Source organism: Aedes albopictus, chromosome 3, assembly GCF_035046485.1.
Source record: "Aedes albopictus strain Foshan chromosome 3, AalbF5, whole genome shotgun sequence".
NCBI classification, from domain to species: Eukaryota; Metazoa; Arthropoda; class Insecta; order Diptera; family Culicidae; genus Aedes; species Aedes albopictus.
The window spans coordinates 178259735-178509729 of NC_085138.1; the positions used below are offsets into that span (position 1 = coordinate 178259735).

Sequence of the window (249995 nt, forward strand, 5' to 3'; positions counted from 1 at the left end):
GATGCAAATTCTCGCAACCTAGCGATTTATGACCAAAAAGTGCAACCAAACTTGCATCTTGTCACTTTAATTTGAAGAAGAGAAAGTCAATGAAGAGAACTCTCTCATGTTACTTTAGCCCTTATTTAAACTCAATCTAGATATATCAACTAACAAAATAACTTTTTGTTACGATGCCAGTATTTTGGAAAATTATATTTTTTGTTGGGAAAAATATTTTGCCTTTTTTAATTGTTGGTCCCGAAACGACCAACTTTCAGCTGATGCCAGTCGACACTACCCAAGTAACTATATATAAGGCCGTAAAAATGACATTAAGTCGGTTCTATAGTCGAATATAGAACCTGGCTAACAGAGCTAATTGGCTCTGTATCCTCTTACAGAGCTGCTCAAAAGCCACTTTTATCGAATAGAGGCTTGCAGCAAAAACCTAACCTCATCGAATTCTCATACGATTTGTAAACATTGCCCTCAATTTTTTTTTTGAGGGCAAGGACGCCGAAGGAAAGAAAAAGAAGGAGACAATGATGACGTCAGTGTGCAAGCGCTCATTATTCGGCTGATATACGGCCAACTTTTTAAATGAGCGCTGGCTACGCGGGTACCCTGTCGGCCACGTAAGGGTCAATAAGATAATTAATACTAGGTATTTCACAATATATCAAATAAAATTATATATACATATATATTTTTCAAATTTATTCACATCATGTATAGACTTACCGCGTTCATCTATGCTAAGCCTATTCAACATTTATAAAAGACACCGATTCCAGACCTTGCGATGCAGCCTTCAGCCTTTCCTCCTTCTTGAGTCGTTTCTGTTTCAGTGACGTGCCCTTCTTCTTCCGCTTCACGCTGCCATTGGTGGTAGACTCTTCAACTTCGTCTTCTTCCTCTTGTGCTTCATCTTGTGAATCACCGTGGGTTGATTTTCCGTTAGCTTTGGGCTTTTTGCCGTTCTGTTGTGCATGTTCACTATTCCTGATAGGTTCCAGCTGCAACAGTTTACAAACTCGCACATATTGGTTCATGATTTGCGAGTTCAAGTTGAACTTTCGCAATTTTTGCAGGTTGTCGCCGATTTTCTGCCAAGGAACAGAAATCGCGTCGGGATGCTGTTTTTCAAGACTGTGCAGTTCTTGTAACAGCTGAACAAGTTCGTTGAACTCGTTTTGCGACACTGTGGATGATTGCTGTGCTTCCTTCATGTAGGAGTTCATGTTTGCAACGACATATTTAAACGTTTCCTGGATCGCGCGAGGATTGGAACTGATCAACCTTCGATTCCTTACGAATTCTCGCAACAACAAAAGAGATTGTGTTTTGCGAACAGTTCGGACTTCCTTTTTGAGTCCATTATCCGCTAGGGTCTTAACCATGTACCAGTTTCCTGACCAGTTCATACGGAGTAGTGTCTGGAAAACGTTCAATGTTAAAGCAGGATTTCGCTCGACAATAAATTCATTCAGATATTTTCCGAATATTTTGTCGATATTGGTAGCTTTGCGATTTTCGCTGTTCTTCTCTATCAGTTGGGAACATATCACAATGAACTGGCATGCCTTCAGAATGTATTGGTTCTTTTCCGGAAATGACGAACCCTTGGCCACCTTTTCCATCAAATCAGTCAAGATCTGAGGTAATTGCTCGGCTGACACGTCTTTAACGTCGACGTTAAAGTTCTTAACTTTCACTAAGTTATTGAAAACCTGCCGGTATCGTTCCAGAATCTGTTTGTGTTTTGTTTCTTTTATGGCCACTGGAAGCATCTCAAAAATGTACAGCATCAACTCCAGGCATATGACCATATTCGGTCCATTCTTGAGGTATGCGTCGATTAGGTCAAACACCCGCATCCGGAAATGGCTGAGAGTTGTTTCTATTCTTTCCTCCGCTTTCGTTGGTTTCGTCTTCTTCGACTGTTTGTACATCTTGAATGCAGCCGCCAGGGCTTCATCCAGTTTACGGCCCTCTTCTTCCGCCATGTCGTCTAAATCGACCGATTCGGTGTCGGTTTCCGGATTGGCACCTCCCAGGGCGGCTTGAATTGCCATGCGCATTTTGTCCGTAACTTTATCATCATCATCGTCACCGGAAAACTGGTCGTCCTCATCATCGTCGTCATTTTCAGTATCCGAGCTGGCGGCATCTGATTCATTGCTGCGTAAATCAAGAAATGGAAAATATAAGATAACTAACTAATAAACGTAAACATTAATGAATGAATTAATGTGTTAACTTTATTGAGCTCCTCTATAATCCAATCGTCATAAAATATATTGTTTTTGACTCAACTGTGAACGTAGTGAATGTGTTTGTACGTAGATAGTAACAATATGTGTTCAGAATTAGGACCACGGCTTGTGTCATAAGCAGGGTACGAAAAACGGATCACACCGAAAAACAAACGCTTTGTCCTAAGCGGTGCATGTTGGTAACAAAGACGCTCCGCAACAAACGCATGTCAGGCGATGAGAGCAATAAAACAAACATCGCTTGCCGTGCGTGTGCTGATATTTCGGCTTTTCTGCTGAAATTTTCAACCCACATTATCGAATTCATAAGCATTTGGACGAAATAAGACTCTTGGAAACCTTAGAGTTGAGTTTCAGTTGTAAAACAATGCACAACAACGAAACAAATATTCCTACCGTTTTTGTTGTGAACAAACTCGGGAGCGATTTTGTCCATTTTGTCATTATCTGCTAACGAAAAAACAAAGCGTTGTTGCTGTGCGTTCTTTGTTGCCTGTTTTTCGCTTGCGGTGGCATATTCTGCGTACACTGGCCATAAGCCATGGTATCCATAATTAGGAACACGTCGTCCACTAACAAAAATATGTCTAGATCATGGACTACAAGTTTTTATGAGGTTCAATATATTTTATACATTTAGCTAGACAATAACCCAACTTGATGATACTGTGGAACAGTATCCCTAGAAACAAGAACTTCCATTTATTTAGGCCTTTATGGTGAGATTCTCTTAACCGTTCAGAATATGGGTACCGCACGGTATTCATAATGTTAACACAGTTCTTTGCAAGTTGCCGACGCGTCAACATTGTTTGCAATACAAGTCTATACAGAGAATCGGTCGGTTGAATAATTGTCGTTAAAACTGGGTAAATTACCACAGGACCACCCGGTCGCCACCCACAAAGATGTGGTGGGTAAATGTGGTCCATCAAATATCGTAATTAGGAGAAATTACGACAAGTCCAAGGTTCGAATCAGTAATAAATCTGCATCGCACTTGACTACAATGTTCGATAACAATGAGCCAGCGCCTTCTCAACAATGCCGTGATAACAATGTTCCTTCCCGTGTAATTGCGGGGGTCTCCACTCACAATGAGTTTGAGATGCTGGCGGTTGATGACGATCAACAAGAGGAACCAGCGCGAATGTCCAACCAAACTTCACATTCCATAAAAAAAGTGCGTTGTCCACCCATCTACGTGTACAACAAAAGTGTGGTCGAAATCAATGCCATTGCTACGTCACTAGCCATGAACAAAGGCGAGTACGTACAACGCATAGGACGGGGAGTGATACAAATCACAGTGAAAGATAAAAATTTCTTCACATCGCTTGTCTCGTACTGCAAGGCAAACGATATTCGCTTCTACACGCACAGCCTGCCCGATGAAACCCCAATCAGATTTGTTTTATCTGGTCTGCCGGTTTTCAACAATGATGAAGTGGTCACGGAGCTAAAATCTGTGAACATCGAACCAGAGAGCGTAAAGCTGTTGAAAGCGTCGCCATCGGGTGATAGTGCGATATACTTGGTGGCCTTCAAAAGGGGAGCATGTAAACTCCAGGATCTCAGGAAAGTTCGTTACCTGTTCAGTGTCGTCGTAAACTGGCGTCCATATGCGAAAAGAGCCGCCGATATCGTACAGTGCTTCCGTTGCCAGCAGTTTGGACACGGTATGAGCCACTGTAATTTACAACCAAAGTGCGTGAAATGCGGGGAATTGCATTTCACGAAAAACTGCGCTATCCCGAAGAAAGTGGTGAAACCAGGAAATTCACTTGAAAGTGAGAACGACGATCGCCATCTGATAAAGTGCGCGAATTGCAGCCGAAATCACGCAGCTAGCTTCAGAGGATGCCCCACAAGACTGGCCTACTTGAAACAACTGGATGAAAGGAAAAATCAAGCTCGTAATCGTCATTCTACATCGTCTCATCCGCGACGTCCCCAGCCAGCTCCTGTACGACCAGGAGTTTCCTTTGCGCAAGCAGTTAGGGGAGAGATCGCAGCTCAAGATTCGAATCTGTTCACTATATCCGAATTCCTAAGCCTGGCCCGTGAGCTCTACACCAGGCTTTCAGCATGCACTTCGAAGGGTATGCAATTTCTCGCCCTTTCGGAACTGATGGCCAAATATGTGTGCGATGGATAATCTAACTTCACTCAATGACATGAATTGGAACGGCAGATCCCTGCGTAACAAAGCTCCCGAATTGTTCGATTTCATGGTACTACACCGTATAGACCTGGCAATAGTGACGGAAACTTGGCTGCAATCAAACATGTCTTTTTCCCACGGTTCTTTTTCCTGCATAAGATGTGGAGGAGGGGTAATGATAGTGGTTCGCAAAGGGATCCCATACGAACGTGTTGACAACCTAGGTGTTAAGTGCATTGAAGCAGTTGGTGTTGTAATTCACACGTCCAGTGCTCCTGTACGCATCATAGCTGCATACTATCCTGGAGGTTCGACAAAACCGCAGATCGAACTGTTCCGCCGAGACACACGTAAATTGTTTCACACGAACGATCCTTTGTTTGTAATAGGAGATCTCAATGCACGTCATCGAGCTTGGAACTGTGCGAAAGCCAATAAAGCCGGCAATGCGCAATACCGATCAACGAGGAGCTTCGGTCTGACTATTCACACCCCGGACTCGCATACCTACATTCCTGCTGGTAGAGGCAAACCGTCTACCTTAGACTTGACCGTGTCAAATAACAGATTCAATTTGTCAGTGCCGAAAGTGATAAACGATCTGTCTTCGGATCATCTCCCAGTCATCTTCACGGTAGATGTGGAAACACCGTACAATCCAACCGTGCGCCAATACCGATGCTACAATAGAGCAGATTGGCCGTGCTTCCGTAGGCAGCTGGACACCCGGATTAATCTGTCGGATGGCATAATATCAACAGTGGATGATCCTACCAAAATTGACGATGCCATCGCGTTTCTAACAGAAGCTATTGCTGATGCTGAAGTTGCGGCTGTCCCACTCGTGAAGTTTCGTCAGTACCAGCCAACCTTACCCGAACCTGTTAAGCAGCTCATCAGACTGAGAAATGTGCGGAGGCGTCAATACTATCGGACAAGGGATCCGATGATTGGAATGATCGTATCCGCCCTCAATCAAAGGATTCAGAAGGAAATTGCAGAACAAAAATTCCGCAACTTCGGCGACATGGTTGAAGAACTAGAAGCTGGGAGCAACAAGTTTTGGCAAATCAGCAAACATCTGCGAAACAAATGTAAGTACGACCCTCCACTCAAAGTCCGTGACTCATATGTCGCATCATCTGCGGGAAAGGCAGAGGCGCTTGCTGAAAGTTTTTCCAAAGCTCATCGTAACACCTTGCCAGGCGACTACAATACAGACATTAAAGTCAATGAAACTATTCAGGAAATTGCTCTTCATCAGGAGTTGAATGTCGATGCCAGCACATACGCTAAGCCCAAGGAAATACGTTCCATTATTCACCGGTTGAAGTCTAAAAAAGCACCCGGGAAGGATGGCGTACGTAACGTCCTCCTCAAAAATCTATCACGTAAAGAGATTGTATTTTTAACGAAACTAATTAACGCGTGCTTGAAATTTTCGTATTTTCCAAGCTCGTGGAAATGTGCCACGGTTATTCCTATACCCAAACCGAATAAAGACATTACTGACCCTGGTAACTATAGACCCATCAGCTTACTCAACTCTATGAGTAAAATCCTAGAGAGAGTGGTATTGATCAGGCTTAACCGACACCTGGAGACTAACAGAACGATTCCAAATGAGCAGTTTGGATTTAAACAAGCACACTCAACAACACATCAGTTAATGAGGGTCTCCAAAACCATCCGTTCTGCTTTTGCCCACAAAAAGTCTGCCGGAATGGTACTCCTTGATATTGAAAAGGCCTATGACTCTGTCTGGCATGAGGCGGTAGTTTTTAAACTACACCGAAGCAGATGTCCACAGTACCTTGTCAAAATAATGCATTCCTTCCTCAAGCGTAGATCTTTTCGAGTCTCAGTCAGCGGTAGCTTGTCAAATGTGCACGACATCCCTTTCGGATTACCACAAGGCTCGGTGCTTAGTCCAACCTTATACAACGTGTTCACATCAGACGTTATCATGATCGATGGAGTAATATACACATTCTTTGCTGATGATACCGGGTACCTGGTAATTGACAAAGACCCCGCAATCATCACTACGCATCTTCAAGCAGCTGAAAACTCCCTAGAAGAATTCCAGAAAACATGGCGCATAAAACTGAATCCTGGCAAAACTCAAGCGATATTTTTCACCAAAAGGCGTTCACCTAGATACCTGCCCTCAAGGCAAATAAATGCAGGTGGTGTCGTAGTTCCATGGAGCGATGATGTCAAATACCTGGGTGTGGTGTATGATAAAAAATTACTTTTTGACAAACATGTGGACAACTGCATTGCCAAATGCAATGGGCTGGTTCACTGCTTATACCCCCTGATAAATCGGCGTTCCAAACTGCATCTGAATAACAAAATGTTGCTGTATAAACTGATATTCCGGGCGACACTTGTTTATGGAGCACCGGCATGGAAAGACTGTGCAGCAAGCCATCGTAAACGGATCCAGCGTATGCAAAATAAATTGCTGAAAATGATTTTCGACCTCGATCCCTACTTCTCAACCGACGAGTTACATCGATTAGCATGCATCGAAACAATCGAAGAATTTATTGATAAAAGCATGAACAAATTTGTAATATCCTGTGCTATGTCAGAAAATCCACTTATTCAAGATCTGTGATACTCGTAGGTTAAGCCTTATTTAAGCAATTTCTGAGGTTTTTTTTTCTATAGAACACGTTTTCCTCATTCGTTTGATGTTTTTGTAAATATGACCTCTAATACGGATAAATCACAAAGAGTAACATTACAGATGAAAGTAAATCAAAACACTGTTAGAAATGAACTTATGAAATGTAAATAACACCGATATGCAAAGAACTAAATAAATGTAAATGTAAATGTAAAATAATGTTAACTCAAAAGTGATGAAAAATCAAATGGAACAGATACGCGAGGAGGTAGCAGAGATGAGAAAAACGTCAGCCAGCAACCGTGGAAGGAATTAGTAACAGAAATGATGAATACACGCTACAAGCAGAACCGTAGCGTGGTCCCATGGCGCCCTTGGCAAGCATCCAGATTGGCGCCCGCCAAAAATTTGACATTGTTAATTTACTAAAAAAAACATTTTTCAAAGATTTTTTAAAGTTGGATCATAGTGATTCAAAGAAACAAATTCTCCCGCTTTTATTTTTTATTTTTTAGAGCTCTTTTCATTCGGATATTTCTTTAGGTATTTCAATGGGAGTCGCCTAAAAATTTCCCAACCTCTTTTTTGTATGACATTATGTACGAACACATTTTGAGTTTCAAGAAACTCAGCGCACAATAATTAGAAATTACATTTAAGATTTCTAATATATATGATCCACATAGATCTAATTCACATTTTTTTTTGTGATTTGTTCAATTGCTTCAACCATAATTTCCCAATAACTTTGCCAAAGTTTTTCTGAAGTTTAGTCAAAATGTTTCCAAGACCTGTAAGGAAACTTTCAATAATCATTAGAAGAACCATGAACATGGGGGAGTATCAGGAGAAATTCTTGAAGAAATCTCTATATGGAATAGCCGAATCCTGCAGGGATATCCGGAGAAATACATGGAGAAAACCCGGAAGGTATTCAGAATTTCAAATGCAATTCAAGGAACAAAATTCCTGAAGTAGTTCCTGAAAAAATGCATGAAAGAGTGCTTGTAGAAATTGTGGCTAACCATTGGAAGAGTTTCTGAAAGAGTTATTTTTGAAGGAATCCCTGAAAAGTTTAATTGATTGATTTGTCTTTATTATAGAGACTTTCAACCGTTGATTCCTGAAAGGGTTTCTTAACCCTTTCCCGCCCATGGTGTCTGTAGAGCACCATAACTTTCAACCCTTGTATCTCTGAAACTAATCAAGTTTTTTAAATGTTTTTAATTATAAATCATGATTTCACATGTTGTTCTCTATCTAAAGGCATTACATTAAGTATGCGCATACAAATTCAATGTTTTTGTCAAAAAAAGTTTTCACGAAAAGCTGTTTTTTCGACAAAAAAATAATGACAAACTTTGACGTCTTAATTAATGGCATAGTTATCCTCACGGGTTGAAATAAAAATAGTTCCCTAACAGATTTACTATTTATTTGTGTAGTCTTACTTTGAAAAGAACTGAAATGTGTATTTAAACCCTTAATTTGATACAATATGAATGGTGCATATATGCACCACTGGGAACATGGCGTGCAAAAAATAAGCAACTGCCCAATGTAATAATTGTTTGCATCCCATTCTAGAATTCTGGTGTCATAAAAGTTCGAAGTTTTTGAGAACAACTTGTCTCAAATTGTAATGAATTTGTATAAAACTGGTTCCAAAAGTGATTTTCTTGGATTTTCAAATGAAGCATCCTGTGCTTTGACCATTTTTAACGAGAAAAAGCATGAAATAAAGTTCTTCAAATGCCTGGTGGTGCTCCAGAGCACCACCTTATATTTGAGTTGTAATAGTCTTAAACGATAATTTTGGCATAGAAAATAAGATTTTGTTCTACCATTTTGAGCAAAAATAATAAAAACTATTTTTAAACACTAAAAGAAGTCATGGGCGGGATAGGGTTAAGGAATATATGGAGAATTTTCTTATACAAAATCCTTTAAAAACGGTTTGATGAAGAGATTTTGGGAGGAATTTCTGTAATAACTCATAGAAAGCTTTCCAAAGTAAGTTTTGGAGAAGTTTTAGATGAAATCAATGGCAGATTTTCTACCAGAATACGTGGAGAAATTTATGAAGGAATTCCTAAATTATGATTTACTGGAGCAATTTATGAGGAAATTCATGCAAGGTTTTCTAGAGTAATTCTTGAAGCATCTCTAGTGAAAATGGGATGATTTCGTAAGGAATTAATGGATTTTTTTAAGCGATGTGATTTTTTTTTCGAAATGAATCTATGAAAAACTTTCTGAAGCAAACTTTGGTCGTATTCCCCAAATAATCTGTAGAAGATTTCCCTTCGAGGAATTTCAAGAAGTTCAAAATGTTGGGGGTGTGGTTCGTGGGCCGAGTTCATGTTTCACTGTCCAGGCTCTTACGCTGTGTTCCGTTTGAAGCGATCACTTTTCTTACCCGCTTAAGTCCAATCTTTTTCCACATACGATCCTTCTTATATGAAATGAAATAAAAAATGAAATATCAAGAGGAATCTCCAGAAAAATTTTCAATTGATTTTTCTTGGAAAGTATTCCTGAATGAGATTTTGTGAGAATTTCTGGAGGAATTCATTAGATTTTTTTCAAAGAAATTCTCAAAAATAGTTTTAGAAAAAAATGTGAAAAAACATCAAGAAATTCCGAAGAAATATTTGGTGAAATTTATGAAGGCTTCCGGGGACATTTAATTTGTTTTCTAGAAATAAAAAAAAACTCACTGGTAGTTTTTTAGGTAAACACGACTTGAATGGTTTCTGCTAGATTTATAAAAGTTTAAGCATAAATAATCATTCATTGGAACTAACAATTGTATGAACTGAAAGGGCATTATCTGAATATTTTCAATTTAAACACTGTAAAATATTTAAATTAATGCGAAGAAAGTCATCAGAAGTAACCTCAAAACATTCCCTAGTGAGAATGTGTAGGATTTTTCAGAAAGAAACTTTCACTAGAATTTCGAAAGCATAATGATTTTGCTTTGCTTGTTGAAAAAATAAAACTAAAAGAGTTTATACAAATAAAATAGTAAATGAATTCCCCAATAACATCATGGTAAATATTCAAAATAATCTATTTTTTTTTTTTCGAAGACGGAAGAACGTAAAACGTAAAAACACATGATTAATATAAGTTAAAGTATCTTAAACCAGTGAAATCTTGGTAGCATTCCAGAAAACAATAGCTTCATCCTGTTTCCCGTCTAGCCTTAGGCTTCTCGGTGCCCCTTTGAACCTGGCGCCCTTGGCGGGGGCCAACCTGGCCAACCGCACGCTACGGCTCTGGCTACAAGGACTTCAAGAAGATCTTCACAGACGCAGGTAAGAACAGGGAAGGTAGGTACGGCGGTAGCAGTACTAGATGTGGAAGTAGGAGAGCATGTAACTGCGAAGATCAACAACAACATAAGCATCACGAACGCAGGGCAATCAGGGAAGCAGTCAAATTATGTACAGCAAAAAGATACAACAAGACAGTAAGTGGTAACAGACTCCAAAAGTAAGGACACGCCAAGACTAACCATATCATACTGGAGATTAACTCATTGCTGAACGAAGTAAATTGCTAAATTAGAACTGGCAGAGTGGTTGGCAAGTTACGTAGGCAGGCATACGATGGAATGAAGCGATGGATAACTAAAGCAGTTAAAGCAACTAAGGTCACACAAGCCAACACTGAAAACCTAACGTTAGACGACACCATCAGTCTCGCAAAACATACTGTGTGGAACAAATGGAGAAACAAGTGTAAGGAAATTTCGGAGACCAAGCAAGAAAAAGCTGCATTATGAATTTGCAAAAGAACCAGGACAGAAAATTTGGCTTAAAGATAAGGCATTTACGACCCAACCAAGAAAAAACCTTTTGCGAACTATGCCAAGAAGAGGAGGCGTTAGAACATATTCTGTACCACTGACGAGCAGAAATCCATAAGAGTTTCTCAAGGAAACAAAAATTAAGACCTAAACCAAGAGACACCAAGGACAACATAGCGACGGTGAGATCGACCTCTGGTCTAAGCCATAACACCAACAAAGAAACAAAAATAAAGGATGCAACTGTTTCCTTTCGCAACAAATTGATATCTAGAAGATTTTCGGCTCGGTAGTTTTTAAGTAACAAGTGAGCATATAAAAACTGGAAAAAATAGATGTTGATGTCAACTAGATCTACAGCCTGCACATAACATCCCAAAAGAAATTTTGTACATTGTAAACCATACTTACTCATCAGAGTCTTCATCGCTGTCGTCGTCACCATCATCCATTTTGTCATCATTGTCTCCTTCTTCGTCATTATCGTCACCTTCACCAGCGGTCAATGGATTAGTTTTGTCCTTCAGATTGATAACCGACAGAATCTGATTGAAAGCAGTGAGTGTCATTTCACCCGTCAGGTGAGGGAATATATGTCCAATGACTTTGCGAAGCAAATGTGAGTTCTGGGACATCAAATTCAGGAACAAATCGATCACCACTTCGATCCATTCCGGCTCGGCAGTTTTTCCATTTTGGTTACTGATTTCCATCTTGGAGCTCGCCTTCTTGCTCTTCACTCGCTTCATGACGCTTTCCAACTCAGCTATCGAGCTGCTGGCTAGATCCGGATCGCTGAACAGATGAAGACCCATGTACATTAACAGTATGTGGAAAACGTTGTTCAGTTTTTTATCCTTTTTATCCTTCGCGTGAACAACGACATACATTCGGTTCCAGTGCTCCAGATGCTCCTCGCTAAGTTGCGCTCGCAGTGCCTTATTTCCTATGGTTTGCAACACATCATGCACATGGTCTACTATCGACAGAAGGAAGGCTTTTTCGTCTGCCAGTTTAGCGTGACGTTGTTCAAGACAATGGAAAAATGCCGATTTCATTGTTGGGACTAATTCTGCTGATATTGCTGTAGAATGATTTTTCGTGTTCTTAATCACCTTCTTGCCGTCCGCCGAATAAAAGAGTCCTAAATTTAGCAGAAACCTAACAATGCCTGTCCGCCACTCGATTTCAGTGGTTAGATTCCGATTCGAAAGCAATTTCTGTAAGGCTTGCGCCGCGTGAATCCGTTCGGAATTCAACACTTCCGGATGATCGCTGGCCAGAACGAGTTTCTCCAAAACAGTGGCGGCCTTCTTTATACTTTCCGCGTTCATAGTCGCTAACAGATTCTGAATAATCTTGTTGGACGCATACTTTTCGATCAATATGCTACTAGGGGGTGTAACCAACCTTTCAAAAATGGCAAGTTTTGCTTGCTCATCAGTTATTTTCGGATAGCACTGAGTTAGGCTCTCAAATGCTTCCTGGTACAGGTCTCGAACGTCCTCGCTAAGTTGATTGAATTGTTTCACTTTCTTCATTAGCATTTCCAGGAAAGCTATGCTCAAAAGATCCGGAATACACGATCCATTCTCTAGTTTGCTGAGCACTGTGATAAACACTCGTAGCGCAACAAGATCCTTGAATTTGTGAGTGCTGCTCTCATTCACAAGAATGGGATCTACGCCTTGAGACCAGAAGACACCCACTTGATTCTGTTTCACCAGTTGTTCGATCAGAAAATCGTACAGTGGGTGATTTATTGTCAATGTGTTCTTGATGTCCCACAGAAGATTTGCCAAAAACTCGTAATTCCTCTCGTGAATCAAATGCGGCGCATTAAAATTGCTTTCGAAAAACTTTTGATTCACCGACTTTTTGTGGATCGAAGAAGCTGCTAGTAGAAAGTAAATGGTATCCATCGTGTGTTCAGCTTTCGGTACATTTACAACGGGTTCAATAACGGGCCATAAGACTGTTGTGAACTTTTTGGAGTCAATCTGAAAAAATAAATTTTGGTGTAAATCGATGTTCGAAAATAAAATAAAATTGTCAAATAAATAAACCTGCCTAAATTCTCTTACCTTTTGAACAAGTTCACTGAGGTACATAATTGCAAACGGCGTGACCATTTTATACATTCCCTTTTTCAGTGTCTTCAGCACCGTCTGAAGTTCCATGTCGGAGGCGTTCTCTATCAAACCAGAGTTGATAATTGCGCCGCATACCGACACCTTTCCTACTCTCAGTTCCAACTTGGTCTGTTGGTTATCGTCCTCTCCCTTATCGGTATCGGACAGTTCTGATTTCACCAATTTGAAGAGTTCTGTTATGGTGGGACAACAATCGCTTTGCTTCACTTGTTCCAGGTACCCGACCAATGCAGTGAAGAATCCGGCACGGGAAGTATGGTTGTTGGAACCGACACCGCGAATCAACCGTTTGAGCGCGTAGGCCCTCTCTTTTTCGTGCTGTGAAAAGAATACAAAAATAATCTTCTTTCCATGCTACCTACGAGGTTATGCTACCAACCTTATCCTCTGCGTTTCCATCACCGCCAACCGACAGGAACTGTATCAGCTCAGAGGCTCCCCTCACTCGGACATTCTCGTCTTCGCTGATGAGTTTGTCGAAAAATTTGAACACCGTTTTGTCGAGCAATTTGCCACCCTTGCCTTCCGTTTTAAGCTTCATTTTTGGAACTAAATTCAAAACTCACATGTGTACGAACAAAACGAGAGCAACGCCAGCGAAATTTCGAAACATGCTGCTTGCAAAGGAAAACCACGAGCGCTTTCTTCTTCTTCTTCTTATTTCTGGCGAGCCGACACCGTTCGGCATCAGCTCTAGTTTAACGTCCGCCTATTTCTGGTACTAAGCCTAAACACGGACGGTCAGGGAGACATCCACACACACCTGACACCCTACATATCGAACCCATCAACACATGGGCCGGGACCTACGGCTTTACTTCCTATCCGAGGGAAGGCGTGATCAGATATTTTTGTCTCAGAAATACCGACGGCGTCGACTAGGATTGAACCTAGACCGACTGGGGTGAGAGGCAACCACGCTTACCACTACACCACCGACGCCGCTCACGAGCGCTTTGACGTTTCAGATGCGAGAATTTCCCTTTGTTTGGGAAATTTAACCCAAAAACGAGGGACAGCCCACTTGTGGTAAATAGTTGGTAAATCTCGATCACGGATTCGGTAAAATGTAAAGGCTACACGGAGAATCAAAACTACATATTTTTTTGGTTTATTTTACAAAAGTGAGTATCGATTAAATTTTCTACCCAAAATTAGGTTCTTTTCTCCTCGGTTTTCTCTTTCTCCCCCACCGATGTTGTCAAATACAAAGCGAGCTGCATCGACCACCGGGGGTACTTTGGCCCAATAAGCCAATTTTGGGTAAAAGCCGTTCTTGTCAAAATTGGGTTGAAAAACACTCACGTTTGACTTGAATTTACCTACTCTTGAGTATATTTTTTTCTGGAGAAAGGCAAACTATTTACGTATGAGTTTAATCGATTCACTCAAATTTAAGTATTGGGCCAAACTATGGGGTTGCGTCAAAAGAACTCAAATTTGTGTAGTTTGGCGGTTCCGTGTTCACGGTTCTTTTGAGGCAATCCCATAGTTTGGCCCAATAAGCCAAAATTTGAGTAAATCGACCAAACTCACGCTAGATAAGTTCTAGATTGAGTTTAAATAAGGGCGAAAGTAACATGAGAGAGTTCTCTTCATCGACTCTCTCTTCTTCAAATTAAAGTGACAAGATGCAAGTATGGTTGCACTTTTTGGTCATTAATCGCTAGGTTGCGATGCAATCTAGCGTCTAAGTGTGAAAAAGTTCGATTGAATTTGCATCTTGTCACTTTAATTTGCAGAAGAGAGAGTCGATGAAGAGAACTCTCTCATGTTACTTTCGCCCTTATTTAAACTCAATCTAGAGTTGCCTTTACCTCCCAAGTGGCGATCAACTTCGTAAACGACTGCATCGTAAATACTTGAAAAATAATACACAAAAAATACTTCGATTAATACAGAATTTACTAAAAATACGAATAGGCCATTATTTAATACACAATAATACAAAACTACACGCAATACATCAGCTGTCAAAACTGCAATACACTTCTTCTATACGTGAGGTGAATCCAAAATACGCCAGTTGACAGCAAAAAAATATACTCATAAGTGTAGGTAAAATCAACCCAAAACCACCCTCATTCAACCCAAATTTGAGTAAAGTCACATTTACCCAAAATTGACTTATTGGCCTCAAGGACCCCCGTTGGATAGACGCATCTCTGTTTATTGACAACATCGGTGGGGGAGAGAGGGAAAACAACCTCATTTTGGGCAGCGAGTTTATTCGACTCAATTTTATATAAACTTCACCCAAAAATTAGGTAGTTTGAATTTTCCGTGTAGTTTTCACATCGTGAGTGTCCCACTCCCACCCCAAATGAAATTCATCTTAGAAAGAAAAACAAGAGAACCCAAAGTTGAGTATTTTTAAACTCACTTTTGAGTTATTTTTTGCATCCTCTTTCATTCGCTCTTTTTATTGTTGTCAAAGAGTAAATAACAAAACAACCCAACTTTGAGAGTTTGATGCGGGAAGCCAAAATTGAGTAAGTGACATAAGGTACACCGGGGCAAGTTGAAATGGGTGGGGCAAGATGAAACACGAAGTTTTGAAATAGATTTCAATACAATTTGGAAATTTATCCTTCGCTAAAAGATTGTTTGAATCAAAAACTATGTGTTATGGCGATCAAACTGTTTATTATCATTAGAAAACATCGTGTTAACCCGCTGTTTCATCTTGCCCCACCCGTTTCAACTTGCCCCGGTGTACCTTAGTACCGAAAGTTGAGTGATTTTAACTCACGGTTGAGTAAAAAGAACTTCGACTCTAGGTACTTTGGCCGTATAAGGCTATCTGACGTTTGATCTCCTTTCTCTGTTTTGCAAGCTGTTTCGCTCCCGAGGAGGATAGGTTTGTTTTCATACGGAAACGTTTTCGTATGAAAATATTAAACAAAAAATTGCTATCTTCGGTGGCTGCTTGAGAGAGAAGGGTGATGAGCGCTAGATTGCCTTAGGGGCGATTTCTTCACCCTGGCTTAAGCGTTAAGTCTGGTTTAACTGTATGGGTAAGCCTGGCTTACCAGTTAAGCCGAGGTGAAGAAATCGGCCCTTATACGCCTAAATGCAAACTGTCGCCGTTAATGTTGCTCAGTGTTACATAAATAATATGCGAACGAAACCTAGTGTCGCCCCTCTAATTTTGGGTAATTTTTTTTTGAGTTCAAGCATAACTTTTCAATCCGACGTAGCTCGAGAATGCAAACAAATCCGGGTTAACTGCTGCATGCATGATTCATAAAGCTAATTGAAGAATCCACATCACTGATAGGGCCCATATAGCCGAAGCGGTAAACGCACGGGTATTCAGCATGACCATGCTGAGGGTGACGGGTTCGATTCCCGGTCGGTCCAGGATCTTTTCGTAAAGGAAATTTTCTTGACTTCCTTGGGCATAGAGTATCTTCGTGCCTGCCACACAATATACGCATGCAAAATGGTCATTGGCAGAGGAAGCTCTCAGTTAATAACTGTGGAAGTGCTCATAGAACACTAAGCTGAGAAGCAGGCTTTGTCCCAATGAGGACGTTACGCCAAGAAGAGAGAGAGAGACATCACTGTTTGATGATTTATTGCTTAATTTGTTTAACTAAGCATATTTTTCGAAACGACGTATCTAACTATTTTGATGTTTACAACTTTACTGATAGATACACCATTTTGATATATGAGAAAACCAAACGACATATCTAGCCAAAATCAAAAGTAACAGATACACCAAGCCGGCACCATACAAAAGCGACGTACTGGCATGACGTATCTCTAACCAACCCGGTGTATGTGTATTTTTGTCAAAATTCATTGTGAAAATGATATGGAATGAGTAGGTTTTGTTTCTTACCTAGTGCGTGCTATATCCCTGGTGATGTTAAGCACGAAAAAACTTGTGAAAAGTCTTTTTATAAAAAACTATTTTAGTGAAATGGTCGTCAACATAGAGCTTGCATACGTTTATTCGCATCTCTCTTTCAAGCATGCAGGTGGGATAGGATTTGTTTTCATCGAGAAACCTTTCCTGATGACAACAAATCCTATTCCGCCTGCATGTTTGAAAGAGAAAGGTGAATAAACGTCAGCAAGCTCTATTGACCATGAATTTACTCAGATCAGTGAAAAAGTTAGATACATCGATTTGAAAAATTATTCTTGAGTTTCTCGTTTTCTCCGTGTTGGTTTATCTTCACACGCTAGTTTGAGAATACCCATTAATGGGTATTTTAGTACCCATTTCGAACTAAAGTGGCTTAACCCATTTAATGGGTATTTGCCGTTTACCCATTAATGGGTTCGCGCCAAACTTCATAAAATGGGTATTTCTTACTCTTGTTTTTTGTACACGAAATGGGTAAAAATACCCCATTATTTAAGAACGATTTTGCAGTTTGAGGTTAGGTTTATTCCTCGGTTTATTCAATGGTTTATTGAAATTAAGTTAGGAAAATAACGACGAATTTAATAATTTTCAGTAAAATATTAGTATATTTCCGTCTATAGGGCACTGCACGAAATTCTCTCCTTCTCTTTCACTCTTACAGAAATTTTGTAAACAACAAGGCCAAGAAACGTCAAAATCCCATATAAAATCAAAACAATGCAGTGCCCTATTGCAGTATCAAATTTATTTTTCTGTACCGAAACGTATCTTCCAAGAACCGCTCCCAGTGCTTCCAGCAAATCCAAACTTCTCTCGAGGAACTTAGCCATCTGCAATTAGAAACGTATTTTGCTGGGAATATTCACAAAAAAATGTTCACTGATGTTACTTACGGTTTGAAAAGTAATTATGAAAATGTTTCCTGTACATATTATTCACTTTTATATATATTTTTTCAATCGATGAAACCAAAAACGAAAAGTTTAAAAAATGGTGGGCTCAGAATTTTCACAACTGACATGCGTACTATTTACCCATTATTGTCGGGCCGCCACCAAACCGGACTTCGCATAATCAAGTCGCGACGCGACCCAACTCGCGACGTTTTTTAGTCATGTCAAAAGTAGTGCGCATCCTTCCTGTTATTGTCAGCAACACAGCGCACTAGATGCGAAACAGTTGCGACACTTGTGGGCCAAGAAAATGGCAATTTTTGATTGAATGTCGGTCTTGATTCCAACCGGATAGACAATATTATAGTCAGAGGCGAAACTTCACAATGGGGTTAAAATATCCATTATTTGTTTTCATAAAAATACCCATCTTTTGACAGCTCAGTACTGAATCAAAAAATGGGTACGAGAAACCCATTTAATGGGTATTTTCAAACTAGCTCCTTCGGCTTCAGTGTATGTTTTCATGCGGTAAAATGGAATGTTCCCGTAAATGTGCGCACGACAGAAGAAGGGACTTTTCGGTTCGTGCGACACCACCACTGCGCTTCAAAAGCAAATATGGCAGGCAGAGGTGGACATGATAATAATAGGTAAATTAAATTACAAAATTTTACGTTTGAATCGGTGCTATCGAACGAAATTGTGCATTCGAGTTATTCTCCTCGCGGTACGCTTTCCGGAAACAATCGGTTTTACGTCGGAAATGGTGAAAACGCAGTGTAAAAAGTGAACCAAATTTGAGCTCGTGGTGTGTTTTCGGGAAGTTGTCTGATTCTTCTGGTGGCTCTGCGCTGTCGGCGAAATGCGAAAATTACGGCATTCGTCCCAAAATAAGCGACCGCAGTTACAAACAAAAATGTGCTAAAAATAATCGCATCAAGAGTGACGACGATGACCGGGGCAGTTCCGGCAAACAAAAAAGTGTGACTTCTTGGAGAGTTGCTTAATTCATTGCATAATGATTTGTTTATCCATGCGTTTTTCGTTCATCGGTTGGTGGGGAATGCTGAAGAAAAAGGTGGTCGTTTGAAGAGCTTCCAGTGGTCAAGAAGAAAACTGCACTTGGAACGGACTGGCGTTTTCACCTGTTCATTTTAATTACTGCAGCAATGTTGAAACCTTCATGGAACTGATCATCAATTTTTCTCACCCGCACTAGATATGGAGGTGAGCGGGCCCGCAGGCCGCTCCCAACGGAACCACCGTACATTGCGTACGTGGGCAATTTACCGCAAGGCGTTGTCCAGGGCGATCTGAACAAGATTTTCAAGGATTACACGGTGAAGAATGTTCGCCTAGTCAAAGACAAGGAAACGGACGTTTTCAAAGGCTTCTGCTATGTGGAGTTCGAAACGCTGGACGAGTTGAAACAGGCCCTGGACCTTGATGGCGTGATCATGCTTAACGACAGCTTCGCTGCGCTGAGAATTGACATTGCGGAGCAGAAAAAGAATGACCGGTAAGTGCTAATTTGTATGGGAACCGTGAAACGGGGCGAATAGATACACCTTCTTGAATGCTTAGGCAAGTATTGCTGGGACCGTGCTTGATCAAGCCAGTTGCAAGGGTCTCAACTTTGGGCCCCATCTCCCACAACTGCTGTAACTAAGATTCAATACCAATTTTTATTTTGTTTATTTATTTGAGAAAAGGTTGCTTGTTTCTATTCGCCCCGCATTGGGGCGAATAGAAACAGCATTGAACAAATTTCGATAATTCAATTCTAATTCAAATAAAAATGAAAGACTAGATTATAATAATTTATCAAGTGAAGAAACAATGTAGAATATCCAAAAATAGTTAAGGCTCAAAAAAAAAACATCTCTAAAGAACATTTAAATCAACTGTTAAAAAGGTAATCGATGGGAAGCGAGTAGTGTGACGTCTGTTTCTCTGTGATTACGCCTGCTGAATCGGAAAATACGGTTATTGGTTTTACGGATGTACGCGTTAAGAACAGTAGCAGCCTGTGCTGAGAAAATTGAGCACGGATCTGGCAGGCGATAGAAGTGGCTGATTCCATGATCGGTCACCCCTATGCCCACTTTATCGAGAGCCTTGGAGCCATCCGGGTAACCAAGCCATGGTATTTTGGTGCTTGGCTCAACCACGCATCTTGTTACCTTTTGCGAATTTTCTCCTGCCCTGATGCGGTTTTTTATCGACATTTCCAACTTCAGACGTGGCGAATTACATCTCCTGGTTCATTTCCAATGGATCTCCTCCACTGGGGGGAATGCTTCGTTGACGTGTTTCTTGAGGAGTCGGTTTGCCTCATCAAGGAGAAGAATTCCATCACTACATGGTGCCGTCTTTTCTAGGAAGCCAACACTGTTCTTTTCTCTTACATACAGTCTCGGTAACCAAACGTTCAAAAGGCAACCTACCGCTCTCTATGCATGCGGTGTCAGCAGCTGTAGATGGAAGTAGGTAGGCCAGAAGTAATTCGAATTGATGGTTATAGACAGGGGCTAAGGTGATCGTTAGGTAGTGCATCTGTAGCGAAGCAGGTCAATTCGATCCCGTATAGAAGTCTGCTGTCGATTATTGCACTGGCAAATCGGAGACGAACACCATGATTACTCGTTTTATGTCGCTGCGATAAGCTTCGTAGGAGATGATTTAAACGAGTTTTACACATGTATTTTACCAGTTTGTAGTGATCAAGCAAAGTCAGATGACAGTCTATTAGAACTCCAAGCATTCGCATTGGTTTTTTAAGAGGATTGGCAGGTCATTGGTTGCCACAGTGAAAATTAGCACAGGATCTCAGCCGATATGCCAAAACCCGCATCTTTTGCCCATTTGGCCACCGCAATTACGGATGCTTGAGGTTTTCGACGAAGAGCCTTCACTGTCCGCTCAACGGCATCAAGCATGTCATCTACGTACACGCATATATAAATCTCTTTAGGTAGGTTTGCAAATACTCCATTCATTGCCACTAAACAGCTATAACTGATCCTTGCGGTATACCGGTTTGTTCCGGGAAGTTTTTGGAACGATGGTTTCTAGTCTAATCTAATACAAACGCAGCCAGTACGAGAAAGCATCCTGGAAAGTAATTAAGTAAGATTACGCCTAATTACTTTTCTTGTCTATATTGAGGCTTGCAGCATATCAATATGATACAAGCATCAAAACGGCCAGGCCTACTGCGTTGTATTTGCCGTAAAGATGATTCTACGAAGTGCCTCGAGTTTGAAACATTTATTCCTTGTCGTAGCAATTCTCGAATCTACAGGGGAGGAAGGATGCGTGGACATACCGTACCAAACGCTCCAGATGTATTTTTTTTTTTTTTTTTTTTGTCTGTATTAACGAGATTTTTAACCCTAGGCTAGTTCATCTCGGGACCCACGCTTTACTTCCCTTCCGAAGGAAGAACCCACATTTTGTGAATATGTCGGGAGTGGGATTCGATCCCAGGTCCTCGGCGTGATAGTCTTGTGTTCTAACCACCACACCAGGCCCGCTCCGCTCTTCTCCAGATGTAATATGTATGTAATAATAAGGTTGAAATATATTAAAAAGTGCTTTGGATGTTATACAATGTACACAATGGAGAGGTCTCACCCATTTGCTCTGCAGTTCTAAATGGAGCTTTCGTTGATTTTTGTTAAGTAATAGATGTGCTTCGTTTGATGTTGTTTTTCATTAACGATTCACCCAAGCCAACAGATCTTGCAAGATTGAACACTAACTAACTGCATTCGAAAACACACGATCACACTTATCTTGTTTTTTTTTCAGGAAAAAAACATATCAAAACTCCCGTCTCCTATTTTGCAATGCCGATGTTTTTGGAACGATGGTTTCCAATATAAACTTGAAAGGTCCTCTTACGAAAGAAATTTGCGCAAGAAGTGCAGGATGTGTCCCGGTAGCCCACATTTCCTGAGCTGCTGGATAACACCTGGTGTCCAGGCTCGGTTATAAGCTTTCGCCAAGTCCAAAGTGACAATTTCGATGTGTTGGTTGTCGTGTTTAGCTTTGTTTGTTGTGTTTGTGGCAAAGTATTTCCCCGTAGCATGATCAGGACGGAAGGCGTGTTACCTATAATTAACGTAACAGCCCAGATGAGCATCTCACAGTGACGCTCTCTTCTTCTTACAGAGATGAACCAGCCACGGGCTAAAAGTCTCTTTATAATGATAAAAAAGCCGTTCGTCGGATCACTAAACGGCAATAATTTAATAACTATTTCCACAAGCGTCCGCGATCTTCGAAGGAATGATGATGTTTCTGATGTTTAGAATTTTAGTATGGTGAGAAGGCTAATTGTCCGTTTCTGCAATGAAATAGTGCAAAAAGCGTGGGTATTTTTTTTTCTTTGCTGGTGTCTTTCGACTCGGCTAAGACCTATGCTGCCCCCACTCGCATAACAGTCCCATCTTTGCTGGATTTCCTATTCATATGGGACTGTTTTGCGAGTGGGGGCAGTATGTAGATCCATCTCGCCAAGCGTGGGTATTTTGATTCCTTGCCTAATTTGATGATGTTTGAGCAAAGCTTTGGATAACTATGCTGTTTATGTTGCAAGAAATGGAGAAAACAACAACACTGCTTCCCAAAATTTTGCTCAAACAGCATCCTGTTAGGCAAGGAATCATAATACCCACGCTTTTTGCACCATTTCATTGCAGAAACGGAGAATTGACCTTCTCACCATACTAAAATACTAAAACGTGTTCTAACTTCTAACATCAACCAATTTTGAATTTGAGCATTAATTTTTGTTTTAGAGCGATTTTATAGTTCCATAGGATTGCGAATGAAACGTGACGTTTATGCGTCCCCTTTTTAGAATGTTACAAATCGGCCTTTCATTTTTCCAACAATTTTCAGAACAAACTGTCAATTTTATTTCCCTATATGATAGTACACCATGATACATGGTCATGGGCTGCAAAATCTCAATATTGCCAAAAATGCACATGGGACAATTATGCTTCCACCGGCAGTTCAGGTGCACACATCTCAAGAAGCAAGCTTAAGTTTACGAAGATATTTCTGATAAGTTCACTTCTGAAAATAACGATATTCTCCCAGTATCAAATAAAACACGTCTCAACTTATTGCCAGTCTAAACAGTTCTGATTTTATTTCAGTTCCACTCTACACCAGTTTCCTATTATTTCCCTTTTCTTTCCAGACTCTCACTCTCAATTTCACTCACTCTCTTAATCTACTTTCTCTTCGCCCGACTCTATGATTTATGTTTTCAACCTTCGCGAGATCGCTACAGTCCTCCACCCTAAGATTTTCCATACTTACAAAAGTAATATCTATCAACAATGTTCAAACCCTTCAGCAATATATTAATAAAAATTTACATAGCATAATATAAATTTACATAGCAAGACTTTCAATTCAACTTAAAAATAGATATAATCATTATAACGCTTCTTCTTCGTTTTTCTATTAGAAATTCTTCTGGTTACAACTTTTTGTGGAATATGTGTTTCTTGATCTTCATGCAACATTTCAGGTACTTCATCATACATATTTCGAGGTTCGTGCAATTTATCCGAATAGATAAAGGAATCGGCCGGAAATCCATAAAACTCTTCCTCTTCTTCGGATATCCGTTCGTGCTCATCCTCCTCTTCTCTTGTTCTTTTTGTATTTCTACTGCATTCCCCTTTCGAACTTGCGTTAGAAAAAATCTCTTCACTGGTTAGATAAAGTTTTCTCCTTCGAGGATGTTTTACGTGTGGCAGCTTCAACTGGCGTTTGTGCGCCAAAATGATTCTGCCTCCGAGGGAAATCTGAAAGGTAGTATCGGAATTTCGATTTAAAAATTTTGCAGGTAACCAACGTCGTATGTCTGTGTTATCAAAATTCTTGTAATATATCAGATCACCACTTTTAAGTTTAGTATAATCATCATTTTCTTCTACTTTTGCGTTAGGTTCAAAATTATCTGTAGTATTTTGTCTGTCTGTTGTAGTCTGCCTGTGTTTATGTCCAGTTTTAGGGTTTATCAAATCCAATAGGGTCTTGGGCTTGAAACTTAAAAGCTTTTCAGAGGAAACTTGTTTGTCGTCTAAGCAAATATTGCGATAATTAAACAGAAAATAAGAAATTTGTTCATCAGTATCCATTTGTCTTATGTCTGGGTCAAGTAGAAGCTTTTTTAATGCATCCTTTACAACACGAACCATCCTTTCTGCCTGGCCGTTGCTTTCCGGGTGATACGGCGGGCTTTTCAAAACTTTAATTCCCTGGTTTTCAAAAAACTTGACGAAATTCATTGAATTAAAAGGAGGTCCCCCATCAGTCACCAAGGTATCTGGTAGTCCAAATCTGGCAAATATCCGAAGGAAGACTTTGATTACCTTTCTGAGATCAGTACCGTACTTCATATGTTCAATTTCGATCCATTTTGTAAAACTGTCCACTACCAACAGAAAAATCTTCTTTTCGAAATAAAAAAATCAGCATGAATTCTGCTGAATGGTTTATTGGTAGGAATCCACTGGGAGTAATGAGCCTTTTTTGTTACAACATTCATCTCATTGCAAATTTTACAACTTTTTGCAAAATCCTCTACATCTTTATTCAACCCAAACCAGTAAACCGTTCTACGCGCTAATTCTTTTATTTTATTAATGCCTGAATGATTCATGTGTAGTAGTTTGAGTACTTTTGTTTTCATAGATTCTGGTACAATTACTCGGTCTTGGAATAATACACAGCCTTCTACTTCTTCAAGATCTTGATAGTGGGAAAAAATGTCAGTAAAACACCTATCTAACCTTTTGGGCCATCCTTTTCGCAGATACTGAAGCAACGTCTGTAAAAAATCATCTTTAGATGTTTCTTCTGCCACTTCTTTGTAATTTATAGGAAATTCGTCCGAAAAATTCAAGTTTTTAATATATTCTATTGATAAATTCTTTGGCACTTCTTGTGATAGCGGAAAGCGGGAACAAAAATCAGCGTTACCTAATTTGGAGGAAGGACGATAAACTATCTCAAAATCATAAATCGCTAATTCCATCACGTATCGTTGTAAACGTGTGATGGAAATTGGATGCTTCCCTTCCTTTCCAAAAATCCCTATTAGCGGTTTATGATCCGTATAGATCGTAAATTTCATTCCGTTTAAAAATTTATGAAATTTTTTCACAGTGCTAACCACCGCTTAGGCCTCCAGATGAAGAATAGGATATTTTTTTTGGGCATCATTTAGAGAGAAGGAAACAAAACTTATAGGCTTCTCAGCTCCATTCACAACATGGGAAATAACTCCACCAAGGCCATAATTGCATGCATCCGTTACTACGACTACCGGCTTGTATGGATCAAAATACTCAAGAAGATTAGGTTTCATTAGCATTTGCTTACATTCGTTGAAAACTTTCCCACAATCATGACTCCAGACATATTTAACATCCTTTCTTAAAAGATTGTAGAGACAACTTATGCGGGAGGACAAATTTGGAATAAATTTGGCGTAAAACGTTAACAGTCCTAAAAATGCCTTCAGCTCGGTCACATTTTGTGGGGCTTTTGCTTGGCGAATTTTCTCCACCTTGTTGGGACAAGGGAGTAAACCTTTATCGGTCAAAACATGTCCTAAATAGGGTAGGTCTGTAACAAAAAATTTACATTTTTTAAAATTAACTTTAATGTTTGCTTTGGCTAATCGTTCTAAAACCAATAAAAGTTTGTTATAGCAGTCATTGAAATCTTTTCCCGCAATAAGTACGTCGTCTAGGTAGCATGATACGTTTTCTAAACCGGTCAAAACTTGGTCCATGACCTTTTGAAAAATTGCCGCACTGGATGACGCTCCCTGGGGCAATCTGTTATAGGAATACAATCCTTTAATTGTGTTAATTACTAAAAACTTCCGTGATCTTTCGGACAAAACCAGTTGGGTGTAAGCCCCCTCTAAATCCAAAGCACAAAATACTTTTGAACCCGACAGAGTAGCAAATAAATCCTGGGCCAATGGCAATGGGTATGTGTTCGGCACTATAACTTTGTTTATAGAGACCTTACAATCTATCACGAGTCGAATGTTGTTGTCCTTTTTTATTATTACCACTACCGGTGAAGCCCATTCACTGGCTTCTACTGGTGTTATTACTCCGTCCTTTTCCAGTTCGTCCAAATAATCCAAAACTCTTTGACGAAGTCGCAAAGGAACCTGGTATGCTTTTTTAATAATTGGTCGATCTTCTTTTAAAATTAAGTCACCAGTAAAACCTTCTATTGGACTTGAAATTCTTATTGAATACACTAGGAAACTTACTTTTGATATTGTCGACCAAACTCTCTTTGTCTTTCGATGCGATGTTTCCAACCGGCAATGTCAAATTTGTGAAAGTGTTTCTCCATCCTTTGTAAAACTCGTCCAACCATGCGCGACCCATAAGTGGTATGAAATCATTTTGGCAACGTAAAACCACCAAATAAAGTTTTTTCTGCATTCCATTCAAGTGTGCTGTGACCAGGACCTTTCCTAAAACTGTCAGCTTGTTGCCATCAATGACTACCAAACGTTTGTTGCACTTTTCCAAACTCAAATGTTTAAAATTCCTTTCAAAAAGCTCCTCCGGTATTACACTTTCCGCTGATCCGCAATCCACTTCCATGGTTAAACGTCGCTTCTCTATGTTGACCTCCACATAGCAAGGTTCGTTGCTTTTACTTTTCGATAAAATGTTTAAACATGGAGAATCTTCATCCTCCGTGTCTGTAGAAATATCCTTTTTTAAGCGCTTAAAAATGTCTGATGTATCCGTTACCGGTGGGCTTGATTTTGGAGAATCAACAAATTTCACACTGTACTTTTCTCTTTGTGGACTCTTTGCGTTTAAGCGTGTTGTGAATTTCCCCGGCTCGGTAGAGCGAAGTACCAAAGAGCAAACGGATACATACACTGGAGGGCTATCGCACCAACATTAAATCACAAAAGGCATAGTCTCATTTTAACACGTGTGTATTAGCTGATGCATTCCTGAGCTCTTCCCTACTCACAACCTAACTGTGGCTTAACTAGGTTACACGTTTCATTTCCTTAAATATAACGTACTCACGGTGCCGCAATCATGCTCTCCGCTCACGCAACCATTACCTGCCATCGCCCATGGGTGCTGCTGTCGGCGTGCACGCCGACCGTGATACCTGCTCGGTTGACTCGTTCACGGCAGAATTGGAAGCCAGGTTGGAAGCGACCACCGTGATGCACTTGATCGTCTTCCTTCGAACGCGCTTGTCGGATTGCACCCTTCGATGCCGCCCCGCTGTACCGGAACTGAAGGCTATTCGTCCTGAGTGCTGACTCCGTGGCTCGATATCCCTCGTGCTAGTGACGCACTGCACCTTCGGAATATCCTCGCCTTCGGCAACGACCTTCCGTCCGACGGATCCTGTCTCCTAATTCCGCCGAATGATTCCGTGCCACGATGATTTTGCAAGGGGTCCACTTGGCCTTCGGGATTCAAAGCAGCCACTTGATGGTGCCCGTCGCTGCAACAGTGATCCAGCTGCCGGAAACCGATGTCCGGACACGAAGCCAGTCCGCAACAAAACCCTGCGAGAATCCACATTAATTAGCATTTTCAACCACTTTCCGAGTTACCGGCGACTTACCCAATGGGGTTTTGATGGTTTTCTAGCGTCCTGTCGTCCGCACCGTTTCGCCTCTGGGGTTCGGATAAATGTGGACTTTCGTTCTCGTCGGAGCCACGTGGATGTCGGATGTGCGCTGGTTCACGAAAATGTTCTAGGTTAGGATGGGTTTTCCTAGAGCCTGGGTGTTTCAATGGAAATGCTGGAATTTACCTGACTCTGGTTCCCGGCGTTTCCCGCTCTTTCTTGATTCCGAGCTGGTGTTCTGTAGGCGGATCCCTTTTGTTGGCCAATCGGCGTTCCTTCCGCGGAGTCACCGTACTCGCGACGTTCGGCCGGACGATCAAACCAGCTGCCTTCGTGGTAGCGGTGTGTGGCTGCTTAGAAGGTGATCCCGTTTAATTTGCAATTCACAGATCGTTCACCCAATTAATTATGCACTTCACGGATCCTTCACCTAATTACCTGATGTTCTTCCGATTCTGCGAATCTTGGCCTCCACGCGGATTGCTGCCCCGATGCCTGTCGTGGTCACGCACCCGCAGCTAGCGAGAAACTTCAGCGGAATGATGGTGTGGTGACGTGGCAAAAACTTGCAATGAATTGATTTTGCGCTTCTGTATTCATCAGTTGCGGCAGTGTGTGAGATGACAGGCTTGCAGCGACGCTTTGTTTCGGCATTTGTTGTCGGTATAATCGTTAGTCGGAGCAACGATTACATTTCAAATTGGCGGTTGGCGTATGCGTTTTAGCGGGCATTAATTGCGCAGTGGTTTACAACACTACGATTGCAGCTCATTTCGGTGACGCTTTACTTAGACTAATGCCAAATTGTAACAAAATAACTGTAACGTAACACAACCTTACCACAGGCGCAGAGTTTTTTGTGAGCGCTGACAGGCAGCTCACAAAAAACTCTCAGACTCACTTCCTCAAGAAGTCGCAGAGAGACTTGAGCAGATCTGATGGTTATCGCTTGAGCAGACCTCAAGATGTTGATAACTACAGCCAAAACTAACAAACGCGAACCTTGTTGTTCGCCAGATCCAAAAGCTCAAAACATAATCAAAACAAACATAACGGCAGCAAGTCCTGCCAAAGGTGATCTGAACGCTCACAAATGAGCAAATGTCTCTGCGCTAGTTCTTGTCCCATCTTCTGTGCTATGCCGTTCCTGTGGCAAAACACTCAGTATGATCTATTCTAGTTTTAAGAGCTACAATAAAACTAAAGATCAAAACATGTAACGAAAATTACGGCTAGTGTTGGCTAATATATGAACGTTTACAGTGGATGTTGTCAGTCACGATTGAGTAAAGGTCGGATTTGGTCGTCCTGAATCACTACGAGCCCAGAAAGGAGGTTTTACCGCGCCCCCCGGTCGCGTTGCTTTTATGGAAGTTTTTCGTAGTGACCCCCATGCAACCGACTACCACTTAGTTCAAGACCTGTGCCTGGAAGTTTGTCAATGTCACTCGGTGGGATTCTCCACAGCAGTTTTGGTGCCCGATCGGATGATCGGCGGCGAAGCTACAGGTCCTTCAACTCCGTGGTCGACTGCCAAGGGTCCCTCACTGTCTGGCGGTTCGTTGTGTTTGAGGTTTAGACCGTGTGCGACAGATGATTCTGATGTGTTGGTCCACTGTGCTGCAAGGAACGGCGAGGTTTCGCTTGAGATCTTGGTCCTCTAGCCACTGCCGTAAGACGTGTTTCGGTGGCTCGTAGGCTCGTCGTTAACAGCTCCCTGCTCGCTGTCTGCATAGCTTGTCCGTTGTATGGCATTTGGCGTCACCTTACTAGCTTTCGGAGTCCCAATCTCCCTCGCCGGCTGTGTCCTCCTACCTTCGCTGTGCCGACACTTCTGTTGGTATTTGGGGCCATCCTCCAACTTTCAGGGTTCCAATCTCCCGAGCCCTCCGTAGGCTTCATGCAGTCGCTGTTTATGGCATTTGGAGCCTCCCTACTCGCTGAGTTGCTTTCAGGGTCCCAATCTCCCGAACCTGCCGTAGGTTGTAGTCTTATCGCGTTGTCTCAATTTCCGGTATTTGGAGCCTCCCTACTCACTGGATAGTTTTCGGGGTCCCAATCTCCCTCGCCTGCCGTAGGCGCTGCTACGTACTCCTCCTCTCCCAGTACTCCCAGGTGCGATTCCGCTGCGCCCGATAGTGGCCGTAAGCTTCGAGCCGCGTCGAACCGATTGTTGGTCGTCGATCTCCGACTCTCCACTCCTCCTATCCGGAAGCCAGCTGGTGTACTGCAGAGATCCCTGCTCCCCGTTTCCAAAGATGCAGGGTGCGATTTCTCACGATCGCGAACGGCGCGCGGTACACTTCTTGGCGCGATAGAAGTGTTGATGTGCCGCTGATTCTCGCTGCTGATGAACCGTTGTCTTGACCGCATAGCGTGTTTTTACTTCTTGCGAAGTTCTTGTCGACAAACGAATTTGCGTACATAGCTGTATAATGGTCAAGGTGGAGAGGTAGTTTATGAAAGTTGTTGCTCATCACACCTGACTGTGGACGCTCGACCTGGTTTGGGAGCTCGACTGGGAGCTAATCCGAGATTGCCTAGGCTCCGTTGTCTGATGAGTGCCGCTGAACAACGAACTAGACTCCACTGCAGAGATGATTCTTGTGCGGTGCAGCACCGTCAGGGTCCTCCGTGTTTCCGGAGCGCGTTGTTTTTCTTCTTCACTGCGTTCCTTCTGCTACCCTTGGGCGTTGTCTGGTTTCTCGCTCTGCACCATGGAATCTTGACCGCTTCGCGTATTTTGGTGATTCTCCGAAGATAATTCGTAGTTGACAGCTGTTGCTGCTTACATAGCTTGTGGAATTACTTCGTTAGTCTGGCTTTATGTCCTTGGCATGATACTGTCCTCGCTTGCCATCCTTCACGTCTTCCAGCACGTAGAGATTGCTTCCCAGGATCTTCACCACCGTCGCCGGAGCGAATTTGGAGTCGAGTTTGCGGTTGATGTGATCCACCTTGGAAGACTGCGTGAAGGTTCTACGCCAGACGAGATCACCAACCTTGAAAACGATGTCGCGTGTCCGCAGATTGTATCGCTGCTTCGTCTTTTCGTGGTTGTTCTTTATGCGCCGGATGATGAACTGGTGGATACGACGAATCGCCGATAGCCGTACGTCCTGCGCCACTTTCGGATCGTCGGGTGTGTTCAACTCCTGCTGAGTATACAGATCAGTGTGCAGTATCAGCTCCCTACCGAAGTTCGCATAGTGCGGGCTGACACCGGTCGCCTCGTGCTTCGCTCCGTTGATGGCTGCTACGATCGCTTGCAGGTTTTCGTCCCAGCCTCGGTGATCTTCATCCAACAGGGCTCGTATGCAGGTTATGAGGACTCTGTTCACTCTCTCGGCATTGTTCACCATCGGACAGTAGAACGCAGTCTTCATGTGAATGATGTTGTGCTTGGCGATCAACGCTTTGAAGGCAGCCGACAGAAACTGCTTGCCGTTGTCCGAAAGAATGATCCGTGGTCGAGAGTATCGTAGGAAGACGTGTTGTTCTAGGAATTCCACCATTTTGACGGAGTCCGCAGATCTCATCGGATGAACGATGACGTACTTCGTCACCCAGTCAACTACGACGAGCATCACCGTATTTCCGGCACGAGAGCGAGTGAAAGGACCTACGAAGTCGACCGACACCAATTCCCAAGGTACACGGGCAGGTTTGGGACCACCCATGTTCGGCATCATTGTTCTGTTCGGCGCTTTGCTGGCTTTGCATGTCTCGCATCCCCTCACGTACCGTGCGACGTCCTCCATCATCTTCGGCCAGTAAAAGTGGTTCTGCAGCTTCTGCCAAGTCTTCTGGAATCCGAGATGCGCTCCTGATGTTGAATCGTGGAACTTCGCAATCACTTCAGCTCGCTGATTGAGCGGGACAACCTTCCTCCACCGGTGTGTCAGCGCGCCTTCTTCATTCCTACAGCTGCAGTTCTTGTAAAGCTCTTGATTCACCAGACGGAAGTCCGGAAACTTAGCCCCGTCTTGCTGCACTCGTTCCGTTAACTTCTGGTACCACTGATCGACGGAAGCATCTGCAGCGAAGACCATCGTGCTGACAATTCTGGATAAAGCATCCGGTACCGTGTTGATTTCTCCCTTCCGGTATTTGATGTCGAAGTCGAAGGCGTTCAATCTGAGTATCCAGCGACTCATGAGTGCTGTAGGGTTCTTCATTGATCTCAGATAGCTCAAGGCAGAGTGATCGCAGTGTACCGTGAACTTCGTGCCCTCTACGTACCCTCTGAACTTCTCTATTGCCCGGATGACGGCCAAACATTCACGTTCTGTCACAGAATACTTTCGCTCTGACGAGGACAGTTTCTGGGAGAAGTAAGCAATAGGATGTTCTTCCCCGTCTGTCTCCTGCGTCAGTACCGCACCAATCGCTACATCGCTCGCATCGCATGCAATGGCAAACGGTTTCGTGTGATCTGGCATCGCTAGGACTGGTGCTGCTACCAAGGCTGATTTGAGTTTCAGGAACGCGTCATCTGCATCTTTCGTCCACCGGAACTTGGTTTTCGTCTTCGTCAGCTCTGTCAGCGGTACTGCGATTCTGGAGAAGTTCGCAATGAACCTGCGGTACCAGTTGCACATTCCTAAAAACCGCTGTACCTCCTTCCTGCATTGCGGAGCTGGGAAACGCACGATGCACTCAATCTTCTCCTGATCTACGTTCCATCCGCTTTGATTCAGCACATATCCCAGGTACTTCATCTCCTCCAGGCAGAACTTCGACTTTTCGGCGGAGATCGTCAGTCCAGCGTCCCTTAGCCGCTTTGCCACTTCTTTCATCAGCTTGATGTGCTCGTCAAAGGTGCGTGAGCAGATGATTATATCGTCCAGGTAGTGGAATACGTGAGGTTCCAGGTCGGCGAAGATGTGCGTCATTAGCCGTGCCAGAGCCTGACTCGCTGTACACAGTCCGAAGGGGACGACCTTGAACTGGAAGTGACCTCTTTGCGGGACTGTAAAAGCTGTCACCGGCCGGGATTTCTCTTCCAATGGCATTTGCCAGAAGGCATCTTTTAGGTCGATCGCCGAGATGTAGGTGCATCCGCTGAGGTTGTTCATGATTGCCGATATCTGTGGGATGGGATACCCCTCGTTAACCATCACCGAGTTAAGGTGACGGGCATCTAGACAGACACGGTACTGACCGGTCTTCTTCTTCACGGCAACCAGCGGATTGTTCCACGGCGAGAATAGTGCCTCTTCTATCACGTCGAGCTCCAGCATCCGGTCGATCTCCTTATTCACCTCGTCGAGAACGTACTTGGACATGGGATAGTAGCGCTGTTTTCGTGGCTTCGCTTCTCCAACGTCGATTCGGTGTACGTAACGGTCTGTTCTTCCGAGTCTTCCGGGTTCGGCCTTCGGGAAGTGGCTTATGGCTTCGTCCAGTATCTGCTTCTCTTCTTCTGACAACGCTTTCATGGATTCTTGTTGCGGCGCGACCTCCTTTTCAGACTCCAGGTTAATCGTGCAGCACACAGGCTTTATGCAGAAGGCGTTCCAGAAGTTCATCCCGAAGATCACACAAGTCGGCAAAGTGGGAAGAAGCAACATCGACACGACTTCATTCTTGTTGTTGTAGGCTATCGGCAATCGGGTGTACGATTGTATGCGATGCTCCGTTCCGTCTGCCGTCTTGATGCCTCCTACCAGGGCTATTTGCTGCAGGCCTAGCTCCTGCGCCATCTTTACGTTGTCGCCTCCTAGAATCGAACAGTTGGCACCGCTGTCGAGTAATCCGGTAACTTGTTTCCCGAGTATGTCTACCACTGCGTGCGGACGATTGTCGTTGTCGGGGTTGATGATCAGTGAGTTGATCTGAACTAGGTCAGGAATTGTAGAGGGATCGTCGAATTGAGGCGAGGATGTCCTACCCTCTGTTACTGGCTCCCCGCTTGCGCGTTTCCCGAGCGTTGAAGACAGGTCGGGCAACTTCGCAACGAGAATCCCTTTTGTCCACAGCGATAGCAGAACAGTACTGCCTGGGGTTTGGCGCAGTCCATGAACCGGTGTCCCCCTTCGTCACAGTTCCAGCAAATCATCGCCGCCGGTGGATCGCGAGCGTTGTTTACTTCAGGAACTTGCCGATGGTTGTTAGGATTGCTCGCTGGCATTTGCGGGAACTGTTGGTTGGGCGGCTGTCTTCCTACTGCTTCTCGACGGTCGAATCTCAGCTTCAACGCATTCACCTGCTGTAGCAGGGCTTCCATTCGCTGGTCCATCTTATCCTCGTCCTGCGCTACCTGTTCAGCTTCTGCAACGTAGGCTGTTGGCGAACTGCTTTCTCCATAACTGTGAAAACTTTCCGTTTCCAAAGCGTGAACCTTTCCAAATCTTTGGAGCGGTGGTTGTGGCTTCGACGGACGCAGCGAAGAGTTCGGAGTAGCCAGCGCTGGTTCAATCAGTGCTCCATACGGTAGCGAGATGCGTCGCTGATGATGCTGTAGCTTCCGGAGTTCGTCTAGTTCCTTGCACGCCTTTACCAGCAGACGTATGGAGTGGTGTGATGCGGCAATCGGAGCATACGTGGAGTTCATGTTCTTCTTGATGATGAAGAGCTTCTCTTGATCAGTCACCGGAGGATCCACGTATTGGAAGAGAGTGGATACATCCTGGTAGAATTTGGAGAACGGCTCTTCTTCGCCCTGCAAGCGGTGGTATGCTTCGGCCCGCAGAATGTAGGCGTAGCTCGCCGGCAAGAATTCTTGCCTGATCAGCCGCTTGAAATCGTCCCAGGATACCAACTCTCCCGATACGTAAACACTGCTGTACCAGTTGAGCGCGTCGTCCAGAAGCAGATGTTTGACGTTCCTTAGCAGCACATCCTCCGTTACTCCTTCCGATGCAGCGAATATTTCCACACGTTGCAGAAAGGTGTTCAGCGACGACCCATCCTTCTCGCCCTTATATCTGAACGGCCAGTTATGGATGGCCTTCAGCGTTCTTCTTTCTTCTAACAGCGGTCTTGGAACGTGTTCTTGTGGCCTGTAGTTCAGCTGTCGCAGTAGATCGGTCCGCAGTTGGTTGTAGTCACCTCTCGCATCAGCTTCGCCCGCTTCGGTTCTTATCGGTTCATATGGCGGTGGCGGAATGGTGCTGCTCATTGTTGGTTCTCGCCAGCTGGAGTTTTTCTGCGCTTCAAACCTGTTGTTCGGGACGACTCGCTGACCAACCGCGCTCCAACCTCTTCCTCGCGTGGTACGCATGGCTTCCAATGATGCAGCGCCTCTCTCGTTGTAGTGGAGTGTTGAGCTGTCGCGTTGAGGTCTAGCTGCTATAGGATCGGTCACTGGAGATGCTGTGTGTGGCTGTTGTCGCTCAGCGTGGATGATGGACGCTTGATTCGATGTACCCGAATGGTTGACTGGATGTCCATTCTCGTCGAATCCTAGGAAGTCTCCTTCAGTCACGGTCGAAGATTGTGTGGTCCCTTTTGGAACTGCACCGGTACTGCTTCTGTTGGCACTGTCACTGTTCACTGGTCTGGCACTTTTCTTCGTTCTTCCTAGCGCATCGTCCACATCTTCCAGGGAAAACTGCACTAAAAGCGCCACGGCTGCGTGCGTGTCGAGGAAAGCTACCGGTGGATCCACGATGGATAGTCTGTCCCGATAGTGCACTAACCGCGACCGTAGTAAACGAACTGCTGGGAGATCACCGCGCTTCAATGCTGCTTCCACTTCGGGTATTAATTCGCGCACGCGAGATTGACATTGACTGATATTGTCCCCTACATCCATAACGTGGGAGGAATTGTCGTAAAGTATTCCTTTTATCTCATCTTCCTGCATAAGAGCACGCAAGCGAACGGCTCTAGCCCTGCGAGGAAGTGCTCCGAGATTGTTTACGTGGCGCAAGGCCAGTTCGTAACTGATCTCTTCTTCTGACAGGCTTGCTGGATCCATGATCCAAAAGGTCTTAATTAGCCAACTAGACAAAAACTAAAAATGTGGTAGGTTCTACAAATGTGCTACAAAATAACAGAACTGTGTCACAAACAGAACACAAATTCTAAAATCTACAAACCACAAACTAAAATGGTTCGTTTTGTTGGGCGCCAATGTTGTGAATTTCCCCGGCTCGGTAGAGCGAAGTACCAAAGAGCAAACGGATACATACACTGGAGGGCTATCGCACCAACATTAAATCACAAAAGGCATAGTCTCATTTTAACACGTGTGTATTAGCTGATGCATTCCTGAGCTCTTCCCTACTCACAACCTAACTGTGGCTTAACTAGGTTACACGTTTCATTTCCTTAAATATAACGTACTCACGGTGCCGCAATCATGCTCTCCGCTCACGCAACCATTACCTGCCATCGCCCATGGGTGCTGCTGTCGGCGTGCACGCCGACCGTGATACCTGCTCGGTTGACTCGTTCACGGCAGAATTGGAAGCCAGGTTGGAAGCGACCACCGTGATGCACTTGATCATCTTCCTTCGAACGCGCTTGTCGGATTGCACCCTTCGATGCCGCCCCGCTGTACCGGAACTGAAGGCTATTCGTCCTGAGTGCTGACTCCGTGGCTCGATATCCCTCGTGCTAGTGACGCACTGCACCTTCGGAATATCCTCGCCTTCGGCAACGACCTTCCGTCCGACGGATCCTGTCTCCTAATTCCGCCGAATGATTCCGTGCCACGATGATTTTGCAAGGGGTCCACTTGGCCTTCGGGATTCAAAGCAGCCACTTGATGGTGCCCGTCGCTGCAACAGTGATCCAGCTGCCGGAAACCGATGTCCGGACACGAAGCCAGTCCGCAACAAAACCCTGCGAGAATCCACATTAATTAGCATTTTCAACCACTTTCCGAGTTACCGGCGACTTACCCAATGGGGTTTTGATGGTTTTCTAGCGTCCTGTCGTCCGCACCGTTTCGCCTCTGGGGTTCGGATAAATGTGGACTTTCGTTCTCGTCGGAGCCACGTGGATGTCGGATGTGCGCTGGTTCACGAAAATGTTCTAGGTTAGGATGGGTTTTCCTAGAGCCTGGGTGTTTCAATGGAAATGCTGGAATTTACCTGACTCTGGTTCCCGGCGTTTCCCGCTCTTTCTTGATTCCGAGCTGGTGTTCTGTAGGCGGATCCCTTTTGTTGGCCAATCGGCGTTCCTTCCGCGGAGTCACCGTACTCGCGACGTTCGGCCGGACGATCAAACCAGCTGCCTTCGTGGTAGCGGTGTGTGGCTGCTTAGAAGGTGATCCCGTTTAATTTGCAATTCACAGATCGTTCACCCAATTAATTATGCACTTCATGGATCCTTCACCTAATTACCTGATGTTCTTCCGATTCTGCGAATCTTGGCCTCCACGCGGATTGCTGCCCCGATGCCTGTCGTGGTCACGCACCCGCAGCTAGCGAGAAACTTCAGCGGAATGATGGTGTGGTGACGTGGCAAAAACTTGCAATGAATTGATTTTGCGCTTCTGTATTCATCAGTTGCGGCAGTGTGTGAGATGACAGGCTTGCAGCGACGCTTTGTTTCGGCATTTGTTGTCGGTATAATCGTTAGTCGGAGCAACGATTACATTTCAAATTGGCGGTTGGCGTATGCGTTTTAGCGGGCATTAATTGCGCAGTGGTTTACAACACTACGATTGCAGCTCATTTCGGTGACGCTTTACTTAGACTAATGCCAAATTGTAACAAAATAACTGTAACGTAACAAGCGGTAGCAATATTTTCGGGTGTGTCCCGATTTCTTGCAGAACGAACAATAATATGAAGTTTTTCCTGAATCATATCTGTTTCTGTTTGGATATCTGCCGCTGCTCCTGCCTCTGGAAAATGAGTTTTCTCGATCGTAACTCCTGCTTCTACTCCTATATCTACCCCTGGGATTAACCGGCTTAGGACCCAATCTATTGACAATACTAACTCTCTTGTCATCGTTATTCAGTAATCGTGTTCGACTGGAAGAAATCTCCTGATTAAGGATGATTTTTTCCGCTTTGGAAGCTGTTAATTCTTCCTCGTCAAATAAGCGTTTTTGTAAAGTTGAGTCGTAAACACCAATCACTAGCATGTCCCGTATCGCTCTCTCTTTAAATTCCCCAAATGCACATTTCTCCGCCAAAACCTTGATAGCAATTACAAAATCTTCTAACTTCTCATATTTAGCTTGTCGTCTTGTCCAAAATTTATAACAATGTATAACTTCCGAATCGACCTTGTCGTATCTTTGCTTCAACTTGTCGGTCATTTGTTTATAAGACAAATCTCTAAGTTCTTGCGCGGGAAACAGCTTTTTTAGTTCGGTAAAAACTTCAATTCCACATACTGCCAAAAAAGATGTTTTGTAACGTTCAACGGGGTACTGGTTATGTTCGAACATATATTCTAGCTGTTCAAGATATTGCTAAAACGGTATGGATCCAGGCAAATATGGTTCCGGGGCAGTAGCCATAGCCATGCTTTAATGTAAACAAAACGAGCAATCAATGTAAAAAAAACTCAAACTTGTCTTCAAATAGAAATAGTAAAATACACGTACCTACTTTACAAGAAGTTATCCAGCGAGCGGCCCGAAAAACAAAAATAACCGGTGGTAAAATCAACTGCAGGAGCCTCACCGAACAACAGCAGCCGTCTTGTCGAACAACAGCAACAGCAGCAGCCTCGCAGAGTAACAACAGCAGCAGCAAAAACTCAGCGGTAGTACGCCCAGCAACAGCAGCAAACACCAAATTCCCCAGCACTCAGCAACTAATTCTTCCAAACACAGTCGCACTACAGTTAAACCAGATTTTTTTTAGACCGTCTGCACTCAAACTCCTTTCCGCTATGCACTTGCTGTATGCACTTTAGTGCACTATTCTTCACTGTCGGTAGGCTGTTTGTTTACACTCCTCAACTCACTGGTGCCGAATGCCGAAGAGCCTTCTCTCTTTCAATGCTATGGGTGACACTATCACCGTTCCGTTTCGCAATGTTCCTTGCTATGCGTTTGTGAGATGCAGGGGCGAACTGAGCGGTGCAAGATGCTGTGGAAGGAATTGAATAGGAAGTTTGAGCTATGGTATTATGCTATTGTAAATGGAACAATGAGAACCACGCCACTTAATTTATACAATAGAATGGCGGTCAAATTATTATGTTCTCTAAATAAATCTATACAATTCGTTGCGCTGGATGGCGGGTAATTAATTGGTGTCCACTTTCAAATAAATATATTAACAATTCGTTGCGCTTGGTGACTACTACCAAAATGGCTAAAATTCACAATAGTTCTGGAGAAAAAAACACAATGGTGTCTCAGAACAATAAAATCACTAAACAGCCACACAATAAAATTCAATAGATTTTGATAATTCACTGGAACAAAATGCTAGGCAAAACGATTACTTACGTCGAGATGTTTCTTAAAATTCACTATTTCAGCACGCAATAAACTTACTGGCTAATAAAAATTCACTTAGTTTCAATATTTCAACTTATCTAAAAAAAAATTCTTCTTATTTATTCTAGTCGCCAGCTGATAAGTTCACTTCTGAAGATAACGATATTCTTCCAGTATCAAATAAAACACGTCTCAACTTATTGCCAGTCTAAACAGTTCTGATTTTATTTCACACGCTAACCCTCGGTTACCCAGATTGGTGTCAAAGCGACCCAGATTGAGCAAAACTGCAGTTACTCTAATCTGAATAAAGGCACCTTTACTCAAATCTGGGTTACCGATGTTGGTTGCAAAATCTGGGTAACCGGTACCCAGCTCCTCCGGGACCTTGATTTTGTTAATTTATTTCCAATTTAGATTTTTGATAAAAAGCTCCTAATTCCCATGTGCTTTTCACTTACCTGATGCAGGAAAACAGTTCCCTGGAAGAATTTCACTGTTTTCCCGTCATTTATCCTCATATTTTCCGTGGAAACATCCATAATTGCCTGCGTTCGCCTGATCGCTGCCATATTCTCAAGCCGGAAAGTGACAAAGTGCCGATTACCCAGATCTTTACCCAGATTCAACCAATCTGGGTTTTCGGATTACCCGGATTCTGACAACTGCTAACAACATGAAAATCCGTATAGAAGCGACCCAGGCGATGGGTAGTTTCAGGTTAGCGTGCAGTTCCACTCTACACCAGTTTCCTATATTTCCCTTTTCTTTCCAGACTCTCACTCTCAATTTCACTCACTCTCTTAATCTATTTTCTCTTCGCCCGACTCTATGATTTATGTTTTCAACCTTCGCGAGATCGCTACAATTTCAAGTCTAACTTTATCAAACACCAAAGAGATTTTCACATGAGACGCTGAATTTCGTTAAGGACTACTTGTATCACTCACCTCTGGGGATGTTTTGTGAAAAAATACCAAGATTTCTTACGTTTCAGAAATGCTGAATGTATGAGTTGCTATGGGAACAGCGAACTTCCCCTTCAATTTTCTCTGTTCGTGGATTTTACTACGGTGTTTGGTAAAGTTAGGCTTGATTTGTTCTCTCGAAATCGTGAGTAGGTGCCAAAGTCGGCCACTGTGGCAGCCATTTTAGGACTCCAATAAGTCTGTCCTTAAGGGAGCAAGGGGCGACTTCTGAGATTTTTTGTCTGAAAGTGTAACTTTTTCCATAGTTAATCCTATGCAAATTTTGAACTGTTTGCGCTAAATTATAATTTCATCGATTGCATTGAAGTTTTGGGAATTGGGACCTAAATGGAATCCAAAAAAAAGTTGACTGTAGCGGAAATTTTATTTTTATCCCATGCTAATATCTCTTAAGCAACGGAACTAAACTGCCTAAAATTTGGGCATATAACTCTGCTTGGTTTTGAAGGATTTGAGTCGAACTCTGAGTTCGACAGGTTTCAAAAAACTCCCCATGACGAAGAGAACAAAAATGCCAAAAATACGTGGATTCGGCAACGCTGTTTGTTTTGTTTGTTAACACTTGCCATAAAAAGCTAAATGTTCAAGCTTTGTGCGTGACTTTATTGTGGTTTAACCTTCCGCAACTCGCACGGTTTGTCACCACCGCCAGCACCACGCTAATGCTGAGTACAAAAAGTAAGATTTTTTTTAACGTGTTGTACAAAATACAACACCGCGATCACTCGAGGATTAAGTTGTTTTGTTTATACGTTTGTTAATTTTGGTCGAACTTTTTTTCCCATATTTTTGAAAAAATAGCAATCTGAAATGCTGTGCCGGGTTACCCTGGACTGACAGACTGCGCCCTAGCAGAGATGAAAAACGTATTTATATTCAATCAATCATTTACCCTTTTCAGTGGCGGATTCAACAAAAGAGGTGGCGGAGGCGGCCAGCAAAACCGGGGCGGTCCGGGAGGCTTCAGTAACAAAGGTGGAAGCCACAACAACCGACAGGGCGGTGATAGAAACTACGGTAATGACAACTTTGGCAGAAACGACTACGATAGAAACCGCGGGCGTTCTAATAATTTCAACGGTAAGGGATCAAAAACTATCTCTACATACCAAAACATTGGGCTTCGTATCAATTTTAGATGTTTCTGTTTTCGTGTCTGTTATATTGTGTTCATTCATAAAAACGTGTAGGAAAAACTTCGAAAGTCAAGAATATTTTATCTGGTATAATAAATCGAAACCTAAAAAAACACCAGATATAATTATGTAACAAGAAGACTTCCATATTTTTTTTGGAGTAGGTATACTGTAATTATGAATTATTTGCAAGAATTAGATTGATTTTGGATAGGACGATATGTTATTTAAGACAAAAAAAAGTTTCAGAATAATTGTTTGAACTATGTAACTGCCACGACAGCTGGAACCTTTATAAAATATACTGGGAACATAAAGTTTGGATGTGTAAGAAAAGTTGGGTCTCGCCGGAGGTTGATTATGAGCATGGTTTACGTTGTACAAGCTGGATGCATGGCCCAACTGTGGTAACAAAACTGCTTTATTAACTTTTGTATCTACAGATCGTGGGCCGAACCGAGGCAGATACGGTAACTTTGGAGACGAGATCCGCGATGGCGGCCGGGACGGAGGAAGTCGAGATGACTGGAGCCGAGAGCACGATGGCCGTGGAAGCGACAGGGGAGACAACTACAACCGTGGTGGTGATGGTGATCGCTATGGGCGATACGCAGGAGGTCCAGGGGGAGGTGGAGGAGGAGCTGCAGGTATGGCAGGTGGCCGTAGAGAACACCGCGATAGTGACAGAAGAAAAGAACCAAATCAAGGTCCACCACCGCTCAGTTTGGCGGAACGTGACGCCGGTAGGCCCAAGTTGAACTTGAAACCACGGACCGTGGCTACTCCGTTGAATGCCCTGGCAGAAACTAAACAAGCAGCGGCCATTTTTGGCAGCGCTAAACCCCGCGAGGAAAAGGCCGGGGCCGAAGGCAGCAAGCCGGAGGAATCAGAACGTAAAACGTCTGTTTCCTCGTCAACGGCGGGTGACGACAAGAACGAACCGAACTAAAGCTTTTCTTTAGTTTGTTAGCGTTAACTTTTTAGTTATTTTTCCTTTTATCAAATGAGAGCGAAAGTAAAACAGTTTTTTTTTACTAAAATGCATATAATATAGGATGAAAAAACAGGATTGCAATTTGAAATTACAAACCCATACATGAAAATACATGCATACCCACAAGATGAAGAACCTAACGTAAACATATGTGTTTAATTTATGTTTTGATTTTTACGCTTTCTTCTACAATTTAATAAAATAATATTAAAAGAAAATGCAAAAAAGAAGGAATGAAATACAAAGTAAAATGTAATTATACTGCAAATAAGTATGAGACAGTAAATTATAATAACTACTATAGCACATTGATATACTGCAAAACCTAAAAAATAACTTCGCGAGAGAAAAGCTGAAAACTGAAGTCTTACTATAAGGAAAACAAATCTTTTTGAGCTAGTGAAACACAGTAATAATTACAAAGGAGAGTCGAGAATATAACGCGTTTCTGAACTTGTTTTACCCTGAAGTTTGCGTTGTCCGTTTTTTATTTTGCGTATGAAGTGTTTTAATTAAGAGGATATGTGAGACAATTCAATCAGTAGCGTATGAGAAAGTTTTGCTCTTATGTAGAAGATTTCAATGGCGAACACATTCACGTTCATACAATTCATGGTTTTTTTTTTGTGCGACCCGCAGTCGATTGCTTTACACAACTATAAAGTTAGTCCTAATATGCGTTTGTTTTACCATCGGACACTATTTAACACTAGAAAGGATTGTAATTTGAATAAGTTTCGATTTTCAGTTTATTTCGCCGCTGAAACTATAGAAGAGATATTTGCAACACATGGTTCGGTTCGCTTTTGAAGGGTTTAAAATTTTGAAACTAAATTCAAGAGCAAAAAATGTAAAAATGGTAAGCATAATATACACTCTTATCTTTAAGTGTTGTTGACATAAATACGAGATGAATGATGAACATGGAAAACGGATGAATAAACTGGTGAAATAACTATACAACATAACATAAAAAATGTGTAGTTGTTTTTTTCTTCACAAGATCGCTATCACATACCTTTCCGAATCGCCCGTTGACCAATCCAAATGCCTGTGTGCACAGTGTTTTATTTTGCCGATTTCGTGCGCTTTTTTAACAACCGTTGATTTTTGCGATATAGTTTTTTCGGAGCGCATCGTGATTGAATTGTGTATGGAATTTTGTATGAGAAAACTTACTTTTTTGCATTTTCCTTAGGGTAAAAGCTCCCTTAGTGGAGGTAGTACCAATAGTGGTGGTAGTGGCAATTCAGCACTGTTTCGACCAAAAAGCTTGCAAACAACATTTTTGATAGATGCAGCATACCCAATTAATAACATTAATTCAGTTTTGTTAAGGATTTGCCAAAAAACCTATTTCAAACAATTATTTTTCTTATTTTTTTGCTCCTTTGCACCTATAAAAGTGGTGGTAGTGTTCCTATAGTGGCGGCTCCCATAAGAATTCAGGGACCAATGTTAAATTTGACCTCAATTGGAATCGTGTAGGCCTGTAGTTGATGCAAGTGATTTATTAGCAAAAACTAAAATAAACAATGGTTTTTATTTTTTTCCTAGCAAAAGTGTAAACTAGCAAGTGAAAGGTGGGGGCTGGCTCACCAACACTTCCGGTCCGCTTTAGTGCTTTATGCATCATTGTGGCCAGGTTATTATTATTATTATTTATTTATTAACGAGGTTTTAACAAATAGTCATTCGCCTCCGTAACACTAAGAAAAAGGAAAAGGAATATACTTAAATACTATTTAGTAATTTACATTTCTTGAGAAATTGAATTAGCTTTTCTTCGTTTGTTTCATTGTTGCTTAGGATATCGCTGATGTCTGTGTCTAGTTTGATTTCAGATCTCTCTGTATCATATTTACGGCAGTCCGTGAGTATATGCGGAACGGTTATTTCGACTCCACATGTGTTGCAAATGTTGTTTTCTCGAGAGAAGATTGCTCGATGTGACATATTGGTATGGCCAATCCGAAGGCGCGTTATTGCTCTCCGCTCCTTATTTGACTTCCTATCTTGCCAGGGAATCGTTGTGCTTTTGACCTTTCGAAGAAAACTTTCATTTGAGTACCTCCATGTACTTTCCCAGCTACATCTTAAGTAGAATTTAGCTTGTTTTTTGGCGTCCATTGCAGGAATGGGCATATTGGGGGCAGCATCTCTTCGCCCAATTGCAGCAAGCTGGTCGGCTTTCTCGTTACCTAAGATGCCCACATGGGCTGGTACCCAACAAATTGAGGCGTTTGTGGCCCTGGCAAGTATTTCAGCTTGTTGTATCCAAGGATGGTTAGAGTTCCCTTTTTCTATTGAAGCTAGACAACTGGCCGAATCGGAGAAAACTACCGGATTTGTATCTCTGGTGTTTTGAAGGGCAGCTACGATTGCGTGGGCTTCAGCTGAGTATATCGAACATCCGTCGGGTAACCGGCCGTGAATTTCTAGGTTCTCAGCAGATATACCAAATCCTACTTGTTCCTCGGACACCGAACCGTCAGTGAAGATTTTTGTTCGTCCCTCGTACTTTTCGGATGATATTTCCGAGAATAGTTTTTTGGCTTTCTCTGGTTGTTCACCTGCCCTAAGCTGTGTTTTTAGAGTCCAATCTATATGCACTCCGGGTTCCGACCATGGTCTGCAACCTGTTCGGTGTTTTTTTGCAATGGATGGGATGTGCAATCCTGTCAGCTCGAAATAGTGTTCATCAGCTCTTGTTGCAAACGGTGCTTCAGTTAATGTTCCATGTTGTGCCATCCACTGGATAGTTTTGAGTACGAGTGTCTGGTACCATGTGTAGTGGAAAGGCAGTTCGCCACATTCGGCCATCATCGATTCGATAGGGCTGGTTCGGAAGGCTCCACTTATGTTTCTGATGACAGCGTTGTACTCGGCTTCCAGAATTTTCGGTATTTTCTTGCCTCCTCTACTAGCCAGTAGTATTCCGTGGGTCAGTTTAGGGATTGTTAGGCTTCTGTGAATCCTGAGTAGAGTACTTCTAGGGCCACTGCTCCAGCGTCCACCGATAACTGCAAATAGTCGCTTGATTGATGCCGTCCTTCCGCGAAGCTCGCCTGCATGTTGCTTGAATGACATTCTATGGTCGATTGTGACTCCTAGTACCCTAGCCGATTTCACTATATCTACCGGTTCGCCGCGTATTTTGATGCTAGGGAGTATGCGGTGTTTGCGGCGCTTGCAGATGTGGATAATTTTGGATTTCTCTGCTGACAAATCGAATCCTGTTTTCTTGGACCATTCCTCGACGTTTTGTACTGCTTGCTGAAGTTTCTTCCTAACCGCTGCTGGTATTTTGCCGATGGAAAGCAGAAGGATATCGTCAGCGTAAACGAATATCATAATACCTCTTGGAATCACATTGAAGACCTCGTGAAGGCTGACCAGGAAAAGGGTCACAGACAATACCGAGCCCTGCGGCACTCCATTCTCTTGGCTTCTGGTTGTAGACGTAGCTCCCCCAACAATCACTTTGAATGAACGATTTAGTAGAAAGCTCTTTATGAACTTCATAATGCGTCCACGGAAACCCCAAGATACCAGAGTGGCTGTTATAGGGTACCTCCATGCTGAATCGTAGGCTTTCGATAAATCCAGTAGAGCTGCTTCGCAGTGTTTCCCAGATTCCAGTGGCTCGTGCATGGCGATTTCGAGATCCGCTAGGTAACTGTCTATACCTTTCCCGTTTCTAAATGCATACTGCCGACCGTCGATTCTTTCATCCGCTTCCAGTTGACTAATCAATCTGCGATTCACCATACGTTCCATTAGTTTCCCCACACAACTAAGTAGGGTAATTGGCCTGTAGTTATTTACTTCCTTGTGGTTCTTCCCAGGCTTCGGTATCGGAATCACCAAACCCGTATTCCATTGATCTGGTATGATTCCGTCTCTCCAAATGCGGTTGACGATGTTGAGCAGGACACATTTGGTCGAAAATGGTAGACGTCTTAACATTGGGTATCCAATAGAGTCTTCCCCAACCGATTTTCCGCTTCCTTTGTCGAGCGCCCACATCAATTCCTGAATTTGGAAGTCCCTGTTCACTGTATCTTCCTCTCCATCTCCGACGTCAATTTCGATGTTCTCCGTGGCTGATTTTATTTTTCTGAACGCAAGGTTGTAGTTCTCCGTAGCTGATGTTTCGTAGAAGTGGTCCGCGAACAATTCCGCAATTTCTTGGGGGTCGTCCACCACTTTATCGTTGATTAATATTGGCGTTTTTCGCAGATTTCGTTGGCCTCGCATGGTGTTCACCTTCCTCCATAACAGTGAAACCGGCTCGTCGGAGTTGAAGCTCGATAAGAAGTCATTCCATGATTGATCTTTTGCAGCACAGATGATTTTTCTTGCCGAGTTTCTTGCGTCCCTAAATTCTTGTAGCGCCAGCGCTTTCCTGGGATCGTTTTCTGGGATACGCTTCAATGCTCGTAGTCGCTTTCTTCGTATTTTGATAGCCGTGGCAACATCGTTGTTCCACCAGGGTACAGATTTACGACCAGGTTTGTCGCTTGTGCGTGGAATTGATTTTTCTGCTGCTTTCCTGACTATGTCGACAAATTCTTCCAAAGAAATATCGTAGTCTCTTGGAGTAGTTTCTTCGACGATTTTTTCAAAGGCCATCCAGTCTGCTTCTTTGTATCTCCATCGGCGCCTGAGGGTTATGTTGGGAGTTTGGATAGCACTGCTAATGAATATGGGGAAGTGATCACTTCCACAGGTGTCTCCATTAACGCTCCATAGGAAGCTAGATGCAATTTGATTGGAGACTATCGTCAAGTCAATTGCCGACGTTTTCCCAGATACGGGGTCCAATCTTGTATGATCACCATTGTTCAGAAGCGAGAGATTGTGGGTGTTGAGGAAGTCTTCAATTTTGATCCCTTTGCTGTCAGTTACTGAACTACCCCAGATGGCGCTATGAGCATTAAAGTCGCCCATCAAGATGACTGGTCCCGGCAACTCTTGAAGAAGTTGACTGAGCTGACTTTCAAGCTCACTACTTGTGATTTGAGGCGACAAATACAAAGACACGAAAGTTGCAGCTACGGGGTGTTTCATGGTGATTGCGGCTACGGGTAGTGAGGTTTGTAGGTCTAGAAATGAAAATGAAGTGTCCCGACGAACAGCGAGGGATACAACGTTTCTCTGTCGCGATAGTTGGTCAGCCCTGAATCGCCATTCGTAGTCTTTCAGAAGTTGTAGTGACCTGTTGTCCGATCCGAGAAAAAGTGTTTCTTGCAGTGCAATGACGAGTGGTTGATGCTTGGTGACTTCTAATTTTAGGTCATTATAGTTCCCCCAGAGACCTCTGATGTTCCACTGAAGAGCTATGATTCTCGCTTGCGTGTTGATCTGATGCTCGTCGGATAATGCGCTGCAACGTAGAGGTTCATCAGGGAGCGAAATTTCACTTAACGTATTATACTTGCCATGGATAGCAAGCTGGAAACCTCCTTCTCCTTCTCTGTGCTCTAGTTCGGGACGATTTTCAGCTCTCCAGTTCTCAGAAGGGTGAACTAGGTCAGAGGGTGCATCGGAGGTTTCCAGAGTGCTTGTTGCTTGATGTCCCATTGTTGTACTCTCCAGCGTGGAATTGCTGTTTTCACTTGTGCTGTTGCGGTTTCTATTTGCCATCGTAGACGTACTGGATCATTAGCTCCGACAGGGCGAAAAACTGATCTTCCTTTGACGTACATCTTCGCAAACGAAAGTAGAGGTCTCGAGCTAGTCCCATAAACTCCGATATCGTAAAGAGGTCTGTGTGCATGGCTGGTTGGTTATGCTGATTTTTAGCACCTACCCCCTCGCGGAGTACTTGGGAGTAGAGGGGTCGAGAAAAGTGCCGATCTCCACGTTCTTCAACCAACGGTGTATTTACCGATGCTTGGGAAATAGTCGGTACTGCGGAGTTGATTCCATCCTGGCGACGTATCACGTTTTGGGAACTGGTAGATGGTTGTTTGTTTCCGGCTCTTCGCTTATTCGTTTGTTGTCGTAACTGCAGATATGTTTTCCTCGATTTGCACCCCTTGTAGTTGGCCGTATGATTGCCTCCACAATTAGCGCACATGATTTGCTCACGTGTGTTTCGTTTGTTAGGGCCATCCTTTTTTGTCGGTAACTTGCAATTTCCGGTCAAATGGGCTTGGCCGCATTTGACACATACCGGCGTAAGGTTGCAATATTTTGAGCCGTGTCCGTACCGTTGGCATCGATGGCACTGAACAGCCATTCCAGGTTTTTTACGGTATTTTTTCCACCCAACTACCGTATTGCAAACGTACCTGATTTTTCGCAGGTCTTGGAGCCTTACGGTTCCTTTAGTAAAATGCAATTGTGCTCATTCTGCACGGCGAATGACTCGAGTCGACTATTCTCACCTCGTCGTCACATGACTTTTCTCACTCGATTCCGGTTGTCGACTCGAGTGAGGTGAGTGGTTCATTTTTTGTAGCGAGTAAGGAAATGAACCAAAACAAATGCGATGTTCATTCGCAGATCTGTCAATCGGGAAGAGTTTCGAGATAACGCTCGAATCAGAGCGTAATCAATGAACATCAACAACATTTTTTTAAATTCATATCAAAAATTTTTAATAATTATTCAGCTAAATATCTACTAAACTAATTGAAAACACAGTTAAAGTAATGTCGAACGTGTAATAAATAATTGGTGTAATTATGGACAGTTTAATTGCTCATTTAGATACAGATGATTATATTTATGTTTAGCCCTTATTTGAACAACGGTGGGTGTTTGATTTCTGTTTTGTTTTGCATAGCACAAACTTCGGTGTCGCACAATTATATTCGGAAATGGAATTCTTTCGGTTGGGTGGCCATGTGATTAAAGAACGAAATGGCCATTCTTGTCAAGATAGGATAGTAGCATCCAGATACCGTCCAGGTAAGACTAACGACAGAGGCTAAAACGCCGTATTTATCGTAAGTGTTTCGCAACCTAATGGCATCCAATTCCAAAACAGGAATCCAGCAAGCATCACCCGGGTTGACTTGGATCCTGCTCAATGGCCCGTCAAAGAGTCGGAAAAACACAGCGGAGTCAAGATCCGCTTAGCTACAAGATCGGCCAGCTGGAACGGCACCTTCCAGGTCATGGATCCGGACATGGGTTGTCAGTGCGAACCGAGTCGGCCGCTCCGTTGTCCCCGAGGTGCTCGAAAAGCGGAAGAAAACTACATAAACTCAGTCTTTCTGCAGAGCTTGCCGGAAGCCAAAAGGCGCAAAGTGTTTGGAGATCGGGATCTCAAGATGGTGCTGATCAGTCTGTACTTTCGACTAGGAACAACGCCAGATTAAATACCGAGAAGACAAAGTCGGGCCAACGTCACATCTTCGATGAGATGCACTGATTGGGCAGCGAATATGAAGGAACTACTATAGATTGTAGGGTATTGTACTATTTGGGCAGTTGCACTTATTTTGGACACTTGTCGCAATAATCAAGTAAATTTTATACCTTATTTATATTTGAATTTTTATAGGGTTAAAGACTACGTATCGGTGTACCAAAACATAAGTTATTAGGTTTAAAAATGACTTAATTATTGCGGTAGGTACCCAAAATAGGGGCACCTACCCAACTGATATAATACGCTACAGTTTTTTTACATGAGATATTTTTTTTATTTAATACTTCATCTTTCAAGTATGCTGATCAAAAAAACTGAATAAAATGTACAAGTTCCTTTCGATACTAGTCAGATTTCCATCCTCTCTCCTCAGATGTAAGTAGCCACGTACTCTAGTGAACGATTTTGTATCCTATCCAAAAGATTCCAGAAAAGAGCCGGAATACCATCGTATGCAAACGTGGAGAGCTGTGTGCTAGCAAAGTTGCAGCTATTAAGGTGATCAGGACCAATCTGGGAAAGACTGATGCAGTATATTCGAAAGCGCTAGTATCATGACAACGAGGTGGTTTGATCGGAGATGAAGCAGCCATTTTCGGAAATTTCTTCGGTTATCTCTACATAAATTCCTGCAGGGATTCCGCCGATGATTCTTGCGGGAATTACTCAGGGATTTCTTCGAAATTTCCTTTGAGGGAATCATCAAAAAAAAATACCTAGTGATTGCTGCATAAGAAATTTATACAAGTTCTTTTTTAATGATAAGTTTTCCTCAGGTATTCCTCCATGGATTCCTTCGGGAATTTATCTAAAATTTATCCAGTAATTATTGGTTCTTACAGATATTTTTTCAGGAGTTCTACAAGGAATTATTTCAGGCATACCTCTTATAATTGCTTCTGGAACTCCTCCAAGGATTTCCAAAGAAGCAGGAGCAGTTTAATTACTGTTTGTTTTTATTTAAAAATACTCAACTCTTCCTTAGCAAAAATGTTTGTTAGGTCCTTCTGGAGCATCTCCAGAGATTTCTCGCAAATATCATTTGAAGTATTTCTGTAGAAATTTGTGGATGTGTTGCTGGGAACATGTAAAAAATGTGGATTTAACTATTTTTTATTAATTTCCTGAAGGCATTTCTATAAAACTCCGAAGATACATTTGAAGAACTAACCGGAACAACTACTTCGAGCGGCACATATCCGAGGAGAAAAAAAAGAGGGTATTGAGGAAATTTCCTTGACGTACCTAATTTGGATTTAAAATATCTTCACGCCTGTCATATGACAGAAAATGATCAAATGGTGCAATGGCGATAGAGCATAAAATTAATAGCTGAGCTAAATTCTAATAGAATATAAAACTGGAAAACAGGTTCTTGCTCAGTTGGGACATATATCAAGAAGAAGAAGAAGAATCCTGGAGAAATCCATAGGAGTATTTCATGAGAAATTCTTTGATGGTTTGATGGTTCCTGCAGAATTATTGTTGGAATTCGTTAAGCAATCACATCTGAAATTCCTCCAAAAAATCATGCTAGAATTTTAAAAGCTTTTCTACGAGGACAACCTACCTCAGAAATTGTCCAAAGTTTCCCAGTAATTCCTGTGGGAAATAAACTTGAGATTCTTCTAAAAATTCTAGCTGGGATTGCTCCAGCTGCTAAGATCTTCTGATGGAAACCATTATGAAGTCTTGCTGGGATTCATCAGACCGTTCCTGCTGGAAATTCTCCAGGGATAAGAGAAATTTTGGACATGTCATTACGCGTATATATTTTGGACAATTGGGGCAAAATAACATGGAAATGTCCAAAGTATATACGCGTAATGGTCTTTCCTCGGAGAAATCTCAGAAAGAATCACTAGAGAATTTTATTCAAGAATATTTTTTTTTAATCTCCGGATAAGATTGTTATGGGAATTCCTCCGGGAATGCCTGTTGGGATTCTATAGACATTCCTCCTGGGACTCCTCGTACAGGACCTTCCCCAAGAATTTCACCGGGCTTCCCTCTAAGACTTCTGCCAAAAATCCCTTCAGGAATTAGCTTCTTTAACGGTGTTGAGATAATTCCATATTCTGAATCTGCATGCAAAATTGAGCCGAAATCCAAAATTTCATGAATTTTGGAGTCCGGGAACTTATTTAAAAATCAATTTGAAGTTTGTATGGGAGCGATTTATCGAATCACCCCTTGTCGCAGTTTGTACTGGGCGGAGCTGTCAAACAGTTGCCCAGCTGTCAAAAGGTGGTTTAAAAAAATCTCTTTGAAATTTATTTTAGATACCAAAACAAAACTCTAAAAATCTGAAAAAAAAATCATAGTGACTTAGAAAAAGGTACTCTTTTGTAAAAAATCAAAAAAATAACACATTTTTCAAAATTTAAAAACCCAATTTCACCAGCAATACCTCCAGGGATTTTGTTTCAAGAAATTCCATCATGAATTACTTAAAGATTTTTCAGGAAACCTCCAGAAATTCTTCAAGAAATACTGTTAGGACAACTTCAGGGATTCTTCGGAGAATTCCTTCAGGTAATTCTCCAGGATCTGTTCCGAGACTTCTTTCAAGAATTGCTCCAAGAATTTTTCAAGGAATTACTCCAAGAATTCCTCTAAAATATTCCAAAAATTTCTCCAGGTATTCCTTCGAAACTTCTACTAAGAATTCCTTCAAAGAACTCCACCTTTCCTTCAGGAATACCACCAAGAGTTTTTTCAAGAATTCCATCAAGAATCTCTCTAATTACTCCAGGAATTTCTCCAAGAATTTCATGAAGAAATTTCTGGAGAAAACCCTGGAGGAATTCCTGGAATTCCTTTCTGGAAGAATTCATGTGAAGGATTTTTTTTTAAATTTCCAGTGGAAATTTTCAGAGTACTTCTTAAAGGATTTCCTTGAGGAATTTTTAAAGTTATTTTTATATTTTTCATTTCTGGAGAATTCCTGAATGTTTTCCTGGAGTATTTGCTGAAAGAATTCCTGGAGGAATTCCTAAAACAATTCCTGGAGGAATTTACGCGAAGAATTCTTAAAGTATTTCCCGGAACAACTTCCTGAAATAATTCTTGGAGGAATTCCTGGAGTACTTGCTGGAGGAATTCCTGGAATATATCCTGGAGGAATTCCTTGAGGAATGAATAATGGAATTTATGGAAGAATTTCAGGAGGAATCCCTGTGAGGAATTCCTGGAAGAATTGCTGTTGGAATTGCTGGATGAATTCCGGGATGAATTTGTGGAGGAGTGCATGGAGGAACTCCTGGAACAATTTCTGGAGGACAACGTGGAGGAATTTCTAAAGGAATCCCTTGATGAATTAGCAGTAATTCCTGGAAAAAGTCCTGGAGGAATTTCTGCAGAAATTACCCGGAAGGAATCCCTGGAGGAATTTCTGGAAGAATCCCTAGAGGAATTCCTGAAGAAATCCCTGGATTAGTTGTTGGGGCAAATCCTCGATGATTTCCTCAAGGAGCTCTGGAGGAATCCCTAGAATAATTTCTAGAGGAATTGCTGGAGGAATCCCTGAAAAACTTCCTGGAGGAATCCCAGTTGAAATTTCTGAAGAAACTCTTGGGAAAATTACCTGGAGGAGTTTTCAGAGAACTCCTGGAGAAATCCTTGCGTGACTCCCGTGGAATCCTTGGGAAACTACCGTGAAATCGGAATTTCTGAGGGACTCCTGAAACAGAAAACCGACGAAGAGACATCAATCATTGCAGTTACGCCCGTATGATACTAAACGCGAGTAATGTAAAAAATGCCATATTTTTCGTTTTCATTTCTTTAGGGGCCGTCCATATACCACGTGGGCAGAAAATTCATGGTTTTCGACCACCTCCCCCCTCCCCGTGGACAAGCGTCGATTTTTCATTGACCCCTACCCCCCTCCCCCATTGTCCACGTGGACATCAGAAAAAAAGTTTTTTTTTTCACATTTCTAAAAAATAAAAAGTGATTTTGTAAAGTTTTTTTTCATTTTTTTTCGTAAATCATGTCTTAAATATAATTGAAAACTTTATAAAATACAAATATTCTATAGTTTTACATAGAATACAAACTAGTAGCACAAAATAGGTACCTACAAGTTTTCAACATTGTTTTTAATTCAGCTTAATGTTTGTGAGAGTGTGGGTTCGATTCTTGCTCCAGTTGGTGAAAAATTTTCGTCAAACGGAAATTCTTCATTGGGTGTTTTTTTGTGTAATGTCTATCGCCTAATTCTTAGCGATTGTTCAATGTTTAGTCTGTACAGCCTCTGGTTGAAGACGGTGTTGAGATAAGGTAAGTTTAAATCTTAGATTTTTGTTGAGATAAGATTATCTTTCTTAAATTCTTACCAAAACCAAAACACACAGCAACTAAACTGTATTGGTGAGGTTTAGACTTCAATATCCATTAGAAACATCTCAAATTTTAAAGGAACCTACAAAAAAAGTTTTTGAGATAAGCCTGCAAATCCCTACATGTATTTTGAAACTTTGAAGTAGCTTAAAAAATTGATATGAAACTTGAAAAAAATCATACAGAACTTCAAAGAAAATTTTCTGACTGAAATTGATTGATTGATTTATCTTTATTTGAAAGACTTTCAGCCCTTGGCTTTCTGACTGAAACACCAACATTTGCATGGTCTACACTCCATTTTAAATCTCCAGTATATTCCTCGATGAAGAAAACTAAGTAATTAGAAATTCTGATAATTTAAAACAAATTAGTCTGTGAATCAGTACCATATTTTTCCCCCTTGAAGAAGTAACTTACAAATAAAAGACAATGTATAATGAAATGAAATGTATAAAAGAACTGTTCAAGAGAATCTCATCAATAATGCGACATAATTTGTTTCGTTTGTTGATTCTTGTTTCCTAATTTATATGTTAATGTTGCCCACGTGGACATTTGACGAACCCCCACCCCCCCTCTCCGTGGACAAGCGTGGACTTTTCGCTAACCCCCTCCCCCCTCCAAGCTGTTCACGTGGTATATGGACGGCCCCTTAGGGCGTTCGAAAACCCACATGATCGCCGACGGATTATTAGTTCTGGCGTTCTAATCCGCCGTTCCGCAAAGTAGTTTTCTCCAATAGTACCTTAAACAGTCACAAAGTTAAAACTTGATTAAATTTATTCAAGATTATATTTTTGAAATTGATTTGCTGAAATTACACTCCGCATAAACATCGTGGCATCATATCCATTGAGATTTGTGAAGCGCATAAGCAGCTTCCACAAGCAGACGTTCACGAACTTCTAGATACCGATTTTACAGCCTTTCCCGCTGGTCCGATAATCGTCATGATTCACTTGAGTTGCTTCACCGGGCATATACCTTTCGCCACTTGGATGCCCTTCCGGTACAGCAAGCATTGTTATCGGGATGGCTTTGATAAGATGAGAGCTTTTCGTTCCGTCGTCGTCGTCGTCATCGGACGACATCCGGAAACCGGCGTCCGGCTCTTTTCGGATGCGAAGTGCCCAGTGCCTGTTTTATACGCTTCCCTTCGGTGGCAACCGAATCGCTATTCGGGTCGTTGCTCAGAACACAGGTCACAGAACACTGTCCGCAGCAATCAGTGGACGTAGGTAATGTGCCGGATGCCAGTTCGCAGGATGACGAAAGTGGACACTCTTAGACGGTAGCTCCTTGCTCGGCCTTGCCCTCGATGAAGTAGGCCACCGACCATAGCCACCGACAGTAGCCGTAGTTTATCGATGTTAGGCCACAGTCGTTCGATATTTTCGTTAACAAGTTCTGTCTCTAAGTTGAGATAGTTCACGACGTAGAAATTGTGTAGCTTATGGGCCTTTCCGGTCAGCTCATCTTTACCGGCTCCATCAGTAATCCGTTGCCATCCTCGATGTGCGAAATTTGATTCCCGTTGCGTTGATTACTTGATGCTGCAGGTTTGGTACCGCAGCCGGCGCTTGTTCTATAAAATAGATAAAATATCCTAAATTAATGAAAAACAAGTTTAAAGCACATTTTTTCATATTCACGCAAATAGTTTAATTATTAACGCGTTTACTTACCGAAAACCTTGTATTTCAATTTGTTTTTAACAACACTCGATCTCTCTCGACACCCCTGGAGGTTGCGACTATTCTCACTCGCAAACGTCACTTGAAAGCGACGTTTGTCGATCAAAATCGACTATGAGAATGCGGTGAGAGTTCATCGGTGTTCACTCGCATCGACTCTTCTCACCGCATTCGACTACGGGAATCGGATGACACATTCGACTCGACTTTCGTCACCTAATTCGAAGTGCAGAATGAGCACAAATAGGTATGGCACCAGATCTACACTTTTTGTTGGTATTGCCTTGATTTCGATTGGTTTTACGTCAACCGACTCAAGCTCAACTTTTAGTTCAGCGGTATCCATAGGGGGGAGCCCTGAGAGAACTATTTTGATTGGAATTTCGCTGTTAATTTGATGCGTGAAGAATTCCAACGAATTTGTACTCATTGTCTCTGCAATTTTCTTGTGGACATCGAGAATGTTCGTGATGACCAGCAGGATTGTGGCCAGGTGTTGTTCTAGTTTTTCCAACTGTATTGTAAAGCATGAGCGGTGATCCTTGGCATTCTTGTGTAAATTGGGGTACTCGGAATGTTGATCGATCACCGATTATTGCTGGCAGATGCAGTGGAAAGTTTGTCTTAATACGTATCAATCGTCTCTGACAAACGAGAAAAACTGACCTCACTGATTACCTGTCTCTGAGCCAAATTTGGTATAGAGTCTTCAGTCTCCGATTAATCGCTTCATGTTTGATGGAGGCTTTTAATCCAATGGGTTACATAGCCGCTATCCGAATGAAGAGAGTAATGTTCCGCGTAATATATCACAAATCAAAAGAGGTGCGGTATATTAAGTGGAGCGGATATACTGAATTGGGTACCAGACCAAGTCCCTGCTGGGTGGCACGAAATAGGTGAGCCATAGACAATAGAATCGTCAATGTCGTAGGGCATAGTATGTGACTATTGTCGAAACCAAAAAAACTTTTAATGCCCAACCAAATCATTAGCAATATCAATTTGCTTCAAACGCGTTCCAGTGATAGGGTTAAGATTAGGATCAATTATTACAATACAATTTCACGTTTCAATATGTGTTTAGTAGTTTTAGAGGTAACAGCCTAATAAGAAATTTTCTGTAGGTTCATAACTTGCCCTCAACGAGTTGAATGTTATATTGCCTCACAACTGTGAGCAACATTATTACTCATTAATAAAAGGTTGTATCATCAATATGGACATAGACTTGCTGAACGAAACATTTGACCAATTAACATCTTTCAGGTATGAAATAGGTAGTAGGACAAAACTTTTATTTTTAAAAGTAGTTATCTATGTTCATGATACAAGAGTAGCGTAAAGTGATACCACCAGATCCAGAAACGTTTCACACTGAAAGAAGGTTGGAATGACAGTGTGAACATAAGATCCGAACTGCTAGGTGTAGGAAGAAGTATGTTTATTTCCCCTCCCCTTCCCCAACACTCTGTAGAATTTTGATACAACTTCACGTAACTGTTTTGGAGGCTTCACTTTTTAACAAATTTACAACAAACACGCTATAACAGTATCTAGAGAATCGTGGAGGGTGAGAAACCTGAACTAGTAGCAGTATTCATATAGATTAACAATTATACTCTATTATTTTCAATCATTGCAACATTATACTAATATGTGCGGGCCGCCCATTTGCGGAGTTGTGCGGCCAATTATTCTCTTTCCATTCCAGAAACGACCGTTTTGAAGCAAGAAGTGTCCTAATGGCCAACACAAGCGGGACTTGTCCGAAACACACAAGATAAGTACAACAATTTTATAATCAGGCACCCAACTCTTTCTACTACTTTGCTAATAGATAAATACTTCAATATGCATACTTCAATATCAATTATTTGTTTGTTTGCGCCTTTATTTATGACACTATTGAAGCATTCGTGTCGCCGCGAAATAGTTTACAATTTATCTTATTCACATTTTTCAATTCACTTTAAAGTATCTGACACTGCTTTTACAATTGTGTATGTAAACTTGTATCTTAATTATGTTCATTATTAATAGTAGTCTGATAATCCAAGTCTATTGATTTTTTTTCCCAAGGAATAGAAAGAGTTGGTGTCATAATCAATACAATACTTGAAACTGGAAACTCCTTATTTCCCCCTATGGGTTATAGGGAGGGGCGGGACATTCGAGCCTACTCATCAGTGGAAAGGACTTGATATGCTAATCGGTTTAGCATAGGGCAGATACAAGTCTACTGGTAGACGTATCGCCCAGCGAAACAACGCAGATTGGCCACGGCCAGGGGGTGCGTTGATTATAACAGAATAACAGAATAACAGAAAGTGTAAACTAGCAAGTGAAAAACTACCGAATAACGGTTTCAGACTTTTTCTTTTGTGGTATTATCAATTTTATTCGATTATTTTACTACAAGTAGCTACTAATAGCACCACTATTGGTACATTTACCTATAAAATAATAAAGTTATTCTGATAATATGTAAGCGATTATGTAGAAATTTCGTTAGAAATATAGCCTCAGATGTCCTGAAAAACTTTGCCGAACATCGCAAAGCGATCCGAGTCTTGTGTCAAAAGTTATAACCTACGGATCGCCTAAGTCTGCTTAACTTTTTACATGTAAAGGAATAACATCAATAATAAAATCTCAATTTTTGGCCAGAATTGCCAAGAGTATATCTTTTATGCAATTCAGTATCATAATTTATATTGTTTGCATTTGCGTTGCGAAATGTTTAACTTTTCAATTGGCTAAATTATGTTGAAATGCCCTACTTTTCACCACTAATGCAAGTGTGCCAAAAAGTATTACTTATCGGCACTCTTAAGAGTACTGAACAGTAGCACATTTCGGCACTTTTATCAACACGCACTTTCCAGGGTAGAGCTTAATGGCAAAAGAATGGCAAATTTTACCATTAAAACAGAATGTTTGAATGGCAAAATGTGTTATTTGTTTGTTTGATAGAGTTAAAATAACAAAAATAATAACAAAATTTTGGTAGCAGAAAAAAATAAAAATAACTTATTTTGCCATTGTAATAACAAAGTAATGGTAAAGCATGCGGATTAAATTGAAGAACAAAATAAGTTATTATTGAGATATTGATAACAAAATAAGATCCTAATTAACTGTTATCGGTGAATAACAAAATATGACATTCTTGAGTTATTGATAACAGAATAACAACAAATTTAGCTGTTTATGTGGCGATCAAAATAATGGTAGGTTTAGTTGTTCAAATTCAATTTAAAAAAATTGGTAGATTCAGTTATTATTTCAAAGTAGCAGAAGAAAGGTAAAATGAGCTATTTTTTTTCTTCAATAAAATTTAAGCTCATCAATCAATGTAAAAACAATTTTATTTTGTGGAAATTAAAAACTCAAAATGAAACGAACTTAAAAATCAAATTCACTTTGATGAACGTAGCCACCGTTATGCTTGAAATATACAATATAATAGTTAATGGTATATTAAGAGTAAAATATGTTATGGTGCCTAATGTTTATAAATAATTTCTCACAATATCAAAATAATGGCAAAATTAGCTAGTAATGTAAATTATGTTATTGTTTTGATATTTTATACAATTCATTATAAAAGGTGCTAAATTGCAAGTTTTACCATGATATTAATGTTTGTTATTGATGTGTTATTTACCATTATTCATGAATAACATATCAATGACAAGATTTGCTATGATTGTATATTTTGCTATTGATTAGCCATTTTAAGTTTTTCATAATAACAGAAGAATGGCAAAACGAGATATGATGGCAAAACCAGTTATTATTTTGTCCTTTGTTTGCCATTAGCCTCTACCCGGGTTTTGCTTTCTGACGCACCTTCTGTAGATTCAGATGCTACTTCTACAGTGTATCAAACAATTGTCCGTACAGCAATTTTTTGGTCAAAATATTTTTTTCATTCAAATGATCATAACTTTTTTATACGTCAATCGAATACGCTGAAATTTTGATCAATCATAAACCATGTATTAAAGCTCCATTGGCAAAATTTTGAGCGAGATCAAATAAGATTTCTGAAAGTTATAGAACTTTTAGTAAAATCTTATAAGATTGTTGAATATATTTTTAAAACAGCGATCAAAACTCTATATATAATACAGATAAATCTGTATATCTGGCAGCTCTGTTGACGACGGAGCTCGTTCGTTAATGACAACTACTACACCATAGCCTAACTAATTGAAAAAAAAAAAAAACAAAATACGCTGACGAGCACGTGGTTTCTCCTGAAACATTGGTATTTTTCGTAATTACAAAAAAATATATGCAACTTATTGCAAAACTCGATTTTTTCAGCATTCGTCGTAAATGTACGACGTGTGCTGAAAAAATCATCATTTTGCAACTTGTTGCATAAATAGGGTAGCGAGCCACTTGGGCAGTGGCCGGCATTTTGGGCACTCTTCGCTATAACTCAGTCAATTTCAAACCAATTGACTTGAAATTTTGTACACGGCTAGATACTGTAAGTATCTCACCGCGTTCCAAAAAATATGTCAATTGGTTCAAAATTGGATGAGTTATAGCAGAAAAGGGGTCTGTGTCATTTGGCATAAAGTCATTTGGCGTAAGGCCGTTAGGCATAAGGCGCCGTCCACAAATTACGTAACGCTCTAGGGGGAGGGGGGAGTATGGCCAAGCGTTACAACTTTTTGCACACGCATCGGATCAGTGCTGAAAAATTCATTTCGTTATATCTAAATTCAATCACCTACAGCTCATTTTAGAAGCTGAACCTGAGAATATGATATATGAAAAACTTGTGCGGCTAGACCAGTTCTGCAAGAAAGTCACGGAAAACCACTACTTTTCAAATATTTAATGTAAATGTCACGGACTACCTTCGAAAAATCCCAATGATATTCTTCGCCACAAAGGGAGTGGCGAGGACTACTCGGGAAACTGGCTAAGCGCCAGCATGCTACCGTGATGGACTCTCCAAAGCGAGTCATCGATGTTCGTTGCTGCAGGCTACGCAGCTAACCTTGTGGGTGCGATGTGCACTAGCCCCTCTCTGAAGCAATACCTTCTTGGTGGTTCCGGAGAGACGTAGGGTTTGGCGACCATAGGAATGGTTTAGTGGGTACGAGGAGAGAGTAGTCCTGGATTTTACTTTTTTGTTGTAGAAGACGGCCTGTCAGACCTACACTACCCTAACCTTCTGTTAGGGTGTCTGTTGAGCAGATTATCCCCCTATGGTTTAGAAAAAAAAATACCTGTCTCTAAAGCATCATGTAATAAAGAATAATAATATCCGCTGACGCTTGGAGACATAACCGTAGTGCTATCTACGGATGAAAGTTTATAACTTTTTAGCGGTAGTGTTACAGATTGTGTGCGGATACAAAAACATACGCACACCATCTTCTCTTATGGTAATTCACGAACACTAGTACAGAGCCAGCTTTCACCTTGATACGCTTGGAGAGCGCCACTTGTCTAGTCGCTTGGCGTTTACATAGTTGGGATTCTTCGTATTTATAATCTTTGTCTGTAATTAGGCTCTTACTATGGCAAAAATAGACGGATGACCAAAACTAATACCTCTACCTTAAGCAGCGTGATTTCTTTTTCTTTTTTAATTGTCTTGACGACTGGCTAAGACCACGAAATGTTCCATCTTGCCAGGCGTGTATTTGTGGATTACATGATATCAAGGAATGTGATGTGGAAATAAATTTACAGTATCGGACAATAAAAATGCACCAAAATCAAAATAGTCAACTTTGGAATGGAATGCTAAATCACCGTTATTTCACAACAGGTTGATTTCATTTTTGTATGGCGTACTAGAAAACACTTCAATTTTTAAACTGTTTGTTAATAGTTCGTTAAAAAGTCATTCCAAAGTCGACTGAGTGTATGGAAAAACGGTTTTGGTAACTTTTTATTGTCCGATAATGTGTATATACACTGGGCAGCTTAAAATAATTGACTTTTTTATTTTGTTAAAATATGTATTTGATTTCAATACAATGTAGTACGAGAATACTAAATATCAACCACAAGAATTATGTAAGCTATCGTATTTAAAAGTGAACCTGTTTTAAAATAGTTATTTAGGTATTTAGAAGCCAATGAAATATTTTGCCACAATCCAGATGCGATAGAAATCCAAACTGACAACATATTTTATTAGTTCTACAATGGAACTAGTGTGGATAGATAGTTGGACAAAGTCATACTAATCTAGATACCCACAATTGTAGGCGTGCTTGAACATATCCGATAACCGTTGTCTGCCTTCCTGAGTTTTGATGTTTTTCAAAATCCACACGATCTCGATCGGTATAGCTTCATCTCCTTTGATCTGATCCAAATCGGGAACTTCGTTTTCTTCCAACAAGGAAAATGGTATAGACTCTATACCCATACCGCAGCCAAACCGGGCAAACTCTTGCATTTCCTTCTGGAGATCCGAAAATGAGAACAATTCGTCTGGGTTAGATCCAAGATCCCGAAGCATATCGGACAAACTCTGATGGTAAGCCTTCAGCAAGTCATCATAGTGTGCCTCTCGAAGTTTCTGCGAAGTGCACGAGTACACAAAGAACGATATATCCAACGCTGGAGACGAGTACCGCGCAAGTTGAAAATCGATCATCCTTGCTGCCACGGGAACGCCAGCTGAATCGTAGCGGAACAGGAAGTTAGGCATCCAGCAATCGCCGTGATTGATGACGGAGTTTTGATTCCGGGTATGGGTCAAGTACACCATTTTGTCATACAAATCGCAATCGAAGAATTTGTTGACTTTCGTCTCCAAATCTGTGCCACCGTACTCCTGGCTAACGGCATCCTTGGCGATTCTGATCTGCACCTGCATAAAGTTGTTGTACCAGGCCTTGTGCTGTTTGGCGTAGTACGTATCCTCCACGTGCTTCACGAGCAGATGGAACTTATCCGGCTGCTGGTCTTTCATGGCTAACGAAAGAGCGTGGAAGCGACCGATGGTTTGCATGCACAGGATGCACTCCGCCAGGCCAACACCCTCTTGTCTAGAAGTAGAAAAAATATATAAGGAATGGATGAGTAAGGTAAAATTGGCAATTGTTAGGACACCACACTATTCGATGGGCATCGATTTCTGTGTACTATCTCTGGCGCCATATTCAGCAATGTTGCCTGCTGAGAAGCTAAGCTAATTAACCTGTAAACACCCGGGACGATCTTCTTTTGGTAGGAATGCAAGATCTTCTTTGTTTTGGAACTTTTTACCCTGGAGTCTTTTTTATAGTCAAGGGGAATAGTTGTGCTAAGAAATGCATTGTAACCCCCCACCCCTTTGCATCCGCCCACCTTTTGCTAGTATGTAGCCGAAAAAACACGGCTTTTTTATATTTTTTTTATAAATTCTACATGTTTTGCTCAAATTTCATCGTTTTGCTAATCATTAATAGTTTTCACTGATCCTTGACATGCGATGTACAAAGTTTGTTAAAGTGTTGATCCCAGAGCTATTCTAAGGCCTCCAAAGTAGTCCGAAGTTTGTGTCACAAATCCAACATTCTTAACCATATTAATACACAATGAAAGATCAACGAACATAGTCTATGGTACTCAAAAAGCCGCAAAGCACCCCTAGAAATTCATAGTACATATGAATTGGTGATCTAGGTCATCCAAACTACTCTGGAAACTATTTTCTTAAGATCTACTACATCTACCATCATTTATGTTCACTTTGTTGAAGACATTTAGTCAAATTAAAGTCCATTAGACCTCGCATTGCTACGGGCAACTCTATATTGTGGAAGTTGGACATTTCGTGAAAAACAAATGGCCTCAAATACACTTTGAAGTTTGGGTTACAAGATCCACATACTGTGTCATGCTTTAACTGTAAAAAATATTCGTGGAATGTAGTCTATACCGTGCCATGCCTTAATACCGTGTGCCTACTAATACCGTGTATTTGACAAAAAACTCAAATATTTTACTAAGTGTATTATTTTTTCAACTGAGTAACTAGTTCAATCATTAGCTAATATGCCTTCTCAAGTTAGGCGTGATAAATTTGGCACATATTTACAAAAACAAGCGATTAAAAATATTTTCAGAATGGGAGTGCAAAGTACCTATACACGGTATTAGGGCATGGTTCCTTATGTGTTCCAAATACCGTGTTTCGGCTAAAACTTGCAAATTGAAAATATTATTGATACTTTTTACTTTATGAATCAATTGCACAAACCTCTAGGCAACGTTTGACGCACAGGCTCTTTTAAGTATGAACTTAGTACAATTGATATAGTGATGATTCAAAGGACCACCAATGTATGCGGGTCACATACACGGTGTTAGGAACAATGCTATGTTTTACAATTTTGATTTTAACAATGGATTGAACATTTGGAATTCCATTAATCATATTTATTATACATAATACACACAATAAGCAATAATGTAGCGTTTGAAAAATTAAGAAACATGGATTATTGATTTTTACAGGGCTCTTTGAAGTGAAGAGCATCCTTAAGGTCACGGTATTAGGGCATGGCACGGTACTGCTAATGGAGCCTCAATGCACAACTATAATGCCTTTGGTACATTTATGGGATATTCCAGGCTTTCCAAAGTATTCTGGAATTAGGATCTTCAAAGTCTGCAGGAGCATCTCTTGTTTCTATTCACTCTATTGGCATAACTCTTTCACGATTGTGTCTTGTTGCACCTCATCATATTACGAGTATCTCTCTCTATGTGTTGCTATTTGGGTGTCCATTGACATACAAATGGACCCAATGTAGGTATTTTGGAGTGTGGATCGCAGTATCTGTAAAACTTTAGATATTTTTATTGTAGCAAATGCTCGCGGAATTTAACCTACGCTACTCTTAGAGCCGCAAAGTTTAATTCTGATAACTTAGCAACATTCTATTGGTGATCTAGGTCATCCAAACTATTCTGAAATTAAAACCATCAAGCTCTACAAGCTCTATTCTAATATCTCTTTGCTTTATCGATGTAATTCGATTATTTCTGTTGTATCTCATAATACTTTGAGTATCTCTTTGTGTTATTTGTGCTGCACTGCACTGACAATGCAAATGAAACTTATAGAATTGTGAAGTGTCAGAAATTATCCAAGAATTCTTTCAGACGTTCCTCGGAAATTCCTCCAAGAGTCCCTCAGAAATTTTTCGTGTTGTTCTTCGAGAATACCTGTTCCTGTTGAAGAGTTCCTGGGCAATGCCTCCAGGACTTCCCGTGAAATCCTTTACGAGATTCCCGGCAGTTTCTGGGAATACCTTCAGGAGCTATTCTGGAATTCCTCCAGGAGTTTCTCAGGAATTACTTAAAGAACCTTTCAAAAAATCCTGCAGGAGTTCTCCGAGGTTTACTCGGGAGTGCACCAAGTATGGAGTTTCCTGAAAACCCTTTGTGGAGCCTCGTAGCCGTGCGGTTAGGGTCACCAAGCTTATAATCGCACCATGCTATGGGGTGAGGGTTCGATTCCCGCTGCGGGCGTTGAAAATTTTCGTGAGAATAGTTTCTTCCCCGTTTCCACTGGTGCATGCTCCGTTGTCCGTTGTCTAATGTTAAGTTCTAAACAGTCTGTACAGCCGAAAGCTAAAGACGTTGTCCGTGTCTTAAAAAAAAAACTCTTCCAGGTAATTTTTCCAAGAGTTCTTTAGAAATTTATCCTGGGAAACCTCCAGGAAGTTTACCAGGGATTCCTTCACGAATTCCTCCATGGAATCTTTTTTGGACTCATCCAGGAATTCATCCAGATATTCCTCCAGTTATTCCTCCAGTGATTCCTACAGAGTTTCGTCCAGGAGTTCTTCCAGGAATACTTCCAAGCAATTCATCTAGGAATTCATCAAGGGACTCCTCCAGAAATTCTTCCAGGGTTTCCTCCAGGAATTTCTCTACAAATTTATCCCGGAATTTCTCCAGCAATTCCAACAGAGGTTCCATTCAGAATTTCTCCAGGAATTACTCTAAGAATTGCTCCTAGAATTACTACAAGAATTCCTCTAGGAAGTGCTCCCGAAAATACTTTGAATATTCCAGAAATATTCCAGTAATTATTCCAGGCATTCCTCCAGGAATTATTCCAGGAATTTCTCAAGGAATTATTTCAGGAATTCCTTCAGGAAGAACTGCAGGAATTCTTACAGGAATTGCTGTAGGAATTCCTCCAGAAATTCCTCCAGAAACTCCTCTAGAAATTTCACCAGAAACTCCTCTAGAAATTCCTCCAGGAATTCTTTAATTAATTATTCCAGGAAATCATCCAGGAATTGTTCAGGGAAATACTTTGGGAATTCCTCGCGTGAATTCCTCCAGGATTTATTTTAAGAATTCTTCAAGGAATTACTCCATCAGTTCTTACAAAAAAAAATCCTGAAAATCCTTCAGAATTTTCTCCAGAAAAAAAATAAATTCAAAAATTCCTCTAGGAATTCCTGCTCAAGGAAATCCTTCAGGAATTCTTCTAAGAATTCCCCCAGGAAATTCTTTAAAAACCTTCACAAATAACTACATGAATTGATCCAGAAAGTACTCTATGAATTCCTCCAAGATTTCCTCCAGATATTTCTTCAAGAAACTCTTGAAGAAATTCCTGGAAGTATTCTTGTAGAAATTCTTTCAGGAACTCCTGCAAGAATTCTTCAAGACATTTCTGGAGAAAATTCTAGAGAGATTCTTGGTCGAGTTCTTGAAAGAAGTCTAAGAGGGGTTCCTGAAAGAATTCTTGGAAGGGAATTCTGGAAAGGATTGTTGGAGGAATTCTCGGCGGATGTCTAGGAGGAATTTCTGGAGGAATTCTTGGAGGATTTCCTGAACGGATTCTTGGAGGAATTCCTAAGGGTGTTCTTGTGGGCATTTCTGAAGGAATTGTTCAAGGATTTCCGTTTTAGAATTCCTGAAGGTACTTATTGAAAAATCCTTGGAGGCATTCATAGAGAATATTTATAAAGGAACCCTGGTCAAATTCCTGGAGGTTTTCTTTGAGAAATTTTTGGCAGAAGTATAGGAGCAGGTCTTGGAGAAATTCTTATTAGAGTTCCTGTAGGAATTCTTGAATGAACTTCTGGAGAAATTCCTGGACGGATTCTTGGAGGAATTCTTATCAGAAATTTTGGAGAAATTCTTAGAAAAACTCCTGGAGGTATTTTCGGAGAAATTTTTGCAAGAATTTTTGGAGAAATTCTTGGAAGAAGTCTCGGTGCAGTTCCTGAAGGAATGCTTGAAGGAATTATCAGACGAATCCCTGAAGTTGTCCCAGGAGTAATTTCTGGAGGAATTTGTGGAAATTTCCTGAAGCATCTTGGAGGTATTCCTGAAGAATTCAAGATCAAGATTTTTTGGATGACTTTTTGAGGGAATTTATTGAAAAAAAAAAACCCAGGAGGTATTTCTGGCGAAATTGTTTAAATTTCTTGGGAAGTTCCTGTAATATATTTTTGAGGAATTCCTGGAGGGATTTTTGGAATTTTTGGAGGATTTTCTGCAGGTTTCTGGAGGAATTCTTCGAGACATTTCTGGAGAAATACTTAGAGAAACCCCTGGTGGAATTTTTGAAGGAATTCTTGGATAAATTCCTGGAGGGATTCTTGTAGGAATTTCTGGTAGAATTCTTGGAGGAACTCATGGAAAAATTTTCGAGGAAGTTAAATTTGAGACTAAAGAAAGGCAGCTGATCGTTTCGGAGAAACACAAGGTCCACTGCGCTATTGCTCCGGTTAGCACAGTAAGAGCAACATACTGTGGAGGTTGCCCTGGCCCCACAGGCTTTGTTTGCGATAAGCATGAAGCCGCCTAACACCATACTGACTAGTGGGCTCCTACCACAGGAACAGGACCTACCTGCTCCATTCCTTGAGCCGTACATGTGACGCCGCTATGCCAAGGCGATCCCTACCCAGAAATGGACGAAAACCGGTGTACTGATGGTGTCCAGACTCCAGATATCGCAGAACTCCGCGCATCCTGCCTAAGAGCTAGAAGGAGGATGCAAAGAGCTCGTACCGATGAGGATAGAATGGAACGAAGTAAGGCCTACAGGGTGGCTAAACTGGCACTGAACAAAGAGATTAAGGCACGAAAGCGGGCGTGTTTCGAAAATTTCTGCCAGGCAGCCAACACAAATCCTTGGGGTGATGCCTATAGAGTAGTCATGGTCAAAACGAAGGGCGCGTCAGCACCCCCAGAACGCTCTCTGGAGATGCTGCAGAAGATCGTGGAAACGCTGTTCCCGCGCCACGATACAAGACCATGGGCCGCCGTTCCCTATGGCCAAACCGGCCATAGCGAGGTCGCCCCGGTGACGAACGACGAACTTATTGCAATACTGCCGTAATTCTGCAAAGTGACGTAAGCGGCATTCAAAATTCCGATATTTTTTGGTATATTATATATAATATCTGGGAAAAAAATAACACTATGGTATTCCTGCTGTATTAGAATGCAAGATCTAGTCGTCATCTATCATCAATGGAAAGAAACATAGAGGATGACCAAGAGTTTTATGCATAATAACCAAAAAATGGGACAAAACTATCAATGTCGCTTACGTCACTTTGCAGAATTGCGGCAGAATAGCGAAGTCGCATAAGTTGAATAAGACTCCGGGTCCAGACGGTATCCCGACATTAGCCATCAAGACGGCTATCGAGGCTTACCTGTTACATGTTCAGAGTGGCTATACAGATGTGCCTAGACAGAGGCGAATTTCCGGAGAGGTGGAAAAGGTAAAGATTGATTCAACTGCCCAAACCCGGAAAAGCCATCTGGCGACCCGTCGGCATACAGACTTATCTGGACACAGCCGGAAAACTGTTGGAACGGATCATTCTGTCAAGGCTGATGGTCTATACCGAGAAACCCGATGACTCTGGTTTTTTTTTTTTTGTCTGTACATATTAACGAGATTTTTAGCCCTCGGCTAGTTCATCTCGGGACCCACGCTTTACTTCCCTTCCGAAGGAAGAACTCACATTTTGCGAGTTTGTCGGGAGTGGGATTCGAACCCAGGTCCTCGGCGTGATAGTCAAGTGTTCTAACCATCACACCAGGTCCGCTCCACATGACTCTGGTCTCTCGGTTACCAGTTCGCGGCTTCCGGAAATGGCGATCGACGGTGGACGCTATTAAAGCTGCAACCAAAACGGCCGAGATAGCGCTCCAAAAGGCGCGAACAGAAATTCGCTATTGCGCGATCGCCACGCTGGACATGAAGAATGCGTTCAACAGCATCAGCTGGGCCGCTATCGAATGGGCCATATACCACCTAGGAGTCCCGGTGAGTCTATGCCGGATAATGGATGGCTACTTCCAGAATAGCTACAACAGGGTACCTCAGGGGACTATGTAACGCGACGTATGATGGTGTATTGAGGCTCCCAACTTCCACCGGGCGTAAAGCTGATCGGCTTCGCCGATGATATTACCCTCGTGGTATACGGCGAGTCGATAGGGAACGTGGAACTGACAGCTACGCACGCAATTGGCATAGTGGAGGATTGGATGAGGTCGAGACATTTGGCATTCGCGTATCATAAAGCAGAGGTGGTGGTGGTAAACAACCGCAAGTTAGACTGCAAGTCTGAAAAGCTGGCAGTGGCCATCACTGGCGGATGCACGATCAACTATAAGCGCTCACTGAAGGGTTGGAAGGGTGAGCGACTTGAGAGTTTCTACAGGCTGATGTGCCTTAGGGTGGTGAGCGCATACCACACGGACTCAAAGGACGCAGTATGTGTCCCATAGCTTTAGTGGTGGCAGAGGATGAAGAATGCTTCGAGCGACGCGGCATAATAGGCGCGAGGCAAATCGCCAAAACATCGTCTATGCTGAAGTGGTAGAGGGAATGGGATTCCTTCAGCAAGGCACGCTATACCGCCTTAAGTTGTTCACTCTCCCCTGTAGGCTCGGATCCTGGCTAGTATTTAGACTACCCGTTGAACTTAAGCTTCAGGATGGGGAAGGGGGCCAACTCAACTAGTTGTTGTTCGGCTCGCCGATTTCACTGTAGATCAAGTACGATTTGGGAGACCGTGAAGATAACGGAACCCCACTTGTCCGCCTCCGTACACATCCTTTCAACAATGTTGTCAGGCGTGATATCTCTACCGCAAACCTCCTGCATACACAATCTTTGCTCCACGAAACGTGGGCATTCAAAGAGCACCTGCTATGCGGTCTCGTCGCAGTCTCCACACTCCGGACATGCGGGGGAGCCTGCGTGTCCGAATCTGTACAGATACCACCGAAAGCACTCTTGGCCTCGTCCACTTGCTACGGTATGAGCCTTTGTGTCCATCTACCCTTGCACGCTATGTCCAAAGGGAAGTATTATGAAACTCGAATGTACCTCAAATTTTATTCGCTAGAGTCGTATTTTTGGACCTCTAGATTCAGAATATGTGCGATTTAAAATAATCCATCTTGGGTTTTTTTCCATACATTTTTATATGGGAAGAAATTAACCTTAAAATGACTTTTTTCGCCATTTGTATGGGAAAATAGGAAAAAAAATCAAAGAAATCGAAAAAAATCTAAAAACCCAAGATGAAATATTTTAAACCGCACAGATTATGAAACTAGAGGTCCAAACCTAAGATCGTATGGAATAACATTTGAGGTACATTCGATTTTCATAATAATACTTCCCTTTGGACATGTAGCTGGTGAAACGCTAACCAATAGAGTGTACTCATGTCGAAGTCATCCCTAACAGGCGTACCGCGAACGTGAGGAAGAGAGAATAAATGAGTTTATAGTAAGTTGATCCCCACATAATCCGAGGAACCACTTCTTAGGTATCTGATCAGCAGATTTTCTCATTCTATAAAAAATGCTATCTACGTTGATCATGAAAAGAAGTGAATATTGATGATCAACTTCAAGCCCGAAAATCCACTGAGTGGTGGAGGAATTCATCTATCTCGGTTCCTTGCTATCTGACAACAGCGTGAGCCGTGAAATACGAAAAGTTCATTGACCACGACAGTAAAAGATTGATGTTAAAAGGCCAAAATTTGAAATTTGGAGAGCAAGAGCTAAAACTGCGGTTGCTTCTTCACATGGTATCAGCACATGGTAGAATGACGGCTATATCGTTTTCTAAAATCAACTTTTTCAATCACTCAAAGGTGACGGTTATCTCGTCAATTTATTTCTGTATCTGTACCCTGATAGCAGTTCCATTCGTTCGCTCAACAACTGTCAATTGTCGGAGAGTCATTATAACTTGAATGATCAGTCATATAATGCAAGTGCTCTACCGAAAAGCTACCGCATATTTGCATTTATGGAGTGTTAGATGATATGATAGAGACATCAAATATTTAGCATTGATGGATATGAACCTGAGGGGTCCATTTTTATCTTTTTCTTTGCGTAATGTTCCAACTGGAAAGTAATTTCCGCTTAGTGTTTTATGAAAATACTCGCAGTTTACTGAAAGCTCTCGCTCCGAGTTGACCATTTGCAAATGTATCTTGTGGCAGACAAAAAGATTTTCTATGCTGCCTTGAACAGAAACAACTCCATTACAAAATAAAGATAAAGACCATGGAATATTAAACATTGCATATTTCCATAAGGAAAATACTGATTTCCACCAAAAATAAAACATCCTAAAAATATTATTCCAGTAAGATATACGCCACGTGCGAACATTTCAAATTGTATACCGATGTTCGCGGCATAAATATTTCGAATTTCAAACAGTTCCAATCCTACACCACTAATTGGTATTATGTTAAAATGAGCGTAAATTTCAGGCGTTGTCAAAACAAACATTTACAACAACCTTCTCTCATTAATAAACTGTAGCGTGTGCAAAACATAGATGCAACAACATCTGGCATGCAGATTTTTAACAAAAAAAAGTTGTGAGTGAATGGCACACTCAAGTAAAAAATGACGCTGGACACGTGCTTTGCTCAAAGAAACTGCTTAATGCTACCACTCTCTGTATAAATAGACATGTAAATTTACCTGGAAGCCGATCCAAATCCGAATTGGCTAAGATCCTCCATTGCGATGAAATCGTTCTCGCCATCCGAATATGCTGCTAGGCATCTGTAATTTATTAGAATAAACTTGTAAAATTTTTATTACTATACTTATATTTAAACTTACTTGCTGCTCTCGTCAAAGGCGTTTTTAAGCGGTTTAGCTTGTTGAAATTTCATGAACTCACTCAATACCACATTGTAGAAGTTGATTTCGTTTCGGAAAAAATCTGCCGAACGGAACGTTTTCCTGCGGCCAACATTTTTCGGAATGCTCTTCACGATTATCTTCGCCGTAAGAGGACTGCCGTCCTCCGCCTTCTTGCTAGTATCATCCTCCAGCGTGATACGAAAAACTTCGCTGAGATACGAATCTCCCTTGCCGAAATCTCCGTTTGCGAACTTCCACGACGTGCACTTGTGGCCGCCATAGCTACGCATTATATCGTCCAGTACGACCTCGTTGAACTTCGGTGACACAGTTTCCAGCTTCATTGTCGACATCGTGCTGAGGTGTAATCGCTTCTAATAACTTCTGGCTTTATCTTCCAATTGAGGCAGAGCTCCGGCTAGTCCAAAGACATCCAATCTACGAGAACAGATCCCCTGAACTGACTTGATAATATAGAGCCAGCAATTTTTGTATGACGTTATCTATATTATCAATGTATTTTGAAAAGTGATACCGCTCCTCGTTGGCAAATACTTCATCTACCAATGGGGTAAGGTATAGTAACTAAACTTGCAATTCACTTCTACGAGACACGATTGCCAAACAAAGCGTTGTGTGGGTATGTCTCATTAACTACCGTTATTATAGTATTTTGCAAAACCGTGTGTCGGCGAAAGTTTGTTCGCGAAATTCTACTGTTCAACAATACAGCTCTCCTGCAGTTCCACTGACGTAATCCCAAGCCGTACAAATTTACTCTAATCAAAGCTACCACCTACAACAGTCTACATAGCACGCTTCCGAGATTAAGACTATGCTTGTGGCAAGCTAAACTGCTACACGTCATTGACCGTGGGTCTGGGCTGGGTATTATCAGCAAACACAGACATACATTTCATGCGATATCAAATCGCTCTATGCTTTGCGTTGGGTTCACCACCCAGTGGCACTGTGTTATTCAAAGCAGGATACGTTTGGCAAAGATTTTTTCGGCAGTGGGTGATTTTGTAGTGGTGAATGAAACGCCGGTTTGTTCATTCATTTTACTACAACAACAATTTGTCGAGAGAGCGAAACAGTCGTTGATGGAGAGACATGCGCACAGTAAAACTATATAGGAGCTGACCCGATCAAAAGTATTGTCTGGTGAAAGACACAATCAGTGAATGACTAAAACAGTAAATGTAAAAAGAAGAAAAAAATCAAGTATAGATAATGTATTGACTGAGCAATAAAGTAGATTAAAGTCCAAAACATGAAAAAAAACTTTTTTTCTGAAAAAAAAAATAAAAAAAAATAATAATATAACTTTTTTTAACAAAATAATAATTTAAAAATATCCTTTGAGATGTCACGTGTATAGCAAAAGAAATCAAAATTTGACTAAAATCTAATAATATTAACTGTTATAGATTATAACTAGTGGGCCTATAAATAGGGATAGCTGTGAAAGCGTGGGTATTCAGCGATCATTGACGATGCTGGGGTTGACGGGTTCGATTCCCCAGATGGTTCAGGAATTTTTGGTAATGGAAATTTCCTTGACTTACTTGCGGCAAGAAAGCTCTTAGTTAATAGCTGAAGAAGTGGTAATAAAACAGCAAGTTGGGACGTTACGCCAAGAAGAAGAAGTAGCAAAAGAAAAAGAAGAATAATAAAAATAAGGGAAAAAAATAAGAATAAGAAGAAGAAAAAGAAGGAGCACATGAAGAAGGAGAAGAAGAAAAATGAGAGAAAAAAGAAGGAAAAATAAGATGAAGCAGAAGAAGAACAAGAAAAAAAAAGAAGGAGAAGGAGAAGAGGAGGAGTCTATATGTCTATAAGTCTATAAGTCAATGGGAATAGATTAGCTAAAAAGTGCATGGCTCCTCTTTCCTTGCACTCTCCCGCCTTTAGCTGGTAGACGAACATATGTAGGGTAAATTGGGGTAATTTGGCCACCTTAAGCAAATGTCGATTGAAGATGCAGAAAACAAAGTTGAATCTTATGCACATTGTATGGTCAGAATGTTTCTGATAATACTGTACTAGTTGCATAAAAATATCATAGTCTAATTGCATTGAAATGCCAAAAAATGATTTTTGAAAAGGTGTTGTTTTTGTGTCGACTTTTTTCCGTCGGGGTAATATGAGCACCCTATTTTTAATGAAGAATTTATATCGCTTAATGCAATACAAACTTAATATGCTTCGCTTGATATTGAATCATATAGTATCAACTTGAACTATACAGAGAACACACTAATTTGAAAGTTATCTAAGGCATTTTAACAAAAGAAGTTTTATGAGGTGTTTTTGTTCAGCCCTCGTCGGGTCATTTGGCCAACAATTTTAAATTTCATTTTTCTAATTTACTATGAGACTAAATTACTTCGTTCTAATGTTTTAATTGCTCCAATATCAGGCCAGTATTGCAGCTCCTTGGTGGATTTTCAAAAATTACTTCATTTTAGGTGATTTTCCAGTGGTGCTCAAATTGCCCCATTGGCCAAATTACCCCGACTACCCCTACGTAACTTTTTAGTATTTGTTCTGAATTATACATGTTTTTGTTCAAAATGCTAATACATGCTAACGCCACTCAGCACTAAAGTGCATAATTTCCGGACCACACTAAAAATGTTTAACCCTTGCACATTTACAAAATCAGCTCCTGTGTCCGCAAAATCGTTAAATTCGCAAAAAATTGTGTACGGCAATCTAGCTGGGTTAATAGTAACTTTGGAACAGTGTTGATAAAAACTCAAATACTCAAATCTCATGGTCGAGTTGTTTCACGCGCGATTCTTGACTCGCCAAACTCACCGCCGAAAAAATCATGCATGAGTTGACTCGCGATTTCACTCATTGCTTTATTTCTTGGCGTTCTTACGATTTACCGTCGATGGGGGTGACAATGGGTCTGGGGGTGAGATTGGGTCAAAACGGAGAAAGATACAATTTGAAATAGCTCATCAACTATCGCTAATTTATATTGAAAACTTTATATTATTTCAAAGAGAAGATGTTTTTACACGTCATAATGCAGAATAAGATGTTTAGCAATAATCGTTTTTTGTTAAATTTGTGGCTAAACTTATATGATGAAACTACTAGTAAATCACTCTGAAAAAAAATCTCCTTCGTAATGTTTAACACAAGTACCTAACCACAAATTTTCTTATAAATGATTAGCTGTAGGTATTACCTGGTTGATGAAAAGAAAAAAAGCGGGATGTAATTGCTCTTTTTATTTAAAAATTTAATATTTTTGACCCTATGTCTAAATATTAAGAATGGGGGTGAGATTGGGTCAAGCAAGTTATCTAGTGCACATAACTTTACTAAAAATTCAACTTGTTATCCAGTCCCCATTTGACGTAAGAGTGGTGCCATGCATACCGTATCTTCATAAAAGCACGCTTTCTTTCGAAAATATGTCGAGAAGTGTCAAACGAGTGTGTTAATACGTTTAGTGCCAAAAATCATTTACAACAATACACCCATGTATTTGGACAGCTCTTCTAATCGTTAGCTAATCTTTAGAGTACTGCAATATCGTAAGCTCACAAAATAGACTTAAAAGCGTTCCTCTATCTCGAGATGGAGTGATATGCTTTAGCAATATAGAGGCCAATGATCATGTACATAAGAGTTTATAACGGAGGGTTTGGTTAAACATTTCTTATGCTGTATACTAAAACTATCATGTTTTTTTTTTACAATCAATCTTTCAATGCGCCCTCCCCGATTGTAATCCCCCCTCTTCACATGAAGGTCGAAACTCTAAATGAGGATGATTATGATGGCTTAAAATGGCGATACAGCATAAAAAAAGTTATTTTATCAAATTTCAACAATTTTTTCGGTTGTATTAGGCCTTTTAGGTGGATTAATCATCTTTTAAAATTACCTAAATATTTATTCGTTATGATAACATTGTGTTTTAAGTACGTTACTAGATATGATCGTTAAATCAATAAAATTTACTTACATTCTCAGATAGGCGATTTCGAATACTTTGACCCATTCCCACCCCCTCTAAGGGGTGAGATTGGGTCAACTTTCAATCATTTGTAGTTTAGTAAGCAATTCATATAACGTGATACTTTCTTGCTAAACTATCATTACCACATAGAAGAGTATACATACCAAATAAAAAGTTATTCCGACTTAATTTTTATTTGTTATTTAACAAACAATCTTTGAGTATCCTTTTTTGACCCATTCTCACCCCCAACGACGGTACGCTTGTATGGAAAAAAATAAATCCTCGCTCCAGTCGACTTTTTAGCTTCCATTTAGGTTCCATATGAACAGTACAGTATTCAGCGCAAGCGGTTCAAAGTTTGCATATAATTTACTATGGGAAAAGTTATATTTAAAAAAATCCCAGAGGACGCCCCTTGTCTCCTTAATTCGAATCGATCAACGCTTCTTGTAGAAAAATCATTTATGAAACTTACCTTCGAAGACCGCAAAACGATTGGATGATTGTGGAAAAAGTTATTGATTTATCACCGATTAGTGATCCAACGAACGGTTTTTTGTTTTGTTTTATCACCAGCACTGCTGCTGCCGTTGTTGTTGCATGGGGTGGCGGGAGCCATCACCACCCCCAGAAACAGCAACAGCCAAGGCAGCAGCTACAGTGCTGCTAATATAACAAAACAAGAAGCCGTTCATTGGATCGGTATAATCCGTAATAAATCAATAACTTTTTCCACAAGCATCCAATTTGTTTTGCGGTCTTCGAAGGAAAGTTTTATAAATGATTTTTCTACAAGAAGCGTTGATCGATTTGAATTAAGGAGACAAGGGGCGTCCTCTGGGATTTTTTATCTGAAAGTGTAACTTTTCCCATAGTAAATCCTAAGAAAACTTTGAACCACTTGCGCTAAATTATAGTTTGCACAGTTCATATGGGACGTAAATGGAATCAAAAAAGTCGACTGGAGCGAGAATTTGATATTTGTCCCATACTAATGGACACTCGGAGTATTCGAGCGACGCGTGTTAAGGACGATCTTCGGCGGTGTGCAGGAGAACGGTGTGTGGCGGAGAAGGATGAACCACGAGCTCGCTGCACTTTACGGCGAACCCAGCATCCAGAAGGTGGCCAAAGCCGGAAGGATAAGGTGGGCAGGGCATGTTGCAAGAATGCCGGACAACAACCCTGCAAAGTTGGTGTTCGCGACTGATCCGGTTGGCACAAGAAGGGGTGTAGCGCAGAGAGCACGAAGGGTGGACCAGGTGGAGCGAGACTTGGCGAACATTTGGGCGTGACCGAGGATGGAGAACGGCAGCCACAAATAGTATTGTGGCGTACTATTATGTCATATCTAAACCCTTATAAGTCAGATTATTTTGCCACCGCGATGGCCTCGAACACGTTTGTTATGCTTGGATTCATCGTCGGGATCAATATGACCCCTACGGCTCCAAAGGGTTACATGTGAAGTTGCGCAAATAAATAATTGTATGTTTTTGTTAAAAATTCATAGTTTTGCTAATCATCAATAGTTTTCAATGATCCTTGACATGCAATGTATCACTACTCATCAATCTGTTCAAGTTTTCATCCCAGAACTATTCTGAGGCCTCCAAAGTACTCCGTAGCTTGTTTAGATGACCTTGATCAGGGGTTCCCAACCTTTTTGAGGTGGCGACCCCCTTTAACCCGTAAGATGTCAAAACATCTAGGGCTCAATGAAAATGTTTAGAAAAAACATGAATTAAATAACCGAACCCGAGTTGCTAATTGGCAAATTGAGAGATGAAATTTGTGAAAAAAATCGCGTTCTGGTGGGATTCGAACCCACGACTCCGTATTCGCTAGACCGGCGCTTTAACCAACTAAGCCACAGAACAGGTAATGGTTCTGCGGAATAGAAAGCCAAACTGACTCCGAAGCCGCACCATGAACACTCCTATTTCACAAACTCATCTCTCTTTTCGGCTTAGATGCCAATCCACAACACACTCCTGTTTGTGCCCACTACCTACAAGTGTGAGCGAGTTATTTATATGAAGCCGAGACTTACTCTCGCACTCCGCATACCTAGCCACCAGGCAGTTTGTTTTGCTGGTGTCTGATTAGTATGCGTCGAGAGCTCGGCACGGTCGGACGCTCGGACGACCGAACTGCGCCAAGTGACGCAAGCAAGGGTACAATGATACATATTGCCCATTTTACTGGCATTTTACCAGGTTAGCTGGTATGTCTGAAACATACTGGAAAAACTTGTAATTAGAAGGCACGAAATGTTGCTAATTGGCAAATTGAGAGATGAAATTTGTGAAAAAAATCGCGTTCTGGTGGGATTCGAACCCACGACTCCGTATTCGCTAGACCAGCGCTTATTAGCAACATTTCGTGCCTTCTAATTACAAGTTTTTCCAGTATGTTTCAGACATACCAGCTAACCTGGTAAAATGCCAGTAAAATGGGCAATATGTATCATTGAACCCGAGTTGTTTGGGTACAGTGGCGTAGCTTGAAATTTACTAAGGGAGGGATTATCGACGACCAATCATACTTTTTTTTATTTGACACTCACACTTCGTGAGCAATGATGTCATACATTTTTTTTATCTGTATTAACGAGATTTTTAGCCCTAGGCTAGTTCATCTCGGGACCCACGCTTTACTTCCCTTCCGAAGGAAAAACTCACATTTTGTGAGTTTGTCGGGAGTGGGATTCGATCCCAGGTCCTCGGCGTGATAGTCAAGTGTTCTAACCATTACACCAGGTCCGCTCCACATGATGTCATACACACTCAATTTGAGTCGTAGCTTTGAAATAGTGGCGCAGCCGATAATTTTTTCTTCTGAAAGCGTTTTATACTGAAAATGTGTTCCTTAAATTGTGGCTCTTGGGAAGGTGGTTGTTTGGGAGGAATTCCTGAGGGAATTCCAGGACAGGGATGCCAGATATTTTTTTGGAAAAATCTGTATCTCATACAAAAAAATAGCCCCTCTTGCCAATAAATCTGTATTTCATATAAAACAAAATCTGTACGGATGCTCAAATCAGTATAATACAGAAAAATCTGCATAAATGGCATCTCTGTTCCAGGAGCTTCTGAAATTCCAGGAGGAAGTACTGAAGCGATCGCAGAAGGAATGAATTAACTACATCGGCTGTTTTCCTACTCTCCGCATCGATCAATGTGGCGCTAGCTTCTATGCGCGAAAAATCGCTAAAAGTAAATCGCAAAAATATTGTATGGCGAATACCATCTAAAGGCAAATTCTTCAAAGTGGAACACATTATTCGAAAAAATATTTGGTAGTGGTTGTGCACAATGGTGACCACTATTAAGCCTACCAAATATTTTTTCGGGAAAAGCTTTGTATTTCAAGTAATTCAAGTTTAGATGCATTTCGCCATATAAACTTAAGTTGATTTACTTCTGCTGATCAACTGTGGCTGCGCGCAAAGCGTGTAGTCCATTCTTGGAGAAACCCCTGTAGCAGTTCCTGAAAGAATCCTAGTAGGAACTCTTGAAGGAACCCCCCGAAGGAGTCCCGGAAGCTTCTTCTTCTTCTTCTTGGCGTAACGTCCTCACTGAGTCCCGGAAGCTATCCCAAGAGAAATTTCTGAGGAGATTCCTAAGTAGTTCCTGGAGGAAGTCTTGGATTAATTCCTAGAGGAGTTCCTGAAAGAATTTCATGACGAATTCCTGAAGGAATCGCAAGAAGAGTTATTGTAGGAATTATTTAAATAATTCCTGGAGGAGTTCCTGAAAGAATCACAGAAGGAATTCCTGAGTGAATCCCTGGAGGAATTCTCAGAGGAATTCCTGAAAAAAAAAAACTATGAGGAATTTCGGAAGCAATCCCATAAGGCACTCCTTACAAATCACAGAAGAGCTTTTTTGCGAATACCTAAAGAATCCCTAAAAAAATCTGAAGAATCCAGTTTTTTTTTTGACGAATTATTGGAAGAATCCTTGGGTGGATTCGTTAAGATTTTTTTTGTACAAATTTTTAAAGAGATTCCTGGATTAGTTTTTGGATAATTTCTCGTACAATTTTCTGAAAGAATTTATGGTAGTTCCTGCAGAAATAAATCCAGAGCTATCTCTAGCGGAATTCCTAAGGAAATATATGGAGTAATTGCTGAAGAAATCTCTGCAGGAATACCTGCATAAATACCTAAAAGAATCTCTGGAGAAATTTCCGAAGAAATCCTCGAAAAAAAAAGCTAGAGCTATCACTGAAGGAACCTCTTAAGATATCGCAGGACAAATCCCCGGTGGAATGTCTGGTGCAATCCCTACCCAAGTTATACACTTGTCACAGAAGAACTTCCTGCTAGAAGTAACTTCTGCGTAACCGAAACCTGCGCTGCTGTGACTCTTCTGTGACAAATGTGTTACTTGGGTAGAGGAATTTTTGAAAAAAATCTCTGCAGAAATCCATGATGAAATTATCGAAGGAAGCAATGGAAAAAAATCCTAGAGGAACTCGTCGATACATTTCCGCAAAAAAAATGTAAAAGGAATCGTGGGAGGAACTCTTGAAGCATTTATTGAAGCAAGCCCTGAACCAAGCACTATCTGAACCCCGCAAGACGTCCATAAAGAAATTCACGAAGTAGAAATTGCTCGAGCAATTCCTGAAGGTATCCCTCGAGATGTTCCTGAAGAAATACCTGGATAAATTTCTGAAGGTGTCCCTAGAGAGAGAGGAATTCATGAAAAAATCCTAGGTTTTTTGCTCTTAGCATAACGTTTGTTTGAATTGAAACTAAAAGCTAGTCAAAATTTGTGAATTTTGAGCTACTTTTTGTATCTGTATTAACGAGATTTTTAGCCCTAGGCTAGTTCATCTCGGGACCCACGCTTTACTTCCCTCCGAAGGAAAAAATAAATTTTGTGGGTTTGTCGGGAGTGGGATTCGATCCCAGGTCCTCGGCGTGATAGTCAAGTGTTCTAACAATCACACAGGTCCGCTCCACTTTTGAGCTACTATACTTTACAGCAGCATATCAGCATATGATTCTTTTTCTACCGGAACCGGTTCCGGCATATCCTTGGGCGTATCCGAAAAAAAAATGACATGAATATAGCGCATTTAGCTCACCACTGGACTATCGCACTAGTTTTTACAAGTGCGAAAACGCAAATGAAAGTGCGCAATTGCATCAAATCAACTCGGTGTCTTCAGAGCACTTATTCAGCATACATTGAAGAAATAGTGCGCCGAAGACATCGACTTGATTTGATGCTATCGCGCACTTTTATGTACGTTTTCGCACTTATGAAGACTGAATGCGCAGTCCAGTGGTGAACTAAATGCGGTATAATAATCACAAAATTTGTTCGGCCTGCCAGGTTTAAATTGTGCTTCATCACCGCATTCAGCGATGAGCAGAAGCCTGTAAGTTAGGCAAACAGTTTCAACAGTAAACAGTAAATAAATCGCCTCGCTCTTCATACATGTGTTCATAAGAGATGGATATATTCACGGTGCAGTTAAGGGGGAAGATGGAGCATGATCAATGAGATTTGAATTACCTTGTACCAACCAAAATGCCGTGTCATTAATTGGCTCGGTAGCTTAGTTGGAAAAGCAATTGTCTAGCGCATAATGGTAGGGAGTTCTAATCTCACCTGAGCTGTGGATTTTTTCGCAATTTCACTAATAATGTACCCATCTTTATATATGTACGTTGAATTGATTGAAAATCATGAATTGACCACACGGTTTGATATACCGAAGATTTTGCACAAAATTTAGCCATTCAAGTAACTTTGTTATTTGATAAAATTCTATGATAAGATCCAAGTGGTGCTTTTAGAAAACATGGTGAAATATCTCGTGAAAAAAAAGCTTGATAATTATAGAATTTGTTTCTTGAAATAATGTTCTGAAATTCTCAATTATTGATAGGTAATCGTTATTTGGCTCGAATTAAAAAAAAAATATGGCAGCCTGGTGGGGTTGGGGGTCAGTAGCAGGAATTAGGTTTATGATTTCTTCTGGAATCCCTGCAGAGATTCGCCAAAAAAAAGTTGAAAATTTTCTGGTAACTCATGCTAGATTTTCTCAAGATATTTCTGCTGGAAAGGGCTCCAGCTGTTTCCTAGATTCCTTTCAGGAATTCTTCCGTGCATGTTAACTGGAATTTCTTCAGAGATGATCCTCCAGTGATTTTTTCTAGGAATTACTACAGTGATGTATCCATAAATTCTTCTAAGGATTTATTCGGGGATTGCAATAGGGATTCCTTCAGAAGGATTTATACGAGGAAGTCCTCTAGAGGTTTCTACAAAAAATACTTACGGCATTTGTTCTGCAATTACTGTAAGACTTCTTCTTGTTATTGCCAGCTATTCTCCTTGAGATTTTTAGAAGTTTCTCGAGAAGGCTGTGTAAATACTAGTAGGGATGTCATGACAAGAATAAGAAGAAGAATCAGAATGCACTTTGAAATACATACATTTTTTTCTCTGCCTTCAACACCCAATCTTTTTGAAAACAAAGCTCCCCTTTTACCGCTTTCACCCATCTCCGGCACTCCTTAATCGTTGCTACCGTGTTTGCTTAACTCAGAACCATAACGGGTGTCCACTAAATAACGAGAATGCTTCCAAAGTGCTCTTAAAATATATGATCTTCAAAAACGGCAATCTGAATCTATCTATCATAAAGGTTTAACACTGTACTTTCATGGAAAAATATAAAATTTTAGAAAATTGAACGTAGTAATTTGTACAGCATATTTGTGTAGTGATGTTGGAGCAACTGCTTTGTATGACTTTTAAAATTTAACTTTCACGCATTTTCTGCATCTGTGAAATAGTTAGTTGAAATAATTGACTTCCAAGCTACCTTTAGCATCTACACACTCAAACAACAATAGGAAAAAAAAATGGGGATACTGACTGGTTTTACTGCTTTGATGGCAGCCTTTTCTCGTAAATGACGTTTATTGAAATTTCCAAAAAATGCCATTTTTCTGTATCATAAAAACGTGTCAATGTAATTTGTGCACTGCGGTTCATTGTTGACCTTTTTGTGTGCTATTTTATTTTATAACAAACCATTTACATGTTGTCCAACGTGTAAATGTGATTTGATGTGAATATTTGATATTTTACACGGCATTCTATTGATTTATCCAGCCCATGACGCAAAAGTACGTTTAATGATGTGAAATGATTTCATGCTTATTGATTTAGCTAGTTTAAATCTATTTCCATCAGGATCTGTTTCTAGGGATGCTAGGTTGTAGAGTTCATTCAAAACTGGACAGATTTTAGGTTTTCTTTTAACTTTTTTACGTTTTTTTTTTAGCAATCGGTAGAGCCGTCCAAGGCGCTTAACTAGTGCTTCCTGTTTCAATGTCGTTTTCTACAGAACAGAATAAGTTGAAACAAAATAAAAAATACGCTGACTTTGTGGATAGATAGATGATTGTTTTGCATAAAAAAACTTTTCTCTATGGGCGCTTGTAATTTTTTAATCAGTTGCTAAAACCATTCTCGTTATTTAGTGGACACCCGTTATTTTATAAATAAATAATTGATTTTGAATTTTTTTTCCGATTTTGTCAGCAAAAAATGCTACCAGGAGCTAACAAAGCGGGTCCTCACTGTGCAACTATCTCATTTACTTGGTTAAGATCTGACAATCTAATCAATGTCATTAGTACGTTATTTGACCTTACTTTACCTTATTGGTCAGACTAAGGAGGAGTCATCTCCATTCCGCTCGGTACATGGCTGTGTGTCTCCAGTTCCGCACTCTGCGAAGGGTCCGCAGATCGTCCTCCACCCACCTAGGTCGCTGCCCACCACGTCTTCTTACTATTGTACCGGTCGGATGGCTCTTGAGAACCATTTTAATCGGGTTGCTATCCGACATACTGATGACGCGACCCACCCACCGTAGCCGCCCGATTTTCGTGGTGTGGGCGATGGTTGGTTCTCTCATCAGCTCATCAGCAAATTCTTCAACCGCCTCGATTTCATCATCGTCGATAGAAAATCGGGGTGGTTGGTGCGGTAGTTCTTCCCTGGAGCCCTTTGCCATGATGTACTTTGTCTTCGACACATCAATGACTAATCAGATTCGCCTGGCTTCATTCTTTAGTCGGATGTACATTTCCGCCATCGTCTCAAATTTACGATCTATAATATCAATATTATCAGCGAAACTAAGCAGCTGAACGGACTACATAAAAATCGTTCCACTCGTGTTTATTCTCGCTCTCCTTATTACACTCTCTAAAGCAATGTTGAACAGCAAGCACGAAAGACCATCACCTTGCCGTACCCCTCTGCGAGATTCGAAGGGACTCGAGAGTGTCCCTGATACTCGAACTACGCACATCACTCGATCCATCGTCGCCTTGATCAATCGTATCAGTTTATCCGGGAATCCGTTATATGACCTGTTGCTGTTGAATTGATTCATTTGATCCTACATGTACTTCTTTTTGGTAATCAAATAGTTTCTGTGGGCTACCGCGGGACCGCGCTGGCCTACATCGTGATGAAGAGTTGCTTCCTTAGGCAATAGCTGGCGCGATACATCATTTCGTATTCTGCCGCTGGAAGCCAGAAGTCAAACTATCCATAATTCATATGCAACATAAAGGCTAGAAGTTGGTCAAAATCAGGACTTTCGAAGCATATCAGTCAATACACCCGCTGTTCCTTACATGTTGATTTATTTAGATCGTGTTACATATTTTCAATATATATTCACTAAAAGTTTTTTTTCTCTTTGCTAAACTCTCAGTTTGTTTTCGGGGGTTAATTGTCAAATAAACACTGTAACTTCGATTACACGTTCGACTCGAAGATTCGTCCAGAAATTATTTAGCTAATCGGCAATGAATTTTATTCTAAAGACAATTTTTCAATCGTTTTTTTTTTTATTATTTTCTTTTGACCTTGAAACAGAGATACACATCCACACACACTTTTCGAAAAACATGTTTCGGGACTGATGGGAACACTGTTAAGCTTTTCACTATGCTTGTGTGATTGAACGCAGAATTTCCGTGTTTTTTTTCGATCTTTGAATGAAGTTCAACAAACATTACTGGCTAATATTCTTGATGCCTGGTTTGAATACGTTATTATAAAAGGTTAACTTTTTCGAATACGGTATTTAAAGATTAGAACCCACCACCCCGTGTTTGCGGAAAATTATAATATCAAATGAAGTTGGTGTTGTAGTAACATATGTGAGTTAGAGTTAGTGAAGTAGTAACATTTTATACTGGTTGTAAAGTTAAATAGGTGTTAAATTAGGATCCATTTCTTGAAGTTGTTAGTTTGAAAGAAAGCTCTTGTGTAAGGAACGCAATAGAATAGTTTTCTTATTGGTTGACGTGCACAGCATAGATGCTCACACTTTTTCTCCCATGATCTGGCGGTTCTATGCTTTCGTTAGAGTACAATCTAATTCTACACGACTTCAAAAATATGATTTCAATATCTTTCCTCTGTATATTGATTTTTTCTTCACCTAGCATTAGTATATAAGGAGTATAAAAATATACATTTTGTTTCTGCAACTAGGTTTTGTTTTCCCTTAGTAATTTCCTCATTGTTGGTTGTGAAATCGGCTCACTATGTGGATCTCTAGGGTATGATGTAATTTCGAGACACATTTGCAGAACGATTTTTCTTCGGTAAATTTGTACGGTTTTCTAGAATCTAGAATGCTTTGTAGCCTGGAGTTGGTTTGGATGAAGATGCTGCTACATATCTATTAGGTATTACCTATGCCGATTTGCTCAAGCAGAATTTTGTTTTATTTCACTAAATACTCTCTATAAGCAGCAACGCGGTGGAAATTCAATTTGAAGTTTGTTAGTGCTATGATACAACGGGAGTTTTCAACTAAAACACTTTAGGGAAAACTTATAAATTTTGGAATAATGCAGGCCTCTAAACACTGCACTTTGGTGGACGACGGTTCTGCTATTGGTTTCCAAGAACTTTGCTCGGCTTGCTATTGCGTAGGTTTTGTGGTAGTTGTTCACATATAGGAAGATTCGTTATCTTACGAACTTTTCGTTTTAAGGTTTGTATCTTATAAGAGAAGAAAAAGTTGGCTTCGAGAATAGTCGTATGTATATAGAATTGAAGAGGATTAAACAAATAGTAGTAACACATGAACATAAAATGAGGAAAAAAGGTTTGATTTGTGTTTCACATCTTGATAAATTTGGTTGACCAAATGCATATTTATACACAGGTGCTACATATTCAAAAACAAGTTCCAATCGACAATACAAATTTGAAAAGAAAAAATACTGTTCAATTATTCGAACACAATAGGATTTTCACTTTCGTATAGTCGTGAATTGCAACTAGTATTGTTTCTGATTTCATCGATGCACAATTACCTTATGTTTCTGCTATCTATTTCAATGGGATTCAAACCATACATAAATCAAAGGGGTTCACAATTAATGGGTGTTTCTTCTGACAATTGCTCTTTAGAAAGTGTCATTAGGAATAGACTTTTTACAAACACAACAATTAGTTACTTACTAGTGAAAGTGGATTGAGAAGCAAATGTGAGTTACAATTGAATTGAAATCAAACGTTTTTGAATGGCATTCATTGTTTGACCATATTGGCAGTAATTTGTTTTTGTTTAAAAATGTAGTACGTTATATGCATATTTCGATTTTCGAATGAAGTTCGTAAATTATGGATTTGTTTTATTGCAACTGGACCCCATGCGTACTCATGATTACCTTCAAACAGTGTAGTTATTGTATCAGATGAATGAGAGAAATCTTCTATTTAGCGAATAGTAATTCTGCTGGTTGATGCGATTTACATTAGCCATCTATTGGAATATCAATCATACAACACGTCACGTAACAGCTAATGCTTTTTGTGCCTGGCATTCATATCTTCAATATTTTCGTTCTGACTATTCCGTATTGTTGGTGTCTATCTTGGTTTGACACCAACATATCAAGGTCAATAGCGAAATCTCTGGTGCCCCATATTGGTGAGAAAACTTTACATTACACGCTAAATAAAAAACCTCTACTACATTTCTTATATGCATGTCAAAAGTATGAAATACGTAAAACTATTCATCCTGTTCCTTCTGCAATCAAACTTATGGTTCTGAATTCTTATTTTTAAAGATATTTTATCGATGTCCTTTTCACGTGATACTCATGAAAATACAGATGATTCATCGGTCTTTAGTAGCGACTCTCATTCCCTACTGACTGTAGAGACATATAAGCAACTTTGACGGAAGCTAACGATCACTCTTTTCTCTGGTGGCAGGAATGAGAACCCTATGAAAAAAGTGACTCCACCAAAATTTGCCATGGCGCAGCATAGGCAAAGTGCACTTTTTTACTTTTTCTTATCGAATTCCGCATCGTAGAGAAACAAATGAGCACTTTTTGGAAAGAAAATTAAATTCTCTTTCAGATGCGCTTAGATCCGGTAGGTAGGTACTTACGAACAATTTATGTGATAAATTTGAGGAGCTCTTGCTATGCCTCCGGCGGGCGATCTTCCGGATTTTTTGTTAGCTGCCCAATCCGGTGTTGGCGTGCGCATCAATAATGATGATAATGGAAGCCATTACCAAAGGAAAATAGCAACTACCAAGGCAAAATATGAGTTAATTTTGAAGACGAAAAATTGAATTTTCGATGTAAACAAACGATTTTCTCCTCATCTCACCTAGCGCCTCTACAATTTGGGGTCATTCGAATTCTTCTATATGCATGTTTAAAATGGCTTATACGTGTCAAGGAAGATCATACAATAGAATTATCACAGAATCGCGAAATTCCCGTCGACCACTACCTAACTGTTTTGACAATCGTTTTAAAACTTCATACAGTCAGGTTTTTTTTACGCGGTTTTCATTTACGCGGCCGCGTAAATGAAAACTCCATACAAAAAAAAATTTCATCGTCTTATTTTTGCACGATTCGTCGAGAAATGATGACGCGGTTTTTCGGATTTTGAACTGAGTTTTTTTTTACGCGGAACGTATCCCCGCGTAAAAAAAACCTGACTGTAGTTGTAACCTTCATAACAAGAGGCGCGCATCGTTTGTCTTTGTGTTTGACATCTTACACTAGCGCCTTCTGCCGATGTTGTGGCACAACACAGTGTTTCGGGAAAGATGTCCACCATGTGGTGGTAGTGTGAACTGGTCGATCAATTTTCACGGAAGGTGTTCTAAGTGTTACGTCGGTTTGTCTGTGGGTTATTTTTTTTTTCTGTAGGATAACTATGCCAGAGCGTTAATGATTAATCATAAATTTAATCATGATTAATGATTAATGATTATGATTAATCAAAATCATTAATCATAATCACAAAAAAATCTCATTTAATCATTAATCATTAATCTTAATCACACTGTTTTTACAATCTAATCATTAATCAGTAATCATAATCATAAGAAAAAATATTAATCAATCATGAATCATTCATCACCAAAAATGATTCATCATATAAAATATATGATTCAATTCAAATTGGTTCAAATGCTGTTCTTAGTAATATAATTTATGATTCTTTTTTCAAAAATCTAGCGGACAGAGTTACCTTTTACTTTTGAAACTTCAAAAACATGTTTAACAATAAATATATTTTAATCATTTCCAGTTTTTTGTGATTGATTAATCATGATTAATCATGATTTTTAATCAATGAGCCATTTTCAATCATTAATCATAATCAATAATCACAGATAAAACCAAATTTAATCATTAATCATAATCTTTAATCATCCTAAAAAGCAAATTAATCATTAATCATAATCAATAATCACCAAAATTGGAATTTTAATCATCAATGATTAATCATGATTAAAATTTTTGTTAATCATGAACGCTCTGAACTATGCATATTAATTGATTCTTGGAAAAATCTCGATCTCGATGTCGTCCGGCCATTTGACTTAACGCCGTTTTGCTGAATGCCATTTGGCCGAATGCCATTAGGCCGAATGCCATCTGGCCGAATGGGTCGTTTGGCCGAATGCCATTTGCCAAACTTTCAATATTTATCAAGGATTTTTCCTTTGAATCATAAGCTGTTCTTTCGAGTTCTACTGATGCGGACATCAGTGGCATATTCATTTAAGTTCATCATTCATTTTTCGGCCAAACGACATTCGGCCAAATGGCATTCGGCCATATCAACCTTTCAGCCAAATGCCCTTCGCAAAACCGCATTCGGCCAAATGGCGTACGGTCAAATGACACGGAACCATTTACAATTACGTGTATAGTCTTTATTATGCTTTGGCAATAACGTTTTCATCAACATCGTCAGTTGATGCCGAAATAGTCAAAATAGAAATACTGCAACCGTTCCCAATGGATCAATGAAGCGAACTTTCCTAGCACTCGCCACATGTAAACAAGGGCGCCACGGTATACGGGCATTAACATTGTGACAGCAGTGGAGTTATGTCAAACACACAAGGCGGCCACGGTGGCGCTATATGTTCATTTCATAGCGGCCGTTTTACGCTATGAAATGAACAGATAGCGCCACCGTAGCCTTGGGGGCTGTCCATTAATTACGTAAGGGTTTATGGGGGGAGGGGGGGGGGGTGTTTGAGAAATCTTACGCGCCATACAAAAATTTTTGGGTTCTCATACAAAAAATCTTTCAAGGGGGGGAGGGGGTGTCTGAAAATCGTAAAAAATCCCCTACGTAATTAATGGACAGCCCCTTGTGTGTTTGACGTAACTCGACTGCTGTCACTGTGTTACAGTCCATTTACGGTGGCGCCTTTGTTTTTATGCGGTGAGTAGCGGGAAAGATGGATTGATCGATTTTGCGCACTTTGTTGTAATGTTTGTATTAAACATAATCGCTTTGTGTGGTTGTACATTCTGCTCATGCTTGAAAGAAAGTAAGTATCTAATCAACTATATTGTTATTGTTGATAATGTTAGAGATATTTTTTGCAAGAATTGTACCTTCGACTGAATAACGTTTTTTTGTTATTTTGATTGATGGGTCTTATTTTATTCATATGTCTATGTTCAAACCACCCATTATAATGAAATTTTACTTACATATAATATTGTATCTTTTGTTAACTGACAAACAATCTTCAGTCAGTTAAAAATGCATGAGAAATTGAGTCAACCACAAATAATTGTAAAATAGTCAAATAGTATTGCTCCCAACCCCAAGTATTCTTCGTAAGATATCTCGGTAACGAAACTTCCAATCAAAATAAAATTCAATAACGTTTTCCTATAGGATGTGGCAACTTTGATTTGATTCCAAGAGAATTCAAATTGGTCGACAGTTGACAATTGATATTTGCTCATTTCGTCGAGCTGAGCTGGTTGATAAGAAGTATAAAAATGCATTTCGAAAACACCTTAGCGTCATTTTTAGTTACTGAAGCAAATAGTAACACAAAATTCTTTTTTGAAAAAGATGCAATTGCACATTCTTTCAACAAATTTAAAATTTCCTCAGCAGAACAATGTTTGGAAGAGGTCGGTAAATCCAATGTCTGATAAATGCAGAAGAAAACGGATGATCATGATACGCTTCATTTGTTGTGTTAGTGTTATGCTCTTTGATTAATAACTGATTGAACAGATGGGTGAAGTTTCTTTACTATGCTTAAATTTATGGGAATTTGGGCGTCTGTTTTCACTTTTGATTGTTTTAATCTGTTTTGTTTTTTTAGTTCCAGATATGTGAAAATTTCCATTTCACCGACGGTACCCGAAAAGGAGTAAAACATTCCTGGATTAGTAATAAGTCAAGCACTTTGATGTTTTGCATTCATTCGTAGCAGATGATTGGTTTGATCGGTATTGTACAGTATGCTGCGGTTTTGTTCGAGTAAACAACTTTTTTTTGGTTAAACGTGTTCTAATCGGAAATATTCTCTAGAACGATCAATTAGCTGCACAATGGTCGCTTAGCACAGTTGTAGGTTTATTATGCCTTTGCCCCTGGTATTTTACCTAAAACCTTGGACAGATCCACTCCGGTCAGTGCGTTGATTGCTGGCGGAAGTTGACCGACAAGGCGTGTCACGTCATTCGTAGTGTTGTCATTGCCACCGATCAGAACGATCTCTTCGGTCTTGGCCAATGGAGCTGCAACTTCAGCCGCAATCTAAAAAAATATACAAAATTTTAAATTTGAACTAGCCATCCAATCATACCCCAAACGTACCTTTGGCAACGATTCCAGAACGATGTTCATAATGGCGGCATCTCCGTACTGTTTGTACACGTTGGCCTTCATCCGCATGCGTTCGGCTTCCGCCTTACCGACCATTTCGATGGCGTGAGCTTCCGCGGCACCGAGCTTTTTGATCCGCTCGGCTTCGGCCTTGGCATTCTCGACCGTTTGGGTGCGCTTTCCCTCGGCAATCATCTGCACGCGGTAACTCTCGGCTTCCGCCGGAAGTTTCACCGTGGCGGACAGTTCGCAATCCTTTCGATTGATTTCCTGGGTTTCGATCTCGATCTGCTTACGACGTTCCACAATATCGATCTGAATTTCCTCGTTACGGATTCTCTGACGAATTTTCGCCGCTTGCAGCTCATAGGCAAGTTGTGATTCAGCTTTCTGGAATGGGAATTATACCACGTGATTAAGTTCTGATACGTTTGTCATCCGTGAAGAATCTTACCGCAGTGTTGATTTCCTGGTCAAAATTGGCCTTCTGTAGCTTATACATTCGTGCATTGTCTTCGATTTTGGTGTCAGTTGAATATTTAACATCCATTGCGCTCTTTTCACATTCAGCCTCTCGTATTCCAGCATCCCTTGAATAAAGTGAAGTTTAGGTGACTGAGTGACTGAGTTGAACACATTTACAACTAAGCTCATTTTAGTAAACTATATTCATAGCTAACTATTACAAACATAACGAAAAAATAGTTTAAAATTTTGTGTCATATGATGCACATGATTGGAGCGTGGGATATCACAGAAGTTTACATGACATATCATGTAAAAGTCATAAAATATCATGTAAACTTCCATTATATGTCATGTAATTCAGCATGACTCTGTGTGTTTACATGACATATAACACAAATTTACATGATATATAAAACCATCATAACACTAAATTTACATGACTAAACTGAAGTTCACATGACATGTAAATCTCATTATTTTTATCTGTGTACGTTGCAAAGCAAAGGTTGGGTAACGCTTAATACCTGAGGTATGCCACAAAAGTTCAGCTCATTGGACGCAGTGGCTTAATTTCCCCAACAGGGGAGGGAAAATACCTGAGGTCAATAGCGTTTTCCCAGCAACTCCTATCCATATCTCCTTGTGACACTGTGCGGGGCGTACGGAAGACTGGGTAACTAACTAGTAGGACGGGGGACTTTTGTCGTAGACTGATAGGGAAGGGTGGTTTGTTTCGGCAAGCCTGAAGATATGATCGTTAGGCTACGGAAGGGGACATCAGGGACATCAGAACACAGCTTTGGTTTAGCTACCTGAGGCGGACGTAAAAAAAGTCAGTTAAACTAGGGAAAATCAAGGTATGCTGGTGCGTATGTCATCCGACCTTCCACGAGCCACCGGAGGTTTGTTTCAGGTGTCTGTAATCAGGACACAAGTCATGGGACTGCAAAGGCCCAGACAGGCGCAAACTATGTAGGAGATGCGGCGCCAAAGGCCATAAGGCACAAGGCTGCACGAGTCCATCAAATAATTATTGTCTGATTTGTACCGGCATTCAACGAGTGGTCCAAGTTCAAGATGCCCGGCCTTCAAGAATGCCGCACAAATCACATTGCAGGTAACGCAGCTGAACTTTAACCACTGTGACGCAGCTCAGCAACTACTTTGTCAGACGGTTTGAGTGGAAGACGGATATCGCCATCATAGCGGACCCATACCGAGTACCAGCCGGTAACGGAAATTGGGTCGCGGATGGGTCCAGAAAAATGGCGGCGATATGGATGACGGGTAAATAATACCCCGTCCAGGAGTTGGTGTCTACTACCTATGAGGGCTTTGTGGTCGCCAAAGTAAACAGTGTATTCTTCTGTAGCTGTTAAGCGCCTCCGCGGTGGCCGATCGAAAAGGTAACACAGATGCTGAACTGTATGGCGACCGTGCTAACAGGGCGAAGGCCGGTGGTAATATCGGATGACTTTAATGCATGGGCCGTGTAATGGGAAAGCCGTTTCACGAACCAGCGGGGTCAGATCCTGCTGCAGACACTGGCCATACTACATATCGTACTAAGAGTACCTTTAGTCGGAACGGTACGGAATCGATTATTGGCGTTACTTTTTGTAGTTCTGCCCTAACAAGTAGTTCGAACTGGAGAGTAGACGATAGCTACACTACACAGCGAGCAGGCTGCCGGTAGAGGAAGAGGCGGCTAGGCCAAGTCCAATCCCTCGTAGGTGGATGACATCATACTTCGATGAATGGGTATTTAGGGAAGCGTTCCGCAGTGAGCGAAACCTTCTTGGTTTAGACGGCGACGAGCTGGTAGCGGTGCTCTCGCGTTCGTGCAATGCGACCATGCCTAGGCGAGTCCACGCTAGAAATGGGAGACCACCAGCTTACTGTTTTTTTTTTCCTTCTAAACCATAGGGGGATAAATCTGCTCATCAGACACCCTAACAGGAAGGTTAGGGTAGTGTGGGGTTGAGGCCGTCTTCTACAATGCCGGTAGAAGCCAGGACTACTCTCTCCTCGACCCACTAAAAGCTTACCAGCTTACTGGTGGAAATAAGCGATTGTGGACCTGCGCCGCACCTGCCTACGAGCAAGGCGGCGAATGCAGCAAACACGAACTGAGGAAGAGCGAAACGAACGGCGACGGGTGGTATTCGCCGCTGCAAAAGCGGCGCTGAAGACCGAGATAAAGACAATCAAAAAGGCCTGCTTCGAGGGTCTCTGTCAGAGTGCCAACGCGAATCCGTGGGGTGATGCCTATAAGTCGTGAAGGACGAGAAGTTTAATGGCTCCAACAGAGCAAGTCCAGAGATGTTGGAGGGGATCATCGAGGGGCCTAACCTGGCCTTAAAAGTAGCTATTGCAGAGGCTCTCGAGATGTTCAGGTCTGCTATCCAGAAATGGCTGGACAAGGGAGTTTTCCCAGAGGATTGGCAGCGGCAGAGCCTGATTCAATTGCCAAAGCCAGAGGCGAGGAAACTACCTGAAGACCCGTCGGCATATAGACCACATGCTAGCGCGCTGCGATGGCTAGAACTCTCATCTTGGAGGGATCCGCTGGCCCTATCGAGACTCCGCACAGTAATCTCATATATCATGGGAGGAAACGAAACGTTTTAAGACTTTTTAGGGTGTTTCAGGAGGTTCCAAAGGGAAGAAGCTTCACAGGCACTCTGATGAGCTTAAGGGGGTTTCAGGGGAATTTCAAGTGCGTTTCAAGGCGTTTCAAGTAGTTTCAGGGCTTTCCAGAAGGATTCAAAGGGGCTTTTAGGGGTCTTTCAGGTGAATGTCAAGGGGCTTCAGGGGGTTTCAAGGCGTTTCAGGGCGTTTGACGAATTTCCAGAGGGCTTTTAGGGGGTTCCACATGCTGTCAGGTGATCTTCACGTAAATTTCAGCAGGTTTCATAGATGTTTCAAGGCATTTCAAGGCATTTCAAAACGCATTTCATGTCGTTTCAGGGCGTTTAAGGCGTTTCAGGACATTTCAAGACCTTTCAGTAAGGCTTTAGGGGGCTGCATTGACTCTCAGGTGAGTTTCAAGTGGGCTTCTTGGGTGTCTCAGAAGATTGATTGATTGATTTGTCTTTATTAAAGAGACTTTCAGCCCTTGGCGTCTCAGAGGAGTTTCAGGGCGTTTCAGGAGGTTTCAGAGTGGTTTTAGGTGGCTCCACAGTCAGAACCGGATTAACGATTGTGGGTGCCGGGGCCGGAGCGAATGTGGAAGTCCCTTCGATGTACAAATGCGATGAGCAAAAGGTCCTTGGCCCCCGGCCCCCTTAGACCCGGCCATGTCTACAGTAAACATATATAACAACACTGGAAACCCACCGGTCAAGTAAAATTCTCAAATTTCATGATGAAATGAACGTATTATCAAATTTTTAGCTTATTTGATAAATATTTTATTTCTTCTTCATCTTCTTCCCCAAGTAACACTCTTGTCATATTAGAGTTACGGCAGCGCAAGTTTTGGTTGTATAGAAGTCAAATTGACGATTGACTTGAATAACGTTAAATGTATTACTATACAACCAAAATCTGTGCTGCCGTAACTCTTATATAACTTGTGTGTTGCTTGGGTCTCATTGACTCTACGGAACTTGGCCTACCTCTCTTCAACTTAGTGTTCTTTGACCACTTCCACAGTTTTCAATTGAAGGGCTTTCTTTTGCCGCATGAATTTGTATATTGTGAGGCAAGTACAGTGATACACTATGTCCAGGGAGTCGAGAAAATTTTCCCGACCGGAACGGGAATCGAACCCGCCGTCTCCGGATTGGCGATCCATAGCGATAGCCATAACCACTAGGCTAACTGGAGACCCATTAAACATTTGAGTGTGCTTCTGTAATTTTTGGACTTTTATATCTTTGAAAAATAATAGGGGGATTCACTTAACAGCGTAAACTGATTAAACTGATTAAATGTTGCGATCACCAAGGCAATCTTTGATTATTTCTTATGCAAAATCATGAAACATTTCAAATAAGCAGAAAATCATGGCTTACGCAGCGACTTAATCTGTTTAGTGAGTACACCTAATAATTTTCTAACGGAAAGATTTACTTGAGCGATTATATCTCGAAATCAAAGCTCATCATATCCTCTAAAATTCGTTCATATATACTTGTACAGTGTGAAGAAGTACTTCCGGTAATAATTCGAGGTTTGTTTGGAGAGATATCCAGAAAACTTTATTTTACGAATGAAAATTGCCTGGAATGCATGCATTGATGACTTTTTGGTGGGAAAATAGCATTCATGTAAATCTTTCCGTTCGAATATTTTTTCAAAGATCAAAAAGACAAAAAATCACTTGAAGCACATTCAAATATTTACTAAATGAGCGAAAATTTGACAAAAAATTCATTTTATCATAAGATTCAAGAACCTTACTAGAGCAGCGGATGAAAATTTATAAACAGATCTACTCCACTGGCTCTCAGGTAAGTTTCACGGGGGTTTCAGGGGATTTCAAAGGCGATTCAAGGTGTTTCAGAGGGTTTTTGGAGAGCTTTACAGACTCAGCAGGGGTTTCAGAAAGGTTTCAAGACGTTTCAGGTCGTTTCAAGAGCTTTCAAAGAGGATTTAGGGTGCAGCAGAGGCTCTCAGATGAGTTTCAGGGGGCTTCTTGGGGGGTCTCAGAGGAGTTTCATGGCGCTCCAGGAGGTTTCAGAGGGCTTTTAGGTGGCTCCACAGGCTTTCAGGTAAGCTTCACGGAAGCCTCAGGGGATTTCAGAAACGTTTCATGGTACCTCAGGAAGTTTCAGAGGGTTTTAAGGGGGTTTTATAGGCTCTCAGGTGTACTTAGCTGGGGTTTCAGATAGCTTTCAAGACATTTCAGGACGTTTCACGGCGTTTCAGGAGCGTTTCAACGGGACTGTCTAGGCTTTCAGGTAAGTTTCACGGGAGCTTCATGGTGGTTTCAGAAGCGTTTAGGGGCGTTTGAGGAAGCGTCTGGCGAGTTTTATGGATCTTCACAAGCTATCCGTTGAGCGTCACGAGTATTACAGGGGGTTTCAAAAGCGTTTCAAGGCATTTAAATGGGTTTCAGGAGGTTTCATAGATATTTAAGGAGACTTTACTGGCTCTTAGGTTAGTTTCACGGGGCCTTCAGAGACGTTTCAAGGCGTTTGAGTGCGTTTCAGGAAGTTTCAGGTGAGTTTTGAAGAGTTTCACATATTCTCAGGCGAGTTTAACAGTGGTTTCAGCGGGTTTCAAAACGTAAGTACAGGGGGTGGCCAAAATGTTTGGGATAGGCAACTTTTTTTTTCTCTCACTAAAAAAATCAACATGCAATCCATCATAACTTATTTCAACGTTTGAAAATTACCTACGTTTTATAGAATTTTGAAGCATTAATGTATTGTTGATAATCGCTCAAAATTTCATTAAATTCGGTTCACTGGTCTCCGAGATATGACAGTTCAAAAATTAGTTTTCTGAAAAATAGTGTTTTACGAGAACGGTTCTAGCTTCGCGAAAGCTTAACCAATCGAGCTCAAATTTGTACCAATGATGCACATATAATAGGTTGACAAACAGTCAAAATTGGAGAACTTTTGATGCACTCTATGAAAAGTTACAACATGTTGAATTTTTTGTGAGAGAAAAAAAAATTGCCTATCCCAAACATTTTGGCCACCCCCTGTATCTTTAGAAATTCCAATTGAAAGCTTTCTTTAAGCAATTGTAAACTTCTGAACAATTTGATACTGTGAAATTTGTGAAACCCAATTTGGCAATACTTTGTCGAAAGAAATTTGGCAAATCAATATCCTCGTTGAATGTGGTCAACACAAAATTCTAAAAAAAAAAATCATAGAGCGTAGACTTTTCTCAGAACTTGTCTGCATGGTTTATAAAAGGTAGATTGATTTTTTTAAAGTAAAACATCAAAACGTCTGTCTCGCTTTAATTTTTTATACAATCTTTAGAGGCGCATACCGGACAAACGAAGCATCGAGGCAGATAATCCAAATCGGGCGCATTTGTTTACGAATTTTCAAGATTAGTAGCCTTTAAAACGCGAATAGGGTTTTCAAGTTGGTCATTGTGGCAACCATATTTGTATTCTCTGATGTTTCACCAGAAATTGGAAAGACAAGGGATAAATTACTGGAGAATTCATAGAAAAACTCATCAAAATACCTTTTGAATTCTCTAAACAGGATGATTCAAGAACGGTGATCTCTGATGAACTCTGTTTTCATTATCGAACCATACATTTATAAAAAATAAACACAAATTTGCATCCATAACAGCCTTCAAAAGCAATCCTACCTGTTAGCTTCCGCAACTCCGGCATCGGCGTCCCGCTTGACGCTGGCAGTTTGCGCTTTGCCCAAAGATTGTAGATACTGCACATCATCGTAGACATCCTTGATGGTGAACGAGAGGATTTCGATGCCCATACGCCCTACGTCAGGGGCTGCGACTTCTCGGACCAATGCGGCGAATTGGTCGCGGTCTTTGTAAACCTCTTCGACCGTAAGAGTTCCTGTAGGGCGAAAATAGATTGACAGTGTGTAGAATGATGGTTATCGTTTTGATACAATTGAGTGATAAGCTTGTAAACTAAACGTACACGTGTAATATTGTTACCTTTTAATTACGACGTAAGTACCAGCAAGAATCAAAGACAGTTTAAGTGTTCCCATCCAAAAGAAAGACATTGCAATATTGTTCTATTTTAAGCCTTCGCAGGAACGAAACACACTAGTATATTTGCTTTTGAAGTTCACTTTTGCACTTGTGCATTTAAAAATTATAGCAGTCAGTTAGTAATAATGATGCATTAAGTGCATTTCTGGCCGAACGACTACAAGCAGATATGATAGACCGGTTGCTACCGGAACATTATTGAACAATCAATGCCAACGGCAAAAGCGCTGCACATCGGACTAACGTCGGTTTTTACCTCCCAGTTCTGCTAAGTATGTGCACCTACTACATACAATGTTGTTTATTGTGATGATGATGCAAATGCCTCGGTCAGATTGCGATATAATAAATGGGGAATTTTCAAAAGATATAAAGATCAATCATCTAGGTGTAATGTCATTTTGCTCACCGGTAGGTTTCAGGTTTTTCAAGAACTTTGATCTCACGGTCGAATTCAGCTAATTCAACGACCACCTAGCATCACGTGCACACCATTTTTTTCCGGAAGTGATACATTTTTCGTTACAATAGTGAAATTGATTCAAATCGTCATGTTTAAGGCATTTTATCAGAACACCCATATCGCATTTATTAATAGTTAAACATAGAGGTATGTGATAGGAAAACCACATCTTATGAAATGATAAAACTATATTTTACTATACGAAATTTATTCATTTAGGGGTGGTGGGGGTAAAGTGGACAGGTGGGGTAAAATGGATAGGGTACAGTTTCATGACTTTTATTGTTTTTCAAAATGTTTCAACATGCCTAAGCATCATTCTACTTTTGCTAATCTTGAACATTAAAATCAAACATACCTCTTCAAGATGACAAAAACTTTAAAAACCACGTGAAAAATCGGAAATGATGTAAAATCTGCTTATAGTTGCTAAGGTTTTCTCGTAAGTTTTTTTTTAAATTATTACAAGTTTTACACCCTATACAAATGAAGTCCACGTAGAAGAATATATTTGACCGGAAAAAAATAAAGTTTTGTAAAAAAAAAAATTTGGAAATAATTTAAACAAAATCAGACCGTGGGGGTAAAATGGACAATCGGTTCAAATTTCACCAAAATTTCATATTTTTTTGCAAACTTCTGAATCATCAGCCGTCATACCTGTCGTGGGAAAGTTGAAGTAAAAAGATATAAAAAAATATTTTATATCTTCAAAATATAATTTCCATACAAAACAGTGCTTGTTTTTTACACTATTTTTACAATAATTATTTAAGTGTGTTTCAAAGTTTGTATTAAAAGTATGAAAAGAACAAAATAAAGGTATCGTATGAAATTTGATAGTTTGTATTTAAAAACATAGAAACAATATGCTGTTATATAACTTTTAACGACTTGTTCATTTTACCCCATCGATTGTCCATTTTACCCCCATAAATTTTTTTTTCACACTATTTTGATGCACGATTTGGTGGAGAAAATATTCAAAGAAAACAATATTTTTTAAATGCAACCCCTTACAAGATTTCTAGAGTATATCATTACCTTCCATGTTACTCGGAAAAGCAGATGGATTTGACCGCATTTCCGCGGGAAACGACCAAAATGCTTAAGTTGTACACTTTACCCCCACCACCCCTACGCACGTTTTATTGTTTTAACAAGCCAAGGGCTGAAAGTCTCTGAAATAAAGACAAATCAATCAATCAATGTTTTAATTCTCTATAAAGTTTAGAATGTTATTACCCTAGTTAACCCTAGTAGATAGGCAGAAGAGTAACAAGAGCTCAGGGGCACCAAGCGGCCCAAGTAACACAATTGCTATATATAAGAGTTTATATTTCAGTTTTCATACATAGCTAGTTGTATTTTTCTTGTAAATTAGATTGAAAAATGTACACCGACAAAATCAAAACAGTGCGATAACGGGAACTGGGCAAGGCAAGCGGCGATCTATGCAACCGGTTGGTTTCCGGTCCAAGAAATAATTCCCACGTCGCACGAGGGCTTCGCTAAGATCAACGGGGTGTAGGGTCTGGGACCATTTGAGCAGGGGGACCTATTTTGGGCACTTGATGCTCTTACCTTAGTTAACTAAGCTCTCCCGAGCAGAAGGGAATAACAACAGCATAAGAAGCTGTGTTATTTGGGCAAAATAACTGAATAATAAAATCGATTATTTTTAAGGTATTACCATAACATATTGTGTTATAAACTTGTCTGTCATAAGCGGCAAAATAACAAAGTCCATAACAAAAAAATGTTCATGGAAAACCATTTCAATAACTTGTCTTGTTAGTTTCAATAACAACTTAATAACAGTGAATTCAGAAAATATTTCAATTACAAATTTTGATATTAATATGTTATTGATAATAATCGGAGAGCAGAATTTGCTTTGATATCAAACTCGTTACTAAATAAGTTCTAATACACTCTTTTGATCGTTTGGGGTCACCCGTTCAAAAACATGTCATTTTTTTCAGGGCCATATCTTCGCCAATTTGCGTCCGATTTCAAAAACCTAGGTCTCATTCAAAAGATCATAAGTTAAAGAAACTTTGAACACGATTTAAAAGAAACTTTTTCAAAAAATTTTGTGTGTAAATTCAACCCAAAGTTGCCAAATTTCCTAAAAAATGAAAATAAACCTACGGCAGTGTCGCTGGATATTGGGTCGATCAAATTTTAGGATGAGAGACGTAATATAACCCATTTTCTATTAGCTTTCAACTGCTTTTTACAGAACTTAGCTAAAAAATCTAGAAAAAAGTTATTAAGTAAATTAACTTTTCATGTTATCGACCAAAAGTTTGGGGTCATCCCTCAAAATGATGTATCGGCCAAAAGTTTGGGGTCACTTTCGTAAAACATGGAAAATTGATTTGATGATATCTTGGCTTATTTGAAACAAAATGAATGATACTTACTGCATAGACATTGAACCACATCTATTTGTTGAAATTTACATACTAAAACTTAACGTAAAGTTGCCTGATTTTTTGAAGTGTGGTGAAATGTGTTAACTTTCCATAACATTTTTATATACAAAAATCGTTAAATACGTTAAGTTAAAGACATCAAACGTAAATTTAGTTATTTATCTTTGAAATGAGCTAAAAAGACTTAAAATTGAACTATAGATGACGAAGATATCACCAAATCACTTTTCCATGTTTTACGAAAGTGACCCCAAACTTTTGGCTGATACATATATTGAGGGGTGTTATTTCTCTGCGTGTAGCAAATTAAAAACGCTTTATAAGGTTGTATTTAATTAGGTGCACCAACTACAATCAGCTACAATCTACTTTTGAATAAAACAACCTTGAAAATAATAAAAATAATAATAGCCAATCTTTCAAGCAGAAATTTTAAAACCCCTGAAAAGCTCATTGCCAATTATCTAATCCGGAATCGCCTTGCCGTATCTGCTGGCAGTAATCACGAGATAAAAATACGGCAGTATCATATTAAATCACGTCACAGAACATTGTCGCTCACTTGCTCTTGAATATTTCAAAAGACTGCAATAAGGCTGATACAAATTTAATTTTGACTTTTTGTCTCCCCTCCCTTCGAAAATTTTTGGCTGGGTTTAACATTTTGAGGGGGCAGAGAAAAAAATATTTATCAAAATATCGGGCATTGGTGAGAATTCTTTAACAAATCCGATGAGTTTTTAATATTTTCAGATAAAAGGCTTTATTATTTTTATCCCCCCCCCTCGACCCGTCAAAGAGTGGTGGGACAAAAAGTGAAATAAATATTTGTAACGGCCTAATTGTCGCACTGAATTTATATTCTCGCCGTTACTTTATTACGGTTTCTCCCATTTTTTTTGTTCATTTAAATTTTCCTTCTAATTAGATTATAGGACACTTTTAACAGATTTCCAGTACATCCTCTCTTTATAACTTTTCATAAATGTATGTTGACGTCAAGTCACTATCGCACTATAACTTCTCAAATTTGCACAAAATTTCATACACAATAATGAGCAGTAGTTGTATATTGTTTTATAACCGATGCACTATCGGTTATAAAACAATATACAACTAGCGAATCACAATCGATTTTGCGTGTCAGCCAGCAGAAACTATCAACTGTAACTTGTTTACCGGTCCACTAGCAACTGTAATGTTCAATGTTAGACGGTGGATACTGAACTGCATAGCGTCGTAGCCGTTATCAGTACAATCTGTCGCAAACTTCTAGCTGGGCACTTTACACAGGAGAGAAAACGGTGAGCGGGTTTCGTCAAAATATCGTTTCTCCTGGAGAACGCTTCTTGTCACACACAATGCAGTAGTATACTCAACGGAGTAAGTTGGTTTACAATAAACCAACGCAACCGCCAGCTGGGAAGATATCGTCACTTATTGACGGGGGGCTTTTGTTAATTGGACTCAATCTTGCGAATTGTGGAATGAACGCAAACGATGTGACGGGGCACCGTGAGTAGCTGTCGGAAGGTGACATCCATTGATCAATCGACACTTTTGATTGAGGCTTCAAAACTATTCATGAGACTCTTTGAAGAAGTTACGTATTATATGGATGACCATTTGCAACATGGCTCTTTCTCATTGAGTTGGTGTAGGACTTTTTCAAAGTGAGATATTACCCTAAGGTCATTGTCAGAATATAGAGCAGGAATCCAATTGATTTGAACTTGAGCAGCGACTTACATACTATAAATATAGGCATTAATGATATGTTTTATGTAATTTAATAACTACGCTGGTTTTCAGTCACTTTATGAAGCTCAAGTAACGTCCCAAGTAACACAACTAGTACTATAGTAGTTCATAATTCACTATTCATACATAACCGGCTGTATGTTTTCTGTTTTATCGACTTTATATTGAACACTTATATATTGAAAACAGTGCAAAAAATGGCGGCTTATAAAACATCTTTTATGTTTTATAAGATGTATTCAATAACACTAACAATACTCCAAAGATACGTTCTTACCTACTCTCTAGTTGTGATTAGTTGAAATTAAGTTGACGGTCAATTATTAAGCTTGCATATAACACATATAACACAATCCCAGGTATAGATTATAATTAAGTTATTTTCAAGTGATACAAATATGTAAAAAACATTTATAATGCGTACTGCTTCAATTGTTGAAAATAAGCTGCTTGGAAGATAAATAACTAGAAGATTGCATATATACGACCAATCTCTCAAAAGACTCAACTGTAGGTGAAGCGTGGTAATATCCAGCAGAAAAAAAACGTGAAAACTATCCAATGATTTTATATTCTAAATAAAAGCAACTATCTTTTTCAACATGGAGACTGAAAGAGTCGATGATATTTAAATATTCGTATAAATTAAAATGAAATTTACTCGGTGACTTTAGTACTTTATCACTTGCGCTGTGAGTTTTATGGTGAAACTTGTAATTCCAGTCATCTATTATTCACGCGCCAACGATTTAAATTAAAAAAATGTCGCATTCATCAGTCATTTAATATTGTTTTGTTGACTTTTTTTTAACGGCACGAAAAATTCAACATGGCAGATTATCCATGAAGCTTACAGTGCAGCTCAAAATAGTTTTATATATAATGGAAATTTGGGACATAAATAAAATTAGACTCTTGACCCATTTCTGACTAATAGTCGTTAGCAAGTCTAAAACTTAAAAGCAGTTTCCTCAAATTGATTTGTAAATTCAAGTTGAGCAATATTGCCAGTTCGTTTCAAATGCTTATGTGGGTTCTCATTATTTCATTCAGCACTGTAAGTTGCATCATTTTTCTTCTGGAGTAAAGAGGAACCAAAAACACGAATATATTGTTTTGATTTAGAATTAGTTCGAAATTCTTCAAAGTAACATCTTTTTAGCAACTATACAACAAGAGCTTTTAATTACGTTTATAATGCGCTTTGATAACATCTTTTAAGCATACACGCTTTTTAGTAAGTTTGGTGATAATCATTACTACACCAAAATAACTATATTATAACTTGGTTTATTGTACTGGCTATATCTGTCAAAATGTAAAAAGAAAAATCAACAGTAAACAAGTAGGTAGTCATTCTGCTCATGGACCAGAGGCTCTTAATTTTATTGTAATTTCATCAGGATTTCAGTGATTATTCACCTGACCCCTACTTACCCGGACGAAACAAGCCATGATTGAATGGCTCGCGAGTCTGGAGAGTTGGCCATCGGCTTGGAAATACAGTCAACACGCAGTACATCGGAGCAGAGTCTGGTGATTGGAGAATTTCAAGACTGGATGTGGGCAACAATTTCATTCATTATTTAATAAGGGAAAGTGCCAAACGTACTGGCTACTGATCAAGCGCTTTGCGAATATTGACTCTGTTTGGTTAAAAATGGTAATCACAACCGCTTCTTTTAATTGAAGTTGAGGCGGAGGATTCCAGGAAGAAGCAGCTCATTGTCAGTTTGGTATCGAATGCCATTGGAACTCCAATGGTATCCGATACCTTTTCAATTGATCTGGCTCAGTTAATTGGACAACTTTGTTGTTTTTTAACGCTGAGGGTGTTTTTGCCGAACACAGGTTTATTATCCCATATTTTGGGCTAGTTTTTACCATTTATTAGATAGCCGTAGCATGACGTCATACGACCAGCGTGGAATTGGTAACGTAAACATTGGTTGCTGCCAAGATTGTATTATTAATGTTGAATATTTGCAGTATCTACATGTTTTTTCATGCTTTTTAGCTAATGATATTATGTTGGTATATAAAAGCAGCCAACAGAAAACTAACTCAAAAATAACTCTTGATGTTTTATAAAGCCCTTATAATACGTTTATAAAACATCTTTTGAAGATTTGATTTCAAAGATGTTTTCTGTGTTACTTGGGGTATTAGCTCCTGGTCACCCATAAAAAAAGAAATGGAAGAAAATGACAATGTAGAATACTTCCGGGAAGACGGGTTCTATTGCCTGGATTAGTCGGGTGGAGTGTGAGGCCTTCGAGCCAGCCGTAAAACCACAAGCAGCGAAAAGGCAACAAAAGAACAATGCAATCTGGTGATAGATCACTATGAATTGGCTTGTATTGCAAAAATATAGCTTGACCTCTACAATTGGGTTTTTAAATTAAGAAAAATGTATCGATTTTTTGATTTTATACGAAAGAGCACCTTTTTCTGAGCCACCATGATTTTTTCAGATTTTTAGATCTTTATTTTGGTACCTAAAATCAATTTCAAAGAGATTTTTTGAAATCACCTTTTGACAGCTGAGTAACTGTTTGACAGCTTCACCCAGTACAAAATGCGACGAGGGGTGATTCGACAAATCGTTCCCATACAAACTTCAAATTGATTTTTAAATAGGTTCCCGGTCACCAAAATTCATGAAAATTTGGATTTCGGCTCAGTTTCGCATGCAGATTCAGAATATGTAATTATCTCAACACCGCTAAAGAAGCCAATTTCCAGAAGCCAATGTGTAGGGTAGCGTGGCTGTTCGGGCTCGTTTGAAAGTTGTGTTGCGTTGGTAGCGGTTATCTCAATTGATTAAGAATAACACTACGGACCGCCTGTTTTAGGGGGCGTCCATAGATGACGTAGCTTTTTTGAGCGATTTTTAATACCCCCCTCCCCCCTCGTAGCATTTCGTCACAAATTCAGACACCCCCCTCTATAAATGACGTAGCTTGTTAAACACCCCCCCCCCCTCAACAAAATTTTCATGTAAAAAAAACTCGAACTTAGCTCTGATTTCAATTTTAACTTGTATGCTAATAGAATATTATGAAAAAACAACAATAGCAAGAAAACATTGCCGACTGCCAGGTTCAGATCGCCGACATCAAGACCATAGGTGCAACCAGTGGAGATTATCACCAAAGCTAATGACTCAATAAACCACCCATCGTTCTGCTACCATATTGGCCTAGAAGCTCTTCCGAAGATATTAGTTTGTTCACTAATAAATCTATTATCAAATTGATTTCATTTGAATAAAATTCACCACGCCATTCGAAATACCCTGCAGAAGTTTCTTCTAAGATTCTTACAGCAGTTCATTTTGGAATTCCTAGAGAAGTTTATTTTGAGATTCCCATTTTTGAGAATGTCACCCTTTTTAGTTCCTCCAGATCTTCCTTCTGAGATTTCTCCAGGATTTTTTTCTAAGGTTTTTCTAAAAGTTTCCTTCCATGGTTTCCTTCAGGAGTTCTTTCAAAGTTTTATTTCTCCTCTTTTCCACCAGCAGTTTCTTTAGACATCTCTACAGGGATTTCAACCGGAATTTCTTTTGAGATTCCATCAAAACTTCTTTCTGCGTTTCCTTAAAAAGTTCCTTTCGGGATTCCTCCCAGTTCATTCTTGGCTTCCTTCAGAAGTTCACTGAGATATACATTCCAAGATCTCGGCAGGTAACCCCTCCGGTATTCTTTCAAAACCCTCCCAGGAGTTGCTTCTGGGATTCCTCCAGGTGTTCCTTTTTGGATTCCTTCAGGAATTCCTTCCTGGATTCTTCTGGGATACCTCAAGGACTTACTTCTAGGATTAATCCAGGATTTTTTTCCCGGGACTTCTTCAGTATTTTTTTCCATTCACTCCATCCAGGATTCCTCCAGGATATCTTAGATTTCTGCGAGGATTCCTTTTACGTATTCCTCCCATAGTTGCTTCTGGAATTCTTCCAGGATTTTCTTTCTTAGATTTCACCAGGAGTTATATCCAGATAATCTTTTGTGATTCCCCAAAAAATATTTTCGGGATTGTTTGAGAAATTCCTTACGGGATTCTTTCAATTGTCTCCTCCGTGCTTTCTTCAGAAATTAAACCAGGAGTTCCTTCTGACAATCTACAAATATCTCCATCTAAGATTCTTCCAGAAGTTTATTCAAGGGTTCTCCGAAAGCTTCATCTAAATTGATCCAGGTACTTCTCACGGAATTTCTTTTGAAATTTAACTATGTATTTCCTTTCATGATTGTTCCAGGAGTTCTTACAGAAATTCTTCTGGAAGTTCCTTGAAGGATTCCTTCTGAGATTCCTCCATATGCTTTTGAAATGTTTTCAGAAGTTTATTTTCTGGGATTCACAGTAGGAATTCATGTGAAAATGTTACCCAGTCAACCAGTCACCGTATAAGATGCTGTATAAGATGTTAAAGTGGAGGCGATATGCGTACATTTTACATGCGCCTAAATGGAGGCATACACGCATATGGCCTCCACTTTATCATCTTATGCAACATCTTATACGATTACTGGTTGACTGGGTATCCTTTTCCTCTTCGGGAAACCTATAAAGAACACAATGAGAAATTCCTTACAAAATTGTTAGAGGAGTTCCTTAAGAAATTGTTGGATGAATTCTTCAAGGAAGTCCTGTAGAAACTAAAGGGGATGGCCAAAATGTTTGGGATAGGCAACTTTTTTTTCTCTCACAAAAAAGTTCAGCATGCTATAACTTTTCATAGAGCGCATCAAAAAATCTCAAATTTTGACTGTTTGTCAACCTATTATATGTGCATCATTGGTACAAATTTGGGCTTTATTGATTAATATTTCGCAAAGTTAGAACCGTTCGGGTAAAACACCTTTTTTTAGACAACGCATTTTTGAGCTGTCATATCTCGGAAACCAGTAAACCGAATTGAATGGAATTTTGAACGTACACTAACAATATGTAAATGCTTCACAAACTATTAAAACATAGATACTTTTTTAACGTTGAAAAAAGTTATCATGGATTGACACTTTTTGGACTTTTCTCGAAAAAATGTAATTTTTTTACATTAATGTGAATAAATTTTAGTGTTGATATCCAAAGATTTTCCACTTCTGTTCTCAAATTATCTCTAATCAGATGTACTAGAGCCTATTTGGATTGAAGGAAAAACACATTTAATAATTTTTGTGTGGTATTGTTAATTTTACTTATTTTCCTCTATATGGGTAAAAATTTCAACCCGATATAACTTAATTCGTCGTGAGAAAATATTACATTTTATAACGTCGTATTGAGTATCAATATATTGTTGATAAACGTTAAAAAATTCATTCAATTTGGTTCACTGGTTTCCGAGTTATGACAGCTCAAAAATGAGTCTAAAAAATAGTGTTTTACGCGAACGGTTCTAACTTCGCGAAAAACCAATCAATCGAGCCCAAATTTGTACCGATGATGCACACATAATAGATTGACAAACAGTCAAAATTTGAGATTTTTTGATGCACTCTATGAAAAGTTACAGCATGTTGAATTTTTTGTGGGAGAAAAAAAGTTGCCTATCCCAAACATTTTGGCTATCTCCTGTATATAAGGAACTCTTGGAATCTTGCCGTAATGCCAAAAGCTTAGAAAAAAATTCTTTGTAATCTTAGTGGCGTGCAGTGCCCTCTATAGCAAGCAGTAAACTATTGGTCTTGAGTAGCATTTCAGTGAAATTGATTTTTGCCTGCAAACACAATATATTATTCTTTACGCAGGATTTCAAAACCACTTTTTCAGATACAGTTGTTGCATACGATAGCTGCATGTCTTATGAAATGAAGTCGGCATTTATTTCCATTATTTGTTATTTACATTAATGTGAATAAAAAATGCATTTTTTTATTTACTGGATAATACTTAATGCAAGTAAAAAGTTTATTAATTATGATTTTTTTTTCAATATGCCTAGTAGAAAGCTACGTAGCATATCATAAACCCCTACCCCCTATCGTCACACTTCGTCACAAAATCACAAACACCCCCCTCCCCCCCCCAAAAAGCTACGTCATTTATGGATGACCCCTTAGTGGTGAGAGCCCACTACACAGGTGTCCTTTAATTCATGGTGTAATGCGGCTTTATGGTAACCGTGCCAAGGAATTAATGGTTAGCGGGATCTAATAAATATGTTGTTTTTGCTTTAACTTTAACTATATGGTATCGCATTCTGCGTTTTACACGGTGACGGTATACTCTGTGTATTTTCGCCTCTGGCGTTTTTTATTTGATACCAAATTGGTTTTATCGCTGTTGTTCTTTTTTGTACTGTGGTCGTAAAGAGTATAATCTTGCCTAGTTTGAGTAGTGGCTACGGTTAGTATAACTCAGATCAACCTTCAGCATAAAAGAACAGCAACGATCAATCTTTGCAGTCCGAGAACCTTACTTTCGTAAGAGGAATTTCTATCTAGGAAACCTTGTGAACCCGACGTTTGCCACTTTCAGTAAAATAAAGTGGTAAAATCGTGTGTCATGCCTCGGGCATGTGTCCTTGTCAACAAGGCAATCATTGCTACACTCATCCCTGAACTAGCCACAAACATTTCAATTGATAACTAGGACTCCATTACTTGTTTGAAGAAAATAAAACAAAGTAAAATTATTACTGTGACATGGAAAAATATTAAGGAAATTGGCTGGAAAACTATCAAAGTCGCTCCGTTTTACGGTATTTCAAACATGTCTTGAAAAAACTACTAGTTTGCATATTGTACCGACTTTTTGAACCCTCTAAGCAGAATACCCTCTTCGAATGAGTGTAATCAGTTCCGTACCTTTTAATTCCGTCCTATGTTGCTTATCCTTTGACAGATACGCGTATTTCGACTACTACTTGTAATCTTCCTCAGTGCCAGTTATCTCACTTTCTCAGTGGATAACTGACACTGAGGAAGATTACAAGTGGTAGTCGAAATACGCGTATCTGTCAAAGGACAAGCAACATAGGGCGGAATTAAAAGGTACGAAACTGATTACACTCTTTCGAATACTAGTTTGCAGTTTTGACGGTACACGCAGAAAAATGAGGCTCGTTTAAAACAATAAAAACGCATGGTTGATTTTCAAACTGAGCATTTACTTAATCCAAAGTTATATTTCTTTGTTCTTACTTGGAGTTTATCGATCGAAACAATCAATTCCCATCATTCCATATAATGTTAAAACATCATTTTTTTCAACAAAATGGGGACTACATACATGGCCCGGAAGCACTCACACATCTTTAAAATTCTCACCCCAACAACGAAGAAAGTGTTTCAAATCCATCACTCCAACTTCCAACTTGGAAGTTCCAAGTGCAGTTTTGGCCGTGATGGATAACGCACATGTACTCAAAACAGCATCCACAAAAAGTTGGTCGGTTTCGCCTTTTTGTCTTTTTTTTTTGTTCTTTCTCGATTCCATTCGCTTTCCGTGTGTCTAAAAATAGATTTCCGAGCTGTCGCAGAAGCTGCCGTCACCAACACAATCACATTTTGGCTTTGCTAGTGGCAAAAGTGTAATCGTTTGAAACAATCCGATATTTTCTGTGACACTACCAAATCTATGTATGTTCTAACCAACTGTCAAAAATTTCGACAAATGAAAATATTTGTATTATCAAACAATGGAACAGTTCAGTTTAAACTAGAAACCAGTTTGTCGCTATAGTAAACTGAAAAATTGATCGATTTGAACTAGAATTTAATTGTGTTTACAATTTATTTTTCTGCGTGTATGTTATTGTAAAGTTTATTCCGAAAGTGGGTCGAGCGTCGTATGTCGCATGGATAAGCAAGAAGTTTTGCCCTCTTTTCTTCTGAAATGCTCAGAACGCATTGTCGATCATCACATCCATGATGTTCATCTGACCAACGTGTCTCTTCATGAGAACCAACATGCTTACCAATCTGGAAAGTCCACTGTGACTCTTTTACACAATGTTGTTTACGATATTGAGAAAGCATTCACTCAAAAGCAATCTTGTTTGAATGTTTTCTTAAATATCGAGGGTGCTTTTGACAACGTGCCTTTCGATGCCATATTGGAAGCCGCACGGAGTCATGGTATATCTCCAATGATTTCCAATTGGATTCACCAATGCTCAAAAACTACATCTCTTCTTGACATTGCGACAAGCAGCGATTAGTAAATTGAGTGCTTGCGGATGCCCCCAAGGGGGAGTCTTTCCGCCGGTTTTGTGGAATCTTGTATCAGACACGCTGTTGGGGCAACTCAATAATATTGGTTTTCCTACTTATGGTTTTGCCGACGACTACCTAAGGGTGCCCCCGGCTAACACAAAGTCTTATATGATGTTGCATAGGATGCTAAAGTGGAGGCCAAATGCGTACATGCTTCCATTTAACCGCGTGCAAAGTGTACGTATATCGCCTCCACTTTTGCATCCTATTCAACATCATATGCGATCATGTGTTGACTGGGCCGTTATAGTTACGCGTGAGAGTGCGCGTGTGCGAAGCCGCAAAAAAGAATATCAACAACAGCAAATCCACGAAAATCCTTTGGACGCGCACTCCACTCTCACTTTGAAGCGGCACTATGTCGGCGCCGTAACATTGTTAGTTGGTATGTATCCTTTTCGAACTGATGCAAAGCGTCCTTCAGGTTGTTGAGGGCTGTTGTCGCCAATATGGCCTTTCGGTTAATCCGAGTAAAACATCCATTATTCATTTCACGGGAAGACGAAACCTTAACCCTCGAGCGATCGCGCTGTTGTATTTTGTACAACACGTTGAAAAAAACTCGCTTTTTGTACTCAGCATTAGCGTGGTGCTGACGGTGGTGGCCAACCGCGCGAGTTACGGAAGGTTAATGGCGTTCAACCTTTGCGTCTCTTTGATTCTGAAATCGATGTGAACGAACAGGCAAGGAACGTTGAAATTATTTTTCATTCCAAGCTTTCCTGGACACCTCACATTGAGTTCAGAATCAAGAAAACTTGTATGGCTTTCAGGCAATGCCAGTGAACCTTTGGTGCAACTTGTGGTCTAAAACCCAAGTATATCAAATGGATTTACCCAACTGTTGTTCGGCCAATAGCCCAACCAACAAGAAGTCATATATGATGTTGAATACAGGGATGGGGACACTCACTTACGAAGAGTTACACTCACTTGCTCTTTTCTCAGCTCAGAAACGTGCAATCAAGAAACAATGTATGGACGACTTTTGGCTTGTGGTTTTATCTAAAAGTCTGTCGAATAGAGTAGGGGTCGCAAACCCATACCTAAGTCGTGACAGATCTGTAAAAGCGACTCTCCGCGAGGTGAGTGTAATTTACACTCACCTCGTGGAGAGTTGCCTTCGCAGCTCTCTCACGCTTGCGATATGCGTGTGCGACCCATACTTTGTTCGGCAAACTTTTAGGCAAAACCGAAGGGCAAAAGTCGTCCATACATCGTTTCTTAATTGCACGCTTCTGATCTGAGAAAACAGCAAGTGAATGTAACTCTTCGCAAGTGAGTGTTCCCATCCCTGGTTGAATAGGATGCTAAAGTGGAGGCCATATGCGTACATGCTTCCATTTGACTGCGTGTAAAGCGTGCGCATATCGTCTCCACTTTAGGATCCTATTCAACATCATATGCGATCGTGTGTTGACTGGGAGTCGTTTTTGGATGTCTTGTGTGCTGGCAAAAGAGCGAAATGAGAATGATCCAATCAAAACTAGGCCATCTCCAAAGGATGTCCTTAATGGCGATGTCTAGAGCATTCCCTTCAACTCACATGGCTGCGCTCGAAGTTCTCTTTGAAGTTGCCCCACTACACATTCATCTTAGGCAAGAATAACTTTCTTGCACTTACCGTCTATGGGTACTCGTTCTACTAGAACAAACTCTTGTGAACCGAAGATAAACACACCTCTGGAGCCGACCTACTTATATTTTGCTCCGTTTTATAAAACAAAATATTTCGTTTCCAATTTTCCAGACAAATCGATGAAAACATCGAGATTATATTTCTAGCGCCTAAGGTATTCCGTTTGTAGCCTTCTAATTCCAATACCTATATTTCACGTTTTAGAGTTGACAGCAGACTGCGTTCGTAAACGGTCGCATTCTCTTCGCGTTCTCTCCGTTTTATCGAACCACTCTCGTGCGTCAGCGATATATTATCGGTCGTTAGGGTTCCGCATTGGGCCCACAAAGGAGTGAGGTTAGGTCGGCAAAGCACGTGCTAAAAGTGAGGAAACGGTATCTGTGACGTTAGCAAGTAATCTAAACAAAGTGTTTTAGTAGTGTTCCTCTCGATATCTCGTATCATTAAGGGATAAATCAGCGTAGGAAATACAACCCGAGAAGTTTACTTTCCTTTCGCCGGCAAGCCAGCATGGAGCTGGCTTACGGCTTCCCGCCTCTTCCGGGGGATCCTGGGGGCCCCGTAGGAAAAAGTGGAAGCCCATCAAACCGTGTTAATGGTGAGTACACAGGACCACGCTATCCGGATTTCATGGATCGTGACGGTACTGCCGGTCCTCTTCAGTTTCTGAAGATGCAAGCAGTCTCTGGTGCTATTCCACAAGACCCATTTCTACTACGGCTATCGGTGGAAAAGTATCTTGGAGGACCAATCGAAGGAGCTTATAAGGAAAACCGGGGCATCGCCTATGTACTGAAAGTACGGAGTCAAGCTCAGTTTAATCGACTGCTGAAGATGAAAACCCTGAACGACGGCACGGCCATTGAGATTAAGGAACACGATCAGCTGAACCAACGTAAATGCGTAGTCTCAAACATCGATTCGGTTGGTCTAACAGATGACTATCTTAAGTCCCAACTCGCTTCCCAAGGTGTCAAAGAAATTCGACGAATCAAGCGGAAAATCCCGAACGGAGCATGGGAGAACACTCCAACGATCATTTTAACAATCGCCGGTACTGTTATTCCGCCCCATATTGATTTCGGATGGAGCCGATGCAGAACAAGGAACTACTATCCGTCCCCAATGTTATGTTTCCATTGTTGGGAATACGGGCACACGGGCAAACGGTGTCCTCAGCAGTTTCGAACTTGTGGTCGTTGTAGTAAAACTCACCCTGAGGACCGACCCACCAACTCCTCGAGCCTCCCCGGCGAGAGTCCCCCGATGGCTACGCAAAACGAAAGACCAGCATGCACAGAGGATCCATTCTGCAAGCATTGCAAAAGTGGGGATCATCCTGTTTCTAGCCGAAGGTGTGCAACTTACCTTCGAGAAGTCGATATTCAGCATATCCGCGTGGACGAAGGCATATCGTACCCACAGGCCCGTAAGATCTACGAAGCTCGTTTGGCTGCCGGCAGCAGCAGCACCGCATACAGTGGCGTAGTTAACGCCAGCAAGGATGCCGAAAACACTGAGCTGAGATCTATCATAAAGCAACTGCAGGAGGATGCTAAGTTGAAGGATAGACGAATGGAGGAAATGGAACGCAAGCTGAAGAGTAACACTATCAACGATCGGATGGAGACGTCGAAAAAACATGGCACCATTGACGACCTAGTTCGTCAAGTCGCAGAGCTTTCCGCTATGGTGAGTCGCCTCGAAAAAGCCCTAATGAAGAAGGACGAAATAATAGAAGCACAAGCTAAGGAACTAGCGAAGCTACGTGCTGTTGATTCCGACTCCAATCCCTCAGCCTTCTCGATTCCGGAATCTGAAATATCCGACGAAACAGTCAGCCGTGAGAACTCGCATCTAAATCCTAAGAATGCAAAGCAGATTGACGAATGGTTTACCAGTATGGGCAACAATGAAGCACCACTAAAAGTTCGAAAAATACCAGCGACTACAAAACCCAGCACTACAAACGAATCAGGACACGAGACAGACACAAGTATGAAATCCGCCGACTCTAATCAGAGCCTCTGCTCGAAATTAACAGACAACTCGAATCCCAGCAAACGAACACACGAAAATAGAAATTCCAGTGGCGAATCTTCAACTGGCTCGCCTAAGTCAAAAAGGACATCTAATGTTCGCAAAGGCAAAGGTGGAGCTGTGAAAAAGAAGAAATAAGACTCTCTTGATAACGCTCAGTCCTTCACAACAAGACCAATACCACGTGAGACCATACCTTTTCCAACATCTTCACACCACAACCTAGTGTCGCGCTAAAAACAACAAAGGAGTCGACTGAGCAATCCGTTACCATTTCTACGCAGCCAATAACCGACCTGAATGAAGCACTGAAGAATACGACGACAACAGGGGCCATGGATAGCCGGGGCCCCATCAGTGCGGACGTTACACCCCTACCGGAACTGATGGACAACCCCCGACATCCTGGTGTAACTGTTGTCACCGAGACGCATAAGGGACACTGCGCCTATACCTCGGAATTCCCAACACACTGTCCGGGCAGTCAGAGCCCCGCCGGTGCGGAAGTTCTGGCCATACCGGAACCGGCGGACAACCTTTGGCACCCGACCAGAGTTGGAAGAGGGACGCAAAAGGGACATTCGTCCTATTCCCCTAAGGACAACGCGGGAATCAACATTGATGTCAAACCAGTCAATAGAAGGAACCCATTTAGAAACTGCCGAATTCCCATCACATCCAAAAACCGAAGCAATACACCAACATCAGATTAACCCTTCTTTAACCCTCTCACCGAAATGGAAGCAAGCAACGCGACAACCTACGATGCTCTACACATGGCACGCTATGGCCATACTCTCTTGATCATTCCCGGCACATCCAAGGAATGCCGACTCCAAACTACTTCTAAACAACGAACAGGATCATCTTCCAAACAAAAAACAGGCGGTAAGTACAACAAAGCTTCCACTTTGCCATTCCACGATCAGTTTGTTTCAAAAGGAACTCCAGCATGTTCCAATCCTGGGCACCCCGGGCACCTAAACCCGGGCGGTAAGTCGCCGGCATCCATTACAAACCGATTTTTATGGTCCGTGGACACTGACTTCCGAGGAAGCGATCACGTACCGATCCGCATAACGTGTGAAAATACTACTAGTCCAGAGACAACCCGACGGCCTCGTTGGCTATATGATCAAGCTGACTGGACCGGGTTTCAAGAAGCCCTCGTTGAAGAACTGGATAAAACATCACCGACATCAATCTCAGATCTTACCAATCTGATCTACAATGCAGCATCTAACAGTATTCCAAGAACTAGTGCTACTCCTGGGCGTCGTGCACTTTACTGGTGGAACAAGGACACCCGAAGTGCGGTAAAAGCCAGAAGAAAGTGTCTGCGAGATATTCAGCGATTGAAGAAAAAATTACCAGAAGACCATCCGGATAGGATCCTCGCCCTTAAAAACTACCAAGCGGCTCGCAATTCGTGTAGGCAGTTGCTCCGTGAAGCAAAAGAGAAATCGTGGACCAATTTTCTGGACAGCATTAATGAGAACCAATCATCGTCGGAGCTATGGCGTCGAATAAATAGTCTGCTAGGAAAAAGACGCCACAAAGGAATGTCTATCGAAATAGATGGAACGACTACAAGAGACCCACACCTCATCGCAGAAGCCCTAGCGAAATATTTTTATTGCATATCCTCGTTTCAGCGATACCCCAGTGCTTTCCTTAAACAGCACCCATCTCCTGAATTAGCGATACATCAATTCCCAGTTCCACCTGATAAAGGGCAAGCCTTTAATCTACCATTCACCTTGGGAGAATTGGAGTATGCTCTAAAAAAGGCCAATGGTAAATCGGCAGGTCCTGATGAGATCGGCTATCCGATGCTCAAGAACCTTCCTCTAAGTGGAAGAACTAGTCTGCTCACAATGATCAATCAAGAATGGATGTCCGGTACTATCCCTGAACTCTGGAAGCACAGCTACGTAGTACCTATTCCCAAGAACTCTAGTTCCCCCAATATTGTCAGCAACTATCGGCCAATCGCGTTAACTAGCTGCATAGCGAAGTTAATGGAAAGAATGGTTAACAGACGGCTCATAGATTTCCTCGAAGAACACCGAAAATTAGATAGTCGACAACATGCGTTTCGGCCTGGCTATGGGACCGGATCATACATGGCATCTCTTGGTCAAATACTCGACGACGCTATCAAAGAAGGACTCCATATCGAGATGGCATCATTGGATTTGGCCAAAGCCTATAACAGGGCATGGACACCCGGCGTACTGAACAAATTAGTCAGCTGGGGTATTACCGGGAACTTACTCACGTTCGTGAAAAACTTCCTAAATGGACGGACTGCGCAGGTTCTTATAGGAAACCATAAATCAAACTCATTTACAGAGGAGACCGGCGTCCCACAAGGGTCGGTGATTGCAGTCACTCTCTTTCTTGTATCGATGAGCGGTGTTTTCTTGATTCTTCCCAAAGGGGTATTTATTCTCGTGTACGCTGATGATATACTGCTGATCGTCACCGGGCCACACCCCAGAAGCACTAGACGCAAATTGCAAGCAGCGGTCACTGCTGTCGCCAAATGGGCACGGGAAACTGGTTTCGATATTTCGGCGGAAAAGTGTGCCAGACTCCATGTATGCAAATCAAGACACGCCCCACCAAAGGCTCCAATTAAAATTAATAACTCCCCAATTCCAACTAAAAAAAGCATTAGAGTTCTAGGTATTACCATTGATCGATACTTGACTTTCTGTGACCATTTTGCGAAAGTCAAGGAGGCCTGTAAAAACAGAGTTAGTATGATCCGCAATATAGCGAACCGACGAACCAGAAGCAATAGGGCGACTCGCCGTCGCGTAGCCGAGGCCATTATTAATAGTAAATTATTTTACGGCATTGAAATCACCTGTAAGGAATTGGAAAATCTTGTTTGCATACTATCTCCAACATACAACAACACTGTTAGGGCACTATCAGGGCTACTCCCCTCCACACCCGCTTCCTCTGCATGTGTAGAAACTGGCGTTCTTCCTTTTCGACACAGGGTTACACTAGCATTATGCCACAGAGCCATTAGCTACCTTGAAAAAGCAAAAAGTGGTGGGCAAGTTAGCTTTCTCGCTGAGCAGGCCAACCGCGCCCTGAATAACGTGGCCAGTTCCACGCTTCCCCCGGTGGCTAGAGTCCATCGTGTTGGGCCTCGAAGCTGGAAGGCCGGAAAACTCGTACTCGACATGGCCATGAAGTCTAAATTTCGGAAGGGTGCACATTTCAATGAAAGAATTAGAAAATATTATTCGAACGCTGATATCCGGTACTCCGACGGTTCCAAGGCAGCAGGTGCTGTAGGAGTAGGTGTCTTTGGATCTACCTGGGAAGCCCACTACAGTCTACCTAAACAATGTTCCGTGTTTTCTGCTGAGGCTGCTGCACTTTTCAAGGCAATAATGAGACCAAGTGACAAACCCATATTACGGATTCAGCTAGTGTCCTGCAGGCTCTGGAATCTCCAAACGCAAAGCACCCCTGGATCCAAGCTATACAAAACTTTTTAAACGATAGAAACCGAAACATAACATTGACATGGATTCCGGGTCACACAGGAATAACCGGTAACGAACAAGCTGACAAACTTGCTAATCGGGGTCGGACAAGCTGTCGCCTATACAGGAAGGTTCCTGGGGCGGACGTCAAATTATGGACCAGCCAGGTCATTCACGATGCATGGGCTGAGGAATGGAGGACCAGTCGGTCCTTATTCCTAAGGAAAATCAAAGGAAACACGGAAGTTTGGGAAGACAGATGCAACTGGAAGGAACAGATTGTACTTTCAAGACTTCGTACCGGGCACACAAAGGTATCACACAACTTTACCGGGCACTCAACATTTCGCCAAACGTGCGAGACCTGCGACGCTCGTAATACAGTAGAGCACATCCTTTGCGAGTGTCCTATTTTTGAGAACCTCAGGAGATTCTATAAACTGGGCTGCATTACCGATGTGCTCCAAAACGACGAGGCAAGTGAAGCTGCTCTTATCGGTTTCCTTAAAGATTCAGGTTTATTTGCACTAATTTGATTCCTTTTTACTATCTCTTTAATAGCTCCCTACGCAACTATGTCGGGTGCACCCTGGCATGGGGCATGCACTACGGCATTAAAAAAAAAAAAAAAAAAAAAAAAAAAATTGGGTAACTGACATTTGGCACTACAACGGAAAACGAAACGGACACCTGGAATACCTCTTCTCAGCATCTATCAACGACCAAGGCAAGGATCCCGGATAACGAGCAGGATAACATGAAAATCAACTACGAATAACCCAAAACATCTGACAGTATTATTGTAAACTCATCTTTGTAACATCAACACTCTGTACTAGACTACGTCAAACAATTACTATTTTTACCGAGATGAACCAGCCCTGGGCTGAAAATCTCGTTAATAAAGATAATAAAAAAAATAAATTTCACGTTTTAATTTACATCTACTAGGCTTACCAAGGATGGCACGCAGATGGCCTTCCAATGTTTGCAGGATTGTCATCTTGATCTCCTTCACGGATTTGCCCAGGAATTGTTCGCTGGCGGTACCGAGCAGCTCGTCGGCCTGATGGTGAAAATAATAGACGTTCATCATCTACAAGAAAAAGAAATGAAAAAACGAAGGGAATGAGATACGGCTATCCGTCCGGGAGGGCCCGTTTGCCGTCTACAGAATTGGATTGGTTGAACTTTTTTCTGATTTTTCTGCCTCTAATTCAGAAAGTGGGTGTGTGAGCATTCTCGTGGCGCTAAATTTTGTTTGCAGCAAAACACAGGAAAACAAACTAGTGACCGGCCTATCAGTACTGAAACAAAGTCGAAAAATATTCTAATTCTCTCGAATAAAACGAATCGGTTGACTAAATCACACCACAGCACATAAGAACCGAAGATGGATTTTGGAACAAATAAAAAAAAATGAGAAAATTCATCGGAACACGCCACAGCTAGATCTAAGTCGAATTATGTTACCTCTATCTCATTCTCTAAAAAAAAGCAAAAATTGAAAATGGAAACTAATTAAACCGAAAGTTTACTTAACTGAAAAATTATACAAACTGAATTGCAAAACTAAATCAATCAACTAAAACGGAAACGGAAACTCTACAATGACGGATATTGGATGGGAAGGTAATGGGGGTGAGCTTTTTCATTTCTTTTTCATGTAATTATCAACTGTGGAAATAATAAAATATTCATTAAACGGTGGCACTACAATAAAGAAAATAAGAATTAACGTGAGTAAAATAAACAATGCAAACTTAAAATATGGGGCTTAAATCAACATAATTTAACTATTTAAACTCTAATGGATGAGTAATGACTGCACAACAACAGCAAAGCATAGCGGTAGAGCAGTTAACACATTTTCATATGCGTATCTCTCTGTATTTAAGAGTACATATTTCAAGACCAACAATTGAAAAGGCCGCATAAACATTTTGTAAACAAACATGTTTCGCTCGACTTATGGCCTTCTGAGCTCCGCTCACACACCTCACCACCACTAAAAGAAAGCGCAAACATCAATCTTTCTGTTAATAGTGGTAAGATGCGTGGGAGGATTTCAAAAGGCCCCCCCCCTAAGTCGGCAGAAACGTGTTTGTTTACGCAATGTTGATGCGGCCTTTTCAACTGTTGGTCTTGATTTAGTAATACAATGTATTAAACTAGTTTGCAATTCAATTTCCATTGAGATACACAAGAATGAAAATCAATTAACAAAACAAGAATACGCATATAACTGCAAAATAATGTCAGCATATGGATGAAGATTTTAGTTATTATTCATGCATAATGTTTAGAGATGTAAAATCACGCAGTCATTACACAATTATGGGTCACTCTGCCACACCTTTTAGCCAATAAATAAAGGTTGAATTGAGTCATAACTGTGAGTGACTCATAATTGTGTGAAGACAGTACAAGCATTTCCACTTTACATGCGCTCAGAACGCTTTCTACGCTGCTATAGTTAAGAAAATTAATCATTTTGAGTTGAAATATGGAAAATAGAACATGAAATGATTGGTATGACAAAATAAAGAATGGGCAACATTGCAAAACAGTAATGAATTCATATTTGTCATTTAAGCTGTAATGAATTTACCATATTTCGAAATGCATCCATGATAACCGTGAAATGAATGATATTTGTATGCGAAACTAACTGCCATATTATATTCGTACGAAGCCAAAATGTTTGGAATAAACAAAACAGATCTGAGTGACAACACCAATTAGGCTAGAAAAATCTTCAACGATAACGGCAGATAAAGGTAGATAGACACAGTTGCGGAAGGCCGTGCATTTTTTTTATAACACATCTATATAATGTTGAAGAAGTTGCCATCAAACTTACTTTGTCATATTTAATCTAAAATAAAGAAATGATAGTAAGTTGTTTACGTAAAGGACTTAAAAATATTGCGCTCATGCTTAAGTATAGGAAACATTATCCAAGGTACTCGTCGATAGTGAGCCTCATCGAGGATATAAAATAAAGAGAACCTTGGACAATAGTTTGAATTGTTAACATGCATATGTGTGTATATTATATAATTGATATATGTTAAAAAAACTGATGTTTTTAGTACGTAATTATCAATATATTTTAAGAAAAACAATACTGATAGCATAATGTTTATGGAAATAGATATAATCCAGTTAGTGGTAAAACAAGTTGTTATTCACTCAGAAATAATGAAAGAAACAACCGATAGACGGATTTGATTATATCCATTTCACATTAGTTAAAGATTGGAAAAAATAAAAATCAAGAACGAAATTATCTGTATCACCTAATGATACAAAGCAATTAAAAACTAGAGACTGTAAGAGCTGAAACAAAAAGTTAATCGTTAATGTTGGTATTTTGTTATTATTAATCATTAGAAACCATTAGAAATAATATAAAAAACATCGTTACGAACTATTCATTCACAGTACTTTACTCGTGGAGCAGGGCCTAGTACCGCCGCTCACGACTAGGAATGGGGATGCACTATACATGAGTATGGGCATTCTTGTCAGAGTAGCTGTACTATATGTACACATGAGCAAGTCTGCGCTGCGTGAAAATACCTTCATGATTTTACACTGTGCAACACCTGTCACCGTTAATGGGACACCCTGGGCGGTTTCAACCATCTCGCACATGGGATTCAGGGTCATCACCTCCAGCGAGAGCCGTTGGACATCGGTCACCAGCCACCACGCCCATGCCCAGCCGCCGACGATTGTGCGTTTCTTGGTCGATCCACAGCAACCACCTAAATGGGGAAGAAAAACGTAGAACAACATTAGTTGATGTATTCCGTTTGGTTACTGTCGATCTAACGGGTAAACACAGTCGAGATAAAACGAATGCGCCTCGATGTAGTGCGGACGGTGATATAAACGGTGAAAACCCTGCATGCGGCGCTACAAGGTGGTGTAATTCGGTTCTAACTTATAATTGCTTGAAGACTATCGACCATCTCACAGTTATGTTTTCATTATTTTTGCTATCGAATTAATGATATCATCATCTCTACGTGACGTACTATTAAGCTAAACGATAGGAAAACTGAAATTATACTTCTCTTGCCGCTCAGAAGATATCAGTAACGAAAAAGTAGAACTTGAGAACTTTGAAATCTGGGATTAGTATATACCTCCTGTGAATAAAAAGAAAAACAAATTCCTTATTTTGAATTTGCATTTAAGTTGCTGATAAATCAAATTATAACCGGTCCACGACAAAAGTATAAAAGCGACACATTTTGGAGCAAAGCATTAGAAAGCATGATTTAAATATAAAACATTACATGAAAGCAACATTCACATCGAAACAAATTTTTGTCACAGGAAACCGTAATCAATTTGAATGCCTCAATAAACATTGTCACCTGGGTTGAGAATGCACCCCTCACCGCTAGAAATGACTTTCAACAGGCTATGGGAGTTTATCCATTGCATAGTGGCAAAAAATATGTATAAAACGCGAATAAATTCAATATCTCTGCTCGGAGTGGATGGATTCGAATAAATTTTTGAGACAAACTGTAAAAGTCTCTGAAGTTTCAGATAAGGATGGTGTCATTCGCCGCACGATGCTGGAAATCAGTGTATTGAGCTCGTTACACCCCGCTCTCTCTTTCTCACATCTTTTTAGGACAATTGTCATCTATTTCCGCCTGGCGTGCAAAATAAATGTCTTATTTAACTCGTATTTGTGTAGAAACTTCCAAAGTATCGGAATTTTGACATAGGGTTGGTTCTGCTCTTATGGATTGCGTTCTACTTCGGGAGAAGATGCATGTGAAAATTTAAAGAAATAGGGGATGTCGGGGTTATTTGAAGATATTTCAGTTTTTAGGGCCGTGCGGTGAGCCAAACCTGCTCCATTCGACTTATGAAAGTTTTTACACAAACACGAATCAAATAAATAATTTATTTTGCACTCCAGGATTTTCCCAAAAAGGCGAAAAAGAGAGAGAGTGGGGTAAAACGAGACCGATACAATTATTTCCAGTATCGTGCGGTGAATGACCCCCTTTTTATCTGAAACTATAGAGAATTTTACAGTTTGTGTCAAAAATTCATTCGAATCCATCCACTTATTTTTTTCCCATTGTGCATTGGAGCAAAGCAAGAGGTGGTACCAGAGTGGTGCAGAACGACTGAATGGTGAAGAAAAGGGACAATTGTTACCGAAAAACATAACAGAACAGATAAAAATTTAAAAAATCGAGTTTAGTTAAACGGCAGCTGTAATACACTTTTAGAGGAAATGGTACATTAGGGGTAACATCTTTCGAAGAAATGGTACGTATTCGGGAAACTAGTTTCCGGGGAAATTTCGTAAATTCCACGGATCCATCGTAGTAAGAAAAGGCATCACGAAAAGTTGTGTGATCGTTGAAGCGCATGTATATGCATAGACCAAAGCAATATGCGGAGGTTTTATGCAACTGTCAATGGTGTGCGACACAAAAGGATAAGGAAATATACTGACAGACAAAATAGTGTATGCAGTCAGGCGGAAAGAGCATTTTCGAATGCGAAACAATCTACATTGGATGAGGTTGAAAAGTTCCTAAATGGGTCGGAAAACAGTAAAGCTTCTGGAAAGTACGAGATGCCAGTCAACCTTGAGCGCGAAAGCGTGCATCAGCACCAAGCAATCCCCCATATTCTCACAAAAATATGAGATGATTTAAAGTTAGAGGGCTTCGTAGCCGTGCGATTATTGTGTTAGTCGTCTGGCCATTTCGTAAGCCTCGGAGTGTGGGTTCGATTCCCGCTCCAGTCGCTGTTTCGCGTGTTGTCCTTTGTCTCATGTTAGTCGTCGTTCAGTAAGTGCAACCCCTGGTTGAAGACGGGCGGTGTTGTGCATTTTGTTATGATTTAGCATTAAATCAGTCTGTGCAGCCCAGCTGAAGACGGTGGAATAAATAAAAAATACCCAAACTGTTGATGGTTGGAAACAAAAAAAAAAAAAAGGAGAGTGAAAGGAGGTATTTCGGAGATCTAAAGGAGAGAGGCGAATGGGCAAAGCTGGGGGTCTTAATTAAGTGGGAAGCAAAAGGCCCAAGAAACAGAGATAGCTGAATAACAGTTTTTAAAGCTATAGTTTGCTTGAGAATTGTTTGTTGAACTCTTATACAGCTAAAACAATGGGCTCCGAGTGGATTTCAGAGGCTCTTACGGTGTGGTAAAGACCGAAACCCCGGAGTTTGAGACTTACAGGGGCATTTCAAAAGGGCTGTGAGGCGTTTTCTGGGACTCAGGGGATTCCAGGGCATTATAAAGGTGAGTTTCAGAGGGATTTTAAATGAAGTTTGCAGAAGAGTTGCAGCGATATTTTGGGGCGTTTCAGAGAGTTTCAGGGATTTCGGGATATTTCATACGCTTTAGGGTGTTCAAGCGCATTTCATGGGGTCTCAGGGGTTTTCAGGAGGACTTCGGGAACTTCATGTTTCAGAAGGTTCCAGGGGCGTTTTCGAGGAATTTTGAAGTGTTTCAGGTGAACCCTAAATCCACCCCCCCCCCGTGGCTACGCCAGTGGTGCACACTTATTTTAAAATGAAAAAAAAAAAACCAATTTTGATAAAAAAAATTTATTGTTTGAATTGTTAATAAAAGTACTGACCCAATTATGATGAAATTTTCACCATTTTTTTGATGCTTTACTTGTAGAACTTACAGTTAAATCTTCATACGTTTTGATGAGCTATCAACAAAGTTATACCCTAAACAACTTTTAAAATGGATGTCCAAAGATTCCAAAATCACATTTTATTGTATCGACAATGCTAAACCGATTTTGAAGTAATTTTTATGGTATTAACTACATATAGTATGCTATTCCTGGTTAAAACATCATCCATTTTTGTGCTCGCAATCAAAAGTTATACATTATTTTGTGTGTCTCACTTTTCGAGTCCTGTCTTTAGCATTAGGGGCAATGGAATTTGGGTTAATGCGTATTTTTTATATTTGAGTGGACTGTAGAAATTTATTATATTTTTGTCATGACAGACTCTAAAGATTCATACAAAACAATGTTATTTAAAATTTAGGATATTCTGGGTCCTCCAAAAATTTTATGAAATATAAACATCTGGATGAACAAGCATATTTTTTCGATGCGAATCTTACTACAAACTGTTTTTAATTATTATTCAATTGGGTGCAAAGAAAAGACTGTTTTTTTTATTTCGCCAGTGACGCATCCATAAATTGGTGAGCTCGTTTCATACTATTATTTTATTGTGAAAGTTTTAAAAATTGTATTCTTCCATTTTACAAAAAGTTGAAATAATAAGAGTCACAGAAGAGGTTTCTCTTCGCGTCGATTAGAAGCTCATAATTACTGCACACAGGAATGGATATTTATCGGTGAGTTTCTTCCATATTAAAATAATTTGATATGACACATAAAACTAAACCATAATTTTTATTTACCGCAAAAAAATGAAGGGTTCGTCACTTGAAGTATTGGCACAGTTCCCACGGCACTTTTTTGTTAATAATAAATATTTATCTTTCATTTTTTTGCATTCACAAAACATTTTGTGCCAAACAAGTGTTTTATCTCATCACTTACTAAAGTGAATCCAGATCATGTGCTTTTCCCCTTCCCCTCTAACAAAACTCCTTCCCGTGGCAGTCGTAGAGAAGCAGAGGTGATCTCAGTCTCTTGTAAGCAACATTCGTCACACTAACATTCCTTCCCTTCCTCCATGACCGTAAGGACATGACCGGCACCGTTATTGCCGTAACAAAATTTGTAATTCTCTCACATTGAGAACCGTAAGCTATTACCAAGCTCTGTTTATTGGTTCTTTGTACATATTCGATTGTTCTGGTCAATCATAGAGTAGCAACTACGAATTGTACGGTCATCTATGCTGATGCTCTCATGCTCATTATTTGATAGATTTTTCAATTATTGTTATTAAAGGTTGGAATTGCCAAAAATCGTGGAAGTGCTTATACCATACTATGCCGAGAAACGGCTTAGCGTCTTAACTTGGACGTTGGACAAAGGCTGCTTTACAGCTTAATGGGCTAAGACCACTTCAACAGTAGATAACTGAGAGCTGAGCATTTTGCATCGTGAAGTAGCCACGAAAGATACTCTATACCCAAAAAAGTTTCTGGATCGTCTGAGAATCGTATCCGTCACCCTATATGGACACTAATAGTTGCCGAATCGACGTCTAACGATCAGCTATCGGTTAACAACCTCCCGTTTAATTTTATGAATACTCCATTCATAATTTTCTATCATTTGAGCGTAAATCAAACGAAAGCTACCAACGCGGAAACAATCAACGGATGTGATAAAAATGTCACATACGTAAACATTACTCGGTTTAATGACTCAGATAAATACTACACATTTTAGTATAACTATTCGCGCAATGACCTCATACCTTGAACTTGTGCACTTTTTTCGAAATATAAAATCACACTCAATTCTATAATTGCCTTTATCGTAACCAAATATATGGTAATGGCATGATTCGATCTCTTATGAAAAATATCAAGGGATAAACTGTGCGACATCGGGCTGATAGTTTCTGGATATCACGTGATGTTAGCGTGGTGGATAGCTTCATGATTTTTCTTATCATTCATGTGGATCGTTTCGCACACGAAGATATGTGGGAGTTACCCACCTAGCTGCAGCTGCAGCAGAGCACCATCGTTTTGTTATGATTTTTCTGCCGACGTGCACGGCTGCGGCTGGGAGCGCGCAAATTTGCGGTTGCATTCGGGTGTTGGATTGGAGAAAGTCGTATAGGAATGGTTGTCAATGGTGCGTGACGGTCAAAATCCAGCCTGCAGGTCTATCGCCGCACCGCTTGCCTTCATCATAACTGGCTCGGATAAGATTTTGGAGTGCATTAGGGGGCCTACGAGACCTTGTTCACGTCCTATCAGCTTCTGCGGATTTCTGCATGCGAAATGCTGTTGTTTTCTTCCGTTTCGGAATGTGAGTGTGCGTGTGTGCTTCGGTGCAGATCTGTGCGATGCAGATCAAAACTATTTCGTAACTGTGCAATCAATCTGGTTTACTCTCACTACAGATGAAACGTAATAGTTCCTTCCTCGTTTGTCTGCTTCCAGCAGTGCGAAATGAGAGCTTTTCCGAAATCAAAATAAACCAGCTTAGGAGCATCTTATTACGGTAAAGATTTGATTCGAAGAGGTGTATTTAACACACTGAACAACATGCCGTTCGATCTCGACCGCGTATTACAATTAGATTTGGCCAACGGTCATATTTGATTTAAATTAAAGGTATCATCAATTGATCAAAAGATTCTGAAAGAGGAGTTTGTTATCTTCCTATAGAGGTAAACATTCGTTTGGCCGAGCTCTATTTCATCTATTTTTTTCACAGCTGTAATAATTTTTTGATCTTTTTTGTTTGTTCTAGGAGTTCCAGCTGTACTGAAATTCAGTTCTACACGCAAAAAAATCCGTTCCGATATACGTGCACTTCCAGTCACGGCAACGGGAACAAACGGGAATTATGCATAGCAACGATAACAACAATAAGAAATGTACACCATGAACTAGATATCACGTTTTCCAGAACGCCCATATTGACAGCTGGAACTAGTTCCAGTTCACGGTGTATATTTTTCGCGTTTAGTATCATACAGGCGTATCTACAATGATCGATTTCTCTTCGGATTATTCCGGAAAATACGACCAATATTCGGATTATCCCTCGGTTTATTTCGGAGAAGGACGACTAGGACTAGCATCTTAAACAACAAAAACAACCAAAACTGATTTGCATTCCAAGTTATTAGCCAAAGAGAAAATCGATGAAATACACCGAGGGATAATCCGAATATTGGTCGTATTTTCCGGAATAATCCGAAGAGAACATCGACGAAGAGAAATCGATCATAGTAGATACGCCTGTATGATACTAAACGCGAGATATTAACATTATTAGGTCATCCAGCCTAACATGCAGTTAGAGCCTCAAAGCTATACTCTTAACAGTTGTCATATCCGCTATACAGAGTAACATTGAATTGGAGCTGTTTTTAAATTATTTGACATATTAAGGGGGGGGGGGGGTCATGATGAAATGGATCCTTATAACTTTCTAAAAATGAATCGCATTTCTATGTTTTCTACCACAACTTTCAGATACACTAGTCAGCTATGACATAAGATTATAGAAAGGTCATAAGGTTTGAGATCTAGTTCTTGTCAAACAATTTTTCAAAACACCCATCTTGCTCCAGCTAATTTGTATGGGGGCAAGATGAGTAAGTAACCGAAAGTTAGATTTTTTTCCAACAAAAAAATACTATATCTTCTATTTTTTCTTTATACATCCAAGCTTCACATACATATAAATTACATAAAAGCAGTGATGAAAAACATGGGTTGGGTATCTATGTTTTTTTTTGCAAAATATTAAATCTCAAGGTCTCTTAAGGTCACGGAATAGCCTTTCAATGAAAAATGAAACATTTTCAAAAACTGTGCAAACATGCAGAAAACTAACGGTGATCCATCTTGCCTCGCCTACATGGGATCTATGGCATAAGGAGTATAACGAAAAAATATTTTTTTTTTCTGTACAAGGAAGATAACAAATTTTCAAATAAATATATCACTTTTCTGTGGATCCGCGTCGTTGATCTGGGAAAATTATTGAAATATATTGAGGGGCCCAGAATCAAAGGGGTGTAAGTGACCATTTTGTCGATTTTGAGCTGAGCATATCATAAAATTCTTAAGATTTCAAGCTTTCAGGAACTTTTTTAAATTGTTTCTAGGATGATTGGAAAAATTACAATAAATCAGAGGAAATTGGGTTGATTTTGAAGCTCCATACATTTTGTATGGGATGAAAAATTGGTCAAAAACTTTAAACCTCATTTACTCGAAAGTGGGGTTTTGTCACTTACAGCCCTTTGCTTCTAACCTATTATACGCTTGAAATAGGCACTGACCCATCTTGCCCCCACATACTATATTGTTATATACATTGCAGGTGTACAATGTGTGGTGGCAAAGAATTAAACACGAGTTCGCTGCAATCTACGGCGAACTCAACATCCGTTAGGTCGCAAAAGCTGGACGGATACGATAGGCAGGGGTATGTTGTGAGAATGCCAGACAACAACTTTGCAAAGCTGGTGTAAGCAAGAGAGGGCAGCGTGCAAGATGAGCGGTCCAGGTGCAGAACGATCTGGAAGTTGCTGTGGGAAGTTCTGGTGAAATCTTTGGAAGAATTTCCAAAGTAACCCCAGTACAAATTTTTGAAAGAACTGTTAAAACATTTTCTGAAAAATTGTGGAATATTTAGAAACTATTCCATCGCCGAAAGTTTTACTAAAGGCATCTCTGTGGAAATTTCGGAATAAATGTCTAAAGAAGTTTCTGAAGGAATTTTTGAAAGAATCCGTGGAGAAATTTCTGCTCAAATTCATGAATAAAATCAGTGAATCATGCAAGATGCTTCAAGAAGAAGAAGCAAGATGCTTTGAAAGAATTTTTTGTAGAATTTGTAGAATAAGAAGAATTTCTAAACAAATCCTTAAAGATAATTTCCGTATAAATCCATGGAAGATTATTTAAAAGCATCCGCGAGAAAATTTTTGTTTTTTTTTGGATTTTTTTAGAAACATTTTGAGAAGAATGTCTGAACAAATTTTTTGGTACATTGAAAAAAAAAACATAACAATGATATGATTTTTTTTTTGGAAAATGTTGATCGTTCATGGACACGACACATGAATAGCAAACACTAAAAAAAATTGGTTGAAATCGGTTGAGAACTCTTTCCGCAATCTTAGTCACCGCATCGACGTTTTTGGAAAACATACTTACGAGATAATCGCGTTTAAAGTCTCAAATTTGCACTACGCGCCCATAAGGGAGCGAGACGCAAAACGCTATATCTTTGCTTTTACTGCTTGGATCTCTATGAAAATTTGACACAGCATTCTTAAGGACCCATACTTTGAGATAAAAGAATAAAAAAAACGATTTTTTGCTCGACCATATAATCCCTTAAAGAAGGGATCCCTGGAGGAATTTCTGAAACAATTCGTAAAGGATTTTTTTTTTGAAACAGGGATTCCAGAGTAAATCCTCGGATACATTTCCAAAGGGATCCCTGAATGAATTTCTGAACTTTTTGAATTTTTCGGGCCATTTAATCAAATAACGTTATTGTATATGTCCATTGCTCAAAATATTGGCCTTTGAATCAACCATACATATTTTTGATGGCAAAAGATTTCTATCGTAACAAGCTAGCACGATAGTGGTTTATTCGTTATTTAGCGAGAAATACTAATGTATGCCAAAAACTCCGAGCCTTTTATCGAAAACTCAGTTGTCATGCAGTTTTTATATGTTCTGGCACATTTTGGTATAAAACAAATTGAAGAGTGTGTGTAGTGACGGCTGTACCATAGGTACCATAGGTGATAGTTTGTATTCATATGTTTATAATGTCCTCTTTTCAAATATTATTTCATTGACTTTGTATAGTTCGTCACCATGAGTGTGGACTTGGAGGTTTGTTCCATTTTGTAACTGTTCGGGATGGAGGGTAAATCTGCAATATAACACTAGTTTACAAAATAAAACGAAAGTCGTGAACTTCTGTCAACGACCAAAATTTTGGAAGCATAATTTAGCGCTGATTTCGATACCGTGCTTCAAAAAATTTAAAGAAGAACAGTTTTTGAGTTTTAGCTTAATATCGAGTTTTACAACTTTTTAAAATATGGAATTTATTAAAATTCAAATATCTTGAGTTTTGTTCAACCAATTTTAAATCTTTTTCCATAAATTAAAAGCTGAATATAATACCATTCGATCATCTGAACATAGGTTTTGCGTCAGATTGATGAAATTCAAGAAATTGGCGAGTTTTGGGGACAATCTCCTTAAATTTCAGCAAAATTTCCAAAAATATATGAAGAAATGTATTTTTTTTTCAATGAGAAAAAAACAATTTAAAAATTCTTTCTCAACGTTTATTTGACATATCATATGTAGGCAAGTTACAGTAAATTTAGCTCAATCGGAGCATTGATTACGGAGAATGGGATGTGTGAAGTGAGCGACATTGCTTAAAAATAGAACAAAAATCGATTTCAAATCATCAACCTTGTATGGAAAGTCGAAAAAATGTCCGTTCGACTGTAATTTTTTCTATCGCGTTTTTGAATTCAGGGCATGATTCTACACCAAAAACGATCATCAACTTACCGAGTCCAAAATGCTGTAAACTAGTGTAATCGATCGCGTTCGGCATTGTCTCGCGCGGAAACGAAAACAATAGACGCGCGGGTGTTTAGTGTTTAGTTTTGTGTTGTTTCTTGTTGTGAATGCATATGGTTTGGATCATTGGTTTGCCCTTTGTCGCGTTCAGTTCATTCCTGTGTGGAATGGGCTTAAAGCTTCTGCTCTCTAATGGGGTGGAGACGCGCGACAGGATTTCTTTTATTAGACATGTTTTCTATAGAAAAGTGGTCGGTTGTGCGCGAAAGTTAGTGTTTATTGATTCATGGTCAGATCACATCACCAACCACAGGTGACTCCTAGACCTGACAATGTACCCTACTCTACTAACAAAAATTCCTTCCCAAGACAATCGTGGAGACACTGGGATTTCCGGTCTCTATAACAACGGTTGCCTTACTAACAATCCCTTCCCTCCTCGATGACCGTAAGGACGTGGCCAGCACCGTTATTGACATTACTTGTGAGTTCTCGAACTGTGCACATTGAGAATAGTAAGCTGGTCCCAAGCCCTATTCATTGGTTCCTTGTGCAATTTCGATTGTTCTAGTCAATCACGGAGTGGCAACTACGAATGGTGCGGTCATCTATGCTCATGCTCATGCTCATTTTGGTATAAAACAAATTGAGATGTCCACTAAATCGAGGTATGTATACTAGGCTGCGGCTTATTTTTCAAAAGTTGTTGAAACCTGGAATTCGTGAGCTCTTCTGAGTTCAAATGACACAAAAAAGAGAAACCTCTGAGTTTAAGCCAAAAATATTGAGATTTAGAGGTCGCGCAATCGCTTCAAAGTTGAATTTTCGAGTAATAAAAAGGTGTTTTCACTTCAAGTGCCATAACTTTCTCAATTTTCAACCGATTTTCAATATTTTTTTATGAATTCTCACAAATTGAATTTTGAATAAACTCGTAGAACATTTTTTTTCCAAAATCACGCAAAATATGAGTTTATAAAGATTTATTAATTTTTTTCTTCTTATTACAAAAAAAAAATAACTTTAGAGTCCTATAACTTTTTAGCCGTTTGACCAATTCCATTTTTTTAGCTTGCTTTTTTAGATATTTTTGTTGCCTAAGAATGCTGTGAATAAACTGTACCTTTAAAAAATCGTTTCAAAATGGATAAATACAAAAAAAAAGTTCAAAAACACGTGTTTTATTGGAAAAACCAGAATATTGGCAACATTTTAATTATTTTAATAAGGGTCGTGAGTTCAAATCTCACCTGAGCTGTGGATTTTTTCCCAATTTAACCAATAATTTACCCATCTGTACATATGTACGTTGAGTTGTTTGAATTTCATAACATTTTAATTGTTTGTATGCTTAGTTTCGGGCTTAAAGTGAAAAAAAAAATTCTAAATAATCATATAGAAGCCTCAGACTACAGTTTTGGGAATGTTCTGAATCAAAAAATATTTTCATCTTCTAAATGCGAGGAAAAAAATGGAAAAAAATCCTCCAATGTGTTCCATATCCCTAAATATGATGCTAAGTATCTGGTTTGGAGTGAAAAATTGCAAATATTCGTCAAAAACTTCACTTTTGCATGAAAAAATCAAGTTTTAAGGCATGTTTTGGCAAGTTTTGGAGTAAAGTATCATAAAAATGACTACTTTGATGAATACAATAGTTAGTGTAGTGAATACAGTAGAATAGTGTAGTTTGTCTGGGATAAAGATAGGCAACAGAAATATCTATAAAAGCAAGCTTAAAAATTTGGAATTGGTCAACCGTTTGAAAAGTTTTTGGACTATAAAGTTAATTTTTTTTTGGTGAACAGAAGGAAAAAATAAATTAGATAATTAAATACTCATATTTTGCATGACTTTGGAAAAATTTAATGTTCTACAAGTTTATTCGAAATTTAATTTGTGAGAAATTTATAAAAATAGATTGAAATCGGTTGTAAATTGAGAAAGTTATGGCACTTGAAGTGAAAACATCTTTTTATTACTCGAAAATTCAACTTTGAGGTGATTGCGCCACCTCTAAATCTCAATATTTTTGGCTCAAACTCAGAGATTTCTCTATTTATGTCATTTGAACCAAGAAGAGCTTACGAATTCCAGGTTTCAACAACTTGTGAAAAATAAGCCGCAGCCTAAATGTATACCTGTAAAATCTATGACGCAGTTAGAATTTTACGAACAATTTCAACATTGTGTTGGAATATTTCAAAACAAACCAAACAACTTAGATGAGCAGAACTTGATGTCTATACTCGTAACAGTAGTTTATTCGTTATACAGAGTTTCATTGCCTTTGGTTTTTGGAATTATTTGAAGACTTATATACATTAGGGTGCCAATGGAATGTATGGGAAAAAATTTAACCATCGAATTCCAAAAACGGGTAGTGCTCAAAAGTTTCGTCTCCTCAAAACAAGGCCCCATGCAAAATTTCAACTCAATCGGACTTCGCTAAGTGTTTCCCCAAAGCGGTCAAAGTTTGGCTGTTTTGAAACACGAAAAATATCCATGTATAGGGATACATGAAAATTTCGAAATAGAATTTGTTTGATGCCAAATGCTATAAAAGTGCATGAAACGTCAAGATCTGGAGTAATAAAAAAAATAAAAAATAAAATTTACTTTTTGGACTTTCCTGTCTCTCCCGAACGTATCCCCAATTATTCGCAATGGTTTTTGTGCTTCACTTGTTTTGCATAAGGGTGATCCTTTTTGTAGAAGAATAAAAACAAGATAATAGTATTTGTATTGTATTTTCCATTAGGGTTGTTCATTCAGTGGGAAATTAAGATCAAAAAGTATTTCCAGAAAATTTATCCAGGTAATATTTTTCATATAGCTTCAAACCATGATTTCCTACAAATCTTTCGGTGACCTATGTATAATGAGATAATAACTAGGCTCAGTGTACCAGTTATGGCTGTAGTACCTCAAAGTCGCTATAGTTTATTTTCAACCTTTAATGATGCAAATCAAGATGAAAAAAATCGTGAACAACAGATTACGATCACAAAAGATGGCTGCAATCATTAAAACTTCATGATTTGCGCAAATTGTGATAGAAATAATTCATTTTCCTTAACTTTTCTTCTTCCTTGCACCCTATTTCGCCATAGTGTACCAGTTATAGCTAATCCCATAAGGAATGCATGTAAATAGTGCGAAGTGGAACCCAAATTAACAATTATGACTGGTACAGGGTTCCTATCATTGGCACACGCCGTGATAAATACTAAAAGTAGTTTTGGCTCGGTTTCTATATTTTTCGTGTAAAGTATGACAACTTATCTATCATTAGACATATCGATGGCATTCGTCGGTCTTCTTCTTATTTTTTGTAGAAATAGTTTTGCTTAGGTAGTGTGATAACTGGTACAGGCACCCTAATAAAATATTACTTTAAAATTATCGCTTTCTACTTGCGAATGATATCTCTTCCTGAACTTTACATGTCACTGAAGAACCTTCTCTGCATCTTGAGATGTCATAGTTTTGTTGCAAAAAAAAAAACAACAATCATCAGAGCCACTTTTCGAGTATGGAAAAATTTTCAACTAGGTTTTAAAACAGTTTTATTGCTCCTCTTAATACGGCTTGCAAAACTTCTCGAAAAGTGGTCCACTTAGCCGGAAGATGCTCTTAAACAGTTTGTGATGTATGAATCAGTTTTATTGCAAGTTTTATGAAATCGGTCACGAAAATCTCTTATAGAGCCAAACAATACTTGAAATATTACTTGAGTTATTGTATGTTTTTGTTCGTCCCATCACGTTAGAGTTTAGGTTCACTCACCACTTCGGTATGGTTTTTGGCAATCTTGCCTACAGGTAGCTAAGGTATATTTTGTTTAGCATCCTACTGTTGTTATTCCTCCAGTAACGTATTTGTGTTCTCGGAAAAGAAGCAGCTCAAAGCCAAGAATCTTTTTAGAAACAATAAACAAAACAGTCAGCTCTACAGGGGATAGACAAAATGATCGGGGCAGGCAAAATTTTCACTTTCCAAAAAATGGTCAAATAGTTGTAACTTTTTGTAATGTGTATCGAAAAAAATAACTGTAAGTTGATCAACTAGTTGTGTATCAATGGTCAAAATTTGGAATTGATCGGACTATTCTACATGAAGTTAGAAAGCTTCTAGGAAAAGTCATAACTACCGATAGCCAACTATGAACTGTTTTATCTCCGGACCGAATGCAATAAAATTTTGAGCGATTATGACTCCTATAATAAGCTTTAAAAAAAAGTTTGACTAATTTAAAATTATTAATAGGAAAAAAGATACATATATTATACATAACTACATTCGTTTGGATCATTCTACCTCTGCCAATGATTATTTGGCTTGTGTATATCGTGTGACATCCACGAAGAAACTGCATGTTCCAGGAAGTCAAGGATTTTCAATTCCTGGATTCAAAAGTCCAAAATCGAACCCGTCATCCTCACGTCACCGTCTTGCTGAATATCCATGCGTTCACCGCATCGGCTACATGGGCTCAAATATTCTCTGTTCATGAATGATCCCAGTTCAAAATATCAGTAGAAAACTTTAGATTTGTTCAGGTTGATACCTTGCGAATTGCACCAGTTATCGTGATCATAACTTCGCACTTTACGTTTCCCACAAGTACTCCAGTGTACCGTGAATCACAGTAAGTATATTCCTAAACGCCACATAAGTGCACAAAATTGCAGTAATTTCCGTTATTAGCTTCAAGATCAAAAACCAGTCCACACCTGACGATAACAATGGGAAAAACTAGACAGGTTCAGATGTCAATGCTACGGTCACTCTAGGTCCTCTAGGTAGCTAATTGCACCCATCCGAGCAGAGCCGGCCGTTCCAGTGTGGACACATTAAGGCGAAACTGGATCCATTTCCTCACTTTTTGGTTTTTGATTTCTTATTAAATAGCGAAGCGATATTTTCAAAATCGGTTTTCGTGCACATGTAGAGTATGGATCAGGGTATCTTTTGATTTTTTTACGCGAGAGAAAATGTTTTTCGTTTCTGCAGAAACCATTTTTGAACAAAATTTCACTAAAAAATGGTTTCTGCAAAAACGAAAAACATGTTCTACAGCGTAAAAAATTCAAAAGATACCCTGATCCATATTCTACGTGTGCACGAAAACCGATTTTAAAAATATTGCTTCGTTATTTAATAAAAAATCAAAAACCAAAAAAACGAGGAAATGCTTCCAGTTTTGCCTTAATAGAAAATTCCGAAAATTGGACCTATTTGGTAATTCATATAGTGACGAATTACGAGTCATCGCATCGGTTGACATTGCGCCAGTTGGCGACTGTGTATTGGGCGTCGCTTACGCTGTCGAAATATGATCCGTGTGACAGGTAAATGCGGGGAGCACCAAAAGCATGAAATCAAACTTCACCACTATCCGACAGACCACGGTTCCAATCGTACTGCGCGCGCGGAAGCACATGCTCGTTGGCTGTTATAGCAGCAGTGTGGATCGGGGAGCGTGAGTGGGAATGAGCGAAAAGAAATTACATCCGAAAGAAAGAAAGATCCAACGGTACATACCATCCTCGCGAGCTCAGTCGGTTGCGCTTCCAGACGGGCTGAGTCAGTTGGTTTCTAACTTTCGTGGACTGTAAACATGTCCTAGTAGTGTCGTGGTCGGTCGGATGTGTTGTGTGGTGACGTGATTATTGTCAACGGATTACGCAGAATGCCAGTGTGGTTCGAGTGGTGCTATTTCGGTTTGAATTGATCCGACCACCCCTATTGCACAAAGTATGCCGGATATCGATGTCGCTTGACTCAGTGAATAAAAAGTGTATACCAAAAGCATAACAATATTCAAGGGAAGAAGAGTGGATGACCCATTTCAGTGCAAGCCAAATCGGTGGTATACGTGAAGAATCTAGTCGAAGAAGTGAAACCACAAGTTAGGAGCAGGGAACAAAAGAAAGTACAATTGGGCCAGTGGGCGGAATTTTACAACCTGTTGCCTGCGCTGCTATACGGGTAAAAGACCTGTTTGGATGTGGCGCTATACATGTCTTCCTTCGGCACTGGAATCTTTCCCGACGCACTGGTATGCTGGCTGGTATGATTGGACTGGATGCTAACTGACCACCGAGACGAAAAGGTAAGATCAGAAGGTGTAGGTTAAGGTCGTTGCACCGGTAGAAAACGTGTTATGCGTGCGCTCATTTCTATTTCGTTGTTGTATCATAGTTAAGTGGAATGCTTCACGGAGAAAGAAAGTGAGAAATATATGAAGTTTTTCATTGGCTGCTAATTGACCGGAATGATGCACAAACATGAGACACGTTCCGTAACTCTTGTTAACGAGACGGGTTCAACCGGACTTATGTAACTGCTTTGCGTGGCAGTTGTGATTGAAGTTTCTCCTGTTTTTTTTTTGATCAAAAGTATCTGTTACCACGATTGATTTGTTTAGGTACCTAATATCTGTTTTAGTTTTGTTCTGAGCTTTTTTTTATTCTAAACGTTGTTTCTAATCATGCTTTGCGGGACATTTGGTAGTATTTTGAAGAATTTCAGCAACGCCATTTTCAGATATTCATTAGTGGGAGAGTTTCGAAACATGTGGCAACAGCAGGAAACCCCAAATGCACACAACGATGTCAAGAAGAAAGTTTCCTGTAAACACTAGTGATGTTCAGGTTGAGGAAAATTCCAGCTCAAATAGATCCACTGCTGAAATTGTAAACAAACAATTTTTGCTTGATATTACTAGAGAACATTTGCAAAACTAATAATAATAGTAATCGATTTTTTTTTACGATTTTACAAGTTGGTTCGTAAAATTAATTTCCATTTTCGACCAAGTAGGTCACGCAGACTAATTCATGATTAGATTATTTAGTACAAACCAGGCATATAACTTTCCTATTACAATAATTACACAGCAAGCACAAATATATGAAGAGTGAGAAAAAGTAGCAATAACACACAATTTAGTTGAATTCAAGAATATTTCGCATTGTAGTTTGATTTTGATAGTTATCCGGGTAGAGGAACGCCAAACTGAATAACACGTAACATGCAATTCTATTATCATAATGCTACTCAACAAGGGAATAAAAATACCGTAATAAACCATGCGCCTCCATGTATATTTATCAATCTCCATTTATGATCGTTCAGTTCTCTTTTTTGATCACCTGAAAACCTTACAAACAAGCAAACAAAAAAGGAACTTATTAATTTATATAGAGAAAACAAAATGATTTCCATGGGTTCGCCTGCTAAACTCCTGCAAACTCCTCCTTTATGTAAACTTATCTTGCCACCGTTTTTTTCCTCGCCTGTTGGGGAGATTTAGCCACTGCGTTCAATAAGCTTTTGTTGCATGTCCCGTTTTGATATTCGCATCTTGCTACCTAATTACCATGTGTCAAATAATCAACTCCTGCCACGACATGTCGCGACACGTCTACTCCCAGTCAGTTGCAATGGAATTTATAAACTCCAAGTCCTTCCTAGGTTTTGCAGACCAGATCTCACTGGATTGCAAGAAACCACTATTTAGAAATCTTTGCCTGCGCGTGTATAAAACACCACAACTGCAAAGCAGATGTTCCGAGGTTTCACTTTCCGTATTACAGAAACGATAGATATCACTCTGAATCTGACCAATATTTTTTTCTAGTGATACCTGCTCGGGCAGTGTCCAGTTACAAGGCCAGTGTATGTACATAGAGCTCTCTTGTTGAGCTCTTAGAGCCTTTTGGTTCTATAAGCATTAGGTGTTGTAAATCGTTTTGACTGATTGCAATTTTTGACATCTATCTAATTAGACAACACCCTCTGCTCAGCTCAGCATTTCAGATTCATTTCTATTGTACAGTTTAATATATGTACCGCAGAATGGTTTTGGGCCAGCTAACTGTAAATTGGAACCACTTTTAGCAAGCTCGTCTGCTATTTCATGCCTAGGTGCCGTTCATCAACATCATGATCAGATCCATACGCGCCAACTTGTGACGTAGCTGCGGGGACAAGAGCAAGGCTTCTCAAAATCAATGAACTTCAGAAAATATTGACGCAGTTTATATTATTTAGGAATATTCACGTTAAAAATAGAACATTGAGATAAAAGAAGTTGCATATCCCTTTCGGGACGGATCGCAAAAAAAAGTGAAATCATCATACAAATGGCTCAACTTAGACTCTCCAGAACTCTTAGATTTCCCAACAAAACAACAATTATTGTTCCATATTTGGAATTTTTTTCTGTTCGGATGAGCCACTGCGACCAGTATTTAGATCTTTTGTGGCAATACCCGTATCTTTAATATTTAGTGCATGTCGTACTACTCCAATGTAATTGAGAGGCAATGGAGAATCGATTTCTGTACAGATCTTGTTTTGATACCTCAGAGGTTCGAGAAATCGAATGTGATGAAAAAGTACCGTTTTCATAGGGATATAAATCCCAGCGAAAGGGCGCCCTTAATCTTACACAATCGATTCTATTTCTGACGGTGGAACTAATATTTGTCCATGCATCGGAACTCTGTCTTCATCCATGTCTTACTTCTAGTTTAGTACCAGGACAATATTGAAAAACCCGGGGCTTTAGGCTAGTTGCAAAACGCTGTCAGATTAGAGAATGTGTTCGGTAATAAGAATTCACGTGAGTCCTTGTATCACCAGTACTTATCAGTCCTTAGTCGGTTATTACGATCAGATACGCAGAGCATGTTTGTTTTTCTTACATCAAGTGTAGTCTTGGCGAGGACAAAGTAAGTCTTTAACTATACGTAAGGCAAAATAAATGCTATTTTAGAAACTGTCACTAGTAACAAGGGCTTTGTACCATGGGCCTTATTAATCCTTATTATCAAAATGCATTAGCCTAGCTTAACAAATTGGATGTCAACAGGGTTCAGTTTGGTAGATCTTACTTCGTAACGCAACCCAAAAGATCTCCACCCACGATAAAGGGCTCCGTTAAAGATCAACCCCCTCAACCATTCATCCCTCAGCACGGGTCGCCTGACACCTTGGATTGGGGTTCCCTGTTTGGTGGGCTTTTACCCCCGGAACAGGGGGTCCGTAGTGTTATTCTAAGCCGGCAACTACACGGCACTTATTTGGAGTAACTACCTACTCTTTATTTTTCAATTTTTAGTTTTGACTACGTAGATAAATCGGAAATAAAAATTATGCGACAGATAAAACTTTTTCATGTTTTACGGTTTTGTCCACTTTTTGTTTAACTTGTTGTGGTTTATCACAAAGGCGAAAACAGAAGTTTATTTGCACACATACAAGTACATATAAGTAATGTCTGAATTACTGAAACAGTTTGAATCAAATAAATCAAAGATTAAACAGATGAAAAAAATAATGAAAAACTATTATCGCTCAACAGCACATTTGCGCTGGTTCGTCACAAAAAGGATATTGTCTCATTTTGAAGAACTTCGGCCCATAACATCCCCCCCCCGCTACTTCAAAAGTTGACGCCTATGACCAGATCACTATCTGGAACGATTCAATGTGTATATGTATGATTAAACCCAATGAGAGTATATTATAGGTGGGGAAGAAGAAGAGATGGCTATGTATTGGAAACGAAAGAAAAATGTAAACACAAATAGTGACGTCACTATTTGACACGCGTTCTAATGGGAGCTCGCTTTGCTTGTAGTAGTGACATGTTTTGCACCAGACACGGATCTCACGCACACGAAATATCTTCTTCCCCACCTTTATTAGACTCTCATTGGATTAAACCCACCAGTAGTGCATTGTCCCCTTACTCAAAAACAAGCTTGCTATTTGGTGAAAACATTCGCGAAATGATGTTATTCGCTTTCGTCAACGAATACGTTTTCATCCTTCCTCGCTTTATCAAACCAACCTCCCGTACGTATAGCACACGAACAGACTCGACGCTGATCAGGATTGTTGGCTGCTCCTTTTCGCCGTTGAGCTGTTGCCAAGCCTGTCTTTTCATAGCTTTCGATGCTTTTCGCTCAACTTATCGCGAAGCACCGTAGGCTGGAGACGTTATTGGTGTGGTGTCGGTACATGCGAATGTTGCTTCTGTGTGCGTGTCGAACGTTCGTGCCGTAGTTTCTAAAACAGTTCTATCGCAAGCGATAAAAAAAACAATTGATTAGTTGATTGAGCATTCGTGAGGTGATAATTTGCACCATTGCTCAAAAACCCTACTTATTGTTTGGTTAATAGCTGTGTGTTCGTCGGCCAAGCTAAAGGGACATTTATTTGCTTGATTGTTTATTATTGGTTGTTGCTCTATATCTCATAACACATATCATATGCTGATTTATCGACCGTATTCTATTAATAACTTGATGATTTTGTGGCTATATCGGTCTCTTTCTACTCATAGTATAAGGGAGTAGAGATCAAAGTGGATAATGAAATGATAGATATGATAGAATTCGCTAGGTAGCGAACAAGTGTGAAAATTTTTATAGAAGGTGAAATTAGGCAAGTAGGCCATGTATTGAACGAATACATCGAATGCGTGAAACTTCTGCCGTGCGACCTGTGCTTTTAAACAGATCGGCTTGGTTGGTAGTTTTCATACCACCTTACCAAGACTGGCAAAAGTTTCAGGCACCCGACTGCCTAATGTATTGTTCTGTTTTCATCACAAATTCTATCGATCGGTAGCTTTTTCGGAATTCGCACTCCGTTCATAGGGGTATGCCTATATCGCGGCGTGTTCTTCCTATTAGCTTTTTCGATCTTATAGGATAGAACACTTTTCTTTTTGAGCCAAACTTTTCATATCATATGCTGATTTATCGACCGTATTCTATTAATAACTTGATGATTTTGTGGCTATATCGTTTGGCTCAAAAAGAAAAGTGTTCTATCCTATAAGATCGAAAAAGCTAATAGGAAGAACACGCCGCGATATAGGCATACCCCTATGAACGGAGTGCGAATTCCGAAAAAGCTACCGATCGATAGAATTTGTGATGAAAACAGAACAATACATTAGGCAGTCGGGTGCCTGAAACTTTTGCCAGTCTTGGTAAGGTGGTATGAAAACTACCAACCAAGCCGATCTGTTTAAAAGCACAGGTCGCACGGCAGAAGTTTCACGCATTCGATGTATTCGTTCAATACATGGCCTACTTGCCTAATTTCACCTTCTATAAAAATTTTCACACTTGTTCGCTACCTAGCGAATTCTATCATATCTATCATTTCATTATCCACTTTGATCTCTACTCCCTTATACTATGAGTAGAAAGAGACCGATATAGCCACAAAATCATCAAGTTATTAATAGAATACGGTCGATAAATCAGCATATGATATGAAAAGTTTGGCTCAAAAAGAAAAGTGTTCTATCCTATAAGATCGAAAAAGCTAATAGGAAGAACACGCCGCGATATAGGCATACCCCTATGAACGGAGTGCGAATTCCGAAAAAGCTACCGATCGATAGAATTTGTGATGAAAACAGAACAATACATTAGGCAGTCGGGTGCCTGAAACTTTTGCCAGTCTTGGTAAGGTGGTATGAAAACTACCAACCAAGCCGATCTGTTTAAAAGCACAGGTCGCACGGCAGAAGTTTCACGCATTCGATGTATTCGTTCAATACATGGCCTACTTGCCTAATTTCACCTTCTATAAAAATTTTCACACTTGTTCGCTACCTAGCGAATTCTATCATATCTATCATTTCATTATCCACTTTGATCTCTACTCCCTTATACTATGAGTAGAAAGAGACCGATATAGCCACAAAATCATCAAGTTATTAATAGAATACGGTCGATAAATCAGCATATGATATGAAAAGTTTGGCTCAAAAAGAAAAGTGTTCTATCCTATAAGATCGAAAAAGCTAATAGGAAGAACACGCCGCGATATAGGCATACCCCTATGAACGGAGTGCGAATTCCGAAAAAGCTACCGATCGATAGAATTTGTGATGAAAACAGAACAATACATTAGGCAGTCGGGTGCCTGAAACTTTTGCCAGTCTTGGTAAGGTGGTATGAAAACTACCAACCAAGCCGATCTGTTTAAAAGCACAGGTCGCACGGCAGAAGTTTCACGCATTCGATGTATTCGTTCAATACATGGCCTACTTGCCTAATTTCACCTTCTATAAAAATTTTCACACTTGTTCGCTACCTAGCGAATTCTATCATATCTATCATTTCATTATCCACTTTGATCTCTACTCCCTTATACTATGAGTAGAAAGAGACCGATATAGCCACAAAATCATCAAGTTATCATAACACATAGTCAATAATACTCGATTTGCGGCAGCCACTCTCCATTCTCTATCACGCCCGGTGCTCAGCAGATCACGTTCTGCTTGGTCCGCCCTGGTTTTATGTACCAACCAGATCAGTGGCGAACACCAATTATACAGGATTGTTGTCCGGCACGCTTGCAGCATGCCCTGCCCTTCATATTCTTCCGGCTTTACCCACCTTCTAGATACTGGGTTCGACGTAGAGTGCAGCTATTCAGCTCATGGTCCTTCTCCTGCACATCGCTATCCAGTCAACCAGTGATCGTATAAGATGTTGCATAAGATGTTTAAGTGGAGGCGATATGCGTACATTTTATGTGCGCCTAAATGGAGACATGCACGCATATGGCCTTCACTTTATCATCTTATAAGAGGTTTCTTATACGATTATTTACTGGTTTTCTGGGTAAAGATAGTCTTTAGCGCGCGTCGTTCGAAAACCCTGAGTTCCTGCACGTCATTCCCGAGCATAGTTCATGTCTCGTGTTTGTAGACCACCCGTATTATTACATTTAATGCAAAGGATAATCTTTTTTGACCGTATTTTCTTGTGAAGTTGTTATCAGCAGTTAGCAAAGATCGAGGTAGACGAACACACTGCTGCCAAGGCTTATTCGGTCTTGCACAGTTCCACTTAATTGCATGTCCTTCGGTTTTGACGCACTGATTTCCAGTCCAACGCTTGCCGCTTCGTATTTGGGGCGAGTGTACATCTCTGCAACCGTTCCAAATGTGCTGGCGATAATATCCATGTCGTCCGCTAAGCACACAAATTCACCCCGTGAAACCGTACCCCAGCTGTTGAACCCGGCTTGTAGTGTTACACCGTCTAGAGCGATGTGCACACCGTCAATAGTTACTTTCATTGGTCTGATCAGCTTCTTAAGAAAGTCGATTTGTTCATGATTTGCCATAGCTCGATACTGTCGTATGCCGCCTCAAGGCCGATGAACAGTTGACGCATTGAGGCCTGGCATTCACGGCATTTCTAGAGGAGCTACCGTACGGTGAAGATCTGGCCGTTGTCGACCGGCCGTCGATGAAGCTGGACCCACGAACTCATTCGTTTCAGTTGGTAGACAACGGAAGACGATCTGAGATAGGTCTTCATAGGCGGCATTCAAAACGGCGATCGTTCTGAAGCTCTCACATTCCAAATTGTCGCCTATCTTGTGAATGTGGCAGATTACTCCTTACTTACACTTCTCCGATACCTGTTTGGTTTCGCTGGTCCTGACTATCGGTTCGATGCAGGAAGGTGGTCAACTTTTCAGGACCCACCTTCATGAGTTCAACTACCATACCATGCTTACTAACTGCATAGTTGGTTTTGAGCTGGCCAATGGCATCCCTAACTTCCTTCAGTGTAGGAGTTGTATCATTTTCGTCCTCTGTTACACTGATATAGTCGTTTCCTTCGTTTCCTTGGTCTCATGGCATTCAGGTACTCATCGATGTATATGTGAGTAATGTTATTAAACCATTTGAGATATATGAGGGACCCAGATGCGTAAAGTGTAAGTGACCATTTGTTGATTTTGAGCTGAGCATATAAAAACATCGACAAATTTCAAGCTTTAATGAACTTTTTTTTAAGATTTAATATAACAAAAAGACACGGTAAAGACTAAGTAAAGGTTGTATGAAATCAAATTGCGCCACGGGAAATAGTGTATAACTTTCAATTACATGCTTCAAAATGGCTGGGGTTTGAACCACTAACAGAATATTGTATGCAGATGATACAATTGCAATGATTTTTTTTCTGTAAGTGGAATATGTATGTAGGAATATTGTTTGAAAGTTTCATTTGATTTGGTCTAACCATTAAAATGTGTGGCCGTTCTTCTTCTTCTTTATGGCACGACGTCCCCACTGGGACTGCCTCGCTTCATTGAAGGGCTTTCTTTACCTACCATTGCAAGAATTTGTATATTGTGAGGCAAGTACAATGATACACTATGCCCAGGGAGTCGAGGAAATGTTCCCGACCGGAACGGGAACCGGACCCGCCGTTTCCGGATCGGCGATCCATAGGCTTAACCACTAGGCTAACTGGAGACCCGTATATATGCCCATAAATCGCAATACGCGAACCAATTTAACTGTATGGAGACATTCAAAGTTTTCTAACGTCCTAAGTTTTAAGCAAAAATAGCTCAAAATTTGACTGCAAATATTTTATTATAATAGTTTAGGACTGTCAAATTTTATTACGAATCGGAGCAGTATTGACTGTTCTACAGTCAAAACGGATTTTAAAATTATTAACAGGTCCTAAATTTTACTCTGATACAGTTTGAGTTTAGATTTCTAGAAAAATCAGTACTAAACCGATTTTGATGAAATTTTTACCACCTTATTTTTATTATGTTGTTAACTTATAGCCAAGTTTCTAGATGTTGCGTTGCGTTGCGTTGCGTGGTAACGGAGTAGTTCGTAGATTGCATACTGAAAGTTGTCATGTTACAACTTTAATACTCCTATTCTAATTGCTTATGGAATGCTATTTGGGAAGGAACAGCTATCCAATCAGAGGTTGAAGTAAAAAAAGACATGAGAACTTCCATTGCCGGCCACGCCCATCTTCTCCGTTACGAGGATAGGAAAGGATGTGATGATATGACACCTACTTTACAAGAGGTCAGCGACTCACCGACACTCCCATAGGCGCCAAGGAGTTGGATATTTGGAATGGGGTGATTTGGGAATCACTATAAGCAAGTGATGCGACAAGATTCAGATTGTGTAAGTGTATTTGAGTAAATCATGTAGATGTGTTGGAGTGAGTGAAGGTGTTTTAGTATATTTGAACACCAACGTTGGGAGTGACATAGCTAAGAAATTTTGTCACTCCATGGGCCTTTTTGATTCCGGGATGCGGCACAGGCATTTTCACTGTGTCCTGGCTAACAAGCCTAGGCTTAAGCGCCATTGATCGCTCTCTGGAACGATAAGAAATACGTTATGTGGATGGGAAGGGATATTAGGGAAGGGATAACTATTTATCGAGATGCCAGCGACTCACCGACGCCCTCGAAAATAGAAAGGGAATAGGATATTGGTACAGTAATGGTCAGGAGTTCAATATGAATTTAACAGTACATGTGATTAACGTACATAAATATGATTATAATCTACTAATTTTACGATACTTTCAAATGTATTAATGATAAACAAAAATGTATATGCAAATATACTAGTCTAACAATCAATATTGAAACATATTGTCAAACAAATTACTGTGGCCAGCCCCCTTAACCCTCTAATACCCAACCCCGCCTTTAGACGGGGTATAGTTTGAGCATTTTTGTAATTTTTGTTTCGAGGGAGATCAAAATTTTTATATTTTTGGCTGATATTTAGGACTGTTTTGTATATCTCAAAATGGTTTTTGGTGTATTTTAAAGCGTATTTACATTGTTTAAAAATCATTGAAAAATTGATGTTTTGGTCACCTTTTAGAAGTCATTGTTTATTTTGTATTGAATCGCTACAATTAACATATTTTAATTTTTTCCCAAACCATTCTATCCTTGTTTAATAGTTTAAGGGGATCGAATACACTCTAAAATTATTTTCCTTAAAATTACACGGAAAATATTTTTTTTATGAAAAAAAATTACAATAATAATACTGTTGAAAATGCTTTGACATCCATGTGCACAACAGAACATGTGCTCGATGAACAAATTGAGATTTGAAATTATGAAAAGAAATCCACGTACTCCGGTGAGACTCGAACTCACGACTCCCAATTCGCTAGACGGGCGCTTCTATTCCTTCAAGCTACGGAGTCACTCGACTATCTCCGTCGCCAGCAGGCCTAGAACTGAACTCGATTCCACAATCGCACATGGTTATCTTCTTTTCACAATCCAAACCCCCTTCGGATGGGATTAGATGAACATCTAACACATTGTCTGTTGTGCACATGTATTTCAACAATAATCATAAAATCTCAAAATGTTTTCATCCCAAAAAATCCGTACCCCAAATAGTCTCCCAGGGAAAATATAAAAGTGTGGGGATGTTCAAAAATAAAAATTAGAAAAATCAAAAACTGAAATTCAAGAAATCGAGAATTAAAAAGAATCATCTTCCAAAACATGTTTAAATCGATTTTAGATGACGAAAAATGATATTTAGATCAAAATCAAAAATTTGGGTATTAGAGGGTTAAGGCGAAACTGGAAGCATTTTCTCATTTTCTTGGTTTTTGATTTTTAATAAAATAACGAAGCAATATTTTCAAAATCGGTTTTCGTACACATGTAGAGTACGGATCAAGGTATCTCCTGAATTTTTCCCTGGTGGAAAAAGTTTTTCGTTTTTGCAGAAACCATGTTTTTGTGCAATTTTGTTTAAAAATGGTTTCTGCAAAAACGAAAAACTCTTTCCGCCAGGAAAAAATTTAGGAGATACCTTGATCCGTACTCTACATGTGTACGAAAACCGATTTTGAATATATTGCTTCGTTATTTTATTAAAAATCGAAAACCTAAAAGTGAGGAAATGGATCCAGTTTCGCCTTAAGTGGCGGACTTTACAAAATATAGGTTAATTTTGTGTCATAAAAACATATTGATACTATAAGAATTTGGACCGAAACTTGAAGTGAAGACATTGCGTGTTAAGTATCCTACGTTCCGCAAAAAATCAGCCCGGAAATTTAATTGTCATCCTAAATAGATGTGCGCAACTGCATGAAACCTTTTTGCGGTAATTATAATTAGCGAACTTATTGTAGAAGACAAGCTAAAACCATATTCAGCTGGGAACCAGGAAGGGACTAGGTGGTACTAGGACTAGGGACTAGGGACTTCGTGGTAGGCCGCGCGCACGGTGGCTTTTTGCAATTGAGGAGGACCTAAGGGCTCTAAACGTTCAGGGTGACTGGAAGTTATTGGCCTAGGACCGAGACCAGTGGAGGCGAATGTTTCATTTGGCGTAGACTCATCGCTACGAGTTGTCCATCAAGTATCAAGTATCAAGAAGTGTAGAAGACACTGAATCGATTTAACGTCAAAGCACACATCTAACGATTGCGATTAAATTTGCGGGATGATTCACACGTAGTCGATACCCATGGTGACAAACTATACAAATTTGATGAAATAGTAAGAGATTTATACTCACAATATAATGAAAATAGAGTCCACAGGCTGGAAGGGGCAACAAGAAACAAACTCACCGGATCAATCCATTCAGCTCTTTTTCCGAGTTCACTACCGACTACATCTCTCAAAAAGGTCCAAAACGCCTCTCAAAAGCTCCTGCACTCGCCCTCAGATTCATCAGGAAGATTCAGATATGGAAAACCTCGGATCGCTCCATAAACCGAACCGAACCATACGGCATACAAATGGTTGAATCACGATCGGTTCACTTCCATCATCGTCCAAATCACCTAAGATCATCACAGTCTTGTAGGAGCTTTGCGTAACTCATAAATAAATAACCTGCTATTTCGGAATCTCCTAGTGTTATCACGTTTTACACAATCCACAATCCTTTTCATGTAAATGTAATGTCAATAATTCCACAAATTTCTACTATTAGCACTTGAGTTTTGAAATATGAAATTCGAGCCTTATAGCCAAGTTTCTAGATTTAGTTTAGTAATAAAGAAACACTGGTGGCAGGAACATCGATTTGCATAAGTGGGTGAAGAAAATTGTAAGACTAAATTTTAAAATGTAACGAATTTTCAAAATATATTTTAGATCTGATGATGGCTGAATGACAGTAGGCCGAAACGTCATAAATCGTGTTTCAGTGTGTTTATAATCACCGAAAAATATCAACAATTTCCAAATATAAAACTCGACGGTGACCAAAATCCTTAAGAACAAGTTTCTAGATGTTTTAAAAAACTAATAGTAAAGTTATAGCCTAAACCATTTTCACAATGAGTGCACAAGCATTCCAAAACCTCATTCCCTCGCATCGGAAAAATCTCCGCCAATACTTTACCGATTCGAATGAAAATTTTACAGCATCTTCTGCGCAGAATATACTATTATTGTTTAAAAAACCATTTTGATGCATGCAATCAAAAGTTATACACTATTTCCATTAGCCTCTGCCCAGCAACTCCTATCCTTTCCCAAACGTGATGCTGTCGATAGAGGTGGGAGGCAGACTGGGACTTTATAAACCTTTAATTGAACGAATAATTTGTTTGGCACCTAGCCAGGGCCTTAAAAATTGCCGAGATGGGATTAGTTGGCGAAAAAGCGCATGACAAATCGTTATAATTAGGAATGCCTAAATTTTTGCCATAATTTATTTATTTCCCTGATTACATGTTAATCGATATAGTCGAACGACAGTTACATAGTTTCAGGTGAACTTTTCCAACTTTCAACATTTTTTTTTACAAAAATGTAAAAAAGTACGCCACCGATCGTGCTCAAATTTTTCACAGTTTCTCAGAGCCCGAGATTGAACCAAAAAAGTCTTAATCTGAGAAAACTATTTCAATGAACCACTCTATTGTGTATTGGTTATATAGGGCACTGCACTGTTTTGATTTTGTATGGGATTTTGACGTTTCTTGGCCTTGTTGTTTACAAGATTTCAATAAGAGTGAAGGAGAGGAAAATAAATTCATGCAATGCCCTATGTCATGTACGTCCTTCCCTTTTCAATGTTGCAACTAGTAGTTAAATGGGGCCGCACGGCATTTCATCCCAAACCCAAAGTGGGTAATGTCCTCGGCCCTTTTTTAACAGAATGAGGAAATCTGCTAACCTGGGTCCTCGGACTATGTGGAGTTCGAGTCACTAAAACCTCATTCTCTCTAATCCTGGAGTCGCATGGTATTTCATTTCTAGCTCAGAGCGGAAAATACCAGCGGGGGTTCTGCATCTGCTCTAAAGGTTATTTTCTTCTTACAATATTTCTGCTCCTAATTGGTGTACCGTGATTCGTGGGACATATTTCCATTCCAAACATCTTCACAGTCCCCCCAATTGAATAGCCAAAAAAGACAAAGACCAAGAACCACCAAACGCTTTTGCAAGAAGCTGACATAAACTTCACTTTCGTCATGGCCGATCAAAATCGGAAAAGACGGTGGCGGTGTTGTGAAACTATTTAACATACGACTTCCAAAAACTGGAGTGAAATTTTAAGTGCGGTTACCCTCGCCGATGGTACGTGACTTGAAGCACGTTGCCGATGACGGCGGTGGAGTCCAAATTTTTAGGTCAGTCTGTCCACGGACACACGGACTGGATCGCGGATGATCGCCGAGGGAAATTGCAACTGTGTCCGATAGCATTGACGCATCATGGAACGGATGAATCATGCAGATTGAATGATTAAGCGTAGAAAAACTAGTTGGGAAATGGTTCGATAACGAAACGTTACAGATGGGAATGAAAGTTAAGGATTTTGTTCACGGTGATGCGATGAATCGCGAAAAAATCGCTTCAATATTGCCTGAAAAGGCGAGAAACTCGAAACAGGGCATTTACCTCACATGTCTTCTAAAATTAAAAACCGATGGAAATATTGACCGCTTTTGCCACAAAATCGCACTATTTCGTCAAACCATTAGAGCATGGTAAGGATGGAATGAATGCGAGGTTATAATTAGCGGCACTGTTACTTAATTTGTCACCCACTATAACGTGACCTGAAAGTTAAGTAACGAGATGTTTATGATTGTATTGTCAATTAATGCAATACACAAACGACAAAAATGTTGAACTGGCAACCAGCTGCAACAATTTACGTGATGTCTGCCGACATTAATGATTTATTCATGGGACTCTCGCGAGTCTTGCGATGGTTGTGGTGATTTTTTCATTGATTACTTCAAATATGGCTGGTACATTTTATGACCAAAATTTGCTTCGATTCACAGGTGAATGGAGGTTACAAAAGTTACAACATGTGTCAGTTGTGCTTGATCAATTATACCCCTCATTATGTAACAAAGCATGTCAAAAGGAATTTTAAATCAGTTCAAACAGAAGGGTGGCAGCACCCTCTAAGATTTCAACAACATTGGCCACAATTCGAAATCAAGAACCCCGAATTTAGTAAGTAAGGCAGGGGTGTTTCAACACAAACGAACTTTGATCACAAAGATGTTCAATATTACCCCAAATCAACAAAACATGTTTTAAAGTGTTTAAATACTTTTTCAAGCAGCCTAATTCATACCCAGGGGGTCAGAGGGCGTTACATAAAACATGTAACGCTTAAACAAGGGAATCAATAGAAAAATATCGAAAATTTGGATCAATGTTACCCCGGAATACGGTACAGTAGGGTATGTGCACTCTTCTTCAGCCAATGCTCCCATGTTTATCCTATTCCAAAAACAGACGGTTTATGCACCAATTGTTTCCGTTTTTTTGTCATCATGCATGCTCACTCCTAACAAAAAAAAAAAAAAAACAACAAATAGCGCTTATTAACTTTGAAAATGGGAGCACTATGCTGAAGATGGGTTCCGTTCCTCTATTTCTGAGATTAGTATCTGGAGATTTGCACACTAGCCTGCAGAGAAGTTCTCCACTAGTTTACTTCAAAATCGCCGCACTAGGTGGCACAAATGTTACTGTAAAATTTCATATTTATTCATTCATTAATTTTATTCAATTTTTATTTATGTTTTGATAATATAGGTATTTATACTAGTCGAATAGTTAGTTCTACTTTATTTTATAATTTTATCTAAGCATTTTTTAAATTGTTCTAACTTTCAGAATGTTTTCCGCTAAATCTTTCATTGCCCTTACTAATAAATTGTCATTTTTATCTCTCTATTTTAGACCGGCTAACACGTGCTTTTAGCTGCATCTATCGCGATCGAGCCGCATAGCTCGAAATGCCGTAATGATGGACACCACCAGGTTACGATAAAAGGCCCAATATCAAATAAGTTGAATCCGTTCGTTTCATTGGAGCTCTCTCTCTGGGAGTGGATTGTTTGAAAGAGCTAATCAACGTCTGATAACACGCACAGCTAGAGCAACGAACACGCCGAAAAATGAGCGAGCTGGTAGGAGCCGCATTTGGCTCCGTCGCAACAGCCGCCTCCAGTGTGGGCTGGTTCGTGCCCATGCTAGTGGCGGCTATTGCCTACTTCCAGTACGAAGAATTTATGGATCCGGAGGCGAGAGTCATGGACGTACCGACCGATGCGATGTTAGATAAATATGACTTCATAATAATAGGTGCCGGTTCGGCAGGTTGATGATGCGATGCCCTTCGAAATGCGGATGGTTACTGAACTTGTTTTTATTTTTGTGCTATTTCAGGCGCAGTACTGGCGAATCGGCTGACCGAGGTGGAAAACTGGAATGTCTTGGTGCTGGAAGCCGGCGGGGATGAGACGGAGATATCAGAAGTACCACTGATGGCGGGATATCTGCAGTTGAGTAAACTGGATTGGAAATACAAAACGGAACCTTCGGGAACGTACTGTCTCGGTAGGTATTGAGTCTGGGGTGTAAGACCTTGTTTCAAAACGTACCGGCTATAAATAACTTAGTACCGTAAACTGGGGTCAAATTGATCAGCGAAGTGAAATTGATCATTCGGGTAGTAAATTTTAATTATATGCTAGGAACTTCTAAACATTGTAATGTTCTTAAATTTCTTACCTCATCTGGTTCATCCATGTCTAGAGAAGAGTGTGCAGTTTTAAATTTTTAGAAAACAATAGTTTTGCCTCATATTTTTAGGAATTTTTAATGTGCTACTCACTTAGCTGAAATCATTGACTTCAAACAATCAATTGCCACTACGGCTTCCACTAAATTTTCTGTTTGAATATTTTTGTGGAGCCTTGATTATGAAGATATGTAGCTAATATGAACATGAATCAGTTTAATTTCAAAATTTAATTTTACATTTTAACAGTAAAATTCACTAGTTGTAAGAGTTTTAACACATTATTCGAGTTTAGAAGAGCAACATTAAGTACCGATGCTGAATTGTATGGTGATCAATTTCGCCCCAAAGTGGTATTTACAATTTTAGATTTTTATAGTTATTTAACTAAAACTTTACATTTGTTGAACAAAATTCACATTACGTAGTTTCATGGAGATCCACCGGGTACTGATTTTACAGAAATTATTTTGGCAATATTCAAATTGCTACTAATATGTTATCCGCAAAAGTTGTTTTAAAGTGATCAATTTGACCCCGGATTACGGTACCGTAATCTGGGGGGTAGTTGATCAGCAGGGTGAAGTTGATCACTGTGAGATCCACGTTCTGCAACAGCTGAGGACGCTGCAACTCTGTTCCAATGGAAGAACGTTTGACGCAAATCATTTGTGTGAATATATTTGAGGAATGATGGCTTTGATGGCTTTTTTGCAAATTGTATCAATCGACTTTTTTGGATTTGTATTTAAATTCGGTAAAAAGATTGTCTTTCAAATAAACGCCTCTCATCAACAACGCTTTGTATACCATATAATTCACAGTACACTTTTATTCATTCATGGTAGGCTCATTGAACATAGATTTGAGCTAAAATTGATGTTAACATACAAGTTTTTTTTGAAAATAGCATGTTTTTGCGAAAGTAAAATGATTTTTTGAAGAATTGCCTATCTTAAGGCGATTAATGTGAGTCATTCTGTTACTTACTAAACTTTATTTTATTTTTAACATACAACATACAGCAGTTGTAAGAACTTATTCAGATTCAGCATCATCAAACATAGTTTGTTAAATCATTTTCCTATCTAAGAATGTTATGTTATTAATTGATCAACTTCACCCTAGATTGAAAGTTTTAAAATTTGCTGTAAAAAGTTTAGCAAATGCTCAAGGTCAATAAGGCTGGAACAAATTTTGGAATTCTCTAATGTCACCTCCCGTCGAAAAAAAAATGGTCGAATTTTATCATTTTGTTCTACGGGGTATGACTGAGTTTACGGAAAACTTGGTATTTTTCGGCTATCGGTTACAGAAAAGCGTTGATTATTTTAGATCATTGCCAAAGTTGTACTGTTAAAAAAGTAAAACCGTGAATTTAAAATCAAAACATTGTCCGTGGCTTACTTTTGATATTTACCAACTAATAAAATTGAAGAACAAGTATTTGAAAAAAAAAAATAAAAATAGCCCAAACGATCAGCACTTGGGAGACATGTTGAAACACATATCCAAAAAATTAGAAATTTCAAAAAAGTCAGTTAAAACCATGTATTACAAAAACTTATTAGACACTACTAACAATACAAAAGTCTGGAAAAATATAAATGAAATTATGGGGCGAAAGATGCGGGAAAACGTTATTAAATTTAAAAAAATGGAAGTGTAGAAACAAGCGATCAAGTTGAAGTTTGTGAAATTTTTAATGAATATTTCTCAACTGTTGGAATTAAACTCGCAGAACAAATACCAAAAACCTTGCCAAAAACTTCAATAGCTGATCCTCTAAGTAATATACAACATTTGAACTACTCAATTTTTCTCCAGCCTTCAAATGTCAATGAAGTATTTCTTATAATAAAAGAAATTATTGTACATAAGAGCAATGGCCCGGATAATTTTCCAGCAAATTTGTTAAAGGATAACATCCAAAAGATTTCGCATATTTTTTCACATATGTTCAACCAAATCCTTTGTTCTGGAATCTACCCAAATTGCTTGAAAGTGGCAAAAGTTGTACCAATTTTTAAGTCTGATGGTGGAAGTCAGTCTTGTAACTATCGTCCAATATCCACACTGTCTGTATTAAACAAAATATTTGAAAAGTTACTCGTTAAAAGAATAATAGATTTTTATAACGAATACGATGTGCTGTATAAATATCAGTACGGTTTCCGAAAAGGCTGCAGTACATCAACAGCAATAGCAGAACTAGTAGATTTTCTTATTGATAAAATTGATTGTAAGTGTGTTGTAGGAGGACTTTTTATTGATTTAAAAAAAAAAGCTTTCGATACGCTGGACCACAGTATACTGTTAAAAAAGTTGGAATTCAACGGAATAAGAGGTATTGCAAATGATCTGATACGAATCTATTTACAAGACAGACAGCAGTATGTAGTAATTGGTGATAGTAAAAGCTCTTTGCGCACGGTTAATGTCGGCGTACCACAGGGGAGTAATATTGGGCCTCTTTCATTTTTGACTTACATCAGTGATATTGGCAAACTACCATTGATTGGAGTACCAAGGCTATTTGCGGACGATACGGCCATTTTTTACCCTCACAGTGATACCAGAACCATAATTCCTAACATTGAACGGGACTTGAAAATCTTAATAAAATATTTTAACGCTAACTTGCTGTCAATAAACCTTTCAAAAACCAAATACAGGCTGTTCCACAGTCCACGAAAAAAAACTGGAAAACCATAATCATCCATGCATTGGTACCGATGTTATTGAGAGAGTGTCTACAATAAAATACCTTGGCCTTAATATGGATTCAACATTATCATGGAAACATCATGTCAAATGTATAGAAAAAGAAGTCTCTTCTTTATGCAGAATGATATACCGTGTGAGTCCGTTCGTCCCGCGGCATGCGTTAATGAAATTTTATTATGGCTGCGTACATTCTCTTTCCCAGTATCTTATAATTGCTTGGGGTCATACTAGTAAATCTAACTTGAAAAAAATCCAAGTGCTCCAAAATCACTGTATGAACATTATTTTCAAATTGCCAATACTTTATCCTACGCTTTATCTCTACACTAGCACAATGCACAGTGTACTACCTATACGTGCTTTACTTGAACTGCAATCGTCCCTATTTGTGCATGATGTTCTACGTAACCAGAACATGCATCATAATTTTAGTTTTACAACAGCGAATCATGGTCATGGTACAAGACAAGCTAATAATTTAATACAATCAAGAGCGCGAACAAATTTTGGACAAACAAAGCTATCCTTTTTTGGTCCTCTCAAATACAACTCCCTTCCGGGACACCTAAAACAGATAAATGATCGTGATGCATTCAAAATAAAATTGAAACACCATTACAAAGGTAACATAAACACATTTTTACATTGAATTGTAATCAACTATCTCTTTATTATATTCAGTCTATTCAATCACTCATAATTTGTAATATCAGCTTCTATTGTTAATATTAGTGTATTAATTGTAATTATCGTTTAGCAAAAATGGATCCTTAAAAGGAAAGCTCAGTATTTCCTTTGAATTTGCACTACACCTTCAAATTATTAGTTTTTTTTTTGTTTTGTTTGTTAATTTAGTTGCGTCCACTACCAGGGGGCTCAACGGAGCTTTTTGGGATGGGGGTTAGTGGTGGGTAGCAAAAAAAAGTTTCGATCCTTTGTTTGGGATATTTATCAGGGCCCGATGTGAATCAACTTGTTTGCGATTCGTGTTGAACACACGGCGGAATGTCGTTTTTAGTTTTGCACCGCACTTGTTTTAGCATCTAGATTGAAAAGGTGGGTAGACACACAGTTCGAGCCATAACACTTGACACTTTGGGAACATTTCTGTTCGTGCTGGCCGGGATGGAATTACTGTCATTACATAATTTACTTGTATTTTTCATCTCTGATCATTGATGAAGGCTTACAAACAAAACCCCGGCCATTTGTAGGTACAACTTCAATAAAAAAAAATATATATAATTTTCAGTAATATCCTAATAAAATATTACTGATTTTTTTTTTAAATTTCTATTGAAATTCCTGGTATGATTTCAAGAAGAACTATTTTTGAGATCTCTAACAGGAAGTACCTAATAAAATAAACTTATGGAGAAAGTATAGTAGAAACTTTGCATTAGTTTACGCATAAATGAAAATTGAAATTCCTCTTGCATGTTCTGGCTGAATTACAAGATTTTTTTTAAATTTTTTTTAACAGAGATTTGATCCCTTTTTCTTAATTTAACTGTAACTTTAAGGAAAAAACAAAACTAGGTCCGTTTTCCGTACAGAATGACAGGTAAACATCTATTGCAAATTTATACACAACAGAAGGCCTTTAAATTATTGCTAAAGTTTTCAAAACTGTGTTTTTATGGAGGCATGTCTTATGATGTATTTTTCAAATATGGGTAACACTTGATCCCCCTTTGAGCACATGGTTTATTTAAAGGGAAAATAACTCCAGAGGCTTCCTATTCGTTTTCTTTTCAAGTGTTCTTGTATTTTCTAAGAATATGGTGTAAATGAAAGCGTAAGATTTCCTTAAATTATTAAGTTTTTGTCGTATTTTCTAAATGGGGAGACTTGATCCCCCTTTCCATGGTTTGTAATAATTATCTGACATATTTTATCGTTGAATATACTAGAATTCCAAGTAAATAGAGGCTTCCGTACACAATTTTATTTACCACATGTATAATGTGTGTGTAATCCTCGAGGGATCAAGTCTCCCCATGTCACTGTTGGGTATACTAATCTGCATTGATTAAAATGTGTTTATGTGAAATTTTGACACGATTTGGTTCAATTTTCTCAAAGTTATGGAGATTTTTCAGAATCGCCTAAAAGATTTCTGAAAGACTGAAAACTAACCATCAGCCGTTAAAAAATATTGCAATGTGCAATCGAAATAACTTGTAGCCAAAACATAGTCTTTTATTGTCCAGAAGTAGTTTTGGAAAAAAATATGCTAGAAGAAAATTGTTTTTGATTCCGAGAAAATATGGGGGGAATAAGTCTCCCCAGGGATCAAGTCTCCTCAGTCTCCCCTACTGCTGGAGGAAGTTCTGTACAAACCAGTGAATCAAAATTCAACCATCGCGCAACAATAATGACAATGTCGCAACCTGTATTTGTTGCGACAAAACAATCCATGCGACATAAGTTTGTCCCAACTTGAAAATAATGGGATTAACATCGTACACCAAGAGTTTTGAGATTTTTAAGCCTTGCATTGCGATTTTCGAACGGTAGCTTCGAGTCGGTAAACACTGCAACTCTGGTGAGCTCTATCATCAATAGTTTCGACTTTGGGTTAGTAATAATTGATTATTCACGAGTTGAAAAGTACGCAACAAATTCAGCTTCCGTTTTGTCTGCAACAACAACTTTCGAGATCATGTCATTATCGGTTACCAGTTGGGATAAAGACTAATCGTCGCACCTTCTTTGTTGCTTGTTTTGTGCCTCTTTTGTCTGACAATTCTCTTCACTGGTACAAACATTAAAAAAAAAATTAAAGCAATTTCTAACAGATTTTTTGAACGGTATTGTTGAATGAATTTGTTTTCGATCAACGATCAATGATCAAATCTGACTACGCATGTCAATGGTAGCTCCTCCGTGATTGATCTGAGCTAGTACCGATTGCCCTGAGATCCAAATGAATAAGGGCTGGGACACTCCACTTATTCTCAGAGTGCAATTTAAGCAGGTCATACATTTTTTTTTATCAATAACGGCGCCGGTTAAGTCCTTATAGTCAGCTGGGAAGAGAAAGGGATGTTAGAGTGTACTGGTTGTTGCTACTAGAGACCGAGAGCACCTCTGCGTCCTCACAACCCGCACGGGCTGCGGTATTTGTTAGACAGTAAGGACGGGCTAGCTGGGAGTTACCGGTCCATGGATAGGGGATATTTATAGTGTTCGTAAGGTGATAGATTGTGTGATGATTACTATGAAGGTCAAGTGGCACAGTTCGCTTTGCATAACTTGTAGGCGTTATATATTCTGTGCTGGTGGAAGTTGGAAGGAACGGAAACGACTTTTTCAATTAGTTTCTGGTTCTAGCGATGGCTATGGACATATGAATATACATGAGTTGTATATGTATGTAGAGAAGAGAAAGAGAGAGAAAGAGAATGAGAAAGTAGATATAAAGATACAAAGAAGGAGCAAAGAGACGGGTCAGGGATTGAACCCAGGACCTTCTGCATTCGAATCAGAAGCGGTAGCCACTAGACCACAAGCCCAGCATTGTTGAATGAATTTGTTTTATAGATTTTCTGTAGAATTCTTATCTCAAAATTTGGTCAACCATATGTATTTCCATGAATTTTTCCCTCAGCTGTAAGTTTTTTTAGGAATATGTTGTAACGTTAGGTATATCTTTCTAAAAATATCAGTGGCCATGTATATTTCTTTATCTCGTTATATTATAATTATTGCAGCTGTGTAGATTAAAAGCCTAATTTTTTTTTTTCAGCTATGGTTGGAGGACGATGCAATTGGCCGCGAGGCAAAGTCTTGGGAGGATCTAGTGTACTCAACTACATGCTGTATTTGCGAGGAAACAAGAAGGACTATGACCAATGGGAGCAGTTGGGCAATACAGGCTGGGGCTATAAGGATGCACTGTATTACTTCAAGAAATCGGAAGATAACACCAACCCGTACTTGGCAAATACACCGTATCATTCGACTGGAGGATACCTAACAGTTGGTGAAGCACCTTATCACACGCCATTGGCGGCGGCATTTGTGGAAGCAGGTGTGGAGATGGGATACGACAACAGGGACTTGAATGGAGCTAAGGCGACCGGGTTCATGATCGCTCAAGGAACGATCCGGCGAGGAGGGCGATGTAGTACCGGGAAGGCGTTTTTGAGACCGGCAAGGCTGCGACCCAATTTACATGTTGCGATGTATTCACATGTGACTCGGATACTGATCGATCCGGTTACTAAAGTAGCGTTTGGGGTGGAGTTCATCAGAGATCGTAAGATTCATGTGGTCCGAGCATCCAAAGAGGTTATACTATCTGGAGGAGCGATAAACTCTCCCCAAATATTGATGCTGTCAGGAATTGGACCTAAAACAGAATTGGCAAAGCATAGAATCCCATTAATCAAAGATCTCTCAGTTGGTGAGAATTTGCAAGATCACGTTGCCTTGTGTGGTCTTACATTTTTGGTGAATCAACCAGTTTCAATTGTGGAGCATCGGTATCATACTGTCTCAACGGTCTTACAATATGCTGTGCTGGGACAAGGACCCCTTACTGTTCTGGGTGGCGTAGAAGGACTTGCCTTCGTCAACACGAAATATGTAAACGCAACCGACGATTTTCCGGACATTGAGTTCCATTTTGTATCTGGATCTACAAACTCCGATGGTGGAAATCAACTACGCAAAGCGCACGGTTTGACAGACTCATTTTACAATGCCGTATTTGCGCCAATAAACAACATGGATTCTTGGAGTATCATTCCTATGTTGCTTCGGCCAAAAAGTATAGGTCAGATCAAGTTGCGAAGCAGTAATCCACTGGATTACCCCTACATTTATGCAAACTATTTCCAGGACGAACTTGACTTGAAAACATTGATTGAAGGCGCCAAAATTGCATACGCTGTATCGCGAACGCAAACCATGCAGAAATTCCAGTCCACCATGAGTGGTTACAAATTCCCAGGATGCGCGCACATTAAAATGTTCACAGATTTGTATTGGGAGTGCATGATACGGCACTACACTTGCACCATTTACCACCCCGTCGGGACATGCAAAATGGGTCCCTACTGGGACAAGCAGGCCGTGGTAGATCCGCAGCTCCGGGTGTACGGTGTTCGCGGGCTGCGGGTGATTGACGCCAGTATTATGCCTTTACTGGTCAGTGCAAACACCAATGCACCAGTGATAATGATTGCGGAAAAAGGTGCCGATATGATCAAAGATTTCTGGATCAAACGAAGTGTAGTCAAGACGTAGGTGTGGTAATCTGCTCGCTCTGCACAGTTCTGTAAATATTAGGCCACGACAGTAGTATGATTTATTTATTTTGACCACTAAGCGTACGAACATCATGTGTCATCCATTAGTTTTTAGGAATTGTAAAAAGCGCTTTAGCATAGGAAACTATTGTGATCTGGGACCGTAATGGGACCGTAATCCGAGAAGATTGAATGCAACTTCAACATGAACAATAGAATAATCGGTATAGACATAATAGAAGTTATTTTTCACAGTGAGTAGTGGAATTCCAAATGAATGTAGTAACAATGACATAGACTTATTATAAAACATACAATAAAGTTTAAGATATTCACAAACCCAAAAGACAAATAGGTGTTCAATAATTATTATGAAATTCTATTGTACTTTTATTACACTTTATATTGGGATATACATTTAAAAAGATATCACATGCCATTTGAATCGATGAGGCCCTGGGAATTCCAAGATATTATTAAAGTTATCCTTTTGACTTATGGTTGGCTGAAGAAGACTCAAACCAAGGGTCGAAACGTCGAATTATATAGAATTATTCCGCTTTTCTTTTAACCTGAACTACAAGCCAACCATTGAGGAATAAATTCAACTGTCGCTTTGAAGATAAGGTTCAGCTGGGGTTAACCCAAAACTAATCAAATGGTTAAGTGCGTATCGTACTTTCGTGCTGCGTGGACTATAAAGTCTTTGCTACCGGAAATTATTTACAGGGAATAGACAAAATAATCGGGACAGGAAAAATGGCCACTTTTTATAGAATGTTCAACTAGCTGTGACTTTTCGTAAAATGCGTAAAAATACATAAATTTTTACAATTAGTTAATCAACTAGTTGTCTATTGGGGGTACAAATTTGGGTTATTCTACATGAAGTTGGTGCGATTTCAGTAAAATGCATAATTTTTTGATAGCCATTTTTGCACTTTAATACTTCAAAGCTGTGAGCTTCGAGGCCGTGCGGTTAGCAGCATCAATCATCTAGGCGTATCGCAAATCTCGGAGTGTGAGTTTTATACTTCAATCGGTAAAAAACTTTTCGTCAAACGAACAAATCATCACTGGACCACTGGGTGTTTTGCATGTTGTTCGTTGTCTAGTGTAAGTAACGGGCTGTCCATAAACCACGTGGTCATTTTTCTGGATATTCTGAAAGATTTTAAACTTGTATGGATCATGGTCTTTGCTCTAAACACGCCCCCCCTTTCCAATGACCACGTGGTATATGGACGACCCTCAATGTGTTCAATCCAACTAGTTGATCAACTAACATGAGCGCTTTTCAGCACTAAATAGGTATGTACTTATTGTTAGATATTACGAATCGTAGCAACCTATGGATTTATATGAACTTGTCATTAGAATGAAAATAAATTAGTCTTTAGTAAACCGTCAATCAGTTCAGTCGAACTTCCTCGAACTTCATCGCTCTGGCAGAGGCGTGTCAAGAGCTTCAATGGCTGCGTAAGTTGCTCAACGACCTGGGCAAAAGCGTGGATCTTCCGATCCGCATACGTGAGGATAACCAAAGCTGCATTCGGCAGGTGGAGAACGAGAAGGTGGATCAGCGGTCGAAGCATGTCGACACAAAATATTGCTTCATCAAGGACCTGAAAAGGAAAAATGTCATTAGTTTGCTGTATTGTCCCACTGAAGACATGTTGGCAGACATGATGACCAAGCCACTAACGAGCGTCAAACTCGGAAAGCTACGTGAAGCTGCAGGAATTGTCGCTATCGATGTCGAGGAGGAGTGTTAGATATTACGAATCGTAGCAACCTATGGATTTATATGAACTTGTCATTAGAATGAAAATAAATTAGTCTTTAGTAAACCGTCAATCAGTTCAGTCGAACTTCCCTACACATCCGAATACCCAATACTTATTGATTGTGTTATTGCGAATGATGATTAATACTCATACCTACCGCAGGTGGAAGTGGTGAAAGTATGTAACAGTTAAAATTTTCTTCGAACTTATCGTGCTATCCATGCTTATGTGGATACTGGCCATTGTACCGTCGTTTCATCTAAACAATTATAATAAATGCAATCGATGAAATCCTAAAATTTCACGGATTCTATGGATTTGAGAACTGGTCGCAATGTTACAAAAATGCGCGATACGAGGCGACTTAGATAACAACAGCAACAAGGAATAATGACTGAAGTAGGCTAAGTTTGGAGTGTCATTGGAGTAACAACTGATTGAACATGAAAAGTGTGTCCTAGGGCTTTGATTAGAAAAATAAATACTAATTTGATTCAAAAACTTATTTTGTAATTCACAGAACGCATAACATTAAAACGAATGCCTTAAAAATACTGATAGTTATACGTATAACACGGCTTCAAGTCCGGTTTGTCTAGCAGTTCTCGTATGTAGTCGGACTTTATCATATCCGAAGCTTTCTCGCCAATCATAATTGTTGGCGCGTTGGTGTTTCCCGACACAAGGGTGGGCATTATTCCCGCATCGACGACTCGCAATCCTGCGATTCCGTGAACCTTGAGACGAGCATCGACGACCGCCATCGGGTCCGACGCGGGACCCATCTTTGTCGTCCCCACTGGGTGATAGATCGTCTGCGAGTAGTGTCGTACGAGACATTCATAGAAGTTATCTCCTTTCCTATCACCGCAGGTGAATCTCTGTTCGGTGTCGTAGATAAATTTGGGGTAAAGCGGAGCGAGGGCTGGTGTTGTAGAAATATTGAGGCAATATTTTAGGCCTTCAATCTGAAAAGGTATATTGATATTCATATTAGATTAGAGATGGATGTACTTCTGCTAATCGTCCTTACCAATGTGTCAATATCATGTCGTACAGCAAAATAATTGGGATGTATCGATATTCTGATGTATGGATCTTTGCTGGCTAATTTCAAGTGTCCTCTGCTTTTCGGTCTCAACAGTAGCGGTAGGCACATGAAAGAGTCGTGAAATACCCACTTTCCAAAGTTTTCGGCATAATACTTGTAGGTGAAAGACGATCCATAAGCTGCCCACGTTCCTCCATCAGAAACATCCGACTGACCAGCCATGAACAGTTGTATATCCGGACGTGTGCTGTTGGGTGCATTGTATTTCGTGTTGATGAATCCCATAATTTCACAAATCGGCATTCCCATCAGTATTCCACTGTTATTGAAAAGGAAATTTTCAATTGATGACTTTGTGATGGAATCAAGCATGTTCACAGAAAGTGATCCTGTGTTGTTTGGGTTTGTTATCAGGAAAACTAGACCTCCAGTGCCTACATGGTCCTGCAAATTCTGACCCACTCCAGGTGAATCGTGAATCACGTCAATTCTATGTCTCTCCAGCTCACTTCGTGGTCCTATACCAGACAGCATCAGTAATTGAGGACTGTTTAGCGAACCAGCCGATAGAATCACTTCCTTTGTCACTAGCACATATCGTCGCCTGTTATCCTTACTAAACATAACTCCGTAGGCTCTCTTGTCATCCGGATCAATTAAAATTTTCTCCACCATGGTGTTCAACGATACATGCAAGTTCTTACGCATGCCAACTGGTCGCAGATATGCTTTGGCAGTGCTGCAACGCAATCCATCGCGGATTGATCCATGAAGTGGTCCAAATACAAGCTGTGAAGGTCCATTCATTTCATCTGCCCACACTGCTCCCATCTGTTTCGCAGCTTCGGCAAAAAACGGATACAGCTTTGTGTTGCTCTTGAACAATTCAACTGTCATTGGTCCCGTCGTTCCATGCCACGGTTTGCTAGCGATTTTTGGATCACGCACATTCTCCATCTTCACAAAATACGGTAAAACATCTTCCCAACTCCAACCAACATTTCCGAAACTTGCCCACTCGTCATAGTCTTCCGGATTGCCCCGAATGTACATCATCGCATTCAGTACCGAAGAGCCACCAAGAACCTTTCCCCGAGGCCACGAACACTGATCGTTCCCCATTGCTTGGCAGAAACTATCGTTGGGTATGGTTTTGAACTTCCAATCGAGTCTAGACTTTTGCAGCACAGGGTACGCATACGGAATTTCAGCTATGTAGGTCTCTTCCGGACCGGCCTCGAGCAGTAACACATCCCAATCGCAAACTTCGGAAAGTCTTGCAGCCACAGCGGCACCGGCACTTCCTCCGCCTATCACTACAAAGTCGTACACGTCGTAGATGAAATCCGCTGGGATGTCTTGAATTCGGTTGTGAAAATCAACAATATCCGGACGTTGTAGCCATATCATGGCATCCATAAGAAGCAATAACAAAACACTGGTTGGACGTGTGTAGGCTATTCTTAGAAGGGTGGCCTGCACTTCGAATGGCCCCATGGTAGATATTTCGTCCGAAAATGACGACGAGCTGTCCGGACAGCGTGACAGTAAATTCCTAACTAGAAGAATACATAACGGACCACAGTATGCAAGCTACGAAGTTGCGCTTCGCGCCGGTGTAGTCATTTGCCGCGTCTGGTAGTTTACGGCGCCGCACTTTTTCAATGAACTTGTAGAGTTTTGCTAACCGCATCATAACAATTGCAATTGACTGAAGGCAGCTATGTGGTGAAGGTGTGTTGTAGTGCTACCCGCTACAGCTGTTCGTAATGGTTCTATGTAACGAAATGTAAGGCTCGGGAAGGATTTGAGTATTCCAGTATATTCCAGTACTAAGTAACCAAGGATTTTTGAGGGATTGAACAAGTGACCTTGCACATAGCAAAAAGCGGTGATCACTAGACCACTGACCCCGCCTAGTAAATACTTAGTGTCTCATATTGCATGAAAACATTCTAGTTTGTTTAAAGATATTATGGTTCTTGTACCAACACGGCCAAGCACATCGCAACACAAAAAAAAGTGCAGTGATGAATGATTATAAATATTATATTTCACAGTCTCATGTTCACAGTGGTTTTACGGTGAAACGCAAACTTTTGGTGATTTGTCATTATGCAATTTGAGGGACCGGGGTGAATCATATCCAAATACCTTAATATGTGTGTTCTCAGAACATTTTATCAAAATATGAGCTGGTAATAATGCATCTTTTGTTTCGCCCATGGTACATTAGAACACATTAAAATAATGTGATGTTTAAGTCGCAATTGAACCACTGTGCAACGGGTCACGGGCCAAAGAAAAAAAGGAACGATACATATACGGTAAGAAAAAACTGCGTGAAAACTTGGAGCTTGGGCGTTTGTTTTCGTCTAGAACTCTTGGACACTACACTTTTACTAGCTCTCTATAAAGCCGAGATATGCAAAAGAATTCGGTTTAGTTCTAGTTTCATTACCACACAATTTGGACGTCCAGTCGTAGTTGTAAATCGCCGGTCGTGATTGCTCAAGTGTAACATCATCTGTAAGTGTCAGATTAATTTTGCTCTATAAGGCGTGTGTGCGGAAAATGCTGATTTTTATGAGGTGGGATGAACCTCATACAGAGTGTGATAGTTAAACGAGTGCAAAGGACGATTTTGTGATCATACGTGACGGAAGCAATTCAAAATTTTGGATAGACTACAGTTAGGCACATGGATAAAGCAGAAGAACGGAGCAAAGTTGTGATGTGATTTTCTAAGCTTCAATATAAATTTGATGTGAGATATGGATTACTCCTGAAACCCTTTTCTCTAGATTATCCAATGAACTGGAGATGATCAACAAGGTACAAATCCTTAAAAGTGTCAAGCAAATATGTCGAATTGGATTACGTGTCATTTTCAGAAAGCTGAAAAAGTGCAATATATCATAAAAAACTGACCTTGGCATGTCAACATAAACGATGAGTGTTATAAATCAAGTGCTCAGTGGATGTTTTTGTTATACTTTCGGCGATGCTCCTGACGAATACCAAGCAGAAACCACATGTGGAAATGTCATAATCTATTGATTTATTTATTGTCGTCAATGAATTCGTAGACCGTTACAATTAGCTACAGTAATATTATACTTGCATTAACCTAATTGCGCCTGACTTCTTGCATAAAAAACTTTTTTAAGCATGTTCCTACTCATAGTTACATCGATTCTATCGCTATGTTCATTACAACAAGACATTATCATGTTTAAAGGCCCATTCAAGGCGTAATTTGTTCGATGACTGTGTTTATATTAAACAAGTTTCTATTCCTTAATGATCGAGTGGGAGCATAAAAGTTTATATTTTCTAGAATTTCCGGAGAGCATACTTTATTTAATATGACATCATTTAAAAATGCAACCATTGCAAACTTTCTTCGTTTTTCAAGGGAACTTAGATCAATCAACGCACATAATATTATTATAGTGATTAACAAAGGTTAGTTTTGAGTCCAGAATAACACCTAATTCTCTAATCTGGTTGCATCGTTCTACATTTTTTTCACCTAGGGTTATTGTTTCAAGGGTTAAATTTGATTTTCTTGTGAATGCAATTGAATTACATTTTTTAACATTAAGTTCTAAAAGATTTTTGTTACACCAGTTAAAAAAATGGTAATTTCATTTTGGAATATACTGATCGCTTAACAACAACGTATTCAACATCGTTCACAAACAAAATAAATAATAATGGACCTAGATGCGAACCTTGTGGAACTCCGGATGATACATTTACTGTTTTAGATAAACTCTCCTCAATTCTTACATTTTGCGTTATTTTTGTTATGTATGACTCAATCCATCTCAGAAGCATAGGATTGAAACCTCTCAACTCTATCAAATGCTTCACTAAAATCTGTATATATAGCTTCAATATAGTTTCCTTTGTCCATTACGTTTAGAGTAAATGTTATAAAATTAAGAAAATTGGTTGTTGTTGATCGTCCTTTCACAAAGCCATGCTGATGACTACAGTCAGGTTTTTTTTACGCGGGGGATACGTACCGCGTAAAAAAAACTCAGTTCAAAATTCGAAAAACCGCGTAAAAAAAGTCTCACCATTTCTCGACGAATCATGCAAAAATAAGACGATGATTTTTTTTTTTATATGGAGTTTTCATTTACGCGGCCGCGTAAATGAAAACCGCGTAAAAAAAGACCTGACTGTAGTTATTAAAGACTTGACCTGAGAAGAAAGGGCATTCTACATAGTTTGGGCTTTTCCCGTTGCAATTCAGTCAATGTTGAACCAATTGATATATTTTTGTACGCTATAAGATACGTTTATCTAGCCATGTACAAGTAAGAATTGAAAATGATTGGCTTGAAATTGACTGAGTTATTGCGGGAAAGTGGCCAACATAGCAGCCACTGCCCAAGTGGTTCGGCAGAAATATCTGGAGCGGTAAAGGATCGGGTTTTAAGCAAGACTGCACTAAACGTATTCAATTCCTGGTTGGAACCTGAAAAATGAATACTTAACGGACTTGGTGACAATAGCCGCACAATTTGTTTTGGCAATATTTATTGAAATCATTACTTGGTTAATTGTTTATTGTGCTTTTTCCCCTGAAGATGGCAAAGAACATTTGTCAAAACGTAGGGACGATTCTTATCAGTTGTCGTTCCAAGGAGTTTTTGAGACTACATAGCCGAAAAATAATAATTTTCGACAATTCGACAGCAATAATTTCTAAAAGGAATGTTTGAAAGAATTCATGCAGTAATTTTTAATACAATTCCAAAAAAAAAAACAGAATTTTCTTTAAAGTTCCATTACATTCTTGTTTAAAGACTCAACTGTTATCCTTTCATTACAGTGAATTGTTTTTATTTTACGTATTTGCATATAGATTTAAAATAATTTCAAACACATTGGCGAAAAAAGCAAAGCAACGCAAAGATAATCGTACACATCGTAGTTACTACTCCGTAATTGACCAGAACAATCGAAGTTACACAGAGAACCATTGAATGGTGCTTGGGACTAGCTACACACTCTCAAAGTGCACAATTCGAGAGGTCAATATTTTAAAATCAATAACGGCGCCGGCCACGTCTTTACGGTCATCGGGAAAGGGACGGAACGGTAGGGTAGATGGCATGGTAGACGGTAGGCTAGAGGGTTAGGGTAGGATGGTAGGGGAGAGGGTAGGGTGAAGAGTAGGGTAGAAGGTATCTTTTGATTTTGTTTTCCTAGTGGAAAATGTTTTTATATTTTTTCAAAAACGATTTATTTTTTTAAAATTTTGTAAGAAATCGTTTATGTTAAAACGAAACACATTTCCCCCAGGAAAAAAAAAAACAAAAGAAACCTTAATCGTTCCTCTAAATGTGTAAGGAAACCGATTTTGAAAATATTGCTTCGTTACTTGATGAAAAATTAAAAACCAAAATGTATTGCTTCGTTACTTGATGAAAAATTAAAAATCAAAATATGGGGAAATGCATACAGTTAAAATCTACATATAAAAATAAATAAAAAATCCTCCTGGGATCCGTTCAGGGTTGGTTTAGAAATTCCTGAATGGATTCTTTGAGGTATTCTCGTCGGCGTTCCTTAGGAAAATTCTTCTGCTAGGATTCCTTCAGAGATTCTCACCGACAAGGAATATGGATTATATAGATTTCTGGCGAGATCCTGGCAATCCTGAGGATTTTTTTAGGTCTTCGTGCCGAAATTCCTGATGGGATTCTTTTAAAACCTGTTCCCGTGTTTTTGTCAGGAATTTCTTCAGTAATTCATTCCGAGATTTCTTCTGTGATTTTCCCAGGGATCCCTGCTCAGCTTCCAGCTGGGATTCCTGTCATGATTCCTCTAAGGATTCCATCAGGTATGCTCAACGTGATTCTTTTAGAAATCATTTCAAGGATTTAAAAAAAATGCTGGAAGGATTATAGAAGGCATTCCTCCAGGGATTACTGCTCTAATTACTTCAGGGACTACTCCTGGTATGCTTTCAAATATTTCTCCCAAAATATAATTAGAAAATCATAGCGGATTTTTTAAGGTATACGGCCGGAATTGCTACTGGTATTCCTTGAAAGATTCTTCCAGGGATTTTTCAGGGATTTCTCCCGGAATTTCTCCAGTAGTTCTTCCCGAGATCTCCTCTGAGCTTCTTTCAGGGATTCCTGTCAAGCTGCCAGCCGAGATTCCTCTTATAATTCTAGCAGATATTCCTCCCAGAATTCTTTTAGGGAATTCTCCGGGGATTGCCTTAGAAATATCTAGGATTCTTTCAAGTATTCTAGTTGGCCTTCCTTCAGGGATTACTGCTGGAATTCCTTCAGAGATGCCTTCCGAGAATTAGTAAAGGATTTATTTGAGGATCATGCTAGGGTTTTTTTCAGAGATTCCTCCTGGTATTCTTTCAAAGATTTCTTCAGGGAATCTTGACGGGATTATTTTAGGTATTCGTGCCAGGATTCCTGATGGGATAATCCTTTATAAAGAATTGTGAGACGCCTTGTGCGGGTTTGCAGAACCATTTAGTGGAAAGATTTTTCCAGTGCACAATTCTTTACAGAAAACTTGTTTATGCTCGTATACCAAAATATATTGCACATATGTGCATATTGTTTCTATGATGCTGCGTTCTTGAATTATGACTTTATAAAGTTAGTGGTGTTCTATTCTAGAAGTATCCGGTAAAATAAACGACTCAGATTAAAAATAATCGTATATCTACTTAAGAGCTTTGTGGAAAATATGAGAATGAGACCCTTCGACCTCAGCAGAACTCCCCAATGTTAGCTTTGTCTTTATTTTGGTTTCGTCGAATGACACCAAATGTCCTATTTTAGTATCCAAAAAAAATGCTAAAATAGGACAATTTTTTTTTTTAATATTTCGAAAACCAGTAGAGGTATCGCAATTTCAAGGTCAAATTTGGCTCAAATGGGTTCTAGAATCAACGATTAAGCTTAGAAAAGTTATGTTCGAAAATGTTATTTGAAATGTTTTTTATTGAATATTGGCCCCAGCATTCCATAAATTCCAATCGAACCCTGAATATCGAAAGAAAGCGCCATTTTTCAGCTTTCAGCTCACTTATTTCGACCAGTACATCTCTTCTCACTTGGGAAATCATATCACGTAGAGATTTTGCAAAATAAGTCCTATCCTACTGCTACACGATATACACATACAAAATGATCAGTGGCAGAGGAAACTCTCAGTTAATAACTGTGGAAGTGCCCTGCTCATAGAACACTAAGCTGACTAAACAGAAACTTGTTAATCAATTAGTCTCAAGGTAACCTGTGGAGCGGACCTGGTGTGATGGTTAAAGCACGTGACTATCACGCCGAGGACCTGGGATCGAATCCCATTCCCTACATACTCACAATGAAAATGTGAGTTCTTCCTTCGGAAGGGAAGTAAGGCGTGGGTCCCGAGATGAACTAGCCAATGGCTAAAAATCTCGTTAATACATATGAAAAAAGGTAACTAATTCATCAACTTTTTAGTGCATGAAGAAAATCTTTTTTTTATTTTGTGGTTTTGAAAATTCAAGGGTTATCTTCGTCATATTTTCACCTTGATTATTCGATTCCCTAACCTCAACGCTAGCTGATCAACAAGTGCAAGTTCTTGATTTTTTATAACAAATTATTCCAATTTGATTTCCATCTTAAATTTTCATAAATCGCAAGTTTTAGGGTCGTTGAACAGGTAAAAAGTGAGGTTACGAGATGTCACTGATTGTAATGTATTTTAGAATTTTGAAAAAATGGGAACGATTTTATCGACGGTTGCAGAAATTAGCTATAGATTGAATCATTTTCTCTCTTCTATTACAGCGTTGAGAAGCCTCTCCAGTCTTTTACTCCAGGATGGAGGCACTAAACAGCCAGTGCACGGCGCAAAGCATCGGCCCGGCGAATCAGCTGTTCGCCATGCTGATCCAAACGATTGCGGCAGCCCAGTGTAGCATTTCTCCGCCGGAAATGTGGCCGAAGGATTACGCTCCCATTGCGTTGAGTGCAGGTCTTCAAGAGTACGATTTCATTATCGTTGGGGCTGGATCGGCTGGAGCCATATTGGCGAATAGGCTATCGGAAAACCCGGATTGGAAAATTCTGCTGTTGGAAGCCGGAGGAGATCCACCGATTGAATCCGAGGTATGAGCTATGTTTGGTTTGGAGTGCTCGAGGCACTACTGGTTGGACTTATTTTATAAAACATTCATTTGTTTCATGCTTTGTATTACTAACTTGGTTTCATTTAACATATATGGCGGAGATAGATCTCATATGGGTTACGTTTGAAAACTAGAAGACGAAAAAATTCTCAAATTATAAGAAAACTAAACATAAAGGGATGCCAAGTGACATTCACAAGAAATAATCATCAAAAAAAAAAAACAGTCCAATGGACACGTACCGTTCACCCAACTAAATTAGAATAAATCATTACACTTACTAAAACAATTTGAAGTAACATCATATGGACATGCTTTGAACACAACTTCTAATAGAATGTTTGATCCCTAACTCCAAAAAAAAACACCCTCTCGTTGTAGATTGTCGTCCTGCAGAACAGTATGGTACGGTCCAGAGTGGATTGGCAATACTTCACGGAGCGGGCGACCGATTCTAGCCTCAGCACCGTGAACGGAACCTATTGGCCGAGAGGAAAAATGTTGGGCGGATGCAGCGCCATAAATGGGATGATGTACGTTCGAGGAAACCGGGATGATTACGACGAGTGGGAACGATTCGGCAATCCAGGATGGGGATGGAAGGATGTTTTGCCGTACTTTATCAAATCGGAAAATAACGCAAATCCAGAAATTGTCAACAGCAATGGAGGAATGTTTCACGGCACGGGAGGATATCAAAGCGTAGCGTTCTACGGCGATACAAATGTGTACAGGGAAATAGTGAGAAGGGCAACTATAGAGGCTGGATACAAACAGTTAGTCGACATCAATGCAGAGGAGCATATTGGTTATGGTCGAGCTCAGCGGATTGTTGAGGGAGCTGCCCGTTGTAGTACCGCCAAGGCATTTCTAAATCCAATTCAAAATCGTCCAAACCTACACATAATCAAAAACGCGTATGTTGTATCACTTTACTATGAATACGGAACTGTAGTGCGAGGAGTTAACATGGTCATAGACAATCAGCACTGTTTAACAGCAATAGCATCGAAAGAAGTAATCGTGTCAGCTGGAGCGGTTAACACTCCTCAACTCCTGATGCTATCTGGCATTGGTAGGCGTGAGGATCTAGAACCACTTGGTATACCTGTGAGAGCGGAATTGAGTGTTGGTGAAAACTTACAAGATCATGCGTTTGTGCCAATATTTTATGGATTAGGAACATCTGTCATGGATATAACGGAAATTAGACGCGAAGCTCTGATTAACTTGTTTGATTTCACACTTCGCAATCGGAGCACTTACATCTTCGATAAATTGAGTGACTTCATGGGATTCGTCAACACAAAAGACAGGAATGCACTATTTCCCGATATTCAATTCATGAACTTGTTAATGCCGAAGGAGGACTTTGAATCGTTAGAATTTTACTCCGGAATGGGTTTCAACGACAGAGTATTGAACTCAATAAGAACACATATTCAAGAGCAAGATATGATCGTCCCATGGATAATAAGCATTGATCCTAAATCTCGCGGTCGTATCCGTCTTAAATCAGCAAACCCCTTTGATCATCCATCGATTACAACCGGATACCTTAGCGATAGAGAGGACTTGAACTCTCTTCGTGAAGGCATAAGAATGCAGCAAGCATTATTCAGTACAGAGGTTTTCCAAAAACTGCAAGCTCGTCCATTGAGAATCGACATTCCGGAGTGTGACGTACTGCTGTATGATTCGGATGATTTCTGGGAATGTTACATACGGCACATGACTACCACTTTGTATCATCCTGCGGGAACGGCAAAAATGGGACCATGGAATGATCCGACGGCGGTGGTCGATTCAGATTTGAAAGTGTATGGAGTCGAACGCTTGCGAGTTATTGATGCAAGTATAATGCCTAACGTAATAAGTGGAAATACACATGCTCCTACCATGATGATTGCAGAAAAGGCCTCGGATGTGATAAAGCAAGCACACTTTTTCAGTAAGGATTCATACACTGTGGTGGATGGTGGAGTGTTTTCTCGACTTGATCACCAGATCACGGAGCCACCATTGCCACAATTCCTCGACTGTTTTCCAACCAATATAGTTGAGTTGAAGAAGTAAACCAGGTAATTATTTTATAGTGAAAAATATGCTGCTTTTTTAGTTTCGTTTCATTAGTTTGTAGAATGTTTACAGGATAGTGACTTGTTTTTTATAAAAACGAATAGAATTTCTACTTATGTAATACAGTATCGCTCATTTATTCATAAGAAACATGTTTGTTTAGGACAACGTTTCAAAACAGTTTCAAATCCACCCAAATAATCGACAATTGTAATAAGCCGAAACTGTTACTTACGTATCACAAATAATCACAATTTGGGGTTCAACTAATATATACATCAATAATCAATTATTCATATCATTGGAATTTGTTAATTGAACCAATTTAGAATAATAATAAGTTGTTTGTTTTTGCGGAAGATAAAAGGCAAAGCTGTAAGAGAAATAATAAAGGATATCTACACCAAAAACTTGTTTGATTCAGTGTATAGTTACGGAATTATAAGCTTAAGTTCTTCTGAAGATTAGCATAGCTGCATGGCTTCCGATTCAATATACAGAGTAAAGTGCGGCAAGAGTTGCTTTTGAAGTTTTTGAGCTCAATTCAAATTATTTCTTTCGGGTTTCAAGGTTGTTCGAAGCCTTTTTGAATTAGAGACTTTCACTCCAAAAATTGTGAAAATTGATTAATATTTCGAAAAGGTTTGATCAAATATTGGTATTTAATCAAAACATTGTAATTGGCGATGGTACTTTCAGCACATGGATTGGAATTGTAATGAATTCAAATTCAGTCTTTTATTTTGAGGATAATTCGATCAAAGTTATAGAAATTTGCCGTTCTATATGAATTTGGTGAAAAACTACTATTTTTTGATTCTACGTAGTTTATGGACAGCACCTAAAACAAACACAACTCAAAGTGCTTCCCAGATTTTTTTTCTGTTGGAGACATTTTTTTTACGCATTGCATTGGGCGACATCCATTCTCAAGCTAAGTATCCAATCGTTTGCCTGGAGTGGAGAGAGAGCGTTAACTGTGACAAGGTTAAAAATAGAAGCAATTGTATGTATTCAAATATAGACTACCATGGAAGCTTCACCGGAAAGTGGTTGTGTTGTATGGATCTGTTCCATGATTTTTTGTACTTTGACATGCAGTCATTCTGACGCATACTGATCAATGCAGTATGAATTTCTCTAATATAACTGATTTTCTAAAACTGGCAAAAAACGGCAGGCAGGTTGTTGTTGAAAGTATCAGAGTTCGTTATGTTACGGCATGGTTCTATGCAAGATTTTATGTCTTTTAGCAATAGAACATTCGTTGACTTCCTTTTGCATAGAAATGTTCGTGCCAGTCATGCGATATACAAACGCAAAACTGTCATTGGCAAGGATAGTTCTCCAGTCAATAACTATCATAGTTCATTTTAAGCCAAGTACCACGTTCCGTCTAAAACGTTACACCAAGAAGCAGAAGAAAAATAACTGGATGGTTTTTATTATTCTGAACTAAAACATTCATGAATATTTAGGGTGTTCAGACGAAAACAGTATGATGATAACCCATTGGATTTGTGAGTTTTTAATAAGATTCAAATCAATTCATCAGTGCTTTCATAATAAGAATAATCCCTTTATGCTTGCCAGGTGAACGAAACTAAACGTTTTCATTGCTTCCTGGAACATTCCTGGGCAGAGTTCAAGTATTGACGATCAAAATGTGATATTGGTTTGTTTGAGATAAGAGGTAAAAGTACTGAAAATAATAGCAAAAATTTGTTCTTGAACCAGCTAACCAGCTATTGGTAAAATATGATATTTGAAGATCAATCAAATAGTTCACTGCTATTGGTTACATCTTACCAAGAGCTAAATGTGCTATGATGATGATGTTCCAGGAGTAAAATTGAGATATTATTTTCAGTACTTTTACCTCTTATCTCAAACAAACAAATATCGCTTTTTGTTCTCCATATAAAAATATGCTATTATTGAGCTTTTTCCTCTGCTCGGGTTGCTACTATAAATAGCAACAGTAGCAGCAGCAGCTAGAGATACAACCAACGAACTTCACATCATCTAGTCTAGGTCTAGATGCTCCGTATTAGCTTTATCACCACGCTATTGCTGCGCCCAGTATATAAAGTGTCGATTTTCTCTAATCACCAAACCAGTCCAACATGATGTAGGATAAGAATGCAATACGTGGACTTCACCGGTTGACTACACGTTCTGACGATAAACTTTGTCCAAGATAACACAATCATTTGCCGCGGCGACTGGAACTGCCTCCCCCTGACCGGTGTCCGCCGTTTTGCTGAATGAACCTAATCGTAACCCTTTTTAAATTGATTTGATAATGATTTGGTTTTATTTTATTTCAATTTATTAAATCATAATTATCAGCTATCAATTTTTCGTCAAACTCACAGAACTATAATTGTCCGGCGTCTCACGCTGCACGCAAACTCATCATCGCATGCATCGGTTTGTTTGGCCTTATTCTGATTCATGAATCACGAGATGGACACAGCACAGCACACTTTGGGGTGTGATTGTAATGCTAAACACAGCTCGCTTCACAGTGGCTCTGCAGCACATATATGTTACCTTTTTCCTGCAATTGGGACAGAACTCAAAAAATGAAAAATTTCATAATAAGCTTTTGAAAATTAAGAATTTTAAAGCACCTCTTACAAGTTCAATTATTTAACAAAATAAACGAAATTTAGTTGTGTGAGATGAGTTTACATACACAGATAAACATAATGAGATTTACACGTCATGTAAACTTCATTTCAATCATGTAACCTTAGTGTTATGATGGTTTACATGATATATCATGTAAATTTGTGTTATATGTTATGTAAACACTCAGAGTCATGCTGAATGACATGACATATAATGGAAGTTTACATGATATTTTATGACTTTTACATGATATGTCATGTAAACTTTTGTGATATCCCACGCTCCAATTATGTGCATCATATGTCACAGAACTTTACACTCTTTTTTCGATATGTGTAGCTTTTCACCATTTGCATCAATGATTCGCTGCAAAACGGTAAGTCAATAAGGATAGCGTCCAACATAGCTCTGGTCCGCACAAATCCCTACCTTATGCTTCCACGTGCCAATCGATGACAAAGGCCGCCAGCTAAGAGTTGTGTGCTTAGTTGGTAGTGTAGCATGCGCACTGTTGTCCTTCTGACTTCAGCTAGATTGAAGATAACGTACCGAGCGTTTGTTCACCAAGGAGGTGCGGCTCAAACAGCGTCTGTTCTGACACCGAGTGGCTGATTATGAAATGCTCCTCCACCGGAAGCTATACCTAAGGTGGCAGCCCCACCACTGTGGATAGGGGATTTTAGGATAACAACCTACAGTTCCCGAATTCCAAAAACCGTTATAAAAACCGAAAATGAAAGATTATGATCTGATTCAACGGCAACGACTTTTAGCGCGAAACAACGGACAAAAATTAGAACTTAGAATGTAATAACCCTAGCTCAGCAGGGTAAATTGGCACAACTAGCATATGCAGCTTGAGATTCTAGGACTCAGCGAAGTCCGTTGAAGAACACAGATTGGCATCGGGTCAAATTCTGCTACAGTGGTAGACACTCGTTTATCGGAGGAATATTTTTTCTATTTTTTTCGCAACTGTAACAATTTTATTTTCTTTTTTTAATTTTGTGAGGATCTTCTTGGTACAATAAATTATTTATTTTATGGCCGTAAAATACAAGAAAAAAAGAAAATTTGCCTAGACATTCGTTTAGCCGAATTGTACATTTTTTAGAATTCAATAAAAACTATCAAACTTCGAATAATATTCAACTCAATCATTTTGTATGGTGACCTGCACTATAGATCAACTTGTAAATCATGAATTTAATCATTTTCAGAATTAATATTAATTTTACATACATCTCATATAAGTAAGTTATAATATTGAAAATGTTTCCAAATTGAGATTTGTTGTGATTATTTTCATCGGAAGTGTTTTAAAAGATTCCAATGAAAGTATCACGACGAGTGCAGGTTGAAAAACTACGAAAAACAAAGTTTTTAACAGAAAAAATTGCCTCAAGTAAAAAAAAAAATCACGTATTTAAGTATTGTTTTGATAAAATATGATAGTTCAACTTGCATTAACCACAGCATTTACTACTATTACGTCTTCTAATAGCTCCCAATAGCTGATTGACTGTATTCTGGCTGAAATAACATACATTGGACGCTCCACATTTTGAGAAATGGCACCCAAAATATTCAAATTTCTAGCATGAACTACTTGTTTCATAATTTAGACGTTCTTCTCAAATAAATCATGTTAAACATGAATGTGGTTCAAATCTAAGACTTATTTATTATATGGGTTTTCAGATTGAATGAAATAAACCAATGTTTTGACCATGTCATGCATTTTCGTATAAACATCTTCTATAAAATAAACAGGGTTCAAAAATCCCGACTCTTCTTGCAGTTCTTTCACTTGGCAGTCTTCTAATTCATTTAGTAATGCTGATTTTATACAGTCATATTTCAGAGGCACTAGGATACGTCTTTATTACTACACAGAACTTTTTCATTCACCTCGGCTAAACGAATTTTTCATTCACCTCGGCTAAACGAATTTCTAGGCAAAAAATGACATTTGAAGGGTTTTTACCCGACTACAAATTACAAATTTGTAACAAGCTGTATTATTTTGTTACAATAAATTTTTATAACAAGGGTTGTTATAAAACATGTACCATTAGTAGTTAAAATAACAAAAAATCTAACAAAGTTCCCACAAGAAAAGAACAAAATTGTAATAACTTTTGTTATGATCATAACAAAAATATTACAAAACTTGTTCCATGAAATATGATAGAATTTAAAAAAATTATAACAAATTGTGTTATAATTCCTTGGCAACCTTTTAGGGTAAACACTAATTTTTTTACTCATTTTTGGGTAAATATTTTTAAGTGTGTTATTCTATTTTTAGAAAATGTAGGTAACATAAAAAAATAGTTTCCAGTACGTTTTAAAATTTTTGAATCTGAACGGGATTTGAACCAAGACACCTACCATCGGTAGCAATCTGACGCCTTTGCCAATAAGACCATCACAACACTTGAAGAGGATGGTGATAGAAGCTTTACTGGTTCTACGTATTTCTAGATTCCTAATTCAAATCCTTGTTTGTCAGACGCACACGAGCGGGACAGTATGACGTCACATTGAGCTCGTTGACGTATAATAGACATGATTTGTCGTTAGTGATTTTGTTTTAATCTATCACAATTATATCATATGCAGATATGATAACAGCTGTAGATATAATTTAGTTATATTCCACATTTTTTTATTTTAAGTAATGTAATGGAATCTATCACATAAGGGGTCATCCATTAACTTTATCGTCACTTTTTGAGGAGGCAGGGAGGGTTGAAAATTTCCAATTTTATCGTGACGAACTTAATAGGTGCTCCCTAAGATCGAAGCAAAATAGGTAGAAAAAACAAATTCCATGTTATAATGATTTAGTTCCACTTTTGCCTTGTTCATTAGCATTTACTACCTGGTATACTTTTGGCGAAATTAGAACAGCAGTGCTGTTTTGGTATTTATTGTAATCGATCTAATGTTTTCGCGTGTAAAGATACGTCATTTGTGTAAAATTCAACTCAAAAGTATTGGAAGGCCTACAAAACGTACTTCCATGTAACGAAAACATTGTTCGTCCGGTCGCAAGTTGCAGCACATGCAATATCCGTCGTTTTAGATGGGATGACTTTGGGTATTATCGATTGGATTGTTCTATTCGTCTCGAGGGTTTTATCGGTCAAATTGCCTGAAACATCCCTCTCAACCAGTTTCAGATTTTCGATATCGATGGATATCGATTTGTATAGAATCGATGGCGAACACTATCGTCAGATAAAGCATTATAAAGGAAATCCGAATCTGGTTGATATGGATGCTCACGCAGAAATGACGCTTGTTTAAATCAATAAAACGCATGATTGATTTACAAACTGAGAATTCACTTATTCCAAAGTTGTACTTTTTTTTGTTCTTACTTAGTGTTTATCGATAAAAACAATAACCCATTATCATCATTTCACGTTAGAAACTTCAATCGTTTCTACAAAATGAAGTTCAAATCTTCCTATAACTTTCGAACTGTTCGTCCAATCAATTGAGTGATTGTTTTTGGGATAGGGAGCGCCGGGAGCGGGATTGTTTTTGGGATAGGGGGCACCGGTTTTGGCCAGTCTAAGGGAAACAATTTTTTTTAATAACTAATAATCCTATGAAAACTACCAATGTGTCAAATGAAAGCTTTCGATCTATACTTTATGAAAAATACAGAAATCAAGCTAATACTTGATTTTTGTATTAAAAGTGGCACTGGCCAAAATAGAATCATTGCCGCAGTTTTGGCCATATTTACAACTTTGGTTCCTATTTTGGCCAATCACGTGTATTTCTTATGGGAGTGGTCAAAATAGAAGCACCCTGGCAAAAATACAAATGGGAGCTGATTTAAAAAAAAAAAAATCTTCCAGTTTTTAATCAAAATGTATGGTTTTCACAGCCGTAATCATCACATTATATAAGAATCTACTAGTAAAAAATATATTTATGTCGGTTGAGATAGTAACAGGCTGAATACCGCACTATGGCCAAACAAAACTCCAGGATGGCCAAAACTGAAGCTTCTATCCTATATAAATGTGTTAGAAATAACATAATGTTGTTGAGTTGATGGAGCATCGAATAACTTATGAAAATAGCGCATCTCTTACATATTAAGAGACTCATGAAGTTAATATCCGAGTATCTCGGAAACGGTTACTTTCAGAAAGGTTATTACAGTAGACGTTCGATCAGTGCAAGCGGTTTAACTGCAATGCTTTATGTGCAAGCACCTCCAAATGTCAAAATAGTGCGCCATGTTAGCCCAAATGATCAGACGGATGAAGTTCACGTTAATTTAACGTCAGTTGATGGTTTGTTGATACTGTCAGGCGTTCCAGTTATCGGATTTTTGTTCGCTAAGTGAAACGTGAACATGTTGCAGTTATCGAACGTCTACTGTATCTTAGATATCCTACTAAAATTTGAAAACGGTCTGATAAAAAGTTCCAAGCCTTTTTTCACGTTGTTACCCGACTATCTAGAAGAATACGAAACTGAGGTTAACAGAGAAGAAAGAAAAGCTAATGATCTGATGAAGGGGAAGATTGTCAATGTTTACTTATTTTGTTTCACACCAGACAAGACTTAACAATTGTGCCACAAAACTAACCCAACATCATCTAGATTCCAGAAAATACTGTGCTGTTGTGTCAACAGGTTCTTCGCCACAGCTTCCAGCAGAAAGTATGTTCTTTAAAATGCTACAAAGCACTGCTGGTTTGGGAAGAATTTGGCAGATTATAACTAAATGATAACTCTGTTGCGTTTTTTTTTAAAAGGAATATGATGCCGTCCCCAAATTACGCGTAGCTCAAGGGAGAGGGAAAAGTACAACCGAAGGTTACGGTTCATACACAAATTTTAGGACTTTTCTACAAAAAAGCGTTACGGAAGAGGGGAGGTTGATAAAACATGACGATTTTAGCGTTGCGTTTTAAATTAATGCTATAAGTTTTGTTTTATGGCTTTTGACTCGAGTGGTCAGTATTACAAAAATGATCAAACTATTTCACGTCAATATAAAAAACCTAACGCATTTTAAAATTATTTTGTTACAAAAAATGTAGCAAATACTACAATAAATGTGTTACGATATTTTGTTATAGGCAATTATTTTGATATGCATAATGTAATAAATTCTGGTATATATCTGTTTGAATAAATAATACAAGTTTTGTTTTTAAAATAAATAACAAATTTTGTTATAATTTCCTTATGGTTATTCACATATACGAATCCTTCCAACAAAATTATATCAAATTATGTTATTTCTAACAACGGTTGTAATAATTTTGTTATAATCTTGTTAGGAGCTTCTGGTCGGGATACCCTCGTTTTTGTTTCAGTGTATATGTTAGTGTGATGTATCACCTTTTCATAAAACAGTACTAGATAGTAATAAATACTATCACTGCCATAAAAAAAAGTTTTATCATAAAATCTTCTGTTTTTGTGGCTATATCGGTCTCTTTCTACTCATAGTATAAGGGAGTAGAGATCAAAGTGGATAATGAAATGATAGATATGATAGAATTCGCTAGGTAGCGAACAAGTGTGAAATTTTTTATAGAAGGTGAAATTAGGCAAGTAGGCCTGAAACTTTTGCCAGTCTTGGTAAGGTGGTATGAAAACTACCAACCAAGCCGATCTGTTTAAAAGCACAGGTCGCACGGCAGAAGTTTCACGCATTCGATGTATTCGTTCAATACATGGCCTACTTGCCTAATTTCACCTTCTATAAAAAATTTCACACTTGTTCGCTACCTAGCGAATTCTATCATATCTATCATTTCATTATCCACTTTGATCTCTACTCCCTTATACTATGAGTAGAAAGAGACCGATATAGCCACAAAATCATCAAGTTATTAATAGAATACGGTCGATAAATCAGCATATGATATGAAAAGTTTGGCTCAAAAAGAAAAGTGTTCTATCCTATAAGATCGAAAAAGCTAATAGGAAGAACACGCCGCGATATAGGCATACCCCTATGAACGGAGTGCGAATTCCGAAAAAGCTACCGATCGATAGAATTTGTGATGAAAACAGAACAATACATTAGGCAGTCGGGTGCCTGAAACTTTTGCCAGTCTTGGTAAGGTGGTATGAAAACTACCAACCAAGCCGATCTGTTTAAAAGCACAGGTCGCACGGCAGAAGTTTCACGCATTCGATGTATTCGTTCAATACATGGCCTACTTGCCTAATTTCACCTTCTATAAAAATTTTCACACTTGTTCGCTACCTAGCGAATTCTATCATATCTATCATTTCATTATCCACTTTGATCTCTACTCCCTTATACTATGAGTAGAAAGAGACCGATATAGCCACAAAATCATCAAGTTATTAATAGAATACGGTCGATAAATCAGCATATGATATGAAAATCTTCTGTATGAGTTTCCTGACCCTTTTTTGAAAATTTTTGGGCCTCGGCTAAACGAATGTCTATCACTGTATACTCTGGCCTACGAGGCGAACACGTCACCGTGGAGTTGATTTCTTGCTCAGCGATCACGCCCACGCTGCGCTCATCAAGTGGGAACCTATTACCGAGATGCGCATTGCGAGGATCGACAGGAGGAGAAAATCGGGCGGTTCAACACACGCCGACTGGAAGATGCTGCGCTGTAAAGGTCCTTCGTCGTGGAGCTGTAGAACCGTGCTGCGGATAATCCTGAATGTGGAAGCGTAGAGATCAATGGAGTGCCATAAATAACGCCAACATCGCCACTGGTGAGGAAAATTGGGTGAGATATGCACCCGAAGAAAGCAGTGGAACACAGATGACATCTGGAAGAAGATAGAGGAGCGAAGGAACACCAAAGCCGCGATGTACAGTATGCGGCAGGAAAAAATGCGAAAGTGTTGTTCAACTTCAAACCTCGTTTTCGTCCATTTGACGTTAACCAATCTATGATTCAACGTTCTATGTTCTCTAATAGGCTAGTTTTCTGAAAAGTTAATTAAAAATTTTCCCATTTTGGTCACAAACCTTTACAGGGCGGCGCCTGAAGCTGAAGACAACCAGAATTTTCAAACCGCAGAAAAGTACACAGGTCGCTAAATTTCGTATCTGTTAAGCAAAATTTTGAAATGTCTCTAAATACAATATCATCAAATATATGTACTTATTTCATCCAGTATGTGAAACTACATGGCTCTGGATCAGTGTGGGCTGGTTGTTCATCGAATTTAAGATAATTTTTACTGTTATAGTCATTTTGTTTAATGACCATTGGGCGCGCAGTTTATTGATACCCGCTTATTGGGCTTACATTATCACATGTTAAACATCAAATATGTTCATTTTTATTTTGCAGGGCTACAATTTAGACATTGAGTAATACACTGTCATGAAAAATGTCATATATATCTCCCATATTTGGCGTGTGATAGTGCCTTGAACTTTTCGCATTTTTCCTGCCGCACCCTGTAACGAGCGAAAACACGAGGAGCCAAAACCTAAGTCCACCAGCACTATTCGGCTCTCGAGAAAGAAGTGATGCGCTCATGTACTGCCTATGATCGCATATCAGTCCCATATTTTCTGGGTTTCCTATTCATATGGGACAGTTATGCGATCATAGGCAGTGTAGGTGGGACAAAAAAGCGTGGGCGGACTCCCTAGCCAACGAAGGTGAGAAAGACACAAACATCGTCTCATCTACGATGTCTCACGTTACCCAAGCAACCAAAAGTTCGGATAAAATAGCATGTTTGGGCTTAATCAGCTAATCGAAGGATGATGAATAGCATTCTATTCAGCTCACTTTTTAAGTAATTAACCGAACTTGAGTTCACAAAAAGTACACTTGTGTCGCTGAAAGGAACGCTATTCAGCTTAAATATAAGCTTCGAAAATTGAAAAAAAAAAATAAGCGCATTTATTATTATGTCCTCAAAAGTAATTTATTATTATGAGACATTGGTACATGTGTAATCCAAATTGACTAATACCTTGAAATAATTTTTAATGTTTTTTACTTACTGAGAATTGAACTCGGGTTCTCCTCGTTGAAAGGCGGCACCTAACCACTACTCCATGTATATGTTGTTAGGCACTGCGGGATTTTAGTCAATGTGCTGATATCATTTAGTAGAGCTCAATCAGGTTCGCGTGTGAACTTTCTCTGAACCTCAAGCCGAAGGTTCGAAAGAAGTTTACGTGGAACTTCTTGTGAACTTACATAGTTTGACATTTTCAGTCTGTTTTGGTTCGTATTTGAAACAAGTGCAAAGCAATAAATTAGTGCCAGTGCCAATCATTCAGAAAAGTTTATAAGTTTTCGGTGACGACGATCGCGCCGATTACCGGCGCGCTGGTGCGACAAGTGAGACGGGGTTGAAACATCCAGCAAAGCTGGAAGACTTTTACCCGCAGTCGAAAAAACTCCGGTGGAATCCTGGGCAGAACAGTTTTCCGCTGCGGGGGCAGCCTTTGAGCCACACAATACGGGTGCTTTGAGTTGATTACAAGTAAGTATGTTGAAATATTATAGTGAAACAAAGTGTACTTGTGAAATTAACACAAGCTGTGGATGCTGCGATTTCCGAGTGATTTAATTGAATGAGAACTTCTCCCCGGCCCCGCTGTCGCCGAAGTTCAAATGAAGTTCACTTTTGGTATGGTTAATATTTATCCGAATTTTGAGTAGTAAGTTCAAAACAAATCCGAAACAAGTTCGGAACGGAACATTTCAAGTTGTTGTAATATGTCCAAATGAACTATATTTGAGTTTTAAAGGCACAACAAAGTTCAACATGAGTTCGGTTAATATTTGATTGAACTCGGTTTTAAAGTTCAACATAAGTTCTTTCTGAACCTTTTTTCGACTTTAATGTCGTTTTGAAGAGATGAGTTCATGCTATGCTCATGCTCATAATGTCGTTTTGAAGAGATGTCAAAATCTTGTACATGTACTTCCAAGTTCATAACTAATACATATGGAACTTTTTGGAGATTTAAGTTCAACGAAACTTGAATTGAACCCAACTTAAACTTCTGAGTTCGTTCTTCAAGTGATATCCGAACTTTTGGTTGCTTGGGTACCTTAGCGAAACCAGACACATCTGAACAGATATTGACCGATTCGGCTGATCAGCAGAAACGCTGGCGCTGGTTCGAGCACTTTGCAAACCTTTTTAAAATATCGACCACGCCACCAATACCTCCACATGATCCGCCAAGGGTTCGACGCATTACCCGTATCAGGTATCACAGCCATCCGTAGCATGAAATCGAACAGAGCCTCGGGGTCGATCGCATATCAGCCGAGATGCTCAAAGCTGACCCCGTAACATTTTCGGTCACCTGGATGCAAGGCGTCTTAGTAAAAGTGCCCAAAAGGGGTGACCTGACTGCATATATGATGATTGGCGGGGTGTCATGTTGCTGTGCATCGTTCTCGAAGTCCTCTGCAAAGTGATCCTTAACCGGGTACAGGAGATGATTGACGCAACTCTCCGGCGGCAGCAGGCAGGATTCCGTGCCGGACGATCCTGTGTGGACCAAATTGTCACGTTCCGAATAATCTTGGAGCAAATCAGTGAACTCCAAGGTGTTCATTGATTATGAAAAAGCTGTCGACCGTCTCAATCTCGAAAACATGTGGGAGAGCTCTCAGGTTCAAGGGAGTCCCTGAGAAAATCATCGGCCTCATTGAAGCACAGTACAGGGTATTTTCGTGCAGAGTACTGCACAACGGTGTCTTATCCGATCCCATCCGGGTCGCTGCTGGCGTGAGGTAAGGATGTATACTATCACCGCTACTGTTTCTCATCGTAATCGACGAGTATTTACAATTGATCATGAATCAAATAGTGGGTTGCTCTGGCAGCCCATTATGATGGAGCACCTAAATTACTTCTAACTAATCGATGACATTGCTCTCCTAGCTCAACGGCGCTCTGATATGCAGAATAAGCTCGATGATCTTGCCAATCGCTCCTGAGCGGCGGGTCTTACCATCAACGTCAACAAGAGCAAATCGTTGGATGTAAACAAGGTCAGCCCTTCCAGCTTTATGGTAGCTGAGCAATCAAAGGGGAATGTTGAAAGCTTCCAATATCTTGGTAGCCAAATGGCGGTCGACGGTGGCACCAAGATCGACATAGTTGCACGGATCAAGTATGTGAGGACTGCTTTTGCGAGTTTAAGAAATGTATGGAAAAACAGTCAGATTAGTCAACGCACCAAAATCCGAATTTTCAACTCGCACGTGAAATCTGTGCTGCTGTAGTCGAGTAAAACTTGATGTGTATCAGTGGAGAACACTCAACGGCTGCAGGTCTTCATCAATAGATGCGTGGGGTATATAAATCGTGTATGGTGGCCTCACAATTTGGGTCTTCAACGTGGAGCTCCATCGTCGATGTCATCAAAAGCTGATAGTGACATAAATTCGAGAGCGAAAGTGGAGGTGGGTCGGCCACACTCTACGCAGGGGCTCATGGCGGCGCAGCCTCAACAACGAAATAAAGAAAGTCGACAGAAATTTGACCAGGTTACAGATCAAGGAGATGGCGGGCAATCACCCAGGATGGAGATCTTTTAACTCGACCCTCTGTCCAACCATCAATTGCCAAATTGTTATTTTACATATGGACAGTAAATATAGCCGATGGTGGATAGATGTTACCATCACCTGTGCGAATTCGAAGCCTCAGCTCGTTGCCCAGTTAGTTTTAGAGAGATTCTCGTAACCGTCATAAAACCTTATCATATCCACCATCGAACCACTGCGCACCACTCAGCACCAAGAACAAAACGGACCGGCAAAACAGTGAGAAGACGTGGGCTCATCGTATATTTTCGTCTTGTTCGGCGGTATTCTTCGACTTGTAGGTAGCTCTCTATAAAGGCGATTCACGCGAAAGGATTCGCTTCAGTTGCTGTTTCGTTATCGGTCTATTCGGACGTCGTCCAGTTGTTGTAGTTTGAAAAATCGCCGGTCGTGATTACAAAAGTGTGTCATCATCTGTAAGTGTTTAGATTCAATTTGTTCTACATTTTATGTGATGATTTTTTTATATTGTAATAAAATCTGAAATCTACCGTGTGTAACGATGAGCGATAATTATAGTGTCAGCACAAAGTAAAGTGACTGAAGCAACGGGATTTCTGGAAGAACCAGAGAAACACGCGAACCAAGCAGGAAAGAAGAAACAAAACTTGTGTACGGATGTGATTATCTGTGGCACGAGAGTTCCATCAATATTTCATAATACGGCTACTATAAACCGACACCGGGCACCGGCTACATGTGTGTTTTAGCCGAGGAGTTGTCCCACAGAACTATGTATTTGAGTGTGGTTGCAGTTTTTTTTTGTTGATTGTCGGGCACTCGCTACATTCTGGAGGTACCGGCGAAATGCCATCATAAGGGGATAGAAACGGTTTTATGGCGTTTTGGTTGTTAGTCATTGAAGAAGTATGACTTGTGTTTGTGCCTATTAGAATTCTGTTGAGGTCAAGGCTTAACTCCTCAAAAAGATACACGTTTTACAACGTCGAATGTAACGTATGGATATCGGATCTTACCAACTGGTGCTCATCAGAAAGTGGCTGCTGCCAGTAGGAAGGTGATCATGTGCAACGTACCGTAAGAAAACTGCACTTTGAAGGCCGCAATGGACGATGATGGTTAGATGTATAGTGCAGAAATCAAGTGCATGGTAATAACGACCAAGAATTGCAAACGGGTTTTAGTGCGTGTTTTTTTTTCTAAAACAAGTTCAGTTTTTCAAGTGCTACAAACGCAGCTGAGCAGGCTGGCAACAACGAATTAGTGAGGACTTATTCATTGAATTGATTTATAAAATCAACTTGTTTTTATAAAATGGTATCATAAGGGATTCCCGTCTTTGTTCAAGGGCTTAATTGCATAGTTCAACATAATTTTAACTTCTTTTAGTCTCGATTTTATCTTTCCTATCTTTCCCATCAAATACTTACTTAATTTCACCCCAATGAAAAATAAGGAACTACTTATTTTAAAAATTCCGAACTTTTAATATTTTCGGAGTTTTTTTTCTGGAGTCTATTTATGTTTTTTTAAATAATTTCACGCGGGTGCAACTACCCAGTCAACCACGTATCGTAAATCATTGTGTGGAAAAAATCGTATATTTTCATATATTGAATCAGAATTGTATAATAATATTTATATTTTTTTACAATGATTGCGTCAAATCGCATTTTATGCCAAATGAAATTTCAATTACGATTTCGTTTCATAAAGTCGTCTCCGATCATAAAAGGTGCGAGATACTATCGGTAGGATCGCACAGAATCGGATAGAATCGTAAAAAATCATACGTTCTGAGTGTTGAGCTTCAAGTTCGCTAGCATCGTATATGTGCTTTCTTTGAATCGTGAAAATCGTCGCTTCACATCGTATGTAAATCTGCTAAATCGAGCTGCCTTCCTAGAGGTATGATCAAAATCCGTGCAATCGTATACAACGATAATAAGGGGCTGTCCATAAACCACGTGGTCATTTTTTTGAGACTTTTCAAGCCCAAAACCCAACCCCCCCCCCCGCCCCAGGGTCATTAGTCCATACAAAAATTTTTAATTGTCCATACAAAATGGTCATCGGCCGAAACCCCCCCTCCCCTCCTAATGACCACGTGGTTTATGGACAGCCCCTAATATTGTATATTGATCGTTTGCATCATACTTGCGTCGTATACGAAGTGAACGAAATCGTAGAAATCGTATACATTTTTAAAGTCGCATATGATTGTTACTGCACATTTAATAGTCAAATCTTAATCTCGGAAGTCGTAAATGGTTTTGTTTACATATTTGCATGATGGAGAAAAGAAAAAATGCATTCATCACAAATTTCTATTTTTTTGTTGTTGACATATGTCAACCATGGTAGCAATAATTTCAACCAAATATGTAGGCTTTCATACCATTTTATATACAGCAGATGACTTACAATAAGTAATGTATAGATTCCAACAACGATGTGAATTCCGAGCCTCTTGCACGGCACCACTGTTGATGTCACTCAATGCACAACAACAAAGCTTCCACCACAAGTCTCGCACCGTACCATACTAATATTAATTCGTTTCATGTCATTCACTTTGAACTCTCTACTTCCAACTTGGCAATATAGCCAATAGAGAAAACGCGCAGTTCCCAATCAATGGACCTAAGTTCGATTCCCACTGAACACTAATTGATTTTTTTTAAATTTGAAAATCTTTAGTTGTATATCGGTACCCTCAATCGTAATAAGATCATGCATAATCGTATATTTAGACAGAGAAAATCGACGAAAACGTAGAAGTTTTTCGAGAAATCGTAAATTATGTTGGATGGAATCGCAGTAATCGGATTTATGTTTCGATATGGCCTCAACTTTAGTATGTATATGCCTGTTCCGTGCATTGAATACGATTTCTTTGGTGCTATATATGTGTGACTATTTCTGTTGCAATTTCGATATAGCTACCAAATTGCTGGCTGGGTAGTAGGCCGTCCCTTATTTTGCAAAATTCAGAAATGTTATAAGTTCGCTAGTGGAAAATGATCGTTTTAGCTAAAAAATGATCATGTCAAAATTTGAAGTCCGTATCTCAAGGCTAAGTGGTCCCTCAAGAGGCCTAAAGTTGTCAAAAATTGTATGGGACCAAAAAAACATGAAATTTTTTTCGACAAAACAAATACGCTATTCCACTAAAACCGGTGATTTTAGGACCCTAAAGGGCCAAAAATGTGCTTAGATTTGCGATATCTCTACTCGTTTCCAAGATATTGACAAAAACCAACTGAAAAATCAGCATTTTTGACCATTTTTTTAGATTCCGAAGGAAACTTATCTTATTTTGTTCAATAACTCAAAAACGAGTAGAGATATCGCAAATCTAAGCACATTTTTGGCCCTTTAGGGTCCTAAAATTACCGGTTTTAGTAGAATAGCGTACTTTTTTGGCGAAAAAAATTTCATGTTTTTTTGGTCCCATACAATTTTTGACAACTTTAGGCCTCTTGAGGGACCACTTAGCCTTGAGATACGGACTTCAAATTTTGACACGATCATTTCTTAGCTAAAACGATCGTTTTCCACTAACGAACTTTTAACATTTCCAATTTTTGCAAAATAAGGGACGGCCTACTGGGTAGGTACTGGTAAGATTAACCCTCCAATACCCAATTCCGCCTTTAGACAGGGTTTGAGCATTTTTGTAAATTTTGTTTCGTGAAAAATCATTTTTTTTATATTTTTGGCTGATATTTAGGACTGTTCTGTATATCTCAAAATGATTTTTGGTGTATTTTAAAGCGTATTTACATTTTTTAAAAATCATTGAAAAATTGATGTTTAGTCACCTTTTAGAAGTCATTGTTTATTTTGTATTGAAATGCTACAAATAACATATTTTACTTTTTACCCAAATCATTCTATCTTTGTTTAATAGTTTAAGGGAATCGAATACACTCTAAAATTATTTTTTATAAAATTACACGGAAAATAAAATTTTCCGTGAAAAAATTTAAAATAATAATATTTCAACAATAATCATAAAATCTCAAAATGTTTTCATCTAAAAAAATCCGTTCCCCAATTTGGCTTCCAGGAAAAATATAGAAGTGTGGGAATATTCAAAAATAAAAATTAGAAAAATCAAAAACTGAAATTCACGAAATCGAGAATTAAAAAGAATCATCTTTCAAAACATGTTTAAACCGATTTTAAATGACGAAAAATTATATTTAGATCAAAATCAAAAGTTTGGGTATTATAGGGTAGCCCTATATAATTAATTATGGCCAATATTTTGGAATGCATATAGGTAAAAGGAAAAGTTGTGGAAGGCTATCTTTTTTTTAATGGAATGAAATCGTATTTTAAATTTTGGGGACCAATGAAAATGAGAGTCAATTTCAATAAAATCGTTAATCAAAGATGAGCCAAGAAAGAGTTGGGAATAAGTGGCAACTATCGACTGAGGAATTTGAAACCTATGGTGATTTACGACTTGTTGTTAAAAATGTGAAATTAATTTAACAAAAAGATCAAACTTGTTCAGAAAATAAAACATGATCATGAACTTCTATTGACGATCAAAAATTTACCATGCATAATTACGTGCTGATTTCTTCGGACCGTGCTTCACACATTTGTAAGTTGAACAGTAGTCGTACCGTTATCAGGGGGAGTTGATCAGCGGGGTGTAGTTGATCACTATCCACGTCCTTCAACCGCTGAGGACGCTATAATTCTGTATGGAAGAACTTTTGACGTCAATCAATTTTGTGAAACCATTAGAAATCTTTTTCATGGTTTTTATGCCAATTGTGACAGATTTTATCGACTTTTTTGGAAGTGTATTAAAACTTAGTAAAAATAACAGTCTTTTAAATAATCGCATCCCTATATCAAAACAACGAAAAATAAAATAAAAATATTTTAATAATAATCATAAAATCTCAAAATGTTTTCATCTAAAAAATCGGTTTTCCAAATAGGCTTCTAGGAAAACCTAGTGTAAGAATGGGGAAAAAAAATCAAAAACGAAATTGCAAAATTAAATTGGATTACCTTACGTGTACAAAACGTTGAAAAAAAAAACTCGCTTTTTGTACTCAGCAATAGCGTGGCGCTGATGGTGATGGCCAACTGCCGGAAGATTAAATCGATTTTAGTTGACGAAAAATAAACAATTTGGGTACTAGAGGGTTAAGGTACATTTAGGTATATTGGGTTTATAATAAAGTGACAATTTCTTTAAGTCCTGTTTTTTTTTTCTGTAAAAACAATACATCATCTATTGAAAATTTAAACAGAACTCATGATTATCAAATTATGAGGCAGTTCCTACTCCTTGGGAATGGAAAGAATTTTTCGAACGTATTGTAAGTACCCAGTTGAAAGCACATAGCAGCTATTATTTAAGACATCTGTCAACATCACGATTAAGTGTTAATTTTAGGCATATTATCATCAAAAGCTTTATTTGAGCTTCACTGAAAATACCGAATAGAAATAAGTTTCATGGGTGAGGATCGTCAATTAGGAAATCCCCGCGAAAAAGTTTAATCGAATGTTGTTTACAATGGAGGCCATAAATTGCACAACCGTTGTGGTGATTACTTATCAAGATCAAGAATCGATAATAACCTTGTCCCATACGTTATGTAATTGATAAACCGGCACGGTGACTTGTTATCATTAGAACAGAGTTAACAAGCGAATATTTACCGAAGGGTACAATTTGACACCACTACTCGATCACAGCTGTTGTAGATGTATTCCTACGAAATCACAAAATAAATGCTATACACTCCCGATCAAAAGTTTGGGGATACCCCCTCAAAAACATGTCATTTTTTTAGGCCCATATCTTCGCCAATTTGCGTCCGATTTCAAAACCCTAGGTTTCATTCAAAAGATAATAAGCCAAAGAAACTTTGAATATGATTTAAAAGAAACTTTTTCAAAAAAAATTGTATGTTAACTTAACCCAAAGTTGCCTAATTTTCTTTAAAATGAATATAAGCTTACGGCAGTGTCGCTGGAAATTGGGTCGACCAAATTTTAAGACGAGAGCGGTAATATAACCTATTTTCTATAAGTTTTCAACTTCTTTTTACAGAATTTAGCTAAAAAATCTAGAAAAAAAATCATTAGGTAAATTAACTCTTCATGTCATCGACCAAAAGTTTGGGGTGGGGTCACCCCTTAAGTTTGGGGTCACTTTCGTAAAACATGGAAAAGTGATTTGTTGATATCTTCGTCATCTATAGTTCAATTTAAATTCTTTTTGGCTCATTTCAAAGATAATTAACTAAATTTACGTTTAACTTAACTTTTAACTTAACTTAACTTAACGTATTTAACGATTTTTGTATATAAAAATGTTATGTAAAGTTAAAACATTTTACCACACTTCAACAAATGAGACAACTTTACGTTAAGTTTTAGTATGTAAATTTCAACAAATATGTGTGGTTCAATGTCTATGCAGTAAGTATCATTCATTTTGTTTCAAATATGCCAAGAAGAATTAAAATTGAATGAAAGATGACAAATATATCAACAAATCACTTTTCCATGTTTTACGATAGTGACCCCAAACTTTTGGCTGATACAGCATTTTGAGGGGTGACCCCAAACTTTTGGTCAATGACATGAAGAGTTAATTTACTTAATAGGGTAAGAAATCAAACTTTGAACTAATCAAATTGTAATCTTAATTTGAACCATTTCAAAATTCATTAAAAAGACGTACTTTTCAGGCAAATATTGTCCCGAAAAAGATGTTACACAGCTTTCTGTAATATAACCTGATAACATGGACTTTAAAAGCATTGAAAAAAGCGTTTTTGTCATGGAGAACAGGCAATTGAAAAATCACTGTGATTTCACCCATTTCCCCCAAGAGGAAGCACATTTTCGGTGCACTCGTACAGCTCATGCATTGTATCACACGCAATATGTGAACACGTCAAATGAAAGCTTATTTATCGTAGAATCGACCAACCGAATAATATTCCGCATTATTTGTCATAAAATAATCAAATTTAAGTGATTCTTACTTGGAGAATGTTATCTTAAGTTGAACCATTTGTAATCTAAATTTGAACTAGTAAACGGGGGTGAGCTTCTAGTGTTGGCCTGTAGATTGCGCTAGTGGTTGCTTTGTTTACTCTTGGGGGATGAAAAAATCCAAATTTAGTTTCCAAATTCCTGAAGAATTTCGAACATTCTGAGTTGAGATTCCACTGCCTAATGAAAAATAGGTATGAGAATTAGCAGATTCATGTGATTTTTCATTGTTTAGCATGGAATTAGCTGTTTTGTGGGTTGCTCAAGCTGCTGCCGCCAGTAGTTCAAATTAAGATTAAAATTGGTTCAAATTATGATTACGATGGTTCAAATTAAGATTAAAATCATTGTTGATGAAAAATCAAATATTTCAATGAAATTCGGTGCAAATACAAACTTTTTACCATTGACCAGAAAGCTTATACCCGTGGCTTTCATGTACATACGATTTTGCCGTAGTAAATTATTTCCATGTGGGAGAAAAAATCACTTAAAATTTGCACTGCTTCAGAAAGTCTCAATTTGGTTCAAATTTTGATTACCTACACTAACATTTTTTTCTAGATTTTTTTAGCTAAGTTCTGTAAAAAGCAGTTGAAAGCTAATAGAAAATGGGTTATATTAACGCTCTCATCTTAAAATTTGGTCGACCCAATTTCCAGCGACACTGCCGTAAGTTTATATTCATTTTTTAGAAAATGATTCTTGGCAACTTTGGGTTAAGTTTACAATTTTTTTTTTGAAAAAGTTTCTTTTAAATCATGTTCAAAGTTTTTTTGACTTATTATCTTTTAAATGAGACCTAGGGTTTTGAAATCGGACGCAAAGTGGCGAAGATATGGGCCTAAAAAAATTTCATGTTTTTGAGGGGGTGATCCCAAACTTTTGATCGGGAGTGTATGTGTAGAACATACGGTACCATGCCTCTCAAATAATGTTCTTATTCTGAAATATTTACACAAAACGTAAAAAAAAGATTGTTTGAGAAGTTCAAATTACGAATCAACTCACAGAACAAAAATATATTTGAATTGTCCAAAATGTTGTTTATCAAAATTGGCGGGAAAAACTGTTCATCTTCCCCCTCTTGCCAAATGTGCCCACGGATTCGATAGTAAATAAAAGAAGAGTACAAAAAGTCAATCTGTTTCGGCACGATAAGCCCTTCACACAGGACAGAAGTGTGCCCCAGCTACCATACGGACAATGTTTGCGCAACGGGTATAACATATCAATAAAATTTACAACCTTCTATCAACACAGTGCAGTGCCGGGACGGGCGGGGAACAGTAAATGAACTGGCGTACAACAAACACGCATACGCGGATTAAAACCATCTCGACGACGACGCGACGGATTGTTTTTAACAGGTGACAGACACTGACTGATGTGGGGTAGTAGGCAGGTTTACCTTTACCGGAGAGATGGAATTAAGCGTCGTATCTAGGTTCCGTCCAGGATTTGTAGGTTTTTGAAAACATACCTGAAATGGAAAATGAGAAAATAGTGAGATTTGTGTAAGCATATTGGGAGAATGTTTGGAATTATTAGAAATGGCTTGTGCTTAATTAATTTCCCCAAGAATTTCATTGGGAATATTTTTTTTTCAAGAATAATATCACTTAGTTTATTAAAGAATTCTTTCTGCAATCCGTGCATCCTATAATCCGGTAATATATAATAATTAATTTACATATTAACTATTTTTTCTGTTTTTTAAATAATTTTGGTAAAAAATAGTTGAAAGGTACAAGAAAAAAGGTTATATTACCGCATTCAATATAAAATTTGGTCGGGTCAATTTCCATCGACATTACCGTGATTTTAATTATAGTTTTTAAAAAAATGTTGCAAGTTTAGGTTAAGTTCTATCATTCTCGTACAAGTTTCACCAAAATCATGTTTAAAGTTTTTTGACTTATTATCTTTTGTATGAGTCATAGACTCTTAAAATCGGATGCAAATTGCCAGAGATGTGAGCCTAAAAAATACATGTTTTCAGGGGGTGGTCCCAAGCTTATCAACGGGAGTGAACTATTCGAAAAAATAATCATATGAAAAATTATACCTTTTTATCCGTGAATTTTTAATTGAGGGCAAACTGGATGCATTCCCTCATTTTGTAGCTTTTTGATTTTTTTAAATAAAATATCGAGGCAAGTCGATGTCGATATTTATGTACATTTAGAAGTAGGATATTTTTTTAGAAACGTTCTTTCGGAATTTCATTTAAAAATGATATCTGTAGAACTAAAAACATTTTTATCAGGACAAATCAGAAGATTCACTAAAACCTCTTCTTATGCACATTGCACGGAATGCATAAATTAATTAGGGAATCGCGCCACTTGGGCGGTGGCTTCTATATACGTCTGTTTCCACTATAACTCAGTCAAATTTGAACCAATTGACACAACTTTTGGAATGTGGTGAGATAGGTATAGTATCTACCCGTGTACAACATTTCAAGTCAATTGGTTCAAAATTGACTGAGTTATAGTGGAAAACAGACGAATATAGAAGCCACCGCCCAAGTGGCGCGATACCCTAAGACATAAAAAAGGAAAATTTATGCATGAATTGAGTTTGGGATTTAATGAGGGAATCTAGTTTGCGAGAACAGGTCTTGCTCCTGGGCATTTGAGGTGGGGCTAAGGGGATTTCCAGAAAGATCCCAGTGAGCCCTAAAAAGGGAGCTCCAAGAGACTTCAGGGGCGTTTCGGGGAAATTCAGGAGCCTTTTAAGAGAGTTCTGCCAGGACTTGTTGGTCTTTTAAAAGGATTACGGGAAAATTAGGGGCATTTTAATGGTGTTAGGGGTTTCAGAGACGTTTCAATTTACTTTATGGGCAATTTAGGTGATCTCAGCAGCCTTAAAAGAGCGTTACAAGGGGTTCGAGGGGCGTTTCAAGGCATTTCTATTCCAGAGATTTTGTAGGTCCACTTGATTGGAGTTTTCCTTGTGGAAAACGATATTATTTTATTTTATTTATTTCATAATTCAACGGACCTATTCTTGGTCTAGTTGAATGACTTAAAAATTAAATATTTTACACAACATTTGAAAATGCTCACTGTCAGCATGTTCCTAGAGCGCCAGTTTTGGAAGATATCTGCTAAGCGTTGAAACTCCAGGCAATCTTCTACCGATCTGATCAGCAGAAATATTTTGAGGTCATCAGCGTAGAGCAGCCTTCATCCGTCTGGGAGCACAAAACAAATGTCGTTGAAGAAAATCGAGAACAACAATGACCCAAGATTACTGCCTTGAGGTACTCCGGAAGAGGCTTGGTAGTTATCCGATGTTGTATTGCCGATTTTTACGTACAGAACGCGACTATCTAGGCATGACTCTAACCATGAAACAAATTTGGGTGGAGCACCTAGACACTTCAATCGTCCGTCCAGGAAAGAAACTATGTTGGTCATGCGGAATATAATTCTACATGGCTCGCCAAAGTCTCCAATAGTTTAGATCCAGCGCGTAATGATGTAACTCCTCTGTAGTTTTGAATGTCCCGATTATTACCATTCTTGAAAGCAGGAAACATTACTGATAGCTACCAGCTTTCTGGGAATTTTCCCAGCGATATGGATTTATCACAAATGATTTGCAAAGGATGTCACAGCGAACTTGCACATCTTTTAGAAGAAAAGAAAAGAAAAGACGCGGACACCGTCTTCAGCCAGAGGCTGCACAGACTGAATGAAACTTAAACACTAGACAAGGGAAACACGGGGCATGCACCAGTGGATACGGAGAAGAAACTATTCTCACGAAAAGTTTCATCGCCCGGAGCGGGAATCGAACCCTCACCCCATAGCATGGTGCGATTAGAAGCTTGGTGACCCTAACCGCAAGGCTACGAGGCTCCACAAGAAATATTGGTGGAATTCCATCTGGACCAGCGTTCCGAGAGGTTTTAGGGGCGTTTGATAACATTTCAAGGGCGATTAAGGAGGTTTTCAGGTGCATTTCTGGAGGTTTCTGGAGCCTATTAAAGGCGTCCAAAGGTTGTTTAAAGACATTTCAAATTGATTAAGTAGATTTCAATGACGTTTCAATGGAATTACGGAGATTTCAGGGGCGTTTCGAGGCATTTCAGATCAGGGTCGTATCAGGGGGTTTCAAGAACACCCTTAAATCTAAGAGTATTTCATGGGCATTTTAAAAAATATTGGGGTTTCTGAAAATTCTCTCGAACTTTATGAAATGCCTCTGAATTCCCTCTAAGATCCACTCGGACCGTGAATCCCGCTAAAAAACTCTGAAACTATCTGAAAAACCTCAAAGATCCTCTTAAAAAAAGGACAATTACGCCGTCTTCGACCTTGCGGCCTCTACAGACTGAACATTACTAACATTATACAACGGGCAACACATATAACATCCAGTGGCCCAGTGGAGAACTTTCCGTTTGACGAAAAGTTTTCCCCGACTGGAACGGGAATCGAACCCACACTCCGGGGCTTACGAGGGACCTAAACGACACAAATAGCCCCCTAGGACCCCGTGTAACGCACCGGAGAACCGCCGAACGTGACGCCTCTGAATTCCGCAGAAAATGCTCTGAAAGTTACTGAAATCCCTCCAAAACCCCCTAGGGACACATTCGGACCCCATTTAACGCACTTGATATCCTCTAAAACCCCCGAAAACGTACCTGTAACGTCTCCAAAACCTTCGAAAATCTTCTGAAACTTCCTGTAATGCTTTCGAAAACCCCCGAAAACCCAACCTGAGATCATCTGGTACCCCGCTGAAAACCCTTGGGATCCCCTGAAACGCCCCTGCAACATCCCCTGGCCACCGTTGTAATAATTACCGTCATTATTAAATTTTCTCATGCACAATATTGATTCTGAGTAGTTTTCCCGCTTTTTATGCAAAGCATGAAAATGAAGCATAAATTAAACATGCATAAAAAGTTAGCGAAACGAAGGTTGGGAAACTATGAATTAACCTAAGTAAAAATTCACACATATAAAAAAAATAAAAACATTTTTCTAAATCTATTCCATAAGAATAGAATGGTTGTTTGTCCAGCATCGTTTCCTTGTTGGAAATTTTCAGATAATATTTGTTGTGAATTCTCCGTTGGGTTCCTGAGCAGGTCCGATGAAATTTTTGTCAAATCCATGGAAAATAATAGATAGATTTTCATCGAAAGCCAGAAAGTTCTGGCACAGTACTGACTAGATAATTAGTGGACTTCTATTAGGTTTTCTGAAAAACTTACTATTATATATGAGAGTTTTTCTTTCTGGTAATCAAAAATTAATTTACTATGAGATAATTGTTTGTACTATTTGCAAAATAACTGTTTTCTCTCAAATCCATAAGCGAACCCAAATATTTATTTTTTTTTTAAGATTTTTGCCATAGCTGCATTGCTAAAAAGTAATAAGTTTTAAAGAGGTATAGCGGTTCACTTGCTGGAAAGCCTTAATTTGCATCAAGTGAACCACCTGTGTACGATCTGAAAACCTCTGTCCTATAGTGTCTTCGGTGGAATTTGTGAAAGAAACTTTAGTGGAATTGAAATAGGAATATCTGGAATAATTCTTTTTTGGAGGAGTTTTTGAAAGATCACTGTATCTGTTCAACCCCTCTAGGGCTGCAACCTGGACTTCCCCTAATAGTTTCTTCTAGGATTTTTTTTTCCGAGATGCCCTTGTTTTCCTCTGTTTTTTTATTGATATTTCCTCTCGATATTCCTCCTTGAATTCCTTACAAAGAATTTCGTAAGTTATCCCAGGAGGTAATTCAGTTAAAATTTTTGGAAAAATCCCTGCAAAAACTCCAGAAACGCCAATCTAGAGACAATTTCCTGTAGAGATTCTGGGAGTAATTACGGCAAAAACTCTGGAAAGAACTTAGGAAGATCATTGCATGAAATCCTGAAAGTAACTATGAGGAAAATCGTGGAGAAATCTATAAGACTCCGCGTGAAGAATTTAATTAGTAAATCAATATCAGCAAAAACGCCTGCAAAAATCTGAGGAAAATAACCAAGAAGGAACTCCGGGGAATCTACAGGATAAATCCTTGAAACTCTGAGAGACGGCAACAACATCCGAAGGATCCTTCTATGAGAAATCACGGGTGAAACCCCAAGAGAAATCTCTCGAGAATATTTAAAAATATCCCGAGAGAAACTTCTGTAGAGATCATAAAAAGAAACTCCGGAAGAAAACTCACGGAAATGTCTTGAGGAGGAACTGGAGGAGCAATACAGTGAATATTTTCTGGAAGAAATCCTGCTTTAAAAAAATAGTGAAATTTAAAAAAAACCTTGGGGAACTATTGTAGGAATTCCAGAAATAAGTCCTGAATAAACTCTGGGAGAAATCTTGGAAATAACTCCAAAAATTAAGATCGGCATCATCAGCATCGGCAGCCATTATGGATATGTGGCTCGAAACTTCAAAGTGATAATTATCTGCCACCAAAGCGAACATTCGTATGAAAAAGTTTCATCCCATATTCTCACTCGTAGTTACTGCGATGATACTTTTTCAGCTGCGTTGCTGAAGAATTGACATTTTTTATCGTTTCTAAAGCGCGAGGCAAACAATCATTGAAAAGCAAAAAGTCTATGATTCGTTTGAAAGCATAGTGACGCATCATGACACCTTAAGAGTTACAATTTTTTGGAAAAGAAATGTTTCAAAAATATTCTTTTTTTTGGACCACAATATCTTTAAATCGGCATACCTAATGTTGAAATTATAAAAACTTTATTTTATAGTTTACAACAAACAACAAACCCACCAAACAATCTGAAAATATTGAAAAAAAAAGAAGTTGTTTTTACATAACTTGCCTGCTTAAACTTTAAATTTTTAAATTTGTTCCCGTGCACCAAAATTATAAAAATTTGGATTTCGCGAAGTTTTTACACACACATTTAGAATGTGTAATAGGCTTGAAACCATTGGAAGCTCCAATTTATTTTAAATTGAGGGTGGTATTATGTACTGAATCTACCCAATTTTATTTTTTTTTTTATTTATGGGCATTTTAACATAATTGCTAATTCTACATTCAAAGTTCTAAAATCTTTCTGTTATCCTTCTAAAGGAATGTCAATAATTTACATTATAACGATTGCTAGCAGACTGTTACATTTGTTCCTTTTTTGGAAATTAGTAAAGACTCTGGTTGACTCATGCAAAAGAAAAAAAAAATACGCCACAAAAATCATTCAAATGAGTGTTACTTGACGATTTTTTCCGTATATAAATCTGAGACGTTCACATTTCTCTTTTAAGGATCTATAAATAACAAAGATTACAAAATGATAAACACTCGTGATGAACTCAAAACAGAAGCAACAACTCTTTACGATCAATCATATTGACAGATTCCGTGCTTTTTCAAGTTTTACAATAAATACACTGTGAGAACGCATACTTTACAGGCCATGGCTATCCACATTTGTTGACATTAGAATTGTAAACTTGTGCTGTAATAAAATTAGCTTCCGGTGTGAATGTCATTCCAGAAATGCATGAATTCACTTACCTGAATTGATAAGTAGCTATATACTGGGTGTTGCATCCGTTTGTATCGGTCGGTCATCACCACCACGTTCTTAAGTCATAGCTCAAAGCAAATAGAATATACAAATGTAGGTAGATATCTCAGCACGCTGTCTACCATTTGAACAGTTTGAAACAAATTTGTGGAGCCGTCGGCAAACAGGAAAAAAGCTTATAAATATTCGCTGGTCATTACACCAACTGCAACAAACAGTGATACACACACCTCCACCTCCAGTATGCAAGAGGGCATTCGCTATCAGAAGGCAAACAACACCAACTGCAGATACGCTTGATATTCTATAAATGATCCCTCAAATCAGTCAGGTCTTCCAGAGTGAAAGCGGAATTCGAACGAGGTGGACACCCTCCCAACGGAAACAAACCTATCAAGGGTCATATAGAAAATCTAATCACTTTCTTCTTTTCGCATTTCAGGCACTGAGGAGCTTCGGTCAACTCTAGCTCCAGAATGGAGGCACTACTCAACAGTCAGTGCGCGGCGCAAAGCCTTGGGCCGGCGAATCAGCTGTTTGCCATGCTGATCCAAACGATAATGGCAGCCCAGTGTAGCATTTCACCGCCGGACATGTGGCCCAAGGATTACGGCCCAACGGCGCTGAACGAAGGCCTTCAGGAGTACGATTTCATTATCGTTGGGGCCGGATCGGCTGGATCCGTGGTGGCGAACCGACTGTCGGAAAACCCCGATTGGAAAATTCTACTGCTGGAAGCCGGAGGGGATCCTCCGATTGAATCCGAGGTAACCATTATGTTTCTGCTCGTGGTGATCAAGGCACTAATGCATGATTTTGTTCTTGGATAATTTAACACTTTCACACGTTTCATGGCTGTCATTACTAACCTGGTTTCGTTACATGGTGGTGGTTGAACTCGGGTAGATCCCTGGGTTGTTTTTGCACACTCAGAAAACATCTAGTGATTGGGAGTATTACGCTGAGGTGTCCGAAAAAGCTAGCAGAGCGATGCCTAATGGCAGTTACTGGCCACGAGCAAAGATGCTGGGCGGATGTAGCTCAATGAATTTTATGCTGTATGTGCGGGGAAATGAACGTGACTATAACAGCTGGGCTGAAAGTGGATGCGATGGTTGGAGCTGGAAGGATGTTTTGAAGTACTTCAAAAAATTCGAAAGAAATGAGCTTTTCGGGAATAGCCGATACCACTCAGTTGACGGTGAATTGAAGGTTGGAAACTTTAGTCGGGGAAGTGAGTTGATAGGAGTGATTAGTGAAGCTGCAGATGAACTGGGATTTCCAAAATTGACAGATGTTAACGGAAAAAGGTATATTGGAGTGGTGGAATTACAAGGAACCTTATACGGCGGTAGAAGACAAAGTGCTGCGAAGACTTTCTTGAACTCGTTACAACGGCCAAATTTACATGTTATTAAAAATGCTCATGTTGTGAAGGTTATTTTCGAACATTTATCTGCAACCGAGGTGCAATTCAGTCTGCAAAATTCTGAACTTTTAAGGGTGAGGGCTAAAAAGGAAATCATTTTATCGGCAGGAGCAGTGAATACCCCACAAGTCATGATGCTATCTGGGCTAGGACCAGCCAACCACTTGAAGCAGCACGGAGTACAAGCGATCGTTGATTTACCTGTTGGAGAAAATCTGCAAGACCATGTTATCGTGACTTATTTTATTGCTTTGAAACCTGGAGAAAAGGAAAACGAAGCATACGAAGATTATCTTCAATACCTTCTGAAGCAATCCGGCATTTTTGCTGGAAATGGAGGAACTCACATTACCCTGTTTTTGAATTCTGAATCAAAAAACCACAAATATCCCAATCTTCAGTATCATTATCTGTTTTTCAAAAGTGGTGACAATTATCGTTTACCGCAGTTTTTCAAGCTGATGGGTTATCGCAAAGATTTTGAATCCACTTTACGTGAAGTTAATGAAGCACATGATATAGTTGTAGTATGGATTACGCTTCTAAACCCAAAATCTACGGGGCACATTGAGCTGAAAAATAGCAATCCGTACGAGAAAGTCAGAATATTTGCCAACTACCTCGAACATGAGGACGATGTCGTACTACTTGTGAAAGGACTGAAGCTACAACGCCGCTTTCTAAACACCAAGCCATTAAAGAAATTACACGCATCAGAAATCAGATTCGTGCTTCCAGAGTGCGACAGTCATTCAACAGAATCGGATGAGTACTTATCTTGCTATGTGAGCTTTTTCTCCACAACCATCTATCATCCCGTTGGAACGGCACGGATGGGTCCCGTAAGCGATCAACGAACAGTAGTGGATCCACGGCTAAGAGTACGCGGTGTCAAAGGTTTACGGGTGATCGATGCCAGTATTATGCCCAGCCTAGTAAGCGGAAATACGAACGCTCCAGCCATTATGATAGGGGAAAAAGGCGCTGATCTCATTAAGTCGGATTGGCTTTCAGTTGACTCATCACATTTTGAACTCTAACCAAACATCTGATAACAACGTGTGTAGTGGTTTGTGTGCATTTTGTCTGTTGTTCCAAGTGTTAAGGTATAATAGAGACGTTTTGATATTTTTGTATCCATTTTGATGAAACTTACTGCCTTCCAGTTGGTACCACTCTTCTTCCATCTGCAAAATTCTACTTATGACTGGGCTTACACGATTGAGCGTTCGAAACGGGCTTGTAAGAGCATGCCGAATGGATGTTTTTGGCCGAGAGGGAAGCTGCTTGGGGGTTCAGGTGGAATCAACGTCATGGTATACATTAGAGGAAACAGGCGGGACTACGATCAGTGGGAGCAGCTGGGAAATACTGGTTGGGGATGGAGTAGTGTGCTGGAATACTTTAAAAAATCCGAGAACAATGTGAACCCTTCAATCGCTGATTCAGATGGTGGACGATTCCATGGAAAAGGAGGGTATCTGAATGTGGAATCTTTCAACACTGATGATCCTTTGGTAGGTCAAATACTTGAGGCTGCTGCCGGAGTTGGTTACCCTGAAGTGCTTGATATGAACGCCGAAACTCACATTGGGTTCAACCGCCTGCAAGGTACTATCGTCAATGGAACCCGATGCAGCCCAGCGAAAGCATTCTTATCATCGGTGAAAGATCGTCCGAATTTGCACATCATAAAGCACGCTCATGCAACTCAAGTGCTCTTCAATCCCGATAAGAGCGTTAGCGGAGTCAAGTTTTTGATTAACGAAAAGGACGAACTTCAAGCAAATGTAAGAAAAGAGGTAGTCTTGTCAGGTGGCGCCGTCAATACTCCCCAACTCTTACTGTTGTCCGGAATAGGTCGTGAAAAAGATCTGCGTAAACTGAACATTTCGGCAGTTTCTAACTTGAGTGTAGGCAAGAATCTTCAAGATCACAACGTAGTTCCCATCTACTACAAGCTGCACGCATCAACGGCTCCACCGTTCGATATGAAAACAGAGTTTGCCGACCATTTGCTGGAATTTCTAACGAAGAAAACAGGACCTCTGTCAAACCACGGAGTATCCGGATTAACAGGGTTTGTCAACACGGTGAACGCCACAGATCCGTTCCCCGATATCCAGTATCATTACTTTATGGGGCGAAAGATGTCCGGACGAACGAAACAAATGATTTCTCTTATTGGGTATGAAGAAGCGGTAGTCAACTCACTGTTAGCTGCCGAGGAACAAGCGGATTTGATAGGAATCTATGTGGTGCTGCTCAATCCCAAATCATGGGGAAAGTTGAAACTTCGCACAACAAATCCACTTGACAAACCGTACATTGATGCAGGCTATCTGTACCATATGGATGATGTAAAGTCGATGACTGGAGGAATTCGCGTTCAGCAGAAAATAATGGCATCGGCTGCCCTGTCCACTGCGGAACCGGAGTTTGTCAAGGTAGATATTCCCGGCTGTGCTGCTATTGCCTACGATACGGATCAGTACTGGGAATGCTACATCCGACACATGGCCACCACACTCTATCACCCGGTGGGGACGACCAAGATGGGACCTGACTCGGACAGGGACGCAGTTGTGGATCCAAGACTGAGAGTTCGCGGCGTGCAAGGGCTTCGGGTTGCAGACGCTAGTATTATGCCGTTCGTGGTGAGTGGCAATACTAACGCTCCGGCTATGATGATTGGCGAGAAGGCGGCAGATATGATTAAGGAAGATAACGGAATGGCAGTTGCGGAGACGCGTGGGCAGAAAGATGAACTCTAGAGTGTAATATGTTTGTAATATGTTTGAGCACAATAAATGGTTTCGTTTACTGTTTGTAGTATTCACTAACTAGGTCTTTGAAACTGAAGCACCGGAGCACTTAACACCACACCGGGGGTATCGACTTGGGTGGAATGAAATATGTCACTAATGTGAGGGTATTTTTTCTAGTTTGTAGAGATGATCTACGAGCTACAAGGTACGAATATCGATTGGGAGTACAAGGCGCTACGTTCCAGGCGTCACAGTTTAACAAGTGCTGAAGGAGTTCGTTGGCCTAGAGGTCTTGCACTTGGAGGATCTGGAACGATTGGAATGATGAAGTATGAACGTGGGAATCGAAGAAATTACGAAGTCTGGAAACAGCTTGGGAACAAAGGATGGGGCTGGAAAGATGTAGCACCGTATTTTAAAAAATCAATTAGGCGATCTACAACTGGATTCCTAAATGTCGACAACTATGAAGCTCGAGATCCTATAAACGGGTTGATGATAGCAGCGGCTGAAGAAGTAGGGTTTGAACATTTGAATAATTTGAATGCAGCGCAAAATTTAGGAATAGGATGGACCAAGTTTATGGTTGAAAATGGCACTCGTTGCAGTCCCGCTAAAGCATTTCTTAATCCAGTAGGTCATCGGAATAACTTGCACGTAATAAAACATGCTTTCGCCACTTCGATCTCCTTCATGAAAGACGACGGTCCCACCGCACAAGGAGTAAACTTCATACTGAGGAATAAGCATAACTTGCGAGCAATAGCTAGAAGAGAGATAGTTCTGTCGGCAGGTGCAGTGAATACTCCCAAATTACTGTTGCTTTCCGGAATCGGACGAATGGCGGATTTAGCGCCATTGAATATAATTCAGCGAGCTGAGCTTAGCGTAGGATACAATTTACAGGACCATGTTGCCATTCCACTTTTCTACAAATTCCGAAAATCGTCCAAAAGAACCGTCAATCTCAACTTGGAAAAGGTGCTGAATCTTTTCAACTTTTCGCTGAAAAATCGTACCCAACAGTTGACAAATCATCATATGGGAGGTCTCACGCTGAATATCAATACATTGAACGCATCAGAATCGTTTCCCGATGCACAAGTGACGTATCAACTGTTCAAAAAAGGCGGATTTACTTCGTCTACTGTCTTGCGAAAAATAGGCTACGATTTGCAACTGGTGAGATCAGTACATCAAGCCGAGCTGGAGGCTGACGTCGTAATGGCAATGGTTAGCATCCTCGAACCTAGATCAAGAGGAACGATTAAAATAGTCGCCGCCGATCCGTACAGAGATCCCGCAATAAAGACGGCGTACTTTAGCGACTATGATGATCTGAAAACGATGATCCGTGCAATTAGAATACACCAGCAAATGCTCACTACAAACGCATTTCTCAACAACGGCGCTCAGCTTCATCGAGTGAACATTCCAGCTTGCGCATTCATTCTGCACGATTCCGACGAATACTGGGAGTGCTACATTCGGCACTTATCCACTAGCATGTATCATCCAGCGGGAACAGCCAAAATGGGACCTGACGACGAACCGGATGCTGTGGTGGATGAGAGATTGCGAGTTAGAAACGTGCGAAATTTACGAATTGTGGATGCGAGTATAATGCCCGAAATTGTCAGTGCTGGTTTAATGGCGCCAACGATAATGATTGGCGAAAAAGGAGCCGACATGTTGAAGGAGGACAACTTGGAGTGAGCGCAGTACGTGAGGCAGTTTGAAACATTGCACACTCAAGAGCACACTAGTTTAATTCCGACCATGGGTGGCAGCAAACATGGAGCACTTTATAGCAAATACTGCATTTGAAAACGCACCTAATCATTGGAAAATCGTTGTAGATTGTCGGATTAGGGTCCAGCATGATCCGATCTGCCGTTGATTGGCAGTTCACTACGGAACGTTCGAACGATTCGAGCCTCAGTTTGGAGAATGGTCCATTTTGGTCAGCTGGTAAGATGCTAGGGGGATCCAGCTCAATAAATGCAATGATGTACATTCGAGGCAACCAAGATGACTACAATGAATGGGCAGGCTTGGGCAATCCTGGCTGGGCGTGGAAGGATGTATTGGACTACTTTATCAAATCTGAGGACAACAGTGATCCGGAGACTGTTGCTGGTTATGGAGGAAAGTATCATGGCGTTGGAGGTTATTTAAGCGTAGAGTATTATGGGGAGAAGAATGTGTACAATGAATTACTAAAGCAAGCGACGATAGACGCAGGGTATAAGCAGTTGTTGGACTTAAACGGAGAAGAACACATCGGGTACGGTAGGCTTCAGCTAACGGCAGAAGGAGCAACGCGTGTTAGTACCGCCAAGGCCTTTCTGAATCCTATTAAAAATCGGAAAAACTTACATGTAATCAAAAATGCATTTGTTGTGTCTTTACATTATGAATCAGAGAATATAGTGCGAGGCGTTAATATGATCATTGATAACCGATTCTCTTTGAGGGCCATTGCATCGAAGGAAGTTATCTTGTCGGCAGGTGCGATAAACACTCCTCAGCTGTTGATGTTGTCTGGTATTGGGAGGCGCGAGGATTTAGAACCAAATGGCATACCAGTGCGAGCGGAATTAAACGTTGGAGGAAATCTTCAAAACCATGTGATTGTGCCGATATTCTTTGGAATAAGAAAGTCGATTTCTAATATTACAGAAATAAGAAAAGAGACGCTCAAAAAGTTATTCGATTTTTCCCTACGCAATAGAGATACGTTTATCTATCTTAGTAGAACCGAGGCCTTCATGGGTTTTGCAAACACGGAACAAACAAATGCTGAATTTCCAAATGTGCAATTCGTCAATATGTTTATCCCTAAAGATGATATTGATTCGGTACAACCTTATGCAGAAATGGGATACAAAAAGCATGTCCTGCACTCAATCAAAACTCATATTCAAGAACAAGATGTAGCAATAGTATGGGTGATTCACATCGATCCAAAATCTCGCGGACGGCTTCGAATCAAATCAAACAACCCGTACCATCATCCATCGATTAGAACGGGTGTTTTCAGCGATCCGAATGATCTACGCGTGCTTCGCGAAGGCGTTCGGATGCAGCAAAAACTGTTCAGTACGGAGATTTTCCAAATCCATCTAACAAACATGTTGAGAATTGATCTACCAGAGTGTGAAGTGTGGGAGTACAACTCGGACGATTTCTGGGAATGCTACATCAGACACATGAGCACGACTGTTCATCACTATAGTGGTACTGCCAAAATGGGACCATGGAGCGATCCGGAAGCGGTCGTTGACTCACAGTTGAAAGTTTACGGAATCGAACGTTTGCGGGTTGTCGATGCTAGCGTGATGCCGACTGTAACTAGCGGGAATACCAATGCTCCCGTCATAATGATCGCCGAAAAAGGCTCTGATATGATAAAGAATACGTATCTGTGAATGTTGAGTTTAATTTATGTTTGTTTATGAAAATTGTCTTTAAATATTTTTTATTAAATGTTGAACTATTTTAGCTTACAAATTAGAGAATATGAGAAACATGTGCACTTTCATTTGAAAACCATTTTTTTGGGTAACTTTGGCATCGTCATTCCGAGCACAGTTGATGGTAATGGAAACAACCACAAGACCATGAAGTTTAACCAATAAGAACTCATTGCAGATGATCGGACTACAGTCCAGTATGATTCGAACCGCAGTTGACTGGCAGTACACTGCGGTGCGTGCAAATGATTCCAGTCTCAGTTCGGTAAACGGGACATACTGGCCGAGAGGGAAAATGCTTGGGGGATCCAGTTCAATCAACGGAATGATGTACGTTCGAGGAAACCAAGACGATTACAACGAATGGGAACGCTTGGGCAACCCTGGCTGGGGCTGGAATGATGTTTTGAAATATTTCATCAAATCCGAAGATAATCGTAGTCCGGAAGTTATTGGTAGTTATGGAGGAAAGTACCACGGTATGGGCGGATACTTGAGCGTAGAGCATTATGGTGAAAAGAATGCTTACAGTGAAATACTCCGACAAGCAACGATAGAAGCAGGTTACAAACAGTTGTTAGATCTAAATGGAGAAGAACACATTGGATACGGAAGAGTTCAGCTGACAGCGGAAGGAGCAACGCGTGCTAGCACTGCCAAGGCCTTTCTAAGTTCTATTCAATATCGTAAAAATTTACACATTATCAAAAATGCATTTGCTGTATCATTGCATTACGGATCAGGCAATGTAGTGCGTGGCGTTAATATGATCGTTGATAACCAATACTCATTAAGAGCAACTGCATCGAAGGAAGTTATTTTATCCGCGGGTGCGATAAACACTCCACAGTTGATGATGTTATCTGGCATTGGTAGGCGCGAGGATTTAGCACCATTCAATATTCCAATACGATCAGAATTGGATGTTGGAGGAAATCTACAAGATCATATATTCATACCTATATTCTTTGGTATCGGAAAACGACTTTCCAACATCACAAAAATAAAGCGAGAGGTGTTACTAGATTTATTTGATTTTACTCTTCGTGACCGGGACACGTTTATCTATCTCAACCGGTTCGATGACATAATGGGATTTGCAAATACTGAAAATAGTGGCGCAAAGTTCCCAAATGTGCAATTTGCTAACCAGTTCATCCCCAGAAACGATACGGAAGCTTTAGGGTATTACACAGGAATAGGATACAAACAAAACATTCTGGATTCAATTAGAATTCATATTCAGAAGCAAGATGTTGGTATAGTTTGGGTCATTTGCATTGATCCTAAATCTCGCGGCCAAATCCGGATAAAATCAGCCAATCCATACAATCACCCAAAGATCGAAACGGGTTACTTCAAGGACCCAAAAGATCTGAACGTGCTTCGCGAGGGCATCCGTATGCAGCAGAACTTATTCAACATGCCAGTTTTCCAAAACTATGAAACGAATATGTTGAAAATAGCTATCCCGGAGTGTGATGTGTGGGAGTACAACTCGGACGATTTCTGGGAATGCTACATACGGCATATGAGTACAACTATCTACCATGCAAGCGGCACCGCCAAAATGGGACCATGGAATGATCCGGGAGCGGTTGTTGACTCACAACTGAAGGTGTATGGAATCGAACGTTTGCGGGTTATAGATGCTAGTGTAATGCCGACTGTAACTAGTGGAAATACCAATGCTCCTACCATTATGATCGCTGAAAAGGGTTCGGACATGATTAAGAATGCGTACCTCTGAGCACTCACGGCCACCAATAACCAAATAATCAACGATTTACCAAAAATAACAGAAGAATCTGGATTTGATAAGGATAAATGTAATTCACGAAACATAAGAGTCACAAGTCGTGACAAACAACTACACAGCATTAGCAAAGTTTTTGAAGAAATTCTTTGAGCACTATTCTACACAATTGGCAGCACAACAAATAATTTCACGGATGTATGTATGGAGCACGCAATATGGTGAAGCACTATCAATAGAAACGTAAGCTTTTCTAACCAAACAATCGGTCATTGTAGATTGTTATCCTGCAAAACAATATGGTACGGACCGAAGTTGACTGGCAGTACACAACCGAACAGGCAAGTGATTCTAGCCTCAGTACAGTGAACGGAACATACTGGCCGAGAGGAAAAATGTTGGGCGGAACAAGTGCGATCAATGGGATGATGTACATTCGAGGCAATCGCGATGATTACGATGAGTGGGAACGCTTGGGCAATCCCGGATGGGGATGGAAGGATGTTTTGCCGTACTTTATCAAATCGGAAGACAACGGGAATGAACGTGTTGCCAGCAGCTACGGAGGAAAATACCATGGCGTAGGAGGATACCAAAGCGTAGACTTCTACGGCGATACAAATGTTTTCAACGAAATACTCAAACAGGCAACGACAGAAGCCGGTTTCAAACAATTGTTGGACTTCAACGGAGAGGAGCATATTGGATACGGTCGAGCTCAACGTACGGTAGAAGAAGCGACGCGCTGTAGCACTGCCAAAGCGTTTTTGAATCCCATTCAAGATCGTAAAAATTTGCACATAGTCAAAAATGCTTTTGTTGTGTCTCTCTACTACGAATCCGGAACTGTGGTGCGGGGAGTCAACATGATCATAGATAATCAGTATTCGTTAAGAGCAATTGCAAAAAAAGAGGTTATCTTGTCCGCAGGTGCGATAAATACTCCCCAGCTGTTGATGTTATCTGGTGTGGGTAGACGCGAGGATCTGACACCGTTCGGTATACCAGTGCGTGTAGAATTAGATGTCGGAAGAAACCTACAAGATCATGCGTTTGTGCCAGTATTTTTCGGATTGGGGAAGTCCATTACAGATATCAAGGAAATCCGACGCGAAACACTGATAAATTTGTTTGATTTCACCCTTCGTAATAGAAGCTCATATATGTTCGATAGATTAAGTGACTTCATGGGATTCGTAAACACAAAAGACAGCAATGCACCGTTTCCCGACTTACAGTGTGTGAATGTGTTGATTCCTAAACAAGACATTGATTCATTAGAATTCTATACCAAAATGGGATTCAACGAAAATGTACTGAGCTCAATAAGAACGCACATACAACGGCAAGACATGATAACTCCATGGATAACAGGAATTGATCCAAAATCTCGCGGCCGGCTCCGCATCAAATCAGCAAACCCTTACGATCATCCATCAATCACAACCGGTTACTTTAGCAATCCGGAAGATTTGATTGTTCTGCGTGAGGGCATACGACTACAGCAGAGAATATTCAATACAGATGTTTTCCAAAAACTTCAAGCCCGTCTATTGAGAATTGATATCCCGGAGTGTGACGACCTGCTGTATGATTCGGATGAGTACTGGGACTGCTACATACGACACATGACCACCACATTGTATCATCCTGTCGGAACGGCCAAAATGGGACCATGGAGTGATCCGGCTGCGGTGGTCGATCCAGATTTGAAAGTGTACGGAATCGAAGGCTTGCGAGTCGTAGATGCAAGCATAATGCCGACCGTGACCAGTGGAAACACGAATGCCCCTACCATTATGATTGCCGAGAAGGCCTCAGATGCAATCAAGAAAACATATTTGTGATGACTTTCGACTTTCTATCTTTTTGTTTGGTTATAAAATAAATCTAAAAATTCAAAAGATAACATATGCCAAAGGGTAACTTCATTTCAAGTTTTAAGTCATAGACGTTTACAACTATATTTTTGATTTCTTTTCTTGTCTAGAATTTGACACAATAATTCACTAATTTATTAGACGATAGTATAGAAACGTTTCACATTATATTAAGGACACAACACAGGGTATAAATAGTATCAAAATTGTCGAAAATAAATCGATTGGGTTCAATAAAAACGTGATAATTTTAAAAATAATAATAAATACCTCGATAATTAACTTTCAATGTTTGTAGAGTCACTAAAACTATAATCATGACAGTGAAATATGTACGCTCACCATTTATTCTCCGTAGACCCTAAGTGTTGATAAATTCTGTGCTGTCCCAACTATTCCGTAGCTAGAATAAACCCATCTTTCCTGGTCGTTTGGTATGCTATCTGTTTTTGTAGATCTGCGACAGGACCGCGGAAAATCAATCTCTACATGTAAACCGTGTTTGCCTTCTAGATTCCGAACATGTTTTTCACGCTGCAACGGACGGACTACGATTGGTCTTTCTTCACCGAACCTTCGAAGCAGTACTGCGCTAGCATGCCCCAGGGAAGTTTCTGGCCCCGTGGTAAGTTGCTTGGCGGAAGCGGAGCAATCAACGCAATGCTCTACGTACGCGGTAACCGGAGAGATTACGATCGCTGGGAACAGGACGGCAATCCTGGATGGGGATATGACGATGTTTTGACGTATTTCAAGAAGTCGGAAAACAATAGGAATCCAAATGTCGCCGATTTGAACGGTGGGAAATATCACGGCAAGGGAGGTTATTTGAACGTAGAATATTTCCCAACCAATAGCCCTCTTATTGAAGATGTGTTCGAGGGAGCGAAAGAGTTGGGATACAAATACTTGGAGGACATCAATGGTGAAGAACATGTTGGATTCGGACGCGCTCAAGGAACTATTGTCAACGGAACCCGTTGCAGCCCAGCCAAAGCGTTTCTAGTCCCCGCCAAAGATAGGCCCAATTTACATATTATGAAAAATACTCGTGTAATCAACGTGGAACAGGATAAAAAAGGGGTATACCGTTGGGTGAACTTTTTGATCGACGAGGAGCACTTGCGGGCTGCCAAAGCCCGAAAAGAAGTAATAATTTCCGCTGGAGCAGTCAACACTCCGCAAATTCTGATGTTGTCAGGCATTGGACCTAAGCCGCTGTTACAGTCAGTGGGAGTTGAAGTAGTTGCCGATTTACCGGTGGGAGAAAACTTACAAGATCATCTTGTTATTCCACTATATTTCCAAATTAACAAATCAACTGCGAAAGCTGTAACCCTACAAGATCTGGCAAACAGCTATAGGCAATACATTCTGCACAGAGACGGATTCCTAGCATCTCACGACGTGACTTCAGCTATGGGCTTTGTGAACACGGTTAACTTCACCGACGAGTATCCGGATGCGCAGCTCCACTTTTTTATGTTCAACAAAGGTGCTAACAATTCTCTGCTGTTCTCCAGCAAAATCGGTTTCGACGACAGCGTTTCAAACTCATTGAATGACCTCACCATCGAGACCGACGTGATGTCTATTTTCGTAACCTTATTGAATCCTAAATCGAGGGGAACTGTCAAAATAAAATCTATGGATTGTAACCCATACGTCCCACCAGAAATTGTTCCCAACTATTTCGAAGACCAAGAAGACATCAAAACGGTGGTGAGAGCAATAAGAATTGCTCAACGTTTGGTCAACACGAAAGCTTTGAAACGCAACGAGGCACAAATTAGCCGAATTAATGTCCCTGGATGTAGCGAGCTGGAGTTCGATTCCGATGAGTATTGGGAGTGTTACAGTCGGCACGTTACAATGACTCTTTATCACCCGGTAGGAACTGCTAAAATGGGACCTGAAGGTGATCTTTCAGCAGTTGTGGATTCTAGATTGAAAGTGAAGAAGGTAAAAGGTATTCGAGTGGTAGATGGCAGTATTCTTCCTTATATTGTATCGGGAAATACAAACGCACCAATTATGATGATAGCAGAGAAAGCCTCGGATATGATTAAAGAGGACTGGGCGGAACAGCGTAATACTCATTCAGAACTATAATGTACTTTTTAAATATTTTTAATGTGTTTTTGTTGTTTTCATTACTGAATATATTCACTATAAATTAATCTAAAAAAAAATGTTTCATTTCGCGCGTGCCATCATAGATTTCATCAATTCAGCTTTATCTACATCAGCATGCCGGTAAATAAATTATGCTTTACATTCTTATTTCGACAATTCAATAATCTAAACAATCATATTACCACAGGTCCCATTGCTACTCCTACATTTGGCTAACAGTAGTCACGTGTGGAATTACTATGCCGAAAAAAGTCCCTCTGCGAGCAAAGGTTACAAAAAGGGAAGCTATTGGCCTCGTGGAAAAATGCTCGGTGGTTGCAGTAGTAATAATGCAATGCTTTACGTACGGGGTAACAGCCGTGACTACGACCGTTGGGAAGAGCTGGGAAATCCCACTTGGGGTTGGAAGAACGTTTTGAAATACTTCAAAAAGTCAGAAGACAACGAAGCCTACCACATCCAGCAGGAGAAGGGTGCCTTCCATGGAACGGGCGGTCCACTCAAGGTCAATACGTTCCATTCCAACGATATGACGAAGATGGTAATAACAGAAGCCGCCATGGAACTTGGACTAATCGAAATCATGGACGTTAATAGTGACGAATTCATTGGCTATTGCGTCGCACAAGGTACGATGAAAGACGGAAAACGTTACAGCACAGCAAAGGCATTCCTAAATTCAGTTAAAGACAGAGACAATTTACATATTATCAAGAACGCTCTGGTAACGAAAGTTAACGTTGAAGATGGAAAAGCTCAGGGAGTCTCTTTCGATATTGGAGAGAACAAAAACATCGTAGCCAAGGTTAAAAAAGAAGTAATTTTATCCGCAGGATCCATTAACTCACCTCAGATATTGAAACTGTCCGGTATTGGTTTATCGGATGAGCTTTCTAAACTAGATATCCCTGTGGTACTCGATTCTCCAAATGTTGGGGAAAACCTTCAAGACCATGTCATCGTTCCCATAATTCTCTCAATGCACAAGTCACGACCAATCACAGTTGGTGTAGATGAGTTGATGGACAGTATCTACTCCTACATCCGATATGGAATGGGTCCACTGGGAGCGATTGGTGCAACGGATCTCATCGCATTTATCAACACACAGAACCCAGCTGCGAGATTCCCTGACATCCAGTTCCATCATTTTGTCTACAAGGCTCAGACGCCCGATTTCGCAACCGTTCAGGGTAAATTTGGCTTGGAGGATAGTTTGTTGGCCCAAATCATTGACTTAAATAAAGAGGCAGAAATCCTTCAGGTGTATGTAACGCTGTTGAATCCAAAGTCAACCGGTAGCATCAAACTAAGGAGTTCAAATCCATACGATGCCCCGATCATAAACGCCAATTACTTGGATGACCATCGAGATGTGGCCACCCTGATTCGAGGAATACGCTTCTTCCGTAGAATGCTGGACACAGAAAACTTCAAAGCCCATGAAATCGAAGAGCTACATCTGAAGATACCGGAGTGCGACAAGCTTGAATTCGAGTCCGACAGCTATTGGGAATGCTACGTGCGTTACATGTCCACAACGATCTATCACCCTGTGGGAACGGCTAAGATGGGTCCGGAGGACGATCCCACTGCCGTTCTGGACTCTAGGTTAAGGCTGCGAGGCTTGGAAGGACTGCGAGTGGTCGATGCCAGTATTATGCCAAACATTGTCAGCGGTAACACCAATGCTCCGACTATCATGATTGGCGAGAAGGCAGCCGATTTTATCAAGGAGGATTATCTGGAGAAAAACAAACACGTCGAGCTGTGAAGTGGAGGTAGGATGGAGTCAAACCAAAGTTACAAAGTTACCAGTTATTGACAGAGGCTATAAGGGAGGGCAAAATCTTCCGATGTTTTACATACCGAAGAAGTTTGTTGCATATGTGAATTGAATGGAAGGATGCGTCGAGTTTGAATATAATGTGGGATAAGATATGGAATGTACATGAGCATAAGTAGATACAATAAAAGCAAAACAAACCACTATTCACCTCTGTTACGATCATGGCAAATAAACAATCATAATTTCTAACTATTTCGAAGAAACGTATACCTCTGTCGTTTCCGGGTAGAGGTTCACATGTTAGTCTATCAATACATATCACAATCAAAACACACAAGCATACCGAAATACCCTGAAAGAGGCTACAGATAAAATTCACGATGGTACACACGAAGAAATCCAGAGAGAAATGCCAAAAAATGCCTTGGGAGGTTCCTATATTTTTTTTTTTGGGTTTTATTAACGTGTATTTTAAACTTATGAGCTAATACTTTACTTTGGTTCCTATCTTGAATATCTGGGGGAAAATCAGATAAATCAGGTACAGAGATTATTGAATAGAAACAGTTGCTTCAGGGGAACTGATTTTCTAGCAAGGCATTGGAAACACGCAGTTACTTGTCAGTTTACTCAACCCTTTCCTGCCTACGACTTTGAGCGACTATTCGAACTCCAAAAAAAAGATTCCGAAAAAAGTTTTTGAACAGACATTATTTCAAATTGAAACAAGTAGTTAGCAGTTTTGTTATACTTATGAGGTTATAATTTTCTAAAAATTATTACATCACATTCATCTACTTCCGTTTGCACCAAATAACTACATACATTTTTTTGTTTTATTCGATTAAAAAAAAGATTTAAAGCCCCCGATTATTTTAAAGATTTAAAGCCCATTGATTGCTTTGCACACTTTATTTGGGAACTCTAGGACAAAATTGTCTTCAGTGTTCGACAAAAAAAAAAACTTCTAGAGATCTGTCAGAATTGACTTCGGGGACTAACTCAAACTTCTATGAGTTGATGTTCCTTGAGTCCAATGTTTACTAAAATATTTGATTTTCATCAACACCTGTGGTCATAAAAATAGCAGAGAAAGCCAATTTATAAAATGACCAACGTTGCTCTTACTTTGGTTTTCTGGGTGTTCGGCCATTTGGCCGAATATCATCTGGCCGAATGGGTTGTTTGGCCAAATGTCATTTGGCCGAATTGTGATCAAAAGAATTCAGAGAAAGCCATTCGGTCAAATGGCGTTCGGGCAAATGACCCGAAACCGTTTTCCTGTGACCGATTGAGTTGAACATTTGACAGTGAATTACAAATATGGATAATTTTGTTATGGTACAATTTTGTTTTTTTTCGGAGCACCTGCAGAAAAGTTAAACGCTATGTGAAATTGTGCAAGCAGAGTGAACAAAATGAATTTTCTGCTCTACCATGAATAAGAAAAAAGAATTTTGCACGCTATTTGGACGACATCCACTGAGGTTACAAATTAGAATATGAGAAAAATAAATAAAATAATTGCTGAACAAACAAATTTGCTATTATTTTGTAATTTTTACATAGTATTTAACTTTTTTTCTAGTACTCCTATAAACTCTAAATTTTACTAAAACAAAATTGACATATTTATAGTTCATTGTCCATTTTTTGGCTCAATCGATCATAAGAGAACAAAGATTCAGAATGTCAAAGTTGACTATTTTGAATGAAAATTGGCTTTCACTTCTATTTTTATGAATACAGTTGTACATATTTTGGATGACGTTTCTTTTTTTATTCGCAATTCTCACAATTTCGGTTTTTGTATTTTTGTTACGCTTTCACAGACGTAAAAACCGTTTCGAGATATGCATGACTATCCCAACTATACGACACAAATATAAAAGCTATGTAAGCCCGGTCTTTTCGTCTTGTCAAAAGAATCGGGTGTATAGAAACAAAGATTGGAAACTGTGTTTAAGTATAGGGTGTCCCAGAAAGTATGGGCACAACTTTGCAACTCTGCCATTTGGGAATGGATGTATAAACAAACTATATTTTCACACATATCCTGCCTTAATATATTAAAATCAAATGCCAATTATTCAAATTCGCATTTAACGCTTCCTTTGAATGCGATAGAACATTCCCTAAAAGTCCTTTCAAAGCTTCTGCACAAATAGCTTTATTCTTCAATAACATTGCTTAACAAATTATTTTCTAGGCTTGAAATTAAGCTTGATAAAAAATTCAAAAAATGTATCCGTGTATTTCTACATGCATATCTATCATACAACCCTTAGTTTGAATTGAAAACATATATACTTTTGAATCTAAAAAATGAATTAAAACACAAAAATCAATATTTTTGAAAACCCGTTTTTCTAATAGTTGAAAACAAGTTTCTGAATATATATCACGACATGCAAAATCGAATAATTACAGCTGATTACTCGTGATTATTTTCTTTGATTAAACCGTTGATTACCCAGTTGATTACATCTGATTACCATTGATTACAACTGATTACCATTGATTACCTCAAAATATTAATGATTATTTCTGATTACCATGATTACTTGTGACTACCTTGATTACTTATGATTACTTATTGATTACATCTGATTACTACTGATTACTCAGATTACCTATGATTATCAAATGATTACAATTAATTACTCATGATTACTTTTTTCGGTTATATCATTGATTACCATTGACTACATTTGATTATTATTGATTACATATGATTGTCATTGATTACCAGGGATTATCATTGATAATCATGGATTATCATTGATTACCCCGGATTACTAATGATTACTTCTGATTACCATGATTACTTGTGATTACCATGATTACTCAGAGAAATCGAAAGTAATCGTTGATTACTTGTCACTAAAAAAACTTGTTGGAAACCCCTTGTATCCGAACAACTCTTCTGAAAAATCGGTATCCCATACAACAATAAATAGCTTCGCTATCTCTAAAATCTGTATTTCATACAAAACGGTATCGGTACGAATGCTCGAAAATCTGTATACATAATACAGATCTCGCCCTTAGTATCATACGGGCGTGTCTACAATGATCGAATTCTATTCGTCTATTTTCTCTTTGATTAATTTATTGACGGGCAAATAATAATTTTCAGCTATTTTTATGATTCTAGATGATAGTCCTAATCATCTTGCACTAAAAACACCGAGAAATCTTTAGAAAACTGCTCATATTTTCCGGAATAACCCAACAAGAAAATCGATGAGGAGAAATCGATCATTATAGATACGCCTGTATACGCGAGAGATGAATCTGTAGGGTGCCTGTACCAGTTATCGCACTACCTAAGAAAAACTATTTTCACAAAAATAAGAAGAAGACCGACGAATGTAAACAATAAGTCAAATGATTGATTTGTTTCAATACTTTACAGGAAAAATATAGAAACGGAGCCAAAACTACTTTTAGTATTTATTACGGCGTGTGCCAATGATAGGAACCATGTACCAGTTATGGACACATTTGTTAATTTGGGTTCCACTTCGCACTATTTACATGCATTCCTTATGGGAGTTGCCATAACTGGTACACTATGGCGAAATAGGGTGCAAGGAGGCCGAAAAGTTAAGGAAAATTATTTATTTCTACCATAATTTGAGCAAATTGTGAAGTTTGAATGATTGCAATCATCTTTTGTGATCGTGATCTGTTGTTCACGATTTTTTTCTTGTTGATTTGTATCTTTAAAGGTTGAAAATCAACTATGGCGAATTTGAGGTACTATAGCCATAACTGGTACACTGAGCCTACATAACATATATACAAAAATTTTCAAACGCCTATTCTCAAAATTCACATTTGTCTGTCCCTTTTGTCCGAAAGCGACGAAATAATCATACCTTCAGAAAGTCTAGAAGCCTAGATGTATGCAACCAAAAAGGCTTGAGCTTGAGGCGATAGTCATCGAACGGTAGGTACCACTTGTATAGAAGTTCAAGCGTTGTTTATGGTATATGAAAAGATATTGTAAATTACAAAATGAATTATTCGCACGTTTAAATTCTATTTTTACTGTAACTTAGATAGAACCATACAGCTACCCTGAAGTTATGTTTACAGTCATATTGATTTATCTTACTAGCCAGTGCACAATGGGTCCCGAGCCGTATTTACGAAGACAAAAATGTTTGTGCCTAAACCATAAGTTTTAGATACATGGTGTCTTTGGGAAAGTTTCATCTTATTTTTCGTCCTTTTTTCTTATTATTGTGAAATTAGGGTGGTCCCTCTAGTTTAGCTGATCTAAACATCTGCTTTTGAATAGTTTTATGTATGTTTGCAAAATGTTCTACAAAGTTGTAAAAGAACTAATTTGGAGCAAATTTGCCGAAGAAACCATTATTATATCTCTTACGGTTCCTAACTTATAATTTATTAAAGGATTATTGTTAGGGTGATCCATGAAATTCAGTTTTCTTGAAATAACTTTTAATTCGTTCGTTTCTCGTAAATACTTTGTTCTGAGAACTTTTAGAACTATCAACGACGCATATTTTTTCCAAAGAGCTCAATGTTCTAACTCACATGGTTAAAAAGATATTGGCATTTTTCTTCGAATAATCACTTTTATTCAAAAAGTCATATCTCAAAAAGGAGCAAATGGATTTTCAATCTCTCGATTGCATTGGAAAGATTGTACTCTGTTCTATTTATGGTAAAAAAAAACTGCAGGTACCATTTTTGTTTTAAGCTTTTTAATGAACTTTGAAAATACGATTTTTTTCATGGAAAAGCAGTTGTAACTTTGAAAATCGATGAGATACAAACTTGGCGTCTTCGACAAAATTGTGAGTTTTTGGCTGCTGTAAAAGTGCTCTGAACAAAGTATTGTGAAAAAATCAACACATAAAATTATATTGAGTAAAAACAGGTTTTCATATGAAAAACGACACACTCCAAGCAAATTCAACTCGTCTTTGTTAGAAAGATCAAAGTAGCTTGGTGAATGGTCATCCATTTCATTCTAAAACCAATGTTTATTTATACTGTCGTCACCATTAAGGCACACTGTTGATAAAATATTGTAAATCATGTAACTTTGTTAGGCTTTTACGTAATATCAACATATACTAGTGATTGACATTTTCGCTATCCATACATTGAAGTGATGAAATTAAAATTAAATTGATGGAAATCAGCTCAAAATCACATTTTAAGTTGAGTTCATTGACGAATTATGGATTATAAACAAATTTAAACATTTTCGACAAGGTTACTTCGATCTATCTAACATAGACGAGTTGAATTTGCTTGAAGTGTGTCGTTTTTCATATGAAAACCTGTTTTTACTCAATATAATTTTATGTGTTGATTTTTTCGCAATTCTTTGTTCTGGGCACTTTTACAGCAGCCAAAAACTCACAATTTTGTCGAAGACGCCAAGTTCGTATCTCATCGATTTTCAAAGTTACAACTGCTTTTCCATGAAAAAAATCGTACTTTCAAAATTCAATAAAAAACTTCAAACAAAAATGGTACCTGCAGTTTTCTCACCATAAATAGAACAGAGTACGATCTTTCCAATGCAACCGAGAGATTGAAAATCCATTTGCTCCTTTTTGATATATGACTTTTTGAATAAATGTGATTTTTCGAAGAAAAATGTCAATATATTTTTAACCATGAGAGTTAGAACATTGAGCTCTTTGGAAAAAATATGCGTCGTTGGTAGTTTTAAAAGTGCTGGGAACAAAGTATTTACGAGAAACGAACGAATTAAAAGTTATTTCAAGAAAACTGAATTTAATGGATCACCCTAACATGGATCTTTTGAAAAATTATAAGTTAGGAACCGTAAGAGATAGAATAATGGTTTCTTCGGTAAACTTACTCCAAATAAGTTCTTTTACAACTTTGTAGAACATTTTGTATACGTACATAAAACAATTCAAAAGCAGATGTTTGGATCAGCTAAACTAGAGGGACCACCCTAATTTCACAATAATGAGAAAAAAAGGTCGAAAAATAAGAAGAAACTTTCTCAAAGACACCATGTATCTAAAACTTAAGGTTTAGACACAAACATTTTTGCCTTCGTAAATACGGCTCTGGACCCATTGTGCAGTGTTATCAATGAAGCAGAATGCTTTCTTTTCTTTAGGCTTTCATCATCAGTAGCAAACTCAACTGCAACTCAGAATTTGCCCATTCATATTGTTACCTGTATAACCGTTCAGCACTTAGCATTTTTAGATACCTGGAAAAAAGAGAAATAAAAAGTTCTATTAGAAGAAATGTCATGCACTTGTAGGTTAAGAATAAACTGTTACATTTAGAAGTCTAATGCCGTTTTTCTTTATTATCCAGTTCCAACCTGGGTTGGAACTGGTTCAGATCACAGTTTCAACCCCAACCCAACTTCGTTTTCGCTTGTACTAAAGTTTGTTTGAGTTTGTTTGACGTTTGTTTGTTTACATATTTTCCGCCAATCCAGTTCCAACCCAGGTTCAAAAAGAAAAACGGCATAACTTTAGTACTCTGATTTGTTATGATTATTTTTTTATGCCAGTAGGGCGTCGAAGGATAAGTGATGAATGATAGTTGTAAAATTAAAATCAAAGTGAAAGGACACCACGTTTTACACTTGTTCCACTTTCATTTGCTACTAGACCCCTTCTACTTCATTTTGACACATCCTATTCTCTTGTAGGGCCACAAAGCCGTTAGTCATCGTTCCTAACTTAATCCTATTCGAAAACCAGAGTAATTACTGCAACTACGATTGATCACTTTATTTTTATTATCAAACGTGCACAATTCTAACAAATAAAAAAACAATTTTGAGTAGGATGACATTAATTGATTGATTGATTTGTCTTTATTTCAGAAACTTTCAGCCTTGGGCTGGTTCGTCTCTAGGATGACATTAAGAGCACCCCGCTGAACAGATGGAACAGTCTCCGTATTTGGAAAATTCTCGTGAATCATAGCTTAATAGGTCATTTTCTACGCAGAATTTCTGTGATCTTTGCATCAGACGATTTCTCGTAATATACGTACGTATATAATATAATGTACGTTGGTTTTCGCGGAAGGGTACAGAAGACGCGTGAAAATTTTCGACTGGTATGTTTCGTTCTGCATAGTGGACGACGATAGAAATTACTTCTTATGCGACCACCGATCGAGCAATGCTTGAATGCACATGAATTGGTGAGCTCGTTTCATGCTATTTTGTTGACTTTGAATTTAAATGTTAGTACCAGCAATAGGCGGACGTTAAACTACAGCGAATGACGAACGTTGTCGGATAGCCAAAAATTAGAAGAATAAGAGAATAAACATGTTCATTCATGCACCGTTCAAGTTAATCAATTTTGGTATTCCACCGAAACCAAATCTGACCATCCAGTGTGAAAGCACAATTCTGCCTTTACGACAGGTAATTCAAGGAAGACTTTCTTATTCACATTCAATTCGTTCATAACATGATCTATCAAACGTAGCATTATGGCGAACCTAAAACACTACTCACAAATTTGCACGACACCTCGCTTGAATACCGGAATAGAAGCTACGTGTTATGCGCATAGTAATTCTTGTTTACATCCTTCTTCACACATAATCAGCCGCTCGTAATCGGGTCGATGTCGTAGGGAAGAATCCGTGCTGTACAATTAAACGAAAGCGCACCTTATTACATTCGATCGCATGGTGCCAAAAACCAAAAAACGGGGCCGGCTGGGGTTGTATAATGCGCAGAATGCATCGGGCAGTGCAAAATTGTCTTTTATGGAGGCCACATGTAGGTACCTATACCTACTGCACCGCGCGCGCACGCCGCATCCGTACAAGACGATTTAATCCGCGTGTGAACGATTCAGCATACCTACCTACTACTACTGGCGTGACATGGCGTTTCGGTTGTCTATCACACGACGTTATCGATTGTATTGGCAGTTTTATTTTTTTAGAGTTTGATCGTGAAAATTTATAATTGGGGGACTTGGGCAATCGGTAAACATTGACGATACCTTTGTCGGACAGCTTGTTTGGTTTGCGCTTGACCGACTATTTTTTTGGCAATATTGACTATTAGTATTTCTGCATTGAATGGATAAACGTTAAATGAGTAATCGAGCTTCGAAGTAAATATGTTCAGTATAATTGGATTATGCACAAAAAAGTTTAAATGACATTGATCTATTCAAATACAATTTGATCGTCATTTATACCTTCTAAAGATGCCTTAACATTTTTCCGTCATACTACCTCAGGTGACCCAAGACTGATATTCATCAGTCCAGTGCAGAAAATGTCATTTCAGCATATCTAAATTCAACTACATCCAGCTCATTTTAGAAGCTCAACCTGAAAATATGGTGTATGAAAAACTTGTGTGGCTAGACCAGTTCTACAAGAAAGTCACGGACAACCGATCTTTTTCGAATATTCAAGATAAATGTCACAGATTACCTTCGAAAAATACCAATGATATTCATGGTGAATATAAGTTGGCATTTTTCGAAGGTAGTCTGTGACATTTGCTTTAAATATTAAAATAGAGGGGTTTTCCGTGACTTTCTTGTAGAACTGGTCTAGCCACACAAGTTTTTCATACACCATATTTTCAGGTTGAGCTTCTAAAATGAGCTGGATGTGGTTGAATTTAGATGTGTCAAAATGACATTTTCAGCACTGCATCAGTCAACACAAAAGTTATGTTCATACTCCAGACAGTATAAACTGATACCTCAATCAGTGATCTTATCCTTTTTATATTGCGGTGGCTGTTATGAAATTATGATCATTTCGTTGGACATTTTTTCAACACTCAATGCGTTATCGCATTCTTAGAAATTTGGTCTAGAAATCACAAAAAAAATGATCTAGACCCTCAGATAGAACATTTATTTCTTAACGCCAAATCAAAAGGGGAGTCACTTAGCTTTCGTTTAGAGGGTGACTTGATGATATTGATCTGCAGACCTAGAGTACTTGTTGAACTCAATTCACTATCCTGCTCAGCTTAACCCCGTGAGCATTTACCACCGTCATAAAAGAACCATTGGTCGCTTATAATGCTTGTAGATTTGAAGACGTGTATTTCCGAGTAGTGTTACTAATGTACAACAAAATAAACTTATATGTACTCCACGTCTATGTAATTGCCGACTTAGAATAGCACTACGAGGAGTAGAAGTTTTTCTAACAGGGAACCCCAATTCAAAATGTCATGCGACCCGCATTAGGGTCATTTTTGGCCCAAACCGTGCACTACGTCAGCGAGCTGTTTTCAAGGGTAAGTATGTATTAGGGCTCTGGCGAGATCGACATTCTTTCCTGTGTAAAGCTAAAGGCACCGAAGTCAACCCATACTGTGGCTTAACATTCGCAAGTAGCCCGACAAAGACGTCAGACACGACTGCTTTCTCAAAGCAGTCGAAGAAGCGTGCGAGGCCACCTTTCAAAGAGAACTACGCGATAGCACTAGAAAGGCCGGGAGAATAGTAACCCCGAAGCACAAGGATGATAAGCCAGGTTCCCCGGAAGGCCGAGAAGTGTGGGTGTGGGCCCAAAAAAGGCCGACCTGTCCCGAGTTGTGGCTTCGACCATGTGTGAATCCTCGGTCATCACGGGTAAGATTGGGAGCAGGAGCATACCTTGGACCCTAGTGGACAGGCGGAAGAAGAAGAAGCCGACACAGAGATCATATAGAGCCGTTGGCTCTATCACAGGCACCATGAGCAGCGATGCTAAATTTGCGGATCTAGGTGCCGTCGTACGCAGTATCAGACGTACCGGTGAAATGATCCTTGATATTGGGAAAGACACTGAGTGCAAGCGCCCGGATTAAAATATTTGATGGAGGTGAAGATCATATGTACAAGGGGATCCACAAAAATAAAGAGATTAAAACTCGGAACAAGGTTACACAAAATCTTCAAATTGAATCAAACACTCAGAGAAATTTGAGATCAACAAGCATCCAACGGAAGGCATAACCATCAGGAGAATCTTAGCTGACAAGTAACAGTGCAGTTAACGAAGCTAAACCTGAACCACCGAGATGCAGCCCAGCAACTGTTGGTAGTGGTGCTCTAGAGTTAATGCGATGCCACCATGGCATGGCTAGGAAAGTCCACCCTAGTGATAGAAAAACACCAATGGACTCAAGCTATTGCAAAATTGCGCCGTGCGGAAGTTGCTTTCCACTTGACTCAGGTCCTTTCAGAACATGCCTGCATTAGACAATTTCTACACCGTTTTGCGTGTTGTCATGCGGGTGCAGAGGGAATGCAGCGTGGTGTAGACCATACCCCGCCTTCCATGAACATAGGGAACGATGATGCTAAAAGACAATTACACCGTCTTCGACCTTACGGCCGCTACAGACTGAACATTACTAACATTCGACAACAGACAACCCATACATACAACACCCAGTGGCCCAGTGAAGAATTTTCCGATTGACAAAAAGTTTTCACCGATTGGAGCGGGAATCGAATCCACACTCCGGAGCTTGCGAGACACCTAAACGACTGACACCGCTAACCGCTCGGCCACGAAGCCCACACTTAGGAAGCTAGCAACACGCCAGTGTCATACCAAGGTACCCTCTCCAAAAGTGAGTAACGAAGTCCATAGCAGGAAGACTAGACAACTAGCATCGAGATTGCGAAAGGTACTAGCCCCTCTCCGAAGCAATACCTCCGGAGCGACGAAGTGCTTGGCGGCAATGGGTTTCTTTAGTTCTTCTCCTTCGTTGGTGTCGTTCCCCACTATCTTACATATTTGTTCCCTTCAGGCACCCAGTTAACCTTTGCTGTACTAACATACTTTTTGGCACATCATTTTTACCTTCAATATGCTCTAACTTAGTCAAATCTTAACCGATTTTAATTTTCTTGGCTCGGTTGGATCGGTTTTTTTCCCTAGTTTTGACGGTCCAAGGATGGATTGGATTGGCCAAGTGGTTCCGGAGATATTCCGGATTCCGTTGGGGTAATAGATTATCTTGGACCAGAGAACTTTAGAATTTGTCATCAGCTTGATGGTTTTCGCATTATTTCTAGGCTATTTATCCTACAAAAACTCGGTAAAATGTTTCGACAATATCCGGAAGCATTCATGAACTCTCTGGGAACCACCTGGCCACGTTACAGATTCCACGCCCCCAGGGAAGTGGCCAATTACCGACCTGAGCCAAACCCTAACGTGCGACCTATCAAAATTCATGAATTTTCAGTGCCAGCTCGTTGGTGATCATTACAAGGATGACCCTTGTTTGTGGAACCACTTGGCCATGTTCCGGATTGAAGGCCACGCCCCCGGGGAAGTGGCCAATTACAGACCTGAGCAAAATCCTAACGTGCGACCTATCAAACTTCATGAATTTTCAGTGCCAGCTCGTTGGTGATCATGACAAGGATGACCCTTGTTTGTGGAACCACTTGGCCATGTTCCGGATTGAAGGCCACGCCCCCGGGGAAGTGGCCAATTACAGACCTGAGCCAAACCCTAACGTGCGACCTATCAAACTTCATGAATTTTCAGTGCCAGCTCGTTGGTGATCATTACAAGGATGACCCTTCTTTGTGGAACTACTTGGCCATGTTCCGACCTGAAGGCCACGCCCCCGGGAAGGTGGCCAATTACAGACCTGAGCCAAACCCTAACGTGCGACCTAACAAACTTCATGAATTTTCAGTGCCAGCTCTTTGGTGACCATTACAAGGATGATCTTTTTTGTGGAACAATTTGGCCATGTTCCGAACTAGAGGCCATGCCCCCGAGGAAGTGGCCACTTACCGACATGAAACAAACCCTTGCATGCGACCTATCAGAGTTCTTGAATTTTCAGTGCCAGCTCTTTGGTGACCATTACAAAGTTGACCTTTTTTGGTGGAACCATTTGGCCATGTTTCCGACTAGAGGCCATGCCCCCAGGGAAGTGGCTACTAGCCGATCTGAGCCAAGCTTCATGAATTTTCAGTGCCAGCTCGTTGGTGATCATTACAAGGATGACTTTTCTTTTCGGAACCATTTGACCATGTTCCGGACTAGGGGCCATGCCTTCAGGGAAGTGGCCACTCCCCTATATGAAACAAACCCTAGTATGCGACCTAACAAACTTCTAGAATTTTCAGCGCCAGCGTGTCGGTGACTATTACAAGTACAACTTTTCTATGTGAAACCACTTGGCCATGTTCCTGAAGTTCCTTTAGGAATTCATTTGGATATTCCTTCAGAAACTCCACTGGGGTTCGTTCCCGAAATCCTCTGAAACTTCTTTCAAAAATTTCACTGGAGGCCTCTTCAGTAATTCCTTTGGATGCTGCTCCTGGAATTTCTCTGGAAGTTCTTTTAGTAATTCTTCTGGAAGTTCCTTCAAGAATTACTGAAGTACTTCCAGAGGAATTCCTGAAGAGACTTCCAGTGAAATTCCTGAAGGAACTTCCAGAGAAATCTTGAGGAATTCCTAAAAAAAAATCATGATCAGTTCCTGAAGGGAATTTCAGTGAAATACAAGAAGGAACATCCGTAGAAACTTCCTGAAAAATTCCTGAAAGAACTTTCAAAGAAAAGAAAATAAAATCAAGGAGAACTCCCGAAGAAACTCCCTGATGAGTTTATGAAGAAATTCTCAGAGGAATTCCCGAAGAATACTCCAGAGGAATTCCCGAAGGAAATTCCAGAGGAATTCCCGAAGGAAATTCCAGAGGAATTCCCGAAGGAAATTCCAGAGGAATTCCCGAAGGAAATTCCAGAGGAATTCCCGAAGGAAATTCCAGAGGAATTCCCGAAGGAAGTTCCAGAGAAATTCCAGATGGAAATTCCACAGAAATTCCCGTAGGAAGTTCCAGAGAAATTCCCGATGGAAATTCCAAAGGGAATTCCTCTGGAATTTCCTTCGGGAATTCCTCTGGAATTTCCTTCGGGAATTCCTCTAAAATTTCCTTCGGGAATTCCTCTAAAATTTCCTTCTGGAATTCCTCTGGAATTTCCTTCGGGAGTTCCTCTAAAATTTCCTTCGGGAATTCCTCTGGAATTTCCTTCGGGAGTTCCACTGGAATTTCCTTCGGGAATTCCACTGGAATTTCCTTCGGGAATTCCACTGGAATTTTCTTCGGGAATTCCACTGGAATTTCCTTCGGGAATTCCACTGGAATTTCCTTCGGGAATTCCACTGGAATTTCCTTCGGGAATTCCACTGGAATTTCCTTCGGGAATTCCACTGGAATTTCCTTCGGGAATTCCACTGGAATTTCCTTCGGGAATTCCACTGGAATTTCCTTCGGGAATTCCACTGGAATTTCCTTCGGGAATTCCACTGGAATTTCCTTCGGGAATTCCACTGGATTTTCCTTCGGGAATTCCACTGGAATTTCCTTCGGGAATTCCACTGGAATTTCCTTCGGGAATTCCACTGGAATTTCCTTCGGGAATTCCACTGGAATTTCCTTCGGGAATTCCACTGGAATTTCCTTCGGGAATTCCACTGGAATTTCCTTCGGGAATTCCACTGGAATTTCCTTCGGGAATTCCACTGGAATTTCCTTCGGGAATTCCACTGGAATTTCCTTCGGGAATTCCACTGGAATTTCCTTCGGGAACTCCACTGGAATTTCCTTCGGGAATTCCACTGGAATTTCCTTCGGGAATTCCACTGGAATTTCCTTCGGGAATTCCACTGGAATTTCCTTCGGGAATTCCACTGGAATTTCCTTCGGGAATTCCACTGGAATTTCCTTCGGGAATTCCACTGGAATTTCCTTCGGGAATTCCACTGGAATTTCCTTCGGGAATTCCACTGGAATTTCCTTCGGGAATTCCACTGGAATTTCCTTCGGGAATTCCACTGGAATTTCCTTCGGGAATTCCACTGGAATTTCCTTCGGGAATTCCACTGGAATTTCCTTCGGGAATTCCACTGGAATTTCCTTCGGGAATTCCACTGGAATTTCCTTCGGGAATTCCACTGAAATTTCCTTCGGGAATTCCACTGGAATTTCCTTCGGGAATTCCACTGGAATTTCCTTCGGGAATTCCACTGGAATTTCCTTCGGGAATTCCACTGGAATTTCCTTCGGGAATTCCACTGGAATTTCCTTCGGGAATTCCACTGGAATTTCCTTCGGGAATTCCACTGGAATTTCCTTCGGGAACTCCACTGGAATTTCCTTCGGAATTTCCTCTGGAATTTCCGTCGGGAATTCCTCTGGAATTTCCGTCGGGAATTCCTCTGGAATTTCCGTCGGGAATTCCTCTGGAATTTCCGTCGGGAATTCCTCTGGAATTTCCGTCGGGAATTGCTCTGGAATTTCCGTCGGGAATTCCTCTGGAATTTCCGTCGGGAATTGCTCTGGAATTTCCGTCGGGAATTCCTCTGGAATTTCCGTCGGGAATTCTCTGGAATTTTCGTCGGGAATTCCTCTGGAATTTCCGTCGGGAATTCCTCTGGAATTTCCGTCGGGAATTCCTCTGGAATTTCCGTCGGGAATTCCTCTGGAATTTCCGTCGGGAATTGCTCTGGAATTTCCGTCGGGAATTCCTCTGGAATTTCCGTCGGGAATTCCTCTGGAATTTCCGTCGGGAATTCCTCTGGAATTTCCGTCGGGAATTCCTCTGGAATTTCCGTCGGGAATTCCTCTGGAATTTCCGTCGGGAATTCCTCTGGAATTTCCGTCGGGAATTCCTCTGGAATTTCCGTCGGGAATTCCTCTGGAATTTCCGTCGGGAATTCCTCTGGAATTTCCGTCGGGAATTCCTCAGGAATTTCCGTCGGGAATTCCTCTGGAAGTTTCTACGGATGTTCCTTCTTGTATTTCACTGAAAACCCCTTCAGGAACTGATCATGATTTTTTTTTTAGGAATTCCTCAAGATTTCTCTGGAAGTTCCTTCAGGAATTTCACTGGAAGTCTCTTCAGGAATTCCTCTGGAAGTACTTCAGTAATTCTTGAAGGAACTTCCAGAAGAATTACTAAAAGAACTTCCAGAGAAATTCCAGGAGCAGCATCCAAAGGAATTACTGAAGAGACCTCCAGTGGAATTTTTGAAAGAAGTTTCAGAGGATTTCGGGAACGAACCCCAGTGGAGTTTCTGAAGGAACATCCAAATGAATTCCTAAAGGAACTTCAGGAACATGGCCAAGTGGTTTCACATAGAAAAGTTGTACTTGTAATAGTCACCGACACGCTGGCGCTGAAAATTCTAGAAGTTTGTTAGGTCGCATACTAGGGTTTGTTTCATATAGGGGAGTGGCCACTTCCCTGAAGGCATGGCCCCTAGTCCGGAACATGGCCAAATGGTTCCGAAAAGAAAAGTCATCCTTGTAATGATCACCAACGAGCTGGCACTGAAAATTCATGAAGTTTGGCTCAGATCGGCTAGTAGCCACTTCCCTGGGGGCATGGCCTCTAGTCGGAAACATGGCCAAATGGTTCCACCAAAAAAGGTCAACTTTGTAATGGTCACCAAAGAGCTGGCACTGAAAATTCAAGAACTTTGATAGGTCGCATGCAAGGGTTTGTTTCATGTCGGTAAGTGGCCACTTCCCCGGGGACATGGCCTCTAGTTCGGAACATGGCCAAATTGTTCCACAAAGAAAGATCATCCTTGTAATGGTCACCAAAGAGCTGGCACTGAAAATTCATGAAGTTTGATAGGTCGCACGTTAGGGTTTGGCTCAGGTCTGTAATTGGCCACTTCCCCTGGGGCGTGGCCTTCAGTTCGGAACATGGCCAAGTGGTTCCACAAAGAAGGGTCATCCTTTTAATGATCACCAACGAGCTGGCACTGAAAATTCATGAAGTTTGATAGGTCACACGTTAGGGTTTGGCTCAGGTCTGTAATTGGCCACTTCCCCGGGGGCGTGGCCTTCAATCCGGAACATGGCCAAGTGGTTCCACAAACAAGGGTCATCCTTGTCATGATCACCAACGAGCTGGCACTGAAAATTCATGAAGTTTGATAGGTCGCACGTTAGGATTTGGCTCAGGTCTGTAATTGGCCACTTCCCCGGGGGCGTGGCCTTCAATCCGGAACATGGCCAAGTGGTTCCACAAACAAGGGTCATCCTTGTCATGATCACCAACGAGCTGGCACTGAAAATTCATGAATTTTGATAGGTCGCACGTTAGGGTTTGGCTCAGGTCGGTAATTGGCCACTTCCCTGGGGGCGTGGAATCTGTAACGTGGCCAGGTAATTCCCAGAGAGTTCATGAATGCTTCCGGATATTGTCGAAACATTTTACCGAGTTTTTGTAGGATAAATAGCCTAGAAATAATGCGAAAACCATCAAGCTGATGACAAATTCTAAAGTTCTCTGGTCCAAGATAATCTATTACCCCAATGGAATCCGGAATATCTCCGGAACCACTTGGCCAATCCAATCCATCCTTGGACCGTCAAAACTAGGGAAAAATCCCGATCCAACCGAGCCAAGAAAATTAAAATCGGTTAAGATTTGACTAAGTTCGAGCAAATTGAAGGTAAAAATGATGTGCCAAAAAGTATGTTAGTACAGCAAAGATTTCCTTATTGAGTAGGTTTTCTTCTGTACTTTTCTTCATGTACTCCATTGAGTAGAAGAAAATACATTGTACAACCTAGAACATCCGCTGCATTCAATTCTCCACTTGGCTCAGCTCTGTGAACATCATGGGTATATACTAGGCCTGTCCAGCTTTTCAAAAATGTTCTCTGATTCTCAAGTCCACCCCCATATTTTGATTGGCATCCTAAAAGAAGTAACTGGTCAAAATTTCAGCCAAATCTATTGAAATTAAGAGGTGCATCAAATCAATTTTGTGTTTTTCGATTATTTTTGATCTTCAAAAAATCATAACTACACTAAAACTTGTCAAAACTTAATTTTGACAGAAATTGAAAGCTATACTTGTTTGCTACAACTTCTACGAACAACGTGTGCCTATAAAATTGAAGGAAACATGTGTAATTATCACATTTGTAATCAGAAAAACCTTAAAAAGTTGATTTTTTGATAGATTTCGTTCTGGAACACCCTAATATACGTAATAAGTTGGATTTTTCAAAACGGCATCATATTCTCCAATGTTTTTTAATTATTTGCTTCTTTGACACTAATGCTGTAGGAGTTAGCATAGCATAGCATAGCATAGCATGAATACTTGCACAAATCTTGGATGGAGTTGCAAAGTTGAATATTTCCATTGACATTGCTGATGTCGCTACTATCTACAATGTCATAGATTCACTCAGCTCCACACACCTGGCCAAGTCCTTGCAAGCATTTATAAATCCCTTCATCAACTTAGAAAGAGCCCAGAACTGAAGCATCTTCCAATAGATGAAAGGATGTTGAAAATAGCGAATTTTCAACTTATATGCAGTTATACGGTAAATATACTGAAGTAGAATTTTTTATAAATAAATAATAATGGAAAGATCTCACCAATTGTTGTGGGGTTTTTGTGGTTCAATGCCGATCATCTTATTGCCTTAACACTCCCACTGCCATGCCTCCCAAACAGTGGGAACGGTAATTTCAACTTGATATAACGCAGCCGTTTTTCATCCGATTTGCAAAATTTTTGAAGCTATGAATTTTTCCAGCTTTCTAGATGAGTATAAAATTTTCAAATTATGGATTTGACCAAAGTTCTATTTTTGAGTACTCAAAAACTCGGAGCAAGTACCTTAAAAAATACTGTTTTTCAGGAGTCATTCCGAATGTAAATTAGTTTCCACGCTTATTTTACTGTTGAATTGCCCATATTAATAAAGCAAAATTATTGCAAAAAAATATATGGAGATACTCATTATTTAAAACTATAAAATCTTCACAAAAATACGTATAATACAGAAAATTTGTATATTCGATTTGAACTTAGTATTCATCGAGACAACCCCTGTGTTTTATTGCTTGAAAACAATCACGTGCACATGAGAAATCTTTTTCCAAACGATTGTGAAAAGTGTGAATCTCAGAAACTACAAAATTTTCATAAAATCACGTATAATACAAGAAATTCGTATTTTCAGTTTGAACTTTACGTTCATCGCGACAATCCCCATGTTATATTGCTTGAAAACAATCACGTGTACATAAGAATAGATTTACAGATAAATGGGGACAAGTGTGAATCATAAAAACTACAAAATCTTCACAAAATTACGTACAATACAGAAAATTTGTATATTCGGTTTGAACTTTGTTTTCACCGTGGCAACCCTTGTGTTTTATTGCTTGAAAACAATCACGTGCACACGAGAAATCTTTTTCCAAATGATTCTGAAAAGTGTAAATCTTAGAAGCTACAAAATTTTCATAAAATCACGTATAATACAGGAAATTCGTGTTTTCAGTTTGAACTTTACGTCCATCGCGACAGTCCGCATGTTATATTGCTTGAAAATAATCACGTGTACATAAGAATACATTTACAGATAAATTGGAACAAGTGTGAATCATAAAAACTACAAAATCTTCACAAAACTACGTACAATACAGAAAATTTGTATATTCGGTTTGAACTTTGTATTCATCGCGACAACCCCTGTGTTTTATTGCTTGAAAACAATCACGTGTTCATGAGAAAACTTTTTCCGAACGATTGTGAATAGTGTGCATCTTAGTAACTGCAGCATTTTCACAAAATCACGTGTAATACAGGAAATTCGTATATTCGATTTGAACTTTGTATTCATCGCGACAACCCTAGTGTTTTATTGCTTGAAAACAATCACGTGTACATAGGAATATTTTTCAACGCGAAAGTGAGAAGTGTGAATCGTAAAAAATACAAAATCTTCACAAAATTACGTATAATACAGAAAATAAGTATATTCGGTTCGAACTTCACATTTGCCGTAACAACCCCTGTGTTTTATTGCTTGAGAACAATCGCATGTGCATAAGAATACTTTTTCAAAACGAATGTGAAATTTGTAAATCTTAGGAACTAAAAAAACACAAAATTACGTTAAATACTGGAAATTTGTATTTTCAGTTTTACACTTCACGTCCGTCGCAACAATCCATGTCTCTCATTGCTTCAAAACAATCACATACATACATTAGAATACATTTCCACAGCGATAGGGAGAAGTATGAATCATAAAAACTGCACAGTTTTCACAATTTTACGTATAATACAAGAAGTTTGTATTTGTGGTTGGAACTCAACATTCATCGCGACAACCCCTGTGTAATATTTTTTTAAACAATCACATGCGCATGATAAGTATGATTCTTGAAAACTACAAAATCTTCAAAAAATTACGTGAAATCCAGGGATTTACTTACACATGTTTTATCTCTCGCTTCAGCTCTAGCGATTGCTATCTCGACTTTATTTGTGATAGAAGACGTAAATTAGTGTCAAACGGGCCGCTCCTTTTATGTGCATTCAAGTGAACTTAAACTGACATGATTTTTTCTGAGAGTGTACACTTACATTTTGACGACGATGATTCACGATACACTGAAAATTTTCAATGTTGAAAATTGTTTCTTCGTTCTTTAGATAAAATCATAAGATAATATTCTTGAATTGGCAATTCCCCGCATGAAAGGACAAAATTCCTCCCTATGGGGGAATTCCCCCCTGGTTGAAAACCACCCGTATAATGCAAGATAAATGTATTTTAAGTTCGAGCACAGCATTGATCGTGACAACCTTATTGCTTTTTTGCATGAAAATAATCAACTACATAAGAATGCATTCTCAGAATGATTGTGAGAATGAGGAACTATTAGAACTACAATATCTCCACAAAATTACGTAAAAGACAGATTATTTTTGGTGATTTTTGGTGGTAGCGGCATCCTCTTTGTACAATTATTTTGAAATAACCTTCAGTTGAATTGTTCCGAGTACATCCTTGCTGGAATCTCTCTAAAGGTGGTATTATATTCCCATATACTACATGCACTAATGTCAGAGCACAATCCTACAGAAATGTCAATGAACGTATTTCCAGAAGGATCCTTAGAAGTATTTAAAAAATCCTAGAGTTTATTCAAAGAAAAATGTTTGGAAGAATTTGAGAAGAATTTCCTGGAGGAATTCCTGCTGCATTTTTGAGAGAAATTTCGGGATGAATTCATGGGAGAATTCCGAAAGAGTCTTTCCTGGGTGAATTCCTGAAGGATTCCTTGGAGAAATGTATGAAAGCACTTTTAGCATGTAAGTATCTAGATGTTTATAGTAAGTCACAGTGACTTCTGCATAATCTAAAACCTGCCCTGCCGTGACTTTTTTGCTGCATGTGTGTAGCTTGGAAAATTCCCTGGAGGACTAATAGTCTCGCTTATTGAAAGAATTACTAATGGAATCGCTGAGTAAACTTCTGAAGAAACTGCTGGAGGGGTTACTGAAAGAATCCTTGGAAAATTTCCTGGTTCTTGTATGCATCTTTATTAAATTATCTTCCAATACTATTCGCTGCATAAATTCCTCCAGAAATTGTTGAAATAATAAAAAAATATCAAATAATCCTGGAGAAATTCGTGGGTATATCCCTGCAAAAGATGACTGAAGAATTTCTGAAATTTCTGAAGTAACTTCTTACTAAATTTTAGAAAAGAACCTGAGAGGAATTTCTGAGGATATCACTTGTAGAATTCCACGAGCAATCCCTGGAAGACTTCCAGGAAAAATGTCGTAAGAATTTCCGAGGGAATACCTGGAGTATTATCTAAAACTATATCAAGAGGAATTATTGGATAAACTCTGGGAGGAGTCCTTCGAGAAATTTGTGAAGAAATCTCTTGAGGAATTCCTAGAAGAAATTCATATATATAAAAATGAGTTTGACTTCCCTTTGAGGCAACAAAAGTCATGAACGGCTGAACCGATCAGAATGAATCTTGAATGGTTAGATTCGTATACATGGTGGCTGTGTTTATATGTAAAAAAAGTTAGGAAAACGAACAAAAACAAAAACAAAAACAAAATGTTGATTTTTTATGACCTGGGAAGGAAATCAGCACGATCGAATTGAAACCAATCTAGAGTGCGGTGCTATTTTGAGCTCAACAGTTGTCAAACCACCATAAGACGGCAAGACAAAGTTTGCCGGGGCAGCTAGTCCTATATAAATATCATGAGGGTTCCTTGGAGTAATTTCTTAAAAAAATCCTGAAGGAATTATGGGAGGGATCACTAGAAAAGTTTTTGAAGAAATCTCTTAAGGAATTCCTAGAGAAAGTCTTGGAAGAATTACTGAAGGAACCTCTGAATAAATTCTTGGAGTAATCCGTGAAGGAATTCCTGGAGGAATGTCTGAAGCAATTCCTGAAAATATCTCTAGAGAGAATCCTGAAGGAATGCATGGGGCAACTTTTAAATGAATTCCTGGCGTAACCCCCTGAGGAATTCTTGGATGAGACCCAGTAGCAATTCCTGGATAAATACCTGATGGAGCTCTTGGAGCAACTCCTGGTGAAATATCCAGAGTAATTCTGGAAGGAATTTCTGGAGAAATTTCTAGAAAAATCCCTTGATAAATTTCAGAAGGATTTCCTGGGAGAATCCTCAGAGGAATTTCAGGAGGATTTCCTGGATGAATTTTCGAAGAATTTCCCGGAAGAATCTCTGGAAAAATCTGGAATCTGCAAGATGTCCAGGAGCATTTCCTGGAAGAATTCCTGAAGAAATTCCTGGAGTTATTCCCGGAGGAGTTCCTGGAGAAATTCCATGATAAAATCCTGAAGGAATGCCTGGAGGAATTCCTAGAAGTATTCCTGTGAGAAGTGTTGGAGGAATCCTTGGAGGAATTCCTGGATGAATCTCTAGAGAAATTCTTGAAAGAATTACTGGGTGAATTTTTGGAGATATCTCCAAAGAAAATCTGGAAAATTTATTTTTCTGAAAAAAATCCCTTGAGAAATTCCTGAAGGATTTTCTAGAGAAATTTCTGAAGGGATTCCTGGAGAAATTTTTGAAGGAATTACTGAACTAATGCCTAGTGGAATCCTTAGAGAAATTTGTGAGAAATCCCAGGAGGAATTCCTGAAGCAACTCCTAGAGGAATTTCTAGAGGAATTCCTGAAAGTATCCCTGGAAAAAATCCTGGAAGGATTTCTGAAGATATCCCTGCCTAGAAGATTCTTAGAGGAATTTCTGAACAATTTCCTGGATGAATCTTTGAAGTATATCTTGGAGGAATCTTCGAAGGATTTCATGGAGGAATTCTTGAGAAACGCCATGGAGAAATTCATGGAGAAATCCCAGGAGGAATCATTGAAACAATTCTTGAAACAATATTTGGAGTAATTCCTGGAGAAATGCCTGAAGGAATTCCTAGAAAATCCTTAAGGTATTCCTGGAGAATTTCCAGCAAGAATTTTTGAAGAAATTCCTAAAGGATTTTCTGGAGAAATTCCTGGAAAAGTTGCTGACATAATTTCTGAAGAATGTCCAGGAGCAATTTTTGTATCAACTCCTGAAGAAATTCCTGGAGATTTTCCTGCAGAAGTTCCTGGAGCAATTCCTAGACTTAATCCTAGAGGAATTCCTGGAGATATTTCTGTGAGAATTTCTCGAGGAATATCTGGAAGATTACCTGGAGGAATCCCCTAGAGGAATCATTGAAATAGTTATTGGATGAATTTCTGGAGGAATCTCTAAAGGAACTCTGGGAGATTTTTTTGTAAAAATTTGTAAAAATCTTGAAAAGTTCCTGGAGGAAGTTCTAGAGGAATTTCTGGAGGAATTCATGAAGAAATCCTCAAGGGATTTTTTGAAAAATCCCTGGAGGAATCCTTAGAGAAATTCGTGCAGAAATCTCCGAAGAAGTTTCTGGAAGAATTCTCTTTGCAGAATTCCTGAAGGAATCGCTGCAGCAATTACTGGAGGAAAATCTTGGAAGAAATCCTGAAGGAATCCCTGGAAAAATTTCAAAGGGTCTTCCTAGAGATAATCCTTGAAGAATTTTTGAAGGGATCCCTGAAGGATTTCATAGAGAAATTCTTGGATGAATTTATGGCAGAATTTATGGAGGAATTTCTAGATCAATTCCTGGTGAATTTTCTGGAGAATTTTCCTATATTTGAGGAATGCCTGCATGAATTCCTGGAGGAATATCAAGAGGGATCCCTGAAGGAATCGCTGAAAAGAACCCTGGAAATTTTTCTTCATGAATCCAAGTTGGAATCCCTGGAAAATCCCTGAATAAATTCCTGGAAGAATGCCGAGGAGAATTCGTAGTGGAATTCTTGGAGGAACCCTTGAGTAAATTCCTGGAGAAATCTTTGGAGGAATTCCTGTTGGCGTATCTGGAAAAAACCTTGGAGGAATCCACTGAATAATTACTGGAAAAAATCCTGTAGGAATTCCTAGGGAAATTCCTAATGGAATTCTTGGAGGAATCTCTATAGCAGTTCCTGAAGAAAACTCTCTGAAGAACTCTGAAGAACTCTGAAGAATCCCAAAGAATTCTCAAGAGAATCCCTAAACAGTTCCTGAAGAAAGTACTGAATTTATACCTGGAGGAGTTCCTTAAAGAATTCAAGGAGGGATTCCTGAAGGAATCCTAAGAAAAGTTACTTGGGGATTTTTTAAAAGCGTGTAGGGATTTCCTGAGGAATCTCTGGAGAAACTCCTGGAGGAATCTCTACAAGAATTCCTGGAAGCATTTCTGAAGGAATTCCTAGAGGAATATGATAAAAAAATTAGAGGCATTTCAGTAGGATTCCTTGGAGGAGTTTTTAGTGGAATCCCTGAAACAATCCCCAGAGAAATCACTGGAAGAATTCTTAGAGGAATTCCTGAACAAATTCGTGGAGAAATCATATGATAAGTTCCTGAATAAACCACAGATGGAATTCTTGGAGAAATCCTGAAAGAGATGGATGGAAAGAGTGGATGAACTTTTGCATGAATCCCTGCAGGCGTTCCTGTAGAAACCCCAAGATGAATCCTGGAAGCAATTCCAAGAGGCATTCCTAAGGGAATCCATAAGAAGTTCCTGGAGAATGTACTGGATTAATTCCTGGAGGAATTACTGAAAGAATTCCAAGAGGAAGTCCTAAAGAAATTCTTAAAAGAGTTCCTGGGGAATTCTTGGAGGAATTTTTAAAATTATTCCTGCAGTTGTTCCTGAAATAAACACAGAAGAAATAATCTCAGGATGGATTCCTGAAGAAATTCAATGAGGAATCTCAAAAGCAATCCCATGAGGATTTTTTTTTTATCTGTATTAACGAGATTTTTAGCCCTAGGCTAGTTCATCTCGGGACCCACGCTTTACTTACCTTCCGAAGAAAGAACTCACATTGTGTGTGTTTTTTCGGGAGTGGGATTTGATCCCAGGTCCTCGGGGTGAAATGCCTGTGCTTTAACTAACCATCACACCAGGTCCGAGGAATTACTTAGAAAATCCCAGGAAAGTTTTCTCAGCAATTCTTGAAACAATTTCTGTAGGAATGCCTAGAAGAAAAAAAATTGTAGGAATCCATGTTTCCAGTGATCTGTAAATTTATTCTTATATACACGTGGTTGCTTTGAAACAATATAACACAAGGATTGTCACGATGAGTGTAAAGTTTGAACCGAATATACAACATTTCTGTATTGTACGTAATTTTGTGAAGATTTTGTAGTTTTGATGATTCACACCTTTCACAAATGCTTTGAAAAAGTTTTCCTATGTGCACGTGATTGTTTTCAAGCAATAAAACACTAGGATTGTCGCGATGAACGTAAAGTTCGAACTGAAAATACGAATTCCCTGTATTAAACGTGATTTTGTGAAAATTTTGTAGTTACTAAAACACACCCTTTTCACAATCGATTGGAAGAAGTTTTCTAATGTACACGTGATTGTTTTCAAGCAATAAAACACAGGGGTTGTCGCGATGAATGTAAAGTTCAAACCGAATATACAAATTTTCTGTATTATACGTAATTTTGTGAAGATTTTGTAATTTTATGATTCACACTTGCCCCCATTTATCTGTAGATGTATTCTTATGTACACGTGATTATTTTCAAGCAATATAACATGGGGATTGTCGCGATGAACGTAAAGTTCAAACTGAAAATAAAAATTTCTTGTATTATACGTGATTTTATGAAAGTTTTGTAGTTTCTAAAATACACACTTTTCACAATCGTTTGGAAAAAGCTTTCTCATATGCACGTGATTGTTCTCAAGCAATAAACACAAGGGTTGTCGCGATGGACGTGAAGTTCAAACTGAAAAGACAAATTTTCTGTATTATACGTGATTTTGTGAAAATGTTGTAGTTCCTAAAATACACACTTTTCACAATCGTTCTGAAAAAGTTTTCTCATGTATACGTGATTGTTTTCAAGCAATAAAACACAGGGGTTGTCGCGATGAATGTAAAGTTCGAACCGAATATACAAATTTTCTGTATTACACGTAATTTTGTGAAGATTTTGTAGTTTTTATGATTCGCACTTGTCTCCATTTATCTGTAAATCTATTCTTATGTACACGTGATTGTTTTCTAGCAATAAAACAAAGGGATTGTCGCGATGAACGTAAAGTTCAAACTGAAAACACGAATTTCCTGTATTATAAGTGATTTTATGAAAATTTTGTAGTTTCTGAGATTCATACTTTTCACAATCGTTTGGAAAAAGATTTCTCATGTGCACGTGATTGGTTTCAAGCAATAAAACACAGGGGTTGTCGCGATGAATACTAAGTTCAAATCGAATATACAAGTTTTCTGTATTATACGTAATTTGAAAAACGCAAATTAATCAAGAACGAAGCAATTGTTAATTATGATTTCATCGGACAGTTTGGTTCACTTTCTAGGACAGATATTTCTGGAGTTCGAAAATATGCGCTCGCTGGTTTAATTGTCGGTTCAACTCACCATGTAGCACATAAAGTGACAGCTCTTTCGCAATTACTTTTGAAAAATCAATTGTTTCCGAATCAATCTGGGACGGTTGGCATATTCCTTTATAGCCGATTCCAGTTCTTCTTGCATGCTCGATGGTGTCATACATACAGGATAATCCAGCATTCAACTCGGCAGCACTATTATCGGTTGTCTTTGGCAGTCTTGCAACAATCGAACTCCCAGTTCCTTGATGAACTTAATCATTTACGTTTTTGACAAGCTTTCCAGTTCTGCTGGCACTTGCGTTGACAGCGCTGTTATTATTTATTTTTGGCGCCGTTCGTTGATTCTTTTCATGATTGCATCGAAGAGGTTGTTTCCAACTTTGGAGTTACTTTTTTGAATTTTCGAATTCAAGAAACTCGAGCAGCCTTCAGTAATGCAGACAGTAATGTAGCAACTCGTCTTCCCAATACTTCCGAAGCAGGTTGGATTAGCTGAAGAGCTTCCTGAAGGTTTATTGCTACCTCGAAATCACTGTCCTGCATAAGACCTGAAAGGCCTATTGAAGTGCTCCAGCATCGTTGCAGTCGAATTCCAACGAGTTTGACGTCCACACACAGTTGAAGTGATTTATGTAACATTTTCGTGATTTTTCTTGAAGGCGTTTTCACGACAATACGTTTACGAATACGTTTCAGAGACTCTCCAAATCGAAATCAAAGCTAACAAATATGCAAGAAATGTGTATCCCGGGAATCCCGGGATTTTCGGGACGGTGAAAAATTTGATCCCGGGATTCGGGAAATCCCGAACTTTTCAAGATCCCGGGATATTCTGTCCCGGGATATCCCGGGTTGGAACCTCTACAACAAGTATAGCTTTCAATTTCTGCCAATAGAATAAAGTTTTGACATGTTTTAGCGTAGTTATGATTTTTTGAAGTTCAAAAATAGTCGAAAAACACAAAATTGATTTTATGCACCTCTTAATTTCAATGGATTTGGCTGAAATTTTGACCAGTTGCTTCTTTCAGGATGCCAATCAAAATATGGGGGTGGACTTGAGAATCAGAGAACATTTTTGAAAAGCTGGACAGGCCTAGTATATACGGTGGTTACGCTTCTAGATCCGATGTCCTATAACGTCTAGCGAACTCAGCTCTGCACTAGGACCTGCTTTATAATCCTCGTGAGTAGATAGCGTTATCATATAAGCCATGTAAACCAGATATGACCTAGAATCACTGAATCAAACTTAAAACATCGCGCAACAATAATGACTTTGTCGCAAATTGCATTTGTTGTGACAACCCACCCAACGCGACAAAGCTTTTTTTCCCAACTTAAACAGAATATGATAAAGATCGTACAATCGTACACCGTGAGTTTGGAGATTTTTATAGCCTTGCATTGCGAATTTCGAGGGATAACTTCGAGTTGGTAAACATTGCATCCCTATGGAAGAACTACCATCGAATCGTTTTGAACGTTGGTTTGTAGTAATTGATAATTCACGAGTTAAAAAGCACACAACAAACTTGGCTTCTGTTTTGTCACCAACTTAAATTTTCGAGACCAAGTCATTATGCATCTGTTACTAGTTGGGATTAAGAGTATTCGCCTTCTTCGTTGCTTGTTTTGTATCTCAGGCCCATTCTAGTTTCCAATGGTAAATTTTAGTTGAATGCAATGAAATGAAAGGCTGAAATATAGAATCAACTAGACTCTAACTTCGAATGAGTGTAATAAGTTTCGTAAATGAAAACCGCGTAAAAAATACCTGACTGTACACTCATTTGAAGAAGGTATTCTGCTTAGAGGGTTCGAAAAGTCGGTACAAAGATAGACTTTAACGTGAATTCGAAAGCAGACGTGCTCGTCAGGTATATGTCAAGAGAAAAGTCTAGCTTCGACTTGCATAGGTCCTATCAGCATATGAATCATAGCAAACATACGACCTATTCAAATCGAACGAAGTCTACATTTATTAGAAGGGTATAACAGTGTTACTGATTCCATAAAATTTTGATTCTGAATTAAAGCTTTTGCAGTTTGTATAATTTCATCATTGCGTATTGTTCTAACCCGAGATGAACTTGCCACGGGCTAAAAATCTCGATAATAAAGATAAAAACATCTTTCTATGGTAAAGTCACAAAAACTCTCAAGTAAGAATAAATTCAAAAGGCGGACCAAAGGGTGTGATGGTTGAAGCTCATGCTTCTTACGTCGAGCACCAGGGATCACTTAAGCCCCCGTATTCAAATTTGAATATAGACATTTGTCTGTATTAAACTTCAAATACATATTTGAAGCGTAGACTTATTGCTAGATCACTTTTCGCCTAAAAAAGTTTACGTGGTTTATGAACACTATATAAAATCAAAACGTTTCATTGAAGAATACTTTATAAAAAAAATAGGCTTGGCATGTGAATTATTCATTAACCCTTCACTTTACATATCTTTGCCTCATATAGTATATGTACTATAAAAAATATAATAAAACCAATTGCGACCGTAAACTATTAAAAACTGCCTCCACCAGGTTTTGAATTCATTGCTACACCTTCCTAATGAGCTCTACCTGCACAGCTGATCATGACTTAGGAGTATCACATCCATCATTTTTGTGCATTTATTTGCTTGTCCAACAGACAGAGCTACCTGATCTGTGTCATGTAGCCATCAGTGCTTCAAAAAAAAAGTCTTCGCTTATTTTATTATGAATGGCTCTAGCTCGTACTTTTTTTTTCGCCTGGCTGTTGGGGCATTGCGGCAGAAAATAAGTCGCAAACGTCCTTGATTCAATTATAACCAGTCGAGCTTCCACTGCACACTGACTTACTGGTGACGGTGGGTGAGAGCACAAGTGAGTGCTACTTATTTTATGGCCCATATCGTGACTCGAAGCAGGCCTGCTCCACCAAGAGTACTTGCACTTGTATTACTACGAAACGAAATCTCGCACAGCGAAACTACACGGTTCAGGTGTGTTTGTGTGCAACTGTGCAAGTATGTAAACTCAGAAAGGATTGCACCACCATTCTTAGTGGCCCGGTTTGAACCTTTCCAATCAGTTGCTCGAACTCACGTACCGTTTAGTTTGGTGGATGCAACTGCTGGGCGGCTGGCACCGAATGCAACCATGCAACAACTCCAACCCGGCTTCAGCACAGAACGATCTTACGACCGGTTTTCTCTTTCTTCGGCCTTCTTGACCAAAACAGTTGTACTTAATGGCGTGTGGTATAATGACCCTATTTTTGAAAACTTGTCTGAATGTTTTTGGTTAAATCACGCTGGATGGGAAATGTTGTGAACAATGTATTTGATAAAAGTATACCTTTTCATTAAGAATTCTAAGTTCGACAAAGATATACGTATAACGTATACTACACGTAAAAACTTAAATGTAAGTAAAACGACAATTGTCACTGAAGGAGTTCAAACTCAAAACAGGCAGGAAGTTGCGGTGAGCGTTAAGTGGATGGGACCCTGGCCTAGGATACTCAACTGTACATTTACAATCGAAAAAAGCGCATAAAACGCCACTAGCCAAACGAATGAAACAAAAAGAAATAGGAAAATACACACCGTATATCAAAGTCGAGTTAATAACTACTGTTCAACCAAAGCAAAGGTCATTTAGTTAACGGCAGTTGCCCACAAGAAGCTTAACAAGCCACCGGTGTCCAATCTTGATACCGTGCCCTATTGCTACTCTAATCGAATTTAATGCCATGAAGTGGCCTCCGATGCCCTACCGAGCTTTTTCTTCACTCCATCCCTTGCACTTATCGCCTCCTCCTAAGCAGTGCGCGATGATAAAGCTCCGTAATTTTCCTTGATGCAATTTCTGTTTTCATAATAACGGCGGCCAAGGGTGGGTAGGTAAGTGATGTTGATGCTCGATTCATTGGATTCGGTTTTTCTATGCGATTTTCGATTTGTCATGGTGGTGATTATGATCGACGACGGCGATGGCGGTGAATGCGACGACAACAGCGACTTCAGCTGACACTTGACCACGCGCAGATCGATCACACATGTTTATGACCATGCGAAAAACAGTAAGGTGTAAATACCAAAATGGGCTGTATACAGAGCTGCCTACGCTTGCAAAGTGGCAATAGTATATTCCTGCATGATGACTGATTGATGGTGATACAATACAGTATTTGGAGTGGCTAAAATCGTAAAATTGACGTGCTCTGAATTCAATTGTGAAGCTAGAATATTTACAGACAGTGGAGATGAACCAGCCTCGGGCTGAAAATCTCCCTAATAAAGCTAATAATAATAATTTACAGACAGTACATAACCAGACTTGTGAGCCCTCAGGTCCTAAGGAGTATGCTAAACGTCAGAATGTGGAGCCTCGTGGCCGTGCGGTTAGCGTCTCCGAGCGTATAACCGTACCATTCCATGGGTTCGATTCCCGCTCCGGGTGATGAAACTTTTTGCAAGAAAGTTTCTTCCTCGTATCCACTAGTACTCGTAATGTGTGTCGTGTCCGTTGTCTAGTGTTATTTTCGTTCAGTCTGTACGGGTTCCGGGTCATTTGGTCGAACGCCATTTGGCCGAATGCCGTTTGGCCGAAAAATGAATGATGTACTTAAGTGGTCATGCCACTGTTCCCAGTCTCAGTATATCTTGAAAGAACAGCCTATGAGTCAAAGAAGGAAAAATCTTTAATAAAATATAGGCAGTTTTAACGCCAAATAATCCCTAAATATCAAAACTAGAAAGAATAGCCTATGATTAAAAGAAGGAAATATTTCTGATGATCATATTGGCAGTTAGAATGTCAAAAACTTCTTCTGAATTCTTTTGATCACGATTCGGCCAAACGGCATTTGGCCAAACGACCCATTCGGCCAGATGTCATTCGGCCAAATGGCGTTCGGCCAAACAGCTTTCGACCAAACGGCATTCGGCCAAAAGGCCGGACACCGTCTATCCACTTCCGTTCAAAAGTTTGGGGTCACCCCCTAGAAAAAAATGCCATTTTTTTAGGCCCATATCTCCGCCAATTTGCGTCCGATTTCAAAACCCTAGGTTCCATTCAAAAGATAATGAGTCAAAGAAACTTTGAACATGATTTAAAAGAAACTTTAAAAAAAAAATTGTATGTAAACTTAACCCAAAGTTGCCAATTTTTTTTTAAAAATGAATATAAACTTACGACAGTGTCGCTGGAAGTTTGGTCGACCAAATTTTAAGATGAGAGCGGTAATATGACCCATTTTCTATTAGCTTTCAACTGCTTTTTACAGAACTTTGCTAAAAAATCTAGAAAAAAAGTTATGAAGTAAATTAATCCTTGATGTCATCGACCAAAAGTTTGGGGTCACCCCTCAATATGATGTATCGGCCAAAAGTTTGGAGTCACTATCGTAAAACATGGAAAAGTGATTTGGTGATATCTTCGTCATCTATAGTTACTTTGACTTATTATCTTTTGAATGGGACCTAGGGTTTTGAAATCGGACGAAAATTGGCGAAGATATGGACCTAAAAAAATAACATGTTTTTGAGGGGGTGACCCCAAACTTTTGAACGGGAGTGTACGTCTGTACAGCTTCTGACTAAAAACGATGTACGTTTCTAAAAAAATCCACCTGAGTTTTCCGGGAAAATAGGCGACCTGATTTTTTCTCATTTTTTTGTGTTTATATATCCATGAGCCCTGCCTGTGGAAAAAATTTCATGAAAATCTGAGACCCTTCGGCCCAAACCCGTACGGTAATAAAAAAGTCCTCCCTAGCGTTCCACCGCGTATAGCTAGCATGTTAGCAGCTGTCTATGAAATCGCCAACCTCTATCTAGTTGCAGTGCTGTAATGGTGAAATCAGTGCTAGTAACTTAAGTATAGCAAATTTCAGCACCTAATACACTGGTACGCTCCAATAAAAACTATTTCAATATTGCGCTTTATTAAGAATCACTCCGGGGAATTCCCTGAATGAATAATTTTTTCACCAATATTTTTTTTTCTAAAATTATCGCGGAAGGGAATATTCTCGCACATATTCCTTTTATGAGTTTAGCAAGAATTCGTCCAAAGATTTCTTTTAAAATATAATCCTTTCCTTGTACTTCTTTAGAACATGCTCCACAATAGCATTGCTAACAATTTATGTATTCACGCAGGATTTCCGAATATGATTTGGGCAAAAGTACGCCCAAAGATTCTTCCAGGCATCCTTTCAGATATTTTTTCAAAAATTTGATCAGAGATTCCTTCAGAGAATCTTTCAGGAATTCCTCCAGGAGTTTTCCTTGGGGTATTCTTCAGAAGTTTCTCAATAAATTTCTTAAAAGATTCAACTTGAAACGGTTTTTTTTTTCAGAAATTCCCTTTGGGCTTCTTCAACGATTCTTTAGCTAATTCTCTCAATGATTTCTAGTAACGTTCGTACATTTGTTCCTTCATTTATTTCATTAAAGATTATAGAAGGAGTTGATCCAGGAATATCATCAGAATTTCTTCCCGGAAATTTTCCTCGGGATATCTCCAGTAGTTCATCTATAAATTTCTCAAAACATTATTCTGGGAATTTCTCCTGGGAATTTCCTTTAGAAATCAGAAAATTTTACAGGAACTCTTTCAAAAATTATTGTGGTAGGTTCCTTACTTAATATATTCAAGGATTCCCTAAGGCATTTATTTAGCAATTCCAGTGGAAAACTCTCATGTAAGCTCGCTCAGGGGTTTCTTTAGAACTCCTCAAGGTATTTCTCTAGAGATGGATATTAAGATCCATAGGATTTTTTCAAGAATTTCTCCAGAATTTTATCAATACATGATTCCTTTAGACTTATTTTCAGAGTTCCTCCAGATGGTGGCATTGAGTACCTAACCTTCAGTATAATCCCTGCAGAAACATAAGTAGGGTCGGTAATCAAGATTTTAACCAAATTGCGGCTTTCTGAAGCAGTGCAAATTTTAAGTGAGTTTTTCTCC

At 39.5% G+C, this 249995-nt stretch overlaps 14 protein-coding genes and 1 long non-coding RNA gene across 23 annotated transcripts; 9 read left to right on the forward strand and 6 right to left on the reverse strand.

The window, feature by feature from the left end:
- Positions 1–684: 684 nt before the first annotated feature.
- LOC109406532 (uncharacterized) lies at positions 685–13976 on the reverse strand. The gene is made up of 4 exons (XM_019679630.4): positions 13410–13976; positions 12962–13348; positions 11289–12877; positions 685–2163 (listed from the first exon to the last, which is right to left on the reverse strand). The coding sequence occupies exons 1-4, from the start codon at positions 13569–13571 to the stop codon at positions 744–746; spliced, it is 3558 nt and encodes a 1185-aa protein (XP_019535175.3). The 5' UTR covers positions 13572–13976; the 3' UTR covers positions 685–743.
- Positions 13977–18427: 4451 nt separating this feature from the next.
- Positions 18428–19332, forward strand: LOC109406517 (eukaryotic translation initiation factor 4H). The gene is made up of 2 exons (XM_019679611.3): positions 18428–18459; positions 19029–19332. Exons 1-2 carry the CDS (start codon positions 18428–18430, stop codon positions 19330–19332), a joined length of 336 nt encoding a protein of 111 aa, XP_019535156.3.
- A 14042-nt stretch (positions 19333–33374) lies between these two features.
- LOC109406285 (uncharacterized) lies at positions 33375–40729 on the reverse strand. 3 transcript variants are annotated; one of them, XM_062855402.1, is made up of 2 exons: positions 36781–40729; positions 33375–36692 (listed from the first exon to the last, which is right to left on the reverse strand). In XM_062855402.1, the coding sequence occupies exon 2, from the start codon at positions 35406–35408 to the stop codon at positions 33384–33386; it is 2025 nt and encodes a 674-aa protein (XP_062711386.1). In that variant the 5' UTR covers positions 35409–36692; positions 36781–40729; the 3' UTR covers positions 33375–33383. The 3 variants fall into 3 exon arrangements, with proteins under 3 accessions (XP_062711386.1, XP_062711388.1, XP_062711387.1); XM_062855404.1 differs by having other exon boundaries at positions 33375–36451; positions 36529–40729; XM_062855403.1 differs by having other exon boundaries at positions 33375–36277; positions 36337–40729.
- LOC109403312 (heterogeneous nuclear ribonucleoprotein A3 homolog 2) lies at positions 39522–41919 on the forward strand. The gene is made up of 3 exons (XM_062857611.1): positions 39522–39565; positions 40736–40914; positions 41414–41919. The coding sequence occupies exons 1-3, from the start codon at positions 39522–39524 to the stop codon at positions 41917–41919; spliced, it is 729 nt and encodes a 242-aa protein (XP_062713595.1).
- Positions 41920–54460: 12541 nt separating this feature from the next.
- On the reverse strand, positions 54461–55632 carry LOC115269495 (uncharacterized). The gene is made up of 2 exons (XR_003898783.2): positions 55384–55632; positions 54461–55283 (listed from the first exon to the last, which is right to left on the reverse strand). It is a non-coding gene; the product is annotated as an uncharacterized LOC115269495 (long non-coding RNA).
- Positions 55633–61340: 5708 nt separating this feature from the next.
- Positions 61341–72410, reverse strand: LOC109406509 (uncharacterized). The gene is made up of 3 exons (XM_019679599.3): positions 71533–72410; positions 71389–71472; positions 61341–62429 (listed from the first exon to the last, which is right to left on the reverse strand). The coding sequence occupies exons 1-3, from the start codon at positions 71907–71909 to the stop codon at positions 61616–61618; spliced, it is 1275 nt and encodes a 424-aa protein (XP_019535144.1). The 5' UTR covers positions 71910–72410; the 3' UTR covers positions 61341–61615.
- A 16289-nt stretch (positions 72411–88699) lies between these two features.
- On the reverse strand, positions 88700–126570 carry LOC109403272 (flotillin-2). Of its 3 annotated transcripts, none has more exons than XM_062855407.1 (7): positions 126404–126570; positions 121563–121750; positions 118935–119043; positions 97519–97735; positions 91211–91346; positions 90748–91146; positions 88700–90687 (listed from the first exon to the last, which is right to left on the reverse strand). In XM_062855407.1, exons 1-7 carry the CDS (start codon positions 126534–126536, stop codon positions 90508–90510), a joined length of 1362 nt encoding a protein of 453 aa, XP_062711391.1. In that variant the 5' UTR covers positions 126537–126570; the 3' UTR covers positions 88700–90507. The 3 variants fall into 3 exon arrangements, with proteins under 3 accessions (XP_062711391.1, XP_062711390.1, XP_019531619.1); XM_062855406.1 differs by having other exon boundaries at positions 118935–119073; positions 126404–126564; XM_019676074.3 differs by lacking the exons at positions 118935–119043; positions 121563–121750; positions 126404–126570 and adding an exon at positions 97840–98547.
- A 9885-nt stretch (positions 126571–136455) lies between these two features.
- LOC109406478 (glucose dehydrogenase [FAD, quinone]) lies at positions 136456–161584 on the forward strand. The gene is made up of 4 exons (XM_029878280.2): positions 136456–137364; positions 152304–152723; positions 152793–152963; positions 159626–161584. Exons 2-4 carry the CDS (start codon positions 152522–152524, stop codon positions 161128–161130), a joined length of 1878 nt encoding a protein of 625 aa, XP_029734140.2. The 5' UTR covers positions 136456–137364; positions 152304–152521; the 3' UTR covers positions 161131–161584.
- An 899-nt stretch (positions 161585–162483) lies between these two features.
- LOC109403259 (glucose dehydrogenase [FAD, quinone]-like) lies at positions 162484–168704 on the reverse strand. The gene is made up of 2 exons (XM_019676042.3): positions 163953–168704; positions 162484–163887 (listed from the first exon to the last, which is right to left on the reverse strand). Exons 1-2 carry the CDS (start codon positions 165465–165467, stop codon positions 163465–163467), a joined length of 1938 nt encoding a protein of 645 aa, XP_019531587.3. The 5' UTR covers positions 165468–168704; the 3' UTR covers positions 162484–163464.
- A 360-nt stretch (positions 168705–169064) lies between these two features.
- On the forward strand, positions 169065–187560 carry LOC109403258 (glucose dehydrogenase [FAD, quinone]-like). The gene is made up of 2 exons (XM_062855454.1): positions 169065–172126; positions 172528–187560. Exons 1-2 carry the CDS (start codon positions 171839–171841, stop codon positions 174220–174222), a joined length of 1983 nt encoding a protein of 660 aa, XP_062711438.1. The 5' UTR covers positions 169065–171838; the 3' UTR covers positions 174223–187560.
- A 162-nt stretch (positions 187561–187722) lies between these two features.
- On the forward strand, positions 187723–217520 carry LOC109412232 (glucose dehydrogenase [FAD, quinone]). 5 transcript variants are annotated; one of them, XR_009998551.1, is made up of 4 exons: positions 201947–202353; positions 202433–202757; positions 202897–204525; positions 204586–204724. XR_009998551.1 is itself a non-coding variant. In XM_062855458.1 (3 exons), exons 2-3 carry the CDS (start codon positions 202467–202469, stop codon positions 206191–206193), a joined length of 1899 nt encoding a protein of 632 aa, XP_062711442.1. In that variant the 5' UTR covers positions 187723–187861; positions 202433–202466; the 3' UTR covers positions 206194–206262. The 5 variants fall into 5 exon arrangements, 4 of the variants coding, with proteins under 4 accessions (XP_062711442.1, XP_019541412.3, XP_019541414.3 ...); XM_062855458.1 differs by lacking the exons at positions 201947–202353; positions 202897–204525 and adding an exon at positions 187723–187861 and having other exon boundaries at positions 204586–206262; XM_019685867.3 differs by lacking the exons at positions 202897–204525; positions 204586–204724 and adding an exon at positions 213813–215501 and having other exon boundaries at positions 202176–202353.
- Positions 206230–208061, forward strand: LOC115261318 (glucose dehydrogenase [FAD, quinone]-like). The gene has a single exon (XM_029862733.2). It carries the CDS (start codon positions 206374–206376, stop codon positions 207901–207903), a length of 1530 nt encoding a protein of 509 aa, XP_029718593.2. The 5' UTR covers positions 206230–206373; the 3' UTR covers positions 207904–208061.
- On the forward strand, positions 207922–209625 carry LOC109403275 (glucose dehydrogenase [FAD, quinone]-like). Its single transcript, XM_019676076.3, has one exon. The coding sequence runs from the start codon at positions 208068–208070 to the stop codon at positions 209616–209618; it is 1551 nt and encodes a 516-aa protein (XP_019531621.3). The 5' UTR covers positions 207922–208067; the 3' UTR covers positions 209619–209625.
- LOC115253464 (glucose dehydrogenase [FAD, quinone]-like) lies at positions 209842–211413 on the forward strand. The gene has a single exon (XM_019685872.3). It carries the CDS (start codon positions 209842–209844, stop codon positions 211411–211413), a length of 1572 nt encoding a protein of 523 aa, XP_019541417.3.
- LOC109403270 (oxygen-dependent choline dehydrogenase-like) lies at positions 211719–213571 on the forward strand. Its single transcript, XM_019676066.3, has one exon. The coding sequence runs from the start codon at positions 211719–211721 to the stop codon at positions 213264–213266; it is 1548 nt and encodes a 515-aa protein (XP_019531611.3). The 3' UTR covers positions 213267–213571.
- Positions 217521–249995: the final 32475 nt, after the last annotated feature.

Bases quoted from the DNA above. Each gene is read 5' to 3' on its own strand.
- LOC109406285 (XM_062855402.1), bottom strand. From the start codon at position 35,408: ATGGATCCAGCAAGCCTGTCAGAAGAAGAGATCAGTTACGAACTGGCC.
- LOC109403259 (XM_019676042.3), bottom strand. From the start codon at position 165,467: ATGGGGCCATTCGAAGTGCAGGCCACCCTTCTAAGAATAGCCTACACA. The intron at 163,888-163,952 runs GTAAGGACGATT...ATACCTTTTCAG, and splicing joins GACATGATATTGACACATTG to ATTGAAGGCCTAAAATATTG.
- LOC109403258 (XM_062855454.1), top strand. From the start codon at position 171,839: ATGGAGGCACTAAACAGCCAGTGCACGGCGCAAAGCATCGGCCCGGCG. The intron at 172,127-172,527 runs GTATGAGCTATG...CTCTCGTTGTAG, and splicing joins ATCCACCGATTGAATCCGAG to ATTGTCGTCCTGCAGAACAG.
- LOC109403272 (XM_062855406.1), bottom strand. From the start codon at position 126,536: ATGTCGCACAGTTTATCCCTTGATATTTTTCATAAGAGATCGAATCAT. The intron at 119,074-121,562 runs GTATTTTCACGC...TTTTTCTTGTAG, and splicing joins CACAGTGTAAAATCATGAAG to ATGATGAACGTCTATTATTT. The intron at 91,347-97,518 runs GTAGGATTGCTT...ACTTTATTCAAG, and splicing joins GGAGTTGCGGAAGCTAACAG to GGATGCTGGAATACGAGAGG.
- LOC109406532 (XM_019679630.4), bottom strand. From the start codon at position 13,571: ATGAAGCTTAAAACGGAAGGCAAGGGTGGCAAATTGCTCGACAAAACG. The intron at 13,349-13,409 runs GTTGGTAGCATA...TTCTTTTCACAG, and splicing joins ATGGAAACGCAGAGGATAAG to CACGAAAAAGAGAGGGCCTA. The intron at 12,878-12,961 runs GTAAGAGAATTT...TTATTTTTTCAG, and splicing joins TCAGTGAACTTGTTCAAAAG to ATTGACTCCAAAAAGTTCAC.
- LOC109406509 (XM_019679599.3), bottom strand. From the start codon at position 71,909: ATGTCGACAATGAAGCTGGAAACTGTGTCACCGAAGTTCAACGAGGTC. The intron at 71,473-71,532 runs GTAAGTTTAAAT...AATAAATTACAG, and splicing joins GCCTTTGACGAGAGCAGCAA to ATGCCTAGCAGCATATTCGG. The intron at 62,430-71,388 runs GTAAATTTACAT...TTCTACTTCTAG, and splicing joins GGATTTGGATCGGCTTCCAG to ACAAGAGGGTGTTGGCCTGG.
- LOC109406517 (XM_019679611.3), top strand. From the start codon at position 18,428: ATGGCAGGCAGAGGTGGACATGATAATAATAG. The intron at 18,460-19,028 runs GTAAATTAAATT...CACCCGCACTAG, and splicing joins GGTGGACATGATAATAATAG to ATATGGAGGTGAGCGGGCCC.
- LOC109412232 (XM_062855458.1), top strand. From the start codon at position 202,467: ATGGAGGCACTACTCAACAGTCAGTGCGCGGCGCAAAGCCTTGGGCCG. The intron at 202,758-204,585 runs GTAACCATTATG...ACTGCCTTCCAG, and splicing joins ATCCTCCGATTGAATCCGAG to TTGGTACCACTCTTCTTCCA.
- LOC109406478 (XM_029878280.2), top strand. From the start codon at position 152,522: ATGAGCGAGCTGGTAGGAGCCGCATTTGGCTCCGTCGCAACAGCCGCC. The intron at 152,724-152,792 runs GTTGATGATGCG...GTGCTATTTCAG, and splicing joins AATAGGTGCCGGTTCGGCAG to GCGCAGTACTGGCGAATCGG. The intron at 152,964-159,625 runs GTAGGTATTGAG...TTTTTTTTTCAG, and splicing joins TTCGGGAACGTACTGTCTCG to CTATGGTTGGAGGACGATGC.
- LOC109403275 (XM_019676076.3), top strand. From the start codon at position 208,068: ATGATCCGATCTGCCGTTGATTGGCAGTTCACTACGGAACGTTCGAAC.
- LOC115261318 (XM_029862733.2), top strand. From the start codon at position 206,374: ATGATCTACGAGCTACAAGGTACGAATATCGATTGGGAGTACAAGGCG.
- LOC109403312 (XM_062857611.1), top strand. From the start codon at position 39,522: ATGAAAATCCGTATAGAAGCGACCCAGGCGATGGGTAGTTTCAG. The intron at 39,566-40,735 runs GTTAGCGTGCAG...TACCCTTTTCAG, and splicing joins CAGGCGATGGGTAGTTTCAG to TGGCGGATTCAACAAAAGAG. The intron at 40,915-41,413 runs GTAAGGGATCAA...TTGTATCTACAG, and splicing joins GCGTTCTAATAATTTCAACG to ATCGTGGGCCGAACCGAGGC.
- LOC109403270 (XM_019676066.3), top strand. From the start codon at position 211,719: ATGGTACGGACCGAAGTTGACTGGCAGTACACAACCGAACAGGCAAGT.
- LOC115253464 (XM_019685872.3), top strand. From the start codon at position 209,842: ATGATCGGACTACAGTCCAGTATGATTCGAACCGCAGTTGACTGGCAG.